At 38.7% G+C, this 238,754-nt stretch overlaps 5 protein-coding genes and 1 long non-coding RNA gene across 29 annotated transcripts; 4 read left to right on the forward strand and 2 right to left on the reverse strand.

Annotated features, from left to right (window-relative positions):
• Positions 1–40,840: 40,840 nt before the first annotated feature.
• Positions 40,841–64,371, forward strand: RND2 (Rho family GTPase 2). Its single transcript, XM_026720943.2, has 5 exons — positions 40,841–41,288; positions 42,381–42,468; positions 59,641–59,750; positions 60,898–61,032; positions 63,627–64,371. The coding sequence occupies exons 1-5, from the start codon at positions 41,187–41,189 to the stop codon at positions 63,873–63,875; spliced, it is 684 nt and encodes a 227-aa protein (XP_026576728.1). The 5' UTR covers positions 40,841–41,186; the 3' UTR covers positions 63,876–64,371.
• A 32,438-nt stretch (positions 64,372–96,809) lies between these two features.
• Positions 96,810–158,881, reverse strand: BRCA1 (BRCA1 DNA repair associated). 2 transcript variants are annotated; one of them, XM_087917815.1, is made up of 22 exons: positions 158,748–158,881; positions 150,999–151,087; positions 145,966–146,019; positions 143,703–143,780; positions 143,388–143,476; positions 138,994–139,139; positions 136,220–136,334; positions 135,710–135,758; positions 134,675–134,799; positions 129,314–132,205; positions 120,937–121,025; positions 116,560–116,719; positions 113,928–114,073; positions 112,582–112,669; positions 108,780–108,857; positions 106,934–106,974; positions 105,085–105,168; positions 103,669–103,723; positions 102,395–102,468; positions 101,721–101,781; positions 99,676–99,779; positions 96,810–97,194 (listed from the first exon to the last, which is right to left on the reverse strand). In XM_087917815.1, the coding sequence occupies exons 2-22, from the start codon at positions 151,076–151,078 to the stop codon at positions 97,171–97,173; spliced, it is 4,632 nt and encodes a 1,543-aa protein (XP_087773941.1). In that variant the 5' UTR covers positions 151,079–151,087; positions 158,748–158,881; the 3' UTR covers positions 96,810–97,170. The 2 variants fall into 2 exon arrangements, with proteins under 2 accessions (XP_087773941.1, XP_087773942.1); XM_087917816.1 differs by lacking the exon at positions 96,810–97,194 and having other exon boundaries at positions 99,670–99,779.
• A 917-nt stretch (positions 158,882–159,798) lies between these two features.
• Positions 159,799–178,127, forward strand: NBR1 (NBR1 autophagy cargo receptor). 19 transcript variants are annotated; one of them, XM_087915775.1, is made up of 23 exons: positions 159,799–160,153; positions 161,169–161,210; positions 162,256–162,360; positions 163,800–163,862; positions 164,496–164,514; positions 165,348–165,370; positions 166,375–166,581; positions 167,799–167,855; positions 168,352–168,560; positions 169,376–169,537; positions 170,158–170,364; positions 171,035–171,188; positions 171,909–172,202; positions 173,293–173,415; positions 173,520–173,595; positions 174,230–174,346; positions 175,087–175,248; positions 175,342–175,446; positions 175,569–175,893; positions 176,173–176,261; positions 176,520–176,595; positions 177,022–177,127; positions 177,786–178,127. In XM_087915775.1, the coding sequence occupies exons 3-23, from the start codon at positions 162,265–162,267 to the stop codon at positions 177,963–177,965; spliced, it is 2,850 nt and encodes a 949-aa protein (XP_087771901.1). In that variant the 5' UTR covers positions 159,799–160,153; positions 161,169–161,210; positions 162,256–162,264; the 3' UTR covers positions 177,966–178,127. The 19 variants fall into 19 exon arrangements, with proteins under 19 accessions (XP_087771901.1, XP_087771902.1, XP_087771910.1 ...); XM_087915776.1 differs by having other exon boundaries at positions 159,799–159,945; positions 161,147–161,210; XM_087915784.1 differs by having other exon boundaries at positions 159,799–159,945; positions 161,147–161,210; positions 175,201–175,248.
• A 3,033-nt stretch (positions 178,128–181,160) lies between these two features.
• TMEM106A (transmembrane protein 106A) lies at positions 181,161–192,841 on the forward strand. Of its 4 annotated transcripts, XM_087915789.1 has the most exons (9): positions 181,177–181,720; positions 183,873–183,963; positions 184,894–185,139; positions 185,496–185,559; positions 185,730–185,889; positions 189,095–189,235; positions 189,323–189,366; positions 190,933–190,986; positions 191,461–192,841. In XM_087915789.1, exons 2-9 carry the CDS (start codon positions 183,876–183,878, stop codon positions 191,555–191,557), a joined length of 894 nt encoding a protein of 297 aa, XP_087771915.1. In that variant the 5' UTR covers positions 181,177–181,720; positions 183,873–183,875; the 3' UTR covers positions 191,558–192,841. The 4 variants fall into 4 exon arrangements, with proteins under 4 accessions (XP_026576743.1, XP_087771916.1, XP_087771915.1 ...); XM_026720958.2 differs by lacking the exon at positions 183,873–183,963 and having other exon boundaries at positions 181,161–181,720; XM_087915790.1 differs by lacking the exon at positions 183,873–183,963 and having other exon boundaries at positions 181,161–181,548.
• Positions 192,842–193,358: 517 nt separating this feature from the next.
• On the reverse strand, positions 193,359–204,735 carry LOC113449810 (uncharacterized). Of its 2 annotated transcripts, none has more exons than XR_015739994.1 (4): positions 204,533–204,735; positions 202,438–202,546; positions 195,520–195,596; positions 193,359–193,537 (listed from the first exon to the last, which is right to left on the reverse strand). It is a non-coding gene; the product is annotated as an uncharacterized LOC113449810 (long non-coding RNA). The 2 variants fall into 2 exon arrangements; XR_003375863.2 differs by having other exon boundaries at positions 204,536–204,731.
• Positions 204,736–206,124: 1,389 nt separating this feature from the next.
• Positions 206,125–212,653, forward strand: ARL4D (ARF like GTPase 4D). Its single transcript, XM_026720959.2, has 3 exons — positions 206,125–206,252; positions 208,275–208,911; positions 212,462–212,653. The coding sequence occupies exons 2-3, from the start codon at positions 208,329–208,331 to the stop codon at positions 212,533–212,535; spliced, it is 657 nt and encodes a 218-aa protein (XP_026576744.2). The 5' UTR covers positions 206,125–206,252; positions 208,275–208,328; the 3' UTR covers positions 212,536–212,653.
• The last annotated feature ends 26,101 nt before the right edge of the window (positions 212,654–238,754 follow it).

The following is a 238,754-nucleotide window of genomic DNA, read 5'->3' on the forward strand; positions in this document are numbered from 1 at the left end:
CCTCCTGCATCAACGCCCTCTTAATGGGGTCCATGGATCTAGGGCTAATGAAAAAAATTTTTTGGGGGGGAGGATTGAAACTCTAGCGCTAAACCAAACCTAATAGTGTTCCTGACCCACGCATCAGAGGTGGAGCTGTCCCATTGATCAGCAAACAATTTTAGCCGCCCTCCAATGGGAACTACTGTGAAGGACTCACTTGGGACGACGAAAAAATCGGCTTCCAGTGTCTCTGGGGTTTCGTCTGTTTTGGCCTCCCTGCTGAGCTCTATCGGAAGATTCAGACCTATCCTGTCTAAAATTGGGCATGTAGCCTGATGTTCTCTGAGATATGGGAATGTATGGGCCTTGATAGTAGGGCCGAAAGGAGCCTCTTTGAAATGACTGGGGTGTTGTTTTCAGATCTCCGAAAAAGAGGGGGAAGCACTTTTCTCTTGTTTCTATTCTCTATAAGGAGGCGCTCCAAGGCACTGCCAAATAATTTATCCCCCGATATTGGGGCTGATGCTAACTTGCATTTATGCTTGGTATCTGCCTGCCAGTGCCTGAGCCATAGCAGTCTCCGTACTGATACGTGAGATGCTATGGCCCTAGTCGAGAATTTGATTGCATTAAATGTGGTGTCGACGGAGAATTCTGCTGCTGCAATAATTTTAGCTATGTCCTGGTGGGCTCTGACATTTGACGCCAGCAATATATCCCTCAAGTGGAAGAGCCATCAGAGGGAGGACCGTGTAAAAAAGGATGCCGCTGTAGCAGCCCTAATGGCTCAGGCGTCAGAAATGTGGGTCCTACAGAGTGCCAACTCTGCTCTCTTTTCTTCCGGTCTCAGGGCTTCCTCGGCTTCGTTGGGAAAGGTTGAAGAAGAGGCCAGTGCCACAATGGGCTCATCCATCTCCGGCGTTTTGAGAACATTTGAAAACTCTGGTGCCAAATTATAATATCATTTATCGTACCCTGTTGGGACTGGGTATGATGCTGCTGATGCCCATTGATTTTGTACTAATTCAGCAAACGTACTAGGGACAGGAATAGTTTCCACCTCATTAGCCGGTTGTGAGAATATTAGATCCTCAGATTCGTCCAGAGACCCTGTTGACAATGGATGAGGGTTTGATGTGCCTAGTTTAGTGGTGTTCTTTGCCTTGAACAGTAAGGATTTAAAGAGGTGCGGGCGAAAAAGGCTAGAAAAGTAGGTTGGTCCGACTTCTCCTTCTAGTGGGTCAGCCTCTGACAACCCCAAGTCCATCAAATGGATCGCCCCCCCCTCCATGGGAACATCCTGATCCTCAAAGTCCACCTACTCCCGAAGACCCTGGCCTGGTATGTTGGGAATATTGGGAAATATCTGAGATTGATGTTGTCCAATATGCGCAAAGGATCAAGCGGACAGGGATCCTGCATTCAAAGCAGCAAAAAAGTGTCTGGTCCTGATGGATTGCTGAACTCCAGCCGCAATGCCCCTTTGAATCGCCATTTCCATCCATTGCCTCATTTCGATGGGGATAATCTCAGGTAATCCCTCCTCCTGTCTTAGGCCGGCAGCCGTAGAGGTGAAGGTTGCCTCTGGGATTGGCTGGGCAATGCTCATTGGAGGAGATGTGCCTATGGGAGGTTGTCCTGCCAGGGCTGGGTAGATAAGTCCAAGAGCCCCATCAATGGGTTTGGGTTCTGATCAGATTGTTGTGTAATAGCCATCTTCTCTGTCTCCCTGGCTCGTTTCTGCAATTGCCTTTCCAAAGCTAGGTGCTGTCTATGGGCATCCTTATCCGCCGCCTTAGAGGCCTTTTTGGGGCCCACTGGCTTATCTCAGGACTTATTTGACTTGGAGCGGGAAGCATTGTCACCTTCCATTGTGGATGACTGATTGTCTTGCCTCTGACTTTAATTTTATTTTTTATAAATTTAAATTATTATTATTATTATTGTTGTTAATATTTGTACTTTGGGGTGATGCCTTCCCCTGCGGTTGAAAGTAGAATGCTCCTCCAGGAGAGTAAGATAGATAGATAGATAGATAGATAGATAGATAGATAGATAGATAGATATCCATAGACATAGACATATGCCTATATCTATATGTATAACTGTGTATATGGTAAACAGTATCTAAAGGTCCCCAACAAGGGAAACCCCCAAGTGCTCCAAGCAAGGAAAACTCTGGATCCCTGGTCCCCAATAAGGAAAACCAGCTGTACAGGCTCTGAGGTGAACCCTTTCCTGTCAAAACCAAATGTCCCGCAATTTAAATGGCACTTGCAGTTTCAATCCAAGGAAATGATCCAAAGACAATTGCAAAGAAATGCCTGTTTAATGACTAGTCTGCTTTTCCAACGTTAGCCAGACAAGGGAGAGCTAAACCCAAGGAGAACAAGTGGAAAGGTACTGCCTCAGTCACCAGCAAGGGAAACCAGCGAGGAATGGCGCCTGTGATAATCAGGCATGAAGTTGAGCCAGCCGTTGCAAAGGGCGGGAAGCAGAATCTCCGTTGCTAATGTCTGAGCCATCTAATGAGCCGCTTCTGCTGAGGCTCTAACTTGCAAGTTAAATGCTGCTGTCAGACGAAACGGCAAGGCGAAGTGAGCTGCGGCTGCAAGCGCTCCGCTCCAATCGCAGAGAAAGCGATGGGAAAGTTAGATAAGATAATTGCCTGAGGCGGTAGCCTCAAGCTGCCTGCGGAGTGGCAGGCTCCACTATTTTCAAAGAAACTGTTTTGTGGTTTTTTTGAACTAATGGAGGTAACCTAATAGAGGGACAAGCCTGAAAAAACCAAATTAAATGGTGAAGAATTTTAAAAGCCGAACTAACCCAACAGCAAACCTGAATCAGAAAACCATTCCAGTCAGGGAGTGTACAACCTCTTATCACCAAGGCTGAGCTAAAACTGGGAGACGCTGAGGAGGTGTCCCGTGGAGGAGGAGGAGCGTCACGGAGTTCTAAGCCCAGCCTTTCCAGAAGAGACTGAAGCACTCCCCACTTCTGGATGCTCTGAACAGCTCATGGGAGAAAGGAAGATTTTCCAAAAATACTGAAAGGATTATAGATGGATATTCAAAAGATGCAGCAGAAGGAGATAAAGGGTAAGGCAGAGGGTCAATTAGTCTGTGCAAAAATGCTAGAAAGACATATAGAATTCCAAGAGAGAAATATAAAAGAATCACCAAAAAATCCATCAATGATGAAATTCTAAAAAGGCTGAGAGATGATGGATAAAGACATAATATCTTGCAATATAGTAATTATATTAAAAACCAATAGAAATAAGGGGAAAGTTTAAACTGGGAAAATAGTAGCACATATATAGATATATATAATAGAATTTATTATAACCATACATATATAGATTAAGAGGTGGAAGACTAGGATTAGGTATATCTAAATATATTATTATAACGGTGGAAAAATATACTGGAATACACAGTTTTCAAGGACTATAAATACAGGAGACCTAGCGATATAATCTGGGGATTGATTAAATCTTATTAACAATTGGTTTTATTGGTGTTTATAGATAATTAAGATATTGAAAATGTGGTAGAACACTGTGTGATATTTATAATATTAAAACATTAGTGACTTAACGGGTTAATAAGTATATTGTATGAAGAAATGTTATTGATGTTTACATATATTTTTGAAGAAAATAATAAAAATCATAAAGTGAGAATAGTATTGTTTAAAGATAATGAAGTGAATATAGAAGAACCCCAACAAATAGAATAAAGTACAAATTGGGAAAATAGTATAATATATATTGATATATAAAATAATATAATTATAATGATCATATCAAGGTTAGAAGTTGGAGGATAAAAATACTGTATATGTAATTATATTATTACTGTCAGCATTGTGTGAAAAATATATTAACCCAGTCATTACACTATCCACAAAAATGTTGGTTGTTAAAGGAAAACTACAAATAAAACACATACAAAAAAAGCACGAATTATCACAATTACCTGGGTTTACCCAATTTACTAAACACATACCAGACAAATCACATTATAGATTAGTGAAAGAAGCCAGCCTATATATAACAGATGACAGATAATTAGAGCTGGAAGGGACCTTGTAGGTCATCTAGTCCAACCCCATATCTGATAAATGGCAGTCCAATCTCTTTTTGAAAGTCTCAAGTGATGGCGCTCCCACAACTTCTGAGGGCAAGCTGTTCCATGGGTTGATTGTTCTCACTGTCAGAAAGCTTCTCCTTATTTCCAGGTTAAATCTCTCCTTGTTCAGTTTCCATCCATTATTCCCTCTCTGGCCTTCGGGTGCTTTAGAAAATAGCCTGACCCCTTCCTCTCTGTGGCAGCCCCTCAAATATTGGAACACTGCTATCATGTATCTGAAGATTTGATTTAGCTATATTGTCCTTGAAACCTGAATATTTGTCCCTCTCATCTTCCCCATATCCTGTTTGTTTTTATACAAATAAATGCCATTAGCAACCAAGGAAATTTTACCATTCATATGGCCATTCAATTTCTGTTCAACCACTGAGGCTCTTTCTGTTTTAAAGAACAGAAGGCAGCTTTTAAAAAAGCTGTATAAATACTCAGAAATACATTTGGACAACATCTTCATGAACTGCGTTTCCTTATTTAGTATTGGGCTTGCGCCTCAGGTTGGCTCTCTGGATCTCAAAGCCAAGGTAATAGGTCTGCTGCTTCATGCCCACCTGTGCTATTTGCTAGTAAGGGAAATAAGGCTGGAGTATGTATAACATAAATAGGGAGATCTAAATGGGGAACACATTACATTGAAAAAGATAATCAACAAATCTATGACCTAGAAGCAAACAAAGTTATAACCAGTAGCCAACATGGTTCATCAAAAACAGATCATGCCAAACAAATCTTACTTCATTCTTTGATAAAGTGATTAAATCAGTGAATGTGCTATGGATGTAGTATCCTTAGATTTCAGTAAAGCATTTGATGAAGTAGGTTACAACTGACTTCTTGTCAAACAAGAAAAATATGGGATAGATAGCACCACAATCTGATAGGTTTGTAGCTGGTAGACAAATCATATTCAATACATAGTCCTCAATGGAACTACATCCTTATGGAGGGAAATAAGCAGTGGGGTACCCCAAGTTTCTGTTTCAGGTCCAGTACCCTTGAACATAAATGATCTAGATGAAGGAATAGAAGGCAACTTGTCAAATTTGCAGATGACACTAAACTGGCAGGAATAACCAACGCTCCAGAAGACAAGGTCAAGATTCAAAAGGATCCAAAATACTGGACCCTATCTAACAAAATGAAATTCAAGGTAGATAAAAGTAAGTTTACACTTAGGCAAGGAAAGCCAACAGACTAGATGAAACTTGTTTGATGTGAGTAACTGTGAGAGAGATCTTGGAGTCCTGGTTGATAATCACTTAAATATGAGCCAACAGTGTATGGCTACTGGCAAAAAAGCCAATTGCAATCCTAGACTCCATCAATAGAAAGATAGAATCAAGATCGCATGAAGTTCTAATACTGCTTTAAAAAGCCTTAATAAGACCATACTAATACTGCATCCAGTTCTGGCTCCTACAATATTTGAGATTAATGTTGAGACTCTGGAAAGAGTGCAGAGAAGAGCAACAACAATGATTACGGAGCTTTATTCTAGCAAGCAGCACGATTTTTAAAATCCTGCTGTTTATATACCTGTGAAGATAGTACACAGCTTTCTTCAAATAGAGACACAAAACAGAGTTTCCTGTACAACTTTCTAAAACAGAGAAGTGACACAGGGGGAGAGAGAGGGGGGGAGGGAGAAAGAGAAAGAAACACACAGAGAGAAAAAACAGAGAGAGGAGAGAGAGAGAGAGAGAGAGTGTTTGCAAATGCTATGTACTATCACCATGTGGAGCTTGCAGATTTTATGGGTTAATTTACTAAATATTTCCCTCATGCTGCCAGTGGAGACATCTGTGGTGTGATAAACCAGACTTGCAAAACGTAAGGCCTGTTCCAAAGAGAATCATGAGCTGGACCAAGGGAGGTCTTGAGGAGATGCTATTTGTGCAGATGATCCTGGACTAGCAACTGATGCTAGCAGGTTTGAATTGCATTTGGAGTTTCCCAGGAGCCCAGTCACATGACCTAACTGCAACCCAAACTTTTTGAGAGACAGGTTAAGCTCTTGTTGCACAATATCACACAATAAATGAGAAACTACATACACATCCAAAAAAATTAAGAGCATCTTGTTTCTTATACTTTTCAGACTAATTTTCACCCAGCAGAAAACCCTAGTTTAAAGATATCCAAATGGTCAATGAGATGACAAACACTGAGAAAATAATTATATCAAAGAACAATGTTATTATGGCTCTAAGAGACACAGAATCTTTAGCAGCTACTCTACATAGCATTCATAAAGCCCCTAATGACTGCACAGACATAGGAATAACCCTTATAACAGAAATATTGTCTATCTCTCTATTTCAGCTTCTATATGTACTGAATTTAATAATTTTATCCTCTTTGTCAGGAAAACAAAGACTTCCTCATTTCCATTATTGTATGATGGTAGCAGAACGATTACTGGTAAAATTGGGTGGATTAGCTGGGATCTCTGCCTCCATGAGAAACAATTCTATTTGTAAACATGAAATTCCCCCTGGGATGACATATTTTATATGTGGCGCATTGACTATTCAAAAGAGTGAGTGGGTCAAGTTTGAAATGCAACTTTCTAACAAAAATAAAAATAAAATCTTCAGGCTATTCAATCATTACCTGTAAAGCAACCAGAACCACAAAAATAACTACATTAGCAGATTTAGAACCATTTCTTGCACATTTCCATGTGTGAATTTATTCCTTGATACAAGAATACCTGTGTCACACTCAGAAATAGAATTGATATACAAAATCTTACACCATATGTTTTTACTTTTATGATATTTCAATTTACTGACACATTTGCAGCAACAGCTCTGGAATTATTATTTTTTTTATAAGTTTTTCTTGATGCCTTGATCACTTGATCACAGTCACAAAAACAGTGAAGTCTCTTTTTGAACATTAAAAATGGCCATTTCCCTATTAATGTTTTATATATACAGGTGAAACTCAAAAAATTAGAATATCGTGCAAGAGTTCATTTATTTCAGTAATGCAATTTAAAAGGTGAAACTAATATATGGGATAGACTCATTACATGCAAAGCAAGATAGTTCAAGCCGTGATGTGTCATAATTGAGTTGATTATGGCTTACAACTCATGAAAACCCCAAATCCACAATCTCAGAAAATTAGAATATTACATGCAATCAATAAAACAAGGATTGTATATAGAACAATATCGGACCTCTGAAAAGTATAAGCATGTATATGTACTCTGTACTTGGTTTGGGCCCCTTTTGCAGCAATTACTGCCTCAATGCGGTGTGGCATGGAAGCTATCAGCCTGTGGCACTGCTGAGGTGTTATGGAAGACCAGGATGCTTCAATAGCGGCCTTCAGCTCTTCTGCATTGTTCGGTCTCATGTCTCTCATCTTTCTCTTGGCAATGCCCCACAGATTCTCTATGGGGTTCAGGTCAGGCGAGTTTGCTGGCCAATCAAGCACAGTAATCCCACAGTCATTGAACCAGGATTTGGTGCTTTTGGCAGTGTGGGCAGGTGCCTCTTCCTGCTGGAAAATGAAGTCAGTATCCCTATAAAGCTCGTCTGCGGAAGGAAACATGAAGTGCTCCAAAATCTGCTGGTAGACGGCTGCATTTACCTGGACTTAATGAAGCACAGTGGACCAACATCAGCAGATGACATGGTTCCCCAAATCAACACAGACTGTGGAAACTTCACACTGGACTTCAAGCATCTTGCAGTGTGTGCCTCTCCATTCTTCCTCCAGACTCTGGGTCCTTGGTTTCCCAATGAGATGCAAAAGTTGCTCTCATCAGAAAAGAGGACTTTGGACCACTGAGCAACAGACCAGGTCTGTTTTTCTTTAGCCCAGGTAAGATGCTTCTGACGTTGTTTGTTGTTCAGGAGTGGCTTGACAAAAGGAGTACGACATTTGAAGCCCATGTCCAGGATCCGTCTGTGTGTGGTGGCTCTTGATGCACTGACTCCAGCCTCAGTCCACTCCTTGCGAAAGTCCCCAACACTTTTGAATGGCCTTTTTCTGACAATCCTCTCCAGGCTGCGGTCATCCCTGCTGCTTGTGCACCTTTTTCTTCCACACTTTTCCCTTCCACATAACTTTCTATTAATGTGCTTTGATACAGCACTTTGGGAACATCCAACTTCTTTTGCAAATTACCTTTTGAGGCTTTCCCTCCTTATGGAGGGTGTCAATGGTGGTTTTCTACACCGTCAGGTCAGCGGTCTTTCCCATGATTGTGATTCCTACTGGACCAGGCTGAGAGACCATTTAAAGGCTCAGGAACCCTTTGCAGGTGTTATGGCTTAATTAGCTGATTAGAGTGGGCCACTTTGAGCCTAGAATATTGAACTTTTTCACAATATTCTAATTTTCTGAGATTGTGGGTTTGGGGTTTTCATGAGCTGTAAGCCATCATCACAATTAGGACACATCACGGCTTGAACTATCTTGCTTTGCATGTAATGAGTCTATCTCATATGTTAGTTTCACCTTTTAAGTTGCATTACTGAAATAAATGAACTTTTGCATGATATTCTAATTTTTCGAGTTTCACCTGTATAATATCACCCAACTATTCTGTGCTGATAATAATAATAAAGATAATATTTACATAACCCTAGTGGGTTTGTCTCTATTCTATTCTATTCTATTCTATTCTATTCTATTCTATTCTATTCTGACAGTATAAATCATTGGTGGGGAAATGTTTGAACATATTAACTTGTGACAATCTCTTGTCTGAATCTCCCTTTGGTATTTCTTAATTCTAAATATATCCACTTTGGAAGGTTGTAAGGGATTTTTCTAAAATATGGAATAGTTTCCCTTCTAGTTTTTGAGAGTTGCCATTTTAGGTCAGATTCATGTTATTTTGTTCTATTGTTTGTCGATATAGAAAAAAATTGCCATAATGCTTGTAGGTAATGGCACACATCTTACTGGGAAATACTGTATATAAGTAAGCATATCCAAAGTCAATGATGCGATGGTGTTATTAGGTCCAACTGAGCAATGGCAAGAGAATTGGCACTTGGGTTTGTTCCATGATAGGAGTCCTCAGGTTACAACCATCCGTTCAACAATCATTCAAACTAGCGACCATGATGAATGAGACTTATGACTAACCCTCAGGATTCTGGCTGTGGCAGTATCCCCATGTGATATTGAGATTTCTAACATTCCTGCTGGCTTTCCATAATCAAACACAGTATAGAAACTGGCTGGAAGTTGGAAGTCACAATCACATGAGGTTCTTACTTATGATCTGCATTGTCCTTACTTAACAATAGCAATCACAACTGCTGGAATTGCATAGCTAAGTGATGCAGTCCCATGACATTCCACATTATGACTAATTATGGCACTTCCAATGTCAAATGCAATCCTAACCCAAGTCTACCTGTATTCTTCTCATGCTTCTTGATAACTCTTTGGGGCTTAAACAACTGTATGCCTATTTCCCAACATATTAGTGTGGAGTTTTAAAAGCAGTTTGCTTCATTAAAGGATTGGGCAAACCATTGTGTATCACGTCCTTTTGAAAGTACAGACTGATCCTGTTGTATACTTTGCAGCTCAAAGAGACAAGCTCGGAAGCTTCAGACATAAAAACAAAGCATGTAATTTTGGCAGAGCAGTCTCAAAATCATCCACCAGGGCAATGGGGAAATAGAAGGGTTATTAATCTTTCAAAGTTTACTAGACTAGAAAACCAAGTTACAAATGCTGATGCTTCTTTTACTGTATGACTACAGTAACAGAATCTTGCAAGTTTAAAAATGGTTCTTCTTTCCTTTCTTTTATCTTCATGAGAACTTCAAGGGGTCAAATCCGAGATTCTTTCTCAAATTACATTCCCTCCCCAGATTCATATTGTTATGTCCCTGGAACTTGCCAAAGTTCCCAACCAGGTCCGTTCTTACTGTAGGGGCGTTTACTGCTCCTCATTGGCTGACTCCCCCCAGCAGCCGGCTATAAAAGCCAGCTGCAGGGTCAGGTCAGCCGCTGTTTGTTGGAAGCCTGCTACCAGCAGCGCTGACACGTTCAGTCCTTTATTCCATGAATAAAGTCTTGTTGCATTCATGCCCTGGTCTAGCCTCTCATTATTCAATCTACAACACTGGCGACGAAGGTGGGATGGCTACCAGAGGCAAGCAGCAACAGCTGAAGTCACTCTATTGCTGAGCCGCAGCCGCGCCGTCGGAGAGCTCGGCCAGCAAAAGCGAAAGTAAGGAGCCGCTCGGTTAGCAAGCTGCAGGGGAAAGTGAAGCGCTGCGAGCCACAGCCGCTCAACACAAAAGAGCGCGAAATTCAAACGGCTGTCATTTGAATTTCTAGCCGGAATACAGCGCGGTGCTGTTATTCCCGAGTCACTGACGCCTACGCAGGCGCGAAATTTGAAGCGCTATCAGAGGCGGCTAGCCATTACCGCCTACGCTCCCCAGGAGCGCGAAATTCAAAACGCTGCCAACAGCCGTTGCAGCCTAGCCACAAACGTTAACCCAGAGAGAGAGCAGAGAGGTTCTGTGGAGCCTCTCCAGAGCTGAAGTTACTAAGTCTGGCAAGCGCTGTAGCCACAGCAGCCACGCTCACCAAGGAGCACACAGGGTTGTTTACCCAGAGAGATTTAACAGCCCTATCACTAGCCCGGCAAAACGCTACAGCAGCAGCTGCCACACTCACCTGGAGCACACAGGGTTGTCACCCAGAGAGATTTACAACCCTGTAACCAACTGAAGTTCACAACATGAACTCCAACCCAGCTTTCCCACCGTTCAAGCCTGATGAAGAGAAGTGGGATTCGTACAAAAATCGTTTTAACCACTACATCGACGCCATTGGCCTGGCTGATGCAGCAGAGCACAGGAAGAAGTCATACTTCCTCAGTTACTGTGGGGCCACAGTTTTTGATACCGCCACAGCACTCGTCGCACCACGTGAGTTAAAGAATGTTCCCTGGGCAGAGTTGCTGGAGACCCTCACCAATCATTACTCCCCCAAGCCTTCGCAGATCGCGAGACGCTTCGCCTTCCGGATGAGGAAGCAACATGAAGGGGAAACCGTCAACCAATACATGGCCGCCCTGAGGACTGCAGCTCTCCACTGCGAGTTCAGAGACTACTTAGATGACATGCTCCTCGACCAACTCGTCTGCGGGGTCAAGGACCTTCATCTCCAAAGGCGACTGCTAGCCAGGAAGGACCTCAACCTCTCCCAAGCCGTCGAGGAAGCCTTGGCTGCAGAACTAGCAACCCAGTCAGCCGCGGAAATTCAAGGCCCCACCTCCAAGCCCAGCTGTGCCACCATCCACTCGGAAGTGGTAATCAACGAAGATGATCCCAGCGATCAGACAGACGTCCACCGCCTTGCCCAAGCCAAGCAACCACAGGCGGGAACCAGACAGGAAAACAGCGGTGCGCCCAAGCACATCACCCTGTGCCTATCCTGTGGCGGACCTCACGCGAGGGCCTCGTGCAGATTCAAGGGTGCCACATGCAACAATTGCCACAAGAAAGGCCACATCGCCAGAGTCTGCCAGGCTGCGCACAACTCAGCACAAAGGTATCCTCCTCTTTCCCACCCTGGCTCTCAAAGGCAAGTACTAAATTGTCACACTTGTTTCCATGCTAACCACACCTGTCATTCTATCAGTAAAATCACGCTTTCCATTTTATTAGAAGGTAAGCCTTGCTGCATGGAGGTTGACACGGGGTCAGCGCTCTCAATCATTTCGTGGAGCACACTCAAGAAGATCCAGCCCACACTATCCAGAAACCAGCTCCAGAAGTGCCAGCTCACCTTGAGGGATTACCAGGGAAAGGACATCCCGGTACTCGGCAAAGGCAAGTTCCTTGTTAATTTTAAAGCTTTCAAAGGCCATCTGCCTCTAGTGGTAGTTAACGGCAACCTCCCTAGTCTCCTGGGGCTTGATTGGTTCCCCTATCTCGGCCTTGGGGTAACAGGAGTCCATGCTGTCTCAGCTTCTGACACTGACTCCTTATTCACTGACTACTCTGACGTATTCAGCAATGAGTTAGGGCGTTATAACGGAACCCCCATCTCATTTTCAGTAGACCCCCAAGCAGTTCCCGTTCGGCTGAAGCCACGTAGGGTACCATTCGCCATCCGGCCTAAGCTGGACGCGGAACTTGACAAACTATTAAAGCAAGGGGTCATTGAACCCACAGACTTCGCCAAATGGGAGACACCAATTGTCACACCCCTTAAGAAGGATGGCAGTCTGAGAATATGTTCTGATTACAAGACAACAATTAACCGCTTGCTACAAGTTAGTGCTTACCCAGTCCCGGTCATTCAACATTTACTGCACACTTTTGAGCCTGGCACCATTTTTGCCAAGTTGGACATGTCGCAAGCGTATCAACAGTTTCCTGTTGACAACCAAACAGCAGAATTACAAACTATTGTGACCCACAGGGGTGCATTCAGGTGCAAGCGTCTCCAATTTGGCGTAAGTGTTGCCCCAGGCATTTTTCAGTCCCTAATGGAACGTATCCTACAGGGCCTCCCTGGCGTGGTACCCTACTTCGACGATATATTGGTCTCGGCCAGGGACAGACCCCAACTCTTCCAGAGAGTCAGAGCAGTGCTAGACAGGTTCAGACAGCATGGTCTCAAATTAAAAAGGGAGAAATGTGCCATTGCCACTAGACAGGTGGACTTTCTAGGCTATAGAATTGACGCATCAGGCATCCACCCTCTAGAATCCAAAGTCAAGGCAATCCATGAGGCACCCACTCCAACCACTAAAGCCGAGCTACAAGCCTTTTTGGGATTATTAAATTTCTATGCATCGTTCCTACCGCACAAAGCCTCAGTAGCTGAGCCCTTACACAGGCTTTTAGATAAACAATCACCATGGCACTGGGGACACAAGGAAGACACCGCATTTCACGCAGTCAAATCGCTACTCACATCAGACGCTGTCCTCATACAATTTGACCCACGACTTCCTTTAGTATTAGCAGCAGATGCATCCCCTTATGGGATTGGAGCTGTGCTAAGCCACAGACTATCCAACGGCTCCGAGGCACCAATCGCCTTTTTTTCCAGAACACTCTCAGCAACAGAGCGTAATTACAGCCAAATTGATAAGGAGGCTTTAGCCGCAGTCGCAGCGGTAAAGAAATTTCATGAATTCCTTTTTGGCCACAACTTTGAACTCATCACAGACCATAAACCTCTCCTGGGTCTGCTATCCGGAGACAAGCAGACCCCCCAAGTGTTGTCCCCCAGGATGACGAGATGGACCTTGTTCCTGGCAGCATACTCGTACAAACTCATCCACCGCCCCGGGAAAACTTTAAGTCACGCAGACGCCCTCAGCCGCTGCCCCCTGCCAGCTCCAGCTGAGGATCCGGCCCCTGTCCATGCCATCTTCGATGTCACCGAGCTCAACCTTCCTGTCACCGCTCTCGACATCGCCACCAAATCTAAGGCAGACAGAACAATCGCCCAGGTACTGGACTGGGTGAGGAGGGGGTGGCCGGGCACTAACCTTGAAACCGAATTCACACCTTTTAAGACCCGTCAACAGGAACTATCTAGCTTGCAGGGCTGTCTGTTGTGGGGCACCAGAGTCGTTATTCCGGCCGCACTTCGCACGCCAGTCTTAGAGGCACTGCATGAGGGGCACCCGGGCATCGTCCGGATGAAGGCGTTAGCTCGAAGTTACGTCTGGTGGCCCGGCCTGGACGACGACATCGTCAAGTGGGTAAGCTCTTGCCAGCCCTGTCAGGAATCCCGACCATCCCCTCCAGTCACCACCCCCACTAAGTGGGAGAGTGCTAACGCGCCGTGGTCTAGACTCCACATTGACTTAGCCGGACCAATGCACAGCAAAACCTTCTTGGTGGTTGTGGATTCATACTCCAAGTGGATCGATGTGGCCCAACTATCCACCACCACCACGCAAGCAATTACCAGGGCCTTGACCCGTCTATTCGTGACACACGGTCTACCGGACACTATAGTCTCGGACAATGGCCCCCAGTTTGCCTCAACGGAATTCAGCCACTTTGCCACCAATCTTGGCATTCGACACATCCTCACGGCCCCCTTTCACCCTGCCAGCAACGGACTGGCAGAGAGAGCCGTTAGGTCCACGAAAGAAGCGCTAGCCAGATTCAACAAAGAGGACTGGCATCACAGACTCTCCCGCTTCTTACTGAGCCAACACTCAACCCCATGCACGGTCACCAACAAATCACCGGCTGAACTCCTGATGGGTAGACGCCTAAGAACTGTGTTGGATAGGCTCCACCCTCACTATTGCCCTGACACCCCTCTTGGTTCAATGGCGGGGGTCAGAGATTTTGTCTTGCAGGAACGTGTCTTTGCAAGGAACTACGCCGGAGACCCACTGTGGATACCAGGGGAGATCGTGGCCATCACCGGTCCCAGGTCGTACCGAGTCCAGCTGGAAGACGGCCGCATCTGGAGAAGGCACCTGGACCAGCTAAGGAAGCGCCAGGGTACCCCCGCCAGTGTTGGATCATGGGCACAGGTCAGCTCTCAGGTGCCACACCAAACCCTCATCGGAGACCACCCCAGGGGCTCTTCACCTTCATCACCCGAGCCGGGAGAACTGGCAACAGACCGAGACTGTCCGGTGGGTCCGCCACCAGTGCCATCCAATGGAACCACAGCATCGCAGGCCGGAAGCACTACACCGGCACCAACTCTGGCCCCCGAGCAAGACCGCACTCCATCACCAACCCTACCCGCGTCCTCGAACTCTGGGTCACCCGGTAACTCGCCAGAGTTACGGCGCTCGGGGTGCCAGCACAGACCACCCGCTTATTTAAATGACTATGCGTGTTCGCATCTGGGGGAAAGGGGTGTTATGTCCCTGGAACTTGCCAAAGTTCCCAACCAGGTCCGTTCTTACTGTAGGGGCGTTTACTGCTCCTCATTGGCTGACTCCCCCCAGCAGCCGGCTATAAAAGCCAGCTGCAGGGTCAGGTCAGCCGCTGTTCGTTGGAAGCCTGCTACCAGCAGCGCTGAACACGTTCAGTCCTTTATTCCATGAATAAAGTCTTGTTGCATTCATGCCCTGGTCTAGCCTCTCATTATTCAATCTACAACACATATTATCTGAATATTGTTTGGTTGTGGCTCTTCTTCCTAGTCCTCACGATTATTCCTACTTCCCATTACAGTAGTGGCTACCATTATATGCACAAAGCCCACTGGTATTTTATGTGCATCTTGCATGCAACACATGTAAAAATGGCAAAGCTTCAATTATGTGGCTCCTATTTCAATCTTGACTTTTTTTTAACCTTCCACAGATATTCCTGGTTGGTCCCCATTTCAAGAGAAAATAACAAGATGCTTTTCCATGTTGAAGTTGTGAGATACTGAGATGCTGAGCAATCAGCAGGAAGGGTCACTGGCAGCATTTGCATATAATATTCAATCAGTATTTATTTCAAAAGTGTGGATTTTTGGTACTATGGTCGATCTGAATAAACACAGTAAGTAAAAGAGCGACCTTCATAGCTGGAATGGGATTCCTGGGAACTTTAGCCCAAGTTTGAGAGTTATAAATTCATGGGTACTAGGATGGCATTCTTCGCATTGTGGATGATAATTTCCATACAAAACTATTCCTGCTTAATGAATTGAAACAACCCTATTGAGAGGGTTGTTTTGTTCTTTGGGCAAACCTGTGAGGAGGTAAAATAGCTGGTATGTAAGATATGCAGTTCTTTCTTCTCCAAGCTGGTCCCCTTCCAATGTATTGGGATTGCTACTAAGCAGAATGGTCACTGTATTTCTTGAGGGCATGTTATGGAAGGCTGGTTGAACAGTTCCTTGTCTTTCTGGAGTATCCATGTGAAAATTAGGAAGAAAGGGACCAGCTATTTTCTTATTTATTACTTTTTACTTTTCTTTGTCCTTTGGCTACGTAGCTGGGTCTCACCACCACCACCAAAAAATCCCCTTTGTTCCTCAGTCATCTTGATGAGTTATAAATTGCCCTTATTCTTATGTGTTTAATAACATACAAGAATCAAAGGAGTAAAACTTTCTCCACTACTCTTCACTTTCAACATTCCAGGCACATGTGTAGCCTCAATGTAAAAACAATAACCCTTCTACTGTTTTAAATTGTTAAATTTGGCTTTGAGTGGGACTCCAAGTCCAATGATATCAAGGATTCCTTTTACAGAAATGGCTTGCTGTTGTTGTCTTTGATGTGTTTTTATCACTTGCTTGATGTTACCTAGTCCTGATATTTCCAACTATTAACCAGAACTAGCCAGCTTTTCCTCCAAAATTTCAAATATCAAGGCCTCACAAATTTTAGTTGCCTTATTTCTTTGTCCTTAGAATAGAATAGAATAGAATAGAATAGAATAGAATAGAATAGAATAGAATAGAATAGAATAACAGAGTTGGAAGGGACCTTGGAGATCTTCTAGTCCAACCCCCTGCCTAGGCAGGAAACTCTACACCACTTCAGATAAATGGTTATCTAATCTCTTCTAAAAAACTTCCTGTGTTGGAGCATTCACAACTTCTGGAGGCAAGGTGTTCCACTGATTAATTGCTCCAACTGTCAGGAAATTTCTCCCTAGATCTAAGTTGCTTCTCTCCTTGATTAGTTTCCACCCATTGCTTCTTGTCCTGCCCTCGGGTGCTTTAGAGAATAGCTTGACTCCCACTTCTTTGTGGCAGCCCCTGAGATATTGGAACACTGCTATCATGTCTCTCCTAGTCCTTCTTTTTATAGATTGTCAATACTGCAGTTTTCTTCTACACTCTCTATTCATCGAAGACAATATTTTACATCCAAAATTTATGCACTTAGAAATTTACTTGTTTGAAGGGAAGGGAAGGGAAGAGAAGGGAAGGAAGTTCTTGCAGCAATAGGCTAAGGCTGTTGCTCTTTTGCAATTTACTTTAATTGTTGACAACTCCTGTTGTATTTTTATGCCAGAAAGGACTAGACTGTAGGAAACAAAGGTAGTGCCAAGAGTTGACTATAGATCTGGCAACAACTCACTGAATAGGAAATGCCTGGTTTAAGTCTTTTCCTTGACACAGAATGAAATTTGATCTTCAGATACAGCTTTGTTCTGATCATTTTCAACTAGATGACTCAAAATGTGCTTCTGCATTCTTCTCCATTATTTAGTTTGTTAATATTTAGGAAGACAACTTGATTCATGCTAACTTGAACATCGTTCGATTTAATACTTTCGAACACAACTACATTTTGGTTGTTAGTTAATAATGTATGGATTACGTGATGTGTAAACCTGGTCACTTGTGGCTTATTCAACAAACCATAATTCAACAAACCATGATTTAGCAATCTGCATGCTGATTGTGCCTGCCTTAAAAAAATCCATGAGTGCAGCTAAATCAGATAAATCAATCCTGGCAATTAATGGTGTGTCAGATGCTATATAGCCAATTGCCATAAGTATCCAGCATAACCTATACATTCTTCTTTTCCCCCTGGACTTGGAGATGCAGGCCTTTGAGCTGGCAGTAACTCAAAAACAGAAAAATTCATCAAAAGTCTCCTCCCCTCTCAATCTACCGAGGATACCATTTCAGGTATCTCATGAAGTAGAATTCAAACCACAAAAACCTCAACAATAATCATACTATTTTTTTCTTATTTTTGCATTAATATATAGAAAGTCTGAACAACTCAGGGTCAGCAGAACAACTGCAAAACATCTTCAAGGAGGAGCTGCTGCTGCAGATACTGCAATTTGCAAATCACTCATCCAAAGGAGGGCCTTGTCTATAATGGGGCCCATCCTATGAGAATGACATCTAATAATAAGTTGCATGAGCTTTCTCTCTGAAAGGTAGTTTATAGTGCTTTATGTTTTTTGTATCAGAGCTTCCTGAGCAAAATTGGGAAACTCACAGCACCTCAGTAATATTTAAATAGCTTCATTCTGGGCAGAATTTCAACCAGCCTCTTTGCATCTGTGTGTGTGCATGTGGGTGAGTTTGCACACAAATGTATTTGGATGCACACAAATGTATTTGGATGCACACATTCCTCCTCATATACTTAAAACCAGTGAGGGAAATCTTTCTTATTTGTTATGGCCATGACCATGCCAAACTGTAAAATAGCCTTGGACATTTTGATATACTGTTTCCTTGGATTAAAAAAAAGATTATTTTCTCCATGACAGCATGCCTTTTAATTTCTCCTCTGCTGGATAAATTCCGGCTGCAAGAGAGAGTGCCCTGCTGAATCTAAACAGGGGTCCCCAAACTTGGCAAATTTAAGGCTTCTGGGAGCTGAAGTCCACAAGCCTTAAAGTTGCCAAGTTTGGAGACCTCTGATCTAAAAGATAATCAGAACACTCCAAGATCTTGAATGTTTGTCATAGAAGAGTCTTGGGACCCGCATCTGGGGATTGGCTGTTTGCAGCCTGTGTAACTCCTCTATTATTTGAGGGATTCATGATCTCCAAGATTATCTCCAAGATTCATCTCCAAGATTCATGATCATTATCTCCAAGATTCATGATCTCCAAGATATCTCTGCAAATCATGCAGACCGAAACTGAATCTGTTTGAAAGAGTTGATACCATAGAAACACGAATAACATCCCTTGACATCATAGTAGCATCCCTGGACGCTTTAAAAGAAAGATGATTCAACCTTGAAAAAAAAGACACAATGCAAAAACCTGAACATCCAATAGCTACAAACCACTTCTCTACCCAACAACCACAACCCAATCCGCACAAAAAACCATAAATCAGGCAAATAATGATATCCCAATCCTTATCAGAGAAGCTGTTGAGCGCAAACGGAAATCTCCAAATGCCATCTTATTTGATCTAGAGGACATCAATGACAATGATGGCATCACAACTGTCCGAAACATCATTCAGTGATTATCAAGCATCAACCATCTCCCTTGATGAAATACTTGACATTTCCCGCACTGGCCGAGAGCTCAAAAACAGAGACAGCTCTGTGGCCCCATGCTTCTGTAGGGTCATTTGCAAAAATGAATCAAGCAAACGTAAATTCATTTATATTATAAATTCACTTGCCAAAAGCAACACCAACCATAAGAACTTCTGTTCTTGCCCTGACCTAACCATACAGCAATGTGCCCGCTCCCGTGTACTCCACACAGAACTCAAAAGACGTCTAGACAATGGAGAGAAGGACCTGTACATTGACTACCATGCTGACTGTATCAAAAGTAAGTCACACAACCCGCAACTCAGCTTTAACCTTCAACCACAACCCTACTTCAACCAATCCACCATCACCCAAGACTAGGCATGCACGTTTCTAACTACCTTAATTCCAACTACAGCTGGCCTTAAATGCAAGCTAGTCAATGCAAGAAGCCTTGTGAATAAAATACCTGAATTTCTCCTCTTACTAAATATGGCTAAATTTGACATCATATCTGTCTGTGAAACATGGCTCAACGCATCTCTCCCTGACTCCATTACCACAGTAAGAGACTATCATGTTTACCGATCAGATCGTGAAATTCGTAGAGGAAGTGGTGTTGCTATCCTCTATAAAAAGTCCTTACATCTAAAAAACATCCAAGTTACCCTGAAGCTTGCTCTCCCTGAGACCATCATCTGTGAACTATCCTTAAATATCTCATTTCGATTCTTAATATGTTACAGAGCACCTGATTATGACATTGAACATGTAACAAGCTAAATTCACTACTAACATGGGCAGCATCCTGCCCACACGCTTTTATCTTTCTTGGTGACTTCAATCTACCTCATATTAACTGGACCCTTAACAAATGTACAACTGAACCCATACATACAACCTTCTACAATGCTGTTACAAATCTGGGTTTGGAACAACTAGTAACCAACAATATTGGACTTAACAACTGCCTCGATCTCATCTTCTGCAATAGTTTGAATTTATTTTACAGAATACAAACTAAAGAACCCTTTTCCAACAGTGACCACAATATGATTGATTTTTGTCTCAACATACGCTCACACAAAAATCATCACAATGACATAATCCCCAATTATAACTTCAAAAAAGGTAACTATGATCTTATAGACAATGATCTCTCATCCCTTGATTGGCAATCTCTATTCACTAGATGCAATACTGTTGAAGACCATTACAACATATTTTTCCTTAAAGTCAAAAGAATCATCAAACTATATAGACCAAAAACAACCCCCCGTCCAAAAAAAAACAACCAGATTACCCATAATAATAAGGAAACTTCAACCCAAAAAGAGATCACTCTGTTAGAAAAACAAATCTGGTCACATTGCCAACTTCAAAAGTCAATTCAAAAATTTATGCCACCAGATAAAGACTGAATGCTCCAATTATTACATTAAACAAGAGGAAAACCTTCTACGCACCAATTCCACCCACGCTTTTTACAATTTTGTAAACAACAAACTAAAAGACTCAAGATCCATCCCACCCTTGAACGGACCTAATGGTAAAGACTGCAACGATGACACCATTAAAGCCAACATCTTTAACACATTCTTTGGCTCAGTATTTGTAAACTGCAATGGATCATGCCCAGTATTTCCTAACCGAACCACAGAAAACTACAATGATCTAATATATATCGATTTTACAGAAGACAATGCTGAAAAAGCACTAAGCAATCTAAAACCATCTCTATCTATTGGACTGGACGGAATATGTGCCTACTTCTTAAAAAAGCTATCTATTGCCATAGCAGAACCTCTAATAATCTTTGAAAAATCTTTCAGGACCAGCTCCTTGCCTAACCTGTGGTCACAAGCCACGGTCAACCCCATCTTCAAAAAGGGAGACCCCAGTAAGTTGAAAATTACAGACCAATCTCCTTATGCTGCATCACCTGTAAAATCATGGAATCAATTATTAACCAATCCATTATCCTCCACTTAGAGACAAACAACCTACTCTCTAATAAACAGTTTGGTTTCAGAAAAAAACTATCCTGTAATCTGCAACTCTTATACCGTATAAACATATGGACTACACAACTCGATCAGGGCAAAACAATAGACGCAACCTACACAGACTTCTGTAAAGCCTTTGATTCAGTAGTACACAACAAACTGCTCCTAAAACTATAATCTTATGGTATCTCTGGACATTTGCATTACTGGATAGAAGCATTCCTGTCAAACAGACAACAAATGGTCAAAATTGGGAGCGTCCTATCAAATTCTGTATCTGTCAATAGTGGTGTCCCCCAAGGCAGTATTCTAGGACCAAGTCTCTTCATACTCTTCATATTCTTTATGTAAATGACCTCTCTGATCATATTAAGAACAACTGTGTTCTCTTTGCTGTGATGTAAAGCTGTTCAATAGCACAGTCAATACTGCTACCCTTCAAAAAGATTTTGACTATGTATCAGAATAGTCAAACAAATGGCAACTTCAAATCTCAACAAATACTCTGTCTTACATATTGGCAAAAAAAATCAGAAAATAAAATACAGTCTGAATAGTCAAGACCTTGTTAATGATCCAAGCTCTGTAAATGACTTTGGAATACTCATGATCTAAGTACTAGAGCCCACTGTAACTGTATAGCCAAAAAGGCATTAAGAGTTGTTAACCTAATCCTACATAGCTTTTTCTCTGGTGATATCACACTACTAATAGAACATACAAAACATTTGCTAGACCAATACTTAAATACAACTCATCAGTCTGGAACCCACATTACGTATCTGATTTTAGCACAGTTGAAAAATCCAGAAATATTTCACAAGAAGAGTTCTCCACTCCTCTACTCGTTGTAGAATACCTTATGCCACCAGATTTGAAATTCTAGACCTAGAAAACTTTGAATTATGCCATCTTCGGTCTGATCTGTGTGGTATATAAAATCATACATTGCAATGAATTACCTGTCAATGAATTCATTGCAATGAATTACCTATCAGCTTCAACCATAACAACACAAGAGTACACAATAGATACAAACTCAAGGTTAACCACACCAAACTTGATTGCAGGAAATACGACTTCAGCAACAGAGTGGTCAATGTCTGGTATACTCTACCTGACTCTTGTGGTTTCGTCCCCAAACCCCAAAAACTTTAACCTTAGACTGTCTACTATTGACCTCACCCCTTTCCTAAGAGGTCTGTAGGGGGCATGCATAAGCGCACCAACGTGCCTACCGTGACTGTCCTATTGTTTCTTTTATTTTTCTTACATGTACTCATTTCATGTATTCATAACTATGTATATGCTTATACCTATTATCTTGTAAGCGATTGACAAATCAAAATAAATAAAATAAATAAATAAAATTTATGGAATAAAACAAATGGCTTGAAGGGATTGCACCACTGCTCTACAAAAGAACTGTGTGGGCCCATTCTGTTAACTGTAAAAAGAATTAAAGGATCTCCAATCCCCAGAATTTGGGCTGAGAATATGTAAACAAAGACATTACTTTGCAATTCAGGCAGGGCTGGGATTCTATGGTTCTGTCTGGCTCTGTAGAACCAGTAACTCTGAAGATAGCTGTTTTGGCCCACCCACCTGCCCGGACTCTTACCCGACCTTTATTTCCTGCTTTGTCAACCTCAGCTGCTTTGTGTGGAACAGCTGTGGTCAAAAAAGCAGGAAAAAAGTGCTTTTTCAACCGCTGGGCACCCGTGTGCAGCGCTGCTCAGATGTCCAGGCAGCAAGCTGACGATGATTCATACGCACGCAGAAATCGTAAATCACCGAACCGGTAGTTACACCGGTTACATCCCACGCCTGAATTTAGGAATATGAAAGTTAATGCAGTTTGCAATCAAAAAAATGCAATATGTATATGATTCAGTGGATTAAAGAATAACGAGGCAGAAGCAAGGAGTTCCCTAAAAATATTTCCAGTTTTTCCATCCACCAAAAGAGGCAAGGATCAGACAATATATTATTACTTGAATCAATTTTTCATAGGGTATTTCATTTTTAAGATGTCTCCCTTTATTCCAGAACATCTTGTAGAGGAAAGGGGAAAAAGTTCCCTGTCACTAGCTAATGTGATGACTGTTGAATGGAAGAACCCAGGCCTATATAAAGAAGAAAGTCTAAGTTGCAATTCAGGATACCGTATTACTGTATAAACTTTGTGAATGAGTGAGTGTGTGTGCGTGTGCATGTCTAAAGGCATATTTAATAGTGACACCAGAGCCAGTTAGGGGGAGGAAACGCATGACACTAAAGATTGACCCTTCTGGGTTAAGTAAACCTTCCAGTCTTTTAGCCGCAAAATCTATATAATTTGCTATAGGAGAGTCCAGATATTTATTTAGCGCTTGCTGCTTGCGCAAGTGGAGCTTCACACACATGCAAGGTTGCCCGCTGCTTGTGCAATCTGGTTCTGAAAGGCCCATAGAGGGGTGTGGCCTGAGGATTGGGGATCCCTGTACTAAAGGACAGCTATTATGTCATCCCTAATCCTAGGTTAGACATACCTAATCATCTTAACCATTCATTAAATCGTTTAGTCTCTAGAACGGTGATGGCAAACCTATGGCATGCGTGCCACAGGTGGCATGCAGAGCCATTTGTGCTGGCATGCAAGTCGCAGGCAAACTTACCTCACTGCACATGCGTGTGCCTCACAGCTGATTTTTGGCCAGTTTGAGGCCTTTGTTGGCCGCCCAGAGGCTTGAAAAAAGCTTCTCCAGGATTTGCAGGATGAATAATAGGCCTGTTTTGTCATTTCCTGTAATCACCAGAAGTGACGAAATGGGCCTATTATTCATCCTGCAAAGCTTGCCGAAGCTGAAAAAGGCCTCAAACTGGCTGAAAATCAGCTGTGAGGCACAGTGCAGGTAAGGGGACAGCAGCAGAGGATTGCACAAGCATGCACAGGGGTGTGGGGGTACACGCATTGCCTTCTGGGTGCTGGCATGTGAGTGCGCAAGTGCAAGCGTTTGCACAATTTTTGGCACAGGAGCTGAAAAAAGTTAGCCACCACTACTCTAGACCTTTTATCACCTTTGTTGTTCTTCTCTACACACTGAGGGGGTGGGGTCTAGACAACTTGCTGTGGCCGTGTTTCCACGGCCATGTCAATGCAGCCAACACATCATAGGACAATTCATCACAGAAAGTTCACCGTTGGAAACCTGCTGCAGGACAATCCCACATGGGATAATTCAATACCTTGCTTTTACTTGGCAAGCCTTGCATGGAAAAGATGCTTGAAGAATTTTGTCTTCTTTTTCATAGAAGCCCCCCAGCCCCAAACCTGCAGGCATTGGGTCCCTGGAGGGAAATTGCTGAGACTACGGGGCTATCCCTGCCTTGGAATTCCCCCCATGCCCTACCAGATCACCCAAGAGTCCAGGCCATGCTGAGGCTGTGGGAAAGCATTAAACCCCCATCCTCTCGCACTGCGGTCTGGCTTGGAGAGTTTATGTCAGAGCTGATAAACTGCTGTCTATATGGGATAATTAATCAAGGATTATGCCCTGCCTGAGTGCTCCCAGGGATTGTGCTTCACCAGCCTGCCTGGCTACACTGCCCTCGCTCCCCGCTGATGCTGGAGTTCCCTGGAGCCTGCAGAACTCTCAGCTACAAGGGGAAAGGGAGGCCAGGAAGGGCTGGATTTGGACCTCTGTGTGAGGGGGAATAAATTGATGAAATTCGTCTGGTACCAGCAGGGAGGAAGGGCAGCACAGTTGGACACATGAGTGAAGCACAATCCACGGGGAGAGCTCAGGCAGGGTACGATCCTTGATTAATTTACCCATCTAGACAGTGGCAGTGGCAGTTTATCAGCAAAAGGGCAAATTTTCCAAGCCTGTTTTCCATGCAAAAACCCCAGCAAGTCTTGTTAAGTAGAAGGAAAGGGTTGAATTATCTTGCATATCTATCATTTTTATCATTTCATCCCTATTAATAAGAATTAAGTCCAATATAGCTGACTATATTCTCTGTCTAGTTATGTGGCCGGTAATGCACATCTGCAGCAATGCCATTTCTTTTTCCTTTAATATTCACTGAAATGGACTCAAGAGGCTTTCATCCCTGGTATTGTGTATTTCTGTAGAGGTACAGTGGTTCCTTACATACAATGCATTTCCCCCTCCCTTTTTATTGAATTCGATTTTTAACAAACAATCTACATCCTTCTAAGACTGTGTTTTAGTCATAGATTCCATCCCACCAAGTTTCAGTAATGGCAACAATATCATATCTGCCCTCACGTACTAGGACTTCAAGTTCTCCTTGTTTATTCCTCAAACTCTGAGCACTAGTATATAGGCATCCAAACTCTTTGTGGCTGACCCTGCATTTGCTTCCTACGTCTCCTGATTTATAGTTGAGTTTCCATTACTTCTCGCCATTCCCTTTCTCATTGTCTGATCTGTTGTGAGGGGCTTTATGCTTGGGTTTTTGTCTGAAAGATTGGTCACCTTCTCTTTCAATTATTAGTTTAAAGCCCTTCTGATGAACAGAGCCAGTTGTTTTTCAAACATATTCTTCCGGCCCTTGTGAGGTGCAGCTGATCGCGTGCTAGAAGCTCTTCCTGTAAGTGATACATATGGTTTAGAAATCCAAAGTTTTTGGCAGAAGCTCTTCCTGTAAATGATACCATGGTTTAGAAATCCAAAGTTTTCTCAACAGCACCAATCCCACTCAGAGAAAGGGCTTTATGATCTATTCTTTGTCTCCTTTATAAATCAAGCAGCACATCTGGTCCTTGCCTATTCCCTACAACCCATGTGTCCAACTCCAAGTCCTATTTTGTTGACAAGACAACAAAGCATCTTAACTGTCTGCCTCACCTAACATTTTCCACTTCCCCATTGCTGATAAATCATTTTTCTGCCCTACCTGAGTAACTTACCCCCTCCGCATCATAGATCCTAACCGAGAGACAGGCAAATGCATCATTTATCTGGCAGCAACACTCAACAGTGACATACACATACAAACCAGAAGCTCCAGATTTATTGAAACTGTGAATTCCAAAACTCCCAACCAGGACGGTTAAATGACTGATTTCTACAGCTCCTAAAACAACCAGGAAATCTATATGTTAAATTAGAGGTATCACTGGTAGCAGCAGGAACTGAGCAAATTCTGAAAGGAAAAGGTCACTGCTCATCTACCTCTGACAGTTGTCTTACGGAGAGAGCATAGTAGGAGAAAACAGGAGAGACAGATCAGCCTCAGTTGCATAATAATAAAAGACATCCCTAAACGTTTTTAGTGGAATGCTGCCTTTGTTCTAAAATGGCTGTAAGACAGGGGTGGGATGCTACCGGTTCTGCCCGGCTCTATAGAACTGGTAGCTCTGAAGAGCAGCAGACACCAAGATGGTTCTGTGTTTGCTGCTGTTTGGCCCACCCACCTGCCCGGTCTGTTACCTGTCCTTTATTTCCTGCTTTTTCAACCTCAGCTGCTTTGTACAGCACAGCTGAGGTTGGAAAAGCAGGAAAAAAGTGGCTTTTCAAACGCTGCACACCTGTGTGCAGCACTTTTCAGCTGTCCGGGCAGCACAGCATAAGGTTTTTTTTTTTTACACAACGTAGTCACTGAACCAGTAGTAACACTGGTTGAATCCCACCCCTGCCATAAGGGAAAAATAGTACTCTAAAAACATCCAAAGATTAAATATTAATTGCATATGATACACTTGAATTAAGGGTAGGTTGAATTAAAAGGTTGAATTAAAAGTAACTAGAGAAGAAAAAAATGAAGCTGTCCTGAAAAAGTTCCCCCATGGGTGACATGTATCTTCCTCAAACTCCCAGGCCTCTGCTAGGGGCCTAATAGTTTGAGGGTTCTGCACTGTATCCTAGCTGTTGCTATCACTGCACTCTTCTGGATGGAGAACTCTGATATCATTCCTGAGATCTATTGGAGTCACTCTCCCATCTAAGGAGTTATAGCTCCAAGTGTTCCTACCACCACAGGGACCTTTTTGGCCTTTACTTTCCATATCCTCTCTAGTTCCTCCTTCAAGCCCTGGTACTTCTCCAGTTTTTCATACTCCTTCCTGACATTGCTGCCAACTTGGCACTGCTGTAGCAATTCAGCCTGCTTTCTTCTGCTATTACAATGTCCAATAGATTGGACTGTATCTGGCTTTACATCAGCATCTGGAAGTCCCACAGGATCTTAGTTATGTTATACTTTACAACCTTCTGTAGAATTTCCCATTTGTGCAGATGTTCCTGGACACAAGGATAACTACCGTGTTTCTCATATAATAAGGCCGGGTCTTATTTTTTTTGAGCCCCCCAAAAATGGCTAGTCCGTCTTTTCGGGGGTGACTTAATTCCCCCCCCCTTGCATCTTCGGGCGGGCGGGCGGCGATGGCTTGGATGTTGACCTCAGCGTTGGTGGGGCACTTTGTATCAGGGTCAACGCAGGCAGCACCATATCAGGGTGTGCAACAAAAGTACTTCCTTATGGCAAGCTCCCTCACCATTCCCCCCCATTTCGCATGTTTTAATATAGGCCTTAATTTGGGGGGGGGGGCTTAATTTCATTTCATGCCTATAAAACATACTGGGACTTCCTATTGGGGCAGGCTGTATTGTTGGAGAAACAGGGTACTTAGCGGTGCCATTCACTGTATGCTGTTTCTACCTGCATCTTACACACTTCCACTATGTTTTGCATTGTCTCTGAGACTTCTTTGCACCCTGAGTCTTGTCTATTGTGGTAGACTCTTGCTTCTATGGATCTAATACTTAGTACCTACTATTGTTGTGCTACAGTACCCAATACCTCAGTGCAGTCTATTAATTACAGTAAGTCCTTTCCAGCCACTGGTAGAGTTTCCCAATGTCAGTCATCACAGTTATCTGTATAATCCACACAAGATCTTGTCTTGCAAAGCTTAATCTTCCTCCCATGTATACTGCTGCCTCAGGCACTCTCTCAGCAGTTTATATTTTCATCCAGTGGCTTTGAACTCACAAATCCTACCCATCCTCTTTCTGGCAGTCTCTAGGTGTTGGACTTGGTAGAATACTCTATACATTTTGATGAGTTTCCAGGTCTTCATATTGGCAGCCTTCGCATCTTCCTTTGGCCAACTCATTATACCAGCAGAGTATCTGATGACTAGCAGGGTAAAAATGTTTATGGAGATTCTCAGTTGTCCTAGTCATGGTTGTCCTAAAGGTTCTTTTTCCAAAAGGCAACTGGACTGTCTCTTTTTCCTTTGAAAACATTTTGCTTTTCAGTTCTATCTGACTGGCGGGGAATGGAAAGATTTATAAATATAAATGTTTTTCATACCCACCAGTCACTTAGAACTGAAGAAGCTTCTTGGATGAGAAGCAAAACATGCCCAAAGGAAAAAAAAATCAAGAAACACCTTTTGTAAAAAGCATCTTTGGGACTGGCAAGATATATGTGTTCATGGCATAGATCTTGTTCTTCCCATTGAGCTGGATGTGAGGGCTATCTGGCTGCAACATCTGTCACCCCATTGATTGCCAGGGTTGATTCAGCTGATCTGGCTGGCTAGGCAGGTGTCCCCTTCCTCCCTCACTGCTCCATGTGCACCCCCGCCCCCACCGAAGCTGAGCACTCAGTGGAAGAGGACAACCATCCCAGATAGAAGGAATGTACTGATCTTCGGTCAAGGGTATACAATAGCCCCCCCTGCCCCCCTAGAACCTCCAAACCCATTGAACTGGCTCTTCTTTGATGGTACTTGGATGTTACATTCCTTGCTTCCTCATCATAGTTCCCATGTGTGACTATGAGAAATCAAGGTACTTGTAGCTGATATGGATGTCTACTATGTAGCCTGCTGGTAGTTCCATCCCATCAATCTTACTACCTGCCCTTTCTTTACAAATCCAGTCACACTTCTGTAGTCTGGATGATATCACAATATCCTCACTGTGCATCTGTGTCAGCTGGATCAAGAAACCAATGTCTTCTTCACTCTTAGTACATAGCTTGATGTCATCCATGTAGAGGAGGTAGCTGATCTACACTTGAACTTGTATCCATATCCACTCCTTGTGATTATATAGCTAATGGGGTTCAAGCATATGCAGAGCAACAGTGAAAATAGTGCATCATCTTGGTGTATGCCACACTTGATGGACATTTGTGCAAGTTATCTTGAGTTGATTTCCAGTGTTCTCTTCCACAGTCCTATTGAACGCTTAAGGAAAGTCCTTAGTGTCCTGTTGACTTTATATACTGCCAGGCATTCACAGATCCATGTATGTGGCATAGAGTTGTATCAGTGTTAGCCAGTTTGGGTTGGAATCTGCTGCTAGTAGTTGGTTTACCGATGCTGCTAGCTAGTCATGCGTTGCTGCTAGTTTCTTTAGCCAATAGGTGTGGAACATGTCCAGGTCATGTTCTTGAACTGTTGTTGGGTATCTGCTACAGTGATTGTGATCAGTTCCTGATCTGGAAAATTGTTGCAGTCTGCTCTTAAATCTTGAGCCACTTTATACTGGTGTTATGTGCACTGCAATTGGAAGTGCACATTGGATGATTCTTTGGAAAACAGGACATTTATCTTCTTGGCCTTTATTGCTATTGTATTGTAAGCTTTTGACAAAATAAATAAATAAATGTTATTTGCAGCGAGTCTGGGATGTAATATGTAGTCTTTGGTCTTTCTTAAGTTATGACAGCAGCTTCCTCTTCACTATATTGAGGCATTGGGTAACTATTTGTCAATTACTGTGGATGTAGGTTTCCTGGCCATCCATAGTTCCCTCATACATGTCATAAGATCTATCAGTGTGGTAGCCTTTCAGGTTCTTTTGTTTCATCCATTCATGGTTTGTTGCAGTTTCCCGCTTACCATTAGATTGCCCTGGTTCTAGCATGGACCTTGTTAATCTGGACAATGTACAAGCTGCCATGACTCCTTCAGCTTGTGCCATTGTCATATCTGAGGTAGGTAGGTGAAGCATTAGAGTCCTTGTCCAAGTTAGGTAGGTACCCGCCAGGATTCAAACCTCAGTTTCCCGCAACAAAGGGCACCTTTCTAACCATTATGCTTTTCAACTGCTATAGGTTATTTACATATTATTTTTAAAATGCACAACAGAAGGTTTGATCTAGCCCTCTTGTGGTTGTGCTGGTGTTTGTTTTCTCAAAGTCTTTGGAATTGCCTGCCTTTCTACGATTCACAAAAAACTGGAGGAGGGAGTCTTTCAAAAGTGCTATTAAATAATGATGATTCAACTAATTAATAAGAATACAAAAGCTACATCTCCAAAAATAATCATTAATGCATAAAGGCCAGCTGTGGATGGGGCTAAATGAAATGCCTGCTTCCTGAAACTACTGATTTTCGAATATATATATTTATGAGATTTATATCCCACTTTTAATTATGGACTTCTAGGCAGCATGCAAATAATTCAGTCCTCCTATCCCTCCTGAGGATACATGAAGCTTGCATCACAAAGGGGCAATAAACAGGGAGTGGGGGAAAAGGGGAATTGTTTTATAAATCCTTTCCCAGAGGAAAGGCTCAGAAAGTGATCCTGGAAAACTCCAACTCGACCACTGATCATTGACTTTTAGGGAGTGGCAGCATTCTATCATGTTCTTTTCAGGAGTTTATCTTAGGAGTTGGCAATCTTTTTGGCCTGCTTAGCACTTACAGCACTTTTGAAAGCATGCAGAAATTTTCCCAAAATGGCTGTCACTTTTGACATGGCTAATCACATAATACTCATTTACAGAAAGTAAACTGATGATGAGATTGCTCTTTGCAACCACACTTCACTTTCATTTTCTTCTCAATCATTTTTTACCTCCCTTGGGGAATGGCACACTTTTTCAAATTAACTTAGAGCAGGGGTTCCCAACCTGGGGTCCTCGCACCCCTTGGGGGTGCGAGACGATATTCCAGGGGGTGCGAGAAAAGTCCAGGTAAATAATAGGATATTGGCTATATGTTGGCATTTTTATTTATTATGCAATGGATTAACTTTGTTTTCATTTTAGAGTTAAGTATCGTTATTTAGTGGCCGTCACATACATAGCTGAAAAGATTCAATCCTACCATATATTTAATGCGTTCAGTAGTTCCTAAAGTCTAAATTTCAGGGGGTGCGAGGTTCGATTGAAATTTCTTTAGGGGTGCGGGGCAAAAAAAAGGTTGGGAACCACTGACTTAGAGGGTGTCATTATTTTGGTTTTCTAAGTGCTATTGAGAACCAATTTGAGCCCAAAACATCAAGGCAATTAAAATTATGCTGGGACATGTCAATATGACAGCCTGTCAAACATCTCCCTATTTAATTGCTTAAATTAAAACATATATAGATAAACATGGTTAGATCAAAAATGAATAGCATGGTGGGAGCTTCAAGCTGAGGTCTACATGGAACTAATGTAAGTTTTGCTACTGTTTTTGTTATTGCTGTTGCTGCTGCTAAAGTGCTATAAATATGCTGATGTTGTAACTCCATGAAGTCCATGGAAGCCTCCAATAAGCATTTAGAGATAGCTCTGGGATGGATGAAAGTGAATCAATTGAAGCTTAATCTAGATAAGATGGAAGTTCTGTAATTAGAGAGATCAGTTTAGCTGAGTGGAAGGGTGTGACCAAAGCTAAATGAAGTTGCATGTTTCCTGTGCAGCAGTTAAGATTATAGCGTGCACATTCAGAAGAGTACAGAATACGGAATGGAATTGGCTTTCCAGTTTGAACTTGACCTAGTCTACTTATAGTATTCTGAGATGTCCAATACTAAAAAATAGAATCCAATATTAATGCAATATTATCCCTGCTACAATTTTTATCTTTTTTTTAGTATCAGTATAAGGCAACAATTTTTAAATCAATGTACCTCAAATGAGCTAACTTACAGAGCGTGTCCAAAATCTGGGACCCATGGTTTCCACATGATTGAAATTTGGCAAAGTTGTGCCTGTTTTAGTGCTGCCATGCCACCATGATACTGCATTGTCACAATTAGCTATAATCATGTGATTGTCATTTCCACGGTTCCCTGCCAGCTTCTTACAATGGTGGTCAATCGAGAAGTTAACAGGAAGTAGAGAGTTGCTCCTGGTCACACTGCTTTGACTGTGATCATCCTATTTCTCTGATTAGATAAGGAAATATCTCTGAAGCAATGACCCAATGAGTCATGAATTTCCTAATAAAAGCTAAGCCTGCTTTGACAAGTAAAGAACTGGAACCATCAATTCAACTATTAATAACTGTCCCAGTGCTTTCTAAAACATTATATTCTCTATTTTAGCAGCAGTGTGATTTCATGCTGTCACTTTCTTTGTACATTGCAATCTTGGCAAATTAATATTTTCCATTAGGATAAAACTCTGGAGTCCTCTGCTTTTTCCTGTATGATTCATTGTGTCATATTTTGGTTCCTGATTCTGATCCTTCCAATTTTTTCAATGAATAAATAACATTAGCAATTAACACAGCGACATACCATTTACAAACATTTGAGTCAGAGACCCAGTATCGTTCTGAAGCATTTCTCTTTAAAGAATACACATTCCAAATAAGATGTTGCTTCAATGTTTAAGAAAACTTGAGAAGGAGGAATCCAGCAGATTTAGTTATATTCTGAATATTTCTGGGGCTCAGAATACTTCTGGCCATGGATGTTACTTGGGAATACTGGGTAGCCTTGAATGTATGCTTGTGATTTTTACTTGCACCACAGGGTTATAAACAACTTTCTGAGTAGATGATATTTCTCCCTAATCCCAGTTTAGAGAGACTATATAATTATTTAATATAGAGTGGATAGGACTTTATGTAATTACTTACAGAATCATTAGCTTACATATTCCATTGGATTAGCTGAAATTTTGGAACAGGTTGATGGCTGCTGCCTGAATTTGATGAAAAGGTCCAAATTACATGGCAATCATGCAATTAACATAAATATGAGTAGTTTTTTTTAAAAAGCATGGACCAATCTAATAGGGTGCTTAATTTTTTTCTCCTGTTTGAAGAATTCCATTCTGTTCACCCTTAAGCCCACTGTTGGAAGTAAAGAAAAGCTTCTGTTTCTGACAAGGAAATATTTTACTCCAATACAAATTGCAGGTGTGGCTGTGTGTGAGCTATATATCAAAACTCAACAAGGAGCAGAAGGATAAATCCTCCTCATACTCGATAGGGTCTCTGTGACACTGAAATCCAACTGAGAATTAAAATCTATCTTTGTCTACCTTGATTCTAGTATGAATTCCTAGGAAAAATGCTTTCTCTTTTGAGAGCAAGTTTCTCAGTTGGGGCTGCAAGTTTCAGCTATGGTAATCTTCCAGAATACGGTTCTCTCTAGTTTATTGGGATTATCGATTAAATATATATAGAGAGAGATTTATTACAAATTGTTGCATTATTCAAATTCACACTAGAAAGTTATATTTTTGTGGAAAATATTGCTTCTAGTTTAATAGAAATATACAATTATAATTTTTAAACCTACATGGTTATTAATGAAATACAGGTAGTCCTTTATTAATAACAGGATATAAATAAATGGTATAATAGCAGCCTGATGCTGAATGGCTATTATAGGAGCAAGAATTACAAGAAATATGAAGCATAATGAAAGTTTAAAATCTAAGCTAAATTAAAGTTCTACTAATAACAAACACTTATGTGCTTTTCCTCCACATGCTGTATTCCACAGGGAGGTGTTATTTGCAGCAGATAAAAAGTCAATTCTTAGGATTCATAATGTATGCAGTTTGCACTCAAAACACTTTTAAGGTGTGTGACTAGCAATGCATATTGCACGTCCTTAATAAACATTGACACAGAATACTAATAAAGGAGGAGATATCCTAGGAGATATTTGGGCTGAATACCTCTTTCCGTTTCCACAAAAAAGCAAAATAAGCAAAATTAGTTTTGGCTAAATACATTCAGAAGCTATAAAAATGATGGTAATTTCCTATATAGACGTATACTTGTGTGTGTGTGTGTATGTATGTATGTATGTATGTATGTATGTATGTATGTTAGAGCCTGCAATTTATGTTAGATGTGCCCATTGGTCCTTGGTGAAAATGGCTGCTATAGTGGATTGCCAATAATAAAGGGGCAGGTATGCAGAAGGATTCAAAATGGCATTTGTCTTACCTTTTTTTACATCACATATATGAAACCCATACAAGCGGCAGGACTTTAATCATGCATTCTGAGCATACTTACCCTCCCCCCCCCCCATGTCCTTGGAGAAAATATAAGTGATAAGGTTATTCCCCACTTTTCTTTTGATCCATTCCAGACCATTTCGTTTTAATGGTCTGCTTCATTGGTAAATAAATTCCCGAGCTGCACCATTCACAAATGTTATTTTGCTTTGTTTTTATTTATTTTATTTTGCACTTTATTTTATTATGTAGCTACTCCTCTTCCAAACAACTCTGTATGGCTTCCAAGCAAAAATTAAAAGATATATAAAATCATTTTAAAACTGCAAAATTTAACTGATTAAAGCATTAAAACAAAAAAAAAAACTGGTGTTAGTCAGTTCTAACGTATGATCATTTAATCCCTCAACACTTAGGGGAAAAGTCAAGTCATTAAAGCCTTACAGAAAGGAAGCCTGTCGAAATTTCAGAGAGGGCAGAGTGTTCCACAGAAAAAGCACACTTCCTAGCTCCCATTAAATAACAACATTTAGGGGACCAGGAGCATGCCCATCCTATCTGACCTGTAGAACAAGTAAATGTCCTTACAGAAAGACAGTTCCTCAGATTGCCTGGCTCTGTGTCATGTAGTGTTTTAAAAGTGGCGACCAAACCTTGAATTGTACCAAGAAAGAAACTGGAAGCCAACACAACTAGTGTAATGAAAGTATTACATGAGCAAACCTAGGGGCCCCCGCTACTCTGCCCACTGTTGCAATCTGGACCAATTTAAGCTTCTAAGATGCCTTAAAGGCTTCTGAAGAATCCAATGTCATCCTTTGAAATAAAGATCATCCCAAAGTTCATTCGGGGGTTGGACTAGATGACCTACAAGGTCCTTTCCAACTCTTATTATCTGTAATTATTTGTAAACTAGTGCTTTCTTTGTAACATGCTACCTTCCTTCCTCATTTTGTTTAAAATTTCAACAATCTTTTTCCATTTAAAATGTGGAGAAGCTATGATGGACTTTAAGAAAAGAAACCTAGAATAATATTAGCACCTCGCGCTTGGGGATTCTGGCAACAATCTATGCCTGTTTGTTACCATTATATACAAAAGACCTTACTGTTGTTTACTTAGCATTATTGTGAATTAGGCCACATTGTTCAGCATACCAAAGTTTAAAATTCCTTGCATTGCTTTATGAGTAAACCTAGTCAATATTTGTAGGGACAATTGGTTGGTTTTAAATACTGGAAATACTGGTTGATTGGAATAAGCGTGAGTTTGGCTCTGCTATTTTTTATGACTTTGCTAAATAACCTAATTTAAACCTCTGTTAACAGCCACTAGCTGCTTCCTGCTGGATAAATAGGAATTTGGAAAACTGGCCTGCTCACCAAATAATCATATTTTTTTGCATTTCTGCATTTCAGTCAATCAGAATACAACTCAGAGAGAACCTCTGCAAGGTTCAGAGATTTTATCAGAAAATAAAATACAAGCTGAATAGTCAAGACCTTGTGTTGTAATGACAAGGCAGTCGAGTTGTTTGATCATGAACAACTGAATCATGATGATCTTTATTGGAGTCTATTCTTGCATTTATACACATTTTTAGTTATCCTCCATCACTGGTTTAACTTTTGTTACTGCTTAACTTTTGTTACTGTTTAGCACAGTAATCCATACAATTAATTATCTCTAGTTAAAGTCTAACATATGTTTACTTCCTCTCTCTAATCCTCCTTTAGATTAGTGACTTTGTTTACCTGAGCTGTATTTGCTTGGAAACATTCTTTATCTGAGGTTTGCCATCCGAGATTGGAACATTCCTGCAATTACAACTCTACAACCTTGTTGATGATCCAAACTCAGTCAAGGACCTTGGCATACTCATCTGTAATGACCTAAGTGCTAGAGCCCACTGTAACTGTATAGCCAAAAAGGCATTAAGAGTTGTTAACCTAATCCTACATAGCTTTTTCTCTGGTAATATCACACTACTAACTAGAGCATACAAAACATTTGCTACACCAATACTCGAATACAGCTCATCAGTCTGGAACCCACATTACGTATCTGATATTAACACAGTTGAGAAAGTCCAGAAATATTTCACAAGAAGAGTTCTCCACTCCTCTACTCGTTGCAGAATACTTTATGCCACCAGACTTGAAATTCTAGACCTAAAAAATCTAGAACTACGACGCCTTAGGTCCGATCTAAGTATAGTATATAAAATTATACATTGCAATGTCCAACCTGTCAATTAATACTTCAGCTTCAGCCACAACAATACAAGAGCACACAACAGATACAAACTCAAGGTAAACCGTACCAAACGTGATTGCTGGAAATACGACTTCAGCAACAGAGTGGTCAATGTCTGGAATACTCTACCTGACTGTGGTTTCTTCCCCAAACCCCAAAAACTTTAACCTTAGACTTTCTACTATTGACCTCACTCCTATCCTAAGAGGTCTGTAGGGGGTGTGCATAAGCGCACCAATGTGCCTAACGTCCCTGTCCTATTGTTTCTTTTTATCTTTCTTATATGTATCCATTTCATGTATTCATAACTATGTTTATACTTATACCTATTATCTTATACTCGCTTGACAAAATAAAAATAAATAAATAAAAAGTTTTGCAAAATCCCTTGTAAGGTTTTGTCTTGATTCTCACCTACTGCTAGAAACAGCAAAGGGGCTATGGCATCTTAAAGCAAAGCAGAGCAACCTTTTGGTGAAGAGTTTTGAAATGAAGCTGAAGTCCACACATATAAGCCTGAACTGACAGGCTGCTCACCCTGCCTCATAGGGTCACACTTTTGTATTTAGTTGGGATAAAGTCCATTACACAAGATGCTAGACATTGAGGCCTGCAAAGAGTAAGAAGAGGACAAAAGCAGTGAAAATGGGGGGAAACTTTTCCTCCCACCCTAGCCAGAATATTACAAATGCCAAAGAAACCATTATCCTGTCCTATTGTTGTTGTTTTTTTCTTATATGTATTCATGTATTCATGACTATGTTTTTACTTATACCTATTATCTTGTAAGCAATTGACAAACCAAATAAACAAATAAAATAAATAAAATAAATATTCAGCAGGTTCTGACCAGTTCTTGGAGAACCGGTAGCGGACATTTTGAAATTTAGTTCTGAGGACCGGCAAATACCTCCTCTAACTGGAGATTTTACAGTATCCTTCCCCTTCCACGCCCACCAAGCCACACCCACAGAACCAGTAGTAAAAAATTTGAATCCTATCACTGGGCCATTCCTGATGTTCACTGGTGCTTTTGTGTACAGATCTATCCAGAATGAGAGAATGACATCTTGTCAGATCCGTGTATCTGCCATTCTCCAATGGAAGAAGGAGGAGTTGGGTTTGATACATTTAATTCTTTTCTTCTCTATGTAGCTTATTGCTTACCCCGTCTTTTGTATAACCTTTTACATGGTTTATAACCATTGCCTGGCGCCCCAGATGCCTGGAAAAGTTTCACCTCTTGGGGAGATGCAAGGGGACAAGGGGCCATGTGAATTGCAGTGTCAGCACCAGAAGCCAGCCCTGAGAAACTTTCCTTATCTGCTTTCCCAGAGACACTGGTATAACATCTTCATACCTGTGGACTGGTGGAATCCACATAGGACTGTTAGGAGGGGTTCCTAATTCCCTTTATCTTGGTTGCATGCCTTGAGGGACCTAAGATCCTGCTTTGAATTTTCTCTTGCTTTTACCCCTCTTCCTTTTGAAATACATTTTCAAGAGTCTATACTTATTTTTTGAAGGGGGGAGAGGCTGGTCCTTACACATCTGTTGTCTTGTAATAAATGCCCAAACCGAATCTGGAACTATAAAGACCCTGGAAGAAAGGCTGGGACGCAAAACTTGTGTGACCAACAGTATTGAATCACTTGTTGTCAGACCTGATGCAGAGAGAGTCAGGTTATGAGCTTCTTGCCTGATTCTTGTTCTGTATTCTATGGTTTGTAATTACAGACCAGTGGTCATTTTAATCAGAGAATATCAGAAATGAACTAAATAATTATATATAAATTAGTAAGATGGAAGCCTTTCTGCGGACCCATGCTATGACGGGAGTAGGGCAAAGAACAAGAAGAATGACATGGATACATTTATACGACATACATGCCGTCCATGGATGCTCAGTGTTGTAGTCTACTGCATGAGGAAGGAAATCAACATGGAAAAGCTGCTCTATGCTTGTACTCACATTTATGAGGCCACGGAATGAAATGGTGATTGTAGACATGCCACAAAATGTCCAGTCATCAAGAGGTCAACTCGCAACTGAAGGATGTCTGAAGGTTGTCATCTGAGAGATTCATTACATTCACTGCAGCATCTTCTTCTTTCTTCCCCCATGTGGCTAAAGGAGAACATAGTCCCTATTTATGCAAAAGGGAAAAAAAGACATAAAATGGCCGTTCCGTTTTGAATACAATACTGTATCATATTGAAGATCACATGAAGAGAGTGACATGTGTTATCTTCTAACAAGTGTCCACATCAAATCTGGAGCTATAAAAGGGGAATAGAAGACAGATTTTAAAAAAGCCAAATGCTGGATATCTGTGCTGGTGTATTCATTTTTCATTGATGGAAGTTTCTGTCATAGTAATCTATGGGCCTTTAAGGAATTAGAGGGTTCTGCCACAACAACCTAACAAGTGGCTATCTCTTTGAAAAAATAATTATTATTTTAAATCTTGTTAATGTTTAAGAGTGAGATTGTTTGACTAAAGACATCTCCAAGAAAGCAGAGCTTACGACCATGGCAAAGATTGAGGAGCTATGATTCTTTGAAAACTTTTCAGTTAAGGAGAGAAGAGGGTATCATCTACCTGTGCTCTAAACTAAATAGCTGATCCCTGCCAGGGCACTGCAGGAGATCACTCTACCATGGAAGTAAGTGATAGGAGGTAAGAGAAATAGCTATTTTGCTCAGAACTGCAGTTGGTACTTATCAATTACTATTAGAAACCTTGGGATGAAAAATTTGAAAACAGCAGATGACTTATTTCAGTCCTGAATAAAAGAAAAAATCAATCTTAAGATTTTTTTTTTAAAATGAAATAAACAGGAAAAAGTTAAATAAAGTGGTGATCTTAGAATGTTATTAATGGACTAGGAATTCAAATAAATTTGAAATTTAGAAACCATTACAATAAGATTTTGAAATTAATTATTAACAACTTCTCATGGGAAATAAATCTCTTGGTTTTTGCAAGACCAATGATTTTAAAAATTCAACAGCAGGGGGACTGATTCAAGGCGTGGGGGGGGACATACACCTATCTGTTGAGTTAATTAACTGGGATCTAATGTTACAACATGGAAAATATTAGACTTTTGAAAAATGAGACCAAAATTAGTAGCCACAACTATTAACAGACTGACTATGTCAGTCATTATGTCTGCCTCTATGGATAGATTATGTCCAAATATGTTAATGAAGAAAGTACAGACATGGAAAAATTTTATCTGACAAGATAGAGATGGTGATGAAAGTGGATATACAAATGATGGCCAAAATAACAACTTGAAGGATATCCCACCAGATATACGAAACAAACTGTCTGGTATTATTTTAAAAATCAAAAGGGAAATACAAATTATAAACCATAATTATAAATTATAAACCAAGCAAGTGATCTAGATAACTTTTTTTATTCGGTTTACAAAAGAGGCTTGTTAAAGACCTGAATAATTCAGTGCAATGAAATAAACGAAATCAAATCCAACAAAAATATTTGATTTAAAGAATAGATTAAGATTTTAAAAAATAAAAGAAAGGAATACAAAGAGAGTTTATTTGATTGAGATATGTTGCTACTTTTGGTAACCCTTTATGCATTTTCTGTTGACACCAGAACTGAAAAGATTATGTTTATGGGTTTGTTTGTAGATAAGAAATGGGATTGTATTATTAGAGGGGCAAAAGGAGTCACTAAATTTATTTATGCTTGGGATGATAATTGTAAATCACTTCTTTCCATATATTTTTCTCTTTGCTATAATCTTTCTTTTCTCTTTGTTTTCCTTTTTCTCTTTTACTTTTTACTCTCTTTTTCTTTGCTTTCTTTATCCTAGGTTTAAAATAGATTTTACCATTAGAATAAAAATTGTAATGCAAGTATATGTTAATTAATAATGCTATTATTATTATTATCCTATCCTTATTATCCTATCTATTCTCTGTGCTGTGTTGCGCTATAGAATACAACATTTTAGCAAGAAATTATTTCGAGTGTCTAATTCATTCCTGTAATATTTGCCTCTATGTTTAGATTTTTTTTAGTAGGGTTTTTTTTAGCGTGAAACAGTTTGCAGGAATAAAATGAGGGATGCAAAAGTACAGAATGGAAGAAACATAACGAAAATAGTTATTCTTCCTGCCCCGTCAAAAGAGTAAAACTCCTGGAGTCCCTTCAAATAAGGCAGAATTATGAAGGCATTTAAATTCGTAGTCCGTTTGTTTACCCCTTAGTAAGTTCAGCACGGTTAATAAAGAAACCGAAAAAAGTCCCCCTTCCAAATTATAAAATAATTTAAATGTAGTTCAGAACAGCATGCAAAATCATCATTAATTTTTCCGAGCTGGAAAGTTACTTTTGAACTTTTCGAGCGACGTTTTCGAGCTGCCAGAAATCTCCACGCACATCTCCCGCGCAAACCTTGATGCGTCTCAGACAGAAGCAAAAAGCTCCCCCTGGCGGCAGAGCCGATGGTTGAACCTCTGGCTGAACCAGGATCAGCGAGCACTGGGGCCCGGGAGGGCGGAGTCGGGGGTGCGGCATAAGAAGCCGGAAAGCGGCGTCGGTAGCCGGTTGCTGGGATTGAGAAGGCAGGAGAGCGAGCGACGAGCTGCGATGCTTTGGGACCGGTCGGGCTAGCAGGTAGCGTGTTGTGTGCGGGTCCGTCATTCATTCAGCAGCGGGGACACCGGCCGTCATGGAGAATCAGCTATCGCACTGCAAAATCGTGGTGGTTGGCGACAGCCAGTGCGGCAAGACAGCGTTGCTGCATGTTTTCGCCAAGGACGCCTATCCTGAGGTAGGAGAACCGGGGCAAGGGGGGAGGAGTGCAGGCAGCCCGGGATGGAGGAACCACAGGGGAGCTTGAAGGAGAGTGAGGGGAGCGTCCGAAAGGATGGGGCGAAAGGGCTCCATCCAAAGGGACCACGCTGCGGAGGTCAAATGGTGGACCGAGAAAGTGGATTCAGCGGGAAGCAATGGAAGTGAGTGAGGGCGACTGACTGGGTGTGCAGGTGGCGGGTGGAGAGTGCTCTTGGCGCGGGGCTGAGGTGGGCATGGACCCTAGTCCCACCCGGAAGATCCAGCGGCGAGGCTGAGCATACACGAGCCCAACAATCACGGCTACTTTATGGAGGACACCGCAAGCTGCAGGGTTACAGTTCATGCAGGGGACAGAGATTGAAAACCCGGTTTCTAGGTAGACTGTGACATTGGGAAGGCAAAGCAAAAGAGGGAAGTAATGGGTGAAACGGGCAGAAGAAAAAGTAGAGTCATGGAAAGTAGAGTCATGGATTCGTGGGGAAGGAAGGAGGTTCAAGGGCAGTTTCTGGTGGAGGCTGATATGAAGGACAGGAATCAGATCTGCTCAAGGAAAATAAGGGAATTTAAAATTTTGAAAATTAGGAAACTAAGGCTGGAAAAGGGTCATTTGATAATATAGCAATGGGTCCCATTCTGTGAATAATGATGAGGACTGAAAAAACAGCCTTGGTCTCTTCAGGGAGCTCTAAAAATCTAGTATCAGTTCCCAGCCCTCCTACAGGACTGCTTCTAAGCAGTTGCTTTCATCCTGGGGTAACTCGTGAGTAAGCAAACTGCTGCCTCAAGGAAGTTTGGATTACTGCTTCCATCAGCTTCATGTAGCAAAGGAGCCTTGACAATATTAGTCCAGCACATCTGGAGGGCATGGAGGGTGTTGCTTATACCTACATTTTGTCACCTTAGCCAAGGCCTGTTTGTATCATATAAAGAACAGAATGGCCGGAATGGCTGCTTTTGAGAGAAGTCTGAAGAGTGTGGACAATGATGGAAATAAACTCCCACTTCTATGAGTCCTGTATCTGATTCTTGATATGCATTCTAATCCCATTTTTTTGTCCATTACCTGCAGAATTATGTCCCTACTGTATTTGAGAACTACACAGCCAGTTTTGAGATTGAGAAGCAGCGCATTGAGCTTAACATGTGGGATACTTCAGGTAAGTGAGGAGTTATCTTTGAAAAGACTGGAGTTTAAACTCCAGCTGAAATAGCCATTAGAAGTTGGCGCCTTGGAAAATATACACAAGGGAATTCTACCAGCTTGTATTCTTTCTCCCTCCCTCCCTTTCCTCCCCCACCCCTCAAAATAGCTCCCTTTTTTCCAACCACAACAGTGCTGAAAAGTAGACTGGGTAGAGTGAAAATGACTGGCTATGGGTAAACTTGAATCTGGGTCTCCCAGTGCCAGACTCAATACTATACTTTTTATTATTTCTTTGTGATTTAAATATATGCATCTTCAGTTATAACACAGGAAGTGAGAGTGAGCAATTATTCTGATTCATACATTATACCAAGCCTTATTTAATCATAACTTGTTAAATAAATTGAAGTAGCTGGGTTTCCTTGACATTTCCTTTCATTGCCCAAACCAATAAAACCAGATTATGGCTTGGTGTGAATCTTGGCAAGGAATCTTAACCTTCCCCCCAGTAATAATATTGTTAAGTGGATAATGACTGTACTTGGAAAATATAAATAAAACCCTTACTCCCTAGTTAAAGTTATTTGGTGAATAAGGCAGGTGCTTTACATGTATTACACATCAGTTCAACTTTGCCAGACTTCTGACAAAGTTCTGCTTGCATACAAGTGTATCTGCATTGTCAGTAAAGTCAATGGGGCACCCACCATCTTGAATTTCATCCTTTCCCACAAAACTAGAATTTGAAATACACAAACACACATTTTCTTTCAATGTTAGCTGGTTTTCCTGATTCTCAGTTTCACAAAGCTATTAGAACCAGATTTGGTAGTATGTGGGCGGAATTGGGGGATGGGTTTCCTATATGATTATGTTCCCCATACACAAAGAGTAAAAACTGCTCTAGTAGCCCCAGTCCTTACATCTTTCTCTTTATGCCACTTTCTGCCATGGCTGATGATCAAGGTGATTGGAGAGGGGCTCAGAGTGAGGCCACACAAGAAGAAAAAGGAAAAGCTGCTTTGGATCCAGGAGCAGTCCTCACTCCTGGGAGAAAGGCCCAGTGCCTATCTTCTCTTGTCTCCAGAAAGGAAAGGCTTTCTTTGGCTACTGTTTCAGAAACTGCTCTCCTAAGGAATTTCTTGGGCTCATGTTGGCTGCTTTTCAGTGTTGCCTTTTATTTTGAACACTCCTCCCCGCCAGCTTTCTGCATGATTCCTCAGACTTCAAGAAAAAATTTTCTGCTTTGGCTCAGGTTGCAAACAGCAGGTGTGGTGCTGTGATCATGATGAGGTGTGGGATAAACATGGCTGAGGCTGGTTGGGGAGGAGGGGAAGAAGGATTATCTGACTATTTGGGGCTCCCTTATTCTGTCTTGGCTGCGTTAACTTTACAGCCTCATGATTGGCACTGCCAGACCCTTCCCTTGGCAAAGGTCTCGCTTTGTTGGCTTGTGTGAAGGGATCTGTTGTATGCAGCGCAGCTGTGGCAAAATTGCTGGTGGCTTCTTAGTAAGCTGTAGAAAACCTCTTCTGTCTAAGAAGTGAAAAGGACGTCTCTTCCTTTAGCTGTGGACAGAGGAAGCAAGCAAACAATTCTTTTGCTGTGAGAGGCCAGAGCAGTACACAAAATGATAACAATGCTTCAGCATCTCCTAATGAACAGAAATTCCAGCATTCTGCAAGGCTGAGAAACATTCAAGGCTAACAACGGAGCTTTGCTATGGAACTATAGCTTCAGTTTTGGCAGCCTGACGGAGTAAAAACAGCCATCAGACTGCTTAGTAATGATAGTGAATCCAGCTAGACGCGCCAGAAATTTGTGGAGGGTGGATCTGATGCATTTATTATCCAGAAAAGCTGACCATAGAAAGCTATGCCCAGTAATAAGAACTGGTTACAGACAAGTAAGAAGTAGGATTGAATCTGGCTGGCATAAAAAGCTGCTTGATTTCCTGCAAGGCAATCGGGCAACTTGAACACTGAGGTCCACATATGCAAATATCTATTCCTGTCACCAAGTGTTATTGAACTGAGCCTTCATTTCAGGGACAATTTGTCATTAGCCCAGGAGGATCTGCTGAAAACAAAAGCAATGTGAAAGTACCCCAATCCTGCCTGGAGTTTTAAGATGGACAAGTCTTCAATTCTGGTCAAACATGGCATTTGTTGGAGAAAATGGAAAGTCTCTGTATTAGTTCCCTCTTCCCTTTTGAAAATCCTTTTGCAATAATTGACCAGGTACACTTCTGAGTTCATAAACTACCAAGAACATTCTGTAGAGGATCTTGCTGCTATTGGCTAATTTAGCCTTTCCAAACTTGGTGTGCTCCAGATATGTTGGACGCAATTTCCAGGTTGAAAATGATTATCCAGTACCAGCATTATTAAAAAATGCAATGTTGGGATTTGTACTAGCTATTCCAATTCTTTACTGTTTTAAAAGGACCTTGAATGCAAAATTCTTTTCAAGGTGAAATAATTATAACTACATCTACTACTGCATTTAGAGCCAGTTTTAAAGTTCTCTATTCAAGTGAACCTTTTCCAGGAATGTTCTATATTTTCATTTCTAAATGAAATGTGCTGGATCTAATGTCTACCTTAAACTACAGTTTTAGGGTTTTTTTGAATCTGTCTCTCCAGTTAATGGTGGAACTGACTTCTGTTAGTTGCCAAGGGAAAAATAAAAATAAATCTAGTAGTACACATTCCAACTAACAAGTTTTTATAAGAGTCATTCACTTTCATAAACCACTCACTTCATTAGATGCATGGAGTGACTTGACCAATGTATGATTTAAATTGGGGGGAGGTGGTAAGATGATATTTTATAAGTATTTGTAACCTGTATTACAGGTAACATATCTGCATAACCAACATGTCCCCCCACCCCTGCATCACCCCAATTTAAATCCCATATGAGCCTAGCCAAAAAAAGTGTTATCAGACTTCCGAATTTTGGCTAACATGGGTCTCCTCCTACAGTACTAAGAGAATGGCTTTCTGTCCATATTCAGTTGTTCACATAGTATTTCATATTTTTCTGATAATTGCAGTCAGTTATCCCTTCACATGTTTAATGTGAGAAGCTTCCCTGACAACATATGGCTCTGAACTGTGGCTTTTATGTGACTATATTATAGGCCAGGGACTGAACTGGAGGTGATGTCACTTATTAATTTCCTCTAGCTTCTTGTAGCTTTTAACTTCTAGGTTGGCTCTTTAGTGAAGCATGTGCTCATTTTTCTTCTGTCACACATCCCAGTTTTATTAGATGAATTTCCCCCAACTTAAATGTTTTTCCAGAAGCATTAGGCTGCAACACTCCTAACCTCCAGTCTGTGGACCTCTTTTCCCTTAAGCCTCTTCTCCATGAAGAATATCAAGGTGCACTGCTATTGGTTTTCTGGCAGTGATTTAATAGCCACGTTAAGCTTAAACTGTGGGGCAACAGGGCATTTCATAATGGCTGTTGACTACATTGAATGTTGCTGCAAAGATTTGTCACATCCAAATACCTTTCTTATACGACTTTTGCACTTCTTCTAGACTCTCTGTCTCCAGCTATGTTTTTCTGAGTCTGCAGGATGGTCAGATTAGATTTTATCTGCTGCACATGTGAGGGTCATGATGGCTCTCTATTTCATGTTTATGGTCATGACCATCCCAGGACCATTTAATGTCTAATAACTTTTAGGTTCTTATAAAGCCCTGTGACCGACAGACTGTCCTGTTGCATATGAACCAACAGTGAATATAAAAATATCCTTTGGCCTAAGGTGCTGCTTAAATATTTGGTGTTCTTAATCTGGAGGTTTTGCATCTTGAAATAAGCCTCTCCCACTCAACAGCCCACACAGAGAGAGAGAAAGACAGACAGACAGACCTTCAGGCACTGCATCTTGCAAGATATTCTAGTATTATATCCAGATGTGCACATTGGTTTAGTACAAATCACTTTGAAGTACAATAAAAGTTAAAAAGGATGTAGGTCTTTGGATGATGTGATTGGGGTTCCAGGCATTTTGTTTATATGCACTCTTGATTGTAGGTCTGCTTTTCCATAGGCAAGTTGCTTTGGTAATATTTGGAACACATGATGAGGCAGATATATTTCTCTTGGCCTCTGCAGTAATATATTGAGACCCTATATGCCCTTGCGAGTTGGTTGACGCTCGAAGGCTGAAGTGTTAAGCAACATCCATGGTTTACCTTTAAGAAATTAGTATTGATTCCCCTTGCCTCCTATTGTGCTTTCTCATATTTGCTCTACTCATTAAAATTTGAAGTTTGGAAATGACAATAATTATATCCCGGATCATGTCCTTTAAATTCTGCTGAAAGGCTATAGAGTTTAATACATTTTTTGGCTTGAGCTAGAATTATAGTGCCATTTATCTCATTTCATGAAATATTCTCTCAAATTGAGCGTGGCTTAGAAAACATTCACAAGAGCCTTAGAAGATGGAAATGGTTCTTACTAAGCTTAGTGCATGTTTCAATTTATAATCTGATTTTAAACAAAAAGGAAAGTATGGTATGATATAGTAAGTCTCTGATCTTTTTGGGTGTGGACCCCATTGGAATTTTGAGAATATATTATAAATTATCAGGCAAAAAGCTAATGGGCAAACCTGACTCTTCACAAAATTATGGCTATGTGGGACATTGCTGATTGCAATCTACCAATTTAACTTGTTCTCTCTGCTATTCTCTCTCCAGCTACTGAATCGGCTGCTCCCTATTAATCCTGCTTTATTTTGCCATTTTCTGGAAAGGGGAAATATACCTCCAAAATACATTACTGTGCACTCATTGTTTTGATTTCCTAAGAATTTTGACGCTCAGAGTTATCCTTGAAAATAAAGATAATGTTGTTAGCTGGTACTCTGCTTTGCAAAATGCCAGCTTTCCATTTCTAAAAAAATATGGGGATTTTTTTTCTTTTCAAAAAGTATGCTTTCAAAAGAAGGGTGATCACCACAGGAGACTTTCAGACCGAGTAAGTCACCTCCCAGTGCCATGTTGGGGACCCCAGTACCATTTGGCAATCTACCATTGAGGTTATTATTTATGTTGACTTCCATGTTTCTTCAGAATCCAAAACTGTTGGTTCCATAACAATTATAGTTATGAGGAGCATTAAGAGTGTAGAAGTATTGCATGAAATATGTCCTTTACCCAAGATCAGTGCTAGTAGATCTCAGAAAACTGTCTTCTGATCTTAGGGTAATGTGATATCAAACATTTATTTTGGGTTCAGTTGATAGTAGATAGTCACCATGGGAAATAAGGGCAAACATCACGTTAATGTATGTTGAAAATATAAATGGGGCCACAAACATAATAGTGCTGATAGAAACTGAGAAATGGTTTGGATAGGAGTCAAAAATAAATTGGTTCTTACCTCTACATTTTGACTGCAGAGGGAGGAATGTATCTTGCAGTTTTGCATACATTGTACAAACTATAAGCCTTGATGCCTCAAATAATTAGATTCACATATTGTGCCAAGGCAATGTTTCTCAACCTTAGCAATTTTAAAGTGTCTGGACTTCAACTCTCAGGATTCCTCTCAGCCAGCATGATAAAGTATAGAATAGTTTATTATGTTGCTCTAAATGTAATATATACATGAATCTGATGAATAATTCATGTTAGAGCACTAAACCATTGGATGAAGCTTGTTTTTTTGTTACTGTCGCTCAGTGTAATGAACAAACAAGGAAGCATGTGGTTTCATTGTTTACTCCTATCTTGTTTAAGAAAGGAATCTAACAAGGAATCATTTAAGAGTGATTTTGTGTATACACAAGATTCTCTGACTAATTCAATTAATCTTGATTAAAACAAATTATGGTGTAGATGATAAAAAGCAAGTTTCTTCAGTCTGGGGTCACAGCCATGGAATAGAGTGGGAAGGGTAATGATATGATGTGATCAATGTATACCTGTGAATAGGAAGGTTGGGATTTTTCAGAATTTTTGGATTCGTAGAGGGAAGGGGAGAAAGAGGACAGTGTTAAGTATCATAACAAGTTTACAAAATGTAATACATGTTTCCTAGCTAAACACAATGGAGAATCATGCCAGCATATTTTGGTGATGTCAAAATTAAAGCTTTGAAAGGTATGTGTGCATGTATGTATGCATGTACTATTACTCTCATTTCTGTAATTTTTAATTGGGCAAACCAGTGCATCCTAGGGTATCAATTTTTGAACCAAGGTACCTCAAGTGGGTTAACATAAAGAATATGTTCAAAATCTGGGACCCATGAATTCAGTGGAGTTGAAATTTTGCAAATTTTATAAAACAGTTTATAATACAAAATGTCATGAAACATTTTGTGCACACATTCCTATGCAGATGTTTGATTGTGTTAAACAGTCCAACATGGGCTATTTTCAAGGCAGATAGACCTCTGAATACTTCCTGACTTTTCTAATGAAGAGTGCTGCACATTGGAAGTTCTATCATTGCTGAAGGCATTGAGGAATCTGGTAAGAAAATATCTCTGAAATGATAAGCCAAGTCATATTTGTTCATGTGTGTGTGTGTTCCAGTGCCTGAATAAAAAAATCAACTGATACGTGCAGAAGATGTGTGTGTTCTGATTTACCATGATGTGTGAACTCAACCAATATAAAACAAACTAAATCATACCTTCTGCCTGAAGGAAGTTGCACAGAAATCTGGCAGTCTGATAAATTGGGAACAGGAAAGCCAAAGATTTAGAAGTGAAAAAAAATACAGTGGGACCTTGTTTCCAGTAAGGTTAGGTTGAGAACAAATAGTTTAAGTTAAAGATATAACAGAAATGAATTTTCAAGGTTTTTCATGCTGGGAATTATAGGACAAATTAGATACAAGTTAAATAGATAGTTTTTATCAATAAAGGAGAATATTTGCAGCTCGAGGATGACACGAGGGGTCCTTGGTGCTGTCTGAGCTTGCTTGTTTTCTTGCAAACATTTCATTACCCTAACTTGGTAATATTGCCAGTGCTAGTAAGGAGTGCTGTTTGCTGTCAGTTTATCTTTAGTTTCTATCTTTCTGTGTCTTTTTCAACTAGATACATTTCTACCAGCATACCATACTAGGTATTCAGAGAATTGATATACTGGAAATGGTTTTTTAAACCTTTCTCTGATAAAAATTATTTCACTATTTATTATTATCCCGGGAAGATATTAATGGTGATGTTGGTATGAGCAGAGAATAACTTTTCCTGTGCAGTGGAGAGGTGATCTTGATTCACTCTGTACTTCTTTTTTAGAAAGGGGAAAAACAGGAATGTTAAATGTTAAATCAGGCCTTGTAAACCTTAGTTTGGCCTACAGAGGCCTGGCCTGCTGGAGGTGATAGTTGTCTTTGACTCAGAGGATAAAGAAAGAAGGTAAATGCTATCTTTTATTTAAAGCATTTGGTATACGATTATGCAAACTTTCAAACTTTACTGTGGAATGTTTCTTCTGGCATGAATTGGTAATGCTATTTCCTCTCAGGGTTTTTTTAAACCACTTTAGGAGAGCACAGTGGAAAAATGAAATTATATTTGCATCTTTTCTCAGGCTAATAGTTTCATTCTATTTGCAAAGAGAGTCAGGATGGTTACAGTTGCCATATTACAGTATTAAATCACTGTGCCTGACCAATCTCTCTTCAGTTTTTTTTTGAAGTATATAACAAGCTGCTGACTGGGTAGGAGATTTTTTGAAAAATGCTAGACTTTGTTTTTCTTTGTGCCCTTCAGAGATTGGTGAAAAATTCTAGGCAGAGGGGGAAAAATTGATTTCTGCCTTCGCTCTATTTTTCTTTCTAGAGAATGTATGTGGCTGTTGAAATTGTTTGGATAAGTTCCTTATTGAAGGATACTAACCCAAGGAGAAGTGAAAGCAGAGGGGAATAATGCTGTTTTTCTCAAAAGAAGCAGTGGTTCTGAAAAGCATTTTATTGGGATCTAGCCAAGAAAGGGGGAATATCTTAAAAACAAAGTAAATGTTCCAATGCTACTTTTCAGCCCGAAATCTAAATGAAGCACTTCGTTTGAGAGGAGTAAGTGAAGTATGGCTTCTTTAGGATAACAATCCTCCCATCAGCTTACATACAATATAGATTGTAAATAAAATTGCAATAAATGTATTTCTCTCTCATTTCTCAAGATCAAAGCTATGTTTTAGAGATACTTGGATATGTAGCCTATCAGGTTGGAAAATTTTATTTTCAAGTGTACAGTTTTTATTCTTCATGTTTTAGAAATTAAGTATTCAGTAAGAAAACTAAAAGAAGTGCAGATTTTAAGTGATGGGATAAAATTGTGAGCAAACTTTACAACAATCTAATCTATTTTGATGAACTGTGCTTCTGAGCAACATGGAATTGTAAAAGAGTCTGTTGGTGCATGCTACTTTGTTTTACTGGATTTAGCACACACACCCCGACTTTAGCTGGCTCTGGGTTGTTTATATTTTAAAAGTAAAAAACAATATTGTAAAGTGAAGGAAAAAATATGTACAACCAAAAAAAGAAGCCCTAGTACATCAAAAGAACAATAATAGAGGCTCAACCTCCACCTTAGCTCCAGGCCTGGGAGCAAAGCCAGATTTTCAAAGATCTTCTGAACAGCTGCAAAGTGGGAATAGGAACTGTACAATCTTTTGGGAGAAATGCTATTCCAGAGGGTAGTACCATAACAGTGAGCGTGCTTTTTAAGTCTTAAAGATGACATTATTTAATTGAATGGACCTGCACATGCCCATTCTGCCTGATCTTATAGAGTGAGCTGACACCATGGGAGATAGGTAATCTCTCAAATTATGAAGCCCATTGGTAGCTTTATAGACAAATTGCATCTGGAGGCTAATTGGTAACACAACCATCACTGCCATAGCCCAACCACCATGCTGCATTCTAGGGAAGCTCCACATTCAGCAATGTGAATTGACTAGAACAGGGAAATTGTCTGAAGAGCCTCCCACTTTAGGAATGGGTGCAACTGAGTCCCTTGATAGACCTGTGCAAAAGCCCTTCTGGCTTTAGCTTCTCTGAGCAGAAGCCGAGAGCCCTCAATGATTCCCATATTGCATACCAGCTCAAATGGGAAAGTGCATTCCCATTTAAGACCAAAAATGAATAATTCCCAGTTCCAGGAGACACAAATAGCCACAGCCACACAGTTTGCTATGATTGAGCCTGAGTCTGTTCTTTCCTATTCAGACTCAAACAGCCTCCAGACATCGACAGTCACCTGATGGCTGGAGTTGAGATCTGCAATTAAGTATGATCTGCATACTGATGATTCTGGATGCCAAGCCAATAGATGGCCTCATCCAGCAGTTTCATATAGATGTTAAATAGGAAGAGAAAGGCGCATCAAGACTTGAGGCATCCCATAAATGAGGGGCATATCTCTCCATCAACAATGAATGGAATAGCCCCAGAAGAAAGAGATAAATCAACACAATATGGTGTCCCCCATCTTCACAGCTGCTGCAGAAGGATGCCATGATGTATGTTAGTAAAAGTCATTGAGAGATCAAGAAGAATAAGAATGAATGCATACTACCCCATCTTGGCTCCACCAAAGTCTCAACAGTCCAAGGCCGGACTGTGGGAAGGACCACAGCATGCATACCCAATAACAAAGAGCACAACAGCATAGCAGCAAACCAGTCTTTAATCTTCAGTCCGAGCCTTGGTATACAAAGTTAGCAAAGTTAGCGCTGGGAGCTTCCACCTCCCAGAGTGCTTTATAAGTCAGGGACTATACCCTCATGCGGTCCATCCACCCACACACACAGCAGTCACCCAACATCTGGTACCAGCCTTCCCTTCCTTCCAGCAACTTCTGGAGCCATGTTTCAGCTCCTCGCACTGTCCGCAGCAACAACAGTACCTTCTTGCCCATCTAAGCGGCCAGCTGATGAGCGATCAGCTGGCCAGCACACTCCAGGTGCCCCGGACTTCTCGCAGCAGCAGCCTTCCCTCCTGACCGGAGCGCTGATCCATAGGCGATTGGGTGTTGAGTACCCTCAGCCTCACCCGATGTTCCTGTGGCTCCCTCAGCTTTGAGTGGCTGCCTCACTGGCTGATTTTGGACCCCCAGGTAGGGGAAGCCCCGAATACGGACTCGACACAAAGATTATCAACAAATGCAAGCAATACTCTTTCTGTGCTGTAATGCGATTTGAAACCTATCTGAAACAAGTATAATCTACTTCCTTTGCAATTGCCATCTAACCATCTTAACCTTATCTTAAAGGAAAGATCAGAGACTGGATGATGTCTAGAATTGTTGAGTCTATTGATGGTTTGTTGGAGAAAGGATACATTGCAATCTCCTTCAAAGCAGGAGGAATTACCTCTTTTCCCCAAACATCATTCCATGGATGCAACTATATGTTACCTCCTTACCAGCAAAAAGGATCTGAATTCAAGAGTCAAATAGCTGAAGCACCTGATTCATTTCATTGGGAATCACAGATTCCAGTTCATCCCAGATAATTTCGCAAGACTATGCCCCAGGCTTATCAAATGGGCTGTCCAATCAGAGTATTTCTGAGTAGATCTTATCAATCATATCTATCAGATAGTATGAATGTACTTTACATTTCACACGGTGCTCTGAAAATATTCCTGAAATCACACCTGTCCAGCAAAAAACAAATCATCTTCAAAAAGACTGCCAGACAACTGTCCATGAATGTGATAAAGGTAGAGAAATAGTGTTTTGCTGCTCTTAATATCACAAGGCAATCCTGAATGTGACAACTTACTTGTGTTGGATTGGGTTTACATGGGCAGAAATCTGCTTTCTGTGTTATTAGAATGGGACATGATGATGTTGGTTAGTCTAAGTCTTTATAGCACCTTGGGGCTACGTGCATAGCATAGGCTGAGAAAGAACTTCAGTGGTCAGGAATCAGATGATGCTAATTTGTTTTTCCACTGTACAATGCAACTTTTAAAGCATTGAAAACTGGTTGGAGTTGAGAACTGGTTGGAGTTCTTCAACTTGGGTTGAAGAAGCTGAAATGCTGTTTTTCCTGAGAACTAGTAAAATGAGGAAACACAAAGAAGCAAGGAGACCATCCCTAGTCACAGATCAATAGCTGTCTTTCTATTTAAAAAAACTTTTGGACAGATGGGTCAATCTAGGTCTGTCTGCTTTAGATCCTGTTTGTGAGGTGGAGGTTAATGTAATGCTTCAAATTTAGATTATATGAAATTGTTATAGAATACCCCTTGCCATCAAATAATCACAGTCAACTATTATATGTGAAAGTGGAGTCTTAGAATCATAGTTCTCAGGCAAGTTCTGTCTCAGAAGAAATTAACCAGCAGCTAAAACATCTTTATTTAGAAAAGCATTTTGGATCCTTTAAAAAAAAAACCTCCAAACATGGAGAAAAAAATTGCTACTGGAATTCTTTCTCATTGGACTGCCCACTTTTGGGCCAAAAGCATTTAGCTTCGAGCATGAGAACCTTCAGTATCTGATAAAAGATCCACTGCATTTAGGATGGGGCAGGCATCAAGGTCACTGAAGAATACTCTGGAGATTAAAGAGCCATATATGCATTTCTATGGGAGGAAGAAGTCTGATGTTGCTTATTCTTTAGTCTTCAAAGTGACAGCTTAAAGGCTGGCATTCTGAGAAGGAGAAATAGTAAAAAGCTATATTATAAACTACAAACAAAGCTATTTGCTGGAATGAAAGAAATGAAAGAAAAGAGCTGGATACCAGACACCCATGTCCTATTTATTTTTGGACCCTTTTTCTATCTTTGACTTCATCTCCTGCAGCTAAAAGTTGATGTGACAAACCAACTCTCAATTCACTTTTGCTAGTGACAACCCTGCATAGCCATGGGCTATAAAAACAAAGTGTAAATGAACAGTGATGATATTTTTTAGCCAAGCACATATTAACAAGAGCTTTTCCTGGTTGTTTTCCCCTGGATAAAAATGGGAGTTTTCTTGCATGAAGGGTTGCCATGACATTACTGGGGAAATCTTAGAATGATTTTTGAAATCCGACCAACTGACTGTGATTGGTCATGCTACAATGCATCTTCTCTGAGGTCTGAGGCCTAGGTGAATCCTCTGTTGCTTTTGTTCACGGGGAGGAAGGAAGTCTGCTAAAGTTGTCAGTCCTGAACCAAGCCGGGCTATATCCCCTGCACAGCTGTCTTACTAGTAGAAACTGACAGGTGAATTTTTCTACAATGACATATTTGTATAGGGAAAAACTTTCTTGCTGATTCCTGTCAGTTGAGCATCCTGGGAAGTCTACGTTTGGCAGTGGCAGGCCAAAAAATTGCCTGGTTCCCACTTTGACTTGTAGGCCTCACTTTTTTAAGGTAGAGATTTTGTAGTGGGGTGTTAGTACCCTTAAAGAGCTGGATGGCTCTTTTTCCAGGGATGGATGGGGGTGGGGAGGGAGGGAGGAAAATTTTTGAACACATACCTCTCTCTCTCTCACCTCTCTGCCAAAATACCTAGTGATAAAATACTTATTGAATATAGGAAGAGAAGTAAACTTTTCTCCTCCTTTGCTTTTGCCTCCTCTTATGTGTTTCTTTGCTAGTTGAAGGTTCCTTTATGTCAGGGGTCCCCAAACTTGGCAACTTTAAGACTTCTGAACTTCAGCTTCCAGAATTCTCCAGCCAGAATTCTGGGAGTTGAAGTCCACAAGCCTTAAAGTTGCCAAGCTTGGAGACCTCTGTTTTATGTAGTTCTTCAGTCACTGCCTTGCAAATTTCTCTCTTTTTAACCATCATGCTAACAGACAGTTTTAACACCATGTTAATCCTTTGACTCTAAAACTAGACTTAATGAAATAGCTAATTTAGCATCCTGGAAATTTGCTGTTTGAGAAATTAAATTTCTGTACTTTAAGGTTATGAAGAAGGTTATGGATAGTGGTTGGTGAAAAGAGGGACAGGAAAACTACATGGTCCTGGAGGATGATAGCATTCATTTAAATTAACAGATGAAATTGTACCAAATTTGTGCTTAATTTCAACATTGTAATAAGACTGGGCTTTTATGTATCAGAACTTACTGGTTTTGTTTAGCATTATATGTATTGCAGCCTGTTTGGGAAACTAGAGAGTGTGGGTTTTTTTTTAAAGTAAGGGCAACTTCTGTAAGATATTAAAGTGAGATTCTTCTGAATTTGACATCTTACAAGGATAAGCTATAGCTATACCCTGCAAAAGTAAATCTATATTTAGTGTGTATGCAAGGACAATTGCAGGGGAGCATAAAAGAAACCAAGATGGCAGTCATGCCCGTACAACAGAGATTCTGCCTTCTTTATGTGGTTGCTTTTTACATCCATGTAAAAAAAGGGGGCATTCAATCGGCCCTCTCTCTCGACCTTTTTATGTAGCAATCTGGTCCCTCACAGAACCCCTTTGTATGGATACCTGCCCAACAAACCAGTAAGCCAATTTAGTAATTTAAGGACATATTGATATGGGTGCAATGGTGGGTTAGGGTCCTATATCAAAAGGAAAAAAGCACTAATCACCCACTATTTTATTTCTCACAATTTATACAGACCCAAAGGCATTGTTGCAAGTAGAGGTTATATCTAAAGCTTGGATTTTGTTTTTTAATTGGCTAGCTTCTTATGTTTTAAAAGAAAACTACCTTGAAAATAAATTAGTAGATAAGAGCATGGTAGATACCACTGGCTGTGTTGGAAGATACATTACTGTCTTCTATAGCCACCCTGAAGACCCAACATATATGACTAAAGCTGTCTAAAATTTAATGGGAGATGCATAGTCCTATTCCTCTTTAAATTATAATATTCCAGCATGTGAAAGAGGAACACATCTGGCCCTGAGTTTTTAAAAATCAAGCATTGATCTTTTTTTTTTTTTTAAGATGAAAATTTATGTTTGTTATTTGCAGTTGCAGCTTAGTCAAGGAAATGTTTGTTTCTCTTGAGGGGAACAATGTTCTGTTGATGAAGGGGTGTTATGCAGCCTTGATCAAAACATTTATGCTGGCGAGCAAAGCTTATAAATACCTGATGTTTTTATTTTAGGACAGCTCATGCAGATTTATGACTGTTTAATATTGAAGTAATTGGGAATTAATAATTCAGATTTTAAGACTATTACCATTTTATTTTTAGAGGACATATTGGCTGGTTCATTGTTGATATCACTTCATTAAAAACATAAGAGTTTGGATGGGAACTTGATCAAACAGAAGGCATAATTACTTTAATGCAGAAAGAGCAAGGCTGAATAGAAATTACGGAGATACTTAGAATTTTTGGGTTCTGTAGAAATATTGTAATTCATTCCCAGAAATATAAAAATCCATTTTAAGATAGAATAACTTCTAAGATTTCTTTTTAAGTTGTGATGGCTTATAGCTTTTCTGTTTCACAGTTGGTAAAAATTATATCCAGTAGGAGGGAGGACTGATACTGATTTTATTTTTGATAGGATGAAGGAGGCTGTGTGGAGCAAAACCAGTATTAAATCATTCTATCTAATTCTAACTCTCCACTCCTGCCAAATTTATATTTTGTATGAAATTCCGTTTTAACACCCTTGTCTTCAGAAGTGTTGCTATGGACTATTTGATGTAATTTGTGCGTTCTCATTTCTTGTGATTGCAGTGTGAAAAGAAGGGCCTTAAAAACAGTTTGTTCCTTGTAATCTATTTTATCCAGCAGCATCCTTTATCTGATAGATGTTATAGAGCAAAAACAAGTTGTTTGAGAAAGGTACACATTTTAAGAAATCCATTGTAACTATGAAAGAATAAAATGTAGCAAAAGATTATGCAAAAACATAATCTTTACATAGGATCAGGACAAACAGGAAGTCTTAGCATGAAAAAGATTATAATCTTAGCACCATCTACTCTTAAAGTTATTTAATTTTAAGACAATTATGGAGAAACTTAGTAGTCCAGGTCATAATTGTCCCAAAAATGCCCCCAAAAAAAGGCAATTGGACTCCCCCCTTGTGGACCTTTAGCTTCTTATCCAAGAAACTTCTTCAGCTTTAATTTTAAAACATAATTTTTAATGGAACAATTTCTGATTTAGGATGAGCTCAATCCTTGTCTTATCCCATATTATCATTTTTTAATGTATAATTATTTGAAAAAAATCAATAGTTTCCGTTTGCCTTTTGGTGCAATTGCTATTGGAGAAGGTACAAGTACGGTGAAGACACTGCTTTTATCTTTAGCTTAGTCACTTTCATGATTCTGTACGATGGGGATTGCAAGTCAGGCCCAAAACAAGTGCATTCAGGTTGCATGGGTCAAGAGTATCACCCCAACCCTCATTTGCACTCCAAGTTTTGAAGCTGTTCCATCTGTCATGATTCCTGGTTTGCCAAATATTTGGCTCCATCTGTTAATGACATCTGGTTCCACCTGCCATTAGCTGCCATGCCCCATTAATGCTGTTAGGCATCTGCCATCACTGACTGACCTCATCTGCAACCAGTAGAAACCCATTTGAGTAAAGCTTAATGGCTTTCCCTAAATACTGATCTCGGTGCATGGCGGTGATTACATCTCACATAGGGTCTGCAAACGTTTGTGACTCCCTCTTTTTTCTCTGAAGTCATTTGTTCCCTACTGTGCCCCAGTCTTCCTAATCATATCCCTTACAGGCGGATGCTGGAATTACACATGGTAAATTTACTAGATCTTTTAATTAGATTGGGAAAGATCTCTGGTTTGTTTGGTTTTTTTGCTCCCGCTTTCCCTGATGGCTTCAGGAAAATTCAAATGGCTGTATTTCTTTAGATATTGGGGTCTCTTTCTCAGGCTTCCACTTAAGGTTCTGGGCTGCATCTGAGATGAGTGTGCAGTTTTTATTGTTGTTCGGTTGCATCTCAGTGGAATACATAATTGCAATCAATTAATTTATGACCTCTGCTGTATGTGTTTATTCTGTATGGCATGCTGAAGGGAAAGTGATGAATCCATTTTGAGCTATTTGCCCTTTTTCTAAACAGACAACCTGCTTTTTCCCTGTCATCCAGTCTATGAACACTATAAATTACGTACGTGACACATGGAATTTGCAGAGCATTTAATAATGTTTTATCAATACCCTCACAACCCCATCAAATTGACTGTTCTCATTTTACAGAAACAGAATTGCTGTTATCTAAGCCCCTAGCATGTTGATTGTAGAAAGGGAAATGAGAAGCTAGGAAGAAGTACAAAATAGCCCAGCAAATATGAGAATTTAAGAGGCTTCCCATCTTCATTCCCAGTCGTAAACCTGGCAGTTTTCAAGACAAAAAAAGCCTATTTGTCTACTTTCCTTTTCTTCCTTCATAACCTTTTTAGGAACCTAGGCAGGAAGTAAGAAGGCTCCCTTTCATTCAAGAGAAATGAAATCTGGATTTTGTTGCCTTTTTCTTGAGTGTTTTGGCCTTTCTACTACCAACTAGATTGCCAGTATTTTAGCTAATGCTGCTAAATGATGCTAGATTTTAATACAGTTGTGAAGGCACCAGGCCAGAAACCGAGAAACACTGAATTTTAACCTGCAAAGGGGCAGCTGGGTGAACTTGAGCCAATCACTCTATCTCTGGCCTAGGAAGGGGACCGTAGCAAGCCATTTCTGAAATCTTGCCAAGGAAACTTCTGGAATTTGCCTAGACAGTCATCAGGAGACAAAAACTGACTTGAAGGTGTGCATACACACATGGACACACACACACTGATGCTAAGGTTGCCAAACATTCATATTCCTGAATATGCAACTCTCAACTTCAAATCTGAATTTTGATACCTAGGATTACATAATGGCCACACCAGTGTTTGGTATGTGTTTATTTCAAATGTTGACTGAGGGTGCAATCCAGAAGGAGAGAGAAACAGCTGGAGCTGAAGATAGAATGAAATGAAATATAGAGAACATTGATAACAAAGGAGACGTAGGGGATGAGGAAGAAGGCAGGCAAGGGAAATCAGAATATGAATGAGGATGAACAGGGTTGGTGAGAGAGAGGGTGTGATATTTCTAAACCTGCCTTTTCTGGCATGTGATTCATGGAACTTTTAAGAAAATGTGATGCTCAGACTGAAAAAAAAAAACCCTACCCTATATGCTATACAACATACAAATATCGTGTTTAGCCATATAATTAAGGTAAAATTGTGTCTTTCTCATGCAGGCTCAACATACTATGACAATGTCCGCCCCCTTGCCTATCCAGATTCAGATGCTGTTCTTATCTGTTTTGACATTAGCCGTCCTGAAACTCTGGACAGTGTCCTTAAAAAGGTGAGGTTGCTAAAAGTGCTACTAAAGGGAAATATGAAGATGTGATGGTAAAGCTAAGAAGAGCTTGTTTTATTTTGGGAAAATAGGTTTGTCTATTGCCTGCAGACAAAGAGGAGCTCTCCTTCAAAAGCACAAGAGTATCACTATAGCTTAAAAATAGTCTATTGCTAGAAACGCTAAGCATCTAATTAATAATGAAAAATTGAAATATTGCAAAATTACCAAAATGTGAAACAGAAATATGAAAAGAGAAAATGCCATTGGAAAAATAGCACTAATAAATCCACTCAAGGAGGATTGCCATAAACTATTTTTGGTAGGTAGGTAGGTAGGTAGGTAGGTAGGCAGACAGACAGACAGACAGACAGACAGACAGACAGACAGACAGACAGAAACATAGATACATAGATACATAGATAGAAACAAAGCATGTCTCTACCTCAAACCTTGTAGTCTAATTTAAGGAAAGCATCCTGAGTTTTTGCACATGTTGACAAATTTTATGTTTCTCATGACCAGAATGGTGGTTCTCTACATCAGATATAGGTAGTCCTTATAGACACTCATTTAGTGACCCTTACTAAAGTTACAACAGCACTGAAAAAAAGTGGCTTACAGAACTGACAGTATCCCTTTGGTCATGTGATCAGAATTCTGGCACTTGGTATCCAGTATGTATTTACAATGGTTGCAGTGTCCCAGGGCCATGTGATTGCCATTTGTGAACCTCCCAACCACTTTCTGACAAACCAAGTCAATGGGGGAAGCCAGGTCTCCTTGACTGCACCACTTAACAGCAATGATTTGTTTAAAAACAATGGCAAAAAAGTAATAACATTAGATGTGACTTAATGTGATTTAATAACAACTTTGTTCAGCAATGGACATTATGGCCCCAGTTGTGGTTGTATGTGGAGGACTATGTGTGTACAGAACCTCGCATCATAGAAATCATTATTATTGTTTTGTTGCTTGTGAAGAGGTCAGGTTCCTAATCATTAGCATCTCCATTTTTGTATTGGAAACATAGGTATGGGGTTAAAAAAAGGTGTGATATGGGCATGAAGTGGGATAATTGAGCCAATGGCCTTGCCTAATTATATTAAATCATTTTTAATTTAACTCTTTATATTTTTCTCTCTTATAGTGGCAGGGAGAGATACAAGAATTCTGCCCTGGTGCCAAAGTAGTTTTGGTGGGCTGCAAACTGGACATGCGCACAGACTTGAATACTTTACGGGAACTCTCCAAACAGCGCCTTATCCCTGTTACACATGAGCAGGTGTTTATTTTGCCTTTATTTAAAGTAATGGGTTACCCTTGGCTAAATCTCAGTTTGTTGCCATGGGGCGAAGGGAGTGAGGCCGCAAGGAACTGACACACATCCCCCATGCACAGATATGTCAGGAAATTTGGGGCTTAATCTGGGCCAATTCTGATAGTAGGTAGGTTTTCTGATAAGATTAATCAGACTGACTCAAGAGATCAGATCATTTTTGTGGTGTCTCTATGGAACAACTTTTCATGAAAGAATTGCCAAGTATTAATTTTCCCCCTAGCTAAATAGTAATAATATAGGTAGTTCTTGACTTACAACAGATTGTTTAGTGACTGTTTAAAGTTACAATGGCACTGAATAAAGTGACTTACAGCCATTTTTAACAATTACAACCTTTGCAGCATCCCCTTGGTTATATGAACAAAATTCAGGTGCTTGGCCACTTGACTCATACTTATGATGGTTGCAATGTCCTGGGATCATGTGGTCACATTTTGCGACCTTCTGACAAGCAAAGTCAGTAAGGAAGCCAGATTCATTTAACAACCGGGTTTCTAACTTATCAGTGATTCACTAAACAACTGTGGTAAGAAATGTAACAAGGGGCAAAACTCACTTAACAAATGTCTCACTTAACAACAGAAATGTTGGGCTCAATTGCAAGTCTTAAGTTGAGGACTACCTGTAATTTGGGCAGCCTAATCTTGCCTTAAGGCATGGATTTTAATTGATGCTGGGCTTTTTTCCATATTTTATATTTTACAGTTCTAATTTTGCTCCATATTTTGATTTGGATTTCTATTGCTTTGGTATTTCAGTGCTTTCATTTTAATTGTGTCCCTTTTCCTTTCCTTTCCTGTCCTGTCCTCTTTCCTTTTGTCTTCTTTTTTTTCTTATTTATCTTGAGGGCCTTTTTAAACATTTAAATACATTATTAAATATATTGAACTACAGTTAATCTCAGAATGAGATGTCCCCCAATGTGGGAGCATGCAGGGTTGAGGTCCAGTACCATGTATTAAAGAGATGCCAGGAGCTGCATTGGATCCCGTCACATGCTTATTTTGCTAATAAGCATGTGATGGGATAAATGCTTAAAATAAGCATGAAGCCAAGGTTGTAAAGGAAAAAAGCAAGTCCTTTCCTGCCTTAATGATTTACACACTTGTGTGCAGTGTAGCAGCATTTGGACAAACCATCTTAATGCCAAAATGATATGTGTGTGATTACATCATTATGCAAATGCCACAATTATGTACAGGTAGTCCTTGATTTATGACCAAAATGGAGCCCAGAATTGCATTTATGTTTAGAAGTTGTGCCGGTGAAGTATGGTCATCATATGACTATGTCCAATTTTACTACCTTTTCTGCAGCAGTTCTTAAGTGAATGTAGTGGTCATAGTCATTATATAAACCCTTTTTTTTTCAATGGGTGTTTCTTGCCAGAAACCAGAAATAAAAACAAGTTTCTGGCAAATAACATGGTAAATCATGGCCACATGATTACAGGATGCTGCAAACTAATTTAGGCTAGTTACTAAGCGCCTAAAACATGATTAAATGACTGCAAGTGGGGGGCAGCTTTCAAAACTTTGAATCCAGGTTGTAAATATCTTTTTTGGATCTGTGGACCAGCTGTCAGTTGAGGACTACCTGTATTTGCATATGACATCTAACAATCTACCTGACTTTAGCTGATATTAGCTGTGATGCTTGCATTACATCATGCTCTCCTTGGGCCTCCCCACAGATGACTATGCACATGTATATTCTGATTATTTTTTTCCCTTTCCCTTTTATGCATATACACAAAAGTGCCTTTTAGCAGTAAATAACTGCAGAGTAGCCTAAAGAACTGATCCACTCTGACTCAAGCAGATGCACAGGCTAAAAACTATTAATAAGTACATCTCCAGCTTTAATTTTAGATGAATTTTGTATTTGCCTGAGCTGGTATGTTCCCTGAATTTCTCTTGATGCCTTTTAAAGCCATACTGCAAATCTGCCTTGCCTTATCTGTGCAGAGGAGCATGGCCCTGAGCATGGCCTCGATGAGTAAAGCCCCGTGTGCATTCAAAAGCTCCCTGAAATAACTGATGCAAAGAGGAGAAAGAAGAAACAACAACGCCCCGATTTGAACGCAACAGAAGGAAGTTCTGGGGCCAGAGGCTCCTTTGCTGCTAATTCCACCAGCAGAATCTTCTGCTCCTTATCCCAGTTGCAACCTTCCAATATGGGAAGCTGGGATAGCTTATTTTTAACCTCCTTTCCCACCTTGGCATTCATAGATCCTAGCATGTTTTGCATCCTCCCTCTTTTAGACGCAGCCCCTCTCGCTCCATTTTTAAAAGACGCTCCTGTGTCCCTTCCTTCAGGAGAAGGACTAAAATTAATTAAAAAGCTGTGATTTAAATGAAACACGTGGAATAACAGTGTCTGGGGAAGTGATAGGTACTTGTCAGAATGTGGGGGAGGAGATGTGAAGTGATTGCAATATAATAAGCAATTACCAGAATGGGGGTGGAGGGGTGGAAGAAAGCAAAAGGCTGTGAGTGAATTCTGGCATAATGCAACAGTGTGTTTTCCCCTTACAGGGCAGCATGCTGGCCCGGCAGTTGGGTGCTGCGGCATATGTAGAATGCTCTTCCAAGGTGTCAGAGAATAGTGTGCGGGATGTTTTCCATGTGACCACACTGGCCTCAATCAATCGGATGCATAAGCACTTCAAGCACAGCAACTCAAAGCGAGGACTGAAGCGGTTTACTCAGATGCCGGGACGGACAGATTTATTGACTGACCCTGAGATCCGTAAAGACCGGGCCAAGAGCTGCTTGGTGATGTGAGGGTGGGCACAACTGCAGAGGGGCTGAAATACAGCACTGCCTGTCCATATCACTTTGGGTAGTAACTGGGAATGGAAGGTCTCTGCACTGATGGCCACATTCCCCAGGATGTAGGTCAGAACAAACTAAGGCCTGTCTAGAAGCTGAGTTGGGAGGGATCTTCCTGAAACTGCAAATACTCAGCACAGTGCAAAAGCATCTAGATGACCCATGGTTGCACAAAACACACACAAAAAATGCTCAGGTTGTAGACATCTTCCAAAGAAAGGAACACTTCCCTGTGAGAAGTACTGGTGGTGATAAATACTTCAAATCTTCTTAAAGGGTTATTATTTCACAATTAGTTTCAAATGTGTAGATGTCCAGACACCCCAAGTGTCTGACACTTTTGGGGGCTGTAGGGTGTGTCACTCAGTCCATGCCCACAGTGTGTGTGCACATGTATATATGTGCTCATGTTTGAGGGCAGTCATGGAATAAAAGAATTGCAGAAGAATCAGAGGAAATTGTGGTCATTTTAGATGAAAAATCAGATCAATTAGGATGAGGCGGATGAGGGCTGATAGTTCTGGGCAACAGTGCACTTGACACTCTGGAGTAACTGGCAGGTCATTTTGTCCCAAAAGTGCTTTTTCAAAAGGCAGCGGGACTTTCTGTTTTTTTTCTTGAGGATGTTCCACATCTGATCCAAGAAACTTCTTCAGTTCTGACTGAAGAGTGGAAACTAGAAGGATTTATATTTATATTCCTTGCAGACATCATGGCACAAGGATGTTGTGCCATGAGGACTGTAATCATTCACCACCATTTCTTCAGAACTAAAGAAGCCTCTTGGATGAGATGTGAAATGTCTTCAATGAAAAACAATGTCCAGTTGCCTTTTGAAAAAGCACCTTTGAGACCACCATGATCTGCATAACTGAGAATCTCCATAGACATTTGACAGGTCACTTCACTACTTGGCACATTTCTGGAAGAGATATTACCAGAGATAATTGCCAAGAAAGTAGCACTTTTGGAAGAGATGGTTTTCATTATCTCTACCAAGGGTGAAATCTAGAAAACTCAACAATTGTGTCCACTGGAGCCTTTGTTTTCAATAATAGCTGCTTTGGTCTTCACTTGTCTTATATGACACCTTTTTGTCTCTGCAAATTTGGGAGACTAGATAGTCTGCCATGACCATGGCTGCATCGTTCTTTACCTCGAATTGTTGGCAACTGAAGTCTCCTTATGTTGCTTTGGGACATCAAGAAGCAAAACATAAGTTTTAAAGGTTTGGGAGTAGACCCATATGAATTCCTCTCAAGTGGGATTGATGTGGCAAGGCCATGTGTCTATGTGAGAGAACAAAACAAAGGACCCTGGACTTCATTAAGAACCCTGTCAATCAGTGGAGCAAAATAAGAGCTGCTAACTGTCAGCTCAGAAGAAAAGAAATAAGTGTAAGCGCAAGCCACCTCATAGGGTTGTATTTGTGGAGGACAGCCATGTGTTCTATCTTGAGTTTCTTAAAGTCAGGATAGAAATTTAATACACATTGCATGAAACATTTTTTTAATGCAGTTAGAAAGATTGCTTACAGAGAGTTTGACCTCCTTCTAATGTATAGGCAAAGGCAGAACAGGAAGGGAAGATAACCGTTCTGTTGACTAGAGATACCCTTGCTCAGTCAGAAACCGGTAGCTTTCTGTATTATACCTACTGCAGTATTCAACTGGTTCTAAGGACTCTGATGAAGGCCTGGTGCATCCAGAGCAGAGATTTATAAACTGTTTTTGATTACATTGGACTGGGGGAAATTCAAGCTGCAAGCTTTCATAAAATTCTACCAGTAGTAGAACAAAACGATCAGGACCTTCTCATCAAATATAACATAAAAAGGGATTTCTTTTGAACAAGTGAAGGACCCTAAAGCTTTAATGATGTAAGTTCTTGAGATAGACATATGGGACATTCATTTTGAATTAGTGCTGCTACAGAATTTCCTAGCCATCATTGACAGGTGTTGGCAATGGGGAACCCACAGAATTTCTCATGCTAGCAGGGGATTCTGGAAGTGAAGTCCATATAGCTTAAAGTTGCCAACTTTGAAAAATACTGTCCTGATCTCCCATGAAATGAAAAACTACTTCACACCTCAGGAGTGAAGATTCACAAGACAGAAATTCTGCAATCTCCTTGTGCCATGAACTACTATGGATGACTTTCTTCGTCAGGAATGACAGGCTTGCTGCCACTGTTTCTCTGGTCTATGGGAATCATTCATAGGCAGAATTAACACGGGTTGCCTGTGTTTCTTGTCTCCCTGCGCCCAAAGGCCCAGTTGTTTCTATGCGGGAATTTGAATACAGCAGCTCTATTGTCTTGGCCTTGTATGCCAAAGCTGCACAGCAGCTGGTGTTTGGGCATTCCTCTTTTTTATGGCTTGGTGTGGTTTGGGATTTTGACATAGGTTATCTCAGGTCACAGTGAACCACAGTACAATTGTGCGAAAAGTGGCCCCTCGGCAAGGTCTTCATTTGCCACAACAAATAGAATCTGGGAGTGATGTCCTCAGACATACAGTAGAACTGTTTCTTACACTTAAGAAAAAGAGGTTTACAAAAGAAACTTCAACACTCATGTAGAGACCTGATGGTACTACTCTAATGGTAGGGAAGAAGGGATGAGACAACGGTGCTTCTTTTAATCATAATTTTATGGGATGTCAGTTACCAAGTGCTGTAGTATGGAGGAAGGAACAGGTTAAATAATATTGAATTTAGATACCAAGTTATCAACATTTAGCCAAGGAGTAATTTTAATATACAAACTGCCTCCCCTAATCCCCCAAAGAGCTTATTAAAGGTAAGTTCTTCCTTACAAGACTGCTTTCCTTGACTCTAACCATAGCATATTCAATTTTCACTCTGAAATGACTACAAGTTTGCCAACCCATGTTCGTTCGCAATTATTTGCTGCCTCTTTACTTCCTAAGAAAAGCAAAATTCTTTCAATTGTGGAACAGCAGATTTTCAACAGTATTAATTAAAATTAGGGTTTAGGAACTTTTTCCCTTTGCTGCTTAAGACTTCAATTTCCAAAAAGAGCAATGATGGGTAGCATAAAACCAAAGGCAAAGGTTGAAAGCAGTGGTGTGGTTCAAAATTTTTCCTACCGGTTCGGAGCTTGCTTTGGAGCTTGCTTTCTTGAAAAAGAAATTCCGTTCTTATTGGAAGTTTCAATTAGTTGCGTGCAAATCTCTAAAGGAAGGGATATGACCCATAGAGATTGTTCATGCTAGTCCTAAATACTAACAGCTGTGTCTCTGAGTAGGAGTTTCTGCACAAGTGAATGATGGATTGGTGGTGGGTGGGTGTGCACACACATGCATGGTAGGAACCTTCACCTGCCAAATCTTGAGCTGCACTTGGAGAACATTATGTTGGTAACAGCTGCCTGAGCTGTGTGACTGGCAAGTTGTGATAAGAACAAGCTGCAGTGGATTTTCTCTTTGGCTGGCTCCCTCGCTTTCCTTAGCCACTCTGTGGGCCAGCCAGCTTGCCTGTCTTCGCCGCCACCACTGCATCCCATGCAGCATTCCCTGCACAGCTCAGCCCTGATCTGCCTGGGTGAGCCTGTGAGCAAGGCCCAAATCCTGGCCTAGCTGCCTCCCACGTGGCCCAGCTTGCCTGCCTTCCCACGCGGTGCTCGCCCTGCAGCCAAACTGAGTAGCCCTGATCTGCCTGGGTTAGTCTTGAGAGCAAGGCCCAGAAGCTCTGGAAGGTAAGGCCGACACTGGCAGCAGGGAGGCTCACTCGCCTTTTGGGCCTGGTGTGCTCAACTTCCACAGGGCCTCTGGGCAATTGCCGCCCACTCATCTTCCCCTCCTTGAGTCCCACATCAGCCTGTGATGGGGGAGACGCACTGCTTCCAAGCCAGCCTAGCTAGTGAATGGGCAGGTGGCCCTCATGGGGGAGATGTGACACTGGGGCTCCCTTGGAGTACTGCTGCTGCCACCAGGCACTGGCTAGAGGAGGCACATGGAAAGTCTGGAGCTCTTTTGAGGCTTTTGGGACAGATCAGGTTGTCCAAGGCTTTGCTCCCCATGAAGGCCTCTGTCGTGGAGGGCTGTGTGCCCAGACCAGGTGCTTTCTCTCAAGCCTCCTGCCTCACATCAGGAGGTGGGAAGAGGTAGTATATGGCCGGGATTGGAGAAAATATTTATAAAAATAATAAAAGTGGGATAAAAAACAAGCAAGCATGCCACCTCTTTCCCATATTTCTTCTACAAGCTTCCAGATCCCTCGCCATCTTGGTCACTGTTATTTCAGAATATTCCAGTTTGTCAGAATCTGCTTTAAAATCTAATGCCTTGAACTAGGTAGTCCTCGACTTTCAACAGTTCATTTTGAAATTTGGGGGTCAATTGTGATCGTGAGTCAAGGACTACCTGTAGTTATAGCCTGACTTAACCAGTGGGGAACAGTGCATAACTGTAGCCATATTTAGGAATGACAAAATAAGTAATGTGCAGCTCCGCTCTGCTCTGTCTATATTCGATTCCCCTGTTGAATAAAAAGATTTGGAATGAAATGGAAATGGGTATTTTCAGGATTCCCAATCAAAAGTATATTTATGTTCATGCATATATGATGCCTAGCTGGCTTCTCCGTTCAATGTATAGAGAAGGTGTAATTCTGGAGATCAGCATCAGACTTCAAGTAGTCTTTCCTTACTTGGAACCTTGGCTGGTATGCATTCTGCCCTGGAAATATATCCTGTTGAATGCCTTCTAACAGCACTTTCACATGCCACTTCAAACCACTTGATAATGATCAGCAAATCTTCACAATTTCCTGTTCAGAAACACTATCAAGGTGAAAAAAACAACAACTGCTCGAGTTGCTGCAAGGATGGCAGCATGAAAATTCCTACATGGTCACAAAAGAAATACTAAAAACTATACAGGTAGTTCTCAACTTGTAACAGTTTGTTTAGTGACCACTTGAAGCAGTGGTGGGATTCTTTTTTTTTTTAAGTACCAGTTCTGTGGGGGTGGCTTGTTGGGCGTGGCAGGGGAAGGATACTGTAATATCTCCAGTCAGAGGTGATATTTGCCTGTTCTCTGAACTACTCAAAATTTCCGCTACTGGTTCTCCAGAAAATGACCGTTTTTCACACAACCATTTCGGCATCTCCATGGTCATGTGATTAAAATTCAGATGTTTAGCAACTGACTCATATGAAGGATGCAGGGTCATGTGGTCATCTTTTGCAACTTTTTGACAAGCGAAGTCAACGTGGAAATAAGATTTATTCAACTATTGTTTTACTAGTTTAATACCTGCAGTGATTCACTTATAACTTTGGCAAGAAAGTTTGCAAAATGGGATAAACTCACTTAACAGTTGTCTTGCTTACCAACATAAATTTTGGGCTCAATTGTGGCCATAAGTGAAAGACTACCTGTAGTAATCTGGGGCTTTCTGAGTGACTGCCCCAGTGTAGAAGGGAACTGAGAACTTGCCAGTTTCATTAAGAATTATTTGCCTGGATTGATTGGGAACTAGGAAGCTGTCAAGTCAACATTCTTCTTACAGGACCTGCTAAAGTACAGAAATTCAAGAATTGGGAAGCTGGACTTAGACAAGAATCCCACAATGCTCTGGTTTTTCCAGTTAAAACCCAGCTTCAGAGCAATTCCTGTTGTGCTGCGTTTCTGAAGGTGGGGAACACAGCAAATCCCAAAGCAACCCAAACTTCATATGGCAATACTTTAAGATTAAAATAACTATTTTAATAAAATTTTATTCAATTATGCGATCAACATAAATTCTTAGGCATTTCATAGTTGTACTATTTCCAAAGCTGAATTCCCCTATTACATGTTTTTAATCTTTCTGTTTGGACCTAAGACTGCATTTCCTCTTGAATGTCATCATATTGAGTGGTTGCTTCCATATTTTTCAGCCTATTGGGAATATTTTGATCTTTTTTATAACTTTCATGGAATTGCTTTCCCTCTCGCCAGACAGTAAGGTTATTTTATTTTCTTGTGTAAATAATTTATAAATGTTAATGTTCTGAAGCTTTTAGATGTTGGACTTAAATCAAATTTAAGTCTCACCAGAGAGCTCAATATATAACTTTCAGTCAACTAATCTTTCTCAGAACAACCTACTTCACAGGACTGATGTAGGAATAAAATTAGGACAGACCTTTGGATATAACATATTGAGTTCTCAAGGAAAGACACCAAATATTACAGATAATTAAACCCCAGAGAGCTTAGGACAGCCCTATAAGTCTCAAAATGTCTTTCCAGGTTGACATTAAGTCATTAGAAACAAACTTTTTAACATCTTAATTAAAGAATTGGGGATGCAATGGTTCAGTGATTTGTCAACTGCAAAGTTCAAAACCCGAGTACCGCATGATGGCCTGAGCACTCTTCTTGCCCCAGGTCATGCCCACATAACAGTTTGAAACATGCAAATGTGAGTAGATAAATAGGCACCACTTCTGTGTGAAGGTAACAATGTTCCATGCAGCTAGGCATACAGTCATGCTGGCCACATGTCTTTGGACAATGCTGCCTCCCTCCCTCAAGAAACAGAGATGAGCACTGCTCCCTAGAGTCAGAAACAAATAGACAGTGGAAATCTTTACCTTTAAATATTCTATAGTTTAACATAGTATTATAGGAAATTTTGTCAAACATTGTGAAAAGGCTAGTTTCTTAGAACTAGTGATGCTGTAGCTCAGGATACCATTTTCCATTTTTAATATGGAAAAAAAGACTGAAAATCTCTGAGCTTCCACTTTGGAAGTCATGAATTTGTGTTCTGAAAAGATGACAAAGAGCTTAATATTCTCACAAAAATGTATCTCCTGGTTCTATACCCTGCTCTTTCACCAAGGCTGGGGAAGGGTAAAGTAATTACTTCAAATGACATCAGAAGATCCAAGGTTGAACCTATTCAAGGAATAGAAAACTTTTTATAGCATAGTTGAAAATTACTTTTTCTTGATTGCTACCTGATACATTCCAGACTGTTCATCAGTCCGCTGTTACTAGTCACTGATGGGACTTGTAAGTTGGAACTGGCAGTGATCAAATGATGTGATTTAGTAAGGAGTTGCTTATTTCTAAATCCCTAAAAATTGTCTGTGAAATGTGTAGTCTGAAATTTTAACTAGTTACTTTAAATCAGCATTGGAAATTCATCAATTTCAAAAATGTCACTTGAAAATGTTCCCTGAATTTTGATATGCTGGTCCTCTCAGAAAGTATTGGATAACACTTGGCCTTTAATCAGATAAAATTAGGAAATGTGAATTTTGTTCCATACTAGCAGGCTTTTAGGTCTGCATTCCTATTGGTCCAGAAAAGCCGGGCCGTGATTGGACAAAACTAAGCGTTCTGATTGGTTCTTATTCGGCTGCCGCGATTGGGTAAAACCAAGCGCGGCAAGCTCAAATGCATGTCATAGGCTGCCTAGCTGCAGCCAGCTCTATAAAAGGAGCTGCCTCGGCTGGGAGTCTTGTCTCAGTATCTGGTTTCCTAATAAAGAGCTGTTGTCACATTTCGAGTCTCGTCTCTCCTTGGGACCCACCGCCCAGACTTAACACTGGTGACGAGGATGGGATACTGAGACAACAGAGCTGACTAGCACATGGCAGAGAGCGCATAGGCGACCTGCACAGCAGCACCATGCCACCGGCACCATTCAATCCGACCAGCGAGGACTGGGAGTCCTACATTGATCGTTTCCAAATGTTCTTGGAATCAAACAACCTGAAGGATGCCACCGGCAGCAAGAAGCAAGCGGTTTTTCTAACACACTGCGGACCCGCCGTTTTTAAAATGGCCAAGGTGCTCGCGAAGCCAACAGATGTCAAGACCATGGATTGGGATACCCTAGCTCCCATCCTCCGGAACCACTACGCCCCGACGGTGCCGATTCTCATCCATCGGCATGACTTTTACCAGAGGGATCAGCGCAAGGGCGAGAGCGTTGGAGAGTTCGTAGCCGACCTGAGGGACCTAGGAGGCTTGTGCGGATTCGCCAATCTAGACGAGGCCATGCGTGACCGAGTCATCCTCGGCCTGAAAGACTCAACTCTCCAGAGTAGACTGATGGCTAAAGGAGACATCTCCCTCGCTGACACCGTAGCCGAAGCCACCTCAGCTGAGGCCACCCGTAAGTCAGCGGCGCGAATGCGGCATTCAAACAGAAACGACCGCCAACCCACGCAGCAGACAAACATGCAGCATCCACCCACCACGGCGACATTGAATCCCCCTCTGACAGCGAAGAGGATGAAATTCACAGACTTCAGTCGGAACACGAGCGATGAGACCGGCGCGGTCGTAAGTCGAGTTACCAATGTGCCGGCTGCGGAGGAAATCACCCGCGTTCCGAATGCAAGTTCCTGGACGCTGTTTGCCATTTTTGCGAAAAACGTGGGCATATTGCCAAAGTATGCCGTAACAAACGAAATTCCAGCCCCCGACGACGGGGAAACAGCCCAAGAAGAAGAGATGGCACCCCCACCATAAACCGGGACCGCCATAATGACAGCCGATGGAACCAGGACAGCCGACCCAGGAAGTTAATCGAGGCACCCAGAAGAGAAGAAATGCACCAAACAGTCACCATCGGCCACGCTTCATCAAGAGACGCACGAAAGATACGTGTAGAGGTCAACATTGAAAATCAGCCTTGCACCATGGAGGTAGACTCTGGTTCCTTCCTCTCTATGGTCTCCTGGAGGACCATCAAAAGACTAATTCCCAGCATTCTCTGCCAAGAGCTTACGACCAGAAGCTAATATTAAGAGACTATCAAGGTAATTGCATTCCGGTCGTTGGCACTGGACATTTTCAAGTCTCGTTCAGAAACCACACCACCATACTACCACTCACAATCGTCGATAAAGACAGACCCAGCCTACTCGGGTTGCAGTGGTTCGCACCGTTGGGGATCGAGATGGCAGGCATCAACCACACAGAAGACGGAAACTGGGAAACAACGCTCATCCCGAACTTCCAAGAAGTCTTCAGTGAACATCTAGGCAAGTACAAGGGGTCCCCTATCTCCTTTAATCTCAGCCCTGACATTGCTACCATCCGTCTCAAGCCGCGCCGAGTGCCTTTTGCATTCAAGCCTAAAATAGATGAACAATTAGACAAACTAATAGCGCAAGGCGTGTTAGAACCCATCGATCATGCCCGTTGGGAGACCCCAATTGTCACCCCCATCAAACCCGATGGCTCCCTGAGAATTTGTGGTGACTACAAGGCCACCCTCAAACACGCATTGCAGCAGAGCGCTGGAGCCAGTAGTCCAACATCTCCTGCACTCACTAGGGGGTGGCAAGTTCTTTGCAAAGCTCGATCTGGCCCAAGCTTATCAACAACTGCCAGTCGATGCTGAAACCGCCGAAGCCCAAACAATAGTGACACATAGAGGGGCGTTCAAATGTAACCAGCTCCAGTTTGGGGTCAGCGTTGCACCGGGCATTTTTCAAAGTCTAATGGAGAGATTGTTGCAGGGAATTAAAGGAGTTGTGCCCTATTTCAATGACGTCCTGGTAGCAGCCCCTACCAAAAAACAATTGGAAAAACAACTGAGGGTGGTCCTACAGAAATTCAAAGATGCTGGCCTCAAGGTGAAAAAGGAAAAGTGCCAATTATGCACTGAAAGGGTTGAATTTCTTGGCTACCTCCTTGACAAACAAGGAATTCCCCCCACAGATAAAAAATTGAAAGCCATCAAAAACGCCCCCAGACCAAAGAACAAAACGGACCTCCAAGCCTTCCTCGGACTCATTAATTTCTATAACATTTTTCTACCCCAGAAAGCAACTGTCGCAGAACCTCTGCATAGACTGCTTGATAAAAAGGCTTCCGGGATATGGGGACGGCGAGAAGAGCACGCTTTTCACCAGATAAAAAACCTTTTGACTTCAGACGCATTCCTCACGCAATACAATGAAACGCTCCCTCTAACTGTTACTTGCGATGCATCGACTTTCGGGGTTGGTGCCATCCTGAGCCACGTTTTACCAAATGGAACAGAAGCCCCCGCTGCATTCTTTTCCAGAACATTGTCCAAGCCCGAGAGGAACTATAGCCAGCTGGACAAAGAAGCCCTCGCCATCGTTTCAGCAGTAAAGAGATTCCACGAATACATTTATGGTAGGACATTTTCCATTATTACAGACCATAAGCCCCTACTTGGCATATTGGCGGGTGACAAACCCACTCCACACATCTTGTCACCTAGAATGACAAAATGGTCTGAATTTCTTGCCGCTTATAATTACAAATTGATACATCGCCCTGGCAAGACAATCTCGCACGCCGACGCCTTAAGCCACTCCCCCTTGCCAGACTTGCAGGAGGACCCAGCACCCACATTACCAGTCTTGCAAATTGAAATGATCCCCATGCCACCAGTAACCGGTCAAGACATCGCCCATGAAACTAGGAAGGACAGACGCTTGACGCGAGCTCTCAGCTGAGTGGAGAGGGGATGGCCAGAAACCGAGCCAAACGAACTTTTTAAACCGTTTAAAAAGCGGAAAACTGAACTCTTTTCGCAAAAAGGTTGCATGTTGTGGGGAGACCGGGTAGTAATACCAGAGACACTACAGAAAAAAAATTTAGACTTGCTGCATGACGGGCACCCTGGTATTGTGCGCATGAAAGCCCTGGCCAGGAGCTACGCTTGGTGGCCAGACATGGACAAGCAAATTGAAACCTGGGTCGCCGCTTGTAACAGATGCCAAGAGACTCGCTCGGCTCCCCCTAAGGCTCCACCATTAGAATGGGAAACACCCAGAGGCCCTTGGTCGCGCATCCATATTGACTTCGCAGGGCCAACCAAGGGGCACACCTTCTTAATCACTGTTGACGCCTATTCAAATTGGCTCGAGGTGAGCACAATGAAGACAACCACCACAGAAGCTGTCATCAAGCAATTAAATAGACTTTTTGTAACGCATGGTCTGCCAGATGTTATCATTTCTGACAATGGGCCACAATTTACCGCCTTAGCTTTTGAACAATACTTGGCAGACCGCGGCATCTGACACGCATTGACATCGCCAGCTCACCCGGTGGCGAATGGTAGAGCTGAATGCATGGTTCAATTTACAAAAATAGCTCTGCACAAATGGAACATGGCAACATCCACGAGAAGATCACCAGGATGCTTCTTCTACAACATATCACACCAAATACCAACAACAACAAGAGCCCAGCAGAGCTATTAATGGGCAGAAGACTCAGGTCACCTCTAGACTTTACAGGGGACCCACTTTGGATCCCTGCAAAAATCACCCAAGTCACAGACGACCGCTCCTACCAGCTTGAGACCACCGATGGGAGGTTGTGCTAAGTCAGCTAAGATCCAGGCTGGCCGCTTCCCCCCTCATAGACTCTAACCAAGAAATCGGGGGGGGGGGACCTCAAGTTCAGAAAATGAACAAACATCTGTACAAATAGAACACCTCCCACAGACATTAAACAAAAACCAACAATACTTACCAGCCAGAAGGGAGTCGTGGAAGACGGGCACTTCGCCTGGAAGCAGCGGCCGGACAAGCTCCACCAGCCCAGAGAGCCCAGGCGGGAGCAGCAGAGCAAACGACTCAACCGACCCAGAATCACCAGGCGGGAGTCGCCGCCAGAGGACCGGCTCACCCTTCCAGGCAGTTCCATCTTGCAGCTTGAGAGCGACGCAGAACCCGTCCGAACCCGATGGTGAACAGAGACACTGTGAACTGCGCAAGTCTAGTAGGCAGGTACAAAGACCCGCCTACTTGCGTGATTACATTACCCCGCCCCTTGGACAGAACCAAGAGGGGAGGGGTGTTCCATACTAGCAGGCTTGTAGGCCTGCATTCCTATTGGTCCAGAAAAGCCGGGCCGTGATTGGACAAAACTAAGCGTTCTGATTGGTTCTTATTCGGCTGCCGCGATTGGGTAAAACCAAGCGCGGCAAGCTCAAATGCATGTCATAGGCTGCCTAGTCACAGCCAGCTCTATAAAAGGAGCTGCCTCAGCTGGGAGTCTTGTCTCAGTATCTGGTTTCCTAATAAAGAGCTGTTGTCACATTTCGAGTCTCATCTCTCCTTGGGACCCACCGCCCAGACTTAACAAATTTCTTCCACTATCTCCTAGTAAATGAGAATACTTGCATAAATGTCAGAGCACGATGGAAGGATTTGTTGCTGAACCAAATATTTGTTCAATGAATGTAGTTGTTAAAATACCCATGTGAATGTTTAGTAATGCCCAATGAAGTAGCTTATAGAAATATGAATTGTGCAATTGTATCCCTTTCTCCTTGGAATTACTATCTTGCTGGGAATCAAGGCTTTAAGCTTCCTAAATCCTAACTGAAGCTGTCCTATTTAAATAAAATATAGGACAAGTTTCTGTCAACATCTCTTTGCAGATGTCCCAAGTTTGAATAGAATGATGGGTGTTTTCCTGTACAAGCTTGTGTTCACTGTAGGGATAAAAACTAGGGCAAATATTACTTAATCCTGGTTAAGACACATAACTAGGTATCAGACTACTTCTTGCTGAGCAATACATCTTGTTAGAACCAAACAGAGTTTCAAGAATGTAAAGAATTTGATTCAAACCCCAGATTCTATCCCAATCCATGCTAGGCCAAATAATGCCAGTAGGAAAAGTTTGGGAAGGCAAACTGATTAATCTGTCTTTCTTATAATTCTTCTTTTTGAGCTTTATGGGGAGCTATTGCTTTCCATTTTGTTCTACATATAGACAAATTTGCAGTTAGGGACAGGATTTGGGAAGAGGCAAATCATCTCAAACCAAGTTCGATCCAGAGAATTTAGTCTGTATCTTGACGTGGAAAAACACATGTGCCTCCCATCCTGCTAAACATGACTTCTAACTTGAACATTTATTTGAACTTTCAGCAACACAAAGGGAAATTGAAGGGAAATTCTATGCACAATGGAAATATTATGGACACTGAAAATCCTAAAGAGACTATACTGCACATGTTCCTTGCTGACAAATCATACTTTTACACTATAGTATTTACTAAGATTACCGGGAGAAATATCAACAACCTCAGATCTGCCACTCTAATGGCAGAAAGTGAAGAAGAACTAAAGAGCCTCTTGATGTGGGTAAAGGAGGAAAGTGCAAAAGTTGGCTTGAAACTCAACATTAAGAAAACTAAAATCATGGCATCTGGCCCTCTCAATTCCTGGCAAATAGATGTGGAAGAAATGGAGGTAGCGACAGATGTTATTTTCCTGGGTTCCCAGATCACTGCAGATGGGGACTTCAGCCAAGAAATTAAAAGATGCTTGTTCCTGGGGAGGAAACCTATGGCAAATCTAGAAAGTATACTAAAAAGCAGAGACATCACCCTGCCAACAAAAGTGTGCATAGTCAAGGCTATGGCTTTCCCAGTGCAATGAATAGCTGTGAAATTGGACCATAAGGAAGGCTGAGTGTGCTGTCTAGACAGTTTAGAATTAATGGGATTTGGGATAGTTAGGATTTGAGAGATGTCCCCTTAAGGGAATGCTTCATGGTAAATGTAGTTAAGGTATCCTGGGACATGTAGTTCATGTCATGTGGCCACATCTGTAATCCTGATTGGTCACTAAATTGACCCTTGTTGGGTTGGGGAAGGCTCCCTCATTCTTGCCTGAATCCATCATACCATGCAGTCGCTTCAATCATCATGGGGTTGAGACTTTATTATCTTTCTACACCACAATTCAGATATGCAAAGGGTTGGACATTAACTGATCATAACTGTGAGTTGATAAGGATGCCTGATGAACCAATAAAAAAGACTTTGTATGGATGCTTTGTGGAGTTGATCTGTCTGCTTTATGCCATTCAAACGTTAATAAGCAGAACAATAGAAAGATAATTTAAACTTGATTCCTGAAAGCAGTAAAAAAGTAGAAAGATAAAGACAAAGATATTTTGAAGCCAGGAGTAAATGTGCATGCTATTCCTTTGTTCCTCAAACCTAGCATTGTGGCTACAGGAAGGGGTAAATTCACCCCCCTTTTCTCTTCAGCGAAAGAAGTGCTGTGTCTCAAGTTACAACTCCTAACTCAGAAAGAACCAATTTGCAAAACAAAGGGAGGGGCCAGGTATTCCTCATCTATCCCTGTATTCATCCAGTTACAAACCCTTTCCCAATACTATGAGAAAGTTTCAGAAATCTTGCTGGTATTTCTAGAAAGGAAAACTAATTTTGCCCTGCTCATTCCAGCTGAAAGGCTTCATATTTCTTAAGCTCTCAGCTGCATCAAAAGGGGCCCTTCTCTGGCCGTTTTATTGGGGGTCATAATTCATTACTGACAGACTGTCTTCAAAGCAAAGAAGCCCATTCCCCCACTCCCAAGACACAAGGCTAATTCAAGCAGCTATATGAACAAAGGAGCAATTTCTTTTTTGATCAAAAAACCTAGAGTTTATCCATCTTTACTAAAAAAAAATTACAGTATAATTCTGTATGCAACCTTTGGAGTGTTGTATTCGATTGATGAATTTCTCTTCCAGCAAGGAAACAATAAAATCCTCTGGGGCTCACCCCCGCCCCCCACAGACTTAAGCAAAGCAGCTCATAGCACCATCTGGTGGTCTAGGAGAAATTTCCCAGAGAATTCAAAGACTTGTCTGCCAATTTTTATAAGAACTTGTTTACAATTTTTTATAAAAACTACAGGAAGTTTCACAAATTTAACCAGTGTTTAACCAATGAAAATTCCTTTTTTAAAATTCTTGTGGCAACAAAAGCAACTTAATGCAAGGTTCCAGTACTACCTGCAGCCTAACCTGTGCTTAGCAACAGTGTCTTCCAGACCTAGCAAGCAACACTAACAGGCAACCCTGTGTTTTGCTCTCACATCTTCACACTCAGCAACAACACCTCCTATTGTGCCCATTTTTGTAGCAAGCAACGCTAATAGGCAAACTTGCGTTTTGCTCTCACATCTCCAGACTCAGCAACAAAGCCTACTATAAGCCGACTTGTGTAGCAAGCACGCAATGCACCCTAAAAGCAGCCATATTGTGCAGCACCACCTATGTGCTCAAGTACTAAATTTTCCAAAATTCGCCTTTGCCAATTTGAAGCACATTAATAAGCAGAACACTGGGTGCCAAAGAATAAAGGTCTTTGAACTATGGTGCTGGAGAAGACTCCTGCGAGTCCCTTGGACTGCAAGGCGATCAAACCGGTCAGTCCTAGAGGAGATCAACTTTGACTGCTCTTTAGAAGGCCAGATCCTGAAGATGAAACTCAAAATACTTTGACCACCTAATGAGAAGGAAGGACTCACTGGAGAAGAGTCAACAATTGAAGGCAAAAGAAAAAGGGGACAGCAGAGTATGAGATGGCTGGATGGAGTCACTGAAGCAGTTAGTGTGAGCCTAAATGGACTTTGGGGCATGGTAGAGGACAGGAAGGCGTGGAGGAATGTTGTTCATGGAGTCATGATGGGTTGGACACAATTTCATGACTAACAACAACATTTATTATTAGGATGAAAAGTTTCCTGGATCAAGTTCCAGCAACATTGTTCTGCGCTGCCTAGATGGGGAGAAAATTTATTAAACAAGGTAATCAGGCATTCTTCCTAGCATAGTTTTGAAACAGGGGAAGGGTAGCAGCCGAATCTGACAGCTGTGGAAACCATCTGTATATTTTATAAACTGCCTCTGGAATTTGCCCAGTCAATCCTTCATTAGCACTTTCCTTGGCTTCTTTTGAACTGAGCAGCCTACCTTCTACTTATGTAAAGGTATTCACTGTGGAAGCCTGGTATAATTTTACACAGCTTGTTATTTTATATAATATACCATTAGAACCAGTTTCTTCTGTTTCGCATTTTGATCTTTATGGTTTTTTTCCTGAATGATCTGAGATCAAAGATGTGGTTCAACTTTTCTTTATTAACAGATTAGAAAAAAGAATCACTGAAGTTGGGACTTTGCATGATCACTTAAGACTAGAAATATAGATTGCCAGGTTTTTTTTTTGTCAAGTGAACAATCTTCCTGAGCACTTAAGTACAGTAAATAAAAAACAATCCAAACTATTACCTTGTAAGAATATGATAAATAGCTTATTATTTGTAAGCTTTTTCACTTTCAAGATACTTTTGTCAAATTCAGAAATTATATCATGATGTCAAATTAAAAAACTCATGAGCTGAAATAAACCTCACTCTCCTTCCATCTCCCTGGCAAAATGATAGCAATAGCCCAATCATGGTTTCAGGGGATAACCACCAGCAGGACGCAACAGCTATGCAGGATTTTAGAGTTGCCTTTCAGATCTGTCTAAAGATAAGGACTGAAAATAAGAGCATTTATAAAATGGTCTGTTTTTGTTGTTCTTCTTCTGCTGTTTTGTCTTTTTGAAATTATTTTAAAATGGTAGACAAGAGGACTGCTCCTTTTTAGTAGCTGCATTTAGCTCTCAGAGGAGATAAAGGAGATTCATGTGATCAGGAACCTGATCTAAAGAGGTTCTTTTCCAGTAGAAGTCTGATAGCAAGAATGGCCAGGTTTAAATGTCTTCCCATTCCACTTTTGTGTTGGAGTCCTAATCTAGATAACCCTCTGCAGATGCAACAAACAGCAAACTGGATCTCTCACTGCAGGCAAGCCAGAACCCGACAAAAACATGGATGGAGATGGGCAGGATAAAGAGGGGGTGTCGGAACAAGGGGAAGACATGGGAAATCTAAAACGACTAACAGATTTAACAGATAATCAGACTTGGAAGGGACCTTGTAGGTCATCTAGTCCAACCACCGCCCAAGCGGGAGACCCTACACCATTTCTGACAAATGACAGTCCAATCTCTCCTTGAAAGTCTCAAGTGATGGCGCTCCCACAACTTCTGAGGGCAAGCTGTTCCATTGGTTGATTGTTTTCACTGTCAGAAAGTTTCTCCTTATTTCCAGGTTAAATCTCTCCTTGTTCAGTTTCCATCCATTATTCCTTGTCTGGCCTACACGCACTTTAGAAAATAGCTTGACCCCTTCCTCCCTGTGGCAGCCCCTCAAATATTGGAAGACTGCTATCATGTCTCCCCTGGTCCTTCTCTTTACTAGACTAGCCCAGCCCAGTTCCTGCAAATGTTCGTTGTATGTTTTAGTCTCCAGTCGCCTAATCATCCTGGTTGTTCTTCTCTGTACTTTTTCTAGAGTCTCAACATCTTTTTTATAATGTGGTGAATAAAACTGGATGCAATTTTCTAGGTGTGGTCTTACTAAGGCTTTATAGAGTGGTATTAGTACTTCCTTTGATCTTGATTGTATCCCTCTTGTTCCGTATTAAGCCGGCTTGAAAACCTGCATTCCTATTGGTCCAGAAAAGCTGGACTGTCATTGGATGCTTAAAACACCCCTGATTGGCTCATATAGGGTTTGCCGCGATTGGCTACAACCAAGCGCGGCAAACTCAAAGAACTGTCATTGCCTGCCTAGCTGCAGCCGGCTCTATAAAAAGAGCTGCCGCGGCTAGGGTTTTCGTCTCAGAATTCTTCCTGCTTAATAAAGAGCTGTTTGTTCACTACTCAAGCCTCGTTATTATGGGACCCACCGACCATACTTAACACTGGCTACGAAGGTGGGATTCTGAGACAACAGGGCTGAGCAGCACGTGGCAAATAGCACAGAGACGACCAGCGAAATGGCCAGCAGCTCCGCGCCACCCGCACCATTCAACCCCGCCAGTGAGGACTGGGAGTCCTATATTGATCGTTTCCAAATGTTCTTGGAATCCAACAACTTAAAAGACGCTACCAGCAGCAAGAAGCGAGCGGTCTTCTTAACGCACTGCGGACCCGCCGTTTTTAAAATGGCCAAGGCACTAGCAAAGCCTGCAGATGTCAAGACAATGGATTGGGACAACCTAGCTCCCATCCTCCGGAACCATTACGCTCCGGCAGTACCAACTCTCATCCGAAGGCGCGAGGGTGAGAGCATTGGTGAGTTCGTTGCCGACCTGAGGGACCTAGGGGGTTTATGCGGATTCGACAATTTGGACGAGGCCATGTGCAACCGGGTCGTCCTCGGCCTAAAAGACCCAGCACTCCAAAGCAGGTTGATGGCCAAGGGCGACATCTCCCTCTCTGATGCCATCAACGAAGCCACCGCAGCCAAGGCTACCCGCAAATCAGCAACGCAAATGAGGCGTTCAAATGGAATCGATCACCAATCAACCAGCAGGCGACCACCAAACCAGTAAAACCCGCAACCTCCACCTACCATGGCGACATCGAATCCCTCTCTGACAGTGAAGAGGAAGAAATCCACAGACTTCAATCTGAACGCGAGCATCGAGACTGGCGAGGTCGTAAGTCGGGGTATCAGTGTGCCAGCTGCGGAGGGAATCACCTGCGTTCCGAATGCAGGTTCCTGGACGCTGTTTGCCATTTTTGTGAGAACCGAGGGCATATCGCCAAAGTATGCTGCAACAAAAGAAACGTCAGCCCCCGGCGTCGGGGAAATAGCCCGAGAAGACTTGATGGCAACCCCACCATAAACCGGGACTGCCAGACTGACAGCTGATGGAGCCGAGACAACCGAATTAAAAAGTTCAACGATGCACTGCGAAGAGAAGAAACGCACCAAACAGTCATCATCGGCCACGCTTCATCAATAGACGCACGGAAGATCCGCATTGAGGTCAGCATCGAAAACCAGCCCTGCACCATGGAAGTGGACTCTGGCTCTTACCTCTCTATGGTCTCCTGGCGAACCATAAAATGCTTAATACCTAGCATAGGCCGCCAAGAACTAAGCGACCAGAAATTAATTTTGAAAGATTATCAAGGAAACCGCATTCCAGTAGCTGGAATTGGACACTTCAAGATTTCATTCAAAAACCGAACCAACATCCTACCACTCACAATCGTTGATAAGGACCACCCCAGCCTACTCGGGCTGCAATGGTTCACACCGCTGGGAATCAAGATGGCAGGCATCAACCATACAGATGATGAAGATTGGGAAGCAACGCTCGTACGAGACTTCCAAGAAGTCTTCAATGACACCTTAGGCAAGTACAAGGGGTCCCCAATCTCCTTTAATCTTAGCCCTAACATCGCTCCCATCCACCTCAAGCCGCACTGAATGCCATTTGCACTCAACCCCAAAATAGATGAGCAATTAAATAAGCTCATAGCGCAAGACATTGCCCGCAAAACAAAAAGGGACAAACACTTGGTGCAAGTTCTCAGCTGGGTGGAGAGGGGTTGGCCAGAAGGCGAAAAAAACGAACTCTTCAAACCATTCAAAAACCGCCAAACTGAACTTTTTTCCCAGAGGGGCTGTATCCTTTGGGGAGACTGGGTAATAATACCGCAAACATTACAGAAAACTGTTTTAAACATGCTGCACGACGGGCACCCAGGCATTGTTCACATGAAAGCCCTGGCCAGGAGTTATGCTTGGTGGCCGGGCATGGACAAACAAATCGAAACCTGGGTCTCCGCTTGCAGCAGATGCCAAGAGACTCGCTCGGCTCCCCCAAAGGCCCCACCATTAGAATGGGAGACACCCAGAGGCCCATGGTCGCGCATCCATATTGACTTTGCTGGGCCAACCAAAGGACATACCTTTTTGATCACTGTTGATGCCTATTTGAACTGGCTCGAAGTGAGCAAGATGAAAACTACCACCACAGAAGCTGTCACCAAGAAACTAAACAAACTCTTCGCCACGCACGGTCTGCCAGATGTGATAGTATCTGACAATGGCCCCCAATTTACCACATTGGCATTCGAACAGTACTTGGCAGACCATGGTATCCGACACGCATTGACATCGCCAGCTCACCCGGCGGCAAATGGGAGAGCTGAACACATGGTTCAATTTACCAAAAAAACTCTTCAAAGAATTGAACATGGCAACATCCACGAGAAAATCACCAAAATGCTACTACTACAACACATCACATCCAACACCACTACCAACAAAAGCCCAGCAGAACTGCTCCTGGGAAGAAGACTCTGGTCACCTCTAGATCGCCTGCACCCTGCTTACACCCCAGAGAAACTCCTGGGCTCCAGCAGCAAATACCGCACATTTAATGTAGGAGACCATGTTTTCACTAAAAACTTTACCGGGGACCCACTATGGATTCCTGCAAAAATTACCCAACTCACTGGCCCTCGCTCCTACCGGCTCAAGACCACTGATGGTAGGTGTTGGAAACGGCACATTGACCAGCTAAGGTCCAGGCTGGCCACCTTTCCCCTCTCAGACTCTAACCAAGAAATCAGAGGGGGGGAACCTTAAACTTAGAAAAAGAGCCAATATCGGCAGAAGCTGAACACCACACACACATATTAAATAAAAATCAAACATTAAACCAGCAATACTTACCTACAAACAGGGGACCGGGGCAGACGGGTGCTTCACCTGGAAGTAGCAGCCGGACAAGCTCAACCAGCCCAGAGAACCCTGGCGGGAGCAACAGGGCGAACGACTCGACCAACCCAATACACCAGGCTGGAGTCGCAGCTATAGGCCCGGCTCACCCTTCCAGGCGGTTCCAGCGAGAAGCTAGAGAGCGACGCAGAGCCCGTCCGAATCAGACGACGACCAGAGACATTATGAACCACGCAAGTCAAGTAGGCAGGTCCAAAGACCCACCTACTTACGTGACTACGTTACCCCGTCCCTTGGACGAGACCAAGAGGGGAGAGGTGTTCCGTATTAAGCCGGCTTGAAGACCTGCATTCCTATTGGTCCAGAAAAGCCGGACTGTCATTGGATGCTTAAAACACCCCTGATTGGCTCATATAGGGTTTGCCACGATTGGCTACAACCAAGCGTGGCAAACTCAAAGAACTGTCATTGGCTGCCTAGCCGCAGCCGGCTCTATAAAAAGAGCTGTCGCGGCTAGGGTTTTCGTCTCAGAATTCTTCCTGCTTAATAAAGAGCTCTTTGTTCACTATTCAAGCCTTGTTCTTATGGGACCCACCAACCATACTTAACACCTCTGTTAATACAATTTAGGATTGCATTAGCTTTTTTGGCTGCTGCTATACACTGCTGGCTCATATTTAGCTGGTTGTCCACTAACACTCCAAGATCCCTCCCACAGTTACTGCTATTGAGCCTGGTTTCACCCAGTCTATCTATATGTGTACTTTTGGTTTTTCTTGCCTAAGTGTAGTACTTTACTTTTCTCTACACTGAATTTCATTTTGTTAGATATGGCCCAGTGTTCTAGTCTGTCAAGATCCATCTGGATCTTGAGCCTATCTTCTTGGGTGTTAGCTATTCCTGCCAGCTTAGTATCATCTGCAAATTTGGTAAGTTCCCCTTCTATTCCCTCATCTAAGTCATTAATGAAGATATTGAAGAGTACTGGGCCTAAGACAGAACCTTGTGGCACTCCACTGCTTACTTCCCTTCATGTAGACTTAGACCCATTAAGGACTACTCATTGAGTACGGTTTGCCAGCCAGTTGCAAGTCTATCTAGTGGTGGTGCTATCTATTTCACTTTTTTCTAGCTTACTAAGAAGTAGGTTGTGGTCTATTTTGTCGAATGCCTTGCTGAAATCTAAATATATTATGTCCACAGTATTTTGCTGATCTACTAATTTAGTCACTGTGCTGAAGAATGAAATGAGATTGGTTTTGCATGATCTGTTTTTAACAAACCTGTGCTGACTGCTAGTTATTACTTTACTTGTTTCTAGATGCTGGCAGATCTATTTTTTTATTATCTTTTCCAGTATCTTCCCGAGTATTGATGTTAGGCTGATTGGTCTGTGGTTTCCTGGGTCTGTTTTTTTCCTTTTTTGAATATGGGAACCACATCAGCTCTTTTCCAGTCCTCTGGTAGTTTCCCGGTGCTCCAGGGTTTTTGAAAGATATGGTGCAGTGGTTCTGAGATGACCTTTGCCAGCTCCTTTAAAACTTTGGGATGTAATCCATCAGGCCCCAGTGATTTGTTCTCATCAAGATCAGGCAGATGTTCTACTACTATTTTTTTGCTTATTTTAACTTTTATTTCTGGTCTGTCTTTTATAGTTATGTTTTTGGTGGGTTGAGCTATAGTTTTTGTTTTTTTGTTTTTTTGCGTGAAGACGGATGCAAAGAATGAGTTAAGCAGTTCTGCTTTCTCCCTGTTGCCTGTTACTTCCTTGCCATCTTCTCTCTTTAGTGGACCGACTGTTTCCTTGATTTTTTTCTTGTTATTTATATGTTGGAAGAAACTTTTTTTTAATTATCTTTGACTTTTGTTGCAAGTCTTTGTTCGTTCTGAGCCTTTGTTATCCTGACTTCGTATTTGCAGATTCTGGCTATCTGCTGATATTCTGCCTTAATTGTATGTCCTTCTTTCCATTTTTTGTACTTGTCCTTTTTTTCTTTCAATTTGCCAGAGAGATCTTTGTGCAGCCATGCTGGTTTCTTCTTGGATTTCTTGTTTTTCTTTCTCAGTGGTATTGTGCTGGTCTGGGCTTCTATGATCATACTTTTTACAGCTTCCCAAGATTCTTGACTTGTTTTCCCCTTTAGGATTTTCATCCATGGAATCTTTCCCAAGTTCTCTCTGAGTTTATTGAAATCAGCTCTTTTAAAATCCAAGACTCTGGGGTGATTATGTTCTGTTGCTTGTATTTGTGTTATGTTGAATTCTAGTATGACATGGTCACTCTCACCCAAGGTTCCTGCAGTTTCAACTCCCTCTATCACTTCTTCTCTCTTTGTAAGAATTAAGTCCAGTATGGCTGTCCCTCTAGTTTCACCCTCTACCTTTTGGACAACAAAGTTGTCAGCTAGGTTGGTTAGGAATTCATTTGATTTCTCGCTTGGTGCAGAATTAGTTTTCCAGTTGATATCAAGGTAATTGAAGTCTCCCATTACTATTGTTGTATGTTTCCTGCATATGTTTGTTAGTTGGCTGGAAAAAAGGACATCTATATTTTCTGCTTGATTGGGTGGCCTATAATATACACCTATGGCCATGTCATTCTTTTTTTTCTTTTATATTGACCCATATGCATTCTAGGTGGTTTTCATCTTTGGTTTCATGCATTTCTGTAGCAATATAGTGGTCCTTTACATACAGTGCAACTCCACCTCCTCTTTTATGGGATCTTTTTTTTTTTTTTGAATAGCTTGCATCCTTCTACCAGTATGTTCCAGTCAGGGGTTTCATCCTACCCAGTTTCTGTTATTCTAACTATATATTTATCTTCATGTATTTGTAGTTCGAGTTCACTGTTTTTCCCCAGACTTTGTGCATTTGTATATAGGCACTTGAGATTTTTATGTCTGACACTGTGTTTACTGTCTCCATAACCTGTGTTGTGCCTGCCTATCCCTACTTTCTTGCCACCTGTTTGATTAGTGCACATGGCATGGCACTCACTATTAAATGCTTGGTTTTGATTGGCATCAAGATTGATATATGTATATGTATCTTCCCAAGATTTCTACCCCAAATGTATGTCTATAGAGATTTTCAGTCATCCAGGTCATGGCTGTCCCAAAGGTGTTTTTTCAAAAGGCAAGTGTACCCAGGACCCCAAATTTATATATATTTGAGTCTGTATGAATAGAAAACATTACAAAAATTCCTCTCTGTTCTGAACAATATTGTTTAGGTTCAGACTATCAGGCCACTGATTTGAATACAGCCTATTTAGCTATTCAGTTACCAAATTTAGAAGGACTTTGGCTGACTGTAGCTCTCTCTAAGCTTCCTTCCATGCATGAAAGTTAATTCTAAGAAATAAACATTTCCTTTTGCTCTGTGCATATAAAGCCTAGCAATTTGTAAGGGACTGGTCATAAGGTCAGAGATACAGAAATGCTTCTCTCATGCTGCTCTGTATTTCTGAGTCTTGAATGTGTGCATTATAAAGCCAACAGATCTGCCCTCAAAGCGTTGTTGTGGTTATCCTATATATTTAAAAATCATGAGGTTACAGAAGATTCTCACCATCACTCCCAGAACAAGAGTTAGATGTAACTGCTACAACTGTTTGAGTGGATTTAATTCAGTGAAGCTCAGGCCAGCTCTTCTGCAGTTGTTGGGACTAAACTCATATGCATGCGGCCCCACCCACCACAGCATACAGCAGATTATGTTGCCAAGCAAAGTGTGACGTAATGTAGAACAAGCGCAGCCAAGAGGGCCTTGCCTACAACGGCTGCCTGCATTGCGCTGTTTCCCAGCTCTCTCAGCTGCAAGTCAAAGGTTTTCCCAGGAAGGGTACATACCAGCACATTTATAAAGCATGCTGAATTCATGAACAGCTGTGCCTGAGCAGTATCTGCTTACAAGCACCCAGTGATTTCACTGTGAGCTGCTGCTTGTTTCTCTCCAGCATCCCACAGAACATTTTGCACTATCATTTTGGAGCACTGCATGCTTCAGAGAGGCTGGGTACAGAATTTAATCTGAAGTAGAATCTTCCTGAGTAACAGGACTGCACTGATATCTGTCCTCTCTATTCCTGTAACCATTCCTGTGATTACTCAGAAGAGGAGACACAAAATATGCAATGATCCCCTTTGCAGTGCAAAATCCATTTTCAAAAATTTGAGTTGGATTTCCTCACCACCAGGCTAGGACTGGTGAGAAATCAATCAATAAATGTAGATAATTCCAATTGGCCAAACATATGGCCTCATGTTAGCTTTTGTTTTATTCTTGACAGACCATAAAAGGTATATATAAAAAAAGAATTTATCTGCATTTCCTGCTATTGACAAATCTTGGGGGAAAGTATGTATGATTTCTTTTTTATTTATGCAACTGAAATGTCACTCTGATTTTGCTTCAGAAAAGCTTTGAGCAGTTGCATCTAGTAATAATTCATGTTTTAATAAATATAAATATACCCACAAAACAGAGAGCTGGCTTAGTGTATTAGTAGAATTTGAAGAGAAATAGAATGGTTGGCCGTGAACCTGACAACCATAGATATGACCATGACCATGACCACGACCACGACCTGTGGTATTATATGATACTATGGGTGGACCAAACAGAGTCTGTAGCACATCACATTGTATCTCCCATACGAATACAGCGAATTCTCCATCACTATTTCATAAGAATACAAATATTTCAGGAAACCATTGTCAATGGGATCAAACACAATTGAGATATCCAAAAAAATTAAGAGGATTGTTCTCCCACATAGATTCTCCATCTGGCTGATCAGATCAATTCTAGGCTAAGCTCTGACTTGTAATATATCCAAATAATCAGTCTCAACCAAGAGTGTCTAGGACAAGAAGAACCATGAATACAGCACATGGCCAAAATTGGTATTTTCAATGCAAAGTGTCCATGCTGCCTATGTAGAACTTTGGAACTTAATTGTTTGGTATCTGATGAAAAAAAAACATAGACAGCAAAGGTAGAAAGATTATTGGAAGTTCTGAGTTGGTCTTGGCTAATGTTTTTGTAACGCTATATTTCCCTTTGCAGAAAATCATTATCTTGTCATTCCCAACTGATAGTCTTTCTCTACTATAATCCAACCCATTGCAACTGTCTTTGCTTCAGGCCTTTTTGCACTTGGAAAAGAAATATATCATGTTTTATATTCAGCAAGCAAAGAATAGGTATCATAGGGTGGGAAAGTGAGGAACTGATGTACTAGTGAAGTTAAAGAAGCTCACTGATATGCTATCAACCTTTTACAAGTGTAAGAGGAACTTCTCCTAGCAACTCAGGTTATCATGACTTTCAAGAAAACAGCTTCTTAAAATAACAGCAGAAACTACAAGGTGAAGTCTTAGCTTTGCTATATATCTATATCTGGTAGTGATAGTGGTGTGGTCTGACTACTTAGTCCTGTTTTACAGTCTAAGCCAGGTGTCAAACTCAAAGCCCGTGGGCTGCATCCAGCCCACAGGGTACTTAGATCTGGCCTGTAGGGTTACTCTGGAAGCAGCAAAGGACCATCCAGAGTGCTCTGCCAGCGAAAACAGAGCTTGGGAGGGCTGCACACCCTCCATTTTCGCTGGCAGAGGTTTGCAGGAGGCTGTCCCAGCTGAAAACGGAGATTGGGAGCCTGTTTTTGCTGGCACGACACGCTGGCTATACCCACTCTAGCCATGCCTAGCCCAGCCCCCCGAGGTCAAACACAACCATGATGTGGCCCTCATTGAAATCGAGTTTGACACTCCTGGTCTTAGCCATTCAAGATGCTGCCTGCCCCTACCAACTATCAGGAGTTATTCAAGGCTTCAATCTCAGAATTTATGTAAAAGATCCAAAAATGTTTTGTTTTTATACAAGAGGGGAATAAGGAAGCAAAACTGCCCAAGTTCCTATTTGTGGTTGGAATAGCAAGAGGCCAATTTAAATCCAAAGGGTTTGATAGCTCTTCCCAAAGCAGGCATGAGCAACCTTTTGATCAGAAGGGGCTGTATTTAATGTTAGCAGAACTTATAATTGCCAAGAAATATTGCAAAGTCGATGGAGTCATATAAATATTTAGGCGGGGCAAAAATGTGTATCTTTTTTGGCAGAAGAGTTTATAAAACAATTATTTTAAATTTGTATGAATTTCCACTTCAAAATGGTAAGAAATCAGCATTCAGCAAGATAGCGGCAAGAAGAAAATGAGAACAATTCTAAGATTGCATAGCACTCCGTATTTCAGTTTTTCCTGCAGTCATAGCAAATGGTTACTTCCATCAAATCCTAAGAAAATACTCCACCAAAAAGGGTAACTGTATCTTAAATTCAAAAATGGTATCATGTCACAGAACAAATCTGCATTATTCAGAGAAAGAAAATTTTCAGCATGATAAAATCCAACGGTCTGTCTACATTAAAAAGTCTATATTTTTTCAGTTTATTATTATATCTTATTATGTTCGTCCAACATTTTTGAAGGGGACCATGACATCTAACGAGTTGTGGGCTTTCCATTGTGTTCTGCAGGTGGCTGGTAAGGCCTATATAACCTATTTTATAAGATAATCAAATTGACATTCACAAGTTTTCGTCTCTTAAAATGGGTGTCGACAATCTGCGGCTCCAGAGCTGCATGCAGCTCTTTGATCCCTCTCCTGCAGCCCCTGCCAACCCAGTTGCATGACCTACTCTCCATCCCAAGAAGGTGCGAGCCTTTCCGAAGAGCCATGCGGCTGAAGTGCCCCTAGCATTTTCTCTGCACTACCCGTGACCAGCTGTTTTGTGACTCCGTGTTCTTCATGGGCAGCTCAGCACCAGCTGCAGTCCCTTTTGTGTCAGCTCAGGAAGGAGGGAAACAGGGAGGAGCAGCCACTGGTGGCGAATGGCTCTCCTGCGCAGCACTGCTGGCTACCCACCTGAACATGGAGTGGCAGCAGTGGGAGGAATTGCCACTGCTGCTGCTGTAATCCTAGCCCAGGAGAGTATCTTGCTTGTGCGTGCATGCGCATGAGGGACAGAGACATGAGAGAAAGAAAAGGGGAGAAAGAGAGAGAGAGAGAGAAATGAGAAAATGATGGAGGGAGAGAATGAGAGAGATGAAAGAGAGAAACAAATGAGGGAGAGAAGGGAGAGAGAAATGAGAGCTGGGGGGGAGAATGAGAGAGGAAAATAGAGGGAAACAAAAGAGAGAGAAAGGGAGAGAAGGGGGGGAAAGGGAGAGAAAAAAGAGAAAAGCAAATGAGAGGGAAAGAGAAATGAAAGAAAAGGGGAGAAAAAGAGAGAAAGAGAGAGAAGGGGAGAAAAAGAGAGAGAGAGAAGAGAGAACTGGAGGAAGAGAATGAGAGAGAGAGGGAAAAGAGCGGGAAACATGAGAGAGAGAAGGGGAAGGGAAAGAAAGAGGAAGAGGAAAAAAAGATCAAACTTTTATTTGGGATAACAAAGTAGCAGAACAAGGCTAAATATAATGCATAATGATGTCAATAAAGCAATGAAGTTGAGCTATTCAAAAGCAGCCCCACCTTCCTAAGTACTTGACTAATCTTGTTCCACCTGTACTGTTCTACCTGAATAGAATCTTGATATACCTGTAACCCTTTGGGTACTTTAGCTCACTCCATTCCTCACATATGCTGCCAAAATAGGCTTGCTCCACTAGTTGTCACACATAAGCAGGATGCAGCTATTCAATTTATTGGTGCCAACATTAATTTTATACAAGCCATACAATGGTGGGGCCTGTGCCCCCCAAAAACTTTATCAAAATTGCATATGTATGTTCTATAGTAAAAAAATAAACAATAAGAAACATAGATGTTCTCAATATCCAAGAAAAAAATTATATTTTTACATATTTATAATCCCTTATCAGATAAAAAATATGATGATGTCTGAATCAGAATTGTATTTTTCATATATCCCATAATATATTTTTTAAAGATCTGCACAGCAAATTATACCATCATTTTTAGTTGTTTGTAACTGATTTCAGGGGCTCCAGGAATAATAGTCCTATATTGGTCCACAAATTTTTATCTTCTGTTCCATTCTTATTACTAGAAATGGCCAGGTAGATTTTTACCCAAGATTTGTTCACATCACTGAACAATCAGATGTTTGTTAACCCTCTGGACTCATCTATACCCATCCAAATAAAATGTACAATATTTCAAATAAATTAATCTGCAAATTAGATTCTACTATAGGATAATCTCCGCTAGTAAGATAATTCAGAAACTTAGTAGTAATTGTCCCTGCATTCCATTGCTTAACTATTCAGATGAAATAAGCTTCTGGGTAATATTTTAGTCAGTATACAAAATAGGTAGTATTTTAATGTTATTTATTATTACTACAAAAAATTTTCCCTAAAAACCAACAAAGCAAATATACACAAAATTCAAGCAATAAAATCATAGCCAATTTGAAAATAGAACAGTTCTAACTGGTAGAACTAGAAGAATACTAAAAATATTAGTACTGCTAAAGACCAAATGTACTATTCTTAAATAATGTCCTTTTCCCCATGAATTTTCAAGCAAGTGATTCCAAAATCCTGCCCAACTCCAGCCTAAAAGTATTTTCTAACACAATCTGTAGCACTAGTGTTGTGGCCTGCCAGTGGCCAATGGAGTTGACAGCATATTCGGACAGTGAAAAGATTGGGGAGGAACATGGGCCAATCCTGGAATCTGGGGAAGCTTTAACGAGTGCTTTGCGTCGGAGACAGAGATGGAGCCAGGGCCGTCTGACAGTTATCAGCTGCCTTCAGAGTTGGACATCACTGAGGCAGAACAGCTGGAGCCTGTCCCCAGTGTGTGCATGCGCAGAGCTGCCAGAAGGAAACAGCTAAGAAAGAAGGGTCAATTTGGGAGTAAAGCCACAGGTAGCCGGTGAATGGCCCCTCCCAGAGGGAATAAAAGAGGAGAGAGAGGGGAGTGGGGTTTTGCAGGAGACAATTAGTTAATTTGGATGAAGATCTGTTCCTGCATGCTTGCCAAGTATTGTCTGCTGCAGCGTGTGGCATCTGAAAGATATTAGCCTGGAAACTCTCCAAGCCTGATAAAGATCTATAATTGTGAAATATCTTGAGACTGTTGGCCAGGACTTTGCTGGAGAGGAATTTACTTTAAACTAAATAAAAGGGGTTTATCAGGACGAGGAGTTGGCTTCATGCTGTTTGGGAAACCTAGATCAGGGCAAGAGCCTGAATCCAGTTTTAAGAACAGATTCGTTAAAATCAGCAACACAAAACACTGAAAATTAAGCTTTAAGAAATGTTTGACAATAGATCAATATATTATTATTAATGTGGCTTCAATTTTATAGAATTTACTCTATTTAAAAAGCCTTACTATCAGTGATTAGCAATCCTGTGTTTCAATATCCTATGAATCTGGCTTTTAAAGTAAATTAATTCCTAATATTCCACTCAATTTAATGTAATCAAGAACAACCATTTTTACTTCTCTATTTGGAAAGCAACTCTTACATTAACTCTTAAGAATATTTGCAATTTCTTAAGCTAATTTCTAAACCATTAGGTTTCAAGGCTTTGGCTTAGTGAAGCTTTTGGTTCTACCTAAAGGTGAAGGTTCCCCTCGCACATTCGTGCTAGTCGTTTCCGGATCTAGGGGGTGGTGCTCATCTCCATTACAAAGCCGAAGAGCCAGCGCTGTCTGAAGACAATTCCGTAGTTATGTGGCCAGCATGACTAAACGCTGAAAGTGCACAGAAGGCTGTTACCTTCCCACCAGTGGTCCCTATTTTTCTACTTGCATTTTTACATGCTTTCAAACAGCTGTGGTAATTAGTAATTAATTAATGCTAATATGGTTCTACTATACATATTCAAATGACTCTTCTGCTCTTCAAGAAAGAGTTGAGATGGATGATATTGTGTAAACAATATTGTGTATTGTAAATACACAATATTGTGTATTGCAGAATTTAGGAACTGTGGTAGTTCAAATACACAACATGAGTTTATCATTCAATTTATTGATTTATTTATTCCTACACTGTCCATCTCACCTAAATGACTCTGTATGATTTACAACATTTTCTATATGTTTTGGCTATTTCTAGCATTCAGGGATCATACTTAAAAGTATTTGAAATGAAAGTAACTATTGGTTTAGCCTTAGACACTCCTACATCATTTCCTACTCTGTATAACTGATGTGTGATCACAATAGACTAAAACTTGATTTGCACAAATATCGTTTCATATTATTACTGTTCTATTTGAAAAATATTGCACAATGACGATTATTTTGATTGGAAATATTAAAAGAGAACTCTTCAGCTATGCATCTTTTATGGTTCCAGCAGGTTATTCTGGAATGGAAGACTAAACTCTAGTTCAGGGGTGTCAAACTCCTGTTGTCATGGCAGCATCACATGACGTATCAGGACATTTTCCCCCTTCACTAAACCAGGTGTGGGCGTGGCCAACACATGACACATCTGGCCCGCAGGCTGAGAGTTTGACAGCCCTGCTCCAGTTTATTAACTTACCTGACTGACTTGAAAAAATTATGTAAATAATGACACGAACCAGTTACTTTAGCATTATAATACTTTATTTTCAACACTATCTACTTCGCATAGAAACTGCCTATCTGTTAAGATATAGCAGAGCAACCAAATCCACTTTCTATCAGTAGATTTTGTACCATATAGCACTCTTACAAAATACTTTCTTGAATCCAATTTGTCTCTTCTTCATGGGCCTGAAACTAATTCTAAATAAACTAAATTTTCCCTTTCACAACTCCCGGTAAGATAGTTAAACAGCCTTCCTGATAATTCCAGAGATTCCAATATAACCTGCCTTTCACTAAACTAATTTAACAGTCACTGAAAAATGTGCCTAGTGTCAAATAATGGAGAGACTGGCTGGCTGGGCTAGTCCTGGATAATAAGCTCAGCAGAAAACTGGTAAAAGAGTACCTTTGACTGGTAGAAAATTTGACTGAGAAGGGTTTTTTCCAACGATGGAAGCAAATATTCATGTCCCAGGATAATTTTGCAGGATCCAATCTTGGTCAGTCACCGGACTATAGATTTACTCTTCTGAGTTTTTGAACTCGCACTGGAGCCTATTCACAGGAAACTTCTCTCTACTAAAATGTGTCTGATATCATATTCTAGTGAGAGAGAAGTTGGATTGATGGATTCCAGTATGATTCCAAAAGTTTGTAAGAGTAAATCTTTGATCTCGGTGACTGACCCACATTGGATCCTGCAGGTGTTTTTCTTTTCTTTTACAGCGAATCAGAAACTACGAAGTATTAGCACAGAGGGAAAAAACCTATATAATAGAGAAAAGGATGCAAAAAACAGCTGTCAAGTTATCTCATGAATTAAGAGCAATACGAATTTATCTCAGAATTCAGAGGTTTTGACATAGAACAGAAAATACTTTCTCCTTCACCATCTTGACTGCAGCTATCTTTCCAATAGCTATGCATCTATGTTCACCTTTGAAATGGAAAGATAATTCAGAGCAGTGCCTATGGGGGCACATTGCCAATTTCCTCATATTATCTAGGCAATGTTTTGAAAGATAACTATAATCTTCTGGAAGACAGATACCAGAAGTGAAGGTGGACTTTGGAGAAAAGAAACCTGCCAGTCAAATGGTGAAACTGAATTGACAGTTAAAAAACGTTGCATGAACTCTTGGCAATAGATGGGGCAATTTTGATATAATTAGGCTATGGATTTCGTTGCTGGTTAGTGAACATTAATTAGGCAATTGCTCTTTATGAAGGCATGTAACATGTAGTGATGCATCTAGTGATGCCAATAGAACAAGTAGAGAAATCCATCAATGAAAGAGCTGTTTTACATTTTAAAAAAGACCACTTTATCGTATCCTTTTGCCTTAATAAAAGACTTTATGAATAACTGTACTTGCAATATGTATTACAAAATATTTTAGGAATGGCAGTACAGTGAATAAGAGCTATTAAGGACCTTTAAATATAGGGATTTAAACTGAGGAAGCTTGTGGGGAAAAGTGAACTAAATGAAACATTTTAAATCAGATTTTTCATAGTACTAGTCTTACAAATTCCCAATCAGATACTCAAACGCCATATACCTACAGTACACTCTATTTGGCTGAATCCTAGGTTTCTTAAGGTTTTTGTCTGACTTACTTCCAGAAAACTTTATTTCAGTTGATAAGCTAATTTAGAATTTGTATACAGAAAAGCATGATAACTTTAAAACAACATTGTTTTAAACAATGCTTTCACATGCAGTTACTTGTAAGAGGCATTCCTTTTGTGTGATATTGATAAATTGCCTCAGGGTAGTCTCTTCTTGAGTAGCAACTAGGACATGGAAGAGCATGTTCAGTCAACATCACCTGCATCTCAACAGAGAAGCAAAAACTAGATCCTGAGCTTGAGATTGGCACTATGGAAACAGAAAGTCCAAAGCAATCAGTCCTCTGAGGAAAATATCCAATTACAAATAAAATATGCACGAATCTGATTGTGAAAACTTTTTATTCAATAACATTTCAGGGTGGTAGTCTTCTCCCTCTTATTGCCAGTCTTTAATGTGGGCTACATATTTTATTATTTGAACTATTACTTTTTAACTATAACTAAGTTGTAGAAAAGCTGTGCTGATTTTGTACACCACTTGGAAACACGTGACATAATAGCATGACAAGCAATAGATAAATTAAAGAAAATAAATGCATAAATTAGAGATTGCTCCTGGACTTGAAACTTCATGGAAGACACCACAATTCATCAGGCTAGATACTTCTCCAGTTCCCAAAACTTACTTATCAGTGCAGGTGAGAAACCCATTGGAAACTGTAATTCGTGCTACAAGAGCTTTATTATTCAGACATGGAAGATAGTTCCTGGGAACAGAGGGAGATAAAAGGGTAAAAGGCCAATCATTTAAAGCTAGGACTCTCAGCACTGACCTTCTTGCTTCTCCTGAAGGTCAGACCTTTATTAGCTGGCTGCATCTGCCTACATACTTTACTGCCTTTTTCACTAAATCTGGTTCGCACCATCACCCTCTGCCTCCCGTGTTGATTACAGTATTTACTGCCTCAAAGCAAGACAATGCATATTATTTATTGTTATAACCATTTCCATTAAACACTGAATTATTTTAAAAATCTGTTGTCAAATTTATCTTTGATAACTTTTTAGTAACTTTTAGTAAAAGAGTCTTATTAGCATGTCTTTAAATATTGCAGCATTACAAACACACACACACATACGTGTGTGTGTGTGCGTGTGTGTATTTTATATAGAGGTAGTCCATCACTTATGATCATTCATTCAGCAACTGTTTTGAAATGAACAAAGGGGCACGGCTACTCATTGCCCCTATAGTAACATGAACTAAGGCACTTGGGAATCTGCCTGCTCTTATTACCGACTCCAGGGATTTTGCAGTGCCTCCATGTCTATCTTCTCCCACATCCCACTCTGCTGGGTTCCCATAGGCCTTAGGCCTGCTTCCTACCTCACCTGGCCCTACACCTCTTTCCTACCTTTTCCATAAATAACCTTTGGGAAATAGTCATTCCATCACATGGACTTTCTATATAGAGGCCGTGTGGCACTATTGCAGAAATGGGTATCATTTGGGGAATTGTGACTGCTCTTAAATGGCACCCACTTCTCAGCAGTAGTATGTGGCATCTGTACTGAATAGGAAGGGCAAGGAACAGATTGGCCTGTTCTCCCTCCCAAATACAATCACTGGAGCGATATAGGCCTTTTTGTAGAAAAGCTACATAGCTGCCTCTTTCAAAGGAGATTTACAAAAAAAATAAGTTGCCAAGCCAAGATACTTGGTGGGGAGAAGGGTGTGGGTCCCAGTGAAGTGGACAGTAGGCCCAAGCTCTGCGAGAATCCAGCAGGTTGGCAAACAGAGCATGGGATGCCACAGAGAACAGGAGGAGACCCTGGAAGGCCATGTGTGAACTGGGAAAGCCCTGCAGTGTAGGTATTGGCCTGTACCAGACCTCTTAGGACTTCCCCCCATGCCCCTGGGAACCCAGTGCTCTGCTTAACAAATGCAACTATGAGAGCGAGATTGAGATCACTAAGCAAGTGATCATGTGGGCAGCTCATTTAACGATCCTTACAACTAAGTGAGTGACCAAAATGGGCAGGCTCCATTACAGCCAGGAGGACTACCTATATATAAGGGTGATGCTTATAAAAACACTCTGACTTTCCTAATAAATAGAAATATCCTATTAGAATAGCTAATGAAATAAAAACATAGCCAAACGAAGCATGTATAAAGAATCAGTGGCTTCTTGGGCTTAGATTTAGGTAAGCATCTTTGCCTGAATTAAACGAATTACCCTAATTAACAGAAAATTTGCCACATCCAGAGAAAATCTCAATATCTCTCTTATACCCCCCCCCAATCTTAAATAAACAGAATGTCATTTATGTTCAAGAAATGAACTTAAAATTTAAACATGTGCACAGATGCACAGGGAATAAAATATGCTTGTGAGATAGCCCAAGTTTACTACTGGAAGAAATGAGAAACCAGTGAGGGAGTCCTTGCTCAAGACAATTATTAACTGCCTCCTCTGAACCTACCCACTTAATTTTTTGAAATGGGCAGATGAATGAAAGAGGATAATGACGTCTCTCCTTTTAGATATACTATCTGCTGTCCTGCAAGATTGTTCCCATTCAGTTTTCTGTTGAAGTTTTTTACTGCATAAAAATATGTATAATTTTAGGCCAACCATACTCACTACTATGATTGTGGTACTGACCAAGTCAAGTTTGCTTTTAAATTTCTTGACAGATAATGAATTTCTAACAGATTACATTTCTGACTCATTTATTATCAAACACAAACATTTGATTCCACACATGCCTCTTTATTGCCCTATGATCCTTTGCAGTAGTTTCTTGGACCATCCCCAATCTGGTTTGCTTCTAGTTAGTATGCTATGCCAATAATCCGGCATAACTGCCTCTTGAACACTCTCCCATGAAACAAGCAAACTGCTGCTCTCCAGCTAATTGAAGCTCTTTGTTCTGTCTAACTCTTGCAAATGATTACGTTTTAAAGACATTACCAGGAAAGAAAAAAATTCTTTCCAAACAAGGCAACAATAGATTATAAAATAAACTGCATCAACATAAAGAACACATTATTGATGTGTTGATTGATTATTGATCCACTGCAATTATTTTGTTGAAAATTGATATTTATCAATCTAATTCTACTTTTGGAGAAAGGCAGGGCATTTTTAGGCCAACTGAAATATTTATGATGTCACATTCTTTGTAAAGAAAATTACTCCAGAAACATTCATGTCTAATTCTAAGAACAAATTCCATTATACCTGTGGAATGATGTAGTCATTGAATGGCTGGCACTGATAGCAGGCAACACTGTCCAGCACCCACTCACGTGAAACTACAACAATGCTGCATTGCAGTGGGAGCTCTGCAAAATACCAGACAAGCAGTGAGACATTTAATGCCTATATCTTCTTCTTGAGAGTTCTTTCTTTAAGCCACTTCAATGAATAACATTTCAAATTCTAAGCATAGAAAATCATAAGGTTTTCCATTGTTGTTGCAACCATCCTTTACAAGACAATGTGTATAGGTAAGAGAGAAGCTTTTTATTCATAATATTGCATTCTCTGATTTTCCAAAAGCACATATGGAAAATAGAAAGATGACAAATTCTCATTTATATTACTGTTTGGAGAAACTTCTAAACAGTGCAGGTAGAGGCAGGCATTTCAAAGTTCTTTGCTCCATATCTTTCTCCCTGTAAGAGACAGTAAATCATATGCTTCAAATATCCTGGAGAACCTGGGATCTAACAGAAGACTGGAAAAGAACTGATGTGGTTCCATCTTTAAGAAAGGAAAAAATCAGACCCCCAAAAACTATAGATCAATCAGAGAAGATCCTGGAAAAGATAATCAAGCAGCAGATCTGCAAACAACTAAAAGCAAGCAAAGCTACAACTAGTAGCCAACAGGGGTTTGTCAAAAACAGACATTTCAAACAAATCTCATTTCATTTTTTGACTAAATTAGTGGATCACCAAAATGCAGTGGGCACAGTATTACTTGGATTTTAGTAAGGCATCTGAAAAAGTTGATCACAATCTTTTTCTTGGTAAAATAGAAAAACGTGGGATAGACTGCATCATCACACAGTGGATTTGTAACTATCTGACAAATCACACTCCACATATAGTTCTTATCAGAACTATATCTACATTGTAAGCAGTATTAGACACAATATTTTTCAATACGTTCGTAAAGAATTTAGATGAGGGAATAGAAGAGGAACTCATTAAATTTGCAGATGACCCCAAGCTGAAAGGAATAGCCAAAGACAGGCTCAAGATCCAGATGGATCTCAATAAACTAGTTCATTGGGCCTATCTAACAAAATGAAATTTAACATAGAGAAAAGTGAAGTTTTACACTTAAGAAAGAAAAATCAAAAGTACAAGTACAGACTAAGTGAAACCTGGCTCAACATTAGTAATGGAAAAGGGATTTTGAAGTCCTAGTGGATAACCATCTAAACACGAGCTAATAGTATGCAGCAGCAGTCAAAAAGGCCAATGCAGTCCTAGGTCGCATAACAGAGAGATATAATCAAGATCACGTGAAGTACCAGTACTGTTTTATAAAGCCTTGGTAAGACTGCACTTAGAATACTGCGTCAAGTTTTGGTCATCCCAATACAAAAAAGGTGTTGAAACTTTGGAAAGAGTTCAGAGAAGAGCAACAAAATTATTACATGCCTAAAAACTAAAACATACAAAGAACTGGGTATACCTAGTCTAGTACAAAGAAGGACAAGGGTGACATGATAGCAATTTTTCAATACTTCCAGAGTTGCCATAAGGAAGAGGGGGCAACTTATTTACCAAAGCACCTGTAGGCAAGGCAAGAAATAATGGATGGAAACTAACCAAGGAGGGCAAATTAATCAAGGAAAGAAGCAACCTAAAACTAAGGAACATATTCCTAACATGAGAACAATTAACCAGTGGAACAAATTGCCTTTGGAAGTTGTGGGTGCCCCATTCATCACTGGAGGCTTTTAAGAAGAGACTGGACAGCCATTTATCGGAAATAGCATAGGTCTCCTGAGAAAACAGAGGGTTGTACTAGATGATCACCAAGGTACCTTCCAACTCTGCTCTGTTAAGGAACAGTAATGTCTTTTACCAATTTCATAGGGAACAGAAGTTGGTGATAATCAGTTATAGCTGATGATTAAAGCTAACCATACTTCTTACTCCCTCACATGTTTATCTGGTGCAGTATTTTATTATACCAAGTAAGAAGTCAGTCAGACATTTTGTAAAGCCTTTATGACTGAGGTGACACAAGCAGTATTATCACCTCACCTTGGCAGGTGCTTTCTTCTGTCCATGCATCAGGCTGAACAACTATCACAGCAGTGGAGTTCTAAATGATCACAGGATAAAAGACAAAAAGGAAAAGGAAAGTGGCATAGAGGATCAATGCATCTTTCCTGTACACAATTTGTACTGATAAGGCATATTATTCTTCAGCTTTGCTGTAATACTCCAATCAGATGGGGAGTCACAGAAGAAATAAAAATTTTGCAGGCAAACAACTACTCTACGTGACAAAATAAAAGTTAAAGGAGATACATGATACTCATGGGAAAGCCATGACATAATATAAAGGTTACACATTGTAGTTTATGAGATGCTGAACACTGATATGTCACCACTCATTTACAAAATATTTTCTCTTAAAAGGAAATGAGTGCTGTACACAAGTCTTCTTAGTGGATGCCCTATTGCAATCCCACAGAGCTGCATGCATCTGCTGAAGAAAATATTCAACCCCTTAGCTCTATGTTTATTTGCAATGACTTGGGTGAGGGGATTTCTAGTAGCAATACAGGACAAGATAAGCCATTAATCTGATTCTATATCTAAGCAGAACCAGCTAAATTTACCAGCATCTTGAAAGAATAAAGGGAAGGTGGGAAATGATGATTATTGGTATCTTTCTTTCTCAAACTGGCCCATATAGTTATCATGCTTACTGTTGCATTTGTAAATAAGTGAGGTTCCTTCACAAGGGAAGCGCCACAGAGTTCTACAATCCATTCCAGTTGTTCTGAGAAATTCCCAAAAGATAAACAAAATGCATTATATATAATGGCAAAGTATTTTATCCCTTCATAAGATGTTAAGCCCAAATCGAAGACCACTGACATTACAAGCAAATTTATTTTGAGTTCTTCAGTTGCATATTCTATACTTCTGAATCCTGTCAAAATGGAACTTAGCACTAGTCACAAAATTTAACCACCAAATTCAAACTTGTACAGGTTCCTCAGCTTATAACCATAATTGGAATTAGACTCTCAGTTTTTTTTAACAAAATAACTATTAAGCAAGACATTATGTGGCTGCTTTGTATAATGATTGCTTTCCCAACAGTCCCACTTATGGTCATTAAGGATCTTGTAGGTTCTTAAGTGGACAGAGTCCCAAGTAAATAGCACAGAGTGCCTCAGAGGGGTGGGCAACCTTCCCTGCCAGCTTTCAATTGCCTTTCTGTGGAAGCCAACAGAGTATATTGGATCACCTGGCAACTGTACATAAGTCCAAATAGGTTGTCAAACACCCAGATTGTGATCACATGATTATAGTAGGAATATGTTGCAACAGTTGGAAATCCTTTGCAGGCTATAAATCACCCTTTCCAAGGTTGTTGCTAAATAATAAAGATGCGATACTGAATTTTATTTTAGTCTTTCAAGATATTAGCTATCCTATATTTTGTGCCATTTGCAAATATTCTAAGCATTCCTGCTTCCGGATACTAAGTTATTTAATTTTAAGAAAAGAGATGAAGAGATAGCATTTAACCAAGACAGCATACAATCCTTGCAACTTGCATTTTAAGAACTATTCATCAAGCAAGTCAATAAAGATAAGGAGACAGACACATCACAATTTGAGAAAGAATATGGATATAACTATTTACACAGCCAGAACGATCATCTCTGTTAATGAGGATCAGGAGCAGAATGAATTATGCAGGAATGGGCAAACATATGTACATTAATTTATCTTAAAAAATTTGAGGTAAGAAATGTCTCTGCAGCAGGACATAAACCTTGCTTTACTAAAGGATAAATATTATTGAGTGAGCAAAGAAAATTAAGCTATTAAAGCTTGTTAGCTTTTTCTCAAAAAGTTGGATCATTTCTTGACAGAACTCAATTGTTTACACAACCAAAAGGGGGAGTAAAGAGACTTCAATTAGATTCATTCCCTCAACTTATGTCAAGAATCCCAATCCCCTTACCTGGGAGCATGTCAGTGAATGGTCCATAGCAACAAATCTCCAATCCTTGGAAAAGCTGGGAAGGAAAACAGATATGTAAGCATGGTGTAGAATTACACTATGAAATAAGAACTTGTAAAGTTACCAGCTAGATCAGAATGTGTCCAACACACATGATTTGAACACAATAAAAACTACATTCGGGAATATCATTGATTGACAATGGAATACGTCAGCTAAAGAAGACTGACAATGAGACATTTCAGTGAGACTGGAGACATATCTGATATTAAGTTTCTGAACAGTTTAAATTGTTAACCAGAAGAAAATTCAGTTAATCTGCTTCACTTTTTAAAAAAAATAGTTAGGCACTGAGTACAGAAGTAGCTGAGAAGCAAGAACTTCTTAAAGGCAGCAAGTAAAATTCTTAAAGGCAGAGAAATTCATAGGATAAGATAATCGAATACTATACACATCTATATCTTCCACCTGAAAACAATCAAGCCAATGGAACTGGAAAAGAAACTGAAGTAACTACTGGTTAGCGTTATCAACTTTTAGCCAATGGGAATACTGTAGCTGATGTTGCATTGGCTTCATCAATTTCCCCTTTCCAGCTTTCTACCAAGCATTTAGCTTGGAAGAGACTTTCCTAGTGAGAGGGAAGGCAAGAGAGAATCTGGAAATATCTTTCTGGACTATTAAAATGGCCTGGGAAAAGAAGGGACCAACTTAAATTGGTATCGCCCCTCCTTCCCACCCACATTCTATCCAGCATTCACCTCTGTGCAGGAACAGAGGCAGGCCTCTAAATCTTTGAATTCCAAGAAGAGCAGAGACCGACTAAATAAATGAAAATGAAATAGCAGGATGCAAGCACTGCTGCTTCTGCAACATTATTTTGCACTAATTCCCAGCTATGATTCCTCATTATAATCTCCTTCCCTCATTTTTTTTTTTGAATGGGGGTTAGTTATGTCCTTCTATGGCAACAGAGCATTTTGAATTATAGCTGTCCCTTTTCTTATAATTTCTGAATGTATTATCTTAACGCTCAGAAAATAAGTCACTTTTTAAAGAGGAAATCACACCATCTCAATCTCTATCCTCCTTTGGGACAATACCATTCCACTTAAAGAAATCTGAAAAACTTTGGGATAGGCTATGAAACGCTAATGCTGCAAAAATTATTCAGGCAGGCTATGTTATTTATATGGATACTTTTTATATCCAACATAATTGCATTCTATGTTTCTTCTCCTAAGGATCATAATGGCCTGCGGAAAAAATGAAAGTCCTTCTCAGGATTTTACTTTGTGAAAGCAATCTTTTTCTCCTTTTTCTCAAACTTCTTCATTTCCTATGATGACAAAGAAGAGGGGCACACTTTAGGGATAATTTTTTTCTTTTATGAAGCACAGCTTACGATAGCCATACCTTTCCAACAGGTGATTCTCTTGCTCTTTTAGGTCCTTGATGGTTTCTCCCATTGATTACATCTCCTCTCACTTCAAAATCTTCCTGAAAACAAAGCAAATAGTCAGATGGCAATGAATTCCTGGCTAAGTCATATCTTATATGACTGAAGCAGAAAAAGAATTATGGCATGTAGAGGTCAAATATCAAACTAAAGCAGTAGAAAGAACGTATGAATGCAGCAATACAATTCTTATTCCACATTTTATTGTTAAAAAAGGATGTTTACATTATATTTAAGTGGAAACCATTATCTAATTAAGCAAATTCCCTTTAGCAATTTTAATATACATATTCAATAATAATAATACAGCAATATAATCAATGGCAGGATAAGATGGTGGTTGAACACACAAGTTAGCTATGACATGTTATGTACCGAGGACCAAAATTATAGCATTAAACACTTTTGGAGAAAATCTATCCATTGTCTAACTGCTGACCTCTCCTCTAGAATTGGAGGACAATATATTTTTCAACTTCTTCCTTCAACATAAGGGGCAACTCAAACAGGACTCAGGCAGAATTTTCCTGAAGCTTTACGGTTTTATTCTAATTGAGTGGGAAAATGAAAAAAGGGGGTGCTGAAAGGAAAGGACTGAAAAATAATTCAAAGTTATTCTAGCTGTCATTCAGAAAAACAGAGTCAGAGCTAGATACCACCATATATAACATGTTATAATTTCTTCCTCTAATAACATTGGCAAATAAAACCCATCAAATCATTAATCTCTGCCATCAATTTAGATAAACTTCAAGATAGTTGCCTAGTCAGGAACCTCAAACAACCAAACATGCAGAGCAGTGCCTAACTGTCAGTGCTTCTCCCTAACTCAGCAAAGGAGGACAAGAAATTCCCTCAGCACTCTTAATCTCTTGCAGGATTAAGGGTCCTAGGAAATCCAGGAAGACACAGGACCCAGCCTGTACAGCAGTTATTCCAGCTAAATAGCAGTATCTTTCATCCAACAAAATTTGTCAATTCTTTCAAATTGTCCAAAGTTTGTTTGTTACTTTGGGAAACAGAACATTTATTGTGTTATTATTTCTAAATTTTTAAATGTATGCTATGCCTTTCAGTGGCTTGATTCCATTTTACCATGTCACAGGCAAAATATCAGATGCAGTGCCTGAAGAAAGAAACAAGCAAGCTCTTGTTGAAGGAAATTGTGTTTCCAACCCTTAAAGAATGGCCTTGCCTGTTGTTAGTTACTCTTCTCCTCTCAAGAGGCAATGCATAGACATATTAAGGATTTTTCTATTTTTCTTGTCTAGTCTCTTCTTGGTCATTAGAATCTACTAAATATTCAATCAATCAATCAATTTTGTTTACATTCCAAAGGTCCAAAAGCTAGTTACAATGTAAACATAGTACTGGATAAAACAAGTAAACTATTCAGTAAATATTACATAGAAGATTTAAAACAAATCATTGGTTCATTATTAATAGCTTTGGTTTTACAGCCATAGTTAACTGTTGCCACTGTAATTTGTTTACAGGATTTTCATCTGCAAGTAAATTTTTACATACTCAGAAATATCTTTCCTTGGTTTAGATATTTAAAATATGCCAGATACTTTTCTGAAGATTTATAAGATTCACATTTATAATGCATTATACATACATTAAATTACTATCACAATATTATACTGAGAATTGTATAAGATTAAGCATTTAAAGGAGTTGCAAAAAAAGATGCACTAATTAATCATCGATTTCTCCTACCTTCCTCATTTAAGGACTTTGCAAGCATACCGTTCTGGTTAAAAAACCAAAACCACCTATCCCTTCCCATAAACACAGACATACCTCTTTAAGAACTCTTCCTGCTTCGAATGAATGAATAATCCCTAGATCAATTGAAGCAGAAATTATTATTACTATTTAAAGTAGCACTTTGTATCATTTGTATCATTTATTTTAAAAATACAACAGAAAACTGCATGGAGAGTTGCAAATGTCCATATTTATATAATAGTGCCTGCCAGCAGCATTACTATGCACCACTAGAAACCTTACCTCCCTATCCCTTCCAGATTTTAAAATTCATTCTCTACAAGATTTTCTGAAATTGTTTGTGGTTAACTTTTGGAGATAATGCCAATCCCTTTAAGAGCAACTGTAGGCAAAATAATGTATCACAATATCACAGGAAAAAAATACATGTCTGGTAATCAGAAACAATCCAATTAAATTATATGAAATAAGCAGCACAAACTCAAGTGCTTCTTTTCTTGTTCCCATATTTTCAATAACAATTTTCCACATTTTAAAATCATATTCTAGGAAGTTCTTGGAGGAGAATGGTATAAATATGAAAATGAAACAAATATAAAAATATATCCACCTTTGTTAGCAAGACCCTAGATAAAATTTGGGAAAATCTAGTATCAGAGTATCAGAACAATTAATTTTTGTTTAGCTTAGCAAACGCATTGAAGATCGGATGTAGACAAACGAAATTCAGATCAAAGCATTAGTTTGCTCTAATAATTCCATAGATTGTTTGCCCACAATTCATACATGATCTTCAAAGCTCATGCAAGATTCTAGATAATATTTCTGTGTTTCACTATAATGCAAAGAATTAGTGGCAAATACTTTGAATATCTATTAGTATTTTATCTGGTTTTGCTCAAGAAAGAAACAATCTTGAACTATCCTTGGTATAAGTCAAGCTAGAAAATGTGAATCTTTCTTTCTACTCAGTGTTTGACATTTACTAAAGATAAATGTTTCCTTTTGACTAGTTGATACTCCATGGATTTATGGAACTGTCCAATATGGTGTTACTGCCTTTATTTTCCTTTATTGTTTAATATTATTTTATTTTGATGAAATGTTTCTTTTTTAGCTAAAGGCAAAATGTCAAATATAATGGCACAGCTAACTTACAATAATTTATTGTATGTTAATGATATGAACTGTTTATTAATAAGAATCTATGCCTGAACACTAAACTGAAATACACAATGCACCATAAAGGAAGTTTGTGTTCTGGTTCACCAGCAGCTGGTCAGATGGCATAAGTATCGGACAGTGAGGACGAAAGGGAACCAGTCAGGGAGTTTGGACAGGACTTGGACAAAGGTCCTGCATCCTATGCAGGGATGGGGCCAGGACCATCTGTGAGTGAGGTGCTGCCTTCGGAGCCTGGCAGCAGCGAAGCAGAGGACCCGGGGGAGCCTGTTCACAGTGCGTGTGTCAGCAGAGCTACTAGAAGGCGAGAACAGCTGAAGCAGAAGGGGCTACTCGGGAGTAAGGCTGGGAGGTGATTGCCCCCCCCCCTTAAGGGATAAAAGTCAGACCTCAATGAGGAAGAGCTTTGCAGGAAGCAAAGCAGTTCGATAATTTCCGAGTCCTTCATGAAGCTTTGTGTACTCTGGTTGTTTTTTTCTGGGTTTTTGGATTGGTTTATGTTAGCCTTAATTGGACTTGTTTTTTGGCAGCATTCTACAGAACTGAAAAGCATGCTCTTATCTGGAGGAAGTGTGTATAATTAGTTTTGACTGGAAATGCAAGTAATTTCCAGCATCACATTAAAATAGGTTTTACTTTTAAATTCAGTTTGTGTTTTATTAAGTTTGATGAAGCCTGGGTCAGAACAATGTGCATGGACAGAGGGAATTTTAAAAAATTAAATATTCACACTTACACTGGTAGCTCAATATCCATTTTTGTGCAGCAATACCTGTAAAGTATTTCAGGGTTCTCTCACAGACCAGATCCTCATCTGAAGAAGAGAGAAAAAATTCACTTAGTGTTCAATATTAAACAAATACAGACCATTGATTATTTTTAAAATATTTTCTTTACAGAAGGTCTGCACACAATGTCAGAAGCTGCTTTCAAAGATATGCCCAGTTTCAAAAGCAGCTTGTTGAGTTGCAGAGACCAGAGCTTTACAGATTAAATGATTACATACCTTCTTTTAAAATGATATTTTTCATAACCTGGCCAATAGAATGGTTTGAAACAACATAAAGTGAAAGATTGCAAATTTTATCTGAAAATATAGATTACAAAAAAGCTTAGCTTCCTTTATGCAAATGGATAGAATGGAGTCTTCTTAATGGTAGATAAAAGAACAGAAGAACTGTATTATAGTTAGTGACTTGCAATAGTGCAGAGGCAAGTAAACAGCCCTTCAGACAAGGGTCATTGGCTCTTTTGATGCTCACCCTCCTCGAGTTTGCAAATTTGCTAAATAGCAGCCACAGATTACAGACTGTCCAAATGAAGTAAGAGATTTCTATGTTAGCATATGATCTTATTAGCTCTTGGAGTAATAATATTACAAAAATCATAAGTGATTTAGTAAACCTATCAGATTGTAATTTTTTAAAAAGTTTCCTTTTCCTTTTCAACACTTTTATCTTTCATGTAATAACTTTAGAAGCTGAAAAAAATAGATACTGTTTGCAGTCACACTTCTGACATTCAAAAGAGGGAAAGAAAGACTTTTCTAGGAATTCTGGTTCATCCGCGACCATACCTTTCCTAACTTTAATATTCAGTAAATATTTATTTGAGGAAAACATCAGGTTGCCAAAACTGTACTATCTCTCAGTTGCAATGAACCCAATCTAAATATTGTATTAACTCAAAGGAAGCTGACACAGTATCCTGAATAATAAGTAGCAGTGCATATATTTGTTTACCAGGATAATTTATTTGTTTTTGAACTTTCTTTACCTAATGGTTAACTTTTCTAGTTGATTTGTAGCTTTTGTTTGCCTTCTAGATATAAATTCAAACATTGAATCACATTTTATTGCGTTCTGCTGCTACAATGTTGGGACAGAAAAAGAAAAAATAGTTTTGCATACGAGTGTGAAACAGGAAATGGAATCAAAACATAACAGGAAATGTATGGATTTTAATTCAGGACTTCCAAGACCATTACACACCATTACAATCACGATCTTTCATCCCTTGATTGGCAATTTCTATTCACTGGATGCAATACTGTTGAAGACCAATACAACATATTTTTACTTGAAGTCCAAAGAGTCATCTATCTATATGTACCAATAACAATTCCAAAAACCAGAAAAAACAGATTACCCATAACAATAAGGAAGCTTCAATCCAAAAAGAGATCCCTTTGGTGGAAAAACAAATCTGGTCACGTTGCCAACTTCAGAAGTCGATACAAAAATTTATGCCACCAGATAAAGACTGAATGCACCAACTATCACATTAAACAAGAGGAAAACCTTCTACGCACAAATTCCACCCCAACTTTCTACAATTTTGTAAACAACAAACTAAAAGACTCAAGTCCATCCCACCCCTGAAAGGACCAAATGGTAAAGACTGCAACGACAATATTAAAGCCAACCTCTTTAACACATTCTTTGGCTCAGTATTTGTAAACAACAATGGATCATGCCCAGTATTTCTTAGTCGAACCACAGGCAACTACAATGATCTAATACATATCGATTTTACAGAAGACAATGTTGAAAAAGCACTACACAATCTAAAACCATCTCTATCTATTGGTCCGGATGGAATATGTGCCTACTTCTTAAAAAAGCTATCCACTGCCATAGCCGAACCTCTAAGCATAATCTTCGAAAAATCTTTCAGGACCAGCTCCTTGCCTAACCTATGGTCACAAGCCAGGTCATCCCCATCTTCAAAAAGGGAGACCCCAGTTTAGTTGAAAATTACAGACCAATCTCTTTATGCTGTGTTACCTGTAAAGTCATGGAATCAATTATTAACCAATCCATTATCCTCCACTTAGAGACAAACAACTTGATCTCTAATAAACAATTTGGTTTTAGAAAAAACTATCCTGTAATCTGCAACTCTTACACTGCAAAAACACATGGACTACACAACTTGATCAGGGCAAAGCAATAGACGCAATCTACATAGACTTCTGTAAAGCCTTTGATTCAGTGGTACACGACAAACTACTACTAAAACTAAAATTTTATGGTATCTCTGGACACCTGCATAACTGGATAGAAGCATTCCTGTCAAACAGACAACAAATGGTCAAAATTGGGAGCGTCCTATCAAATTCTGTACCTGTCAATAGTGGTGTCCCCCAAGGCAGTATTCTAGGACCAACTCTCTTCATACTCTACATAAATGACCTCTCTGATCATATTAAGAGCAACTGCGTTCTCTTTGCTGATGATGTAAAGCTATTCAACACCACAGACAATACTACTACCCTTCAAAAAGACCTCGACTAAGTATCAGAATGGTCAAACAAATGGCAACTTCAAATCACAACAAGTAAATGCTGTCTTACATATTGGCAAAAAACAAACAAACCGGAAAACAAAATACAAGCTGACTAGTCAAGACCTTGTAGATGATCGAAACTCTGTCAAGGACCTTGGAATTCTCATCTCAATTCTGACCTAAGTGCTAGAGCCCACTGTAACTACATAGCCAAAAAAGACATTAAGAGTTGTTAACCTAATCCTATGCAGCTTTTTCTCTGGTAATATCACACTACTAACTAGAGCATACAAAACATTTGCTGGAGCAATACTCAAATACAGCTCATCAGTCTGGAACCCGCATTACGTATCTGATATTAACACAGTTGAGAAAGTCCAGAAATATTTCACAAGAAGAGTTTTCCACTCCTCTACTTGTTGCAGTATACCTTATGTCACCAGACTTGAAATTCTAGACCTAGAAAACCTAGAACTACGCCATCTTCGGTCCGATCTAAGTATAAAATAAAATATAAAATCATACATTGCAATGTCCTACCTGTCAATGAATACTTCAGCTTCAACCACAACAATACAAGAGCACACAATAGATACAAATTCAAGGTAAACCGCACCAAACTTGATTGCAGGAAATATGACTTCAGCAACAGAGTGGTCAATGTCTGGAACTCTCTACCTGACTATGTGGTTTCTTCCCCAAACCGTAAAAACTTTAATCTTAGACTGTCTACTATTGACCTCACCTCTTTCCAAAGAGGTCTGTAGGGAGTGTACATAAGCGCACCAACGTGTCTACCGTCCCTGTCCTATTGTTTCTTTTATTTTTCTTATCTGTATCCATTTCATGTATTCATAACTATGTTTATTCTTATACCTACTATCTTGTAAGCGATTGACAAATCAAATTAAATAACAAATAAAAATGAAAAAAATTATTAGGAGATACACTGACCAATATGTTTTGGCACAAAAAAGCTAACCAGATGTTTTGGGGAGGAATAGTAGCAGTATATGATATAAGAATTTTTTGTTAATCACTACGTCCAATATTTAACAATTGGAAAAATAACCTCCGAACATGAATGAGCAACCATGTAAAATAGAATTTGGCAGATCTAAAATAGGCAAGACTAGCTATTACATATTAATATTACATTAAGATCTCACAGTCATAAAGGTATACCAACCCATCCAATCAATTATGAAGATAAAACAAATAGGAAGTTCACTTCTGTGTTTCTAACTCACCTGTTTTCATTATTACATGGGTTGTTTTTTCAGTAATTTTATTACACCAAGTGCTCTCAGTTTTCTTGGCAAATTTACGTACTAGTTTCTAGAAGAAAATAAAAACTGAATTAGAAACAATTGGTTTTATTAGAGATTGCTGGCTTCTCAACGGCATCCGTTTTGTCCTGTTTTTGGCTCATTCTAGGTGGCAGGGATCGCCGCTGCTGCCTATCCCACTGCACCACCTCAGCTCTTATAGGAGAAATGAATCTTTTATCTCCCCTGCTCTCAAATTGTAATGGTTATAATCAAGACCTTGAATTGGAAACAGATGCATAATAACAAAAAAGTGAGTAACTTGATGCTAATAACTGGAGATGGTCTGGAATTCAATTGCCATGTTTAAAATCTATTTCATTTACAGCGTATAGTAATCCAAAGATAATTAAGATATTTACATAGCCAACTAGTACAGATTTTAGAAAGAGGTACAACTAGTAGATGAGCCTAACTGAACACAAGTGAGCCACAATTGCTACTGGAATATAAATCAAGGTAAAGTCAAGGGGCACCTTTAATGTAATTAAGTTTGGTGACAGATAAAACAAATCAAGACAGTTCAATTAGTTGTCTTAGTTATTCTATTGGATAGAAGAATCTTTCTTCTTTCAATTAACTTTCTACCCTGTTTCTCCAACAATACGGCCTCCCCCAATAGGAAGTCCCAGCATGTTTTATAGGCATGAAATGAAATTAAGCTCCTCTCCCCAAATTAAGGCCTATATTAAAACATGCGAAATGGGGGAAATGGTGGTGGGGGGCTTGCCGTTAGGAAGTACTTTTGTTGCACACCCAGATATGGTGCTGCCTGCGTTGACCCCGATATGAAGTGCCCCACCAACATGAGGTCAACATTCAAGCCGTTGCCGCCCACCCGAAGATGCAAGGGGGGGGGAATTAAGTCACCCCCGGAAAAGACGGCGTAGCCATTTTTTCAGGGCTCAAAAAAAAAAAAATAACACCCGGCCTTATTATATGAGAAACACAGTACTTGTTCAATTCCATTCGGATTGCCCTTTCAAAATGCATCCCCTTCAAATATTTGTATGGTGATACTCAAACTATTGCTGAAAATCTGGTTGTTGGAATGGATACGAAGTCCTTATAGAATTTTATATGTTTAAACACTTGATTGGATATATATGACATCTGCTTTTATTGTTTTATTGTTTTATACTTTTTACAAAGTAGCTATGAAAGCAGGTTTATCTTTAAAAGAACGGCTCCCGCAAAATCTTAAAGCTCAGAAAAAATTATATTTGTTGCTATGAAAAAAATCAACAAACATATCAAAGCATGCTTACCAATTCACTCTGGTTTAAACCAGATGCCACCAGAGACATATTTTGCTTTCCAATCAGAAGTTGGCTCTTTTTATTCCTTTGCTCTGTGCTACAGTAGGTGATATGTGCCAAGGAAGCAACTGTTTTTTTCAATAAACTGTGCATTTCTAGAAAAGATTTTGAAAAAAATCTTGTTTATATAGTTAATGACATATTTTATATTTGACAACAATTATTATGAAGTTACTTTTTTATCAAAAAAAGATAGTATATATTTCCTTCTTAGAGGTGCCTGTATCTTTTACTTGTCTATTGGGCATTCAGTTTAATATACGACCTACACAATATTCCAATTATACTTCTAATTCTCAATCACTTTTAAAAGTAGAAAATATCAAGTGGCAGGATGAACAATAAAATCGAAGATAAAACATGGGGAAAAATATAAAGACATGAAGCAATAATCTTTGTGTTTGTTTATTCTGAACAGCCTCAATATATTTCCTCTCTCCAAAAGCAATTAAAAAGAAGCAAAATACTTTTTAAACTAGCCAAGAGAACAAACTGATTTGTAGTCAAGTTACCAATAAATATAATCTGCTAAAACTTTTATAAGATGACTCAAAATATGTTATTTTGATCTGAAAGAACAAACAAGGGCTGCGTTAATTAAGTTGTAATCAGTTTGTTTGGGGTACAAAGAAAACTAATTGATTGATTACTAATTTAATTGATCACTAATTTAATATTTCAGATATTTATAGCAAAGGAACTGGTTTTGATTGGATTTGGAGATCCTACAAAAACATAATTCTCTAAGGTTGGTTCCAGCAAAATGAATGTATTTTTACATTATTTTAATTAATGTATTTTTATCACAGCAAATAAGATTATTTTTGGATATAATTCTTCAAACCCAGAAAAAAATATTTCAGATTCACTATATGGAAGGTATTATAAATGGACATGTGTAAATAACATACAAGAAAAGATAATAGGACTGCAAACATTCTTGCAATTTATGATAAGTAATAAATTTCTGTTCTTAAAGTATATGTTATATGGAGACTTGTGAAATACTTGGCTTATTCAAGAACAAGCAGTATTCCACTATACATTTCTAATTAATTATACAGCTAAGAAATGCAAACACTTCCACTTATACTTTCCTTAACATCTTACAAGAATCAGGAATGTTGGTTTCCTTTTTCTCCAGATTAAACTATTATTACTATTTAAGAAAAATAATTGCTGATTTATTTCCCCAGACTAGAGTTTTCCTTTGATCTCCAGAGAATTTGACTCATGAGAAATTAGATAAATGCATTACATTGTGTATTTAATCAGGTAAGTGGGAGGATTAATGGGCAATGGAAATATCAACGATCCTGATCTCAAAATCTTACATTTAATATAAACCAGAGCCAGTCTTGCACAAGCTTAAATTAATTTCATCTAGGCAGCCGTGCCATGGAACTGTTGTCTGAGGGTGACTGAGAATGGGGATCACAGTCTAATTTTACTTGAGATTGAATTAAATTAAAATCCATATCATTTCCAAGATGGATTGCAAATCGTAGTATTTCTAAGTACTTCATATATATGGTTATTCTACTTTTCACCAGAATTTTCTCATTCTAGAGATTTACAGGGATTCCAGTGCAGTATGGCAATCTATTGAACAGACTTTTTTTTGAAAGAATTCAGATGTACTAATAATTCTGATCCACCTTGTCTATTTAGAATGGTGCTTTTCTAGAAAACCTGGAAGCAACTAATTTGCCATGAGAATCAGACTGATAGTTTCAATTTGGTTCTCATGGCAGCATTCCAGAGATACTTGAAACTGGCAGAGATTTGTGCTCTGTTCACCTGCACTATCCTTCTGTAGAAGGTTCTTAATTATGTCTATTAACTACACTTCTTCTACTTCAATAAAATGTCAAAAGAATCTCACTATTGGAATCTCGCTATTGTACATTTTGTTGCTCCATGAAACATTTTTGGCTTTCTGATGATATCATAATTAAACTGATCTCCTTTGTGTAGAAGTAAAGTTCAAAAAGAATTGCAAAGAAAAATCCTGGAACAAGTTTATTTCCTGGAGTAACTTTTCTAAGACCAAACAAGTTTTTTCCCCTCAACTAGCTAATACCCCATAACAACAATGCAATAGAAATCCATTTTAAAACCACTGGCATGGTAGCAGAACTCTGAGTTAATATTCATAAACTCCACTAGTAATAAAACAAAATTAACTCTATAATTCATCAGTGGCAATCTGTACTATGGTACTATACACAGAAGGTATATGTTTAGAATGAAAGAATATAGATAAAACTGCCAGAAGAAAATAGAGAGCGCCTATAATGGATTGTTCCTCTCAGCTTTGAGCCAATTCCTAGTGGATGCTTACAGTGTATACTTAATCCAGCAAAAAATAGAAGATTTAATATTTCTCTGAGAATAAAAAAAACAGAGGATTTATGTATGAAATGCATTCAATAATGTATGCATTTTATACATAAATTCATTACAGGATATTCCATTTAAAAATGAATTACTGTGTTAAGTGTTTTATAAGTAGGAAGAAATTTCTAAATTCTCAGGAAGATTATTTTTGAAAGACAGCTTCAGAGCACTGCCAACTCACCCTTGCTTGTTTCTATCTGGTCTCTTTGGAAATCATCTTCCTCTCTTTCCAGTGACTCTCCTTCAGGGTCAACATTCTGGCTTCCCTCGTTGAGGGCAGCTTCAATGATAGCCATCTTCTGCTGCAGTTGCTTTAAATTATTTTGCATAGCATCCCTTTGCTACAAACAGAAAAGAACAGATCACAGGCTTGCCTCAGATAACTTTTAATCAATGAACAGAGAATAAAACATTAAGAAGTGACACACATGGAGAACTTTACATGGTGATATCACAAGCAAATCCTTTCATCATTGAAGCTCTTTTGTATACTAATACAAAAGTATTAGTATATCACATTATTCATCTAATAACTTCAGGTTTTGAGTTAATGGCAGCATATAAGTGGCATAAATAAATAAAAGGTAACTCTGTCATTCAGTTCAGGGCAATTGTTTAATTTATATCCCCATCTTAAAAAACAGAGGAAAAAAAGAACACAGTAAACCTCCAACCCTACTCATAATTTTGGCAAACAATACTGCACTAACAAAACCAGTATCAAGAAAGAAAGTTAGTTGCTTAACTTTTTATGCTTTTATTTGTAAACCATTTGGAGTTACTTGAGAGCTAGATGGGTGATATCTAAATTTGATAAATATTTTTTCCAGTATTCTAATCCTGACCTAAAACTCAAAGATCAGGAGTTCTTCCAATCTGCCTTAAATTGCAAAATAATTATACAATGTATTGCAGGGGAATTACTTAAAATAAGATCCCTTTTCATTTGGTCAAAGACAATATTTTTCACTGTAAATTGTATTGCAATTAAAAAACCAAAATAAAAATAAAAATAAAAACCAAATTTTAAAATGGTAATATACACTTCCATCCAACAGGTAACCTAATTAAGTTCTATTACAAAAAAAAAGTAAATAGAAATAAAACCCTAACAGTCAACATATTAAATTGTTATAAATCATCTAAACAAATTACTAATGTATAAAAGCAATTTATCAAATCACATAAAAATTTGTCTGTTTGGAATTGTTTTGAATATTATGAAATATGTGCCAAAGGAAAATCATTTTGATTAATTTCTTGATTCATAGAAAAAAAATACCTTGTCAAAAATTGGCAAGTCACACATTTTTTGAATCTATTCATCGTTAGATAAAACAAACAACAAAAACAAAGAAAAGGGATATGAACACTTATAAATATTTTACACTAGAGCAAAGGTGGTAAATTTATTAAAATAAACTTTAAAAGGCAAAACAAATAAAAGGAATTAAAAAACATGATAGGAAAAGCATTCTAGTAGTTCCCCTCTTCCACCCCTTGAAATGCTAATTGCTACTTAAACATTGTTTTATAATGGTTGGACATCTGTGATTCTTGCTCATTTGCTATCTGAATCTTTTGACTGATTTTAAATAGTTTCCATTTTTCTTCAGAAAACATTTAAATTGACTTGCTGTGTAATATGTTGGGTATAGGAGAATCATTGCTACTTTAATCTGGTGAAATGTCTGCTGTGAATACCAAAGTGTTAATGTTTTCATAGGTGCCTATTCTCCAATTTTAGTACCTCAATCTTGTATTGCCAGAAAGCTTTCTCTTTTCAAATGTTGTAGTAAAGTCGTTTCTTTCAACATGTATCTTAATAAATTGTGATGCTGTACATTTGTTTTCTAGGATTATATCTAATAAAGGTATTTGTGGTTTTAATTCAAATTTTATTTCCAGAATTTTCTGAATGTTTCTTTCTTTCCAGTACTTTTGAGTCTTTTTACAAAACCATCACTTATGATAAAGCATTTCTTTTTGGGGGTGGCATTTTCAGCATTTATTGTATGATTTTCCCCCCTCCTTGGCAATTGACAATTGTATACTATCCATACAACATTTTGTCATGAAAGTTTTAACTGTCTTCTTTAAAATTTTATTTCCATTAATTGCTGTAACTGATTTGAAATATATCTTTATGTCCTATAAATTTTTTAGGCCCAATATATTTTTTTCAAATCCACTGTCAATTTTGTGACTGGAATATAATTCCTATTTTTTTTCTTCATGTTCTGATACAATCATTTATTCTTCTTCTCTAGCTTTCATCCTCCTCCTTTCTCTTTTCTAATTTGATATATCGTATAAACTTGAGTATAAGCCGAGTTTTTCAGCACATTTTTTGTGCTGAAAAAACCCCCCTCGGCTTATACTTGAGTGAGATTCCCTCTGAGAAAAAAAAAATGGTGTGGAGCTCAGGAGCTGGGCAGCTGCTTCCCTACGATTCAATTTTTGTCTTTTCTATTACTGAATATATATACCCTAGTTTCTATGTGTTTCTTGCAGACAGACAGTCTTGACATTAACTATTTAGAGTTTATTCAAAATTAGCTTTCATTCAGTCAATTTTTATTTATGAGTCCAATTCTCTCTTGTCTGTTTTTCTTTTTCTTTCTTTTTGGGTCTCTTTAAAATTATTTTAGTTCCTGGAATTTGCTTGGACTAATCTCTGAGTTTTTTTAAGTGAGATTTTGGAAGTAGTTTGCCTTTCATCCTAGATCTAAGAGGAAGCGATTAGCCTAAGTTCACCTGCTTTATGCCTACATTAGTCTCCTGATTTCAAGCCTGTTGCCTTAACCTCTGTACCAAACGCTTTCTCGTCCATTTTGGTTGTTTTTTAGCATCCTTCTCAGCCTCAGGAAGTTCTTTGTTACTGAATAATCTTTCATATAGACAGAAGGCATTTTTACTCATCCTGATGATTTTTTTCATTTCCAAAAAGACTTCCAGAATTTTCTGTCTACATCTAATTTATTTAAGTCTTAGTACAATTGTAATCCAAAGAAAGAAGATAGTTTTGATTGTGCAATTCAAAAAATAATACAGGTAGTCCTTGGTTTACAACAGTTCATTTGGTGACCATTTGAAATTATAACAGGAGTGAAAAAGTTGACTTATGACTACTTCCATACTATTTTCCATACTTTCCATACTTACAACCATTGCAGCCTCCCCAGGGTCACATGATCAAAATTCAGATGCTTGGCAACTGACTCATATTTACAACATTTAGTGTCCCGCAATCAAATAATCATTTTTGTGACCATCTTACAAGCAAAGTCAATGGGGAAGCCAGATTCATTTAACTACCATGTTACTAACTTAACAACTGCAGTGATTCACTTAACAACTGTGGCAAGAAAGGTTGTAAAATGGGGTAAAACTCACTTAATAAATGTCTCATTTAGCAACAGAAATTTGGGGCCCAATTATGGTTTTAAATCAAGGACTACCTTGGCTTATTCTAGACTTCCTGTCAACTTTCCTGTCAACTTTCAGGGACACTTTACAAAGCAAAGGAAACAATTCAAGATATGTGTTAAAATACAGATAGAAGATGAGGGAAACAACTTGCTAGAGCAGGGGTCTCAAACTCAATTTATCTGGGGGGCCGCTGGAGGCAGAGGCTGGGTGAGGCTGGGCCACATAAGGGATTCCACAAAAAACGTTGTTAAAAAAATATCCTCAAATGTCATCAACAGTTAATGATTTCTCCAATACATGAACTGTCCTGAACACATGAATGGAACATTGAATGAAGATCATGAACAGTTCCTCAGAACATGGCTTCTCCAGCTTACTCCTTGCTGCCAGAGACTTGACAACGCTTCCTCTCGCTTATCTGAGCCACATTTGGCTTGAGAGAGGAGGCACTTGAGACCCTCAGTATGGCTTGAAGATGATCATCAGTAAGTCTGGACCTGTACTTGGACTTGTTAAAGTTCAGGTTGAAGAAGCCACGATGAGGAACGGCGGGCGGGACTTCCTTCAGAGGTCCATTCCCCCTGCAGGCCGCACTAATATTATACTTTCATATCATGGTGGGGGCCACAGGATATCGTCCTGCGGGCTGCAATTGGGCCGCGAGTTTGAGACCCCTGTCCTAGGGTAATGAGGTTTCTATAGACCTCTGGTGAGACGATGTCACTCCCCTCATTTAATTCTAATTTAATTGTGAGAATAGGACATCTTTATTAAAATCACTAGCCAAAATAAATATTATTGTTTAAAAAAAAATCCAAAAAGAATTGTTAAGGAGAAAAATAACTGAAGTAAAAGTGAAAGCATCTTTTCTTCTGTATCTTCCCCATATTTGAATGTCATGGTTATGCACTCTTTTTATCAACTCTTTAACAGACTAAACATATCGAGTCCTTTGTATTATCACCTAAATGAATTTTCAAACCTTTCATAATTTAAGTTAATCCTCCTCAAATTACAGACATTCATTGCAACCTCTTCCTTATAAAGTAGCATCTAACTAATCTTATGTTGCTGTTCATATAAATTAGGTCCTCATATTTATGTTTGAAAACATACAATTTCATACCTGTGTGGTGAGAATTTCACTCTGGGAGAACTGACCTAGTGAATCTTCCAGAGGGGTTGCTTCACTGGCATAGGGCGTCATCTCTTCACCTTATAAAAACAAAAGTTTTACAGAGAGTAAGAGAGAGAAGTCGGGGGAGAGGGAGGGAGAGAGAGAGAGAGAGAGAGAAATTCTTGGATAGAGTTAGGGATGGAAAGGTCTTTAAAGAATAATAGCATGAGGAAGTTAAGAAACAGTAGAACTATATATTTTTTTCAGCATCTGAATTTAGCCCATATAGATATACAAGCAATAAAGCATCCTATATGACAGGCAGCTATTTGGGTATTGAGGTTACTTTATGTTAGGCAAGTAATGAAAAATAAAATAAATAAAATATATGAGAATGAAATTGAGCAAAACCCCAAAGTAACAAAGTTCCTCTAAGCTATACCTTTATTTATGAGTGATCTCAACCTAAGGATTTGATTTTGTTGAAGTAATTTCAAGCCCGATTTGGAAAGACTGTTACAGCAGAGACCCAGATAGCCATTTCATCCCATATTTAACACAGTTTGATTCATACATTATGCTAAGCCACATGATGTATCTGTAGTTTAGTATGTAAACAGCAATGGACTGCTATTGTTTTTTAAGTTTTTCTAACCTACAGGTGAAACTCGAAAAATTAGAATATCGTGCAAAAGTTCATTTATTTCCGTAATGCAACTTGAAAGGTGAAACTAATATATGAGATACTCATTACATGCAAAGCAAGTTAGTTCAAGCCGTGATTGTCATAATTGAAATGATTATGGTTTACAGCTGATAAAAACCCCAAATCCACAATCTCAAAAAATTAGAATATTACATGTAATCAATAAAACAAGGATTGTACATAGAACAATATCGGACCTCTGAAAAGTATAAGCATGCATATGTACTCAGTACTTGGCACACACTGCAAGGTGCTTGAAGTCCAGTGTGAAGTTTCCACAGTTTCTGTTGATTTGGGGAGACATGTCATCTGCTGGTGTTGGTCCACTATACTTCATTAAGTCCAGGATCAATGCAGCCATTTAACAGGAGATTTTGGAGCATTTCATGCTTCCTTCCACAGATGAGCTTTATGGGGATGCTGATTTCATTTTCCAGCAGGACTTGGCACCTGCGCACACTGCCAAAAGCACCAAATCCTGGTTCAATGACCATGGGATTACTGTGCTTGATTGGTCAGCAAACTCGCCTGACCTGAACCCTCTAAAGAATCTATGGGGCATTGCCAAGAAGAAGATGAGAGGCATGAGACCGAACAATGCAGAAGAGCTGAAGGCCGCTATTGAAGCATCCTGGTCTTCCATAATACCTCAGCAGTGCCACAGGCTGAGAGCTTCCATGCCACGCCGCATTGAGGCAGTAATTGCTGCAAAAGGGGCCCAAACCAAGTATTGAGTACATATACATGCTTATACTTTACAGAGGTCCGATATTGTTCTATGTACAATCCTTGTTTTATTTATTGCATCTAATATTCTAAATTAAATGAACTTTTGCATGATATTCTAATTTTTTTAGTTTCACCTGTAGAATGTGAAGGGGGATAGCAATCTGTGCTAATGCTACCTGCCATCCAAATTAAAAACTTTTTTTTAAAAGAATGGTCATTAACATTTTACTACTAGCTGTTTGGCAGGGAATAGGAACATAAATTATTTACTTAGTAACTCAGGAGTGAAAAAAGTGAAGCAAGAACCTTATTCTGAATTCCATTATCTTCTAAGGTTGGAATATCTGAAATGCTTCATATTTTACACCAATATAATAAATCTGAGATTGCTCCAATGACATATTTCAGTGGCTATTTTCCTGACCTTAAAGCAAAGCATGTTTACTATTTTGTATATTTCTATACTAAAAGGAGCTAGTTAACTTTTGAAACACAGAATGCAAACATGCATTAAAATGGAATTCTTCGTAGGTAGTAAAAAAGAATAAAAGCACATAGCCAAATGAAATATTTCAATGGACAGAGAGACATATTTTAATTCAAGGATTCTCAAACTGATGGACCAAGATGACATCAGCAATTTCAAGATTGGGAAACCAATTAAAAATATTTAAATAATCAAGCCAGTATGTTTTGAGTATTACTAAAACTTACAATAATAATCATAATCATAACAACGTTATATACTATATACTCAGACATTCCTTTAACAGTTCTTCGGTTCTTGGTTAGGACTTGAAATGTTAAGTTTTTACCATCCCCAGACAGGGAATCAAATTGAAGATAAAACCAATAATAATACTAATACTAATAATAGTCTTGTTCATTAATATTGTAATACCAGTGACGCACAAATCAAAGAGAAACAACCAGAAAAAAAATAAATATTACAATCAGCAAACTGAAATTGAGCAAGTGTAGAAGAAATCAATGGTTACCTAGATACATGGAAATTTTGAACTTATCAGAACCTGAATATCATGACTTTGAAAAAAAAATTCACTCAAAACTGCTTATATACTCAGATAGTTACCTCAACAACTTTTAGGTCCTTGGTTAGGACTTGAATTGTTAAGTTTTTACAAGTTACAACAAATATTATTAAGGCAGCCAGAAATAGTTCCTTAGTCTTTCTTCAATTTTCCTGCTCTTAGAAAATGCTGTTTAGCCAGATTTAAGTCAATTGCTAAAAATTGGTTAAGTAAAGAGAGAGAAGGAAGGGCAACTTCTGACTACACAAGACCAATAAAGGCATACAATGCCAGTATTAAGAAAGCAACAGACAATAAGTACAGGTGAAACCCGAAAAATTAGAATAACGTGCAAAAGTTCATTTATTCCAGTAATGTAACTTAAAAGGTGAACCTAATATATGAGATAGACTCATCACATGCAAAGAAAGGTAGTTCAAGCCGTGATTGTCATAATTGAGATGATTATGGCTTACAGCTCATGAAAACCCCAAATCCACAATTTCAGAAAATTAGAATATTGTGAAAAGGTTCAATATTCTAGGCTCAAAGTGTCCCACTCTAATCAGTTAATTAAGCCATAACTCCTGCAAAGGGGTTCCTGAGCCTTTAAAAGGTCTCTCAGTCTGGTTTAGTAGGAATCACAATCATGGGAAAGACTGCTGACCTGACAGTTGTGCAGAAAACCATCATTGACACCCTCCATAAGGAGGGAAAGCCTCAAAAGGTAATTTTGCAAAAGAAGTTGGATGTTCCCAAAGTGCTGTATCAAAGCACATTAATAGAAAGTTATGTGGAAGGGAAAAGTGTGGAAGAAAAAGGTGCACAAGCAGCAGGGATGACCGCAGCCTGGAGAGGATTGACAGGAAAAGGCCATTCAAAAGTGTTGGGGACTTTCGCAAGGAGTGGACTGAGGCTGGAGTCAGTGCATCAAGAGCCACCACACACAGACGGATCCTGGACATGGGCTTCAAATGTCATATTCCTCTTGTCAAGCCACTCCTGAACAACAAACAACATCAGAAGCATCTTACCTGGGCTAAAGAAAAACAGACCTGGTCTGTTGCTCAGTGGTCCAAAGTCCTCTTTTCTGATGAGAGCAACTTTTGCATCTTATTGGGAAACCAAGGACCCAGAGTCTGGAGGAAGAATGGAGAGGCACACACTGCAAGATTCTTGAAGTTCAGTGTGAAGTTTCCACAGTCTGTGTTGATTTGGGGAACCATGTCATCTGCTGGTGTTGGTCCACTGTGCTTCATTAAGTCCAGGGTCAACGCAGCCGTCTACCAGCAGATTTTGGAGCACTTCATGCTTCCTTCCACAGACAAGCTTTATGGGGATGCTGACTTCATTTTCCAGCAGGAAGAAGCAGCTGCCCACACTGCCAAAAGCACCAAATCCTGGTTCAATGACTGTGGGATTTCTGTGTTTGATTGGCCAGAAAACTCGCCTGACCTGAACTCCACAGAGAATCTATGGGGCATTGCCAAGAGAAAGATGGGAGACATGAGACCGAACAATGCAGAAGAACTGAAGGCCGCTATTGAAGTATCCTAGTCTTCCATAACACCTCAGCAGTGCCACAGGCTGATAGCTTCCATGCCACGCCGCATTGAGGCAGTAATTGCTGCAAAAGGGGGCCAAACCAAGTACTTATGCGTGCTTATACTTTTCAGAGGTCCAATATTGTTCTATGTACAATCCTTGTTTTATTGATTGCATGTAATATTCTAATTTTCTGAAATTGTGGATTTGGGGTTTTCATGAGCTGTAAGCCATAATCATCTCAGTTATAACAATCACGGCTTGAACTATCTTGGTTTGCATGTAATGAGTCTATCTCATATATTAGTTTCACCTTTCAAGTTGCATTACTGAAATAAATGAACTTTTGCACGATATTCTAATTTTTCGAGTTTCACTTGTACTGCCTATGCAAAGAAACTGAAAAAACAGTGGACTACTTTGTATCCGGCTGCAAGAAAATCACATAGACTGACTATAAGCATGACAATGTAGCAACAATGATGTACTGGAAAATCTGCAAGAAATATCATTTACCCGCAAACAAGGACTGGTGGGACCATAAAATAGAAAAAGTCATAGAAAATGAGAAAAAAAACTAAACTAAGCTAAACTAAACTAAATAGAAGAGAAAGAACTGGAGAAGAAAACAAAATTCAAAAACCTGCAAATAGAAATAGAACAACTTTGCAAAAATAAGCAAAGGTAGTACCAACAGCAATAAGCACCTTTGGGTGCAATCCCAAAACAACTAGAACATGATCGGCATAGACCAAATAACTCAATTGCAAATGGCAGCTTTACTCTGAACAACTTACATCCTGCAACAGAGTGACGATACCTGTAAGAGCATCAAACATCCAGATCTGCCTATCTCAGGTCCTTGCAAAGGACTTGATAGGTAGACAAAAATGCCAAAGCCAGTCTGAACATCTCACTGTGGGATGAATTATCATCATCATCATACTTGAAGTTGACGCAATCAGCAAATTGAAGTTGAATTCAGCACCTGATAAGGAAGATGTAGCAGTTTTGGGTGAAGATATGAGATAATCCCAAAAATATAACAAGAACAAATTAGATTAAAAATGGATGAAGATAAAAAAAGAAGCTGAAATGAAAGAACTCATGATAACAGCAGAAATGGTGAAGAAAAGGGCAAAATCAAGAATTGGTCAGCAGCAGATGAAAAGGAATTGCACATATTTTGGTTGAAATATCTAACTCTTTTGCATCTACTTGTTGCCAAGCAGTTTAACAACATACTGCAAGGAGTAAAAATTGAATAGTGGCTAGCAACTGGCAAAACCAAGCTGATATAAAAGATCCAGAAAAAGAGAAGTACCAGACAACTACTGGCCAACATGCTTACCAACAACTTTCACATTGCTAATTGCTGTGGTAGTTGATATAGTCCAAGAGCATCTAATTGAAAACAAATTATTTTCAACTGAGATCAATTCTTTATTGATAAGATGATTATGGAAAATGGCAAGAGAAGGAAGACCAAGTTGAATGTAGTATGGACTAATTAGAAGACATTTGACTCCCTGACACATGATTGAATAATCAAGTGTCTATAATAACTGGAATCAGTAGAAACATCAGAAGCTTTGTGCAAAGATCGATGGCACAATGGAAGATGCAGCTGCAGGTCAATGGTGATAGTTTTGGAGAGGTTAATATCAAGACAAGAATATTGCAAAGTCACCAGTGTATGTCAATGCACAGATTCCTCTCTCAACAATACTGAGGAATTCAGATCAAGGCTATCAAACATCAAAAACATCTGCCAGACTAATCCATCTCCTTTACATGGACAATCTGAAACTGTATGGAAAAACACCATCTGAAATAGAATCACTGCATAACACTGTATATCCAACCAAAATATTACAATGGAGCTGGGATTAGACAAATGTGTCATGCTTACCATTCAAATGGGGAAAATAGTGAAAACTGAAAGAATCTAGATGCCCTACAAAAATAGCATTAAGTGTGGATGAAGATCATTACTATACATACATGGGTATCTTTCAAGCTGGCAACAACAACCACAATGAAATCAACAAAAAGGTTAGATGTAAATACATCAAGAGTTATGATCTTAAAGTTTAAACTCAATAGAGGAAATACCATCGAGACAATTAACTCCTGGACAATTCCAATCATTAGATACATAGCTGGAATAGTAGACTGGATTCAAGGAGAACAAAAAACCTGGATAGCAAGACTAAAAAAATGACAATGAATCATGCCCTTGGTTCTCAGAACTATGTTGACAGATTCTATTTATCAAAGAAAATAAGTAGGCATGGAATTTGCAAGTACATCAGAAGGTTGAAGAAGAAATAAAGGCATTGGAAGAATATCTGAAAGACAGTCAAGAAGATACACTGGAGCCAGTACACCAGGAAGTGTTACTGTATACTGCAGAAGCCAAACCAGCTTATAAGAACCAAATGAAAAATACAAGAATAGAAGTTATGGGAAAACATTATATGGCCAGTAACTTAAAAAATAACAGGTAAAGAAGACAATAACAAGACCTGGCAATGGCTAAAAGCAAAAAGTTGAAAAAAGAGATGGAAGAGGTAATTTTGACTTCACAAGACCAAGCCTGTAAAACAAATATGGATAATCCTTGATTTATGACAATTGAGCCAAAAATTTATGTTGCTAAGCGAGACAATTAAGTGAGTTTTGTCCCATTTTATGATCTTTCTTGCCACAGTTAAGTGAATCACTACAATTGTTGTTAGTAGCCCAGCTGTTAAGTGAACGTGGTTTCCCCCATTGACTCAGCAGAGCACAAAAGGATCATATGACTCTGGGACACCACAACCATCATAAATATCAGTCAGTTGCCAAGCGTCTGAATTTTGATCATGTGGGATCTTGTGGGTGCTGCAAGGGTCATAAATGTGAAAAACAATCATAAACCCCACTTTTCAGTGCCACTGTAATTTCAAATGATCACTAAATGAAGTGTTGTAAATTGAGGACTACCTGTACATAAAGCCAGAATTTAGAATACCGCAATTGTCAGTAACTGCCACCACTGTAAAGAAGAGGAAGAAATATTTGCGTACTGCTTAGGTGCTGCAAGAAGATTGCACAGCCTGACTACAAGCAACAGCAGAACAAACATCAGTGCATTGGAAGAAATATCATTTGCCTGCAAGCAATAACTGTTGAATATGTAAAACAAGGGAAGTTAGAGAGAATGAAATGCTAAAGTCCTCTGGGACTTTAGAATTCAAACAGACAGGCATCTATCACATAATACATCAAACAACAATTGTTAATAAGACTGAAAGCCTGGATGATGGACATGGCAGTACGTGGAGACAGCAGAACACAAGAAAAGGAACTTGAGAAGATAACAAAATACAAAGACTTGCCAATCTAAAAAGAATGACTGTGGCAAAAGAAAGCAAATGTACTTCCATTAGTATTAGGTGCCTTGGGTGCCATCCCAAAACACCTGGAGCACCAACTAAATGCCATCAGCATTGACAAATTCAACACCAGTCAACTCAAATTCAACACCAGTCAACTGCAGAAATCAGTTTTATTTGAAACAGTTTCCATCCTGCAACAATTCTTGTAACATCCTATAATATCCACATCTGCCTCTTCCAAGTCCCTGGGAAGAATTCAATAGGTGAATAAAAAATGCCAAATACTGTCTGAACATCTGGCTTATTGTGTGACAAACCGTAATAGACAAAAAAAATCTAGTTACCAATTCATTTAGGAGACAAGCAAAATAAAAGTTCAGATTAAAATTAGAAATTGAAATTGATTAAAATTATAATAAAAATTATGAATTAGTTTTCAGCATTTGACAATTTTTAAGGAATTTCAATTGATATGCCAGCTACCGGAAATGTTATGTGCAAAATGAATTATTACATTTACAACATCCCATTTCTGAGACAATATTTAATAATTATTGATAGAAAGAGCAAATGCTGATTAAATATTAATATGGATAAATGAGAACTGTCTCAAAAATGAGACCGATTTCAGTAATAATGCAAAAATAAAGTTAATTCTTCCAATTAAAAAATGGATAAACTTGATTTTTAAATTTCACAGTACCATCGTTTTGTTATGTAAATAAAATGTAATTGATACAAGTTACAAAATAAAAGGAATTTGTTACTTGCTCCAACTTCCCTTGATTTTATTTAGTGGGCAAAACAAATTCATGTATTCCTGTAAGGAATTTGTAATCTAATGAAGTTTGAGAATCCTTGGATTAACTCATAAAAAAGCATCAAGATGAATACTTTTTCTCTCTCATTGGAGCTAGAAATATATTCAAAATTGCAGAAAGGTATTTAAAAATAAACCAATTTAGCTAATATTTGCAATGGCAATTTTGTACCTGAATTGGATTCTGAATGCGCATATTCTTCTTGCCCACATTTTAGTTGCTCATTATCTATAGAGACTTTATCACTAGGTGAAATGTCTTTGTTATTCCCACTGAGACTGGGCAAATTCTCTTTGGAATTAGAGAATGAGATTAAATCCTCTGAATTACAAGCCTTGCCAGGGACCATAGATACATTTGATTGAGAGGAAAATAAATTCACAGACAAATCTGATTCCTGGCTTTGGCAGATATCCACTTTCTTGTATTTAAAACCACTTCTGCTGCTGCTGTTGGATGTTAACACCTTTAGTGGTATCTCCTTCTCTTTTACTGAGTGTGATTGTGTGCTTTGCACATTTATTAGTGCCTGAAAACAAGAAAACTTTTCATCTTCACTGGAATCCTCTTCTGAGGAGGGCAGCTTCTCTAGGAATTTCGGGTAAGCCAAAATAAAGTCCCGACTCTTCAACATGGGGTTGCATTTGTTTTTGCTATCCAGATCTGTTCCATTCATCATTTGCTTGTCTATTTTAGCAGGGATCGCCAAAATGTCATTCTTACCCCAAAAGTTTGGTGAACCTTTTATATTTTTGGTAGGTGGGTCCAGCAAGTTGTCTGGTGTATCTGACAGCAGTTCAAGATGCTGGTACTCTTTCACAGAACATTCTAAATTTGGTTGGGGAATCGCATTCTTAATCTCACCAGTTCTAGAAACATCAACAGCTTTTTCTGTGTCACTGTTCAGTTGTTTTTCTTCCATGAGCTGCTGCTTCTTTTCAGCATGGATGAATCCGGGTAACAATGGTGGAGAAGTTAAAGAATGTTGCTGCATTAGTTCTGTCTGAGGATTCAGTTCCATTTTTTTGTTTTCAGTATCTTTGGATTTTGCATCTTGAAAATGAACTGAACCAGAACTACTCCTATTTATATGGTTGAAACCTGAATCATGCAAATTGCTATTTTTCCAGACATTCAAACTTTCAGTACAATCATCTGAACTTTGAGTTTCCTCTAACCCTGGAGACTGTCTCTGTTCATCCATTGTCTTTTTACTTTCTGGTTGACATCCATCTTCTTCATTTCTGGTAACTGATTGTAGAGAAATTGATGGACAGTCAGGAAATGGAACTTGCAAGGCAAACTGAAGGTATTCATTTTTATGTTCAGAAAAACCAGATGTAGAAAATGTTGGTGTTTGGACAGAGGTACTTTTATTCTCACAAGAAACATCACATTTCTCTTCATGTGTTCCATCTTTATCCCCTTTGTCAGGGCTTAGCCCTTGCAAATATTTAATATCCACAGTCAATTCCTTTACTGGATTCGGACATAGCAATAACTGGCATTTGCCGCTGTCAAATATATTCTTCATGAAGCCTATATCTAGTTCACTCTCATCAATTTCCAGATTCAATTCACAACTCCCTTTAGCTTTTTTGTTAGTTTCAGGGGACTTGCAATTATCTGTACAAATCCCATCACTCTGTATTATTTCAGAACACACTGTATATTTTTCCAGTTGATTCACCATGACTGGTTCATCCTTGGAAACTGCTTGTTCTGCCTTTCCAGGATGAAACTGCAAGAGTGAGCTCCTGTCTTGGGAATCTGCACTGTAGCTCTTTGCAGTTTCTTCAGTACTCAGAATGTCTTTTACAATTCTAGTTACATGAGGAAACTTTTCATCGTTAACATGAGCCATGTCTACATTACATAGGTGCAGCTTATCAATCATGGTGGTATCTGAATAAGACTTTGCTTTCTTCAGATTGCCCTGCATGTCACAGGAATCATCTTCTGTTGCAGAGTAAGATGGCATTGTTTCTGAAAGAGAAATGGATTGTTTCGCCTCTCTCTCATCTACATTTCTTTTTCTCTTAGTTGGTTCACTTTGTCTCCTGTCTTCTTCTATGAACAGAAGCTTCTTCTTCCCTCTGACTAGCATCTGGTCTCGATTTATTTTTCTTAGCTCCTTAATATCTAATTCTTCCTTGGTCTCCTCAGATAGCATAGGGCTCTTATTCAACACCTGCAGATTACCAAGTGGTTTGATTAATTTTTTACTTTTCTTATTAAAATAATTACTTTTGTTTTCCGTATCAGTTAGATTTAATTCTGGTAACGTGTGACATTCACTCTGAGCTTGTCTGTCTCCATCTCCTTTCAACATGGATTCTGCTCCCTCAACACAGGCTATTTTTGAAAAAGCAGCTTCCGGTTGTTCTGCCGGGGATTTTTTAACAGCATCGAAGATTTGATCACTATTTTCTAAAACAGGGTCTTCTCTTTTTCCAACCGATTCCTTGTTGCTTAATTTCATGTTCTGTCTAAGGAAATCATCAAAATCTAATATTGCCTGACTCATTGGTATTAATATTTTTCTCTGTGGTTGACAAATCTCAGAATCTGAGGAATCTGAATCTGAAGGAAGCTCTTCATTGCAACCATTCACCAGTGAATCAAAAGAAAGGATCTCCTTGCTTTTAGAAAACCACTCACTGACTTTATTCATGCTCTGTATAATTTCCCCTCCAGAACTTTTATTCAGACAGATGTCAGGCATAGTCTGGGACTGTAACTGGCATTCCTTATTTTCACATACAACTGATAAATTTCCAGCAGATTGGTCAATGAGAGTTTTTTCTCCATTATCTATCTGTTCATTTGTACTCATATTCATGGCTTCACCACCCAATTGTACTTGTGTTGTCCTGCAGAAAGAGGAAGATCTATCATCCTGTAGGTAACTAAAACCAGGTTGTTCCATGCAGGAATCTAGAAAAGATACATCCTGTTGCTGTTTGACAATCACATTTCCCTGAACAATTTCTAAGTTTTCATTGATAATTTTGGTATCATTTCTGCTTCTTAGTTTTCTCCCTTCTAAGGCTCCACATATATCTAAAAAAGAAAAAAATAAAATGTCAATAAATTAGAGGCAGCTTACATGATGCATTTATCACTCATTCTTCCTCATTTCATCCTTCCCTGCTACTTGATTCATTATTATGTGTGATAAACAATACTTTGTCTCTCTTCCAAAAACACCACTCATACCAACAGAAGAGAATATCTGTAGCTCAAGGTTGATGCTCTCTGAACTTGGTAGTTTTCTTGCAAATGTTTCATTACCAAAATAGATAACATCATCAGGCTAAGCAGTCAGTGTGATGTTAATCTTTGCTCACCAGGGTATTGTTTGCTTGCTGGTAAGGAACTGTTTTCATCTTTTTGTTTTCTTTTTGGCTTTTGATTCTCTCTTTTAAATGGAAAGTAGAAGTTGTATATCACTATGTGCCTACTGATTGCCAATTTATCTAAATGCCAGGCTTCCAGGAATTCTCTAGCAGTTTTGGACTTGACTTGGTCTAGGATTCTCAGTTGCATATTTGAAACTATGGTTAAGTCTATCCACGTGTTGTGAAATTAAGGAGTTTGACTCCTGTCTTTCCTTCTGGTACTGCTTGGTCTTTTGGTTTACTTGGGATGTTTTGGATGGCTTTGGTTGATTTGTGTACTACGATGAGTCATCTACAACAGCGGTCTCCAACCTTTCCGGCTTTGCAGACCAGGACGGAAGAGGGGATGGTTCTGTATGAGTGGCAGGAGAGCAACTCCATTTGTACAAATGGTGGGCACACACACCCATCTCTTGCACAAATGGAGATTCCACAGCCTGGTTCTGAACAGACCTCAGCCCAGGGGTTGGGGACCCTGATCTACAACACACAATGTAAAAAGTAGCCTTTCTGGTAGTTAGAAATTATATGACACCAACAAGCATTTAGAAAATATGATAAAAAAATCTTTTAATTTCACAACACAAGGACAGATTTAACCATAATTTCAATTGAGAAACTGAGCATCCTATAGCAAGCCAATTCCAAATATGCTAGGGAATTCCTGTAAGCCTAGCATTCAGACAAATTGGCCATCTGTCTAAAAGCCACAAAGGAAACAAATGGATAGAAACATCTCACCAGCAATCAAGATTAAGCAGAAATTAACGCCAACATTAACACTGGACCAACAGTTAAGAAGCAAACAATGGGTGCAATGATTAAGAGTGACAAATTACTCACAAGGATGGCAATAATTTAAAGGCAGATTTGTGATCACTAAATCAAATATCATTCTCTATCGTGATGCTCTATATTTCATTTTAAGTTTCTTTTCTTTCTCTTTTGGAAGGCATGGCTATTGCTGTGTGTCCTGGGCCCTATTGTCTAACTTGTATTTTTTGTATTCTCTCCTTCCCAGAAGAGACAGTGAGATTGTTTGAACAAGCTATCTCTTCCTAAACTGCTTTTCTTTTCCAGGCAACCAATTCTTTACAGAAAGATGCTAACTATAGTTAGCTTTAGTTCTACAACTTTTATTAGAATTAATGTCCAGGGCCAGTTTGCACTGCCATCTAATATTGGCAGGGATTCCCGTTAGTATCCTAAACAGCCAGGAACATGTTGCCAAGGCATTTCTTTTAATATGTACTCCCCATTGTATGTTTGCTTACTGTCTTGTAATATCTTCCTTTCCAATGAGACTAAATACAAACATTGATTTCCCCCTTTCTAATTATCCCAGAACCAAGGTAAAGTTTCCAAAAAGGCGGAAAATGGGGGGGGAAGGGCTATGAGATTTATAGCAATAACACTTAGACTTGTATAGCACTTTACAGCTCTAAGAGGTTTAGAGTCAGCATATTGCCCCCAATAATTTGGGTCCTCATTTTACCAGCTTCGGAAGGATGGAGGGCTGAGTCAACTGTGAGCCTGGTGAGATTTGAACTGCCAAATTGCAGTCAGCCAGCAGTCAGCAGAAGTAGCCTGCAGTACTGCACTCTAACCTCTGCGCCAGCATGGTTCATTATGTCTTTTTTCAATTTTCTTTTGACTCAAATTCCATAACATGAACTTTTCTTACCGTTAGAGTTCACCCAGCTGATTGGGATTGTATCCTCCTAACCTTATAAGCATTAAAGGGCAATTTCTTAATAAACCCTTTTAAAGCTACGCTAAAGCTCTGGCATCTCTTGGTGTTCTTCTTTGGTATCTATCTTCAAATTCTAAATTGTCAATATACAGATTAACAGAAACACTGTGATTCTATATGCATTACCCTGGAGTATTAGGACAATAATTATGGATTAATCTGTGATACATGAAATTAAGAAGGGAACTAAGTTTGCTCAGCAATGTCAGGAATAAACTTATTTGCATGCCCAAGGTCAATGCCCTGCATACTGCTGAATATCATAAAAAATGGCCACTAAGAAAAATGCAACTCAGCTAACTATTGTATATTACTTGGACTCCTGTATTTAGTATCCTACCAGTAAACCAATACCATCTATGGGGAAACAACTCTCACCTATATTTAAGGATGCTTCATTTTTGGCACTTGGTTCACAATGCTCCATGTGGGAAGAGCTTTGATTCCGAGTCATAATACGGTCTTTGTCAACTTGAGATGAGGAAGAACTTTCAAAATCCATGCTGTAGAAAAGAATGAACAAAAATTCTAGAAAATAAAAGATCTGACAAGTTCTTAAAGTTATATTCAACCATAAATCCTATATATAAAAACAAAAACAATTCCAGATAAGATATTGATGTGGCATTTCCATATTTTGTGACTAGGAAAAGAAGACCTCCCACCCCAAGTCTTATTAGGGTGGAAATTCTATCAGCCTGCCTCTCTGAGAATTTCCTCCTTCAGTTCTGAAAAATGAACAGACTCTTTGTTTCTTTGTAGTGTATACTATTTAAACATACAGTAGAACCTCTGGTCATGACCATAATTCGTTCCATAACTTTGGTCACAACCCGATTTGACCTAAACATGTGAATTTTTTGGTCGGAACCCGATTTGGTCATTGTCAGAAGTGTTTGTGACCAGAGATTCTACTGTATTTTCATTCCTTCATGTTGTTTCAGAAAGAACACAAGTGAAAAAGTAAAAAAACCAAATGACATCTCCTAAATGACCGGAGCTTACTGTCTGGACTTTGCCAATAATATCCATGTTACTTTGGCATGTTTAGAAAATGTACAGATAAATAAATTAGTAAATTGTGTCCAGATTTAGTCAAGCTTAGCATTAATCCAATATTACCCAATATTACCCAATGTCCTTTATGTTCAAGCAAACTTCCTAAGCAATATAATCACATTATTGTATCTTCCCACATGTTTATAAAATTCCTATATAGGCAAAGTGGGGAAGAAAATCTTCTCAGAAGTTTTTGTCACACAAAAAGCCACGGCCTCTTCTTCAGAAATTGTCTTTTCATGATATAAACAGGAATATGATACCCCACCCCCCATAGGTACTCTATCCAGTATTTAATAGCATTTCTGACATCACAAAATGTGGCAAACGAAACAGCAGTGAACATTAACTTACCAGCTGACCATGTTCTCTTTCTGAAAGATATCTTCAGATGAGACTGAACCTTGGATGAGCAAAATTTTCCATTAGCACATTTTGCAGAAAGATGATTCAAATACCAATTGCTATCACTTAAATAAAGCAGGATCACTGCCACTTTTTTCAGAATAAAAGCATTTTTACAGGCAGTCCTCAACTTATGATCACAACTGAGCACAAAATTTATGTTGCTAAATTAGAAATTTGTTGATTGAGTTTTCCCTCATTGTTAGGTGAGTCACTGCAATTAAATTAATAACACAATTATTAAGTGAATCTGATTTCTCGTTTGACTTTGCTTGTCAGAAGGTTGAAAAGGTCATATGAATCAGTTGTTAAGCATCAACATGTAAATCACATGACCATGGGGATGTGCAGTGATCATAAATGTGAAAAATGGCCATAAGTCACTTTCTTCAGTGTCCTTGTAACTTTGAATGATCACTAAGCGAACTAGTGAGGGCTACCTGTACTATCGCTACTTACTGTGCTCCCTATCAATTCCCAAAATCATATTTTTACTAGAATCTCTTTTCTTTCTGAGTATTCCGAAGTATTTTGTTTCATTTCCACTGTACTGTGGCAAGATGGGGTCATCCGCCTGCCAAGAAAACAAAATATTATTAGACTAATATTATTAAAATACTGTTCCTTTAAGACCCTGCATTGCACTATTTTACTGCAGAAGTTTTAAAAATATATGCATTTGGTATTTGCAGAACTCATTTTTTCTGTGGTAAAATGAAGAGAATGTCACATGCAAATAGTAGAGGGGAAAAATATCAAGTATGAGGAGCACTATAGTTTGAAATATATGGATGGGTGAGTATATAATAGGGATACAGCACCATAAATTTGGTGCTTGTTTTCTTTCCAGATAGATTTTAGCTTCTAAAGAACCACAACAAAATGTTACTTAAGTGGTCTTGTCAGACATTTAGAAGGAAGTAGAATCCTTTCATCTCCTTTAATTCCTGCAATAGTTCCTCAACTTTAATCCATATCTATTACAGTCGCAGAGCAGCATTCCAAGTTTAATAGATTTAATTAATGATTAACTTCATTTACAATCTACCGAATAATCATAGTTCATTGGCTATGACTTTAATATCAGAAGTTTAAAAACATTTTAAAAACATAAAATAGCAAAACACTGAAAATAGTGCTAGCTAGCCATTTAGCTTAGCCATTTCCTACATATCCTTTTGATACTGGTTACCACTGAAAGATGGTTGGCATAAGCTAACAAAGTATTTCTTAGCTTAGCATCAATAAATACTATATAAAATTCTTAGGTATAGGATAAAGTCTTTTACTCATTGCTCTTTCCCTATCTGCCCCAAGTCTGTTGCCTATTCATTCATGTGCTTTTAACAGAAATTTGTCCATTTCATAAATTCATTAGTAACTACAAGTAAATCTTAACAATATTAAGGAACCCTGGCAGTTTTAAATTTGTACTTCATATTTTCAGAGATAATCACTCATGTATGGAAAGTATAAAAATATGGAAGAGGATATGTGTATATCATTTATCTGTAAAATGATGAGAAATGCATCATTTTAATTGGTTTTTAATAATTCCTTATATTTATTTTAAATTATTTTGTTGTTAAGTATTCTAAACTCTAGTATCTCTGGAAACAATTACGTTAGAAAGTTATACAATGTAACATCTAATTTTTAAAAAGTAATCCTTTTCCCTATGCCAAATTGACTTTAAGGGGAAACCCTGCTTTAAAAATTCGAACAAAGACAGAAATATGGAAAAATTGGATGAAAGTGAGATCAACCTTGAATAAAATGATAAACAATGAAGATGAGTTATTTACCATACTCTGTGTTAAGAGATAAGAGATCTATCAGATATAAACCAATGACAATATTTATAATTACATTTGTTAACAACATTATTTGGACCAGAATTTTCAACTGTTGAGATATTTGAGATACTATAACCACTTATTTTTTCAATTTAAACCCCTAGTTATTTACAAACAAAACTTGTACATTATAAATAACATTAACTACATTTAATAAAAATTATTATTTTTTAAATATTTAGGGCCAAGACTTGTATTTTGTAGAGAGTAAATCTAGGGTATTTATTTAAATTTACACTGAATTCACTTGCTGAATTAAATAATTATAGTATCAGAACATTTTCTGATTTAAATTAAAAATACCTGAATGAAAATTCTCATATACAAACCAACTTTAATCATGCCAGAGAAAGTTATCATATTTATCTAAATGTAATTCATTGCATTAGAAAAATATTTAAAAACTTTTCTTATTAGAGTGGGATTATTCTTCCCTTTAAACATTATACAAAAATGGGGAACTGATTTTGACCCAAAATGTAAACTAGCCTGAGATGAAGGAAAAAGGAATCAGCCAATAATATATGAGGCTCAACCACCCACATACAAGCAGTTCCTGAGGCTTTTGCCACCTCTCCTTTCCTTGGTGATATCCAGAAGGAATTAAACCTTTACTCTGAAAAAAACTTGTTTCCAAGAATTGTTAGCAGGTAGTGAAATCCAGAGAAGAAGCTGTGACAAATAACTGGTCCACAGTACACCATCAGTGGGAGGCTAATTCCGTAAGGGAAAAACTGCATTGAGATCAGTACACAGAAGAGGGCAGAACAAGAATCAGGGAAACAAATTGATTCTTTATGGCCAAGGCTATTTGTCCGATAATTTATTCTACAGAATCTCTTATTTTAATTATTTATTGAAGCTTTCCTGATATAGTCAACGGTAGTATGCTACCGGTTTGCCCCGGTTCAGTGAAACCAGTAGCAAAAATTCCTACTAGTTCAGTAGAACCGGTAGTAAAAAAAGCGTCCAACGATCAGCTGAGAGGAGAAAGAAGAGAAAAGCGCAGGACTGGTCCTCCCACCTGCCCCTGCGCCTTTCCCTTCTTTATCCTCTCAGCTGATTGGCCCTGCAGGCCTCAGCTGGTGTGTGGAATGCTGTGTGCGCGTGTTAGGTAGGATCCCACTGCTATACAGAGTCCTTATAGCAGTAATTTCAATTACAATTAAATACATTTCAAAGCAAGAAGCACAGCTTTCTTTCAGAAACTTCTGAAAAATAATGTATTGCAAGTAGGTATTTTTGCACTTTCCTACAGTCTTTCAAATTCAAGCTATAATTTCTCAAATGAAAATAAAAGTGAACCAATAATTTAACAATTGGGAGGGCAATGTCACATATCAATATGTAGGAAAAAGAAAGGAAAAATGTTATTACCGATTCAGTATTTCTCTTTTCTTCATTCTTCATATATTTTGATCTATCTCTATATCCTTTACTGTTAATAATCAGTTGCTCTTTACATGGGGATGAAGCAGAAACAGTTTCTATCCCTTTCTTGAGATAAACCAAGTTATCTGAAACTGAGAGAAATAGGGTTTTACCCTGAAACATAATAGTTGTCGTAGGTACAGATTTTACAGCTTACGGGATGATTTTTAAAAGACTTTGATTTATACAATACTATTGAACACAATACTATTGTGTAGTATACCATTGAACACAATTTTATAGTAGCAGAGTTCTCACGATTTAAAATTCACAACTGAGAAAGTGGGTTGCCTGAAGCCCTCATCTATTTCCTGTGAATCAAGAAAAAACATTCTTCTTCTTCTACTATTAACAGAATCTAGTCAATGATGTTGATTATAAAAATAAGAATAAAGTGGCTTTGATCTCAACTTTTAGGAATCCTGGAAATCAGATATTTATGTGTGTGAGAGAGAGAGAGAAATAGAGGGGGAGGGAGGAAGGAGAGAAAGAAAGGAAGAGAACGAACGAACATTTGGCCTAAAATTCTGAAACATATTTCTCCTGTAAGTTATGTTAGAATGCTTATTCTACCACTTTTGAAAGTTAATCTCCTAAATACGAACAATTTGCAACAGTATAAACTAATTCAGAGAAGTCACTTAAACTACTGGGCCACTTACAAATGAGGAAGATTAGCACATTTCAAAAAAATAGAACGTTACATTTTGTATGTACTATTAAAAAGCAGAAGGGATAAAGTCTCAAGGAACATCATGGTACTTAACGCAGAGTAGTAGCTTTCCCAGGACCACTTTTTGTGATTGGAATTCCAAGCATCAGCAGACCCACTATGATGTAGCTTCTGATACTTTTAATTGAGGTGGCTATTACAATCAAAAGTTACTGAGACATCCCAAATAACCACGGGGCAACTCTTCTGTATCAATTTATTACAAAACTAAGTCTAAAGCCAGATGTAAATTGAAAAAAATTTATATCAGAAACTCTGTCTCACCAATTATGAACCATGACCAGCATGGAAATAGAAGTAACCAGCTCATACATGGTATCTGGCCCCATTTGGTATGAATAATCCTCTACCTAGTCTAGCACTCTAGCTTCATCTCACTTGTTTCTTAGACCACAACTCTGAACTATAAAAGTTTGTTAAAGAGGGAGAGAACAGGTGGCTTGACCACAGCATTCACAGGTATTCCTGTCTCACCGAATGGAAAATCCTCTAGATAGAGTTCATTAGTTTTAGACAATTTTAATAAGTTTGGGGTAATTCTTTTCTTAGGTATGAAGACAGCTGAATGGGGGGAATCCTCAGCAGAAAAAAACTAACCATGGCAAAGGAATGAATGGGCTACCCACATTGCAGCCCTGGTCAAAAGGGCCCAGCAGAGATTATACTACCTGAGACTTTGCAGAAAACAACAACTGAATGAAAAACTGCTGGTGACCTCCTACCGCTGCACCATAGAGAGCATTTTAACATACTGCACCTCTGTATGGTTTGCCAATTGTGCAGTGGCAGATAGGAAAGCACTCCAGAGGGTTAACGTCATTGCCCAGAAGATCATTGGTTGGCCTCTTCCCTCTTTGGAAGAGCTTTATAGCTCCCGCTGCCTTAAGAAAGTTCAAAACATTCTCAAAGATCCATCTCATCCTGGGAACCCTTTTTTTTTTAACTATTACCATCTGGCAGACGGTACAGAACAATAAAAACAAGAACAAATTGGCTGAACAACAGCTTCTATCCCAGGGCAGTAGATCTTTTGAATTCTGCCGTATAGTGCAATTGGTGTGGTGTCGGGGGTTTCCAGTTCAATGTGTGAAGGGTGAAGAATGTGTGTTTGTGTTTATTTTCATAGTCATAATGTACACTGAGGATGGTATTTAATTTCATTGTATGAGGTGCAATGACAATAAATTAAACTAAACGCCCTATTTTCATATTACTCAATTCTTTTTCCATGTCAGCAGTATCATCAGCCATATGTATTGGACAATGATCCATCAAAAGTGACACACTTGTTATGCTGAACATGAAGTCTTGAGATGTTCCAGTTTTCAGTAATGTGTGTGTGTGTGTGTGTGTGTGTGTAAGGCATCCAGAAAGTATCCCTGATATCAATCACTCCGAGACATTTTCTCTCCAACTGATTTATTTAGAACAGATCTGGCATGTCAAAGGCAATTTCCCAAAGTAAAATTATTTTCCTGCCATTACACAGAATCCACCTTCTCTCCTCCCACTTCTACACTTCATAAACCACCAGAACCAATTAACTGAAACTGGAATTTCTTAATACAACATACAGAACAACCTTGAACTTTTCAACTCCTCCACCCCCCCTTCCATGAAATGTGCCAGCTGAATTTTAAAGCTGACAGTGCGTGTGTGTGTGTGTGTGTGTGTGTGTGTGTGTGTGTGTGTGTGTTGAAAGCCCTCAGAACAGCTATCACAAGAATCCTTAGCATTAAACCTGAGACTAAAGCAAGATGACTAATGAGCAATGGAGAGGTAAATGAAACCAGTGGTTGCCAACCAGTGGGCCGGGGACCACTGGTGATCCGCAAAAAATTTTTGGTGGTCCGCAGAGAAATGTCACCCACAAAGCAATTAATCCAAGTTGCCCAGAGACACAAGGCTGCACCACCCACATTGCCCGTGGGAACACAAGGCTTGTGTCACTTGCATTGTGAACACCACGAGGTAGTGAGGGGAGGAAGGAAAGGAGGGGAACTTGCCTCACTAGTCCCATGTGCCTTGCCTGGCCCCCAGGTTGCTTCTTTCTGCTTCTTTCTTCTGCTTTTGGCTGCATGCAAGGAAAGCAGCACAAGTCTTTCTCTCTCAAATTCTGCGAGAAGTGAGTCTTTGTGACTCTGCAAGGCATCTTGCTCCAAGAGGCTGTGCCAGCGCAGCAACTGTCACAAAGACTGGCAGAGTTTGGGGGAGAGATAGAAAGACTTCTGCTGCTTCTGCTGCTTTCCTTGCATGAAGCCAAAAAGTCTAACCCCCTCCCAACAATGGAGCTGGCGACGGTATCCTGTGATCCCAAATAAAGAATGATTGATTGGTAGGAAAACGGGGTGCGGAATTTTCCTGAAGACTTTTTTGTGTATTTTCCCAGGGTCTCTGATCTGCAATTAAACCGTTTAAAGTTATGAGTTTGGTGTTCCTTGAGGTCCAAAAGGTTGGCGACCCCTGAATTAAACTGTCTCCTTGATTTTCCACCTAATTTGAATCCTTGCTATATGCCCATCTACTTTGCCAGGTTAGAGCCAGGACAACTTCACTCAGTGAAATGAACCAGATAGGCTGCTGTCAAGATGTTCAGCTATTGATGAAAGGCAAAAGTGGCCTCTACAGATGAATAACTTTGATGAGGTAGCTGTTGTGAGATACTCACTTAATGCAACCTCTTATTTGCAGCTGGGATGAGAGAAGAGACAGCAATAATCCCCAGGTTTTGCTTCCTCTAGTAATTCCTTTATATAATAAAGATTCACAACTATTGACATCTCCCCACTAAGATACCACTGGTATTAAAATTATAGTAGTCAAAGCACATTTATTTGCCAGGCATTTCATACTAGTTGACTGAATTGTGTGCAGCTTTTTTATTTTAAAATCATTGATTTTCTACATTTGTGCTCTGGTGTACTTAAAACCAAAATGCACATGGAATGGTACAATGCAATCATTCTGGTGACTCTTCTGATTTAAATTTGGGGGGGCTTTTGACAATGGCAAAGAACATGAATTTACATTTGCAGAATACAAGCTATTTTTATCATAGCAAAACTTTTAATAAACATATTTCTAAAATATAAAGCCTAAAAGACATACTCATTCTTAGTTGCTAAATGCCTTCACCAATTGGACTGTGTCTTTAGACATCATCAAAACTTGGATCTTAATCAAGCAAAAGAAGAAGAAAACAAAAGAAAATGCCAGAGGTTCAAAATAACAAATCCAGCCATGGTCTTTGAACCAGATGTATGGAAGGTACATTTCTAATACTACTAAATATATTAGTGCATGAGTACAATGGCCTAATGGTCTCCAGATACTTCAGATTTCAATATTCATGAACACAGCCAGAATAATTGATAGCAAGTTTGAAGGACCAGTAGCCCCAAAATCGGAGTAGCATTAGATATATTACCTGTTTCAGAGAGTGAAGCCAGGGTTGAAGAAGACATAAACTTTATAGATAATATAATTTATAATTTTAAATCAAAAATTGGAAATCAAACTTTAAACAGAAAAATCAATTGTGCAATTCAACATCACAAAAAATTAGTAAAGAACTTTCTATGAAGTTTATTGTAAGAACAATACCTACACTTCAATCCAGTATCGCACTCAAAAGCACGGATGATGTTTAAAATTCGTTTGCTTACTTTCTTAAGATAGATATGGTCTCTCAGACGTCTGAAACAAGCCAACAAATGTTAGATGGAGCTGCAACCAATACACAATAGTAAATTTTTCTTTAAATATTTGCAACCCTTTTACATCAATGCCCTCATTGCACAGATAGGTGTTAGCAGTTGAATAGTGAACATCTTAGTCTTTCTGAGATTGGCAATGTTCAATTCAGCATTTTATGCATTGGTCTCTTAATAAGTGAATATATTTTGTGCTGGAATGGATTTACCTTCTAGTGACTTTGCCATAACAAAGTGGACACTGTGCTACACCGTTCTTCTGCCTAAGCAATTTCAACATACAGAACCTAGAAAAGAAAAACAGTGTGTTTAGTCTCTCACTGTAATTTTTTTTTTAAAGTCACCGTGGGAAAAATGAACCTTCCTCCTAGCAATATTCCCATATTTGTAGGTATAAACTATTTTTCTTTTCTATGCTTGTATTTCAGAGTCTTATATCAACAAATTTTCAAACAGCAAGAGCTTATGCTATTTAAAATTTTACTCCTCCACAGCCTCTCCTTCAGGGACAAAAGGATACAATATTATTAGTTCCTCTTATTTTTACTGAAAGCATTCATTGTAATTATAGGTGTAGCATAAACATACCATTAAAAATCATTGATGGTGAATGGGGAAAAAAAGAACTTTTTCAATTCAGTAATGAAAGTAAGTTGATTTATCCCTCCTGGTCTCTCCTTTCTTTCCAAAGGGGGGAAAAGTGTGTATATACAGTATATTACATACAGATTGGAGAAGGAGAGAGATAGGAGTGGGGGGTGGGCAGACAAGAAAAAGAGAGAGGAAATGTGTAGGTGCCTGCTAGCACCATGGTAGCAGAAATTGGTACAGTGTTCAGGGTCAAAATGTTGCCTATCTCTAAAAGAATTTTTATCATAAGCAATTAAAGTAAAGTAAAGTAAAGTAAAGGAAAGGAAAGGAAAGGAAAGGAAAGGAAAGGAAAGGAAAGGAAAGGAAAGGAAAGGAAAGGAAAGGAAAGTACAGTAAAAGGAAAATGCCCAAAGAAATGTGTTTTCCAACTGTGGCATTCTGCAACTTGACATCTATGAGAGAATCTTATTTACATCACTTTGGCAAAGGTGAGTGAAGTCCCTGTAGATAGTGTGGGCTTGTTGGTTGCTTTCATTATGTTCACTTCTCCTCTTTGCCATCTTTTAACCTTTTTGCTTTTTAAAAAAAACATTTTTTCTTGTGAGTTATGCAACATACAAATTTAATTAAATGAAATCAAATTAAATTAGAGGGTATCCTAACACTATTCTACAACTTAGATAGCAAAATGTGATAATAGAGAATAGGATTGAAAATGTCCTTCTTAAGCCCTGATACATAATATATGATGTAGCAAAAGGGGCATCAATCTATGGGACCCATCACGGCTTCTAGAATAATTTCTATTGCCATCATACCATCCCAAACTGCACCTCTAAAACTTGACAGTACACCTACTAAATGTCAGCTCTGAGATTTTCTATGCATTTTTATATTTTAAAAATAGTTCAACATAGGTATTTTAATCCTATTGCCATATCTAGAAATGGAGCCCACTTTAACATGGTATCTCTGCACTAGCAAAGATATCCTCTTGCTGCCTCATTAATTAAAATAAATGGGCAGTCCATGGCTAGAAAAAAAAAATCAGTACTCCTGTCTCACATTATACTTGGACCTAATTGCTATAGTAATTTTAACAAACTTTATGAGCCAGCCTTGGAATCTATTAGCTTGACCACTGTTTTTTGGGCTCTGCTCTGCCAGAAATCAAGTGTGTCCCTTAACTACTCAAGGAGAGAAGCAACCTAGAACTAAGAAGAAATTTCTTGACAGTTAGAACAATTAACCAGTGAAACATCTTGCCTCTAAAAGTCGTGAAGGCTCCAACACTGGAAGTTTTTTAAAGAAAAGATTGAACAATCATTTGTCTGAAATAGTATAGGGTTTCCTGCCTGAGCAGGGGGCTGGACTAGAAGACCTCCAAGGTTCCTTCCAACTCTGTTATTCTATTCTACCATATTCTAAATTGGAATATTCTAAATTTTAAGTAATGATTTTTATCTCTGCAGCAGACAAAACTTTGGACATGAGATTTTAACTTCGGGGCAGGCAAAAAAAGCCCCCAGAACAAATCACGGCAACAGGCAATTCAGCCAGCTGGTGATATGGTATATGGTTTTGAAACATATTCAGCATTATAAATATTGTAGACTCCGCCTTTCAATCTGGACAGAGGTAATTATAATTATTTTGCATTTTAAATGCCTGCATACCCACATTGTTTATAGCTTCCTTGTCTCTCAAGAAGAAATTAAGATTTCTACATGAAAAACTCTAAAAACCCTGAGAATGAACACTTGACATTCTAGCATCAACATTTCATAGTCATATGTCCAGATGCATGAGACTGCAACTCTCATCACCATCAATCAATAAGCTCATATGTTCAAGCTTTGATAATTTAAAGAGGAGGCTTACCTGCAAAAGATATGAGCGCAGTTTGTTGAGACTGGCTCTTTTATCATCTCCAGACTGAAAGAAATAAATAAAACATCAAAGCTATGCATTTCAAACAAAGTATCTTCAACATACTGTAATTCTAGGGATTAATGCTAGTGAAATAGCCATTCTAATATATTATAATTACACACACACTCTAATCTTGCAATATAATAGATTTATTCCGACATAAGCCTTTTAAACTAAAATTCATTTTTAAGATATGAAAATTGTGCTTCATTGGTCTACAAGCCCCTGACATACCACCCTGTACAGAACAAGGTTTTATACTATGATCCCTTTCTTAGCTAACCATCTAATCAAATTAGTTATGCGGGGAGGAAAAGTAAAAGAAACAAAATGGCGGTGAGAAGCATAAGGCTCACTGATATAATACCAAGTACTTGCTGCCATGATAACAAATAATTAGCAAGAATATCAATGTTTTTTTAAAAAATCAGCTGTTTAGCCAAAATTGGAGTAACGTCTCCGTATTCATACATCACAAAGTTAAAATTTCTTATTTAGGTAAGGTTTTGACAAAAAATATTATGGACAGCTCCAAATCTCTCTAAATAGAATGAACAAGCTTTAAAATAGCACAAATAGTTCAATGTAAATAAACACATGTTTATTGGATTGTGTGTGTGTGTGTGTATGTGTGTGTATGTGTGTGTGCGTATATATATACAGCAGTAGGCTAGCACCAAATTTAAAACAGAAACGGCTGTGAAAGTCTGACTCATAGACGAACACAATACAGAAGCCTGATGATGGCAGATGAGATTCTGCCGAAACGTTGCTACAACTTTAAAAGCACAACTATAAGGACGTGGGAAAATACCTGAACAAAGCTGAATACCATTCATGTGTGTGTGTGTGTGTGTGTGTGTGTATGTGAGAGAGAGAGAGAGAGAGAGAGAGACAGAGAGAGAGACAGAGAGACAGAGAACAGGCACTGCTTAAGCAAGAATGGAATCTTGGAATTGTGATAAATATCTCAATAAAAATTCAACCTGATGTGCTGAAAACAGCTGAAAAAATAAGGCAAATTCTGTGCTATGAATAATTGGAAAAGGAATAAAAAAATAAAACTGCCAATGTAGCAATGCTACATGGATATATGATACACATATTTGAATATGATGTACAATTTGTTTTGTCATGCCTCAAAAATATTGAATGAGAAATTATCCAGAACAGTACAATTAAAAATGACCAAATCTTCTTATGAGAACAGATTACAGCATTTGAGCTTTTTACTTAAAACCAGTTGTTAAGATACCTTATAAATCATCTTCTGTAGTCCAACCTTCTGCTATTTGCAGAAACCTAGAAAGGATCTTTCAACATGCGGCTCCTGGCTGAAATCCATTACTATTTTAGGCAAATTGTCCATTGCCTGAGGCTATGGGATTGTTTGCCTAGAGGTTAGAAATGACTTTAACAATGAAGGTATATTTTATCCTCTTGACTTAAAACCAGATAAGAAGATATTAGTTGTGAAGAAACAACAGGAGAAAACAGTATTGTTCCCAGGTCTGTTTTGTGACCTTCTTGACTGCATTCAGTTGGTCACTGCCACATATAAAAAATAGAACTAGGATGAATTTTGGCCTAAGTTAACATTGTATATACAATCAAAGGACTAGAAAGAGTCACTCAGGCCTAGAAAGAGTCACTCAGGCCACTCTGTTCAGTGCACAAGACTGAATTAAAGCATCCTTTAAATTTGCTTTAGTTCCTGATACTAACACCCTATGCGCTAATGGTACTGTATACATTTATTTGCAGTGCTGAACTTTCAGCAGTTGTATATTCTTTTGGCCTTAACCCAGGTACATCATGAATACCACTACATATGAACTGGTCTTCTGTTTTTTCGAACTAAATTTGTGCATACCAACTGAGCTGGAGGTCTCTCCCGTCTGGAGTGGGTTTGCCATTTTCTCCTCCAGTGAACTGTAGTTAATCTGATCTTTTGTCTATTACCTGTCATAAATGTCCCTTCTGAAAATACAGATACTCCCCAATTTGGGAACCCTTTTTTTGAACTATTACCATCTGGCAGACAGTACAGAATAATAAAAACAAGGACAAATTGGCTGAAAAACAGCTTCTATCCGAGGGCAGTAGCTCTTTTGAATTCTGATGTATAGTGCAGTGTTGGTGTGGTGTCGGGGGTTTCCGGTTCAATGTGTGAAGGGTGAAGGATGTGTGTGTTTATTTACATGGTCATGATGAGCACTGAAGATGGTGTTTGATTTCGTTGTATGAGGTGCAATGACAATAAAGCAAACTCAACTTACAAGCTTTTGCTTAGCAACACTTCAAAGTTACACCACCATTAAAAAAGACTTATGGCCATTTTTTACACTTATGACCTCTGCAGCATCCCCATAGTCATGTGCTCAGAATTCAGATGCTTGGCAACTGGCATATATTTATTACAATGCAGAGTCTTGGAATCATGTGATCACTCCTTGCGACTCTCTATCAAGCAAAGTCCATCGGGAAGCCAGATTCACTTAACAACTGTGTTACTAATTTAACAACTAATACAGATTAATAGAGTTGGAAGAGACCTTGTGGGTCATCTAGCTCAATCCCCTGCCCAAGCAGGGGACACATATACCATTTCTGGCAAATGGCTGTCCAAACTCTTCTTGAAAGCTTCCAGTGATGAAGCTCCCACAACTTCTGAAGGCAAGTTGATTGCTCAACTGCAGTAATTCACTAAACTGTGGCAAGGAAAGTGGTAAAAAAAAATCATTTAACAACTATCTTGCTTAGCCAGAAAAATTTGGGGCATAATTGTGGTTGTAAGTTGAGGACTACCTGTATATATTTCAAATAGTACATTAGCATGTTAGCATGAATGAACAACACAGCTCCTTTCTCCCTACAAGATAACAATTCATGATGGGTCTTGCTTATTAAATATATAAATATTTTACATAAATCAATAAACATATTAATGTTATTGTATTACACTACTAAACATTAATGTTATATGGTGCCATCAAAGATTTCTCCCAGGTTTTTCACATCAATATGCAATTATAGTATCTCATGATATTTTTAATTTTGTCTGAATTGGAATATCAGTAACTTTGGAGAAGAGTAGAAATTTTATTTCTCTAATTATGCTGAATTAATGAAACCTTCAAAGTGGCTGGTAATAAATCAATGGCAATGTGACTGTATCTTTTCAGCCATTAAATGCCTCCTAAGGATAGAAGCCTAGGTTTTCTATTATTGTCCCTTTAACAATCAAATCAAAGTTGCCTCTTCCCCAGTAACTACTGATACTGATCAATTTTATATATTTTATGAGAATATTTATTATAGTTGTTTTAGTACAGTGTTCATTTATAATCTTTACATGCTTATATATTTATGATTTTACTTTAAGCTACATGTGAACATCCAAAACTTCTTAAATAATACAAAAGAATAAAGAATAAAAAGACAGAATATTGAACATATTGCATATGAAAATCGCCTTGCTCTCAAAGAAATTCTACAAAAAAATCTAGCTCAAAAATATGGCTACAGAGAGCTCCATCTAAAGGCAACTACTTTGTAATTACAGAAAGAAATGAAGCATCAAAGTATCATTGATGTTACACTGCAAAAAATAATTGCATTCAGTTATTCTGTAGAAAGTAAAATGTACTTTATATTATTACAATATTTTAATAGTATGTGTGGATTGCTAACTTGGAATAATTCACACCAACTTTTATATCGAAAGGAAATGTTTCATATTTGTACTATATAGTATAAACAAGGTAGTCCTTGTTTAGAGATCGCAATTGGGACTGCAACTCACTAAGTGTTGTAGTCACTAATAGGAAATTCAGTGATCCTGACAATACTTATGGTTTTGCTTCTGTTTTCTTCCCCCACTACCCTGCCCTTTGTAATGCTCACTCCAGTTTTCATTGCAGGGGTAATTAGCAAGTAGAGAATTAACATTTGTCTTTAAAATCAGTGGAGAGCAAAGCAAAAGAATAACCTGGAACACAAACAGAAAGAATGTGCTAGTGTCAATTGTTTGTCTAGTGCACTCCTAGTTCTGAGCCATTATGGTGGCAAGCAAGTGCTGAAATTGTGAAAGTGATTAAACTCTTGTCAGTTACAAGAAGCAGTTGCAAACAGTCTAATTAAGGCCACAGAACTGGCTTATTAACTTGTTACCATCTTTTGGGGCAACCTTGCACTGGGGAGAAAAGCAGGTCAGGAAGAGATTGCTTATTTAAGCAAACTCTCCTCTCTGTGAAGAAGGAAAAACAAATAGGTCAGGCATAGGACAATACTAACAAGTGACTGTAAAAGAGACGTTGCAAGTCATAAATCTAGGTGTTGTTCCAAAGTTATTTTTTCACCACTGATGCTACTTTGATCTGTCACTGCCCAAGTCCAGTCACTTGGTAAGGTCTAGCTGTACTATCAAATAGTTTAGAAATTTCCATTATTTATATAATACACTGATTATCCAAAAGGTTATTATTCATATTATATATCTAGCTATCAGAATAACTATTTTGTATGCAAAACCACTTATTTTTCACCCCCCAAAAATGAAATTCTATTTAGTATGCCAATAAACCTTAGTGTGGCAGGAAATATAACTAATTGTACTGTTTCTCTTTGATTATGCTGCCAATAGTCTCAGAAATGAAGGGGAGTAAGTTTTTCAAAAGTCATCCAGGTCTTCTTAATCATATTTTCCTCCCAGCAGTAAAGGCCTGATGTAACTTTCTCACACCTGCATCTTATATACATAGTGAAGATGAACTTATTCTTTTCTAATGTCCTCAATGTTCAAAACATATTATACTATAGACAAATTCTGGCACTGTGAAAATAAAGCTGTATATAATTTATATTTTTGGAACAGCCTTCCCTATGTTGTTTATCTGATATCCAGATGTATCATATCAGAGTTTGTTAGATATTATACACTTTAATGAAATCTAGATATTCAAACTTATTTTTTTCCATACCAGATTGGACATTCCAAAGTGTCTTGCAAAGCTAGCAGCAGTTCATGAACTTCACCAACATTTGGAACAGGCAAATCCATAGGTACACACTTTGAAAACAGAAAAAAAAATGTGTTAATTTTGTGTAGCATTCTGAAATATAGTGCAGGTACTTCTCATTGAGCAACCGCAATTGAAACTGGTATCTCTAATATTAAGTGAAGCAGTTGCTAAATGGAAAAATCACATGACCACAACTCTATTTTTGTTTTACCCACTAGCCTTTGAAATGTTCATCTTGGCACCTGGATAGTCAGCTCAAAACTGACAAGACTAATCAATTTCACTCCATTAGCTTTTGCTTGCCTCCTAACATTCCCGTTCTTTGGAACGCCCATACTGACATTGGGATGAATAGCAAGAAAGGAACTAATATTTGTAATTCCTTTCATTGGAAATGAAAAAATTATAAAAAAGTAAGCATGTAACGGAGAATATACAATTCAGTGGCACTGGCACAGCAATTTATCTCATGTCCCTGAAATAGAAACCTAATCTAAATTCAGAATTAAATTCAACATATTCGAATGACATTTACTTCAGTTAGCTAGATATTCAAATCTCAGGTATGAAAAATTAAAAGACAAGTTGATTAGATGAAGAATTTCAATCATTAAAAATCTGTAAAGCAGCATCCCAGACTTGTTATAGTATTCAATTCTGTAGTTATAAGGATGCTCCTATTTTACAAGCCACTCAAGTTTCCTAAAACCATACTCTATGCTCCACTACAATGCCCTACAATGCCCAATGCTATATTTCCCTGGAGGCACCTGAGATACTTCTGTCTTTGATATATACACCTTACCCCACCAGATAATTTTTTCTCATTTCTAAGAAGATAAATTGATGAATTTATATAATATGGTAGAATGTTTACTAAATATATATTAAAAAGTTAAGATAGTAAACAAAAGTGAAAGAGTGTGTGTGTGTGTGTGTGTGTGTGTGTGTGTGTGTGTGTAGGCTAGCAACAAACTTAAAACAGAAACGGCTGTGAAAGTCTGACTCACAGACGAACACAATATAGAAGCCTGATGATGGCAGATGAGATTCTGCCGAAACGTTGTTACAACTTTAAAAGCACAACTACAATGACGTGGGAAAATACCCAAACAAAGCTGAATGCCATACATACATACATATTTTCTTAAGTTTTCGCGGGTACTTACATGTATGGCATTCACCTTTGTTCGGGTATTTTCCCATGTCATTGTAGTTGTGCTTTTAAAGTTGTAGCAACGTTTTGGCAGAATCTCATCTGCCATCATCAGGCTTCTGTATAGTGTTCATCTCTGAGTCAGACTTTTACAGTGGTTTCAGATTTAAATTTGGGGCAGCCTATTGCTGTGCCAGAATGGTTTTTTCTTCATCCTGATTGGTTGGGAGTCTTGGTCTGTGTTTATTGGTCTTGGAGTTTGCTGTGTTCTGCTTGATTGGTGTTTCTAATAGCTTCTGTCTGTTTTTTGGCTCTTTTTGTATCTTGATTGGCTGGCAACATTGTGTTACTTTATTGGAGGCCTTTAGTGCAGCTTGGCTCCGGGTAAATGGATGGCTATCATTGGTTAGGAAGCTAGGTTTCATCTGGGTGCCTGGTTGGGGTGTGTTTGAGCTGGAGGTATCAGGGGGGATCTGTTTGTGCCCAGGTGTTTGCTTGGTTTGTGGTGTGGAGATTTTTTTTGTTTGTGAGTGCAGGCTTCCAAATGATTGACAGTCTGGTGGAATCATCTCTTCTATTCATGCTTTCTGGTCTTCTTTCAATCTCTATGGTTTCTCTGATGATTCTGTGGCTGGGGCTTTCTATAGTGGCTAGGGTTTTGGTGCCATTGAAGTTGATGCTATGACCTGTGGCTTCCATGTGTTGGACTAGTGAGGAAGTGTGTTCCAGCTTTTTGACTGCATTTTTGTGTTCATCCAGGCGGGTACTTATTCTTCTATTGGTCTGTCCAATGTATGTGGCCGGGCATGATGCACAGGGGACTTCGTATATGCCTTGGTTTTCCAGGTCAAGAGGTATGCCTTCTTTGTGTATTTGAATCAAAATTGACAGACCTACTCCAAGACCCCACATACAAACCCATAAACACAGACCAAACCACATATCTGGAAAAATTAAGCAAGAAGGAAATTAAAACCAGCCACATGAGCAAAGAGATCCAACAGACAATCATCCCGAGAGAAAAATCTTCCAGATGCCCCAAACTATACGGCCTCCCCAAAATACACAAAGAAGGCATACCTCTCAGACCCATAGTCAGCTCCAGAAGAGCACCACTACAAAACATAGCTAAACACTTAGCAAAACAGCTACAGCCCCATGCTGAAACAGCAGCTTCACATGTACAAAACTCATACCACTTCTTGGAAATGATCAAAGATCTACATGTGGAGCAAGAAAATCTGCTTGTAAGTTTTGACGTGGTTTCACTATTCACTCAAGTCCCGATAAAAGAGACCCTTGAAATCATCAAAAATAAATACCAACCAGCTAAACACCTCATGGAACTAACAGAACACTGCTTAACCAACACATATTTCATATACAAAGGACAAAGATACAAACAAATTGAAGGAGCCCCTATGGGATCACCACTGTCACCTGTCATTGCAAACCTGTTCATGGAAGAATTCGAATCCAGAGCCCTGGCCAATGCCATCCACAAATCCAAACTATGGCTAAGATATATCGATGACACATTTGTGATTTGGCCCCATGGAAAAAAAAACCTAAACAATTTCCTAACACACCTAAACAGCACACCCCCCAAAATCAAGTTCACCATGGAAACAGAAACAAACAACTACCATTCCTAGATGTACTAATCTACAAAAAAACAGATGGCACACTAGGACACACCGTATACCAGAAGAAAACACACACCAACCTCAATGCCCAATCCCACCACCACCCAGCACAGATAAACTCCGTGGCTAAAACACTAATTACTACAACCAAACGCCTGGCAGACAAGACACACATAAAGTATTGACTAAAGTATTGACAGCCAACGGCTTCCACAAAAGCAAAATCAACGCCTTGATCCACAAAAACACACTGAGACATAATAAAGACCTAGAAGATGAACAGACCTATGGAACAGCTCTCCTGCCCTACATAAGAGGCACTACAGACAAAATTACTAAGACACTACACAGACATCACATCAAGACTGCCTTAAAAACAGACAGAAAAATAGCAGCCATCCTTAGAAACCCCAAAGATAAAATTGACCTGGAAAACCAAGGCATATCGAAGTCCCCTGTGCATCATGCCCGCCACATACATTGGACAGACCAATAGAAGAATAAGTACCGCCTGGATGAACACAAAAATGCAGTCAAAAAGCTGGAACACACTTCCTCACTAGTCCAACACATGGAAGCCACAGGTCATAGCATCAACTTCAATGGCACCAAAACCCTAGCCACTATAAAAAAACCCAGCCACAGAATCATCAGAGAAACCATAGAGATTGAAAGAAGACCAGAAAGCATGAATAGAAGAGATGATTCCACCAGACTGTCAATCATTTGGAAGCCTGCACTCACAAACAAAAAAATCTCCACACCACAAACCAAGCAAACACCTGGGCACAAACAGATCCCCCCTGATACCTCCAGCTCAAACATACCCCAACCAGGCACCCAGATGAAACCTAGCTTCCTAACTAATGATAACTGTCCATTTACCTGGAGCCAAGCTGCACTAAAGGCCTCCAATAAAGTAACACAATGTTGCCAGCCAATCAAGATACAAAATGAGCCAAAAAACAGACAGAAGCTATTAGAAACACCAATCAAGCAGAACACAGCAAACTCCAAGACCAATAAACACAGACCAAGACTCACAACCAATCAGGGTGAAGAAAAAACCATTCCGGCACAGCAATAGGCTGCCCCAAATTTAAATCTGAAACCACTGTAAAAGTCTGACTCACAGATGAACACTATACAAAAGCCTGATGATGGCAGATGAGATTCTGCCGAAATGTTGCTACAACTTTAAAAGCACAACTACAACTACAATGTGGGAAAATACCCAAACAAAGGTGAATGCCATACACACACACACACACACACCCCTTTGCAAGGAATAAATGTTCGTTGACAGAAGTAAAAGTGGATTTATCCAAATGAAAATTGCAAAAAAAATACATTACATTATAAAAATATGTTCAAGAGATTTGGAATATAGAGAATGAAGATCAAATAACAAAATTAGTACAGTGTAAGAGTGAACTTGAATGGGATGTGAACAAGGCAAAAACTGACAATACTGTGGGTAGAGAGAGGAAAAGAATCTCCAGGAAAAGACCAAAAAAATCATACAGTAAACAACAGAACATTTTAAAAGTATTAGAATGCAGATTCATAAGCAAAAAGAAAAAGAAAGTAAAGCCAATTTCAAATTCAAATTTCATGATGGCAATCACAGTTGAAAAAAAAATGGTTGGAGAGAATCCATGAGATTATTAAAGAGATGAGAAGCATATAAAGATAAAATAAAAGACAATAATTATGATGGAAGCAAGAATGGTTTGCAAAGACAAAAATATACTGTAAATTATATTTAGCTAGGTTTCTTTTTATCACATGCCTTTAATTTCTTTCTTTTTTTTACTATTAATGTTTTTCTATGATATGCACAATCTGCTTGCCCTGAAGAATAGTTTGATGGCCATAAAGTAAAAAATAGGAACCTTGGAAGAATATTTTAAAACATTGTTATAAAAGATAAAATGAAACAATGAATTGGAGGACTTTAAAGTAAGGCACTAACTCAGCTTTTTCTAATAATTATATAAGGCAAGCCATGGGCACCAGAAACAGACTTTAGAATCAAAGAACAACTATGAAACTAACAATGCCTCTGTGCATGTATAACATGACTTCTCAAAGTATTTTACTCTAGGTCAAAGTGTATAAAATAAAACTGGTACCCGAGGCCTAAGTCTCAGAACTTTTTTATATAACTAAATTTAAAACATCTTCTGGACAATTCCTACCATGATGTCATGAGTGCCATGGTGAGCTGACATCTTGGTGGCTTTTGCTGACTGGCAAGGCAGCTTTTGTGAGGAAAATCATGGACAGATGCTGATAGAGGCAGCTTACTTTCTCTGGAACAAAGATTGTTGAGATCATCCATGTGATTCTGAACAGCTGCTGTTTATGAGTAGGCCATGGTCAACTTTGGGTGGAAAGTTGGGAGTTAGGATTACATCAAGCTCACCCTTGCAAAGCAGCCTTTATGAACATTAAGCTTGATTGAGCCTGATATCTTAATCACGTTCTTGGATTATTTTCTAAAAAATTGTATATTGAAGAGATTAAGACCTCCAGACCAGCAAGGTTTCAGTTGAGTTTCCACCTTGACTTGTTTTACATTGTATTTTTTGGATAATGCAGCAAAAGAGAGCTTAGTAAATGGAATGTGGAAAGATAATAACAAATTAGGGAGCCAAAATGAGTTGGAATTATAATTTTGAATTATTTAGAAGGTAACTTCTCTGGGAAACCGAGTATTCCTTTGGGTTTTTTTATGATAAGGAAGCCTTGAAGGCTGGACATGGATAAAGAAAATGGAGCAGAAATCCTTAGTACAAACTTCTAAATTCATCTCAGACAAGCTTTTGGATAGAATGGAGAAAACTCTTGATAAATTTGACAGAATGTTCTAGTGAAGTTGTAAAACAAGAATGAGTTGGATTTCAATATAATAAAAGTGGTTCTGAGATGAATAGGAAACTGATTCAGATACTTTTTTCTTCTGGATATTCAAAAGAGCTCTGGCTAAGATTTGGACAGACATTTTTTGAAATAACAAGCAAAATATAAATTGTAGATAGTGATACAAAAGAAATTGTTAAAGAATTTTGAAGGATTTTCACCTTGAAAGACAGATGAGCAAAGTATTTCTGAAACTTTTTTGAAGGGGTTAAAGAATAATTTTTAAAGCTCAAAAAAGGTTTATAAAATGCTCGTTTGATCAGGGTTAACAGAAAAAAATGGCTATACTTGGTTTCAATTATTGGAAGTTTGCTGACAAAAATTGACTGGCTTTCTTTACAACTATGGGTAGAAGAAAGATTACAGGTAGTCATTGACTTACAACAACAACCAAGCCCAAAATCTATTTTGCTAAGCAAGAGAGTTGTTAAGCTAATTATGATTTGATGTTAAACTATTATTTTTTCCTGTGGGATAAAAGAAGATACTTCTTTGTCTTTTTTTCCTTGTATTTTTGTAGCTTATATTGACTTTTAACAAATTATTTGGAATATATATAAAACACCTCTGAAGTAGGCAATTAAAACTGCACAATATTATGGACACATTATTTTTGATATTTCAGATTCCTCTATGCAGATTAAAAAAAATGCTTTATATCTAGAAAACCTGGTATTTTAGGCTTCATTATTATTTTAAAAGATAGTATTAGCAATTTTAACATGGTCTAGGCCTCTATTCTAACTTTAGGAAAACATATGCCTCCTTCTTAGACAAGGCAATTTCTTCTGGTTTGCACGATCTTGTCTTTTTAACGCTAAACCAGGGGTTGGCAACCTTAAACACTCAAAAAGCCATTTGGACCCATTTCCCACAGAAAATGCCAGGAGGCACAAAATCCGTTTGACATCTAAAATGAAGATAACACTGCATATATTGTTTTTTTACCTTTATGCTATGTATAAAAAAACCTATAGTATTTATGAAATAAAAAGCCAAACTTAAATTATCCACCTGCAGCAAACCAAAAATGTCATGTTTCTGTGTGCTGTCATCCTCAATAAATCATGTGCTGGCAGGTGTCCCATATTAGCAATTATGATGCATATTTTGAGCAACAGAGAACTGCAGCAGAGAGGTGAAAGAGCCACATGTGTCTCCAGAGCCACGGGGTTGCTGACTCTGCACTAAACAATAGAGAGCTTATTCTAAAAGTCATTGAATATACTTACTAAGTTTTCAGAAAGATACAAATCCAGTTAGGAAAGAGTAGTATAACCCATAAATTTCCCACTTTTGGAATCTAGTTATCTAGAATAAATGTTTTCTGTTATTCAAATCTCTTATAATCAATATCTTTTATTGTTTAACCATTTGCTTTCTAATGTATGACATATGAGCATATTAGAATTTTGGATCAATAAGAAATTGACCCCCCCCCTTTTATTTTCTTTGCCTGAATTATTTGTGATTTATATTTTTGGGTAGGCAAAGAAACCCCTTTGCAAAGAAAGTGTGTCTCTCAAGTTAAGGGGTCAATCCTTTTGTAGGTAAATCGTTTTTTTTAATGGACAGGAAACAAATGCCCTATTCTAACTACTAAACTTTAATCAAATTAAAGATTCTTCTATCACACGTAGATCTAATCATGTTACTTTACTACACAGCGCCACTCTTTCCCTGGTTTTACAGTGAGTATAGTTAAAAAAAAATGGAAGAAGCAGTTAGCTTACAGAGACTCAGCCGAAAGAAATGTTAGCTGACAAAGACATTTTCTCTCCCCCTTATTCCAATCTTTTATCATATGAACTAGATGCTTGTATCATCTTCCCCTGAACTCCTTTGGTGATAATATTAATAATCACCTGTTGATTTATAGACCAAGATCAAAATCTCCGAAAGTTTAAAAAACGCGCATCTAAACTCCAACCATAATCCGCCGTCACTGCCGAGTGACACTGCTACATAGTTACTACTCACCTAAACGCTGCTTTCCTTCGCTTAAGTTCTGCACCTTCTCCAAGCTCTTCCCGCTCTAAGGAGCGTTTTCCACTCCTTTCGCCTCCAGCTGTGCTTTTTGTTCGCGCCTTCTTCCCTTTGACATCCGGCGGGGGGGGTGGAGAGAGTAACCGCCTGCTAACCAATCGCCTTGTAGCTTCCGGATCCCATGACTGCAACAGAACCCCCCCCCCTTCAGTTGGTTACGCCAGAAAGGCGTGGGAAAGAATGGCGTTATGGTCCTTGCTGCTTGAGTATGAAGGGATCTTATCACTAATTTCTGTCAACCGAAATGTGGCCTCTTCAAATGTAATAAAAGCTGGCTAAAAAGCGATGGAAGGTCAGTTTGACCTTCGACAGCTTTAAGACTTGTGGACTTCAACTCGAAGAATCCCTCCAGTCATGTTTGCTCAGAAATTCTGGGAGTTGAAGTCACAAGCCTTAAAATTACCAAGTTTGAAGCCGTAGGTCTAGTGATTAAGACATCACAGGCTAGAAACCGGAAGACTAGGATCTCGCCTCAGTTTAGGCATGAAGCCAGTGACCTTGGGCCAGTCAGTTTCTCTCAGCCCAGGGAAGAATGCAATGGCAAACCACCAAACTGTCTCTCGTTATAGCTTTGCTTTTTTTAAAAAGTAAGCTGGCTTGTCTGTAAGACGCCTTGTCTCCCTCGACGTGATAGGCGGCATACAAGTTTGATAAATAAATGGTTGCATGGTGTTTTGTTCATAATCTCGGAAAGGCGACTGATAATTTCTTCCCAATAAGGAAAACATTCACACAGAATCCAATGTGAATTCGGACATTTTTTTGTATTTGCCGCGATCTTTTTACTGCAGTCAAATGTTTGGTTTTTCATTGGCTGGTTTGCAACATCGAAGACACGTAAAATGGCTTCTACCACGCTCTGGACCCGGAAATCCCTTTCACCTGCTTCATGAGATGCGTTCCTTATTATTGTTGCTCTTTACGGGATCCGCCCCTCTCCTCGCGGCTAGCCAATGGTATAAAAGACCGAGGCCCCTGCCCAGTTGCATCGAGCTGTAGTGGTTTCGGGAGCTGAACGACTGCGATCTTTTTGGCGTCACAGCGTGGGAGGGGGATGGCAAACGCTAAGCGTGGAACCTTGGACTTTTCCGAGGGGCACTCGTCGGACGTCCAGGACCTGCTGGGTAGTCCAGTAAGTTCCGTCCAGCACGCCTGCTGCCTCCCCGGTCCTTCTCTTTAAGGGAGCTGCCTCCCCCAAGAGGCGTCCTCCAGTCGTGCGGGGTGGTAGAACAGCCCCCTCGGCTTCAGCCCCCACGTCCATGGGCTGCGGCAGCTTAGTGCAGCTGGAGGGCGCCAGGTGGTGGACGCCGACTGATTGATAGGGGTTTGCTGAGCTTTTGGTAAGCGTGGAAGTAAGCCTCGTTCCTCAGAGGGACGGGAGAAGAGCAGACTTAGTAACGCAGCGTTTTCCGAGCACAAAAGCAAATGCGGTGGCCTCTTCTCTCTGGAGAAGAAGCGGCCACAGCATTTGCTTTGTGCTCGGAAAACGCTGCGTTACTAAGTCTGCTCTTCTCCCGTCCTCTGAGGAGCGAATGACCCGTTTGGTTTTTGGTCGTTGCTTCAACAGCAGGGCAACTTTTTCGGGCTCCCGCGTTATAATAAATTGTTTTTAAGGCTGTCCAAGTTGGCAATTTTGATTTTAATGTCAAGCCAAACGGAAACGCCCTTAATATCTCCGAGTAAATGTGTGATATGGAGATAAATGCTATGTATGCTTCCTACATATATTCGTCAGTTTTGATGCTTTTACCTCCATAAACGTAAGCACATAATTGCAGCGTTAAGGAAGCAACCCGTGTGTTTTCGTAGTTTTATTAATGTTGCGGTTAATCCCGGGGATAACCTACTAACTAGCTATCTTGCACTGTAGCAAGTATTCCAGTTAAGATGGTGACTTTCCGGTAGATCCCATGATATGCAATTTCCTGTACCAAGGATTTTCAAGATGGTAGTTGTCCCTTGGTGTTTGTCTAGAATGTTTGTAAAGTTATTATGTAGCCAAAACTCTTTATTTCAGATATATCACTTTTAAGTTCCTGTAAGGGTATGGAACATAAAAAATATTCCAGAATATTTTTTTTGTTTCAAAACTCTTCTAAGTAATACAACATGCTGGTGTTAATGGGTCCTACCCTACAATAAAGCTCGATAAAATTTAAAAGCAGAGCTGCCCTGCTGTGGGTGTGTGGAGATAAGTGATTTCAATAAACTAGACCAATGTCAAGTTATTATTTTTGATAATACCTTTTGTAGACCTGCTTTTCTAATGATAGTTCTAACAGTTATAAAAGTATGCCTAAATAATACTTGCTTTTCTACCTCAAAATGGTGAGAAAGCACATTGCCATTTCATAGTCTTCCTCAGAGCAATGCCATTCTGAAGAGCAACCAAAAAAGGTGTGTATATGCTTTGTATACAATGCATTGTAAACTAGAAGTAGGTTAATGAAACAAATACAGAAACATGTTTTGTAGTAAGTTAAAATTGGATTACATGTTGGATTAAACATAAACATGCTGGTCATGGGCATTACAAACTGCACATATAATTGAATTTACAACACACTTATGAATATGTGCAAAGTTCCAGAGTTCCCAGTCTTGATTTGTATTATCCGTTTTTCCATTGTGGATAATGCCAAATCTTTTTGATTTGTGCATACAATGACCTTGTAGCTATAAAAAAACCAAAGTTCTGTAACTGTTTTTCCACTTCAAATTTCAATAGATGTATGTTTTTGCAATTATATATTTATATTTGTACATAGTTCTGTTTCAGTCTTAGAATGTTCAGAATGATAAATTTGTCTATTTTAAATTAATTGTAAATAAGAGGACCATTAAAATTATGTCCTGTTGCCCCAATTTTTAAATTGTATTTTGCAGAATTTACAAAATTCTAGTATCTCACAATAAGTTAGCCTTTATGTTTGCCTATTGTTATTTCTTGTCAATAAACTTCTTTTGCAGAGATTCATAATGGTGTTTTTGAACCCAGTTTGGATTTTTATTTATTCAATATTCTCTGTGTGGCATGACTAACATGATTAATCCATATTAATCTTGACTTTTTATCCATGATTCTGGGTATTTTAATCATAGTCTATTTGGTTAGGTGAACCTGACCTAACGAAGTACAGAACTGTGCATCTGACTTAACCAAAGCACAGAGTATATCCATGAACATCAGTTAGCAGTCAGAATACATGATGAAAGCTTAATGTCATCATTGTTTTCTTATCTTTCTCATATGCAAGCAAGCACAGTTTAGGAGAATATTTAGAAGAGTGGGGAGAAGAAGAGGAAAGTTCAGGTGGCCCTAACCCCAGTTTCCTGGTTCTTTGAACTACATAAAAATATTGTGATTGCTTGGTTCCTCTCAAAAAGAAGTTTGGAACAACTACATTGTTTTTTAATTGATCTTTTCATTTGCTATCCACAGATTTATGTAATGGATCCCCAAGTAAATTTCAGTGTAACCTTCCGTGGTAATAACTTCAACTTCCTTGTATCATCTCAAACCACATGGGCTGATATGGAAGCCATGGTGAGTTGGATCTTTGCCAATTGCAATTCACTGATCAATAACAGTTTTAATAGTTCAGTTTGCTGTCCTCACATCACTTAATGTTTTAAGTTTTCACAAACATCTGGCTTTTTCAGCAGGCCCTAGAATAGGGTGGTCTCCGAGCCCACTTTTGGACATAGGTTTCAGATGAGTTGTAATTGGTCATCCATTTTCCCAATGTGACTGTTAATAAGCTTTAGTTATTTGTTTTTTTCCCTATCTTTGTTGTTTAATTCTAATGTGTAATTTATAGCCTGCTTAGAATTCCTATTGTAATTGAAGTGGTAAACCAACAATTAATAAAATTTGAATGGATTATTTCTGTAAAATGTTAAGTGTATTTATTAGTCATTCATGGAATGATCTCAGCTTTTTTCCTATCCTTTGATAAGCAAATTGGACAAATTTTATTAAAGCAATTGTATTAAAGTCCCCACTCTTCATTAATTCCATAGTTGGGGAAAAGGTTGAAGGCAATTTGACTGTTGCATTGCTGACATATCTATAGTATCCCAGCTATGCAGTAGTTAAACTAGTATAACATTAACATATGTTACAACTTCAACCTTCTCCCTTGATTTATGCACAGCTGTATAACTGCAAGATTAGTACTAGGAACAACAAAATTCTAGCAATCAAATCTAGATATTAATCTAATAATTGGTATAGGATACTAGATAATAATAAAAAATATGTCTAGCTCCCAATAGTGTTCCCTTCATTTTTTAAATGTTATTTGTAACTGAACAGATTTTTTGGACCAGCACTTAACATTAAAAGAAATGAAAACTATTATTCTAATCAAGATTAAATGTAAATTTAGAATTGCTGTAGGTATTTAAAAATGGGCATGGACTTGCATGTTTTTTCTACAAGTGATTTAATTCAATATTGACATGTTGTTTTGTCCTTTGTATGGAAATCTTTAACTTGCTAGTATACTTGTATATACTCATTTTTTTCACAACTTTGTACACTATATTTTTTACTGGAAGAAATTCATGTACTGCATATTAAGAATTTTAGTTTTATTCTCAAGTTCCCCAGAATTTTTTAGTAAATGTAGTGCATCTGTTAGATGAAATTGTTTACTTGATTTATTTTTAGTAAATCTGAAATTTGGTTTAAAACTCAAGAATACCAGGTAGGGGAGGTGAAACTAAGACTGCCAAAGTCACCTTTTGATTAATGGGGAAGATAGGTATGTGCATAATATTCTAAACAGCTTATAGACTTATTGATTGGGATGCAAAGCTTTGATTCTCTTAAGTACAACATATATATAGCTTGGATTTGAAAAAGTGGGGTAGAATTGCTCTTCATTAACACTTTTGAGATATCAATAAAAAGAATTAATCATTGCTGCTTGTTTCTCATTGTCATGGAGGAGCCATTTCATTAATTAATTTCTGTTGTAGGTAAAAGTGTCATTTGGACGGAAAGATATCCAGATCAAATACCTAGATGAGGAACAGGATGAGGTACTGGACTTCTATATCCCTATGAAGGCTTCATTTTAAAAATAAAAAATGTAACCTTGTACTTTTGAAAGAATAGAACACTAAAAAGAACTTCATATATATTTTTATAAAGAAGCTTTTTTCTCCTTGCAAAATAGCTTCCAGTCAATATTTGTTCTGTATTGTGTAATAGTTTCACAGATTATCTAATTTTTCTGACATCTCTCTAGAGGCTTGCTTACCACTTCAGGATCGAAAAGATTTAAAAAAAAAATCAGATAGTCTTTGATTTATGATCCCAATTAAGCTGTCATCTTTAAAATGATACGCCATAACAGTGAGATGGCAGCATATTTAGGCCAGGGGAAAGACAGTGACTACATTTTGAATATGGTCTAACCAGCAATATTTGTTGAAAGAACTTTTTCTACAGTCTTAATTTGCATGGTCTTGTTGATTTTATTTTGAACCATGTAGTTTTTAGTAGGAAAGCAGGATGGGGGAAAGATCTGTATAATAAAGAAATAAATGTCTGTAATAACTATAATGTCAGAAGCTGAACTACTGTTCTGTAATGATCATGGAAAAATCCTGTTATGACTATTATTAGCAGCAATTTAAAGCCTCCTTTCATGGTTTCATTTCTTTTCACAGGTATCCATCAACTCAGCAGGTAAGTTGCCTTTGGCTGACTCATAAAATCTGTTGAGTCTTGCTGTGGTGGTGTGAATAAAGGCAGCGATATAAATAAGGGACACATAGAAATAATAGTACTGAGAAGTATACTTTTGTACACAACATAACATGCCTTGTTTTCTCCCTGTAAATACTATATTCAGCTATTATCTAGTTACCCAGCATTTGTCTATTTCTACATTAGAATGGGGGTTTGTATCTACGTTGTCTTTTAAGGAGGAGGCTGAACCTAATGTCTTCAACTCTTTATTCTGTCATTTCCTAGTATGTAAAGTTTATTAAGTTCAACATTTATGAAACATTTAAATTTTTTCAAAATTAATTCAGAACTGAAATGTGGATTGATCATATTACCTAGGACAGGGCTGTCCAGCTCGCGGTCCGCAGGCCAGATGTGACGCTGACCAGGCCCATTCCTGGATTAGCGAAGGGGTGAAAGTTGTGATATGTCACATGACGACACAAGTTTGACATCCCTGACCTAGAACATGTGATTCTTCTTGGGTTTTTTCTTTTAAATAGTTTGAATATAGAATTCCATTACATTTGAAGATATGAAATTAATGACATGGATTGTACACCATAATAAAACTAGCAAGTCCTGCAGAATGTATTATTTTTTTCTTTCCTAAACTTCCTTGTTACTGGATTTGGAGTTGAGGGATGAAATTTGTATCAAGTTATAAGAAGGAATTACCAAAGCAGTAAAATTATAGTGGGCCTAAATGTGATTAAAACATAGTAATTTATTTACAAATGCAATTCTGGACATGAAATGTTAATATTAACATGATTTGTTTCTCTCTTTAGAAGAATATCAAGAAGCTGTTAAGGTAACAGATTAGACTAATTTTTATAGCAGTACAAATCAAATCTTACAGATTTCTTAATGCGTCTGAGATTTTATTCTATTTTATCTCAGATAATAAAATCATTTAAATTAGTCCATACTGGTCCAGTTCCAAGATACTGAAGTTCTTTTTAGTCAATACTGTTTATCTATTTTGTCATAAAGAGCTATTCTCTGGACAATAGCAAATTATTCCTATAATTACTACCTTCCTCTTCAGTTGGATCAGAATACATCTAAGAGCTTCAGTTTTTATATTTCTTTCTCCACATTCTTTTGGTTGTTCTGTTAGTTTCTATATTCGTTTTAAGCATGTAGTCCTTTTTTGTTTTGCAACATTTCTGATTTTACTTGTCTTTCTTGTGTAGTTACTGTGTGTGAAAGATTATTCTTACTATTTTCATTCTCAAAGGTTTGTTTCCTAACTTCAGATTTAGAGAGTTTAGATTTTCTTTTCTGGTCTAATTCCTGTATGATGGATATATGTCTGGTTGTGGAGGTTACTAGCTCTCTTGTCACAGATGGAGAAGTTGCAGGAGGAGTTTTGGCAGAACCACTTAGTATCCCAGTTGCTAGTTATGAGAAGACTTAAGGAAATTTCTAGGAAATTAAGAGTGAAGTGATTATAGAAATAATTACATAAAAGAGGAAATTGGTTTTATCTTTTGGGGCCCTTAGAAATTAGGAAAAACCTCATGTATATTGAGTTTGAAAAGATCCATTACTGATACAACATCCATCTGGCTTGATCAGTAGTCAATTTGCAATTTTAAAAAATCCTGAGAAAACTATGACCTTAGTGCAGACCATCTGCTTTCCTTCCACCAGGCATTTCAACCTGTCACAATGCTAATTTTTTAAAAATTTCAATTCTCAATAAATATATTAGTTTAGAAAGATAGGATTGTTTTTAAAATAACATATAGTTCATTAGAATGACTGTCCATGTACAAATAACTTTACTGAAAGTTTTTTCTACCCCCACAGATTGCAATGAAACAAGGCAATCGGCTCCAAATGAACGTCTATGAATTACGAGTTCCTTCAGGCATGTCTTCAGGATTCGTTTTTGGGAGATCTGAGGAACCGTTTGTTCCAGTAATTAAAAAGAAGCTCCCAATTGCTCAAACTCTGATAAAAGTCAAAGATACTAAAGAAAGAATAGATACTAAAAGAAAGAATAAAAGGATAAAGGTAAAAGTAAAAAGACGTGTTTTCTGACATCTGGAACTATCCTGTCAATTATCCATTAACATATTTTTCTTTCTGGATCTTTCTGTCTGAACTTGCAAAGGTGTTGATTTTAATTGCATTACATTGTGTGGCAATGCTTCATTCTGTTTTAATCAACCTTTATCTTTAGATTAAGATCTTAAGATCTAAGGTGAATAATGTATATATTAGTTTATGTAGATATCCTCCTGAGATATATACAACTTAGGGATAGTATATTGAGCTTAAATGCGTGGGTGAGATAATTATTGAAATTATCTCAATTTTTTTCTAATTATACAAAAATAGAAAAATACACTGATAATTTATTCAAGGTCTGTAGTGTATTAATGATGAAATGTTTTGGGTTCTCTGATATTTATTCAGAACTGACTTTTCACTTGTCCTAAAGTTAGTCTCTAATGCTTTAATTTTTCCCCACATTTTATTGCTAATTGTTCTTGTTTCTTTTTACAATTTACTTCATTTCTATAAAATTCCTACAAAGCATTCACGAGAGAATGTAAGTATTAAGTGGACTGCATGGTATTTTTTCTGAGGGGTAAATATTTTCCTGGTTTTTGGAGTACATACCATTCTTCACATTTCAGAAGAAATGTATTGAAAGAAGATTTATTTCTTACAAATTATTAACTGAATTCACTGCTCCCCCCTGAATATATCATAAGTTTTAAAGTAGTTAAAAGCTGAAAAAATCATAAACTATTTTCCAAAACCACTAGAAAAATGTAATATCAAAATATTCAGCTACATTTAATTAACTAGTTAGTAATCCATTATATGCATTCAAAGAGATAATGCTGTTTAAATTATGCTAAAATATCCTCAGGTTTTTATGCACTCTACCAGTATTCTTGGCTATTAGAAGTAATAGGAGAGGTTTTGATTTGAGCTTTTAAAATTTTGGGCTGACTGAACATATCTGGCAAATTTCCAAGCATCCCCTTGAATACCAACGCCCAGGTCACATTCTGTTCTGCCAGAAGAATGACATTGTTTCTAGCAGCAAGCCTGGTCTTATTTTTAAGTAAAAATACCAAATAACAAACAAACAATATGGCAAAGTCTGAAGAGTGCCTTTATTTATTCTCTTAGTCTTGCCAAGTTCAATATGAATAGGTACAAGGAAGTTAGTTGTATGTTAAGTTTTGCTGCTATGTTTTTTTCAATCTTTCTAGAGTGAGCTCCTTCTCAGTGAGGTTCCTCCTGAGTGGTTCACAAGCTACTTGGAAAAGGTGAATGTGGTTTCTTTTATTATTTGTCTTGTTATGCAAGAGGCCTTCAGAAAAGGCATGGGGAGGCAGTGATTCAAACAGAGTTGGAGACTAATACACCTCTCTTTACAGGTAAAGAAAAGGATATTATTCATCATGGGTAGAGCTTCACACACAAATTGATATTTGGTCCAAATTGGCAAAACCCAAATTTCCTAGTTGATTTGATTTAAGAGGGCAGTTTTTTTCCAGCTTAGTGTAATATGGTCGGGAGGTAGGAAAAATCAATACATTCATCTCTCATGGTTGGTATATGATAACTGGAGGCATACAAGGGTGGTTGCCCAGTATACACCAAATTATTAACGTGTATATTGTATGCAGTTCTATTTTTCTTCAAGCCAACTTATTGCTTGTCCATTCTAGTGGAGTACATGCCTCAATTCTGGGAATGGGGATCAGAGCAAGAAATGAAAAGTCAGGATGTTTTTCTTTCTCTCTGCCTTTCCTTTTACAGTTCCGGGAGCAAGTTGTTCAAGACACTGTTAAAGTACTGGAACAGAAGTTGGATGACAAACTGCTTCTTACCAACCAACTTCCAAGCTCCATGAACACCTCAAGACACCAAATTCCTGCAAGTTCCTTGGTGCAAGGCAGTTCCTATGACTGGCTGCTCTCCTGTAATAATTGTCAAAATCCCATAGTGGGGATTCGCTATCAATGCAGGTAGGACACAGGCAGGGGTATTAAGATGCAAATTTCCATGGTTTTCCAGGAGGTTAGAAATTGGTATTCTGCGGTTTTCTAGTGACATTTGTTTGAGATGTTTATAAATGATTTTAACAAACATGGTTTAATCATTATATAGCCAAAGTGAAATCATGTGGTATCTCATGCAATCAAAGGTAAAGTTAGTGATATTTCTTAAATAATTGGAAGAGGAATATCAGTGATTTCCACATCCTTCCTCTCAATAAAATTTCTTCTTAAAAAAGATACAGAAATAATTAAAATTTAAAACACTATATAAAAATTTAGAACCAAGGAGATGGACAGCACAGGGATGAGATTTTTTTTTACCTCATCACTCTTTTCCAGTGGCTCATGTCTCCACAAAGCCAACAGGCAAAACCAGGTTTTCATACACTTCCAGAAGGGCAGAAGTGTGGGAGCTTAAAGGGTTGAGGCAATAGCAGAAAAGGTTCTTTCCTTTGTCCTGACAGCTGTCCACACAAAATGTTCTACAGATAAAACTTTTTATTAGCATTTTTTTAAGCTTGTAAATCTATTCCCTATTCAGTTTTTCAATCAACATTTGAGAAAATAAATCTACGGTTTCATTTTTCTTTCAGAAGCTTCACTGGCTCATAATTCTGCTTTTATATCTTTTCCTAAGATTTCATCCAAATATGTTGTACTTAAAAATACACTGATATCTCAATATACCAGCACAGCTAGGAAAATATTTTAGCAGATAACTTAAACAGTTAACAGAAGAAACAGATCAGTAATTCACCACATTGCCTTTCTTATTTTCCCAGTGTTTGTCCAACATATAACCTCTGCGAATTGTGTGAAGCAGGGTTATATTTCCATGACTCTAACCATGTCTTTCTAAAACTGCGGAGGCCCACCTTGCATATTTCAGACACACATAGTCTTGAGCAGCTGTCATCTTCTCTAGTCACTTCAGAGAAAGTCAGGTAAGCAACCAACTTCCTTGCTTCCATTGTGAATCCCTTGAATTATTTATATTTAGAGTGCTCATGATAGTGAATATACAAACAGTGAAGAAATCTCATGGAGGAATCAAAGATATAGTTAAGTTCATATTAACCTGGGAAATTCAACATCTGGTTCATCTCCATGCCTTTCTTTTCCCTATTGAAATGGAAAAGATTCCATCTTCATATTGGACAAAATTATAATCTGATTTAAGACGGAAGAAAACAAGCAGACAAACATTTTAACAAGGGAATGCTCTGTTGTTCAGGGAGAACTGGATGATGATTGTAGATGCCCTACTGAAATGGACAAAGGCCAGAATTTCTGATAGGCTTTGTTTTGCAGGTAGTAGATGCTGCCTTTGTTTGGCTTTGTTTTATTAAGCCTAGCCAAAAAAGCTTGCAGATTCCTTAAATGACTTTTACTGCTGAAAAGATGGCAACCAACAAAACGGTATTTGGATGTAATGAAAAGGATGGTTGTTTATTGCCAGTGGTCCCCGAATCATGGATTGTCCGGCTAACTTAGGAGACATCCAGCTCCACATATTTTTTATTAGTGGAGAAGCAAAATTGATATCTTATTTCTAATTGTTTAGATTCCAGAAGCAGATGGACAAGCATTTCCTGAAAGCAGAAAAGCAGCGTTTAAGGGGAGAAAAGCAGCAGCGTAAAGCTGAAACACAGGAACTCCAGAAGCAACTTAAATTGCATCAAAAGTTTAAACTATGGGACTCCGTCCGTGCTCTTGACCACACTAGTTTGGCAGTTACAAAATCTGAGAGCCTACAATCCAGTACACTTCTGTAAGCAAGCCTGGACCTGAGTTATGTTTGAGAAGCACATACTGCATATTCTGTGTTGGCTTTTACTGGACTATGGGCTGCTTCCCTAGTCAACTCATGATTTGTGCATTTCTAGTATTTTCAGCATCTTTAACTTCCTACTTCTCTATAAAAATACAGTTTTAAGAGACCGTTAGACAAACTGTGATTCATTGGGTCATCATTTCAAAGATACCTCCTTAACAGAGTAACAGAATGACCAAGAGCAAAAACTGTGGAATTGGTAATGACTTTGATAATCCTGCTGGCTTTACCATGAGTAATCGCATTCCAGCAGCCAATTGTGGGGAATCAGTGTACCCAGCCTGTATAATGAACCAAAATAAAATATAAAGGGCAGAGGACAACTTCATCTTGTTTTCTTCTGGATATCACAAGGGGTCTCAGATTTTTGGTAGGATAGCTGGTTGAGGTACCTTGGTTAAAAAATGGTTGTCCTATGATGGTCTGTTTTGCCCAGTTAAAAGTTACAAGAATGAGAATTTCAATAGTATATAGGTTCATAATCCCAGCTTTTCCTAGTTAGCTAGGTATATTGGGTTACTGCTCCTAGAATACCTAGTTAGAATGGCTAATGAGCCTGCAGATTTGAAATTTTACTGATTTTTCTCTGGTTTCCTCCATTTCACAGTTCTATGCAGCAGTGCCCTGTTGTCTCCACACTGAGTGCTGCTTTTGTAGACGAGAATTTACCAGATGGAACTCACCTCCCACCAAATATTATCTTCATGAAGCATTGGCGTATGAGGAACACAGGCAACATTACATGGAGTTCAGATACCAAGGTGTTTTTCAATGTTTAATTTTTAAAAATACATGCTAAAATCTAGCTTTGGCATTGAGACTGCTCCCTTTCCTCATCTCCTTTAGCTTTTTCTGCATCAATATTGGGAAGGTACTTTGTAAAATGCATTAGTACTTCATTGCATGTTTTGGGCTGAGTCCAGTAAATATTGGATCTCAGGAACGTAACTTGCTTATTTACACAAAGGTTTATTTTAAACTCTTCATCACCTGCTTTGGAGTTTTGGCTATGCTGTTAAAAGCAGAAGCTATGGTTCTGTGCTGCTTTGGTTGCTAAGTAAATGGGAACTGAAGGATTCATTTTAAAGAATCAAAGATCCCAGATCACAGAACTGTACATGTTCGGTGAATTGTGATTTGTCTCTTAAGTGTTATTAGTCCGTTTCATCATTGCTTGTCTCCAAGATTATCTAATAATTTTCTCTCTGCAGCCCTAGAGATTCTTGAGGAATGGGCTTCTATGTCCCAGATACTTAAATGCAGGATTCTGATGTCGTCTTCACAATAATTTTTCTTCGTGTTGCGTAGTGCCTGAGAGCCACAGAATGAAACTCAACTCAGAAGTTTGAATCTCTGTTTACTAACATTTACTTAATTGAAGTCTTATAGGACATAAGGCCTAAAAATATTCATTTATGACCAATATGAGAAATTTGCATGTTTTGGTGTTACCATAAAATAATTTTCTCTTCGTATTTCAGCTAAAGTTCATGTGGGGAAACATAACTCTGATGTCTTCTGGAAAAAAAGATGTGATTGTGCCTTCCTTACTTCCTGGGGAGGAAGGGGTTGTCTCAGTGGAGTTTAAAGCCCCAGGCACGGAAGGAACCTATACCTCCCACTGGAGGTTATCACATAAAGAAGAACAATTTGGACCCCGGATCTGGTGCAGTATTGTGGTTGACGCCTCTTCCCCCACAATTTCCAATCTGCCTGACCATGGCAGATTGATGCCTAGCTTTTGCCAGAATAGTATGTCTCTTTTCAAAAAAGAGGTAATGCCCTCATATACCTGGCTCTATTTAAGACTGTGGGTTTTTTCTCCACCTCTCCCATTTTGTAATTGTATTACATCTCTGCTTTCTCTCTTTTTGCCTTACATCTGTATTGTCTCCAGTCAATGGCCCTCTTCTTTAATGTGCATATTTTCCTGATTCAAATAATTTTAATTCATAGAATCAATCAGCTAATTATTCTTTGGGCTGTTAGTTAATTTGTTCTAACAATTTGAATCTGCTTGGGATAATGCTGGGATATAACTGTGCTATAGATACACCTCAATCAGGCTCAAAATTAATTGAAGACCTAGAAAATAAAAAATAAAAGTGTGTGCACCATTGCTTTTCCTGTTCAGCAGATAGAATTATATGTTCAGGACAAGGATTTGGTCAATAATGTTCAGTACTTCTATCAGCTGAAAGAGCAGGAACTCATCGGCAAAGTACATTTTTAAATTCCAAAGTCCTAAATTCAACCCCTAATGTTTTCAGGTATAACTGAGAAAAAAGAGATCTTGATCAGAAAGCATAGAAAGCAGTCTGCTAATCAGTCTACACGCATTGAATATTATGGGGATTGCCATCCAAAACATTTGCAGAACTGTTACAGATCTTACCAGAATCAATGGATGAGTATGACTGAGATTTCCCAAACAAAAATAGCATCCTGAAAACATCCTAATCTATTTAGCCTACTAACTTTATTCTAAACTAATTGCAGGGTGGTGATTCCATCAAGGGATATATTATTTTTAAGCAAAATATTTAACTTCTGAATGAGCAAAACAATGGGAGAAAGTACTAGTGTCACTTATTTTATAAAATACAAAGATGTATTGAAGAAATACACTTTGCAAATTTATTTTGCATTTTTGTTTAGCTGAAGAAGCATTAAAATAAGATTCTCTATACCAAATATTTTAAAGAGATTGTCTTTTTTATATAATCTAGACTAACAAAATGAAAATGTAGATATCAAGGTAGTATGGAATATGTACTGCAGTATAAAAAATGAAGTGCCCGAGTAAAACAGTTTGACTCAAAATCACCTTGGAGCATCCTTCAGTATTACTTCTTTTCTCTATAGGAAAGCGCTTCAGAATTTAAGGGGGAAGTAAGTTTGGCCAACAGAGTTGCTTCATCAGTGACGAAAAGAATCCTCAGTGCTAGAGAGTTTTACATTCCATCACTTGATCTTCTCACAGCCCAGGTGAAATGTCTGGTACAAACCAAAATTCAAAATGGATTCAAAGAAAAATGTTTATTCCATAAGTTTTCTCATTGAATTGTTCATTTTTGTTTTCGTCCCATTAGGATTTGCTCTCCTTTGAATTGCTGGACATTAACATAGTGCAAGAATTGGAGCAAGTCCCTCGTAATACTCCTGTTGGTAAGTTGTGATAAATATATTCTCATCCTGCTTTTCCAATATAGTATGTCTAATTGGCATTATTGGATGCCAAGGCCCATACTTTTTCAGTAGAGATTCCCTGCAGGTGCCTGGAATCTTCTGGGTCTGCTGCTGCTTTTTGCAATTACTGTGTTTTGCCTGTTCTGTTAAGCAGTGTGCTATTTACTTTTTGTGGAAGATTTTGAGGTTTCTCATAGTATGGAACTGTAATGAGATTTTAATTTGTAAGGCTTAGTCCCCCCATTTGTTTCCTCAAGGTAAGGATAGTTGGGTCAGCACTGCTACTCTTTATACTCTAGGCCAACATATTAGGATGTATTTAGCGTATTATCCCTGACTCTAAATGACAATCAACCTGAACAGGATAAATATGTGGACCTTTCAGTTCGTATGATATGTGATGCTCAGCTAATCATGTGCCAACGCATTTCTCTCAACTATTGGAAAACTTTAATTCTTTCTATTTGGTTTCAGGTATGTTTAGTCCATACCTGCTGACCAGTCCAACATTTTCCTACCATCTGTAGGAAGGAAACCTTAAAAATGGTTTCAGAAATACAAAAAAAAAGTTATAGTTCTTCCTTGTGGTATCATCCTTATCTTGCTTTACTAGATTCCATACAAGGTCCAAGCCCATACAAAATCCAGGACTCTACTTCTCTGCCAAAAACAACTAACTTAGACCAGAAACAAGAAGCGAATGAGAAGATCACATATAAATTACTGTCTGGTAAGCAATGAAAAGTACTGTGATGAGCCTAAGAATCCCCAGTTCTTTCACTGGATTTCCTTATGAAAGTAGAAGCCAGTAGTCTTGATTGAGAACTGAATGACCAATCATTTTAATTGGCTTTATTATTGACAATCTATTTTGCTGCAAAGCTGCTAACTTTAGAATTTGGAAAATTTACCAGGTAGTTTTAATGATACTGGCAAATGATTTCAAGGTTGTACGCACTTAGTCAAGTTACATTATAGAACAAGATTATCTAAATTGCTTTCAACAGATTTACCTAGTTTGTATTTTATATCTTCAGCTCTTTTCTTACAATATAGCCCCTGCTTCAGGATATCCTTCATCCTCTGATAACCAGGATATACTTGGCTCAACCTAAGTCTTTATTACTAGGCCTGTATTTAAATCCTATACAATTTATAGACCTAGAAATTTAGGTGTTTCTATTTTTTGTATAAAAGCTGCCATATGCAGGTACTGAAATCTTCCTCCAAATCGGACTCTTGAAAATTAATGTTTTGTGAAGGCTTTGTTCTTGCCATCCTATAGCTTGAAATGGTATTAGACTTCCTCTTGATATATCTCATTGCTTGAAGTACTTACATTCATTAGGTAAAATGAATTAGATAAAAAAGGACTACCAGAAATGAAATGCAAACTCAGTATCTATGACTGCTTTCTCTATTCTGAAATTTTTGGTCAATACTGCCAAGAATATTTAATCTCATTTTTAGAAGCTCAAGTCAGCAAAGGGAAGGCTGAAAATTCAGGGAACCAAGAAGAAGGAGAGGAAGATATGAGTGGAACTCAATTTGTCTGTGAAACAGTCATTCGTTCTCTCACCTTAGATGCTGCACCTGACCATCAGCCCCCACAAAAAAAGAAGTCTTTTCAGAGTGAGCGCTTTCAAATATTTTGTTAAAAATCTAGCATATTCAGAAAATACCTCCAGTGTAATGTATTATTTTCTCTTTTTTGTTATTGTTTAGATTCTCTGTCCGATGTTGCCCACTGCAGCCCAGAGAACAATGATTCCATTAACCCTGTGTCTGTATCAGAGGAATTAGAAGGCAAAGTACCGACTCCTGAATTTGGTAAGTCTTGATGATTAGGCTTTGCTTTTCTGAAGAGTTAATGAATTGAATGATGAAGCCATTATGGAAAGGACTGCAATGCTGACATTTATGGTGAAACACTATTTCCTGTCTCCTGCCAGGAAACCTCCCAGTGCAAGATGGTAAAGAATCAAAAGGAGGAGAAGCTGACAATAATACTCAGGGTGAAGTCAATAGTCAGGCATCTTCTTTTTCTGAAGATTGTATCATCCTTCCAGAATGTTTTGATACTAGTCGTCCTCTGGGCAAGTCAATGTACAGTTCAGCACTCTCTCAATCAAATTTAGAAAAGGTGACCATGGCTCCAGCAAATCCTGAAGAAAGCCACACATCAATCAGTAGTACCAGTGATACGTTGATTACCTCTCAGACCCTCGATGAAGTGTCACTGACCACCCCTCAGAGTGGGGAACCACGGCTAATAAGGTACCAAGTGAACCAAGAATAATCCAGGATCTTAAGATATCATTATTTCCTATAATTATAAGTAGCTTCCCAAAGAGAAATGTTGATTTCTGAGTGTACATACCAACCGAACTGTACACACAAATCTAAATGAAAAAAGAACCATCAGGAATTTTACTATAATAGATACATTATATTATAATAGATCTACCTGAATGTGTAGCATAGACCAGTATCAATTTTCATTCTATGGAACTTTTGGTACACTATTATAAATACCTATTTGTTGTTCTCTAACAGATATCGGGCTCTAACAGATATCAGTTCCCAAGAAGCAACTTTTCCCATTATAGAGGAAGCCCTGTTGGTTCCTATCCAGATAAGAGAAGGTATTGTATTGCAATGTTCTACATGATAGACTGTGAGCAGGAGTTTCTAACTGAAGCCCTTCTCTTAATAGACTGCTGCTCTCCATAGATTTATGTATATTATACGTATGTACATATTATTTTTATTAAATCGATAAATTTTAAAAATTTGATTTAAATAAAACTATTCTCTATTCCTTCTGGAGCACAAAAATAAGTTATTTTCTCTTTTTTTTTCTGTTCTTGCTCTCATGTACTTTTATTTTCACTTTTTTCTAGAATTACAGAGAGATGATTCTGAGGTTTCATCTCCAGAAAACGTAAATAACCCATCAATGTATCCTGAATCCTCTAGGTAAAAAAAAAAAATCAACCAGATTTCATCATGATGTGAATAGCAATTGATTTTTAGTGAGATTTTTGAGGTGTCATTAGCCTTTGTTTCTTCCTTTTTCAGAAATGTTGATTTAACCTTACAGCTAAACAAATGAATTGAGGCTTTTAAAAAACTGCACTACTGAAGCAGGAAGCCACTACTCTGGCAAAAGAAACTAGAGCAGACAAATGTTTTTAAGAGATCAATCTCACTAGTACTCACTACTCTTTGGATGAAAATGTTTATTTTAGTTCCTGACATCTTCACTGAAAATGTTGGGTCACTGGAATTGAAAACTATTGATTGTTGGAGTAGGTTGTTGGTGTGCTGGGTGGATCAGCAATCTGATACAGAAAAAGCCCTTTCCCTATATTTGTATGTTTTCAACTCCAATTTGATTTGCAGACATAGCCCAGGAAATAGCCTTGCTGGTGGCCTGGTGAAAGGGGCCTTATCAGTGGCTACCTCAGCTTACAAAGCTTTGTTTGTTGGGCAAGCCTCCATGGATCAGGTAAATAGATCATCTTGTCATCTTATGAGACTCAGGAAACATGCCTTTTCTATGGCAGCCTCTGCTCTCTGGAACAATTCCTCCCAGTCAAATACAACAGATCCAGATCTTAGAGTTGTTAAGGTCTGGGTAGCTGATGCATTAGAGGCCACTTGAGTAAAAACCCTCTTCGTTTATTATGTGCTTGGTCGTCTTTTTAATCTTTATATATTTGATTACTGTTAATATGATGGGTTTTTTTTAATTATTTGTGTTGCATGCTACCAAGTCATTGTTTAAAGTACCTGGCCTTATACATTTAAAAATAAATATAAATCATGCACTAATAATGAGAAGAGTAAGGACAGGAACATGTATATTTTGTAGTTTCACAATTAATCCTTACAGATAAGGATACAGCAACGTAAAAACCAGGTTGCTAGTTTTTGTGAATGCAAAGATAAGCTTGAGAACTGGGTGATATAATGAATTATTACAAATGAAAAGAATAAGAATACTGAGTATAGTAGAAATTATTCCAATTTAAATTTTACTGGGATGACTGTAGTTGGAGAATTCTTAGAGTATCTGAGGTGTACATAAATGTTTGCTGTATGCAAATTTGCATTTATATGTTTGTTTCTTTATATTGATATTTCTGTATTTTTCATCCTTCCAGGCTCTTTCTGTAACCAATGAAAATCAAATGACTTCATACCTGACTTACCTACGTGAAATGGGTTTCTGTGACAGACACCTTAACCTCCATCTGTTGCAGAAACATAAATTTGACATGAATCTTGTTGTCACTGAGTTGCTGCAGCTGAATTGGGGTGATCGGTATGAGAACCCATACTGAACCTTTTTCACTTGTATATTAAAAAACTTAACAGCAACTGGCACCAGCAGCTTCTAGCTCCCTTCTGTCTAAGTAGAGCCAAGATGGTTTCGCTTTTATTTTTCAGTACTTTATAATTCCTACCATCTCTATTATTCTACAGCTCAGGCATTAGACGCAGGGGTAGGGAAACTTGGCTCTTTTATCACTTATGGACTTCAACTCCCAGAATTCCTAAGTGAGCCATAAAAGGTTCCCCATCCCTGGCCTACTGGTTTTTCAGTTGTGAGAGAAATCAATTTTTGACTTGAATGGGACTATTTAATACACAAATGTAGGACATATGTCCTACATTTGTATATTAAACAGTCCCGTTCAAGTTAAAAATTGATTTCCCCCACAACTGAAAAACCAGTAGGCCAGGGATGGGGAACCTTTTATGGCTCACTCAGGAATTCTGGGAGTTGAAGTCCATAAGTGATGAAAGAGCCAAGTTTCCCTACCCCTGCATTAGAGTATCTAAATGTTTTCCCAAAACTGGTAAATGCCATATTCTAGATAGGAGAAAAGAAGTGATTATGCTTCAGAAATATAAGTGGAGCTGACCTTAACAACCAAAGTAGACTGTTCTCTACTTTACTTCTCTTCTGGTTAAGCAATACTTTTATCCCACATTTAATGTTATGTGTCTTGCCAGACACAGATATTATCTGAAAACTCTACTCCTCATTAGGAAGATTCCATGCAAACCCACAATTTCATTTCTTGGTTATTTCCTTGATAGAAGTAGAACTGAATTGGCTATGTGAATAAAAATACAAAGATGTAGCTGTTTATATTATATAATTATTGAGAAAAAAAATATTGATAGTGACTGTTCAAGCTATTTGAAGGGTAAATAATCAAGACAAATTTGAGTGTTTAAAATTATTTTTGTAGACTTTTACCAGCCAGCAGTATTTGACAGGAGTGAATACTGCTCTCTCAAGCAGTATTCCTGATTTCTCTACCCAGGTGTTAGATCAGTTTGAAGTCCTAAAAAAAGCAATATTTTTAACAACTCCTCAGCTTAACTACATTACTAATATCTAATAGAATTTTTTGCTTAGTATGTAAAAGAAAGAAAAAACAAATATATGAATGAATATTTTAGGAAAATATATGTCTCTGTTAATCAAAACAAAGGACTCAAGAATCAATAGGGAATTTCTGCCTATATCCTCCTGAAATAAATAGTGTAAGGATTTGATACATTCCTAAAGGGTTTACACTTGTTGATTTGACACTCAGGTATTCCTTTGATTTTAATTTCATATAGGAAGAAAGGAATATTTGTTCATAAAGCATGTGAACAGTAATGGGATGTATAAAAGTATAGTTTTTCTGTGATTTTGGTAGGAATTACAATAGTAAATGATTGTAAGGGATTGAAATGAGAAAAGTTTCCTAGTGAGTCAGGATGAGGTGAGGACAAGCTGCTTGTGCTATGATTGCTTATTTAATAAAATGTGTATGCAAACTGAATATCTCTGAATGGAAGAGTTTAGATTTGCAACTTCTCTTGGGCTGATGAGGAAAACCTTTAAATTACTAGGTAGATCTTCATATTTTTTTTAAATTACTTTGAATTACTTCAACCAATGAACTTCTTGTTTCATAAAAGGTGAAATATTCTTCTATTGGCTTTGTTTTATGAGAAGTTGCATGAATGATAATTTAAACAATACTGATATTAAGATATTGTTTATTGCTTAGATTAAGCACTATGGTCTTTTGAGTTGAAAAATAAATATTAAAAATGCACATTAGGTTTGCCTTTGTGAAAATGTGTTCTTTAAGTCATATGGATTGCAAAAGAAACTTCTAGTAAAAGCAAAAGTGTTTCCATATAAAATACATCTTCATGCTAGATAGCAACACTTGTACACTGAGGCACATTTATTATTATTTATGCCAAGTGCATAGGTCCAAAGATTTCCTGATCATTTGAAAGACGTCTCTCTTGCTCTTTAGAGATGCTGACACCAGTTACCTATTGTCATAACATAACTGAATTGTGTGTATTTAATTTAAAAAACAGAGGTTTCTTTTATAGTATACAAGGAGAATAAGATGTTGATTTCTTTGCCAGCTCAAACTTTCATCCAGTTTATCAAGCAATCTTTAAAATAAATTTCTGAGCATATCTGGTATTTGTACAAGTTCAGAAATGTGGCATAAAAATGCCATGGCATAAAAATACCAGTAATCTTATTTAGGGTCTGATATATACTGCCATATAACTTCAGGAACTCCCAGGTCGGATAAATAAAGATTTCTCTTGAATTAAGTATTCTGGAAAGGATTCATTAAAAATTATGACGAGGAATAATTTTGAGATTGCCATCAAGATGAACCTCTTGACATCTGAGTAACCCTCATCTTCTTGAAGCCACTGACTTTAGCCCAACTCGAAGAAAGTAAGATGCAAAGCTTTCTGCATGAACCTTAGTAACTGGCAAATCCCCTTGTTGCTTCTATACTTCCTGTATAGAAAGAAGCAAAAGCCTGTTTATTATTCCATCTATATAGTATAATTCTCTGGGTGGAACTAGTTTGAAGATCACTAAGTACAGGCTAAATCCATGTTCCTAGGGGCACTTTTGCAACAAATGGTCTTCCAAGCGAGAAGGTCTCTTAGGTAGAAAAAAAAAGTTAAAATATATTTATTCAGGGCTGTGAGTGCAAGTCCTGTGGAACCAAATCCTGAGGCCAAATGCTGAATAGAAAGCAGATTGCAAGAGAAATTCTAGCTACATTTACCTTCCAACTTCGCCTAAAAACCTACATCACGCAACTATTAGAATAATTGCAGAAGATTCTGGAACGAGGAAATTTACCAAACGCATTGAAAAACTACATAAAATCCAGTACGCGTATTTACATTCTAAATTTAAAATGAAAGGGAACTAGCGTCTCTGAACAGCGGAGGAAGCGAAGCGAGTTCAGACACGCTTCATAAAGATCTTTGTTAAAATATGGAGCGAAATGCTAACCGATGGAAGCACGATCTCTATTCAATGGAGTATCAAAATTACAAAAGCACTTGCACCTTTTCCAAGGACCAAAACTAATGATAGGCAGGATAAATTATTAAAATAATGTAAAACGCGGAAGGCAGACGCCCAAGCATGTGAGCATGCGTATTTACAATAAGCCACACCTTTTATTTAACGCGACTCGTATAGGCCGCGCCTGTTATAGCAGACTTTGGCATGGGCTTACAGCGCGTGGGAAGGTTGGGTTAGGTTGGTTAAGCTACGAGCTTGGGAGCTCTTTTTTTTTGGAGGAAGTTTTGCTGTTTTAACGGGCTTCACCTCCGTGCAATTTTGAAATGGATTGATACGTTGCAGTACAATCCACAGTGATACTTAGGGATATTTCCAAGAGCACTTTTACTGTCGAATAAAGAATCACGTTGTAAGTCACAAGGTTCATTTTTTCAGTCAGTGTTTCACTTTGGCACCTCCCATTCCCGGAAAAAATATGCGGATCTGAAGTCTGCTGCAACTCGGGGAGAAAAATGCACCTTAAAGGAACGACTGAAAAAGAAGGGAAGTGGCGGGTGAGGGTGGAGCTGCTTATTTCCCATCTCTCGCAGGAGGGTGGGAGTCGTGTGAAGGGACGAAGGCTGACACCATTATAGTAGTTTTTTTTATTTATTTTATGTTTCATGACTATCATTGGCTGAGGAGTCCTAAGGATTTAGCACCTGTCTCTGGCCTCGGCGGGATACGGTGAGCACATATCCTGAAGTTCTTCAGAAACCTTTCCAACGACCCGCATATGACCTTCCTGCCCCTTTTTAACCATACTGCACTGTTTTCCCATCCACCCCTTCCCTCACCTATTTATTTTCCTCTTCTTTGCTTTCGTTATTATTTTCTTCTACTTTTTTAACCTTTTTGTCTGTTTGTTTTTCTGAAATCTTGCTGGGCCGTTATGAGGATTCAAAAACATTTCTCTGGTTTCATTTCCCACTTCTTTTAGATAAGTGGTTTTTAATTATCTGTTGTTTTGCAGCAAAATAATTTGACATATGCTAACTAGAAAAATGCCCAGTTGAGAGAACAAGGGAACTTGAGTGAATTTCCTATTTGCTTGAAAGGAACTAATGAGGTGTGGGGTGGTGTTTCTTGTGAAGCAAATTCATTAATTTGTACACTTTTCAGATTGCATAGCGGAATGAGAAGGCAAAGTTAGTTCCAAGATGGCAATCGATCAACTACTGTTTTTAGCAACATTTCTCAGACATGAACAAAAACTCATATTAAAGCATAAGCTTTGCAGCTTATGCACTCTAGAATGCTGTTCATATATAATTCTCAGGATTAATTTATAGTCTATTGTGCAAAACCTAAACATTGACTTAATGGAATTTTTTTAACAGCAGTAATGTAAAAACAGCTTTGGTTCCTTGTTTTTTCCCCCATTTCATCATTGGTAGGTACAACTCTTTGTTAGATAGCTCCCTTTTGCCCTTCAGCAATTTGATGGGATCAATAGTTGAAGTTTTTCACAGCATTATTGTCTGCTAATATTTTGAAGTTACCATATATGTTAAAGATACAAAACAGTATTGTAGAGTTCTTATTAGATATGCAGTCTGACTTTCTGAAGAATCATGAAAAATGTGAGCTGTTTGCAGTGTATATAATAGCTGATTTATTTTAAATACAAAACTGAATTGTTTCAAGTGTAGATAGTTACAAATGATAAATAGAATCAATTATTTACTGTGCTTTATAAAATATTTATAGAAGACTAATTCAAAGACAAATTAGCTACTTAGCCAAGTTTTTATTAGTGTGGGCTGCTCAGAGTTGTGTTTAAAGTGGACGGCCATTAAAAACTTTTAAATAAACAAAACCTTGAGCTTATAAATTTATAAACAAATCAAGCTGAGGATTAATTAAAAATAGACAACAAGTTTCAGATTCATCAATCAATTCTCAATAGGATAATACAAAAATAAAAAGTCCAAAAATTAAGTCAAATGTTTGTCATAGGGTAATTAAAAATTAATCTCAAAAAAAGAAATGGTGGACCAAATGCAATAGATGATGAAAATATTAGTGTCAGTTACAGCTAGCATTCAGGAACAAAATAACTGCTTCCTCTGAGATAATTAAAAGCCATTTAGTTTTCAGTCTATTTTGTGACATGAGTGAAGTCCACAAGCTTCTGACCAGCCAGAAAGTAGAATTAAAAATTACAGTTTTTGTATTAGCAGAAATGGAACATAATTTAGGGTGGTTTGTTATATTACAGACAGTCAACTAAATTCTATCTAGAGTTGTAAGGGAGCAACACTTCAGAAAGAGAGCCCTCTTAAATAGAAGAAAATTATTTTCGTTTGAATGTTGGCTTTATTCTATGAATCCTTTTTCCAAAAAGGTTGCCAGGCGTAGTACAATGCAATCTATGATTACACCATAATTAAACAGAATGCCTTTTCTGTATATAAGTGAACTTTGAAAAAAAATTTAATTGAAAGGGATTATTTTTGCAAAGTGGGATAGATTCAGAAAAGAATCCTCTTGAAAGAATTTGTACTTAATTGTGTTATTTATTTATTCAAATTTTTGCCAATACATTTGAGCTAGAAAAAATAGTTGGAGCTATGGTTACCTCCAAGTTTTCTTCTGCTATAATAGCAGTTTCCTTTTTTAATGCAGTCAGAAGAGCTAAAATGTTATCCCATTCAGAATTAATTTTTCTAAAAAATTTGGAGAAAATTTTAAGTATTGTGTGCATTACAATACCCCCTTTCTTTCTTTTTCAATTTTCTTATCAACTTTGTTTCTGCAAAGCATGGTGTTAATTAAGTAACTAATCTTCATAGAGCAAATTTGAGCATCTGATAATGGCTGGGATCTTTATCCTTAGCAAATGCTACAAATTGTCCTAGCACTCCTGATGCATAGCCCAACTGGAATGTTTGGGAATGATCCTGAGAGCTGTCTTTCTCTTCTGTCAGGTAAATGTCATGCCCACTTAAATTCTACCCAAGAAAATGTTTTCCAAGAAGCTGGATCTCTGCCTTCTAATTGTTGAAAGAAGTAGAGTCTTAAAAATAATAATATTTAGATCATAGTCTATGCAGTATTTTTTTTCCTGATTTCTAGGCTAATGCCTTAATTATAATGCCAAACTGGATCTCTTTTCTCCCATTAATGTATAACAAATCTGTGGCTAATCTTAAGACTGGAGATGAATACTCACTTTTTTAAAAGGTCAAGATGATTCAAGTGTTTTTTCATTTCTTTTTAAGTTATTGCAAGTTCTCATTAATACAACCAATGTTCAACCCAGAAAGCCACTGGGACAACTTTGGGTCAGGCACTTTCTTTCAGGGCAACTTACCTGATGTTGTGGGGGAAAATAGGAGGGAACAGTATATTTCCTGCCTTGAGCCCCTGTATAAAAGACAAATCTACTCAATAAATTATATGAAAAACGATGGTGTACTTAGTAAACAGTTCTCCATTTTTCGAAGTGTTTCTGTTCTTGAACATTGAACATCCTGTTCTTGATTATTTGTTTGAACTTAAAACACCTGTGTGTCACAGGACTGAATTAAATGGACTAAATTGCATCAATTTTACTATTCCACAAATGGTTAAACTTGGGTAGGATAATGCTTATGTATTAATGAAATTCCACAATTAGCTGAGCTTAAAACCATAAAGCAGCATTATCAGTAATTCAGCCTCACATACCTGGATGCAATGAATTCCTGGAATGTGGGGAAAGCTTTAGAAGGGACAGGTTTTTCTGTAGAAATCACTGATTTTAAATATGCTTTTTAAGATATGTCTAAGTCCTAAACTCAGGAATTAAGTGCTGTTTTATAGAATCAAAAGTCCTTTTTATGCTCTGATTTGTTAATGCTGCTTGTTTGAACCAGAGAGACAGTGTTTATGCACAATGGATAAAGCCCCCTTGTGGTTCAAGAACATGTTTACCAGAAAGGAGACAGAAGAAAGCAAATCGATTATGCAGAAAAATTCATGTGCTGAGAATAAAACATCCTGTTATGGCAGCATTAATGGAGCAGATGCTTCTGAGGTGTCTTGTGTTCCTTGTGGTAACCATACCAGTCGAGGTTTTGTCACTTGTCCTACTTGCCAAGGCACTGGAAGAATCCCCAGAGGTAGGTATATTTTCAAGACTTGTTTTGCAGAGGTGACCTGACCTTGTTGATTGACATTTAGAGTCCAACCAGGTCCCCTCCTGTTTTGTGTATTGTTTAACCAAGAGATGCATTAACTGGACTTAGTAATACTATATAGACCTGCTTTGGCCTGATTAAAATTGCTACAGACAGACAGGCAATTCTCATGTAGCTTTGCAATTAAAATAATCAGACCCATACATTGTGCTTTGCACATGGGGAGGCTTTTGTTAAATTGACAGATCCCAGCAGTTCTGGCAAATTTGAATTTTCCTAAAGATTTGCTTTCCCAGATTATTTCCTCATTTTTCTCTCCTCTATTGTTCTCCTTCTAGAGCAGGAGCAACAGTTAGTGGCCCTCATTCCATATGGAGATCAGCGGCTAAAGCCTAGACGGACGTAAGCACAGTCTTTTTCTGTTGAACAAATTTCTCTTCATTTTCTTCCTCTGTTTCATCATAGTAGAATTATTATCCCCATTTGTTAGACGCTGCTATCAGCGATTGCTATGTATGTTGAGATGGGAGGAACTTCTGCTAACACTAACTACCTGTGATCTGTTTTGGCAGGAAGCTGTATGTATTTCTCACAGTAGCCATTTGCCTGCTGACAACTTGTCTCATGATGTACTTCCTGTTCCCACGTTCAATTGCGGTGGTCCCCTCGGGTCTCAATGCCTCCACCATCTCTTTTGACAATTCTACTTCCAGCATCATCCTGAATATGACTGTAAGTTTAAGGAAGAGAGTGACAGAAGAGTGAGTTGGGGAGAGACATGGACCAGATTCATCTTATGAATCTTTTTTTAAATTCATCTGAGATTGAATATAATTTGTATGCTGGCTTTAGGAAGCAGGAAGAGAATATTGAAGGGCCACAAGCTGAAAAGCATGTCAATTCTTATCTGGAAGCCTCTCTTTTGTGTCAGACTTGATTTCATTGAGAAGCCTCATCAGGGTTGTGCTTGACCTGGAGGTGGGGTTTCATGTTGGGGACACCTGTGGTGGCCTGAGCACTCTTCTACTGTTCCTGAGTTCCATTTTCGACTGCGATGGCCTTCTGCAACCCTCTGCTAGCTAAAACAGAGCTTGTGAGAACCACATGTGGCCCCCATGAGGTCCATTTTTGCTGGCAGAGGCACCATGGGTCAGTCCTTTGCTGTTTCCAGGATGGCCCCGCAGGCCAGATCTAAGCACCCCATGGGCCAAATCTGGCCCGTAGGCCTTGAGTTTGACACCCCTGATAGAGTTGCTCATTTTTCAAGGAAAACTTGGTGAATAGAGTTAGGGATAATTTTTGTCAGAAGTTCTATTTTAAGACTCAAGACTAGTGGGTAGAATAGCTATTGGAATAAACTTTGCTCCCAAATTAAATCTCAATCTTTTAAAACAAAAGAATAGATGATTAAATGAGATTAAAAGGAATAAAGTTTAGTCAGTCTCTTTCTACTTCTTTTAATCCAGGCCAAGCATTTCATTAGCTTTTGTGTGAGTGTGGTTCAATCTCTTTTAATCAAAACTTGAAACATGCGAATAGATAGTACTCAAAGAGAAGAAATTATATGTAACATAGTACAAGTTCCAAAAATCTTGTGTCTTTTTTAAGTGGTTATTTTATCATAAGTTTCATCTTCAAAATGTTGTGACTGGTTAACACATTACTATTTGATCTAATTTGTTTTTTTAAGGAGAAGATTTAAAAACCAGAATGAAATAAATGACCTAGTGAAATATCTGATCCAAGAATTACACATGATACTCTTAACTCATTTTTTTTTTTAAAGGGATTTGTGGGGTTCATTCCAGAGGATATTTTGCACAATAAAAGAAATACATAGTTAATAACACATCAAGAATTTATTTCCTACTCAGAACAGCTGGGGCATGAATGAGGATCTCAATATTTTTTGAACTCTTAGGTCATTGCTAACAAACCTTCTGACAAAAGGAAAATCTAAACATTTGCTCATAATTTGTATTGCAATCAAAACATAAAAATAAAATAAATTGAATTGAATTACACAAAAAACCTTGTGTTATCAAGCAGTAATTCAATTTATTTTTTTTCAGCCTTGAACTGCAATACTCTTCTAAAAAGTAAATATTTTGAGTACTTCATATAATGGAGTCTAAGATAATGTGCCAAAATGCATAGACATGTATTCATCCATAGAAAATGTCTGAGACTTGACAGCCAATTTAATTCTTGTGGCAAAGATGATGCTCCTCAGATATTGAGACTATGGCACCTAAACTAGCATAACCTATTGATTGGGTATAGAAAATTGTAGTCTAAAACATCTGAAGAGCCTACACCTGATGAAAATAGCAGAATCAGAATTCTTTTAGGAAAGAAAAAAAATCAGCTCATTAAATTCATGTTTGTTTTGAGGAAGAAGAAATTGAACTTAATTATTTTTATATATGGAATAAAATATAGTACATATGTGTTATATTGACAGATCAATCCTAATGGGTATTTTCAATTATCAATGTCATTTTCTTAACCTTCTTTGTTGAATAGGTTAAGTTGTACAGTAAGTATACAATATATACTCTCTCCTTATTTAGCAACCACAATCCATTTCCTAAGTCAGAAGAAAAGTGGTCACTAAGCGAATATGTAACAGAAAAAGGGAAGGAGGGAAAGGGGGTAGGAGGGAGAAGTGGGGAACAGGAGAGAGAGAAAGAGAGAGAGAGAGATGCTGTGAAGATGTTCTTCATGCAGCAATGCCAGCATTACTCCGGCACAGAAATTTGGTCATAATGCACATAATGATGGGGGGGTGGGGGGATTATAAGTCCTATTTGCAAACAGTTGCTAAATTCACTAAAACTGCTATATAGTTCTTTTCCTTTGATTTCATGGTGAATGTGTGCTAACGTTGAATTGCTAGCTTCTAACAACTTCTAATAACTTTATCATGAGGTACACTGTTTAGTTATCCAAAGGAATACCAGAGCAAGTGCGTAAAGATGAAATTGCAGTTCCCATAATGCTTTCTTTCTTCCCTCTATCTCTTTGTCATAATCTCTGCACAGACTCGTATCATCAGCACAACAAGTAGCTTAACAGCATACCACACCCAAACATAAAATGTATGTTGCAGACATTCAAAGCAGCATTATGCTACCAAGAAATAAGCACAATATTATTTCATGTGTGAAAATACTGCATACAAATGAATGTGCTGAAGAACACAGAAAGGACCAAGCTGTCTTCTATAAGCCTTCAGCTCATGGACACAATGAAATTGATCGAAAGGAAGCTTTTCCTAATTTACTTTGGGTTAATGTTGCTCTGCAGGGAATGCACAAGCTTTATACAATCACCTGGCAAGATCCACGGCTTGGAATAGTGTCACAATAATTCTTAGCATACACAAAATATAAAAAATACGTCAGTTCCATGTTCTGAATAAAGTCTTTGCAGAGGTTATGTAGAGTTGTCTCTTGTGGCTTTTAAAAAGATAGAGCTAAATTTAGTGAGTAATATACATAGAAAAACCTTCATCCAGGGCCAACTTTCTACTTGTCCAGATCACTACCACAAAACATTGTCTTCTTTCCTTTTGCATTCAGCCACTCATCCCCATAAAAGTAAATGACTATCTACTATAGAGGTGCTGTACTGTTTAAGACAGGAATCACTGGGGCTGTGCTTCACATATGATTTCAAAAAAAGTGACTACATGATCTTGGGAAGAGACCTGCAGATGTGGACTGTGTTTAACCACCAGTGCACTTTTGAATTAAATCTGAAAATATGCACAAACCTGGAAATCATACAATGTTTCATGATGTTTTGATATATCTTAAAAAGTAACAGCAACAGAAGCAGAGTTTTAAGGGCTAAAGTTGAGTATTCTTTTATGAATGCAGAGTGTGTGCCAATTTGTCTCTTTTTCCTTACCACCTATCCTCCTTCTCTTTAGAACATATTAAATGTGACAAACAACAATTTTTATCCTGTGTATGTGGCTCAGCTTGACATTGAAGTCTTTCATAAAACAGTGGTGATCGGGAAAAAAATGGTGATGACTCAGTTGGATATCAGGCCTTTGCAGAGTGCCCAGGTGAGGACTTGAAGGGATTTACTAATTTGTCTGAACACAAACATGAATACACTTTGTGGTAACTTTCTCTTTCTGGTATATTTTTAGATCCTTTACAGTGTTTCTACTACAATCATAGATACCAACACTTAGTAAGTATATCTCTAAGAAATGATCCTGCACTTATCTGATTTATTTTAAAATAATGGTGTCAAAACTGAAATTTTACTTGTTTTGACAATTACATATCCATCTTTTCAGTAACTAGTTGATAGATTTGTATGTTGCAGAGTTAATGGAGATGCTTTTAAAATATTTGGAGGAAGAAGTTCTTTTTCTTTCAGATATATTTCAGAGGAGAAAAGACCTGATTCTAGATCATTTTGGCAATACAGAATTGATTATCCCCATTGCAGTAATTTAACATCGTCAAAAGCACTTCAGATGAACTTGAAATCCAACTGTATTTTAGAGTTTAAAAATATTTAATTTGATTAAACATTGCTTTTATAAAGTTCTGACAATGCCAATTCCATGCATAGTCAACAAATAATAATCCTTAGTTTACAACAAAACCAACTGTTAAGACTTTAGATGGATATACCTGCAGTGCTCCAGAATCTACAGTTGTGTTTATCCTAACACCTACCATGGCAGCATTAAGCTACTTGACTCCTATGTGTAAGTTAGATGGAAATTATGCCATCATAAAAAAACACTGTTCACATTTTAATCCCTTCCTCCTCTTTGTTCACCTTGATGGATTTGTATTTTCCTACTGAAGTGTTGGTCCCAATTGTGGGTTTACCTCACTTTGTTTCTTGCCCCTGTTGCTGGAAAAACAGGCACATCGCTTTTCTTCCCTTTGGTGGGTGTTTAAGGATATGTGGATTTCATTGATACACTGATACATTTCACTTCAATTCTTGTACAGTACTCGAACGTCAGTTCTTGTACAGTACTTGATATTTTCCCATCTGATGCCTTCTTCGGTCCAGTAAGGAAACAAACATGGTTTTATCGTTATTCTTAATACTTGAACTAAAAAGAAAAGGAAAAACCCTTGTCCATGTCACTTGATTAGAAGATAAGATGTAAGAGAACTCCACCATTTCAGTGCCATCAATGAGCTTGTAAAAACGCAAGCAAGCATAACCCATTCACATTTATTTCTGTCCCTTCGGATGTAAGGGGAAAGTAGCAAACTCTAGTCAAGTTCACTTAGTTAAAAAAAAAGGTCCACCTTTAACCATTCCATCTATGAATTATTTAAAAATGCCTAGCTTTTCACATTTCCACTGATGAATTTGTCCGTGAATGTGTTTATGGGTGTCTACACACACACACATAGACTAAAAAGTCCAGCCTTTCACCATTCCATAGTCCAGCAACCCAGGATGAAATAGTGGATGAGGCTTTGTTGAGGATGACATGTATTTCTGCTCTTAAGAGATATTAATGGCCTATCCTTGACATAAGGCAACCTGGTTGGCAAATCAATCCTTAAGGATTTTTCTGGTTATTTTCCCCAAGATACTTTATGGATGCCAGGAGTTGAACATACAAATTTCTGGAATATACCCACTTCATTTGTAAAATCTAGAGAAACTAGTCTAATTCAATACATACCATAAAGGAATAGTAAAATACAAAATTAATTAAAGCATGGTTTTTCATGTGCCACGTAATAACAGTGAAATTCCCCTTCATTATTTCAGCAAAATTTGTACATGGATGAAAATAAAAGTTCACAATGTTCTTCTGCATATACAGTAAGTCTGAATCTCTTTTCTGTTTTGTTCTCCCCTTATGATAGCTAACTCCTGATCTGGTATTTGTATCTTCTAATCTAAAATCCTAATTGTTGGATGGTTGATTTACTCTGTAGGCCAATATTTGAAATGCGCATGCTTTTAATCAAGACAGTCTTCTCTAACTTAGATAGCTGTTTCACTCCTCGTTTAATCATTTCATCATATCAGTAATCAATGTAATTAATGTAGTTTCTATTGTGTTCCTAAAAATTATATCACTTCTTTTTAAAAATCATATATTGGTTCTCTCAATGATGACTATTAAGCTTCCAGATCTGTTGTTAATTTTACGTTCTGTCTGCCCTTTATCTGTTTCAAAATAAATCATTGAGAATAAAGACTGGGATATAAATTATTGGTAGAAGTGACAAGGAGGTATCATATTTGTAAACATTTTTTAATTACCAAATTCCTATTTTTCTCTCCCACCAGAGGTACCTTGACTTGTTCCTATCTCTCTCATTCGGAGCAACTCTCCTTTGAAAATTATCAGTATGTGGATTGCAGAGACAGTGTCCTACTGTCTTGATTCTAAAGTCTCTCATGGCTACAGTAGTCCTGGAGGAACTTATTTTGCCTGTCTTCAATGCCCTTCAGAGAAATTGCAGTAGCCTGCTTTTAATGCCTCTGGGGACTTGTAGTGTGGGAAGAAACTGAAGTTTTGATTTTATGAACAGGAAGATGGCTATGGTAACACATTCCTTTTAAGGTAGCATATAATGATGCTAATGGACCAGCAATATTCTAAAAGAATGGCAGAATGGCACCCGAATGCAGAAAATGGAATGCAAGAACATGTGAACATGAGACAGTTATACTTCATATTGGAATTTCAATGGATTTATAGGCTGCATGGATCACAAAGTGGCTGCTGAATTTGCCCTGGTACGTTTATTTCTTTTGGAAATTACTCCCTGGAACTGGGATTTCTAAACAATGAAACTTACCAATGCAGAGTTTATGGAGGGCTGGGAGCTGATCTGATGCATTTTCATTTTCCAAGAACTATCTTCTCCCATACCAATAAGAGGAGGAAAACCTGAACTTTTTGAAGGAGGCACTACCACTGAATTAAGGTTGTACTTCTTCTCCCACTTGATTTTCCCATGTCCGTTAGTTCAGCTCTTTTAGAAGGGGGGGGGGGCTGGCTCACAAAGTCAAAATTATTGCTCTGTTCAAATGCTAACTTTTCTAAATCTATTTTTACTGTAGCATTATTTTCTTGGATTCTTTTTAATTTTATTAACTTTTTAAAAGCATAGAATGCAAAAAAAAAAAAAAAACCAAAGAAAAATTTAAAAGGTTTACTCACTATTGGAGCTGAGAGGCGAGTAAATTCTGAAAATATTTTCTCTTGGACCAGTACCACAGTTCACATACAAAAAAATGACCTATAAAAAAATGAGTATGCCTTGATAGAATTTCTGGCCTTTAAAATTAGGTAGTTTTGAAGCAAATATGCAATGCTGCCTGGTGATAATATATAGTAGAAAAGACTGGTGGATAAGAAAAATTGGTCACTGGAAAAGGCAATTATTTACACATCTTTTTAAATAAATACTTGTGCAATACTTCCTAAATTCTTTCAAGTTTGGTTTTATTTGCTATTCAGACTATTTAGTACTGCAGTGTAAATATCAGATAGGTTGGGATCTAATGAATTTTTCCGGGCTGTACTTCTTATTCTTTTTTATTACAGCTAATAGATTAGATACCAATAGTGGTTTATTTTCTTGTTCAGGATGATCTTATTTCCTCTTCCTTCTTCTTCTGAATAAAGCTATTTTGCTACAAATAATCATGAGACAAATAAGACAATGTGTGCTTGGACTGCTTCCTTTTAGCTTCTCTGAAACTGGAATTGACAATGGGCAAATTAAAAACAATTGACCAAGACTGTGAGGTGGGTTTAATATTTTTTTAAAATATATTAAAAGCCAACCCACGGTTTCAGTCAACCAGAAGCAATAAAGTGAGCAAAAGAGTTTGCAAAAAAGAAACTTACAAAATTTGTTCAACTGGATTTTTTGGTGAAAGCCTAGAAATAAGGAAGGGTTTTCCTGGGTAACAAAGCCTGCTTCTGTTTTTAATTTCTGTTCTGAAACTTCTGTTTTAGTTCATGGGCAATTACAGAATAGCAATGTCTCAGCAGTGCTAAAGGGCCTACCGTGACAACTTAAATCTGTCCTACCAGATTCTTTCCCAGTCTTTTTCAAACCTGTTCCCCAAAATGAAAGAGATAACAGGCAAGTTTGGGCTGTGGAAGTTTCAGGGAGAAAAGTGGGGAGGGGTTATAGCAAAGTTTCACATAAAGGCAGGCACTGTGGGTCTGTGACTTCAGAGAACTTTTATTATACTGTCAGAAGAATTCCCGGAAGATTAATCTTGACCGTATGCTCTGGCAGATTTCAGCTCAAGACATGTGGCATTTTGTCCTGCAGCAGTTACAGAACATTTCTCCGTGTTGTTTTCAGCTGTATTGTTACCACTGTTGTATGTAGTCTAAAGACTAGAAGAGAAAATATAGCCCATTAATCCCTAATCCAACACCACATCCCATCCTACCCAAAGCCATATGTTATAGTTAGAACATGTTGGAAGAACAAATCTGAAGATGGAAAAGGCACAAAAAGGAACAAAAAGGCGATGGGTCATAGAATCTCTAAGAATGAAGCCACAGAGAATGCCAGAAGCCTTATAGAGAAAAACACAGGAGATAAAGGAGAACTACTTGCATTAATCACAACTAGTTGCTTTAATATCCTACCTAAAGTTTCAATGCAGAAAAATCCATTGAGCTCTACAACACCACTTATCTGGTGGTACAGTGGTTAAAATGCAGTATTCACCACAGCCTGGAGTTTGATCCTGATAGGGCTCAAACCTTCCATCCTTCCGAGGTTGGTAAAATGAGGATCCAGGTTGTTTGGGGCAATATGTTGACATTGTAAACTGCTCAGGGAGTGCTGTAAAGCAGTGGACTACTGGTGGTCCATGAGAAAATTTTGGTGGTCCGCAGAAAAGCTATTTGCATTTTTATATTGCACTAAATAGGGCCCCTGGGCTGGATACGTGCAATGAACATTTGTGTTGCTGCAGAGAGGTTCACCTTTCGGGGTCTTTTTGTGCTGGTCGGAGGGTGGTAGAAATTCCGACTTGGGGTCTGCTTCAACCTCCTAGTGCAGGGTTTGGGGCAAAGGCTGGAGGGAAGCGCCACTGGTGGCAAAGAGCCAGAAGGCCTTGTTCCAGTGGGACTGTATCATGGCCTGGATGGAACTGGATGACCATCTCAGCCAGCTGAGCTTCCAGGCGCCAGTACCTGGCCTTGCACTCCCACAAGTCTTTCCTCTGCTTGGAAAGCCTATGCTCCTAGTCCTCGGTGAGTTGCTTCTGCTGAGCCTCTTAATCAATTTGAATTAAGCTAGCTCTTTTGCCAACTCTTGTGGTAGCTGCTTAGCTCCAACTGCATCCTGTTGGGGCCCTAAGGAGCCCGGGTGGGGAAACGATGAGGGCTGGGAGTGGGAGATGAGTAGAGGCCAGTGAGGTGCCCCTTGATGTGAAATTGAGTGGCCACACCCACCCAGTCACATGACCACCTAGCCATGCCCACCCACCCACTCATTAGGCAGATATTAGTGGTCCGCGGGATCTAAAATGAATTTAGTGGTCTCTGAGGCCCAAAAGGTTGGTGACCCCTGCTGCAAAGCACTGTGAAGCCATATATAAATCTAAGTGCTATTGCTGCTGTTATACCTGTTATACTATTTAGTCAAATAGACTTTGGCAACAACTTGCCTTTTCCTATTACCTTGACTTCTCAAGGCTTCAAGGTGCATTTAAAACTTCAGCCAGGCTTCTGCTATGAAATGGGTCAGAGAGGTTGTGGGCACTATTCTAGAAAAAAATCCCAAAGCAGATATACAACAGGGAAGCAGGCATGTTTCCTTTATATGGGACGTAAAGGGTCATTAAAAAGTCTGAAAATCTAGGTCGGGTGCAAACTCGATTGCATTGAGGGCCATATCAGGGTTGTTTGACCTCGGGGTGCCAGAGGGTAGGTGTGGCCAGCATGACATCACTTGTGTCAAGGGGCGCCTGTGGTAGCCAGAGCACTCTGCTAGCGAAAATGAGTTCCCAAGTTCAATTTTTGACTGCAACGGCTCCCTGCCACCCTCTACCAGCTAAAACAGAGTTCAGGAGGGCCATGCACAGCCCTCACAAGCTCAATTTTTGCTGGCAGAGGCACTGTGGGGCAGTCCTGTGCTATTTCCAGGGCAGCCCCACGGGCCAGATGTAAACATTCCATGGGCTGAATCCAGCCCCCAGGCCTTGAGTTTGACATCCCAGATCTAGATTGTCCAATAGCACTTTAAAAAAAAAAAAATGCAACATTCCCGAACTAGATTGAAATGGGCCCCATTTCAGATCTGGGGATAAATAGGTCTCCAGCAGCAGGGAAGAAAAACCCATCATTTACTTCTGTCATCTTACCTTATATCTTTTGAGCAGTTTACCACTTTGACTTGGAACATGCTCTGTCTGACATAGGCAACGTTCCTGCTTGATCTCTGCAAAACGAGTGAATTTATTCAGACGATGCAGACAGTTTCATAGATCATTCTATGACTACTTTCGTATATAGGTGACCACATTGAAAATACAATAATGATAATCAGAAGTGCAGGTGGGAATGGGGAAAGATTATACAAAGCCCAGAGAATGCAATTCTAGGCTAATTTAATTTGTAGTATCTCTGAGGCGGGCGGAAGTCTAGTTGTTACCTAAGCAGAATTATCTTATGGAACTCTGCCATCCTTTTTACGATACTGTTGTATGATGATGATGTTATGATGTTTTCTTGCACATCTTGTAAGATCAGCACAAACTATTAGAACACATCTATCAGAACAAGTTTTGTGTAGTTGTTAAGGTATAGAAACCAAGAGATGTGACTTCTAGTCTTGCCTTAGGCATGAAGAGCTGGGTAACCTTGGACCAGTCACTTCCTCTCAGCGAGGAGACCAACCATTTTCAAAAATGTTGCTAAGAAAACTGCATGGACCAGTCCAGGCAGTTGCCAAGAACGAAGACTGACTTGAAAGCACAAATATCAAATTGCCAAGAACGAAGACTGACTTGAAAGCACAAGCATCAAAGTGGACCGGCATCAGTCCACTTAGTGGACCGGCATCGTTCAATATCCAAGTGGACCGTTCAATATGCCTAGTGGTCCGGCATCGTTCAATATCCAAGAAATAAAGTTCTCTTTTTGAAAAAGATGTGTGGTGTATTTGGTAGAGCTGTTCACATGGCATGCTTATCTACAGTTTATCTAATTAAATTTCCTGGATTTGTACAGCATACTGTACTTCATTACATGACATAGAAAAGAAAGAGGCAGTTTGAATTGCTTCCATTGCATTTCAAATTCCCAGAGGTTGGGGAGGAGCTGCTGGCTGCTTGTGAAGGAAGCAGAAGGTGAGTAGAAATTGCTTTCATTGCATTTCAAATTCCCAGAGGTTGTGGGAGGAGCTGCTGGCTGCTTGTGAAGGAAGCAGAAGGTGAGTAGAAAGGAGAAAGATAGTGGCCCATATAACTATAAACCAAGAATACCAATAAGACATTTAGGGTAAGTGCGCTTGAGATTGTAATTTTATTTCAAAATGACTGGCTTAGTTCAGTGTAATACTTGTTTTACCGCTGTCTTTTGCAGTACTCTTCAAACTTGGATACTGTCCTCTTTGTAAAAAAATTACCAGTCTACATGGACAGATTACCTATCTATAATCTCTAATCTGTGCTCTCCAAGCAGAATTTAGGTGCCCAATCCAGCCATCTATTGAGCTGCTGTGCTACCAGCCCCAACTACCACAAAGATCCTACAGGAAAAGGGCAGTATGGACAACCGTGGGATCTGGCAGGGTGAGAGCTGTGGACCATACACGCAAAGCTTTTGCTGTGTCCCAGCATAACAGATACAGTGCCCTTGCTGACCTTAATAGGGACACTAAAGTGACAGGTCAAGGTAGTTGTGATAATGATAACTGAAGTAAGCCGGGGATCATGGTCCTAGGAGAAGAACTTACTTTGAAAAGGAGAAAGTGTGAATCAGGTATTACGCACCAGTCACACAAGAAGAGCAAGACATCCAAAAAGACAAGCCACTTTCTGGTTGGGGACTTGATTGTAAGGGATGTAAATTTAGGAAAGGATACTGAGGTTTTGAAAGAGGTCAGGTGTCTACCAGGTGCTACTGCCAGCAGAGACAAAAAGCGTATTCTTAAGATAGTCAAGAATGCCAGCAAGGACTGTGATGTTGATGCTATTATACATCTCGGTACAAATGATCTGTCCCAGAAGGATGTACTTTCGGTTCAGAAAGACTTCCAGAGCTTGGGGTATGAACTTAGTAACATGGGCTGTAGGCTTATCCTTTCAGAAGTTCTACCAGTATACAAGGAACAAAAAGGGAAAGGGAAGCGTGTAGCAGAGTTGGCTAAAGGAGTGTGGTAAAAGGGAAGGCTTTGTTTTTATTAGTCATGATTCTGTAGCTGGTCCAATGAAAAACTGTACAAAAGAGATGGTTTGCATCCATCAAAGAAAGGTACTGAGTTACTTGGCATTAAATTCACAGATTTCCTGGATAAACATTTAAACTGAACAGCGGGGACAGAGAATTAATGGATTCAGAACGTTTCTGTCCCCAGCAACCTAAAACTAATAAGGATACCAGTGCATGCAAAATAGATGTTTGTGCAGATAAGATTATCAACCTTGATGTCAACCACAACCAAGCATTTAATAGTGGGTGCCATACCATGTGTACTAATCAAACAGGTGGCAAGAAAGTAGGGACAGGCAGGCACAACACAGGTTATGTAGACAATAAACACAGTGTCAGACATAAAGATCTCAAGTGCCTATATACAAATACACAAAGTCTGGGGAACAGAGTGAACTCGAACTACGAATACATGAAGGTAAATATGATATGGTTGGAATAACAGAAACTTGGTGGGATGAAACCCATGACTGGAACATATTGGTAGAAGGATACAAACTATTTAAAAAAAAAAGACCCCATAAAAGAGGAGGTGGAGTTGCAATGTATGTAAAGGACCACTATATTGCTACAGAAATGCATGAAACCAAAGATGAAAACCTCCTAGAATGCATATGGGTCAATATAAAAGAAAAAAAAATGACATGGCCATAGGTGTATATTATAGGCCACCCAATCAAGCAGAAAATATAGATGTCCTTTTTTTCCAGCCAACTAACAAACATATGCAGGAAACATACAACAATAGTAATGGGAGACTTCAATTATCTTGATATCAATTGGAAAACTAATTCTGCACCAAGCGAGAAATCAAATGAATTCCTAACCAACCTAGCTGACAACTTTGTTGTCCAAAAGGTAGAAGGTGAAACTAGAGGGACAGCCATACTGGACTTAATTCTTACAAAGAGAGAAGAAGTGATAGATGGAGTTGAAACTGCAGGAACCTTGGGTGACAATGACCATGTCATATTAGAATTCAATATAACACAAACACAAGCAACAGAACATGATGACACCAGAGTCTTGGATTTTAAAAGAGCTGATTTCAATAAACTCAGAGAGAACTTGGGAAAGATTCCATGGATGAAAATCCTAAAGGGGAAAACAAGTCAAGAATCTTGGGAAGCTCTAAAAAGTATGATCATAGAAGCCCAGACCAGCACAATACCACTGAGAAAGAAAAACAAACACTCCAAGAAGAAACCAGCATGGCTGCACAAAGATCTCTCTGGCAAATTGAAAGAAAAAAAGGACAAGTACAAAAAATGGAAAGAACGACATACAACTAAGGCAGAATATCAGCAGATAGCCAGAATTTGCAAAGACGAAGTCAGGATAGCAAAGGCTCAGAACGAACAAAGACTTGCAACAAAAGTCAAAGATAATAAAAAAAAAGTTTCTTCCAACATATAAATAACAAGAAAAAAATCAAGGAAACAGTCAGTCCATTAAAGAGAGAAGACGGCAAGGAAGTAACAGGCAACAGAGAGAAAGGAGAACTGCTTAACTCATTCTTTGTATTGGTCTTCACACAAAAAGAAACTATAGCTCAATCCACCCAAAACATAACTGTAAAAGACAGACCAGAAATAAAAGTTAAAATAAGCAAAAAAAAAATAGTAAGAAAACACCTGTCTGATCTTGATGAAAACAAATCACTGGGGCCTGATGGATTACATCCCAGAGTTTTAAAGGAGCTGGCAAAGGTCATCTCAGAACCACTGCACCATATCTTTCAAAAACCCTGGAGCACCGGGGAACTATCAGAGGACTGAAAAAGAGCAGATGTGGTTCCCATCTTCAAAAAAGGGAGAAAAAAAAAACAGACCCAGGAAACTATAGACCAATTAGCCTAACATCAATACCCAGGAAGATACTAGAAAGGGTAATAAAAAAAACAGATCTGCCAACATCTAGAAACAAGTAAGGTAATAACTAGCAGTCAGCCCGGGTTTGTTAAAAACAGATCATGCCAAACCAATCTCATTTCATTCTTCAACACAGTGACTAAATTAGTAGACCAGCAAAATACTGTGGACATAATATATTTAGATTTCAGCAAGGCATTCGACAAAGTAGACCACTACTTCTTAGTAAGCTAGAAAAAAGTGGAATAGATAGCACCACCACTAGATGGACTCGCAACTGGCTGGCAAACTGTATTCAGTGAGTAGTCCTTAATGGGTTCAAGTCTTCATGGAGGGAGGTAAGCAGTGGGGTGCCACAAGGTTCTGTCTCAGGCCCAGTACTCTTCAATATCTTAATTAACAACTTAGATGAGGGAATAGAAGGGGAACTTACCAAATTTGCAGATGATACTAAGCTGGCAGGAATAGCTAACACCCAAAAAGATAGGCTCAAGATCCAGATGGATCTTGACAGACTAGAACACTGGGCCATATCTAACAAAATGAAATTCAGTGTAGAGAAAAGTAAAGTCCTACACTTAGGCAAGAAAAAACAAAAGTACACATGTAGACTGGGTGAAACCAGGCTCAATAGCAGTAACTGTGAGAGGGATCTTGGAGTCTTAGTGGACAACCAACCAAATATGAGCCAGCAGTGTGCAGCAGTAGCCAAAAAAGCTGATGCAAGCCTAAATTGTATTAACAGAGGGACACAATCAAGATCAAGGGAAGTTCTAATACCACTCTACAAAGCCTTAGTAAGACCTAAGAGTACTGCATCCAGTTTTGTTCACCACATTATAAAAAAGATGTTGAGACTCTAGAAAAAGTACAGAGAAGAGCAACCAGGATGATTAGGGGACTGGAGGCTAAAACATACAATGAACGTTTGCAGGAACTGGACGTAGCTAGTCTAGTAAAGAGAAGGACCAGGGGAGACATGATAGCGGTCTTCCAATATTTGAGGGACTGCCACAGAGAGGAAGGGGTCAAGCTATTTTCTAAAGCGCCTGTAGGCCAGACAAGGAATAATGGATGGAAACTGAACAAGGAGAGATTTAACCTTGGAAATAATGAGAAACTTTCTGACAGTGAGAACAATCAACCAATGGAACAGCTTGCCCTCAGAAGTTGTGAGAGCACCATCACTTGAGACTTTAAAGGAGAGATTGGACTGCCATTTGTCAGAAATGGTGCAGGGTCTCCCGCTTGGGCGGGGGGTTGGACTAGATGACCTACAAGGTCCCTTCCAACTCTGATTATCTGTTATCTGTTACCTCACACTGGATTCACTAAACATAAGTTAATATATGGTTCTCTGATGTATGATTACTGTATTGTGTAAACTCAACCAAATAGCAGGACTATTAGTTATGTTTAACTGTTTGAGCTCTGTGAACCAAGTCTGTCTTTTCACTTCGCTGATGGGAAATAAGTTTATTGTCAATCTTGCTCTCATCATTTTGAATTAAAATACTAATTTTTGTAATCAATATAAAATATATAAGGTAGAACTAAAATAGTAATTCCAATTGTTTTGAAATCATGACTTCTATAATCCCTGTGTATTTGTCTCGGGTTTCTGGGAATGCTAGTCCTGATCATTTGGAGAACAATATTTGAGAGTTTATTTTGCAATGCTTAATTGAAGAAGGGAGGTAAAGCAAGGTACATCATTAGAAGTTTTAAATTATAATTCTACCACTTTTTGCTCTTGGCACTGCTGGTGGGGCAGAAGGAGCTGGAACCCACAACATCCAGAAGCACTATATTAGTTAAACTAGATGCACAGGTATTTTGCTGTTGTAGTTGGGTTAATCAAACACTTCCTTTCCTGCAATATGTCAGTGTTCAGGCTTAGAAGCATCACTACACACCTAATAATTCTTGTTGGTATAAATCTCTCAAGAGTGACTGCTTCATAACATAATAAAACTATGTAATATGGCCCTGTTTTGGAAAAGGCTGCTAGCTAACCTGTTCAAAATTTTTATGCAGAAGCCTCCAGTGAAAGTGGTTGATAAGATTTACAAACAATTCCCAGTCTCTATGGAAATTAATGTAGCTTTTATGTAAGGAATTCATTTATCTTAAAGAGCTATCAAAGTAACAATTTTGAATAGCCTTTTATAACTTGGAGAAGTAGCTCTTAGAGGGCAATTCACACATTTCAAATGTAGCTAATTTCTATATTGTGCCATATAAATGAAACAGGTACAAATGTTAACCAACTAGCTTTCTGATTTTTAGTTTACCATCAACTTCTTACCATGTTCTAAAAATTATTTTGTTTTTCCACTAATCCTATACTATACTAAAAATATATATTTACTGGTGGAACAGATTCTATAGCAATTTGACCTTTAGCATTATCCTAGCCTTTGCATCTACTACTACAATTCAGCTCATTTATTTTATTAAGGTCAATTCCTAAAAAAATAGGTGCGAAGACTTTCTCTTTTGTGAAAATGTCTTGGGATGTGGATTAAATCAATTCTAGGTAATCTGACTTAAATTGTCAATACTAGCATCCTGTGCTGAAAAATATTTTTATAATGTGACTCATTCAGTCTGATCAGGATGATATAATGCATAAGTCAATTTTATTTTGAATGTCACTATCCATAAGTTATCAACATTTCAAAACTCTAGCCCAAGAAAATTGCCTACTCTTACTGTATACTGAAAATCTATTTCAGCCTTCCCCATTCTCCAGATGGAGTGGGACAAAACCCATATCATCCCAAAGAAGCATATCAATTATCTTTGCTGGGGATGTTGAGTCTTATTGTCTACCATATCTGTAAGTCCTTGCCAGTTCAAAAATTATTCTTTAAATTCCTTGGGTATTATTTTCTGAAGAAAAAAATAAGCACTTTCTTTTGTATTTATCTCCAAAACAATATCTCTCCTGTGAACATATTTTAAATCCTGTACCTTTTTCTGGCAAATTCTGAGACGACATGTTGGAGTCCAATGGGATGGTGCAATTTTGGGTTTTCTCCTTTGAAGCTTGTTGCTCACTTTCTTCTGCGATTCTGCTCTCCTATATCCATCCCCCCAAAAAGCCCACATGCATGAGTATTGAGAAATTGCATTTCTTGGCAAATGTCTGTTCAAATTCAGATAATGAAACCTAATAGCAGCCTTCCTGGTGCATAGGAAGGAATTGCCCACAGGGAGTTGCTAATAAAAAATATTAGAATGGCAATTTTGATTAATTATTTGTAGTTGCTCTCTTAATTTTTTTTTTGGCCCTTTGCCCATGTCTGCCAGGCTCAGTGCCCTATCTCATTCCTTTAAAAATGAAAATCTGGAATTCAATAAATAAAACATCTCACACAAAATGGGACAATGGAAAGAGTGGAGAGGTAGATAAGATGGTGAACAATCAATCTCATCAATTGGCTTCCTGATTATAATAACAGTTATTAAAATATTTTTAAATATGGTTCTGAAAGCTATTTATGAAGATACAATCAAGCCTGCAGATTAATAATGCTACTGAAAATATGCTCAAATTCAAATATAGCTAATCATTTTTTACAAGTTGTTCAGTTTTGATAAAGGCTGCTTGATATTGAAATGGTACACCCCATCTATAACTGCCTTTCGGCTCCTCCACTCTTTCCTGTCTCTTGGAAGCCTCCTGTTCTCAACTCCTCACCTCTGTTGTTCTGTTGCTGGTTAGTTCAATCTATATATTCCCCCCCTTTATTTTTATAGATTATTTTAGTTTTAGAATAAATGAGCCCTTTTTTGCTACTTTTTCTGAAATTATTCTCAGTCTTCTGCATTCCATATATTTCATTATTCTTTCTTTCTCTGGTCCTAATTTCTTTACCCTGTGGTTTCTGATTATGTTTTTCTCCCCTTTAGTGCCTGGCATCCAACTTTTCTTTAAGCCACTCTGCCTTTTGGTTAAACATCTGGTGCTTTCTTAGCCCACATCCAAAAAAGCCAGGAAAAAAATATATGCCAGGGCTCCTATGAGCAAACCATATGTACTTTGCTTTGGGGAGAGAAGGCTTGTCACATTCATAGAATTACAAGATAAGTCACTAAAAATCCTGGCATGTCTAGACCAACGCAGCCAGAAACAAGTACTAGTGTAAGTCAGAAGACAGATTGACCCAGGTCTTTCCCTACTTACACCTAACCAAGATGTAAATATATCCCAACAACATTTTCTCTGCCATATTCCCAGTTTTTGTCTTAGTTTCATCCATTGCCTCAGTCATCTGTATAACTACTAAAGTATTTTTTTCATATTCTGACAAGGGTAGTGTTAAGGTATATAAAATTGGTCAGGTTTTCTCACTATCTTAGTAACGACAGTGACAGTAAACAAAGCAATAGAGGTAGAAGGAATCTGCAAGGGGTTACAAATGTCAGACTGGTTTTGTTTCATGCCACCCAAAGAGAGGTAGAAAACACCAACTCAGCATAGTATCCTGGGATGGGGGGAGGTCTAATGAGCAAGTCTCACCAGTCATAACAGTTTATGCAGATATTTTGTCTTTTTTTTAATAAGCCTACTTTATGACAGCCTAGCCTAGGTGATAGGAAAAGATAGGGAAGCTGTTCTTTTAGTTTACATTACTTTATTGTCATTGCACCTGTACAACAAAATCAAACGCCATCTTCCGTGCACATCATGACCATGAAAATAAATACAAACACACATCCTTCAAACTCCATATATTGAACACATTTTATGGATCTTTTGAAGCCAGGGGATTACAAAATGCAGTAAAAGCATGGATCACAAGTAACCATTCTTAACAAAGGGTAATTTCCATGCAAACACTCGGGCTTAGACTTGTTCCGCTTTAAAGATTAAGCGCCTTAATCTTAGCGCCTTCCAGAACTTATCCTACAAACTTCGGGAGTTTGAAGACCACGTTTAAAAACAGGCAAGGTCTCCAATGGCCAGAAGATTATTTGGGCCCTCCATTTTGCTCGCATCCACCTAACCCTCCTGGCCGCCCACCCGCCCCCATTATCTGCGCAGGATTTTCCCCAATCCGACCACCTGCATCAGCCGCAGCCGGTGCTCCATTATTATCTGCTTGCGGCGCGCTTCCCAATGGTAGGCAGCCATTCTGCAACGTGCTATTCTGAGGCTTGGCGAGAAGAAACCACAGCCTTGGTTGCAGTGACCAAGGGCCAGCAAGTGAAGACACAATACTCTGACGCCGGGCAACTCAAGGGATGCCAGCCGCTCCTTCCTGCACGTAGCACAATTGGCCACCAGAGAGCACCGAAAGCCAAGAGCCCTGGTTTTTCTTGTACTATAAAGCGAGGAGGGAGGTGGAAACAATGGAAATCTTAAAAGTCCCAGTCAAATTCGAGGAGCGAGCTGGCCGTTATCGGTAAAGCAAGCTCCTCTCGCGAAGGTTCCGCTTTGTAAGTCTTTGGAGTTAACAAGAGTTCCGCACAGTGTGGCGTTACTGCCAGTTCAAAGCATGCGTTTACTAAGGATCTTAAAACTTTCGTTTCACTTTGCTGGGAATAGAAGTAGTGACTACGGTTGCTCAGGAGAGTAAGTTATTACGCTAAGCACATGTTTCTGAACACTAGACTGGAACATTTCTCCTCAGCCTGGTCGGCTGAAGGTGGCTTCTTTCCCATATAGCGGGGAGAGTTATTTTGGAAGTCTTTGAGTGCCTCCGATGACAATTCGTTGCGATGTAGAAAAGTGCAGACTTAAGTTTACGAACTTCTTCATACAAAAGCAGAGCCCGTAGACTTTTCTACTGTAGCATTTATACGAGCCCAACCAACCCATTAGGCCAGAGGTCTTCAAGCTTGACAGCTTGTGGACTTCAACTCCAGGAATTCCTCCTCCAATTATGTTAGCTCAGGAATTCTGAGAGTTGAAATCTACAAGTCTTAAACTTGCCTTGCTGTAAACCTTGTCTGTAAACCGTGATTTACGGGTAAATGTTTGCGAACACAGGCAGGCGGCCCATAACTCGGAATTCTTTTGAATATCTGGTCCTCAAATTTCGAAACTGGGAGAGCGATTTCCCGGGAAAGAATACGCTTGCCTATATTCTAGAGCAGGGGTCTCCAACCTTGGCAACTTTAAGACTTGAGGACTTCAACTTGAGGACTTCAACTCCCAGAGTTCCTCAGCCAGCAAAACTGAGGAACTCTGGGATTTGAAGTCCACAAGTCTTAAAGTTGCCAAGGCTGGAGACCCGTCTGGAGTGTTGTCTCCGCCTTGATTTCATGCCTTTCACAAGTGAGTCGGAAGCTCACAGTGCCCCAACATTCCACGTTGAAGTAAAACGGGCAGTGATTGCCCTAGGAAATAAACTGTGTGACTGATGGAAAAAAATAAATTTTGCACACCTGCCCGGGGACACACTATGGCTTCATTTTCAGCTTTCATATAACCCCGGGTTAAGGTACAGACCTGGGGACTAAAAGTAAATCGTGCCGCAACGATTCGCTCAGCCCAGGCTTCCCTTTCAAACAACTCCCGGACCAAGCGCTGTACAAGCGGCAACTCTCGCGAGCCTTTAGTTGGCCCTCCTCCTTGGTCCCGCCTCCAGCACGGTCCCGCCCCTTTGCAGCCGTCCAGACAGGCGCTGAGTGGTGCCGTAGAAGTCCCGCCTTCTTTTCGCCGCGGCCGCAGCTTCTCTTTCTGTAGTTGGCGGTTGGGCGCGTGAGGAGTTTCTGCAGTGCTGGCTGAGTTTTTGCGGATGCGGGTGTTCAGCTGTCAGCTTGGATCCCTGATGGAGGTAAAGTTCCTGCTAGTTCTCGTTAGGCAGATCTGAGTTTGGCCTGGATCTGGGCGCCTATTTTCAGCACTAAATTAATTTAATGTTGCAAATCGAAAGAGTATTGTAAATTAAAAATTCACCAGCATATACGAGGAGTTATTTCTCTCTCTCCGGGGAGTGATTACAGACCACACTGCCTTTCGCTCGGTGGTTGGGACATAAATCCAGGGCGATGCCTCTAAGCGGGCTTAATTCTTTTCCACTGTCCATATTCTCTAAAAGAAATGAGCAGCTTAGAGATAAAAGATTTGGATCACTTGCGCAGTCTCTCGTCGCTCACCTGTCTGTTAGAAGCCGCTCCGTGAAATTTGCGGCCACCTCACTTTAAAGTAGTTTATAATTAAGGCAACAAAAAGACCCCACTTTTTTTTTTAGTTGTAAGAAAGTAAAAAGCTTCGGGGAGTAACTTTGTATGCAGGCTCCCTCTCTGATGCATTTGTTGGCTGAAAGTTTGTCGGTTCACGTTTTTAAGATGCAGCCTTAACTTTACAAAGGCTACTGCTGTCGTTTGCAGTTGACAGAGCTAGGTTTGAAGCCTACAGTCTGTCTGCTTTCTAGTCTACTTTTGGATGCGAACCTTGCTCTTTCTTTGTATAGAAAGGCACTGAACATCCATATCTAAATCTGATTATAATGTCCAAGTCCAGCTGGGTTTAGGAGGGAAGGAAAATTACTCTTCTGATTATAAACAAATATCCTTTCCACCCATATATGAAGAACAATAATACAGTGGCTGTCATATTAGAAAGCATGATACAGCCTTGTTTTATAGGAAATTTTGTGCCTGTTTGTAATCGATTGAAGGCTGACTGGAAAAATCTCGGTGAAAATTGATTCTGTTTTCAGGTTATGAGTTACCCAAAATTGCGGAGGGGATATTACTTAATTCTGGCTGATCATTACTATCTTCTGGCCTTTATGTGGATTGGGAGATATTGTTTGTCCTTTAGAGTAACAAAGCAAAATTCCTTCTGGTATCCTAATTACATTTTACTACATATACTAAAGCCTATTTGGATTAAATTTAATTCATGAAATTTTATATACTGTAATAATAACATTTTTCATAAGTCCATTCGATCACAACAGATTTAACCTGCATTTGTTAGAATTAAAGATGAAAGAACACATTTTATTTGTGAAACAATGGTGTGTGTGTGTATTATTTTTTTCTTAAGTTTTCGCGGGTACTTACATGTATGGCATTCAGCTTTGTTCGGGTATTTTCCCACGTCATTGCAGTTGTGCTTTTAAAGTTGTAGCAACGTTTCGGCAGAATCTCATCATGAAGCCTGATGATGGCAGATGAGATTCTGCCGAAACATTGCTACAACTTTAAAAGCATAACTATAATGACATGGGAAAATACCCGAACAAAGCTGAATACCATATATGTAAGTACCCGCAAAAACATAAGAAAATTATATATATATATTCAAATAGATGGGGAAAATTTTATAATACAAAAATAAAGATTAATCATGTTAGTCATACATTCTAAATTTTGTTTTAGCCTAATAAAATTATTAGGCTAACTCAGAAAAAAAGTACAAGCTTTGGATATCAGATTATTTAATGTAATGAGGGATCTTACTTTAGGAATAGTCTAGACTAGACCAAGAATTTGCAACAGAATCTGTCGAATCTTGTCTGCTGCAAAGGAATGTCCCAATAGCTATTATGTAGGTGGGTTCCTTTATTATATGTCAGGACAATATAAAGTTTGGCTTATGATATTTGAGATTAATCTATTAATTTAGATTTATTTTGGATATCTGAAGACTATCTTCATACATGATATAGGTACTGAAGAAAAACTACATCAATTTTGTTCTTAGTATCCAAAAAATGGACCTTGCATATGTGGCAAATGCTAGGATGATGAAGATGAAAATTACATCTTTAGACATGATCCATGTACTGTATGCTTTCATGGGTTTAAATTAAGTATTAACTCTGACTCTTGTCACAATTTCTTAGCTGTCGTGAGCAGTGATCATCAATTGGTGCTTTTCAAGATTTGGTGTCTATTCAATGACTATGGGGAATCAGTTGGCACCTGTGCCTCCTTTCCTGCCTCACTTGCAGGCTCTGCATGTGGTCATAGTTGGATTAGATGCAGCTGGCAAAACATCTCTGCTTTACCGTCTGAAGTTTCAGGAGTTTATCAAGAGTGCACCTACCAAGGGCTTCAACATGGAAAAGATCCGAGTGCCACTGGGAACCTCTCGCATCATCACTTTCCAAGTATGGGATGTGGGCGGCCAGGAAAAACTGCGTCCTCTCTGGAAATCCTACATGCGCCGAACAGATGGGGTTGTTTTTGTAGTTGACTCAGCAGAGGTTGAACGTTTGGAAGAGGCTCGAGTTGAATTGCACAAAATTACACACTCCTCAGACAATCAGGGAATTCCTGTGCTTGTGCTGGCTAACAAACAGGATGTGGCACATGCACTCTCTGTAGCTGAGGTGGAGAAGCACCTTGGCTTACATGAACTATATACTTCAACTTTGAGCCACATCCAAGGTTGCAGTGCCATTAGTGGACTAGGCCTTCAGCCAGCTCTGGAAAAACTGTATGAAATGATTCTTAAACGCAAAAAACTCCTTCGCAATGGTAAGAAGAAGTGCTGAGAAACAATGTTTCCACCTGGACAAAAGTTAATAATCATTCCAAGCATGATTCATGGCAATTAATGGACCAGGTCTTCAGTTTCTTCCTTAGTGGTTTTTAATTATTGGACTAAAGGGTTGTTTAATATCTAAACATTTATCATGTCTACTTTCCTCTTACCCTAAAGAGAATGAATATCTGTCTAGACTGGGGAGGGATAAAGTTTTTTCAAAGTAATGGGTTGTGCTCTATGTGTTCAGTAAACCCTTCATAGTTAAGTTTACCTTTAAAAATATCTCCTTTGACTCTTTTCAAAGGCTCTTGTTTTTTACATAAAGCATAACTTAAATTATTAAACAAATTGTTTGTGGGCTTCAACAAGGCATTTTTGTCATCTTCAATATATTAATCAGGCAACTGGAGTGAGGAGGAGCTACCAGCTTCTTTGGGAAAAAGCAAGCATCAGATGGTATTTCTTGGAAAGACGAGTAGCATTTCACCTTCAGCAAAGCCCTGCTGGACCTCAAGGCACTATAGATATCATCATTTACTCTTCTCAGCATTTGCAGATTACATGAGCAAGAAGAATGAGGAAAAGGCAGCTGAAACTGTTTATATTTTCTTGGATCCTTCACTTTTTCTAATAATGGCAGTCTCTACTTTTTTTTTTAATAGAACAGCCAACTAACTCCCTCATCTCATTAAGAACAGAGTATGCCTTATTCCCAGATAGGCTAAAGCTTTGGCATAGTTCATTTTAGAAATAAAGTATTGGATATACCTTTGCCTGAGAGGATGAATTGGCTTTGAATTGTATGATTGGAGAGAAAGGTAAAGGAACAGAGCGGTTCATAAAATGAGACAACGATGAGTAGCAGGTGTTTCTTTTCTGATAATACTTCCCACTTCCAAGCACAATTAGCAGAAGTCTAGATTTGGCACAGCTTATACTTTGACAAGAGTTTGAATTGAGGCAGTACTTCCAAATGAAATTTTCAAGGCCTAGGTTACTAGGTTCTAGTAAAGAATAATTTTAAAAAGCGAAGTTTGTTAGAAGAATAAATTGCCTATGATTAATAAATTATTTTCAGTGTGATTTTATGCTGTGCGTTTTTTAAAATCTTTCTATTTATCTTTAAATTTCCTTTGCTTTGGTAGACAAAACTGAACATAAGTATAATATTTTTCTAAGCATATAATCATTCCAGTCAAACAACTAACTCATATCTAGGCTGAAGGGCAACGGGAGCAAGGTCCTTAGGTAAAATTGTGCTCCCAGTAGTTCTAGCTTCCAGTCAGATCAAGTAAAATTTTACATGATCACTTTTCAGACCAAAAGAAATGTACCATCTAGTACAATTATCAAACACAATTGCTTGATGCAATTCTACTAATTCAATTGGTAGAAACAACACTTTCCAGATGTATTTTTCAGAAACATTTAGATTTATTGTGAAGATAACATTAAGTCATTACTTAGATTAGGTGTTTTACATCATCAAAAATACAAGTTGTTTTGCAGATGGATACAGAATTAATATTTGTGCTTTTTCATATTAATCAGGCATATATTGCACATTTTTTGCAGTCTGTAGTAGCAGTTTAACCTCTGGCTCCAATTCTTTCCTTCAATCCAATTCTTGCTGGATTGTTATTTGGCTTCAACTGAAATTATTGCCCAGTTTATAGCAGATTTTTCTAAATTGATACCCTCCCAAATATGTTGGATAACGTTGTAGGCTGAAAATTATATGGTTTTTTTTTTAGCTTTAACATATCAAAGATGGCATTAACTTGGAAATGGTTAGTGAGTGGGAGAAATCTTTTGGTAAACATCTTTTTCAAATACCCCCATTACATTCCTGCTGGAATGAAGCCCACAAGGACTCATGAATATATATTTTAAAATACTTAATTCTCCTGTCCAAAATTATATATACCTTTTCCATTTGCTTTTAGAGGCTTCATTTGTGGACATGAGAGAACAGAACAGTGCAGGAAAAGACTTCTGTTTTCAAAGAATTTCAAAATGCTAGAAGTAACCTGTTGAGATGATCGACTTTCAAAATGAGATGCCCTTGTATGCTTCTACTGGTACATTCATTTAAAAATTAGTAATTTAACCCCTAGTTCCAACTCTGTAAGGAAAAACAATTGTGATTTATACAATGGTGAAGTGACAACTACTTGGTTTTCTCTTTTAATATGTGAATTCCTTTTTCCTTACTGGAGGACTGCAATGTGGCATTATTAAAACAGGTTCTAAAGTCTAAGAAAACCCCAATTCAAATGAAGCCCTTTGTGTTAGTGATTCCCTGGCTTTTCCAAATTAGCATCCTGAAACCATTTTGTGTTATAGCTTGCATCTCTCAACCACTGAGCTGATGTCATATTCAAAGATGAGTGATAGTACAGTACCTCAGTTCCTGAGGGTACGATTCAAGAAATTTTGCTACACCTGTCTTTCTGATACTGCACCACACTAATAGCTATGAAGTTGTTTCGGGTTTGTAATTTAAGGACAGCCCAGAGCAACTCTTCTGTTCACAGTTCTGTTTGATTTTTAACCAAAAGGAATTTTTGTGCAGGTTTTGCGTAAAGAGCATATTCTATGAAAGTAAGAGAGGTAATTTATGAAGAATAATGCTTCAGGAAGAGGAAGAATGTACCTAGCACTATGCAGTAACTTTTAAAAAGAATTCTCAAATTTTCAAAACTAAATGCCTTAAAATTTTGCTGTCAAATAGTCAAAAGCTTGGTTCTGAACTTGGTAGTATCTTTCCATAGCATAGGTGCTTTCTCCTTGGAGAAAAGAAAGTATATTTCAGATGATTGCCCAGCCAGGCGCTGTCTTGCAATGCTCAAATGACATGGGTGGGATGGGAAGCAGTAGCTGAATCATAAGAGATTGAGGGCAATGGGTTTAATCCTGCCCCAGAACACTTATATAAGTGCTTTCCAAATCCAGCATGCTGTGGCACCACTCCCAGGATTAACCTTGTTGACTCATGATTCTCCCGTGCAGATGTTCAGTCTCTGGTATGCAATCCGTTCAATGCTAAAGTGCTGCCTTCAATTGCTTTCTAGTGCAGGTAGGGAGATAGATGTATCTTGGAAAACAGTTTTGAAATCTAAAACTGTCCATATAAGGAAACATTTGTTTTTTTAAAGTACCAAGCTACATTCATCAACCTCAGATTTTTTAAATCACAGCTATTAGCTAATAATACCTAGCAATTCAAAATTTTGATTTGCAAGTATGAATGGGTGAATTATTTATTTTTAAATAGATGTGGGAAGCAAATAGTTATCTGGCTGTAATTTTGCAATTGGTAACATTCTGCATGAGCTCTAGCCTGCTCTGCTCTATACTTAAGTGACTTCTCAATCCTAGCATTATAGGCTTTGGTATAAAAACAAAACAAAACTGGTCTGTTTATTGAATCCCGGTGAAAAGCCCCAGGTAACTTATGTGGGGCAAAAAGAATGCTGAGTTCAGCTGTGTGGAGGGAAAATTAAGTACAAAGTATTTTTTTCTTAATTAATTTCTTAGGTCGGAACAATCCAAAAGCAACTGCCTTCCTTCCATCTTCAATCTCTACCTATATCCATGTTGTCCTGCAGTGATGGGAAGGGGGCTGCAGGGCAGCCTGTTTCATGAATGAAACTGCTTCTTCAAAATAGAAGATGTAATTTCTACCTAGAAGTGGAATTCTGTATGTGGAATGTAGTAAGAAAAAACTAAAAATAGAGGCATTAGTGAATTGTTTTCCCCCCTTCCTTATAAAAAACGTCATGCCAAACCCAACAACATTCAATCATTGATTAGAGAACAGTATCATGTCTGGGAGAAGTCTGGGGTGGAACACTTCCCTCCATCTGCAAGTTTTCTTTTTGAAGGGGGGAACATTCAGTCATATTGGAAACAATGCAGTCCAGGTGGATGTTTTCATACTCATGAAACATAGTGAACATATTAGTAAAACCAGAAGTGTAAGGTGTGCTGAATTTTCATGATGGTTAAACCTGACTCAAATACTGGAAAATCCAATATATTCAATAAATTTCTAAAATCCAATCTATCATGCTCTGAACTTCAGTGAAAGTTCAAATAAAAATGTTTAAAACTAAAGCCCTTTTAAAACGTTGTCTCATCAGTAATTACTTCTGAACTTAAGATTTAAGAGCACATATTCAAAATCCCCTAATAACTATGTTTTGAAACAGTTCTCCAATTGCAAAAACTGTTTTAAAGGGAATTAAAAAAGAAACACAACAAGCTATTCATTCTCCCAGAGTTGTAATAGATACAGGATCTGAAAAATAGTGACTAATAACAATGGAAAATTGGGGGAGGGGGGAGTGTAATTTAGCTATGGCAGTTATGGAAAAATTTCTACTTGGAAAGCTTCCTATAGAATTTATGTAGAGAATTGTATTATTGCTATTAGAAAGGGGAATAGAAGAGAGATTGGATATGTTCACAAGACTCGTTAAGCTAAACCATTTGCTATGTAATGTATGCATGTTCCATTTTAGCCCACTTTTGTGACTTGTAATACATTTAAAGTCTGAAACAACTGTCATTTAGTTTTTCTGGGCTTGTAATCTTCTTTGGTTCGGAAGTTGTAATCTTCCTTGGTTAAAAGTCTCCATTTCTCAAAATGTCAAAAATCATGTTCAAAATATAGTTAAAGTGACTTCTGTTGCCATACTCCTGTTGTAATCTAATGTTAACATCCTTGACCTGTAACAGAAAAAGGCTATGGCTGGAAATGATGGGTAGAAGTTGTTGACTTCCTGATTTAATCTGCTTCTATCATAAAGACTGAAAGACTAATATTGAATATACTATAGCTTATATAGAATAACAGCAAAGCAGCATCTTATCCTAGTGTTGTCCAGATCATTGGGAATTTTGCAACTTGGAAACTCATCACAACTGATTGCCACCAGCTTTGGAAAGGTTGCAGGGAAGAGGAAGAGTATCTCTAAGCACCAAATTTGGTAATCAGAGTAACCTGCCAACATCCTTGGTATGCAAGAAACATAAGGCTTCCTGTTGAGGGGGTAGTGATTTGCAACAACTTTCAGGTTTCCTTATATCAGACTTGCATCTCCTCTCAGGGAGTGTTTGTGTATGTGTGGTTGAAACTTGGACCTTGAGATGAGCTCTGGGTGTTGCTAACAAAGTGTTATCAACTGTGTCTCTCCAAGGGCAGATGTTGGTACAAGCAGGCTCTGCATCTACCATGAATTTAGAAGGAAATGCCTCTTTTGCAAATGTGCAAATGATGGAAAGGTCTTGCCATCCTTTCTTAGTGTTATGTTCCTTGAAGTGTTTGATAATTCATCAGTCCAGCCAAATCTTTCAGATTCCTGTGTTAGAAACAGCAAAAGCTTTTTAAAAAACCTTCCGGCAAGAGAACAATCGGGAGACATAAAGCATGCTGCTGTTGCTATTGCTGCTATAACCATACACAACTTCTCACACACAGTCTAATTTCAAAGCTATATGTGGAAACATTGTAGAGTCTCAGAAGCCAACTGGATCTCCATATTTCCCCTGTTTCTTAACCCTGCCCTAGCCTAACCCCTAATTGGTACCTCACATTTCCAAAGAGACTTCCTTACCCCAATGTCAAGGAGGAGGCTTAATTATGGGATGCTATCAGGTGAAAGTTGCTCAGGCAAGAATGGCAGGAGGTGGTGAGAGAGAGATATGCTTCTCTGTCAGACATGGAGAAAGATGAGCAAGATGCAGGAATGCAGCTGCACGTGTTAATTATAGTTTCATATGCCAATACTAGCGGTCTTCCCACTTGCAAGGAAGGAAATCTTAACCTACAGAGTTACCTCAGAAGCCATTTCTTGCATACTTGAACAGTGACTGTTTGCATTACACAGGAACAGTCATAAAGTATTGACCAGAAGAAGTGCAGTATTAATGCATAGGCTGTATTCTCAGAACATAGCTAATTAGCCAATTACATCTTAGATTAATCTGTGTTTTCAACCCATAGGAACTGTTTATGGTTCTGGATGTCGAGTGAATTCAGAAAATTGAATTAATTGAATCAACTCTGATGTAGATAATAATGTAAAAGTGAATTTTATGAAGCAACACATAGATAGTGTGATGTATGGTTAAGACTTGAAAAAAAAAATCAAACTCCTGGATAATTTGGGTATGGTTACTGGAGAATGCTAGGCATTTGGACAACTCATTCAGTTGGTGTAACAGGCATGGTTTACTAAATTAGTTCAGTTTTATGGATAGTACAACATATTGACTCATACAGCTAAATCACAAGCAAGGTAACCACATTTCAGCTTAAAATTATTGTGTGAAGTCAGCATTCTCTCAGCTCAGTCATAGCTATTGTGACATTTATGCTACCTTAAATTCTTAGAAGAAAAGCCTAATAAATATATCTGTAAATATAATAAATGGCATAAAAATGCTATATGCAATATACAGGTAGTTCTCAACCTACAACAATTCAATTTAGTGATTGAAATTACAATGGCATTGAAAAAAGTTACTCGTGACTTATTTTCAAATTAGTGATTTTTTTCAGCATGGTCAGAATTTGTGCACTTGATAACTGGCAAACATTTATGAGAGTTGTAGTGTCCTGGTGACATGTGATCAATATTTGAAACCTTCCCAGCTTGTTTCTTACAAGCAAAGTCAATGAAAGAAGCTAGATTCACTTAACAACAACATGATTTACTTAACAGCTGCAGTGATTTGCTTAATAACCGTGTCAAAAAAAGGTTATAAAATGGGGCACAATACACTTGTCTTGCTTAGGAATGGAAAATTTGGGTTCATTGTAATTATATCTTGAGGATTATCCAAACAATGTTATCCTCTACAAACAAGGCATTGATGGCTGAAATACTTAAGAAGGTTTTTCTATTGAAGAATAAAACTACCAAGTTTGAGCAGGTACAATGCTCCTTTTAGAAAGGAAGCAAAGATTGTGTGATTTAATTATTACGTCAATTAATTTCTGGAATATGGATTGCTTACAGTATTAAGGTTGTCAAATGTTCACTTGACACCCACCAGGGATGACAATGGAAGTACATAAAAGCCAAGATGGGAGCCTTGACTATGTGATCTAGTTCTACTCTCTTTTTTATGTTCTTCATTTTGTATGGATCCTCCCACTAAAGGAAACAGAAATGTTAGCAGGAGGGTTCAAAAAAGTCAAGATGGCAGCCATTACAATCTCTTCCCCCTTTGTTACATGCAAAATAAAGAATATTTTTAAAAGGGTAGAACTTTGATCACATGGTCATGGCTGCAATCTTGGCTTTTTTGCCCCTCACCCTCATTGATGTCCCTGATACAAGAAACGGGGTCAGATGAAAACTTGACAGTCTTAGTATTGTAAGAAAACTATATTTTGAATTAATTGACTTAATAATCAAAATATCCAATCATTGTTTCCTTTCTAAAAGGAGATTTGTACCTGCTCAAGCTTGGTAGTTTTATTCAGGGTCAACACAAAGTCATCTGCAAATGCCCTTAACTTACTGAATACGTTTTTTTTTAAATCTTTACTCCCACAATTCTTGCAACATGTCTGATATCTCTATTCAATATTTTCAATAATTAAAACTAATAGGAATGAGCAATAAGCATTCCTGTCCTTAACTTTTTTTTGTATCCATAATGTTTTGTTAAATCTTTATTGACAACTACTGTATTTGTGGTTTCTGTGAAGTATAAACCTCTCTTATCCACTTAATAAAATTCTCTCCAACATTCATATCTTCCAAAATTTGAATAGGAAGGCCTGTTTCAAATTGTCAAGGCCTTTTTCTGTGTCTAAGAAAATCAATGCAGCTTTTTCATTGTATTGGTCCAGGTATTCCAAAATGTCCACTTTATTTCTGCATCAGATGTATAATACACTGATTTGGAATTTAAAGATTAATATACAATTGAAACCATAACTTGTTCTCTTAGAACTGATGGATATAAAATTGAGGGGAAAAGCGATTGAACTCTTGACTTTTTTAACCCCCCTATTGAAAGAAGGCAATGACAAACCATTTTGAAACTATTCTTTTTAACTTGATGTTTCCTGTTATTTAAACCTCATTAGGGAAGAATACAATTTCTTCTGCTTAGGAGTTACAGAGAGCTTCAGTTTTTCCATAACTACAAGAAAAACAACAGAAGACTAGAAAGGGGAAGAAAGAAAAACCTATCATTCTGTCATGACAAGGTCCCTAAAGCACCATAGAATCCGTAACCAGTTGAAGCCACTGCCCGTTGCAAATTCCTTTTAAATGAGAAAATTAGAATTGTCTCTTCCTTCCTGAACAAAGAGAAAATTGACTTGAGTTTCTGAGTAAGGCACAAACATTTCCCCCCCAAATTGTAAACAACATAATTCAGGATATCAGCTGGAGGTGTGGTGATGAGGGAATGGCAGGAAAGGCATTAATGAAGAGTGGATTCTTTAAAAAGAATCCAAACTTAAGAGGAAAAAAGATAAACCATAGTTCTCTTTCTAGAGGAAGAATTATTGTCCTGTTATAATTAATTCAGAATATAGTCTTGAGACAACTTAGAGCTTATGAAGAATAAAACTGCATAGATTTCAATTTCTGCAGCTGTATCTTTTACTATTACTTGATCAGGTTTATTTCCATTCCTGTTGTGCTGTACTGTATAGTTTTCTCTGCCAACAGCTGCAGATTTTTTAATTTATTTTTCTGGTAACACTTCAAAGAACTCAAAACATGCCATTGGGCAATACTTTTATTTTGAACAAACCACTAAAGACAAAAAAAGGTAAGCTTTCAGTTGCGGTAAACAGGATGGTAAAAGTTAGAGCAGAAAAAATAGCAAAAACAAATTAATTGATATTTACATGAGCTTTTAATTGAAATTAGATTCAATAAATATACTACTTTTAAACTGAATATCTGTATGTGGTTTGTTCTTGCTACAGAGATCTTTTAACTTGTTTGTAACATTTACTTATTTATTTATATCCAACTTTATTCTTTTTATAAATAACTCAAGGTGGCAAATATCTATTTTCCCAAAACAGCAAGTTTGTGAGATAGGTTAGGTTAAGACAGAATTACTAGCCCACCAGATTAAATTGGTGCTATATGTGTATCAATAATAACAACAACAACAATAACAACATTAACAATAACACAATACATCTCACAATAAATAATGTATCACTCGGATTTGATTTTGCATCCTTTTTTCAAAATGCGCTTATTTAAATCAATTTCCACATTATTGTGAAACAATAAAAAAGATTAATTGACCCAGTCAGAATTATATGGAACCCTAAACAGATACAGTTATACCTGGAGATGGATTAACTCCAGAGAGCCAATTTGGTGTACTGGCTAGGCACAGTCTAGTCCTGCCTTAGGCAAACAGCCTGCTGGGTTATACTGGGCCAGTCTCTCTATTAGGCCTAGCAAAGAGAGAATCACTTCTGAAAGCTTGCCAACAGTATTTCATCAGGAAGTCACCAGAGTCAAACTGACTTAAAACATCTCCCCCACAACTTCCCAAAGACTAACTCTATAGCTCAACTATGTTGTAGAAGGACTTACATACAGTATATACCTACTTATCTATAGGGGTGGGCTGCTGGGGATTCAAAGGGGTTCTGGAGAGCCCCTAGCTAAGATTCTGTGCCGTTCAGAGAACTCCCAAATCCCACTCCTGCCTGGCCCTGCCCACCCCATCCTATCCCTCCCAGGAGTCCCCACGTGGCCCATTTTGGATGCAGGTAAGTGCAGGAAATGCGTAGTAGTGGAAGTTTTGAGTAGTTTGGAGAACCAGCAAACACCACCTCTGACTGGAGATGTTAAAGTATCTTTCCCCTGCCATGCCCACCAAGCCACACCCACAGAACCAATAATAAAAAAATTTGAATCCTACCACTGTTGGAGAGGTTGTTTTTGCCCTCCCAGAGGCTCAAGGAAAGCCTCCAGAGCCCAGGGAGGGCAAAAACGACCCCCCCATTAGTACAAGAGGCTGACTAGGCTATGCCCCCCATAGCCTCTGCGACTAGCACGGGAAATACAAATAAATTGATTGGGTAACAGCATGGCAGGCATCCCATATATAAGGGCTGCCCAACAGTCGTTACCGTCTTTTGTGTGTTATTATACTTACCAAATAAACCTGTGTATGGATCCCTGGCTTTGCATCTTCATTCCAGCAGTATCCAACAACTGGCGGCGAAGGTGGGATTGCCAAAATTAGAACAACCTTGGATCGCCGAAAGCCAGCTGATTGGAACCTCAGCAGAGCCACAGAAGCCAGCACCGATCACCGAGCCAGCGTCACCGAGCCAGCTGAATGGAGCCATGGGAGCCAACACCCAATTGCAGAAGGCAGCATTGCCAAAGGAGAGCCAGCTGACTGGGAGCTGCTACTGAAGCTGCAAAAGCCAGCTGACTGGAGCTATCGCCAGATCACAATAGGAGACATCAGGAGCCACAAGGAAACCATCACTGAGCTCACAGTTCAGCTGGCTGAGAACCATCACCGTGGGAGAGGTCGGGGGCCCACGAGGGACAGCTGGGTCGGGCACCGCCAGATCACCGTGGGAGATGCAGGACAGCATCCAACAGCTGAATCACCTGAAGAAAGATAGCAAACACTCAAAAGTTTGCCTCTTTTGATCTCGAAATGGAAACATGGGGCTCTTAATTTGGTGCAATTTGACTGCAACTTAGAAGCAAATGACCTTACCAACATCACTGACAACCAAAAAAGGGCACTATTCCTTAACAACTGTGGCAGAGAGGTCTTCAAAATGGCTCTCGCCATCATCGCTCCAGACCCCCTGCAGACAGTCCCGTGGACCATGCTAATAAAAAAGCTGACCCAATACTATGCCCCAAACCTTTCTGCATCACAAGGCAGCACACATTTTACCAGAGAGACCAAGTGGAGGATAAATCCATAAGCTGTTATATGTCTGCTCCGAAATGCTGCCTTGTATTGTGATTTCCATGACTCGGACAAGGCCCTCCAAGACTGGTTAGTGAGCAGCGTGAGAGATAAAAGACTACAAAGAGGACTACTTTCCAGGGCCATCCTAACGCTACAGGAAGCCCTAGACGAGGTGGTTGCTGCAGAGCAGTCTGGCAGATCCATGGAAGAAATCCAAACACAAAAATATAACAGTCCAAGAACTGGCAGGCAAGGTGCCATGGTCCATCGTGAGGAAACCAAGGACATTAAGGGAGATGAGGGCAAAGAAGACAATGAGGAAGACGAGCATAGAATGAGAGCAGCAGCCCCTCAAGGCATGACTGAGAAGTAGAACAGAAGGTAGCCCAGTGCATGGGATGCGGGGGAAACCACCCGAAAGTACCGTGCTGGCATAAGAACATGGTCTCCAGGCAGTGAGGAAAAAAAGGACACTTAGCAGATGTCTGCCGTGCAGCTTTTCCCAAAGCAACCCCCATTAATACTGAAAAAGGTAGCTCTAGACATCCACACAGTGGGGAAAGAATGGAAGAACAGAGAAGAGGGCTGTTTCACCATTCACACAGACCCGCAACCCATGGATATAGTTAGCTACCAATCCGGGAGCCTTCCAAACAAGAAAATACATGACCATTAGCATCAAGGGGATGCCATGCAGAATGGAGGTAGATACTGGGTCAGCCACAACCGTCATTTTGCGAGCCACATTAGAAGAGATCATGGAAAAGAAGAAGCAACAGAAACTCAAGCCCAGCCACATGAGACTCCAGGACTACCAGGGAAACAACATTCCTATCGCAGGCAGTGGCCAATTCTTCATAAAATATGGACAATTTGCAGGATAATTACCATTAGTAGTAGTCAAGGGATCTTGCCTAGCCTCTTAGGACTGGACTGGTTTGCATCCCTAGGGCTGAGATTTATGGGTATCCATGCAACAATCATGGAGACAGCCAAGGACTTCAATAAAGAGTTCACAGACATGTTTGATGGCATATTGAGGGAATACAAAGGCAAGCCAATACCATTGAGCCTAGACTCACAAGTAGCACCCATCGGACTGAAACCTTGATGGGTGCCATTTGCATTGAAGCCCAAGATCGATGAGCAACTGGACAAGTTAATCCAGCAAGGAGTCCTAGAACCAGTAGATCATGCACAATGGGAAACCCCAATCGTGATGCCTATGAAGCCTGATGGGACAATAGAGATTTGTGCAGATTACAAATGCACAATAAATAAAGTGTTACAGCAGAGAGTATACACCATCCTGGTGGTACAACACCTATTACACTTGTAGGAAGGTGGCAAGATCTTCACAAAACTTGACCATGCCCAGGCCTACCAGCAATTCCCCATGGATGACGAGACAGCTGAGGCCCAGATGATCGTCACACACTGGGGGGGCTTATAACTACAGTTCAGGGTGAGTGTCGCCCCCAGACTTTTCCAAAGTCTAATGGAGAGGATATTGCATGGAATCCCTGGAGTCACCCCGTACTTTGACAACATCCTGATCTCTGCTGCAAACGAACCAGAACTATTTGAACAATTGCAGGCAGTATTCAAGAAGTTCCAACAGGTGGGACTCAAGGTAAAAAAGGAGAAGTGCCTGGTAGCCATGGAACAAGTGGAATTCCTAGGCTACCTCATCAATGGAACTGGTCTACAACCCACCGAGGAGAAGACACAGGCATTTTAAGTAGCCCCAATGCCCACAAACAGAATGGAGCTCTAAGCCTTCCTAGGGCTCCTAAACTTCTACAGTGTGTTCCTCAAACAAAAGGCAACCATTGCAGAACTCTTGCACAGGCTACTAGACAAGAAAACATCATGGGCCTGGGGCCAGAAGGAAGCAATGGTCTTCAAACAACTCAAGAACCTAATCACGTCAGACAGTGTACTGGTACAGTACAATGAGACCTTGCCCTTGATACTGACATGTGATAGCAATAGCACTTAGACTTATATATTGCTTTATAGTGCTCTACAGCCCTCTCTAAGTGGTGATGCCTCACCATATGGAATTGGAGCCGTACTAAGCCACAAGTTCCCAGACGGAAAGGAGGCGCCCGTCACATTTGTTTTGAGAACACTATCCAGAGCGAAGAGAAATTACAGCCAGCTCGATAAGGAGTTGTTAGCTGCTGTCACAGGAATAAAAAGGTTCCACAAGTATGTTTATGAGTGAAAATTCGAGCTTATAACAGACCACAAACACTATTGGACCTCCTCGCAGGGGACTGTCAGACACCACAAGTTCTGTCCCCATGCATGATTCGATGGACAGAATTCCTAGCAGCCTATCAGTATAAGGTCACAGATTGCCCAGGCACAAGCATAAGCCACACAGACACGTTTAACAGATGCCCATTGTCTAAACAAGTAGAAGACCCAGCACCAATAGCAACAGCACTGCTAGTAGAGACACTGCAAATGGGACTGATCACGGCCACCGAAGTAGCCAGAAAGTCTAAGGAAAACCCAACAATAACAAGGGTACTAAACTGGGTGTGGAGGGAGTGGCCAAATGAACCAACAAGCACAGAATTTAGGCCATTCAAGGTGAAGCAACATGAACTATCTGTACAGAAAGGTTGCCTACTGTGGGGGAGTTGTGTAGTGATACGCCCCAAAACTAAGAGAACCATTGCTACAGATGCTACATGAAGGCCACTCTGGGATTGTTCAGATGAAGACACTAGCTTGCAGTTACCTGTGGTGGCCATCACTGGACAAAGATATTGAACAGTGGGTGGCCTGCTGCAAGCCTTGCCAAGAGATGTGACTGTCACACACCCCTCCCCATCACACTGCCACAAGAATAGGAGATCCCTAGGATACACATCAATTTTGCTGGACCAGTATACAGGAAATTATAAACTTCATAAAATTCTCAACAATACATGAAAAGCAAAATAATGCCCAATATAAAACCAGTTTCCCTTTTGAATAAACTAATCTTATAGTTTTTGTTTTTTATTTTTTCCTTTGCATAGGAAAGCAATCTTATTACTCTTCCAATTGTCAGGCACAAATATACTCCTCACACCAATCACAGTGCTACTCCATAAGCTATATGTAAAGGCAAATCTAATATCTGAATCACCTACTTTGCATATCGGTCTTTCAGAGAAGAAGAGTTTCAGAGAAAGTGCTGCTGAAAAAGCAAGTCTCTCTATTACAAAATTCACTATTGAAGACTGGCAGCATAGAGGACACCACCCAAATATAGATTGCAGCCTGCTTGGTTAATGGGAAGGAGCAAGAGATGAAATGGCAAATTCTCCTTATGCCATGAGATATTATGCACTTATTGGAAAATAGAGTGGGAATGTCCTGTTACCAAGATGATGATTTTTAATCCAGTTAGATGTGTGTGCACTGTCAGTAAGAAGATTTGAGTGGGTTCCTAGCTGACTGAATATAAAGTGTTGTAGGAATAGGGCTAACATATGGGTAATACATGTTTTTTAACAAAGGACAAAAGTGTGGAAGTGGTTTGGGGGGCCATACTGCAGGAGTACTTGAGCTTAGAAACAAAGAACTGTATTTCCTTTGGGTCACATGTTACAACTAGTCAATTAATTGATTATGTGCCATCAAGTCATTGTTGATCGAGAGCAACCATATACTATAAAATAGATTTTCTTCATAATGATCTCCCTAATATGGCCATTCAGGTTTTCCCATAGTGCATTTACACTCATGTAACAAGTCTATCTTCCTTGCTGTTGGTCATCCTTTCCTCTTTTTTTCTACCTTTTCCACCATTAGAGCCTTGTGCAGAGAATTTTTTAAAAGGGGGGGCGGACACAATTTTATAAATACAATAACAAATTTCTATTACTTGCTTTATTAACATAGATCATTTGCAAGAGAGAAATAATGGCTTGATTCAGATAGTTATTAAATCTACTGTTTCAAGTTTAGCCTTTACAAACAAATACTGTGAGGGAGTGGCTGCTCTCTGGTATTTCCCAAGACTTTCGGTAGCTGTCGGCTGCCTTTTCTTTGAATCAGAGTGTCTTCTCTTAAATTCTACATGCCTACAATGGGAGCCTGGACACGCTGTTCTTTCACTCAGTGATGACCATCAGCAGGTTCTTCTCTTTTTAATTTCCTGTTGTTGCCTTCATATTTTGCTCTCATCTGAAGAGCAGGTAACTGAATATTCAGATGCTTTTAAATATGGGATAGGAAATCCCAATCACAAAATCCCTTGGGCACCTAAGAATTCGATGATGTTTAGGAATCTGAAGGCCAAACAATATTTGATATTAAAGCTGAGGCTCAACCTCCCAACTAAGGACAATGTACTGTAGGATAAAATTTGTGATCCTTGCAATCACAAGATACTTGTATTACTATCGCACTGGCTAACTAACATGGGGTTTCTTGTGTTTTAAATTTGCTTTATTCAAATGTATTGGTAATAATTGGACATAAGCCTTAACCTTCCAGAAGAATGTAAAAGGTCTCCCTTTTAGAAATTAGGATTGGCAGAAGTATTTGATATATTGTAAATAAAGCAGTTTTGTTTTCAGCTAATGAACAAAGCAAGTACTGGTAGTCCTCAACTGAGCCCAAAATTCTGATTGCTAAGTGAGACAGTTATTAAGTGATTTTTGCCCCATTTTACAATCTTCTTGCTACCATTGTTAAATGAATCACTGCAGTTGTTAAGTTAGTATCGCAGTTGTTAAGTAAACCTGGTTTCTCCATTGACTTTGCTTTATAGAAGGTCACAAAAGATGATCCCATTGCAATTATCCTAAATATGAACCAGTTGCCAAGCATCCAAATTTTAATCACATTACCATGAGGATGCTGCAATGGTTGTAATTGTGAATAACAGTCCTAAGTCCTTTTTTCAGTGCCATTGTAACTTCGAATGGTCACTATTGTAAAATGAAGACTACCTATATGCAAGTCCAGCCTTGAGAAAGCACTCTGAATATATATTTACTCATATTCATTCTGACCTTTTTTCCCTTGCAAATGTTTCTTTTACTTTTATTCAGAATAGCTAATTTTTCATTGCCAACTGACATTCAGTAAGTCTGGGTGGTTTACAATTGTTGAAAACATTTAAGAACAAAATCAATACATAAAGAACCCTCCAAGATAAAAAAAATAATGGCATAGAAAATAAATCTGAAGGATAACCAAAAAAGAAGACATTACATGTAGTAGTAATGTTTGTAGTATTAGGGGATTGCTTGTAAGGGTTTAGGAACCACAGAAAATTCTAAGGCCTAAAGGGATGCCCTTCTATCCCAACCAATAAACCATGGTTTATAAATCTCAGCAGCTGAATTTACATAAAACATTATGCTAAGTTGTAACAACATTAAGGTTTTGTATGATCTATGAATCCAGCTGAGAACTGAAAACTTGAAGTCCTGACAAAATGATCTAAACTGCACTGTTGTTGCTATTGAAACTCCAATTAACATAAAGATTTTACATACACACACACACACACACACACACACACTCACACACAAATCAATTAACAACTCAGTTTGGCTGGTGTCTTAATCACGCTCTCTCAGCTTAACCCACCTCCAGGTTGTTGTGGTACAGAAAATAGGAAGCAGGAGTATTAAATATATATAATTTGTTTGAGTTAACCAACATTGTATATGGGGATAAAAATCTAATAAATAAACAAATAATGAACATAATAATATAAAAGTTTACACATGTTCACCCTATACGCCTCATAAATACACCTCATAAATCTAAGCTGAAATATGAAAAAAAAAAAATAGTGAAAGACTAATTTGTTCCTCCCATGAAGGGTGCAGCAGGATTGTCTGAGGACCTCACAGGCTTTTGGAATAATGACTGTGGAAGGTTTAATTGGGAGTGTCATTAGCATCAGGATGCTTTCAACTCAGGAATCAGCCACAGGCTTTTATCCCAACCACCATCAACACACACACACACACACAGCCTTGCCCTCCCCTCCTTCCTCTTCATATGCCTTCCCAGCTGTCTGTCTGAAGAGGCTGCTGGTAAAACAAAAGTCTGGATTCCCTCTGTTGTTCTTCCAATTCACCAGGTTACATAAGGTCATATGGGAAAAGTGGAGAAACAGATGCTCTTGACATCTGCTGTAGTGTCTGGGGAAAACTTCAACCTTTCAACCTGTCCAGACAATTTCTTTTATGGCCTCCTTTTATGGTTTCAATTCCTTCCCCCTTTTTCTACTTTATTCTCTCCCCTTTCCCTCTTCTCATCAGAAAAAGCAATGTTTATAAAAAAAGAACAGAATGACTGTGCTTGAATATATGCCCAGCTAATATAGCAAGAAATGGCAATCTCATTTTCAGTTATTTTTTTTTTTAAAAAATCTATTTTTGCTTCAGGTAATTTAAACTCTAATTTTGTTTACCCAGTTTTGCCTTCTGTTTCCTTTGCCTTTACAGCTGTACTCTTGGAGGTAGAGGAGAAAACTTGAAGAGTTCTTTAGAAACTGCTCTTTGTCCTCAATAAAGTTTCCTGCACCGGTGGGCCACTTATTCAATTGGAAAGGTGAATCCCTTTACAATGTAATTGTAACAAGAAACAATGTAAGAGTCCTTGCTAACTGCAGTGAAACCAAAATGGCAACATCTATATTGCAACATCACTACACAAACTTCTTTCTCCTATATTTTATTTTTTTGCTTCCTTCTTCACCACATTACTGGACAACCATAAGTTTGTGGTTTTCATTATTTCAAAATTTATGCAGTTCAGAATGAAACTTTCAAATTGAAAAAAAATATATGAGCAAGAGGTAGCTGAACACCACAAATTAAGTTCTCACTTTCAAGGTTAGTAATAATCAACCTGAGGTCTGGTCCAGCCACAAAGATATGTGGAAGGCTACTATTTTAATATGCCAATTTCTCCTCTGTCCTTACTTTTCTCCCCAAAAGTCTAATTACAGCCAAATTACTGTCATTTGCTCATAGCCCACTTGGACTATAGCCCTCTCCTCTCTTTTAATTGCTGCAATTTGTTGATGAATACAGTTTGAAGCAAGTTCCTGCTATGAGGCAAGGATCAATTAAATCTGCATCAAACTGAGGTGCTGGGGGAAGGAGGCCATCCAAGGGGCAGTGGGGGCTGCTCCTGTTGCCAGCTGTCCCTTCAGCTGCCCCGATTCCTTCTCAGAAGAAGAAAGCTTCCATAAAACTTAAAAAGCCTTGATAAGATTGCACTTGGAATATTGCATCCTGATTTGGTGACCACAATATAAAAATGATCTTAAGATTCTGGAAAGAGTGCAAAGAAGAGTAACAAATATGATTAGTGGGCTGGAGGCTAAAATATATGAAGAATGGTTGCAGTACCTGGTACGGCTAGTCTAGTGAAAAAAAGGATTAGGGGTGACATGATAGCAGTGTTCCAATATTTGAGGGGCTGTCACAAAGAAGAGGGGATCAAGCTACTTTCTAAAGCATCAGAAGGCAAAACAAGAAGCAATAGTTGGCAACCAACCACAGAGAGAAGCAACCTAGAATTTATAAGAAATTTCCTGGCAATGATAACAATCAACAGGCTTGCTTTCAAAAGTTTGGGATGTTTCATCACTGGAAGCTTTTAAAAAGAGACTGGACAGCCATTCATCCGAAATGGTATAGGGCAGTGATGGATAATCTTTTCGACACTGAGTGCCGAAAGCGTGCATGCGTGCATCCTCTACGCATGTGCGTGCCTCTCCTGTGCATTTGCCCCACCCCTGCACATGCCATGTGCATCCCCCACACATGCACCCTGCCTCCATGCATGCATGTGCATCCCACACCCCTGCCTCCTGCATGCCCCCCTCATGCATGTGCAGCAGAGACCCGAAGACCAGTTGGTCGGCGAGAGGCACATGTGCACATGCGCGACGGACTGAGTTGGAGCGACGGCTTGTGTGCCCACAGAAAGGGCTCTGCATGGTCACTTCTGACACATGTGCCATAGGTTGGTCATCACGGCTATATAGCTTCAAAGTTAACCAAATCAGTTTTACACCTCTGTGTACTCTTACTGCCTACCAGTTCCTCCCATGTCACACTACCACATTCAGGTTGCAAAAACATGGATGGCCACTAAACGGCAGCAAGGAGATACAAAAAACACTAAAACTTTGCTGTCATCTCACAATTATCTAAAATTTTGTACACGGTTATGGTACTACAGGGGAGTCAAAAACAGAACCCAAAGAAAGTAGAAGGTGTCCCAGAAAGGACATAGCAGAAGGCAACATTTTAAAAATTGAATCTTCTGTCCAATGAGATAAGGGGGCGGGGGGGCTTGCTGAAGTTCTTTTCTCTGACAGAATGGTGAGCCTTTTTGGTAATTGTGTCTTCTTGGAACAATGTAGAATAGATCCGGTGTTCCACTAAACTTCTGAAGGCCTGTTACCATGTGGCTGTATAAGAAAGGACTGTGTGTGTGTGTGAAAGTTTAGCTTTGTATACATGCATGCATACATATAACGGTATGCATGCCTGCGTACTGTTTTATAATATGTATGTATGTATGTATGTACGTATGTATGTATGGCATTCAGCTTTGTTCGGGTATTTTCCCACGTCATTGTAGTTGTGCTTTTAAAGTTGTAGCAATGTTTTGGCACAACTACAATGACGTGGGAAAATACCCGAACAAAGCTGAATGCCATACATGTAAGTACCTGCGAAAACTTAAGAAAACACACACACACACACACATATATATGTATATGTATATGCACATGTATACACACACCTGTGTTTGTGTGTGTGTGTGATATTCTGTAAGCTGCTTATGGCTTACAGGCATTTAGTAAATGAAAAAATAAATCTGGCTGGCTGGCTACACTATTTTTGACTAAGCAGCAGTATTTCAAACTCATTCGACTAATTAATTTTCCCTCTAATTAGTCTAGTTAGTACAACTAGTATTGCTTTATTTTCGGACTATTGTAATGTGCTCTACATGGAGCTACTCTTGAAGAGCATTCAGAATCTACAGCAGGTTCAGAGTGTGGTAGCACAGGCACTTCTTGCGGCCCGAAGAATGGCTCATATAAGACCACTGCTCCATTAGCTGCATTGGCTGCCAGGCACCGTCAGCTCAATTATTCCAGCAGGCAGGATCTAGGAGAAGTTAATGCATCATGGGAGATGTAGTTCATATCATGTAGTCATATCTGTAATCCTGATTGGTCACTGAATTGACCCTTGGCTGGGTTGGGGGAGTTTCTGGCTGTTCCATTTGCCCTCTGGAACATCTTGCCCCGCCCCTCCATCAGTGTGAGGTCGGCCCCAACCCTCCTGACCTTTGTAAGAGCCTAAAGATCTGGCTCTGCCAGCTAGCTTAGGGCTCCAATGAGGGAACCTTATAGTGGAGGTGGTTGGTTTGACTAATAACAGATCCCACCTCCCTCCATCTTGCTCCCTCCCCATCTTCAATTGGATTGTAACATTTGGCTGTTACTAACTTATTTATGTTATTAATGTATTTATCTTTTATGATTGTAAGCCACTTAGAGTTACCCTGTTATAAGATGGGTGGCCAAAACATTTTATTAAATAAATAAATAAATAAATATTTTAACATGATTGCTATGGTTGATTTTGAAAAGGCTTTACATGGTAAGGTCTGAGATTGGTGGTCTTTGACTGGGAGACTATCAGGAAATCCTAGGTCATTGACTGGATGAGGAAGTTTTAAAGTTGTATCCTAAAAAGCAGTAGTACAGTAGCCAACTTCTGTATTTTTATCTAAAAGAGCAGGTAAGTGTAGTGTGCAAATCACAGGAGCTGAACTCAGTTTGAGGAAGGGTGTAGTAATAGCAATAGCACATAGACTTATATACTGCTTCACAGTGCTTTACAGCCCTCTCTAAACATTTTACAGAGTCAGCATATTGCCCCCAACAATCTGGATCCTCATTTTACTCACCTCAGAAGGATGGAAGGCTGAGTCAACTTTGAGCCTGGTGGGATTTGAACTGCCAAATTGTAGGCAGCTGGCTGCAGTAGAAAAAAAATCAACATCAGGAAACTGTTCTGTGTTCTATCAGTTGTGCAATAAGTGAGAGGGGAACCAATGCCATGGTACCAATAGAGTTGTGATGGCTCAAATCCAGTCCATATGCATCAAAGAAGGTAGGAAAAACAACCATGGGCAATTTATTAGATTAAATTTAAAAAATATATGTGGAAGGAAAGTCTGCAAGATAACAGCTGAGTGTACAACATCTTTTAGATTAGTCATTAGTGTGTAAAGCATGGATTATGCTCTACAAGGGGAGAAGGTTATAGTAATTGTGTGTGTTTTTTAAATATATTTTTCCAGATTCTGTTTTCCCCCCTTTTTTTCTCATTCCCAACCTTTCAGTTTCCTCCAAATGTCTTTCATCTCTCTCATTTGAATCTTAATTCCTGTGACAGATCTAAGGGCTGTTATCAGGTGGGAGTCCACATGCTGTATTCTAAGCAGAATTTCAATCTCTTGTAATTAGCAAGTTGAGTCTATGAGCTGTCTTTATTATATGTTGTGAGTTACATAAAATAATTCAGGTGGTAAATACATGTTTAATGTTGAATTGATTTTTTTAATTGAAAGGGTAGTTCAAAAAGCTCTTTTAAGATGGAAGGATAGGAAAGCATACTCAAATTTCAGCTATAATCATTTTATTTGCTAAAAAAAAAAGAGTTCCCCAGGTCTTAAGAAAAGAAACATAGTAAAGGAGGTTTTTTAAAGTAAGAAACGTAGTAAAGTGGCAATCTCTGCATTATAGAACAATTATTTAGAGATCCATGGTAATGGTTTGAGAAGCACCATTTTAGGAAGCTCTTCCTGTTTGGAGGGGAGAATGTATTTTTTTATTTTTTTCATCTATTTTTATTGCTCAAGTTCAGTAACTTTAAAATATTAGATTTCTTTCTCCACTGATATTTATAGTCAAGTCTAATATCTGCTCTTGGAATCCTTAAAAAAAGTGAATCAAGAACTGATTTTCAGTAGTCCTTGACTTAAGACTACAATTGAGCCCAAAATATTCGTTGCTAAGACTTTCGTCTGAGACTGAGACTTTTGTTAAGAGAACTTTGCCCCATTTTCTGACCTCTCTTGTCACAGTTGTTAAGTGAATCACTCTAGTCATTAAGTTAAATAACATGATGGTTACATGAATCTGGCTTTCCCATTAACTTTACTTGTCAGAAGGTCACAAAAAGAGTTCCAGGACACTGCCACCGTCATACATATGAGTTGGTTGACAAGCCTCTGACTTTTAATCACATAACCATGGGATACTGCAATGGGCATCAATGTGAAAATGGTTATGTCACTTTTTCCAGTGCTGTTGTAACTTCGAACAGTCACTAAATGGACTGTGGTATGTCAAGGACTAACTCTACTCCAGCAAAAGGAGATTCTAATTATGTCTTAATGTTGCTCTTCCCCCCTCTCTTCTCTTTATTCTGACATTTCATTCCATTGCCCTACAATGTCCTCTTTCAACTAGAATGCTAACATATTAAGGTAATTTGGGGAGGAAGGATTGAGGGGGAAATGTTCTAAACTAGGGCAAATTGCTGAGATTACCCAAGTCCCAATATTCCACAAACAGAGAAGTTAAAAGGGATGCTAACATATCATTGGGGTGCTTAGGCTCTTAAAGTAGAGCCGCCCTGTTTGAAGCCAACACAATCCTCTCCAATTGCAAAATGCCTCATTCTGACAAGGTTCCCCTCTTGCTCTGCCCGAGTTTTATCCTTGGCATCAAATGTTAAAGAGCCGTCGAAATAATAAGGCTTTGACAATAGTTTTAACACCAGGGTGCCAATTGCAATTTATTCTGTTCTGGTAGGGCTGCTATCTTGGAAGTAGAGACTCAAAGGAACTTGAAGAAAGAAAGAAAACAAAAAACCTGACGGGGAAAACATGTTTGAAACCACTTCCTATCTAGGGAGTCACCAAGACAGGAAGGACAAATAAAAAGGGGCAGAGGCTCAGCGCATAATAATGGATGTTATGCAGTTGCCTCAGGAAATGACAGGGCCCTGTTGCCTTGCTCACACCTCCCAAATGACTGGGTTTGCCCATAAGACATTGCTGTGATCTCACACCCCGAATTACAGTCCTGCATGCCTTGAGATAAAACCTTCCTAATTACACACCCAATCATGCTGGAGTCAGAGGGCAAAAGACATGCCAAACTGGCCTTCCCTGGAATGGTGTGATAGTGAGGAAGGGGGTGGAGTGGAGGAGAGCCCATCCGCTTCCAGGATACACAAAAAGGGCAGAAAAATAATTACATATGGAATTTGGGGAGGGAGAAAAACTAGTTTCCAGCACATAATCCAGATGCCACACTTCCTTCTTACCACAGGCTTTTTGGTAGGAATTACTATATTATGTTTACCCCCAAAATACTTATTTGTGCGTGATTCATTTGATTTTTTTTTTATTTCAGTGGAGATTGCAGAGGGAGCAAGGATACAAATAATATCCATTGAAAGGAAGATTTTAAAGTTGGCAATCATTTTGAAATAATTTTTTTTTTGTTGTTGTTAAAGAACACAGCAAACTAATCCATTTCTAATTCCAGGCAATTTTTGGGCAAGGCGAGGTAAGAACAACAGCAACTACAAGAAGTGCTAGGAGATAATGTTTCCAGCACTAAGGACCAATTCCTCTTTGAATTTCCTTGTCTAAACATAGCAAGAAAGAGTCACTATAAATCTGAGGCATTTCAGAGCTAAGATTTCTCTGTAAAATATTATAATGGATTCAGTCACAGATATGAAAAAGCCATTTTAGGTATTTCTAAGAGGCAACCTAGGGAAAGCACTACCAATTAATTAGTTAGATACCATATAATCAGTCCCAAACCACCATATGGGGTGACAAACCTCTTCACATCACAAGCAGTATCATGATGTATCCAAATGTTTTTTGCCTTTGTGGAGACAGGGTGGACGTGACTGCCAGTCTGAAAGGCCTGAACTATATGGAGTTTGCTATTTCTCTGTCCCTAGTGATAATCCATTTTTCTTCCACAGCTGGGTTGTCTGAGTTTCCAGGAAGCAGGTGGGGAAGAAAAGTGGAGCTAATATGAAAAGAGACAGCCCAGCTATATAATAGCTGTGGAAATGAGGTGGTTTGAAGGGGCTTCAACTTAATTCACTTATTATAAATCTACCTGTGAATAGATTCTGACAGTTTTCAATGTTTTGCTTTTGTCAAGTCTAAAAATCAAGGACAGGGATGATTCTTCCAAGCAGATTTCTTTATTGTTCAACACTTATACTTGAAGCACTCTACATTTACATTAAGTATACTTTCTATTAGGGAGGAGCTTTCTTCACCCTCTTTCTCTCACACAGAATACAAGTAGTCCTCAACTTACGATCATAATTGAGCCCAAAATGCATGTTGCTAAATGAGAAATGGGTTAAGTGAGTTTTGCCCCATTTTACAACTTTTCTCACCGCATTTGTTAAGTGAATCACTGCTGTTGTTTAATTAGTAATATAGTTGTTAAGTGAATCTGGTTTTCCCGTTGATTTTGCTTGTCAGGAGGTCTCAAAGGGGGATTCACTGTAACCATCAAGAACGTGAACCAGTTGTCAAGCATCCAGTGTAAATTACGTGACCCTGGGGATGCTGCAACAGTCATAAATGTGAAAAATGGTCATAAGTCACTTTTTTCAGTGCTGTTGTAACTTCAAACGTCACTAAATGAACTTTTGTAAGTTGAGGACTACCTGTTTCTGGATAGAGCTGCCACTTAATCCTCTGGAATGCAACCATCCTTCCTCCTGCTGCTGCTACTACTAATTCCAGCCACAGTTTTTAGCCATGATTAAAGTTGCATTATTGAAATCCATGTGTTTCTTGTTCCTGGATTTGCCACCTATCTGTGGCTTGATGAATTGCTTACCTTAAAGCTGATATGGGCTTGCTACTTATATCTAGGACTCTTTGTTTGCCACCATTCTGTTTTTCCCCCTGAAATTGCTTGGCAGTGGCAAAGCAAGAAATGGAAGACATAGGCCCCAGTCTTATATTTTTTATAATTCAAGAAGTGCAGAAATGGCACAGACTCTGTTATTCCATAGAAAAATTTCCTGCTTATGAAAGACTAGTGCAGAGCAGCCTTTGTAGAGAAAGAACAATAAATGTGGACTGTCTTGCCATACTATACGATGATCAACCCTGCAACTAGCATTTTTTGTTGTTTGTATTTTCATGCACTTGCCTATGTCCAGGTATCGTTCAACACCCTTCATGATACTGTTCACTTCCTAGTCTTTCTCAATAGAAATAAGCAGACAGACTCTCTTTTCTCAGACTTCACTTCAGAGGTGGTATTCAGCAGGTTCTGACCAGTTCTGGAGAATAGAACCAGTAGCGGAAATTTTGAGTAATTCAGAGGACTGGCGGTAATCTTCCCCCAGGAGTGTGGTGGCAATGGAGATTTTACAGTATCCGTTCCCTGCCACACCCACCAAACCACACCCACCAAGCCATGCCATGTCTGCCAGGCCACACCCACAGAACAGGTAGTAAAAAAATTTGAATCCCACTACTGCTTCACTTCATTTCTTGATTATCCCAAAAGTGTTTTTCCAAAAGACAACAGGACATCCTTGTTTTTTTCTTTGAAAATATTTCGCTTCTCATCCAAGAAGCTTCTTTGTTTTTTAGAACTGAAGAAGTTTCTTGGATGAGAAGTGAAACATTTTCAAGGAAAAACAATACCAAGAAAGTTCAGTTGCCTTTTGGAAAAAGCACTTTTGGGATAACCATGGTCTAGCTCTAGCTGATTGAGAACATTTCTTGATTACTTTTCCAGCACATTGTCCATCTTTATCTGATTTGTTTAACACTAATCCAGGTTTTTTGGTTTTCCATTTTTTTTTACTTTTGTAATATGTTAAAAAAAAAATCATGTTTTCTTTCCCAAAGCAATATTCTCTCTCTATTTCAGATATTCTGATGCTTCTATTGTGAATTTGTCTTTTCTTCCAACACTTTCACTTTATTAATATATTTTCTGTATAAGCAGATATGGGGATATGCATCCTTGTTGCATTTTTTCTCTCCTGACCCTAGCTCTTTCTCTAAATTAAATTTTTATCATGTTTTTATCTGGTTCATTGTAAAATTTTCTCAGAGTTTTCTGATGCATTCAATAGTCTTAATATATACATTTTGCAGAATCTACACATGAAAGCCCTTCCTCTAAATATAAACCACATTTTTTGTGACTTGCACAAGTATCAAAAATAATATAAAAAGTTTCTTTCAAAACATAAAAAACAAGAAAAAAAGTCAAACAATCAGTCCACTAATAGACAATGTTTGCAAGAAGTAGCAACCAGTAGAGAGAAAACAGAAGTGCTTAATTCTTTGCATCTGTCTTCACAGAAAAAGATAAAGCAACTCAATTTATTGTGAAAGGCAGGCTAAAAATGCAAATTAAAATAAGCAAAAATAACATAATAGAACACCTGTCAGCTCTAAACAGATTCAAATCACTATGTCTTGATGGATTGCATCCCAGAGTTCTGAAGGATCTCTAAATTACTGATCCACTACTCATTTCTTGGAGCACTGAGGAACAACCTGAGGACTGGAAAAAAGCTGATGTAGTTACCATCTTCACAAAAGAGGTGGGGAAACAGATCCAGGAAACTACAGACCAATCAGCCTGACATCAATACCTGGGAAAATTCTAGAAAAGATAATCAGGCAGCAAATCTGTGAATAGCTTGAAGCAAACAAAGTTATAACCAGAAGCCAACATAGCTTCATCAAGAACAGATCATGCCAATCAAATCTTATTTTATTCTTTGACAAAGTGTCTAAATTAGTGGACACAATAAATACTGTGGACATGGTATATTTGGATTTTAATAAGGAATTTGACAAAATATACCACAATCTACTTCTTGGCAAGCTAGAAAAATGTGGGATAGACAGCACCACCACCTGATAGATTTGCAATTGGCTGACAAACCGTACTCAATGTGTAATGTTTAACAGAACTAAATCCACATATAGGAAGGTAGGCAAAGGGGTACTGCAGTGTTATGTTTAAGACTCAGTACTCTTCAATATCTTCATAAATTATTTAGATGAGAAAATAGAAGGAGACTTATCAGCTTTGCAGATGACATTAGCTGGATGTTGGCTAGGAATAGCCAACATCCCAGAAGATAAACTCAAGGTCCACTGTATAATATTTATAATCCACTCCAAACCAAAAGAATTCTGGATGACTAACACAAAGGTTTAATTAACCATATACATAACAAACAATTTAAAAAATCAAAAGTAAGCAATGACCTTCCATGGTTAGCCAGGATCAAAGGCACACTGAGATACTATGGTAGTGATTGCACTCGTTTTTGAAAAACAAGCAGGTAGAGCTCCATGAACCTTTGGAGAAAGTCCTGGCTGACCTTGATTTATGGAATAGGCATGCCAAGAAGGCCTCTATCAGGTCCAAGCCTATGAGTATCTCTAGATGCCTGCCTGGATAGACAGATTCAATTCTGGAAGATGTTGCTTAAATATTCTCGTACTATACTATGCTATGTACTCCATCAAATATAAAAATCAGCATTTTGGATTTGGCCAGGACACCTTCTGATAATCAAGGCTTCAACTTTAAGATCAAAGTTACTTTACACCAACTGCTCCACCAACAATCAAGCTACCATATTTTGTACTAGCTGCAGTTTTCAGGTCATCTCCAAAAGCAGCCTATATAAATTACATTATATTAGTTCCCAGCAGAACACATCCTTATACATATAATGATAACAGCATATTAAAATATAACCCCCCCAAACTTCAGTTAGATATTAAGTGATAATGTACCTGTCAATTCAAGATTAATAATGATACAAACATTTTAAAAAATCAGTTCTTCTGTGCAAGTGAACAGGAATCATTGATCCAAAGCTCTTACCACTTAAGAAATAGCAGTAGGTTGGAAGAAAAGAAGAAACACAGATGTTCTTGTATATTTTTAGGCTCAAGTTACTAAAAATACTACCAAAGCATATACAATAAAATGAGGAATGATTTTGCTGGGTAAAATATAGGCTTATGTGCTTTATTTATTCGATTTATTTATTAATCAAATTTATATACCACCCATCTCATTGTCTTAGTGAGCATGAGTACCTTACAATATTAAAAAAACCTATACAAATCATAACACCCTTACAAAAAGTAACAAAAGTTTAAAAGGCAGAAGAAGGGCTCTCAGGCCACCATGGGTAACTGGAATGTGCTTAAGGCATGAGTCATTGCCCAAAGGTCAGGTAAGCATTGGTCATGAAGCTTGTAATCTTTGACAACAACAAGAACAATTAAAAACAAAATCTTTACAGATCTATAAATTCCAATAAAAATAGCCCAAAGGGAACAAAAATAGGCATATGCCAGAACTCGAAGAATAATATTTATGACCATACAGAAATAAGAAGCAAGACATTAAGAATTGATAGCATGGAACAAAAAGAAGCAAAGGTGGAAAACCTTAAAGTAAACTAGAGAACCAAACACAAAGTAAGAACACACAGCTGCTACCCAGCAGGCCAGTAAATGGGTGACTTCAAAATTAAATATGTACAGGTATTATCTCATAGGAAAAGTGAAAGTTGAAGTAAATAAACAATAACATTAATCAGAAAGTAAATCTTAATTACTTTTCTGAAGCCCAAGAGACTTTGCTGTTGGGAAGCTACTGCTTTTACTTGAGACAGGGTGTGGAAGAAATTGATTGAAGCTGACAAGTCCAGGGAAGATGGAAATATAATTTAAAAAATGTGATAAATAAGCAAAACACATATTTTTTCTTTCCTACGTATGGTAGAATAATGGGAATCTTCTCTATTACTATGGTAGCCTGGAGAAAAGCTGGTGCTAAAAATGTGTTTGGATAGAGAAACAAGAGCTAGAAAAGGAACTTCAGAAACTAAGTTTATAACCCTGGTATGGATATTGACATTTGAACTGTCATTGCTGTTTTCATCAGTGATAAAATTCATGCTGTTTCAACTTTGTTATTCAGTCTTCTATTACATTGTAATAAAAGTTTAATCAAATAGTGCAAGAATAATTTCAGTTTGTTCATGCGAACAATGTTGTAATACAAAAATACATACCGTAAATCCATAAACAATTTGAACATTTGTAAAAGTCTAGAAACTGCTGGTTATTTTAGATCAATAAAACTATCTTAGAATGTCTATGGAGATTCTCAGTCATCCAAATCATGGTTGTCCCAAAGGTGCTATTTCAAGAAACAACTGGACTTTTGGGTTTTTCGTTGAAGATGTTTTGTTTGTCCTCCAGGAAGCTTCTTCAGCTCTGAGCTGTCTCATCCAAGAAGCTTCATACATACATCTTTCTTTATTTTTGTTTTTGTAGCATTATACCTGAAGGAAAACTTCTGGACAAGTCAAAATTATGTTCAGGTTTTGTGTCATTTCAGCTGAGTAACACATAACTTAGGAAATTTCCTAGTCTGCATCTCTGAATGTCACAAATATATCCGGGCAATTTCTTTTTAATGTGTAAAACAATATTAAGTGAATCTGGATTGTCCCTTGATTTTGTTTTTCAGAACCAGAAGGTCACAAAATGTTATCACATGGCCTCAGTACACTGCAAATATCATAAATACATGCCAGCTGCCAAATGTCCAGATTTTGATCACATGACTAGGGGGGGTATTACATGACATTATGATGTCATAAGTGTGACAAATAGACATAAGTCACTTCTTTCAGTGTCATTGTAATTACAAACCATCACTAAATGAATGGTTGTAATTGAG

Source organism: Pseudonaja textilis, chromosome Z (genome assembly GCF_049901715.1).
Source record: "Pseudonaja textilis isolate UNSWEBS1 chromosome Z, rPseTex1.2, whole genome shotgun sequence".
In the NCBI taxonomy this organism is placed as follows: Eukaryota; Metazoa; Chordata; class Lepidosauria; order Squamata; family Elapidae; genus Pseudonaja; species Pseudonaja textilis.

Excerpts from the sequence above, each read along its gene's own strand:
- RND2 (XM_026720943.2), top strand. The coding sequence starts at position 41,187 with ATGGAGAATCAGCTATCGCACTGCAAAATCGTGGTGGTTGGCGACAGC. Across the intron at positions 41,289-42,380 it reads CCAAGGACGCCTATCCTGAG|AATTATGTCCCTACTGTATT; the intron begins GTAGGAGAACCG and ends CATTACCTGCAG. Across the intron at positions 42,469-59,640 it reads TAACATGTGGGATACTTCAG|GCTCAACATACTATGACAAT; the intron begins GTAAGTGAGGAG and ends TTTCTCATGCAG.
- BRCA1 (XM_087917815.1), bottom strand. The coding sequence starts at position 151,078 with ATGGATTTGCCTGTTCCAAATGTTGGTGAAGTTCATGAACTGCTGCTA. Across the intron at positions 102,469-103,668 it reads ATTCACTGACATGCTCCCAG|AACAACTGGAATGGATTGTA; the intron begins GTAAGGGGATTG and ends GGAATTTCTCAG. Across the intron at positions 101,782-102,394 it reads ACTTATTTACAAATGCAACA|AACTCCACTGCTGTGATAGT; the intron begins GTAAGCATGATA and ends GTGATCATTTAG.
- TMEM106A (XM_087915789.1), top strand. The coding sequence starts at position 183,876 with ATGCTACAAATTGTCCTAGCACTCCTGATGCATAGCCCAACTGGAATG. Across the intron at positions 183,964-184,893 it reads CTGTCTTTCTCTTCTGTCAG|AGAGACAGTGTTTATGCACA; the intron begins GTAAATGTCATG and ends TGTTTGAACCAG. Across the intron at positions 189,367-190,932 it reads ATCATAGATACCAACACTTA|CAAAATTTGTACATGGATGA; the intron begins GTAAGTATATCT and ends TCATTATTTCAG.
- NBR1 (XM_087915770.1), top strand. The coding sequence starts at position 159,868 with ATGGCAAACGCTAAGCGTGGAACCTTGGACTTTTCCGAGGGGCACTCG. Across the intron at positions 166,582-167,798 it reads GAAAGAATAAAAGGATAAAG|AGTGAGCTCCTTCTCAGTGA; the intron begins GTAAAAGTAAAA and ends CAATCTTTCTAG. Across the intron at positions 172,203-173,292 it reads TGTCTCTTTTCAAAAAAGAG|GAAAGCGCTTCAGAATTTAA; the intron begins GTAATGCCCTCA and ends TTTTCTCTATAG.
- ARL4D (XM_026720959.2), top strand. The coding sequence starts at position 208,329 with ATGACTATGGGGAATCAGTTGGCACCTGTGCCTCCTTTCCTGCCTCAC. Across the intron at positions 208,912-212,461 it reads CAAAAAACTCCTTCGCAATG|GTCGGAACAATCCAAAAGCA; the intron begins GTAAGAAGAAGT and ends TTAATTTCTTAG.